The 240353-nt window shown below is 35.8% G+C and overlaps 3 protein-coding genes across 21 annotated transcripts; 1 reads left to right on the top strand and 2 right to left on the bottom strand.

The window, feature by feature from the left end:
- Positions 1-77022: 77022 nt before the first annotated feature.
- Positions 77023-84878, bottom strand: SPCS3 (signal peptidase complex subunit 3). The gene is made up of 5 exons (XM_053939902.1): positions 84652-84878; positions 82066-82141; positions 79429-79503; positions 77878-77993; positions 77023-77467 (listed from the first exon to the last, which is right to left on the bottom strand). Exons 1-5 carry the CDS (start codon positions 84792-84794, stop codon positions 77335-77337), a joined length of 543 nt encoding a protein of 180 aa, XP_053795877.1. The 5' UTR covers positions 84795-84878; the 3' UTR covers positions 77023-77334.
- On the top strand, positions 84639-125279 carry ASB5 (ankyrin repeat and SOCS box containing 5). 13 transcript variants are annotated; one of them, XM_053939896.1, is made up of 12 exons: positions 85203-85391; positions 85716-85861; positions 85988-86034; positions 87404-87655; positions 91389-91531; positions 114582-114649; positions 117978-118057; positions 119101-119208; positions 120535-120685; positions 120819-120953; positions 122936-123127; positions 124556-125279. In XM_053939896.1, the coding sequence occupies exons 6-12, from the start codon at positions 114592-114594 to the stop codon at positions 124681-124683; spliced, it is 852 nt and encodes a 283-aa protein (XP_053795871.1). In that variant the 5' UTR covers positions 85203-85391; positions 85716-85861; positions 85988-86034; positions 87404-87655; positions 91389-91531; positions 114582-114591; the 3' UTR covers positions 124684-125279. The 13 variants fall into 13 exon arrangements, with proteins under 13 accessions (XP_053795869.1, XP_053795875.1, XP_053795867.1 ...); XM_053939892.1 differs by lacking the exons at positions 85203-85391; positions 85988-86034 and adding an exon at positions 84641-84726; XM_053939893.1 differs by lacking the exons at positions 85203-85391; positions 85988-86034 and adding an exon at positions 85002-85194.
- On the bottom strand, positions 121507-187332 carry WDR17 (WD repeat domain 17). 7 transcript variants are annotated; one of them, XM_053939881.1, is made up of 33 exons: positions 178707-178774; positions 176308-176425; positions 175042-175142; positions 167064-167192; positions 165928-166111; positions 163939-164169; positions 160664-160915; positions 159818-159940; positions 159303-159490; positions 157895-158063; positions 155830-155921; positions 151462-151544; positions 150480-150566; positions 149603-149767; positions 148519-148721; positions 148233-148382; positions 148004-148134; positions 145989-146114; positions 143652-143807; positions 143309-143373; positions 142801-142933; positions 141469-141560; positions 140236-140335; positions 138990-139129; positions 136601-136621; positions 135535-135646; positions 134708-134849; positions 134518-134620; positions 133565-133666; positions 132445-132540; positions 132094-132277; positions 130256-130379; positions 121507-121534 (listed from the first exon to the last, which is right to left on the bottom strand). In XM_053939881.1, the coding sequence occupies exons 2-32, from the start codon at positions 176393-176395 to the stop codon at positions 130260-130262; spliced, it is 4068 nt and encodes a 1355-aa protein (XP_053795856.1). In that variant the 5' UTR covers positions 176396-176425; positions 178707-178774; the 3' UTR covers positions 121507-121534; positions 130256-130259. The 7 variants fall into 7 exon arrangements, with proteins under 7 accessions (XP_053795856.1, XP_053795855.1, XP_053795857.1 ...); XM_053939880.1 differs by lacking the exon at positions 121507-121534 and adding an exon at positions 127913-128655; XM_053939882.1 differs by lacking the exons at positions 121507-121534; positions 136601-136621 and adding an exon at positions 127913-128655.
- Between the last annotated feature and the right edge of the window lie 53021 nt (positions 187333-240353).

The raw sequence follows: 240353 nt of genomic DNA on the forward strand, positions 1-240353 counted from the left end.
AAAGAAAATACAAGACTCTAAGGAAAGGGCTGGATTCACAAATCTAGCAATTTTCTTAGTGGGCTTCAAGACTACTTAATCTGAATTTATGAGAGATAGAGATCTACACACTGACCATGAAACTGTGTTATATCTTATTTGCATTGTTTGTGATGAAGCTGTCTACTAAATGAGAAAACTTTTAATTTGACAGTTTCTTGCAGTAAAAAATTGTGATTGAGGCAACTAGATAGTGTCCTGCTTGCCTGTCTTCAAGACCCAAATTGTAAATTGATACTTAACACTCACGTGTCCAAATTTATCTTAGCAGAAATGAAAAAACAAAAGTAATTGGCTTCAAAGACAAAAACAACATTCAGGAATTGATGAAAGCTGATCTGTTCTACCTCTAAATCCTTGAAAGTTTGTTTTTCCCCCTTTGATAATGTTAATTTATCCTTATTATTTGTATTGCCTACATTTTTTGTCTTTACATCCAAATAAAACAATCATTAACCTAAAGTGTCATCTGCTGAGTAGAAAATTATAAGCAGAGAAGGTTTCTCAGCTGGATTATTCTATCTGCTAAGACACACTGTGCATGAGAAAAGCATCAAATATGCCCTTAATACACTGAAAAATAATGTTACAAAAGCTAATTTATTTCTTTAGTTAGAATTCTGATACATTCTGCTTTACTTCCAGATTACAACAAACAGTATGCATTTATAACAGATCTAATCTCCCTCTCATGCCAAAATACAGAAAAAAAAATGTTAAACATACTCTCTAGAGATACTTAACTACAAATAAGACAGAGAGCACTGCAAGATTTTCATATAACTCCATAAAACATCATTTCAGTACTATTAATCTGTTTTGCACATTTTCAACTGATGAAAAAATGTATTTAACTGAAAAATAAACACAATAGAAATAGTTTTATCTTGCATAAGCCATTTCAGACCAGAATTCAGCTGTTTTCTAAACAGTCCATAAACAGCAGACTAAGTCCCATGACATAATGCAAATGAGACATATCCTGTATTTCACTACAAACTTTGATGAGAATTAAAAATGCTTCAAATTCTGCAAAACCAGGTCCTAAAATCTGGTATCCAGCACTAGTGAGACAAGCTGTGTCACTCTATTATATCTAACTCATATATAATATGCAGTTTATATACAGTCTGATCCCCTATAATTTTTACAATACAGCCACTGGCCATCTTTTCTGATCCATTTCTACCCTTTTCCTGCAGCTACTGTTTCTGTGAGAAACACCAGTATCTTCACAAGAGCAGAGCAACAATCTCCCTTCTGGCTCAGCTGGCTTCATGCATCCTTCTGTATGGAATCTCATAACCCCACATCTATACGCATCCAAAGGATCCTAAAAAATCTCAAGAAGTATCCAAAAAAATCTGTATTGTGGTCCAGAAAAGGGGAGTTGCCTTTGAAAGTCAAGACGAGAGACAGTGAGGAAAAATAATGCATAACAGTCCTGGATCTGTAGTAAAACCATCTGTTCCCATTCCCCCAAGGGTGTGCCAGAATTGTGGCTCAGTAAGGCTATTTCTTTTCTTCCCATTGCTTTCTATTGAAATTAATTATTTTGGTCAATTTGTATGGAGAAATAGATCCTGAATTCTAACATGCTTTAATTGGGAAGTTCTTCCCAGGCAGAATTTAAATACTAACATCCAAGTCAAGTAAAAAGATGCTTAAACTATAGCATAGTTCTTGGTGGCCTCTCAAAATTATGTCCTTTTTTCAATGACTGATCAAGAGAGTAGGTATGTTCTTATTTTTTGTTAAAAGAAAAATAATATTCACATAGAAGTATAGAATATAGCTGTTTTTTTCTAAATATTAACAATAGTTGCTAAATTCCTACAGATATATTTTGATAACTGATAAAGTTTATATAATATATCTCCATAGAAATAAATAGATAAATAAATAAATATGAATAGATATACAGTTAACTAGATTAAAAGAAAAAAAATCAGAGAGATTTTGAAGGGGAGTCTGGGGTAAAACTGTTGTTTTGAATTCCTTCCTATTTTGCTAGATAAAATACCATTACAGATACATACAAAAATAAGGTTGCAAGGAATAAATAAATCTCTTTCCAAGTATCATAATGTCCTTACAAGTAACAATAAGAATTTTAACCTAAGCAAAGAAATGATCCCTCTGCTAGGTCTTAGAGCAGATAATCTCAGATAATGCAGCAGTTAGCAACTTTTACAGATGTGTCCCATGATACATGTTCTCCTCAGTACATATTATGAATGACTTAGAGAAAATGTTTTTTTTTTACCTATTATGATACAATGGGTAAGAGAACAAGCTTTTTCTAAGAAATTCTATTTTTCTGAAATGAATGGTACATCAAGTCTCTCTGAGTTCCTGTCACCTTTTAGCTTCACTTAATTTCTTGTGCAATCACTGTATATGGATTTCTCTCCCAGCATTGTTTCTGTGGTTGTTAGTTGATTCCCTATTCATATCCCCACTTCCAAAACTGAGACCAACTGCTGTTTGCCCCTGGATCACACCACAGCCAGTGTTGGAGCATCCAGCCTCTTGGATATTTTCTCTGCCTACAATGATAGCAAGCTGTCATGAGAAAGGCCTTAATGGGGCATCACATGGTTTCTCTCCTAATGAAGCAGCTCAGACCCAAAATTGAGCACAGTGATTTTAAACTTCAGATATGTACATTGTAGGACATTTAGCATCTCCTCTAATGAGACTCACCTTCTCTTTTATAAGATGTGGAAATGAAAATATCAGTCTTCCCACTATTCTGCATACAGCTTCTCTCACTTTGAATAGTTATTGAGCAATGGAGATGAAACTCTTAATACTGGTCTCTGTAGCAAATTTCTACATTTGTGCAGGTGGATAAGGAAAGGTGCTCTGCTGAATGCAGTTTTGCCTTTCCAATTTCATTTTATGTGCTAGCTGCTCACCAATTACAACTGAAGACTGAAAGTTATGCCACTGGGCATAAAATTCTGATTAAAATGGCATTATTCTCATGATTATGTAGGGCATAGATACACTGACAAATTAGTAAGTAGTTTGGTTCTGTTAAGCAAATGCACAAATCTTTCTGAGCTCATTTACTTCTCGAGTACAAACTTGTATAGTAGTTGCTTACACTGGGTATGTAATTCCAGCTGCTTTTCCACACAGCATGGTGAAACTGTGCAACTTGTGGATGAAAACAGGAAACATGATTACTTTGGATCAAAGCCCTCCACGTTTTTTTCTCTGGTAGGAACATAGGAAAATTATGTGATGTTTTACTCCATTCATTAGTATCACGTTTGCTCAGTAGTCAAGTAACCACTTGTTCCTAAGTGGATGACTGTGCCAGCAGCATTTTTTGGACATAAATTAAATGCATATTTGACACTTAGTTCTGCATCACTTAGAATGCTTTCCAGAAATATTTTAAATACTAAGTCTAGGAATGCTAATTATGCATCATTCGGCATTACAAAACATATTTTTCAGCAATTACTGTCTTTAAATATTTAATCCAACTTTACCCAATATTTGGAATAGGAAATAACTGAACAATCTCATTTTCAGCCTCAAAGTACTGGCAAAAGTAAATTTCAAAAAAAAAGCTGCCTTTAAGATCATATAGGGCAATAGCAGTCCAACCCAGATATGTGCCCAGTTGGCTCCAGAGAAACCTTCTAATTAGTTAAAGCACTTCAAAAGTCAATAGGAAATCCAAATCAGACATCCAAAAAGTCATAAAAGATGATGGGATCAATAGCCTAACTGAAGTACATCTGCACCAAAGCACGCCACATGGACAACAACCAAGAGGAGTTGGTAGTCATTGTGCATTAGTTGCCATCACAGAAACAGATCTGGGCTTCTCAGTACAAGTGAGACCTTGAGGGGCTGGAGCAAGTCCAGAGAAGGGCAACAAAGCTGGTGAAGGGCCTGGAGAACAAATTTTTTGAGAAGCAGCTGAAAGAGCTGGGGATGTTTAACCTGGAGAAAAGGAGGCTGAAGAGGGATGATCTAGCTCTCTACAAGGGGGTTTTAGTGAGGTGGGAATAGAGCTCCCAAGTAACAAGCAATAGGTTGAGAGGAAATGGCCTCAAATTGCACCAGAAGATGTTTCGATTGGATATTATGAAAAAATTCTTCACCAAAAGGGCTTTCAAGCACTGGAACAGGCTGACACAGGGAAGTGGTTAAGTCACCTTTGCTGGAGATATTTAAAGGCACATAGATGTGGCACTTGAGGACATAGTTTAGTGATGAACTTGGCAGTGCTAGCTTTAGTTTGGACTTGATGATTTTAGAGGTTTTTTCCAACCTAAATGGTTCTATGATTCCTTGGATACAGACATCTTTCCAAATATTTCACACAGAAGAGTTTGGCACAGAAGAGAAATTATACCCACCTATGGCCAAAAGTTCTTAAGAGAAAAGAGTGGAATTAAATCTCGGATGTTTAACAATTCTGTTTAACTATCCAGAAGTGATCTTATTCCTGCTGTTTCATTAACTACTGACCAGAATACACTAATACTATTGAATAGTTAGTAGAATACTAAAAGGTGATCTCTGAGACTAAACATAGCAAGAGTCTTGTTTCAGACACCAAGCATAGCTGACACTTCAAGGCTGTCAGGTATAAATGCAAGGCCTAGAGAAGATCAGGATTTTCTTGGATATTCAAGATGCCACTGGACATCTCTCTCGCTAAGCATATGGATTGAGCATTGAACTTTTACTTTATCCATTAATTCTTTTTATTACATTAATTTCTTTTATTGTTTTTGTCTGAGATACTTAATTATTCAATTTTATTACTTAACTAATTTAGATATTATTAAAATTTTACTACGTTCTTATCCTAAGGAGATTCAGTAGTTTTAATATTGTTTCATCTCCACAGTACTTGAAAAAGTTCCCAAATGCCAAGTAGTCTATTTAACCATGTCGGTATTTTTATGCATATACAAAGAGATCCCTTGTGAGAAACACTTATTCTAGGAATATTATCTCATGCAACTTTCATATTAACAACCTTCTCAGCTACCGACTCTAATCCCACCAATAACATTTTGAGTAGATTCCATCATTGTCTGTGTCTCTTGTTACACCTGAGAAGGCATTTGATCTCATACAATACGTAGCACTTGCTATTGTTCTAAAAATTGCCTCTATTGGCTTTTCTGTGTGAACAGTTTCTGAAAATTATGATGGTCAAATTTGTGGTCAAGTCAGTCATTCTGAGAAAGCTCATAAAATCCTGAGAGACTTGCAAAGAACAATCAATCCCTACATCAGGAAGCAAAAAGGAAGTGCCAACCCAGTGGAAATTTATTTATGACATGTTTGAAGTCTGTTGAAATAACAAAACGCTTGACTTAACTATCAAACAGGGCATATACAAAGGCAATGAAATTAAATCTTATTTTCAAAAAGGGAATGGTATTCAAGTAATTATTAAAAATTGGTTTTGTTTTAAAGTCACTCCTGAAAAAGTTAAAACAAAAAGGTAAATATGATCACATATGTTACATTAGGCATCAGTGAGAAACTTTCCTTGAACTATATCCTTGCAGGAAATTGGCTAAATGTAGCCCCTTGGCGCCAAGGAGGTCATGAGCTCTGCGTCAGTGCTAATTCATTTTTCTGACCGCATTGTGTTGGGAAATCCTGATTCCCAGTGCTGAAGTGTAAAACAAGACTTTGAACTCTATTGGATTATGCATATAATATGCCAAACGTTAATGAAATTTTATTTCCTTAAACATGCAAGAAGTGTATTTACGCAGAAAATGTTCCGCATATCAGTAATTATTTTCTTTTGCAAAAGTTTCAGACAGTTTTCTCTTCTGAAATTAAAATTGTATTTGGAATTAAAATACTTAATACAATGCAATTTTGTCTGTTATATTTTTTGTCTCTGGAGACATAACCCAAATTACCCAAATTAAAACATTCTTAAAGCAAAAATAGCCTGTAACCACCTTTCAAGAATATGTCAATGGCAAACAGATATTCACCAGGAAAAAAAAAAAAAAAAAAAAAAAAAAGCTAACTCTGATTTACAAGAAGACCACAAAAATAATTAATCCAAGTGTGAACACAGCAGAGATCAAAACCACCACACCAACAGGCTTTGCCTCCAAGTCAAACTTGCATTTAAGCTCTAGCTTCTGCTAAATAGAAGACAGTCTGGAACACAAGTCCTCAGAAGCTCAAAAATATCAACATACCGCAGCAATTAAACACCACAGTTAAAAACCTGCAAATTGTATTATCCAGATAAATCAGTACATGAATAAAAGTGACAAAGACTAAGGTAAAACATTCTCAAAGGTAAAGGTTCTTCATGCTTACAGCACACATCCCTCAACAGACCACCTGCTGCACTCTACTAGCACTGGCTCCGAGGATGCCAAGCTTTAGCTTATACAGTGAATGTTGTGGCTGTGTTTAATAAAATTTGGGATAATTCTGGAATGTTTCAGTTCGGAGAGGAAAGATAATGCTCTTTTCACCCAATATGCAACTACTATGGGTGTGTAGAAAATGGCTAGAATTCAGGACACTGTAAACCTGCTTTACAAATTTTCAAATCTTTGTTAGACCCTCGTTGAAGATTCCCAACAGCTCTTGCACTGCGTTACCTGCTCCATGCATCAGTGTTCATTGTTTGTCTAGACAGAGCTGTGCCGAACTACTTCTAATCTATGCTCAGGTTCCTCTATAAAAGGGAATAGGAAGGACATGCCACAAGTAGCCCTAAACAAGTCATGAGAGTATTTTTTTTCTCTGCACTGCAAGTAGCAAGCTTTGGACAGACACACCTGCAATGGCATACCAGGCACACTCCTCCTGCATCCACTGCCACCCACAAAGCAGCCCTCTGAAATGGCTGTTGCAGAATTTGGGGAAAAAAAGGGATGTCTTAAGCAACAGAGCACAGAGATTTAGATAAGGCAGAGTATCTGTTCCTAGTGCTAAAATGCTGTGGCAGTGTGTACAGTAGGACACATAGGAGTTCTAAGGGTTAGGACATATATCAATCAACAGCAAGGAGGAGGGTCAAGCCCACCAAAACGTTTATTAACTGTAAAGTTATTCTAGGAAGATGAAGTATATTTCTCCACCATGGCAAAAAATTATGAGTTTAGGTGATGTTAGGGAACAAGTTGGCTGCTAATCATATACAGAAGGTGATCTCTTTCTCTGTCTTGTGTGGCACTTCAACACTGACAGGCAGATAATAGTAGTCAAAAATAAAATAAGCAAAAGCAAAAATTTGCAGGCACCCCAGCCCTTAGTGAAAATGTGATGAAGGCTTTTGTTGTCGAGTTGTCTATCCTCTCTTTTCTCTGAATACAGTGGCTAATACCTCTTGGAAAAAAATTCTAATAAAATTTGTCTCCAGTTGCTCTTGAAAAGGCAACAGCAGTTCAGAGCTGTTGGCGGTTTTCCACAATTTCTTCAATTCTGCCTTTGGAAAGCAGATTTTCTCCAAGCTCTTTGGAGAACAATAGTTTCTCGCTAAAGTCAGTGCAGTAACTTCTATTAATAACCAGTGTATATAATGCATTCATAACACAGTCTTTAAATCCCTCCCAGGCATCATTGCTTAGTTCTTGCAAGCAAGAAGCTATTTACTATTATTTTGTATCCATGAGTTGACCAAGAAGTTGGTCCACAGTAGCAAAGGCAAGGCTAGCTGTTTATTTGTTTGTACATAGAATCATTTAGGCTGGAACACACTTCTGAGATCATCCAGTCCAACCATTAACACAGCGCTGCCATGCCCACTACTAAACCACATCCCCAGCACCAAGTGCACAGATTTGTGAACACTTCCAAGGACAGGGATTCTCCCACTTCCCTGAGCATCCCGTTCCAATGCTTGACCACCTTTTCAGTAAAGCAATTTTTCCTAATATCCAATACCTAAACCTCCCTTGGCACAATATGAGGCCATTTCCTCTTGTCCTATTGCTTGTTATCTGGGACAAAAGATGCACCCCCCAGACCTTGAACATACATAGAACATGTTTTTTGGTTGGAGGAAAATAGAGGAGTTTATGTAGCACCCTATACAAGCATCAGATTTCATTCCCAGAATCAAGCAGACCCAGCAAAAAGAAGTTTGTGAGTCCATGGAACAAAAGTTTTAACTCTCTCAGCACAAAACAAGCCATAAAACACTCCACTCTTCCACAGAATGTTTAGAGTGTTTAATACAAAACACAAAGCACAGCATCCACGGTTGACACAGAAGGCATATGCCTTATGCTTGAATTGAGTTAGGGATATTAAAAAAATAACTTTTGTTTCTGGTAATGTGATCAGGTATCTTAACTAAGCTTATATTAGATAAGCTTAGACAAAATACATAATTGAAAAAGAAGATACATAATTGAAAAACAAAAAAAAATATAAAAAAGAACATACATAATTCAAAAACACAAATTATACTTCATTCTACTTTTGTTCCCCCTTTACTTCTCATCCCATTTTCCTAAATAGCTGCTACCAGATTGAAATGGCAAAACTCTTGAGAGCACCTATCCAATTCCCACCCATAATCCATTTAGCATATGTTACATACTGAGCTTATTGTACCATCATTTGGGAGATGGTTTCCATTGCCACATGTCCATAATCATTAGCTGTCTGGCTTGTGCAGATTCTTAGCATCATTATTTAAGAGTGATTTGAAATACTACTCTTATTTGGGGCCAATACAGGTTACCTCGTGCAAACAGATCTTGTTCTCTTCCTTATCTAAAGAATCTTTTTGTTTATTTGTTTTAATTTCCTTGCAAAGGTCGCTTCAGCTTGACTTCTGGCAGTTCTAACCTCTTCCTACTTTCTCTGACCTACAAGATAAAGCTCTCTTTCATGCTGTCTTTAGGGCAGGAGTGAAGAGGTTCTTTCTCAGGTCAGGATTCATCTAGATAAGCCTGGAAACCTTTCTTTGAAGGGTGATGGGTTTGGGGTGTTTTACATTTTGACTTGCAATAATTTTCTTCTTTCGAGTCCTTGACCTATTTAGTTCAAGGTAATTAAATCAGTATAGCGGAAACAAATTTCTCTTAAAACATCAGGTTGCTTTGTTCACACTTATATTTTCTACTAATATTTTTGTCTGTTTTAGCATCTGGAAATATTTTTTAGAAACATATACTTAGTAATTCTTATAGTTTCACACTATGCATTGAATAGATATGTTTTAATATCTAAGCCAAATAAATATTTTATAAAGATGAGCATTATTAGACATATCCACATCCAAACACTGAAGAAATAACACATGCACACACATGTTAAAAGGGGCATTTAAGCACACATCAGTATTGCAATGCAGCTCTCCACAAATTCAGGGCTTGTTTTGGTCCCCCGCACTTAGAGTATAATGTTTATTCTCCTTTAAGTAGTATATACAATTTGAGACCTAAGCATAATGTCCCTCTTCAAGTTAATGACTGTCACAAGGGCTGCCACTCACACATCTTGTAGGTCAGACAAAACGCACATTAGGTGTTGTCCCACATCCCGAGGATGTTATTTGATGTGTCAACATTACAGTTTTTCTTTTTATTAGTCCCAGGAGTTGCACTAATTTTGACAGCTGCTAAACTCGTTTCCCTGCATTTTAAATTTTCTAAGACAATCATCATAAAGGGACAAATCCTGCTTGGCTTTGCAAAGCAGAAGGGCTTTGCGCAAGCCTTTTAAAATGTGATGAAAGCAAAATGATTGTTAAGACTTTATGGTTTGTTTGGGTTTTTCTTTCCATTCAAAGCAAGGCAAAGTACCCAAGCAGTGATCTTTGTTCCTCTTTATCCCTCCCCACAACTTTAAGAAGGAAACTACCTAAGCCCTGACATTTAAAAGTATATATTCTGACAGTTCCTAAACTAAGGATAAGCATTGGTTTAATTAAACAACTTCTGAAGACAATTTCAGAATCAAATCACTAATGGAGGTATTTAAGCAAATCTCTTTTCAGGAAATCTCTTACCCTTAAAATTTAATTTATAATTAAAGTGAATAAAAATATATTTTAATGGAAATAGGAGCCATGTTTTATGCTGCTACTTCTCCAGAATGTGTGTGATCTTAGCTTTTTCATGTAACTCATACATACTACGTGAGAGATATTGGAAAAGTCCCCAAAAGAACATAAAAAACACAGAAGAACAGGAAGAATTACCTCAAAGGATGCTGTCACTGCAAGAAAAGGAGCAGTACATTTAGCCAAGGAGATTTGTGATATGCATTTCAAAGGAGGAATTGAAGATGTTCATCCTTCCAGAGGATCCACTATCCTTTCAGATAAAGCAGCAAGTAGAGAATGTGGTTTAAAACGTGGCTAAGGAAATTAAGCATTTGAGCTACTATCATAAGCTAAGCTCTACACAGCATTCATTTCTTGCAGGTAAAGGATTCTTTTCAATGATTTTCCAAAATCAAGTCTAGAAGTGAGTTTTAAAGGCCAGAATCTAAAGACGTTGCACATGCTGTCAGAGATCTTACTTCCCCTCTCATTTTCACCCCATGGAGCCATTCAAAATCATGATATTCACATGTGAACCCAACAATGAGGCTGGCTTCACAGGAATTTTTAATCCTACTTACAACCAGTCCTACATGTTTTATTTCTCATTATCCTATGTTGATTTGATTGGTAAAAAATTCAACTAATTTCCCCAAGCCAAGTCTGTTTTGCTCATGAGGGTACCCACTGACCCATCTTTGCCTGCCCTTATCTCAACCCACAAACTTTTTGTTATATTTTCTCTCTCCTGTCCAGTTGAGAAAGGGAGTGATAAGGTGGCTTTGGTGGGCACCTGGCATCCAGCCAGCATTAACCAGCCACACATTTATTTGCAGTACATGAAACTTCATGTGCTTTCTAAACTGTAAGAAATACACCAAATTTCATTCTTTGGCTTGTAACAATCTGTTCTTTGAGAAGCAAAGAAATACTCAAAAATCTACTCAAAGGGGAAAAATTAAATACAATAAATCTCCCAAATCTTTGCTTGTACATATTCTACTGAGTAAAGGCAGTAAGTACAATTATTATTTAAAGCTTCACAGTAGGGAGGTGACAAAGCTTCACAGTTATAGGTGACAATACCGATTGCATACAGTCTGATGAAAAATGCCATTGAGTTCTGATAAAAACTGATGGGTTATTTTTAATTTAATTGAAGATACTTTTCAGAATTTACATAAATTGTCATTATGTCTGCCTATTTATATGCCTATAAATTATGTTTTTGGTTACATACTGATACATTGTGGTGATATCAAGATAGTGTCACTAGACAGCAGCATGCAGAAGTTACCTCCAGGTGACACAGACTCATGCCAACAGCTGTATGGGGTTGACAGGAGTAGATGCCTACTACATGCATTGCTCTCTGTAGGCAAATTTCTTACCCTATAGCTGACTTCCTTTGAAACCAAGTCTCAAGGCAAATATTTGATTTTATTTCACCTATTGGTACCCATAGGAAAATGGACTAGAATTTCCCTCATCATTTCTATGACTTCATGAAGAAATAGTTCATGCTCCTTTGCAATCTCGAGTTGCGCCATAGCCTTATTCAACGTCCACACACAAAGCTCCTCAACACCACCATTACAGTTGTGTCCTGAAATACTTATGGAAGAACTGAAGGCAGAGTCAAGACTTAAGGGCTATTTTAAAAAGCTTTTCTTTTACAGTTCCCTTGAAGGCATTTCCTTCCATTGTCTTTTGAAAACTATGTCAACGGTCCATTGTTCTTCATGGACTGGGCTGACAGCATGATTTTTATATGTGCCTAAATTTCAGTGTTATTTTCCATTTTCAATGACATTTAACTTCCAAACTACCCAAATACATAACTTTCAGGACTAGGATTTCAACACTTGCATGACTTTGAAACTGGTTATATGGAGTGATAGATGGATACAAATCATAGGCCAGTGCTAAAGAGCACCTGTTTTCTAAAGGTCAGCAACCTAGTGTAGCATTTTAGTGAGTTCAGATCATTTTTCCCAGCTCCATGCTCATGTATTTTTCACAACAAATACTTAATCTCTTCAATATTTGTATTGAGCTAGACTAGTATCTTTGCAAATTTGGATTAATTTGCCATAGTTTCTAATTAAGTAAATCTATTTCAGATTCAACATTTCTACCAACCTTTTCCTTCTATTACACATTTCTGAAATATTTTCATGTGTTTTTAGAAAACATCATAATCTCTCACCCTTTATACTTTATGACTTTCTTTCTAGGTAATTTGTTATCTGACAATATCCTACATATTCTTTTTTTTCTGCTATTCAAGACATTAATTAATATCAAGTAGTACTGGTTTAAAGTTAGATGATTGAGGAATACTATTTAATAAATCAACATTGAAGTAAACATCTATTTCATCTCATAATGGTGGGAAACATTGATTTTATTATTAACTTTTTTTCGCCTTCCCCACCACATATTTTTGACATGATACTCATGATTCCAAGTGATTACAAGTGATAAATCTGAGACAATCTACTGCAATTTTGGAAACAAATGGTAAACTTGTGTATGTCTGCCATTCTTTATTTTTTACCTTCTTTATATTTTAAGATTTAAGTTTCTGTTATGTATCCTGTAAGAAGAAGACACTATAGAAATTCGAAGAATCACCACAGGTACACAACCTGAAGCAGCAAACACACTAAAAGATTGACTATGATCCTTAGGGGTCATTTTTAACCAGCGACATTTTATGATAATTATATTGTATCTTGTAAAAGTAATTTGCCTTCATTGCTCAGATCCAAGGTATAAGGATAATAAAGACCAAACATTTTAAATGAGATTATGCATTTATCACATTTTGTGACATAGTTAAATGTATTTCAAAATAGCTATCCATGAATAGACATGCTCCAAATCTCTTCACACATTCAGAAATTTTAAAATTTTATTTCAGAACACTAAAGTACTGGAATCATCTAAAATACTTTTCTCACAACATATAAAATTACCTACCTTTATTTTACAGTTCTAACTTAATATTATCTTTTAAATAAGATTCCTATGGCCTCCAGCCTGTCTTCTCCACCTCAAAGAGCCTGGTTTCCTCAGTGGATTCCATCAGAGATGGAGTAACAAACAAGTAATGCATGTGTACTTCGATTTTCACTTTATCATTTCCTTAATTAATATAAAGGCTAACTTTCAGTTCTGTGAAACCAAGGGGAAAAAATTCATATTATTGAGGTTATAATAAGAGTTACGTATTTCCTACAATGCAATGCAGTCATAGAACAGATTTGTTTACAAAAGGAGGTTTTTTCCTCACAATCCAAGCCCTTTCTACTTGATTCTGCAGGAGAAAGTATAGACTTTTTTTTTTTTTTTTATGGTCAAATCTCTGAATGGAGAGAACTGTTCTATCCTAAATTTATCATTGGGGGAGACAATTTTGCTGCAGGAATGTAGGAGATGACATATCAGGAGAAGTCAGCTCTGGTACCATGCCACAGAGTTGTGAACTGATGAATAAACTTAAGAGGAAAAAAAAAATACAGTCAAGTGAAGAACTATTTTTAAGGAGTAAAATGTATCATTAGACATGTAAGATTACATTTCAGAACAATCTTAGAAAAAGACAAATTGTTACAATTTATTCTTATGGATTGTGGGGTGAAAGTGGTCAATAAATGTGTGCTACTGTCACCTTCATGTTTACTGAGGACCTTCTAATAGTACTAGATCCCACTAAATGCTATTAGTAAAATATAATAAGTAAACCTGGAACAGCTCCATTCAGTTATCTTTAAAATCCAAAATTGAGGTAGGTGACAACAAATCTAAAGCCTTCATAAATGCCCATAATTCCTCTAGAAAGGCACATGCTTTCTCCAAACTGAGCTCTAAGACCAAGTGAAACAGAGTCCTAAATAAAGTTAAACTGCTCCCCCTTTTCATGGAAGTCCAAAAAAAAAAGAGGAAAAAAAAAAGCAGTCGGAAATCGTGCACACAACTTTGTTGAAAGCAGACCACTGCTAAGTAAACCTTCAGAGCCGCTTTGTAAACAGCCAGAAACATCCAGTCAGTTTTCTATAAACAGCTAAGTCACGCACCAGCAGAACACAGCAGCCTTCTGTGGAAGGCTTTGCTTGATGTTTAACAGGGTTACATTTCAAGCCAGCTAATAGTCACAGCTATTATCACTGCAGTTTGATTGCACAAACCAGAAAAGTCTTCAAAAAGTGGGCCACAGCCTGTTCTGCTGTGGTGATACTGTTAGGAAATAAATCAAAGAGAAAATCCATAAATCTCCTAAAATATAGCAGGCCAATTTATGCAAGGTCCATTCTTAATCTTCACGAATAAGCAGAAAAGACTTAGTTCACCTCAAGTTTACAAGTTTCAACCCAGTGCAACAGACATATATACAAGTATTATTCCATCCTTATTTGCTTCTTTCTACTTTATGCTTACCCCCCATTAACATATTTTGAGAAGGAATTAAAAGTGATCATGTGAGTTATTTCCTGACCTTCAGAACTTGAAATATTTAAAATTTGTATTTATTCAAAGCAATATTACATGCTTTATTCAAATTAATTATCTTCTTAGTTTTAGTGATCCTTCTTAATTTTCTTTATAAAGTGAATGCAAAACCATCACTCGCACAGAAATAAAATTTAGCTTAGCAGCTTAAGTATTTTCATCCTGTCTCTTTTATGGCACCTTAAAATAAACTAAATTACTGTAAAACACTCAAAGTTCCACAGCAATGAAGATCTGGCAAATTGACCACAACTCAGATCTAAGTTGCTATTACAAATTGCCTTGTGAAAGTTTTAAAACTTCCAAGCTCTTCTAGGTTGAAAGGCAAATGAAAATTGTTAACAGAATGAGTATATTTGCATATTTCCTGTACATTGTATGTTTTCTGCAGAAATAAATTCTGTATGGCCCATTCTTCATCTCAGTGATATAAATGAAAAGTGACATTGTAGGATTTCTACACTAAGGGCTTTTGAATGCTCATTTTTAGTCTCAACAGATGTAAGAGTAAATATATTACATAGCCTGATTATCCATTGTTATTTTGCAGTAATGATGACTATTTTTGATGGTGTATATAATTGAGCCCAATGCTGAGTTTAAATACCCAAATTCTTCTCTTTTTTTTTTAAGAATTCAAAGTGGTTCTAGTTTTTCAAAACTCGAGAACTGGTAAAGAAATTGAAAAACTTTTAAATAGATATATAAAAATTACTGCAATCCTGCATTACTAATGCAAGTTTCAAAGTAACTTCAATAAAGTACATAACTAAAAGGAGAAAAGTAATACTTTCAAATAAATGTAAGCTGGAGGATAAGCCTGACTAATGTATTTAGGGCACCTTGATATCTGTGATTAGCATGCAAAATATGTTAGGAATTTTGTTAGGGTATGGATTCTGAACACAGTTTCCCAGCCCTAAATTTGACAGATTTCTATAAAGCTGCAGATTTGTTCTCAGAGTCGTCTGCTATTTTTAAAATCTTACTATCATTTTCTAATAAGTCTAAATTAAAAAGACATAAAATCACCAGGCAACTTGACAAAAATCCCTGAACAGATGAGGTAATTAAAAACTATTCTCAGATGGAAATAATATTGTTTGCATATCAGGATTGCTACTAGTCAAGCTAACAATTGATTTGTTATCATAGAATCACAGAATATGTTGAGTTGGAAGGGACCCACAAAGGTCACTGAAGGCCAGCTCCTGGCTCTGAATAGGACATCCCCAAGAGTCACAGTATGTGCCCAAGAGCATTGTCCAAACACTCCTGTAACTCTGTCAGGTTTGGTGCTGTGACCCTGGGGAGCCTGTTCCTGTGCCCAAGCACCCTCTGGGTGAAGAACCATTTTCTAATATCCCCCCTAAACAGCTTCAAGGCCATTCCCTTGGGTCCTGTCACTAGTCAACAGGAAGAAGAGATCAGTTCCTGCCCCTCCTCTGCTCCTCATAAGAAAGTTGCAGACTGCACTGAGGTCTCCTCTCAGTCTCTTCCAGGCTGAACAGACCAAGTGACCTCAGCTGCTCCTTTTATGGCTTCCCCCCTCAGGCTCTCCACTCTTCGTAGACTATCTTTGAATGCTCTCTAATAGCTTGATGTATTTTTTATATTGAGGTGCCAACAACTGCACACAATATTCAAGGTGAGGTTTCCCCAGTGCAGAGCAGAGCGGGACAATCCCCTCCCTTGCCCAGCTGTGATGCTGTGCCTGATGCTCCCCAGGACAGGGTTGGCCCTCCTGGCTGCCAGGGCACTGCTGACTCATGTTCAATTTGCCATCGACCAGGGCTCCCAGGTCCCTTTGCACATCACTGCTCTGTGCACCTCATTTCCCAGTCTGTAGGTACATCCAGGGTTGCCCCATCCCCAGTGCAGAATCTGGCACTTCTCTTTCTTAAGCTTCCTACAGCCAGTGATTTCCAGACCTCTGATTTGTTTAAATATTTGCTTAGTTTATGCTAAGTTATAAGTTAAAAATAATAATATCCTAATGCTTTTATTTGCTTTAAAAAGCAGCATTAGAAGAACATAACTAATATAAACTTCTCCTTACCTGAGCATTCTCAAAACCTTTTGTGTCTTAGAGTCACAAAAGTCATCTTTGTTTTTATCTCATATAATCCTGGGGAAAGGAGCAGAGGCAGAGAGAGGAGGTGAAAACCAGGCTGCACCTAATTTCTCTGGTTTTGCTTCCCTGCACCCTTAGGTCTTCCTTGATGTATGCTAAGGAAATAAACAAAAGCACACATTATAGTTTTTACTGAAGGTTGGCAATGACTAAATATCATCATCTTTTACACAAAGTATTCCATAAATTTGTTCAAACTCACCTATAACATTAGGTATTCCCAAATCTTAGTGTATTGGCATCGATTTTTTTTCTAGCAGAATATCAGTATCATGAGAGATAGCAAAGGGAGATGCACAGAAGAGAATGAAGTCCGATTGACCCTTTCACCTGAAGTGATATCTGCTTATGACAGTCTGTGTTCAGCCTTTGCTTTAAAGACAAAATGTTAGAGAAAAACCCTATAGTGGCGAAACTCTTGTCCTGTCTGGGTTTAAAAAGAGCATAACAGTGGATGTGTTTTACTTCTTAAGCCAAGAGAAAGAACTTTCACCTTTTGTCAACAGAGTGAAAACAACACAGAGGATATGAAACGAAAGTTAAAAAGGTTTTGGCAAAAATTTGCAGGAACAGTTATGGAACAAGGAAGGATGCAATATGAACTTTTCCAAAGTGCTTACAGAAGTTTTTGAATGTTGCTTCATTAAGCTGTTAGAAGAGTACCAGTAAAAAGCACTGTCTACAAGAGACTGTTTTATCTTTAATGATATTTATTGTGTAATCATAAAATTATGAGATATGATGAGCTTTTGTCTACATAAGCTGATAGCATCTTTCTCATCTCAAAATAGGTGTTCATTGTTTTAACTTCCTATGGGGAAATGGCATTTCCTTACCTTGGCATGCTATATTTCATGATGTAACAATCCATGTCATTCCACTTACTACAAGTTATCTAATTTTCCTCATCTACTGAAATTAGCCTGAAAATATGATAAAAAATAAACTTTCATAGTTACTGGATACTACTTCATGAGCCACAGACCTAAGATAGCCTAGAGGAGCAACCTGGCAGACAGACCCTGAAAGCTAGAGATACATGATCTCAACTCTCATGGAGCACCAAAATACTTTAAGGAATCAGATTTTAGGCTGATGAAAAAAGAATGATGTTAGGTTTTTGTAGTACATTGAAAGTAAACATTTTGCTTCAGAGATAATGATGTAAAGATTTCAGTTTCAAGCAGAAGCAGCTTTGCAGGTAGGAAAGAGTATGCTGGGAAAAACATTTGCTTTCTATTGATTCATTAATAGAGAATTTTATATATATATCTTCTCCTTTCCTCTGTAGAATGAAAAAATAATAGGCCTTTACACATTGCTGAAACTCTTTAAAAACTAGTGGAATTCAGCATACTTAGATTCCTATGGCTAGGAGTGTCATGGTTAGATATTCAGGTGTCTACTGGGTTGAGGTTTTTCCCACAGATGAATCTACTCATGGGTGTCACTATCCTTACACCACAGCATTTTACTCAGGAAGCATCACCAATACCCAATTTTCAGGTTAATTTACATGAATCTGTATGAACTTTATAGCCTTGAGGCTTCTATTAGTCTTTCAAAACCAGTTGAAGCAAGCCAACTGATTCAAATTTTTTCAGAAAAAGAGAGCATGATTGACTGGAAATTTTAATTTTTTTATATGAAGTTGGAAATAGCAGAAAAGATACTGCTACATGATTACTTTCTGATTAGAATGGAAACAATAATAAAATGGGATACATCGCTCCACTTTTAGTTCAATTTGGAAAGTAGACATTTATTTTAACTGCACATAATTTTGCATTTCAAACATAAAAATCAAAATTTTCTTCAGAAATTAAATATTTCACAAGCTGAAAGTACCATTAAAAGGTGAATTGAAACATCCCTTAATAAATAAGGTTAATAGATAAAACATTGGATAAAATAAGTTTTCAGACAGAAAACTGAAAGGCAAAAGTAGGAGCAAAGAGTTTCCTAACACAGTTGGCATTTTTTGAGTTTTAAACAATTTAGAAAACTCAAAAATAATCAGTGCTGGTAGCATGCTAAGTATTTTAAAAGGTATTCTCCTAAATCTTCACTATTTTTAGATTTAATTAAGCCGAGATAATTTCTGCAATATTTGCCTACCCAAAGCAAAGTCCTTCTGATGTGATAGGAAACATCTGATGAAATCTTTCCTTCTTAATGAATGTCAACATGGAACTATAGTTTAATACAGGACACTTGACAAGAGAAAGGCTCTATTTAAATGACCTGAACAAACTCTGATACAGTAAAGTAATATATGACTTGTGTAGAACTAAAAATTATATATGTCTTTTGATTTGTTCCTAGGGTATGGGTTCAAACTGTCTAAAATTGTTAATCTAAATGTTGAACTGGAATGCTCTCACATCTTCCCACATGATTCCTAATTCACATCAAGGCTGGAGAGTATTTCCAGCTGTTACTGATATCTTAATAGGACCACTGTGAATGCATATCATTTTTTAAAGCCATGCATATAAGAAGTATGGGTAATATTTCCAAAATAATTTCATCCAGCCCTGCAGTGACTTTTTTTTTTTTTTTTTTTTTTTTTTTTGCTTTGAAAGTTGTATTCAATTTCCATTCTCCTTACTAACAATGAAATTAGTCACATTTGGTATGCCAATGGTACCCTACTAATATTTGCTTAAATACACACACTTGGAGTACAGAAGAGTGAGAAAGTGCTGTGGAAGAGTTCCTAATCATCTGTAAACATACATAGTAGGTATGACATCTCAATCGCTCATACTTCCACTTGAAATTATTTTCTTTATCTTCTTTCCCTGGCTCATGCAATTATCTCCAAGAGGGGGAAGTAAAACACAGTGCTGCCAAAATGCTGGAGATGTTGCTTTCAGATCACAATCCAAGCTGCCCATCAGGTTGTTGATCTACACTTGAACAGTTTTCATGGGATAAAAAAAACACCTTATGGGTTAAAAACTCATTTTTGTAAATCTCAAATCATAACAGTCTAATCAAGCAATTATTATTAGCCCAGGATTCCTTATTACAAGGAGAAAAAAAAAGAGAATAATCAAAGAAAAAATGTTATTATAGAAAAGTCTTCCAAAGTAGTAGTTAAAATTGAATCCACCAAGTTACTAGTATCTACACCTTATTTTTGATATTATCACACCCTTCCTTTGGTTAAGAGTGTAAGCTGATGACTCCTTTCTTGTCTTCTCAAGGAGAAGTGTGATTTTGGTTTTCTTTCTCCCCTCTAAGGTCTCTATAGCACTATTTTGATGCACTTTCTAACATACTCTACACATTGCTCGTGACACTGGTTTATAATTCCCCAGTACAACCAAATTCCCTATACACAGCATATTTTAATGTATTGAATACTTCATCTCTGTTCTCGTTGCAATCCCTAACACTGGTTTTGACCATTCCCAAGGTTGCATTTCTGTGGTGACCAGCAACTGACCACACAGAGTGGTTTATAGCACCGGGGCCTCTAGTATAATTTAAAAGGCTTTACTGTCATTCCCTGTCCCCTCTACCCTACATTTTATTCCAGGGTCAATCATAGTTCATTCTATATAGAATAGCTTTATTATATTATTGCCTATTATTGGGCACTTTACATAACAAGAAGCACTATACCACAAAATTGCACAATGCTAAGCAAAAGACAGAACGAGCCATTCATGGTCATCTTCTCATTAGGCAATTGCTGTAGCAGCTAAACAAGCTAAAACAAACTTCCAGGAAGATCAAGACAAGGTCCAGACAGAGCCAGATAAACCTGAAGCTCTGCTGCCAGCTTAACACAAAGACCAGTGGCATTTTTCAAGTAATAGCAACGCCTGTATATGAGACCAAAAGGCTACATATCTGTAACATGGATAGTAGTGGGAATCTAAGTCCAACGTGTTCTCCTGCACTTCTGACAGACCTATTCCAGACTATGTGCAGTGTGATTCACTTCTAGGGATGTTGGTAAAGTTGTGGTACTGATGCAGGCACAGATTATAACAGTCTCCTGTAGGATTTTTTGAGCATGACATCCAGGATTTTCCCAAAAATATTCAATGGAAGGAAAGCCCATGTCTGAAACCTTAGTCCTAAGTAAAAAAAAGGATCAAGAGTCTTTGGACTTTATTTCACCATACCAAAAATCAAAATATGAAAAATAGATTTTTCAATGTTGTTCTTACCAAATAAAAGATCAGTCAGAGCATCTTAAAAGTACACTGCAAACATTTAAAATTTCGAAATTATTAGAACTCTATAAAAAGCTCAGTGCAACAAGTTATACATTTACAGGAAAGCAGGAGGAATGAAGCACATTCAGCAATTGCTGTTGGAATTACAGCACCACCTAGTGTGCTCTGGAAATGCTCCTAAGGGGTGCCTGTTTAATGTTGATTTATGTTTGCCTTTGGAATTGAAATCAACTCACTATCATTTTGTTTTTCATAATTCCTGCAATTTGTTTTATAAAGTTGCAGTCTGAGTTTCATTCAATTAATGGATTTTGGCTCTATCAAAACACCACCAGAGGAATTGTTACATAACATTAAATTAATTCCCACTCTAGATGCCAAGAAAGTACTTATTTCATTTCCTAATGAAAGGATTTGTGAGGCCTTCTTTTCCTCTAACCCTCTTTTTAAGGAAATGCCTCCTTCAGGCATGGAAAGAGGAGCCTGTCTGCAGAAACTGAGATGGTCCAGCAGTAGGACTGAGTACCTCATAAACACCCAAACTTGGACTCTCCAGGTTTTCAGACTTCTCGAAAAGTGCAAGGACACCCTCTTCTCTCTAGTGATCCTGAGCATTGTGAGACACTATGGACTAAGCCCTGCACCGAGCAATGACTTGACCCTGCAGAACAGAATATTCCTAGTTAACCCTGGACACAATTTGCTAATCATGCTTGATAATGAAAAATTACCTTTCATAGTCTTTTTCTCTGTTTGCTGTACATATACAAGAGAGAACAGCGGAAGGTCTGGATAGGGAAGATAGGTTATTTATTTACATACTAATCAAGATGAAAAAACAGTGTTAGAATTAAAAAAGAACAGACACAGTCATTGAGCAAGCCTCTGAATTTTCACATATTTGTAATGTCACAGCTCACTTTTACCACCTGATTAATTTCAAATTTCAAAGAAAATTGGTGGGGGGTTCTTGCCTGCTTTTCATGAGAATGATCAGTAGAACTGGAAAATCTCAGTCTTTTCACACACAGAATCACTAGGTTGGAAGAGACCTTCAATACCAGCGAGTCCAACCCATGCCCTAACACCTGAACCAACCATGGGACCGAGTGCCACATCCAGTCTTTTTTTAAACACATCCAGGGATGGTGACTCTATCACCTCCCCATGCAGACCATTCCAGGATTGCATAACATACTTGTTTATGTACTATTTAAATATATTTTAAAATTTGGAAGTTGAAGAGAGCCACTAAAATCTAATAAGCAAATACAAATTTGAGGTGGTCTAGACTGATCTATGTCATTGCTAAAATGGAGTAGGCATATGCCTGCACAAGACATTGCACTACTCTCAGAATTTTGGCTAAACATACCTGACTGCTGCTCAAAAAAAGACTAAGAAGAAACAGTCATTATGCAGAACTTTACTACTGCTGAACATTGTTCAAACCCAAAGTTGAAGACAAAGATAGTCAGGTTTCTAGATTAGAGGGGTTTGCCTTGAAGAAGGACAAAACCAGTTGCAAATGGTAGGAAAACTACCTATCTTTGTGCAATCATCTTCTGATAAGAGCACCTTTCCAGGAAACAACATATCTCCATAACTGATAAGCTGTGAGTGGGCTATAAAGGGACCAGTCTCCTTCTCCTCTCTGGTAAATGCATATCTGTGCTGAAAAGATTCAAGTATTTAATACACAAGTTACAGCCTGATTGTGTGACCTAACAAGAAATACATTTCCCATGGGAAGCTCTGAGATCTTGTTTTTGTTTACTGTGTCCTTCGTGCACTCATTTTTAATGCCTTTGAGTAAATTGCTCCCAAGAATGGCTTATGAATGCAGTCACCTCTGTTCAATGGAATTTACTTCATCACAAAGCTGAAGATCTTCAACTTTCTCAAGAATAAACATATGTCATTTATTAAATCTTAAATAAATAAAGACCAAAGACAGCCCAAATATATAAGGGGGAAATCGCAAACCTGACTATAATTGCATTCATCATAATCAGCTTTACCTAAATTACTTATTTTTCATCACTGATCATAAATTTCTGGAGCAACACTATTCCACCACACAGTTAGATGCTTTAAAACTTTTTATACATTTCCAAAATTTATATTGGCAAGTCAGAATGATCCTGAACTTCATAACCTAGCAGGAACACAGAATGAGAATTATAATAGTACTTGTAATTCAAATTTAAGAAAGGATTCTAAGAAGTTCATAAAATGTTGCTCTTGAGGTTTTTTATTGGGCAAGAAGTCGAGCAGGTCAAAGAGATATAATAAAATAAAAAAACAAAATCTAATTAAATTTTATTCTTAGCAACAAAATAGAAGCATGTGTTATATATGAATAGCAGTGTGTACTCACATCTGGCTTCAATTCCGCACTGTATGTAGGGGAGCTGGCTGGAGATGTCTCCCAGCTCTGTAGACAGTGACGTGACAGCTTGGCTTTACCTGAGCTACCTCTGTGTCCCTTCACAGACAGTGGAGAACACTGAAAGTATGTGGTTTGTCTTACTCATTTTAGAATGAGATTAGTTGTGCCATAGAATGCCTGTTTCTCTATTCTGCCTATAAATAAACCCAGATGACTAATTCTGATTATGATATTTGTATTATGGTTGTCAATATTTGGTCAGTTGTATCCTAAACCAACTGTCTTTACTAATAGTACTATTCTTACAGCAGAAATACTAATTTTTGTATCTTGAATATATATGCCTGACCACATCAGTGACTTGGGAGCAAAGCATCTTAATCATAACTTTTACCTGATACAATATTAGCATGGCTTAGGAAAGGAAAATAGGAAAAAACACACCCTAACAGCAGAAAGTCAACATGTTTTGGGAAATGGAATTAAATTCTTCTCTATGTTTAAAATCTGACAAATGCAAGGGTTCAGAACAGCAATATTTCAAAAATAGTGATGTCTAGGAAAAATGGCTTAGAAGATAGAAATTATCTTAAATACTTTAAAATATAATTTTTATTTTATCTGTATTGATATCCAAATTTTACTTCAATTTAGGATTTGGAGAAAAGGAATTGTCTGAAGTACTAAGTAGGTGAAGAAGGCCAGTTGTTCAGAAAGTGATAGGCAACGATTCATAAATAATAAGACAATATCTTTCATTGAATACATGAAGTAGGACTTGTTGAGGGTAAAAAAAATACAGTTATACCCATTTGGAAATAGTTACTTAAATTAACATGTCTGGAGACTGCGCAATTATATAAAAGGGTGGAACAAGACCATAGCCTAATCATATACTAGACCTTTTTTTTTTGAGTTACACTAATATTTGACTCATGGCAAAGCACCAGTAAAGAAAAGTGAACAAAGGAAATTGAAGTAGAGACTGAAAACAGTTGTACAATCAAAATTAAATCTAGCCACAATTTTTATCTTGCAGAAAGGAGATATATGCAGACAATATCCCCTGGAGAACATATTCATCAAAAAAGACAGAAGACAAAAATAAAGAAACAGACGTGATGTGCGAGATAACATTTAGAATTATTTGCAATGATAAAATATTCTCTCAAATTAAAAGAAAATTATCCTCCAAGGAAACAGGCCTTCCTATTTATGTATCATCATATGGCATGAAATCAATTTTTTTTCCATCAAGCCATGAGTACAAAGACCACATGACAGTTCAGAAATTTGGCAATATTCAACAGTAGTGTAGTATAGTGGCATATTTTAAGAACAGCTAAGGCCTCAATTTTTTTTTCAATTGTATTCATTAAAGATAAATTAACCATGAAATGTAATTTAAAAACCCCTTTCTGTGGGCCTTTTTCTACCAGAAGATGTGCCTAGTCTTTCAATTTCATCTAGACTTTTCTAGGGGAAAAAATAAAGTTTCAGGAGAGACCATCTTTCTTTGTATATTATTGAAGATATTTGAATTAAAAATTTGACCTCTTCTCTTAAACCGTTCTTCAGTTCCTCAAAGATATGAGAGTCAGGAATGAAACCTTCTCAAACAGAAAGTGGATTGACTGAATTGCACTGAAATATAATTACTACATTGCAGCAGTGTTCATTGCCAAAAACTGCTTTATTTGTCCAGTTATTATTCAATGATTTTCTTAATAATTGCTATAACTATTAACATAGCTTTATCAGTTCCCATAGGAAATTCAGGATGCGAAATTCTTAGAGTTGTTTAATAGAGAAGTTTAATACCACATTTTCCTGATGGCACAGATTTCTGCATGAAAGTTGCATCAAGATGACCTCACCCAGTCTGTAAATTTACAATCCTCCAATTTACCGGCACCCAACGACTCAGAAAATAGTTTTTCTTTGATGATAATATGAATAAAATAAAAAGTCCAAACAGTAGCATAGGTAAAAACTTGAAGAGCTTCCTCCTCATTTTCTTTTCTAGCAGAAATGCTAGAAGAAATGCTACATCCCTGATGTAAATGCCTACTATAAATGCCCTTGTTTTGCATATATGTGATAAAGCAAAGTCAGCAAAGTAAATCTACAACCAAGAAGTTAAATTCTAAATGAAATCATATCATACAATTATTTACTCATGATAAATTGACCATTGCTAAAAAAGGCCTTGAAATTACAATACACCACTTTTCACCTAACACCTTTTTCATCTTAGCACCTGGTTTTTGCTAATGCCTTTGAACTTTGAGATTTTTCTGATTTCACAACAAGACATTTTCCCTAGTTAGTACTTGCTTTGTCTTGACCCGATCTCATAGTGATCTCAGTCAAATTCTGAGAGCTTTCAGTTACCCAGTATAGAGTATTTAAAATGCCTGCTCCATTTCACCTTCCATCCCTTGCATACCTTTCTATTGAATCATTTGATAAAGTCTTCACTCTTATGACTAATAGGTTCATCCAGGTCAGATCTACAAGAATGGCCCCCACAAATAAATAAGGAGAATCAGGCAGTAGCATAGGAATGAAAAGTCTGTGGGCAGTATTTAAATTCCTTACAGATGTCTCTTTTTCTAGTGTATCCATATGTGTGTCTTATGATTTCCCCTCTTAGAAGACAAAAAGCCAGCCTGGTTGCCCTAGAGAGAGCTGAGGTATAGTGTCAACTAAAATGGAACAAGCTACAGGGAACTTACAGGAAAAACGCACTTAATAAAATAGTTCGTTGCCAATAGCCCACCCAGTATAAACATAAGCTGGCAACTGAAGATGCAATTGTCTTTACAATATAACCTATTTTTAACCTGAAGCCCTCTTTTTTTTAAACTGTGTAGCTGCATTGCTGAAAGATGGATCATCTGTGAAGATGTGCTAAGTACCTGCTGAAACATGTTTTTACTTGACATTGTGGTCACTATTGTGTAAAAGAAGCGAAGTATTGATTTGTAAATAAAGCCTGAAAATGTATCAGTGGGAGGCGTATTTGACTTTCTCGATCCGTGAACTGCTATGAAAAGTTTCTGTAAGCATATGACAGAAAACAAGAAAATTTAAAAAATTCTAAAGTCAAATCAAGCTTACTAAAAATGAAATCAAGAAGCAGCAAAAAAATCCAGACCAAAATATTAAAACAGCAATACAATAATGAATCAAAATTGAGTGTATTCTTATGAAACACTAAGTTCATAAATATAAGGGAACACAGCTTTATTCCCAAGACCTTGAGTAAATTCCCTAAGGGATGCTATTTACCAAATGATTTATTCTTTAGAATAAATATATCAATAAGTTCAGTCGTTTTCTAATTGTTGTTTGCCCACCAAACGTTTTCAGAGAACTGACCTAAGGCATCTCTCTTTCAGCCACTTATTAATTAGGAGTCAAAAATCCCCATAGGACTTAAAAGAAAAGAAAAGTTGTATCTCGAGTAAGAAGAAAATATGACAGTGAAAAATGTTAAACTCCTGTAAGATAATTTGACCAGCTTTCAGGAAGGCTTACAGCTGAGGGAGAAGCTACAGGTTTTGTCATTTGCTCAAAAGATTCTGCCTTGCCAAACTCATCTGGGCTGCAACTAAGTCAGATGGCCTTTGTCCATGGCTTGTAATCAGCCAAATGTAAAGGAAAGCAACAGTTCCAGCTGAAGAAGAAATAAAGCAAAACAAATTGTAGAAATACAAATGACAGCCTACAGTAGTATCAGCCCACATCCACCCATAGATCTGCTCTAGTAATTGAAAATATTTTTTAGAAGTGGATAAAAACAAACTAAAAACCCCAATAAAACAAATTATGTCTGTTATTCTGAGTATTTCAGAGGTTAAGGCTTTTGAAAGGCAAAACGTAACTGCCTATATATCAACTTCTGTGATGTCTCAAAGAAGAATGAATGGAACTATAGTCTTTCCTTCTGCACCAAAACTGCAGTGAGAGCCATTTCTGGCTAGCAAGATTGCAATAAGCAAGAAAACACCTTCCAGCTCTAAAAATGCTGACTGAGAGGAGAGGAATGAGGAGGAGAAATGTATTGTAATCTAAGCTTAATTCAAGATGTAACATTTCAATGCGGTTTTTGTTATAATTTTTTCCCCTTTTCTTCCTTTATTTTTAGTGTTAGTTGACACCTAAATTGGAAATGGACATTTCAAAATGAAGAAAACCTACTGTTTTAATCCAAGAATAAATGAAAGGAAACATATGAATTTTGTTTTTACTCCCCTTCTTTAAAACAGTCACATCATTTACTTAAAATTCTCCCAACAGAATGTTAAAGAGCAACCCTTTTTAGATAGTTCTACATGCTAGACAGTATAGCTCTTCTGTCAGGTGCCATAAGGATACAGGAAAATGACCACTACAAATTAAATCCCATTGCAAATTTAAATAGATTTAATTCTGTTATAAATATTTAACTATTTTTGCCATTAAATAAAGTCTAGCTATTAAGCAACATCTGATATTTACCAGCAACTGCCTGGACTTATTTAAGGACATTTACTGTTTAATTTTCCCCTCAAGAAAATATCTATACTTGGTGGAAAGAATGGGCCCAACTATTTTTCCTCATTTTTCCACATCCACATAAAGGATGAAAGCTGATTAATATTTGGTAACGCCCATCTTTATAAAGAGGATTTAGAACATTCAACAATCAAGGATTTTTTTTGCTGTTTCCTTCTACCCTGATACACTACCACAGGATTCATTTCAGATGATACCTGTATACTTATCTGTCAAGCAGACTCAGACATATTGTCATTTTAAAAAATTATCAGAATACTAAAAAAGGTGGAAATGCATCTTTGATTCCTACTCCTACTGCTGAAAATGTAGGAAGAATACTTCTGAAAGTCTTGCAGATCACTTTTCATTAATTCTAATCCCACAAAACCAATGGATTTTTTTCATTCATCAAAGTTCAATTTCTTGCTGTTTTGCAAGCTTGCTATTATGCAAGCTCAGATTTGCATTCCTAAGTGCATCCGATATTTCAGCTGTAACAAAAACTGCTTTTTTCTGCAACTCAGAAGGAAGTAACATGATGAAAAAAACCAAACCAGTCTTTGAAAAAGTTTTTGCTTTAAAAATTGATATATAGTTTTATGATCCATAAAACTTTTTTTTTATCACAATTTTTCTTGATTTTTATCTTAGACTATACCCCTACTTCTGATGTGTGCCTGGCCACATAGTGTCTCCCTGGCAGCCTTGCCTATTTATCTACTGAGCCGTCATTTGCTTTATCTCTTCTTCAAATGAGCTTCAGCACCAGACTCCCAAACAAGCCAAACAGAATCTCTCCATTCCACATGGAGATATCAACAACATTGACATTCCAGGCTAGAGTTGGGTAGAATGTCTTCAGTGCTGTAATAAGCATCAGTAATGGAAAGCATCACTTTGTACTTTCCCCAAGTGTAAATATCTGCTCCTGGGTGTGCTGTGAAAAGGTTAACAGAAGTTCACTTCTTTCTACTGTTAAATGCAGAATTCAATGAGAGACTGTCCCAAGTGTTATTACCACTGATACACATCTATTTAAGTAGAAGGCACATTACACCCTGCAAGATCAGGATCTTAGGGGAAAATCCCAAGTCAGGCATGATGTATTTAGCATTTCCCCATAATTGTACACATCTAGTCAATCCATTGCAAACATCCAAGTGGAAAAAAGTCCCAATTTACCAGCCTGGGCTTACAATTGACAGAGGAACAGTGTGCCCATTTCCTTTCTTATTTATTTATTTTTGAAGCACTAAACACCCCACCCTCTAATTCCCAGAAAAAGAATTTGACAATAGACTTTCAAACTCCATAGAAGTTTTACAGATATATAGAGCCAACAGTGTGCATTTATCATTACCTATAATTTCTCAATTTATTTATAGATAAAGTTGGTTAACACCCTAATGAGGATTCAGCAGCACAATTCAAATGTCACAATAGCCAGAGAAAGCTGCCAAGTTCCAATACCGTATTCCAGAGCCAAGATTATTCTAAAATTATTTTCTATTATAGTAATAGAATTAGCAAGCTAATTAGACAGATATATTAAGTATATCAAATTTCAATGTAAAATTTCTTATATTTCCTGAATCTGAAACTTTTAAATTGCTTGAGTATTTGAATCAAGTCAATATATACAATCTCATAATTTATTTCTATTATCATTCAGATGCCCCTCTGTGGATTTGATCCCCATAAGGGCTATTCACTTCAGAGCTGGATTCAATGATCCTTCTGGGTCCCTTGTAACTCAGAATATTCTATAACTTCTGTAATTAATAGCAGGTTTGGTCTATTAAATAATTTTTTAATAATCTCAGTTGAAAATTTTTCTGAGACAACACACAATATTTCAGCATTGTACGGCTTTGTAATTATTATAATGTTATTATCAAAGATAGAACATCAGTTGTATAGAATAGGTGGCACTTTATTTTTCTTGCTCAGCCATGAGGATATATATAAAAAGAGCAAGCAGTGCTTTTGTCAGTCAGAACTACTTTTTTTGTCTCTGATTAGAGGTTTCATAAAAATAATAAGAGGATATAATATTCCTTTTTGTTCAGACCCAAGAAAGAAGAAATGCTGACTGAAAATGTGCATTGGATGAAACTCGCATTTGGAAGTTTTGCTTTGACACTGTTGATATGGAGATATGTGTGTACATGTGTTTGAGACATGTGAGGAGGAAAACCAACCCTTTAGCTTTAGCCTAACAGCCCCTCAAACCCTGAGAGACATCCATGCAAAGAGTCTTTTATCAGTGCATCTGGAAGTGAGCAGGAAGTACCAGCCCACTGGACCTCCACCTATTACTTGTTTGACAGCCGTGGGTTAATGTATGAGCAAGCAGACAATGGGCAAACATGATGGGGTCATCCTTAATGCAGATAAATGAAATCTGATAAAACACAGGATTTTCCAAGGCTGCTAATGAAGGCTCTCAGGAAGCAATGGAAGGAAGACACTCACTGTACAGTGTTCTCTCTCTACTTCAAAATGTCTTGCAACAGGACTTGAAATTTTAGACCAAACAATTTGCAGGTGAACTCCCTTCAGCCATTGAGGATAAGAGAATACAACGTGGCATTTCCTCGTACTCCTACAAGTAAAATCCACCACTCAGTTCCTGAGGGCAAAGGTCTAGAGGGATACAAAGGAAATGAAAGCAGATCTCAGCCAATTTAGGAACTAAGTCTTAGTTTTCTGTAGAATTATGCTTAATACCATCAGTTAACCAGTGCAATGTTCTCTGAAATTGTCTCATTCAGAAACACAGCCTTAAAAAATCCAATCAGAACTCTCCCCTGCCCCAGCCCCCACAACAACACACAAAACGCCCAACCTAACAAAAACCAAAGAACCCATCCAAAATCAACCAACAACCCCAAATCCCACAAAACTCTTACTTTCTCACTGTTTTAGGAGCCATCATGTTACCAGATTAGCTTGTCTAACTTCAGTGACAAGTGACTTTAAGTAGCTGCTCCAATATTTCTCAGTGGGAAAAAGGCAACAAAAAATTGTCAGGAAAGAGAAAAACTGTCCAATAAATCACTTATAAAAACCCAGGATGAAGGGCATTTAGTTATCTGCCTACATATTAATCAAAGAATTCTTGGCATGTGAGTTAGACTTCTTTGTACTTCAAGAAAAGATCATAAGCCAGTCAAGTGTAGTCAATGATTTCCAATTATACCAATGTGTTCTACAGCAACAGTATTTTGGTGTAGGGTATTTTTTGATGAAAATAGTAGTGTATAGAAGATAAAAAAAAAAAAAAATTAAAACCTCCAAATAATGCAAAATGTGACTAAGAATTTGTCTATCTAAAAATCACAGGTACCAGCACAGAGCTTTAGGTATATTTGAGATAGGTTAAAAAATATTGTAGAATACATGTAAAGAAATATTTACACATATGTTAAAATACATACAGTAATACGTACTATACATACATTTATTGTATACACATACCTAAGTACATTCACTTCAATTAATTTTGATTATTTTAATAGCACATTTGTTTTGCTTTTACATTTGTAAAACCAAAGTAACTAGAGAAATCAAACACTATCAACTACAGTATTATTCAGTATATTGAAGGTGTTACAGTGAAAGAATAATGAAATACAGGGGACCAAGTTGAATCTGAGCTGAAATTAGAAATTAGTTACTGTACTTAACATCTCGTTCTTGGTGTCCCAGTTTAGGGCAAATTTGGGAGAAAACTACTATATTTTCTATGAAAACCTACAAGATAAGAAAATACTAACAGAAAAAATAGAAAATTGTCAGTTTTAACACCATATAAATATACATATGAGCCTAAGTACACAATACTATATGTGGCACATAAAAAAAAATTTTATAGAGTGTATGTATAGTAGAGCAATTTTGGAAAGGGCGCACAAACAAGGTAGAGAGAAAGCGTTGGTAAGGGTCTGCTAATTAATAAAAAAGTCCAAATTTTAGAGCGAAATTAAGTTAGGAAGGCTATAATGCCCCAGTTTGAACTCACAACTTCATTTCTGTTGAACAAACAAGTGAAGTCTAAATCAACATTTAGGCAACATTACGTATAGGTATTTTGGTTCTATGCAATTTCCAGATTTTTCTTCCCTAAAATTCATTGGGTTTTTTTGTGATCTGTCATTTCAAAATTGTTTTATTGATATGCTTTTATTTTCATTTATATACAATTGACTACTGTTTGTTGACCTAGAAAAACAACAAATTACATGCCACTTTGGAGCTGTAACTGATTAAATATTTATTTTCTCTAGAAAGATGTTGACGACTGAGTTTTATTGTAATCTGACATAGCCTTGCAAGCATGCATGCACTCTTCTAGAGTGCTTGATTTTTCTGTACATTCATATTTGATTATATTCAAGTTTTAGCTTTCATCTATTAGTCTCTGCCTGATCGGGCATTAGAAGACGCAGATGGTTTTCATTAAATGATTACTTAAAAAATAAACCTGATTTATACTGAAACTTTATAGAAACTTATTGCTTTCATATTTTACGTAATAAATTCAGCCTTGATAAATGCCAACTCACAGCTGGTTGTGAAGCAGAAAGATCAAGACAAAAATATATATGTCTTATACAAAGCACTAGGGGTGGGGGTTTGTGCGAGGGTATTTTTTTTTTTACAAATCTAACATTTCTATGAAAATTAATAGCTTTTCTCACAATGACTATTAAAAAAATCCTAGTTTTTAACTTAGAAATAAGTTTGAGCAAAAAAAAATCAAAGTTAAAAAATGTTCATATTATTAACATATGAAAACATCTGGAAGGACACATCAAACATAATTTATACTTCTGCCAACCCTATAATTTTGCTGCTTCTTTACCAAAAGAAGTGACTGAGCAAGAAAGTCTCTCCTCTACAGAAAGCTGCAAGACAAACCCACAGTAATGACACTGCCAACTGACAAGTACCAGTGGTGCCCTCAAAATTGGGTTTCTCTATTACAAATATGAGCCACAAAATTATTCAAATTGCTGCTGGAAACCTTCTGGAACAGACTGATGAACTTGACCTGTCTCTTAGCTGCTGCCATTCTTACTTTGCTGCTGGTGGCATGACAGTTACTAAAACTGAGTGCAATTCTATAAAGTAATTCTTTAGTAATTTCTAGTTTAATCATAACTTCAGCAACATTGCTAGAGATGAGGCTGGGTAAGGGACAACATGGAAAAAAGGCAATTAAAAATAAAAAAAAGGGGAAAATCCCCCAACATATTAGATGAAGAAAGAGTGCAGTGCAAAGGAGAATGAGAGGAAACACCAATGCTAATGGATTGAGACAAAACATCTCCAAAAAATAACTCTCAGTCCAACCCCTTTGACAAGCTCAGTTATGTTCAGTTTCATAATATTATTCTTAAGCACTGGTAAGGATCTTGGTATTGAGTCCAAATAAAATAAAAGCTAGATATCTAAACAGATACCTAAGCTACCACAGAAGCGGTGTTTGATTGCTGTTGTAGGTGACAAGTATTTGTCAGGCACATATAATAAAAACCTGCATAAAAATTTAGTGTTTAAAATTGTCTTCACAAGTTTGCCTTAAAAGATGAGTCTGATCAATATTCACTCACTGCTTCACTGCTTTTGGAAAGAAAAATTCTTTTTGTGTTCTGAGAATGCAGCCTATTAATGATTATCTTCATGCATCTTTTCAGGACTCAGACATTTCTTAAGTTTTGCTTTAATTGGCTAACTAGCTTAGGTAATTTATCTTCTTATTTTGAAAGGCCACTAGGATAAGAAAATAAATTGTTAAATTACTGTTAATTCAGCTGCTATTAACATAGAACTATATTTTTCCATTTTGGAAACTTCAACCCCACATTTATTGGTTTTGGGGCTCCTGCATTGAGGATCATTCATCTCCATCTCAGTTTATGAGCAATTCTCTGCTCTGCTCTGGTCCATTCACAATTTATAACGCCCTCTCCTAAATGCATGTACTGGCTGCAGGCAGAAGGCAATGCCAATACAAGACAGCACTATCACTCAGATATTGCTAATCACTGTAGAAAGGGCATCTAGAGTAACAAATAATTATTCATGCAGGAAGGCACTGCTCCCTATTGAAACAAGTCTGCTTTATGGCTGAGGCACTGCCAACGACACAGTGTCCAGGAAACTGGACACAGATTCTGAGTGTCTCTATGCTGATCTGGGGAGTGGTGAGATCCTAAACTCCACAGTGATTTCTGAGCACTTTTGCCATTCTCTGAACTGCACTTCACAATTGAGAGGAAGCTCCAGGTAATTTCAGCCAGCTTTCTTGTCCATGACCATAGAAACCAAGGAGGAATTCTTGACCCTCTATCCCATAAATAAGGGTTTAATGTCACAAGCACCCATCAAGTATGTTGGAAGTCTATTTGAGTTGAGATCACAAAAAGAGTAGCACAGCTATAATGCATGTTTTGGAGCGGATAGCCAAGACTTCCAGATTTCTGTATGCAGTTAGGATTAATTAGAACAAGATTTGGAAAAAAAAAAAAACAGAGAAAACCTTTTTCATTTCATTATGATTCAAATCACTACATTTAAGAAAAAATCCTATATACACGAATTCAGATACTCCTCTTCAATCTAGCTAGGCCTTTACAATACAGACAAACTATAGGATTTTAGACTACATAAAGAATACCAATATCTTAGGTGGTTGCTTGCCCAAAGGAAAAAAAAATGCACACAAAATGTTGATTAGGGTTCATAATTATAGAGGAAAAAATTATGATGATTGGGATATCCTGCCTCCACCCTATCACGTAACTCTGCTTGCCTACCTAAACAAATAAAGTGTTGTATGATTTACAGTTCTCAATGCTAATTAGCCTTCTCTTCATGTTTCCTTTGAAACTCTAAAAACTGTTTTAAAACATTTTAAAATTCATTATTTTTTGATTCTCTAGAGATATAGAGTGAAACAATACTGCGTAAACTTTGGAGGTAAGAAAATGTGTCAGTGATTTAAAATACTATATCAGCCAGAGACTTGGTGAATATTCAAATACTCTTGCAAGGGTATAGACAAATGTTTCATATAAACTGTGTTGAAATGTTTACAAGTGACATCTCATCTAGTCAAAATACAATGAAAAACATTTTTCTGGGTTTGTGTGAGAAAGATAGGGAGTTATAAAAATGCAGTTATTAAATAAATTATATTTTAATTGATGTGAATTTGGCAATACTTACTATGCTTGTGACATCTAAAACTTTTTAATTGGTCTGATTTAAGATCAGGTTCCCAGACTGTCTGGGTTGTGAGAGGAAAAAAACAATTACTTTATGATGAAGCTTTAGGGATAAGTGTTGATAAAAAAGCTTCCCTGCAGTTGAGTCATTTGGGTTTCTGGCTTTATTACCAACTGCCCCAAGAGCCAGAATATTCATGGTGATTTTTAGGAGCAGGCTGAAGAGACATGTTTTTTTTCTTCATGTTATGCTTCAAAAGTTTCTCAAAATTGTTTTCTTGGTAACTAGTGACAACACAGGCAAGAACAGGTGTCCACCAAAATATCACCTTGTCTATTTCTTAAGGATGCGTTGGTAGTAAATTCTTTGTAAAACAGCATTTAGCTGCTCCCCAGGATGAATAAAATTATCACCTATTCCTGCAGAATACTGAAAGAAATTCCTCAGAAAACTCATGAAATTTTCACTTTATTAAACAGATTCCTGTCCCTTACAAAAAGCTGTAATTTGAAAAGGTTAAGGTCAGAAGCAAATCAAATCAATGGAACAATTTAACCCTGGCTAGAGATTTTACTGCTCTCTTTACAGTTATTTTGGTCATTTGCCGCACAGGTTCAATGCTATACATTGAAGATTTAACAGATCCAACTCTCCCCAGCATCAAATTTAGACTAGTCAGTATCATGGTTTCCAAAGTACTGTTTGGATATTAATGAAAGTAAGGTAATTTTCATCATCTACTCAAGTGCAAGATGTTAACACATTTCAGTACTAGGTAGAAGAACATCAGTGACAGATGTTGGGAGTATCCTGATGTCCTGACAAAATAAAATACCTTTCAAACAGCACTTCTTAGGCTGAATAGCAGCTTATTTCACACAGAAGTGATGGTAGTTCTCAGATGCAGAAGATATAAATCTTTATCTTTACAAGCTCCAGTTCAATTTCAGGCCATCAAAAACCATCCAGCTGTAATTGCGACAATGATTTCACATTGCATAATTCTTGAATTCCTGAAGGAATCTCCTGTGAGCCCAAACACTTTTAATCCAGTAGCATCCTAGCTCAATTTTTATACTTTGAGGCAGTTTAACTTGCTATTCCAGGGCTGCTAAATTTAGATCCAGTTTCTGAAATTTCAAATCAGAGCCTTATATTTATGACTTAATAGAAACTGTGCTTTGAACATTCTAGGGCTTTTTTTCATTTGAAAAAAGAAAAAAAAACAAAAACTGTCCTAGAAAGCCATCCAGCTTCAACAGTGAAAAATGATAGAAAATTAATCTTTTTGTGTCTCAAAACATGTCTGCCTTTGTTATATTTTTGAAGAGGATAGCACTGTCTTTCTGGGTATGATATAAAAAGCAGTGCATTTTATATGCAGCGTCTCCAGCATCATTATATATGCTTGTGAAATTTTCAGAGCGCAATATAGCATCATGTAAATTGATTTTTTACTACTACACTAATAAGACTTTTGACCTGCTATCTAACTGCGAAAGAGCTAACTGGCTGAATATCAAAAGTACCTAGTACTTCATTACTTGCAAAGCCATCTGATTACAATCATCTTGTGCATAAACCAAAACTAATTACTGGACTGAAAATTTAAGGAAACAACTACTGAAGAGTGGTTAAGTAGAAATAAGACTCAACACTTCCTGTGTTTTTATCTTTATGTCTATCCAAGTCATCATTTAAGCAGGACACTGCCCAAAGCATTTAATAGTGCAGGTACATCCTAATCAGAAACATAGTGTGAATGAAACTTTAAAAGATATTAAAATTATTTAACCACTAAAATGAGAGTTTCTGTCCAATAGAGGAATGTAGATATTTCAGGTCTGGTGATTTGATTATCTTTACTGTCTTTCTGGCCATAATTCAAAAATCTGTTATCTCAGTATCAGATGAAATAAATCTGAAGGGGAATAGACATACTTTTCAACTTAGTTTTTTTTGGCATAGTATTTAATAAAAGACTTTCATTTAAGTATCATGTGATTTGATAAAACAAGTTGCAATTACTACACAAAACATGCCATCGTTCTCACTCATTAAATCCAGGCAATAATATTTGCTTTTCATATACCAACAGATTCTTTTCATCCCCTGTGAATTTGCTTCCTAATCATTTATTTATTAATGAAAATAAAATTGCTACAGAAATCAGTTTCTGAAAACCTCTAATTTAGCATATATTAGGCATTCTATTGTACAAAAAGCAGGAAGAGGATTTTAGTTCAGACTGTTTTTAGAGGTGAAAACAAAAGCTAATTACAGAAAAATTGTATTTTGAAGTGTTATAATATAGTTAGCTAATAATTTAAAAAAATACCTATTTCAAAAAACAGTACAAAACCATTTAATTTAGACATAATCTAGGACATCTAATAAAATAAATATTTTAAGATCAAGGGCTTAAGATGTCCGTAACAAGTAGATAGCAACCTGCAAAAACAAGTGTTAATGACACAGTTTTCTGAAACTTTACTAATAAAACAATTGCAAAATGAATTTATGGAAATTTTACTACAAAGGACACAAGAGATACCTGTCTACCTCCCTGTTGATGGAAAAGGAGAATCCAGAGCAAAAACTGCTTTTTTTCTACTATTTTATCCAAACTGAATTTTGACTACTTTTCCCTTTGGAAAACAGATTCTTACCTAAGAATGCTAAGACCTTTTAAGGATCTCATTCTCTAGAACAAGAACAGTAGTCTAATAGACAACATGTTTTCTAGGGTCGTGATTTCATAGTAATACTTATTGCTTAAATCCACAGACATTATTTAGTCTGAAGCCCTACTAGTCCTACCAAGGATTGCTGGCATGGCTAGGTAGAAAATAAAATAATGCCATGCAGAGCAAACCACTTTTCTTCTTCCAACACTATGGAGGTCAACAAGCTTTTATTTGAAAAAATCAATCTTCTTTCTAGACTCTCTGCATTAATGTTTTTAAAATATTTCCCTTGTGTTGAACAATGAACAGGAACAGCCAGTATTTTAGGTTTTATGGATAAGCATAATTTTAGCCTGTGCTCTTTTCACTAGCAGCAAGCAAGATTAGAGTGAAAACACTGTAAACCAAGACTGAAAGAACTAAAATTCATGGGAATGAGCTGGAACTAGAAGCATTGTTCAGCCAGCATAACATTCTTCAAATACATCAGAGCAGACGTCTTCAAGACTTTATAAAATTTGGATACTAGATTAATTTTATAAAATTTGTTGTAGCATGGAAAAATAAACTGCAATAGCATTTTTAAGAAGACTGTAAAGAAGAGATAAGCCAACAAGATTTCATTTTCAAATAAGGGGTTTCTAGAAGTAAGAACAGCAGAACACTAGAACTAACTGTCTAGGGATGCTGGAGTTCTGTACTGACAGGTCTTAAATATTCATCAGGAAAGACACATATAAATGATACTTTGGGGTAAGAGAACACACTAAACTGCTGACATGCTTTGAAGGCCTAATTTCTAGGTGTTTCTATGATTTCTGTTATAGAAGAAATTCCTTTAAAAATAAAGTCTGCTTCTGACTCAGTTTCAAGAAGCAGAAAAACAAGTTTTACTGGTCACCAATGCCGTAAGTCTAATTTACTGCTGTAAAATTTATTTGGTTTCAGCCCTGGAAGTTGATTTAACAGATTTTTTTCTAGTTATTTGTATCATAATAACAATAATATAATCCATTTGCACCATTTCTAACACAAACACCACCTAGCAATACAATTTTCTGAGTGGGCCTCTGAGTCTGGAAATATTTACATATATCTTCTGTTACCTTCTGGAGAATATAACAAAAAATAAATATCAAAGTATCTTCCATCTACATAGATTCGTGCTGCTAATAGATGAGCTCCCTTTCAGTGATCAGACAAGGTTCAAGATGTAACTTTCAATATATTTCCATTTATTTGAATATCTTCTCTGAAACAATATTTCACAGACAAAAAAAAAATCAAACCAAATGTTTTATTTTACTTCTATTAATTACTGGCTGCAAATTTAAATGGCATTTAAACAATAGAGCAACTCCCTTCTTGCTTTTACTTGGTTTTCTATTGTCTAAGGGTATTTTCTTCTTTTTTCTTTATTTTATTCTAGTGAAAGCTCCTAAGTGTCAATATATCTTACAGAAAATACTATAAACCAATTTGACAAAGTCAAAAAGAAACTGAAAACAACATTTGAATCCTATAGAAAACTATATCCAATAGAAGGGGGTAATATTTATCTCTATAAACCTGTATCTTGTTGGAAGAATAAAATCCTTCATATTGCAGAAACAGAACCAGACATATATACAGGCTAAATGCCACTGGTGGAACACGGTAAAGCTCAGAAAGATCTAAGAGTGGAATTAACATTAATCTAAGTAAAAATGTTATGTATTATAAAAGGCTATCCAAGTATTTCCATATGGGATCAGAAATTCAGATTAAAACAGTTATTACATCTGATCTACAAGAGCAAGCTTCTGTATTGACATCTATTTGCCATATCATTCCATGTGATTGTTCATAACGAATAATATGTAATACATATACTGTTGATATTAAGAAGTGTTATGTCTTCAAATTTTCCTTAAAACACCATAATTAATTAACTGTGGTTTTGGATGCATTGACTGGAGACTCATAATTTCATTCAAGACTTATTAAAAATCATGGCAAACTCTTCTTGGATGACCAAAATATACAACAGGACTAGTTCCAGAATCCTCTTCCAAAATTTAAAATTAAAGCTTTAATTTTCTATTACTACTCTCAACATTTACAACACCACAGATGGCTTTAAAGTATTTCTTACAAAATGAAACATAGAACATCTGTTGAAAACACTTTGAGGACATGAAATAAAACTATTTTTTCAAGTCTTTAATTTTTAATATAGAACAGATTAGCTAAAAAAAAAACTTGAGAGATTTTCATAGGACCAAACTATACATTTTTCCCATGTTCAATACATGTTTTTTCCATTAAATCAGGGTTTGGTATTGTAATTTGTCTTTAAACAGTGCTTACAGAGATAACATTAAAAGTTGCCATGTAACAAATGAGATTTCCTCTTATTGTGAAGAAGAAAACACTCCCTCTTAGTCACAGTTAATGGAGAAGAGGGGGGAGCAGAGTTGCAAGCCTGTTTCTTTATTCAGTTGTGGTTGCCAAATTGGACCACATTCACATTCATCAAGTATTTCAAGCAAGTTCCTCTCTCAAATTGTTTCAAGTGTTTCATTTTTTGAGTATAGTTTAATAAGAAGAGAGGCAAGTTAATGCTGAAAATTAATTACATCTTTGAACTGAAAGCTCCACTTTAATGTAACATCAACTTTAAAAAAATTAAAATAATCTGAAAACATTATATTAATTTAGAAATAAACTTTTAATGATATACATAGTTCTAAAAGTTCATCCAGAAGATACCATTTTAGTAATTTACACTATATTTAGATAATCTAAATAGAAACCCCCATCACGGTGAATGTTACAAACATTAGCACCGAAATGTTTCACTGGTTGAAGGCAATTTACAGCATAATAATGATTCAATTTACAAAACACAGCTTCAAATTCTCTGTTCTTTCCATTATATTAATAGTAATTTTCATAAGGATAAAAAAAAGAACCTAAAGCTCACAAGACAGTAGCAAGACTATACTTAACTATAACCATCCATTTAAGAATTTAATGGAATTAAACTAAAAAGAAATGTACTGGAGAAAATGAAACATTAGTGCTCTCTTTACAAAGAGTTCCCTTCTCATTCAAGTGATAAATATTGCTGTTTCTGTTCTGAGTATTCTCATTACCAAATAAGAACACTAGGGCTTGTTAACAAAAAATACCATGCTCACTACAAGCTTCCTCATCTATCACTTCCTATTATTTCCTCATTTATCTAAGCATTAACCTACCTGCAGCTGTTTTCAGTGGTAAGCAATCGGTACCTCCTCCTGTTAAGAAGGCTCACACATAGTCAAGACTATTTTATCTCAGCTTGCCTGAATTGCTCTGCTCTTAAATTGAAATTTGCAAACTCATGTTTGATTGTGAATAAAGAATTTCGTGCCAAAACACTGGGAGAAAGATGTGATCATTTTTATCAGTTGGAGTTATAAAGGCAGCAGCTTCTCCAAGCTCTTACTACTCACAGAGCTGTGATGTTTTACAACATCATTATATACATTTCTAAAACAGTCTACCAATATTTTCAGAAGGGAAACTAACTATCATTAAATGAATTGTCTTTATATTCCTGAAGCCTAACTAATTTTTGGCTTCCATTTGTAAATTGCTTATGCTATTTTGGCCAGTAAGACGCTATGAGGCAGTACCATACATAAATACATAATGTACTACCAAAAGTTGCAAAACTCACTTGTCTGATGACCCAGCAGAGGGGAAAAAAGAAACAAGAATAAAAAAGGATCATATACCACTTCTCTTTGACTCAGATATGCCAATGCTTTCAAAGATTTGTTGTCCTGAGCTCCTGCCAGGACTTCACTTTGAAGGGTCAGCTTTGAATTCCGGAGTACTCTTAAGGAAAAGCCAGGCCTTCGGTAAAGGCAAGGGGCTATGAACCTCTGGTCATTCACAATCAAAAGCCAACAAAGAAATCCTGATGAAAACAGTTTCTTTCACTACCACCTTTATACAGTTCTGAGAAATACCTTCTTCCTCAAGTACCTGCATATAATATTATCAGATTAAAAATATTATTGTTAATGTTGTGGAGAAAATTTTTAATGAAATCAACATATTATATATCCATCTATTTCATGTGATCCACACAAAATTTAAATTACACTACACACAACAGTGTGATATTTTTATGCCTGAGTTTCAGTCATTTATTATTTCTAACAACCAGAAAGAGCCCCTTCAAAACTTTCATCAACTGGACAGCCTGCTGTTTTCTTTGGAATCAGAGTAAAAAGACATCCTTTGGCACCTAACCCATGAGAAGCTCTGGCTAATCCATCAACAAGGCAACACAAGTGAAAATGAAGCCCTACTGTCCTCACTGCTGCACCATGACACCTGCACATTGGAACCTGGAATGGTCTGTTATACTCTGTGCATCCACTTAAACATAATGAGAGGCTGCATCTTGTTGCATCCCGGGTTTGGTTCAGATTAGGGGTTCTACTGTTTGTTAGCCGGTTCTATGTGCCCCCATATCCCCCGCGGTGGTTCGCTCCGGGTCACTTACCATTGCAGCCTTCCCATGCCAGTCTTGTGGCCACCCCCCCATCCATTCCTGAGAGTTCTGTGTCAGTTACCCTATCCCTGCATTCCCTGTTCGTCCCGGAACCCTGTACACACCCCTGTCGTGTCCCCATTGGTTGCCGCAGTCCACGTCGCTCCCCCGTTGCCTGTCCCCATTGGGCGAGGGGGGCTTCTGCCCGTGTCTGCCCGCCCCCTATAAAACTCCATGCGCCCCTTTGCTCTGTCACCATCTTGTCCACGCAGCGCCAGGAACGGACACTGCTCTCCACCGCAGCCACCACGCGGCAATAAAAGTTCTCCAGCCAACCACAGGACGAGGTGGTCATTCCTTCACCTCTTTACCTCCTCCCAGCGCCAGTTACAGAGCATGGCCAGCCCACATGGAGACTCAGCGCCAGAGCCTCCGAACCAGCGGCAGCCCCGGACTCCCGGACGATACGCAGAGCCTAGCCAGGCTCCCTGAGCCACCCGGGACCTGGGAAAAGAATGCAACACCACAGCATCTGACTTAAAAAATATGTGAGGCAGGCAAAAAGTATATTTCTAAACCTTGGGAAGTATCAATTTTCCTTCAAATATATTCCCAACATTGTATGGGTATATTGTGATAGGATTTTATAAAGTTAAGTTGTTTTTTTATTACTTAGATGAAACTCTATTCGACTGGGTTTATCTAGCAGGAAAAAAATGCAAAAAAGGATGCACAGTATTAAATTACATAGAAATGCCAGGGAGCCTTGTTCTCAAACTTGTGGGAGTGATTTGTGTTATGTTGCATATGCTTCATTGTATGGATTTTTGCACGCTTCTAATCTTTTGTGTGAGAAGATCTCAAGAGAAAACTCAACATTGCAAATCCAGCAATTTTTTCTTATTAGTTGAGCTGAGTTTGGGTTCTGAAACTGAAAGAAAATTTTTTTCAACATAACATACATTTGTCAAGTGAGCTTTGTATTCCAACTGCTAAACTTTGAAAATTCCTCTGTGTTCCAGAATGTGTCCCCTAAACTGGAAAAAAATAGACAGGATGAAGACCTTATTTTTTAACATACAAAAACCTACTTTATTTTACCATAATCTTGATCTTAGTATATTAATATTCACTGATATACCAAGAGAGAATAAATTCAGACATTTTTGCCCATGAACAAATAACTAAGGCCTATGCAGTAAGAACAAATACATTTTTTAACAAATAGCATTAGGTTAATTAGCATTAGGTGTGTCAGGATACCCAATACAGCACTTTAAATATTTCATACAGAAGAGAGCTCTTGTTTTACTAGTACCTCAGACCTGCAAATCTGGCACATTTAAAGACTGTTGTAAGATTTCCCTAATTCCTGGAGCTAAACCATAGCAACACACATACTTCCTGCTTTTAGTTATAAAAATCTTCTGTTTTCACATTTTCTGAGTATATCCCTATTCTATCTGCAAATTATTTGCATTTTCCCCTTCTTCAATTTTGTTAAATGTATTTTCTTTGCAATAGTTTTCCCAAAATTTCTCTCTTTCTAGTGCTAATAGTTAAACAAGTTCTTTCAGTGGCAAGGTACCTCTCTAAGTTATCAGATGTGACAAGTTCTCACCCATTCATTTGCCTTGCTGCTTCTTCAGCTTTACTACCATTACTAGTGCAACTGGTCTATGACACATAACCATTAAATTATCTGGTTAAAAGGACCTACCAAAAAGCAGGCAAGGGGCAGAACACAGCCAAGAACAAGCAGAGATGGGAATAAAAAAAATGAGATTGGATGTAACCTGCACAAACTAATCTTATGATGGAAAGTTGAATTAAATCTCAGAATTACAAAAGTGATTCCATATCAGAAAATATTTATTAAGAACCAAAACTGCAAACTTTACTTCTATAACCCCAACAACCAAAGCAATGCCACATTTTCTTCTAGTGGAGCATATAAGCATTTGCACTCAAATATTTTTCTTTCACTTTTTTGGTATTGAATAAGAAAATATATAATAATATAGAAATATAGAAAATAATAGAAGACAAACATTGATAACATTTTGCTTAAAGAAGGGACCAAGATAATGGCAGAAATAAAAAGTAACAAATCACAGTCTCAGACAACAGTTGACATGGCTTAGATTATTATAGAAATGACCAGCATCAGAAAGACAGAAAGGAGAGCAAGAGGAAAAAAAAAGTCAGCATATTGATATCATTACTAAACCAGTGAAATCCAAGTACTTTGTATCTTCATGCTTAATATAATCTAAGTTTTGCCATGCTACAAAACTCTTTTTCTGTTATATAAAGTTTTGAGCTACAGCTGTAGATCATGCAAGAAAAGAAAAGATTATATTCCTTTAATAAATACCTTGTAGTTCCTTTATCTTTAGAAGAACAGTAGATATTTTTAAAGAAAAAGAAGAAAACTACCTGGAAACTTCCTTCTCCCAGTCACTGGAAAGGAATTTTATTTTAGCTCATTTTTTAATGTGCTTCAAATGCCTGATCCCAGCTGAACAGTGTGCCTGCAGACAAGTGTGCACAATGAATAAACTGAAGTGTAATAGTTTATCAGACAATGCTTCACATGTGGTGCATGTAACTGAAGTGTAATATTTACATGCACCACATGTGAAGCATTGTCTGATACACATTTATCACAGGTGAAATTATTCCATTGATTAACTCAATTTTCTTTTGCCAACAGTAAAAGCTTGATAGAGAATAAGCACACCACCTCTGACTTTTTTTTTTTAATTTGACAGTTGTAACAATTTCTTTTGTCTTTAATTTTTAGAAATTTGTTTACTTTTTCTGAGAACCCCTCCTATAAGTTACTTACAGAAACATAGCCTAAGCCCCACTACTCAGTTTTATGTTTCTGGAATGTTAGCTTTTGTCTCTTTGGTTTTAATGCCTCTTATCCTCATAGATCTCTTTACCATATGATTTGTCCAGCAGTCTTTAATGAATGTATTTTGTAATCTTAAATACCAATTCAGAAGTTGATAAAACTATTCCAGTAGTAGCAGCAGCAGTAACATTTGCAACAACTACCAGCATTAATAGCTGACACTCTTAACTTGCCACACTTCAATGCATTTAAAGATATACATACTACAGTTCAGAAGGCTCTGCTCTAACCTGAATTCTCTGGAGGTCCTCCCCAAAGCTACTGCTTACCTCTACAATGGCCCATTTTTCTTACTAAATTACATTTTCCTCTGAACACAGCAGCAGAGATATCCAGAACCGAGAATAAATTTGGACTAGTATTTCAAACATCTCTCATTCCAGATTACTTTGTTCCAAAGTTTGAAAGAGTCTGAATTAACTTCACATAATGTGCATGCACAATCACTACGACTGTTTTGGTACCCATGTTTGTTTTACACTAAATCCAAACCAACTGACAGAATTAATCTTGGCTTATGTTCATTAAATAAGAAATAAAGTATACTCTATGTATATTTCAGTTGGCAAATAACAATTTTCACCTAAACACAGTGAAGTTTCTGGGAAGATCACCAGTTTGTTCAAAAGCTTTCAGTGTTTTTGCAGCTGACACTACTTCTCTCTATCCACGTAAGGAAATTACCCATATCAAGAGATTTCAGATTTGGCACAAGAAAAGAGGGCTTACGTTCATTTCTGCACTTGGGGTCTTTCTCCCTCTGTACAAAGATCATAAATCTATAAATTTTAAGCTATAATGTAACATCAAAATTCTAGCATCCTTACAAAAACAGAATGCAGAAGCTTTTAATTGCCATACACTGTGGTGGGTTGACCCCAGCCAGCAGTTGAACTCCCAATCCAGTTGTTTGATTAGTCGCTCCAGTGGGATGGGGAGAGAGTTAGAAGAACAAAAGTGAGAAAAACTCATGGGTGAAGATAAAGACAGTTTAAAAAGTAAAGAAAAACAAAACCTATAAAAAAACCCAAGTGATGCAAAGGCAATTACTCACCACCTCCCACAAGCAGACCTGCTGTCCAGCCAGTCCTACAGTAAAGGTTACCTTGGGAGAGCTATCTGCTGCCAACTTTATTGCTGATCACGATGTTATAAGGCACAGAATAGCTCTTTGGCCTATTCAAATCAGCTGTCCCAGTGCTACCCCCTCCCAGTTTCTTGCCCATCCTCAACCTCCCCGCTGTGGGAACAAGGTGAGAAGCAGAGAAGGCCTTTTCACTTTGTGCATGAATCAGCAATAGCAAAAAGATCAGTGATATCAGCACAGTTTTGGTCACAATCTGGAACACAGAACCATATGGGCTGCATGAAGAAAATTAATTCCATCCCATGAGACCTCATCCCATGAGACCTCACACAAATACTAAGAATGAACAAAAGGTGTGTTTAACTACAACAAGAAATAAAAAAGTATGAGTTTAGAAAATAGGCTTGACAGTATGTTTGTCTGAATATTCACAGAATCAATCATAGACTATTGGGCTAAAGGGGACCTCACACATTGTTTGAAAATGAGTTACAAGTTCTTGCAAAAACTATTTCACTACTGATTACCTATAAGAATACGGACATTTAAGAAAAATATCTCTTCTAAAGTTAACACATTTATTTAGGCTCATCTTAGGCCTTTTCTGAAGGCTGGCCTGGAAGCTGTCATTTGGGTCTTGTTAATAGGAAAATTAGTTAAAATGGCAGTTAAATGCTGATGATGCAAATTAATCAAGTCCTAACATAAAGCTACTTGAGTGGAAAGTTTAATCTAAATCAGCCATAGGATTAGCTTACTTTGTTTCCAATGACATTTGTATACTTCACCAGAGGAAGTGCTTATAATGTACAATCATTTTTATTTTGAAATTTAAAGCCCATAAAAAGTAAATAACTGGCAGCAGGAAAAGAGGACACAATACAAACCTCCTGTCCCACCGGTAACCTCTATTATGAGTTACAACTACTACCTTCTGCAGATGTCAGAGAGTTTATTCTTCATGGTCTTTCATCCCAAAGCAGTGACCAAATACATATGCAGAATGAAGGGGGAAATGAGTGGCTGTGTAACAGGCACTGAAATCTGAAAGCCCCTGAGCCAGCTGAAACCAGCCATAATGCCATTCTGGTAAGATCTAACTCATTCTTCAATGTATGACAGGTTTGTGGAAAGAACCTTGGCTTTGTTAAAGCAAGAAAAGCACATCTCTATCACAGTCAATAAAATTTAAAATTATGTTTTCTTGAAAAAATAAAGCAATTTTTCAATATAACTCAGATTTTTTAGAAAAACATATTTTGAAAGTAAACTAGTTTTGGCTACTTAACATTACAAGCAACCATTTCTGATCAAAAGTGTGTCAGGTTTCTCCCTGTTTCCTAAATATAACAGAGAACATGTGCAAGCACAGCTGGCTCCTGACAGAAAACTGAGCAGGTCCTACATCAAACTGAGAAGGCAGACAGCATCAGGAAGGATGCAACAACCTACCAAGCTAACAGAAAGGACTAATGTACACACAGCCACGGAACACATCAGTGCTTTCATCACAACCAGAAACCATAACTATGGTTATGCAAAATTTCATATCCATGACAGCTACAAGATAACTAAAATATGCTTTCTTTTTTCTTAGAGTTGAAAATATTTAAAGAGTAAATAACTTTTTATCAGCCTTGAAACTTTAGGCAATAAATACAGAACTGCGTAATTGCTAGATGCAGATACTTTTCTTTCATGAGGTTTTGAATTAGATAAATTTGATACAACTAAACATATCAAATAGAGCTGTAAATTTCCTTACCAGCAAGGATGACTACTGAAATATACACTAGAACAAACTTACAATATTTCCCATCAGGCTTCAAAGAACACAGAGATGTAACAATTAAAATACCAAGCCATAAGTGCAAATAGGCTTCCATTCTCAGGTCAGCACAAAGGCTTTAGCTGTCTTTAAGCTTCTGCAGCTAACTCCAGGTCCTCTCACATAATTCAGAGATACCAAAAACATTAAGTTATATAACCCTTTCTGCTGAACAGCTTCAGTTTGCCTCCTAGCACAGGGTGCAACCCATAGGAAATGGGAATGAGGCTCAGACTAGGTCAGTAGCAAGACCCCATTGAGCTACAACAAAACAGAATTCCATTATTTCATCATTTTCTGTTCTAGAAGTCAGGCATGAGAGTCACTTATTGCTTTTCTGTAGATCTTTCCCCACAATTATCAAGAAGCAAATAAAGACACGGATTTTACTTTATTCAATTACCTATAAATTTTGTAAGTACCTATTTAGAGGATTAGGCTATACCATTTCTGTTTAGCACTAGAAGCATCAGCTTGCTTAAAGCATACAAATAGACACTTTTTTCTTTTTTTAATTTGGGCAGGAACAGGTATGACAAAATTACATCCAAATATAAATAAGAATGTTAGGGACAGAGATGGGTATACTGTATTACCAAGGCATTTTGATTTCAAAGTAGACTTGAACAGAAACATCTGGCATGCTTTTATGGAGCACTCTAAGTAAAAAAAAAAAAAAAAAAAAAAAGTAATTAAATTATACCATGGCAGCAGAATGTGCATTTCATTCATCTTCAGCTGGAGGTGGCTAAACATACTCTCCTGCTCTGTTCCCTTCTTACTGGAAAGGAAACACCTTAGCCTCATGGCTTTCTTCTGTGATTCTCTCTCAGCTAGATTTACTTAATTATCCCTTAACCTCTTATCAGAAACAGCTCAATCATTCCTATGGAAGGAATTTGCCATTATTTGCCATTTCTCTGTATAGGTGATCATAGGCGAACTTATATGATCATCTTAGCCCTATCCAGTTTGCACTGTATTTTTTGCCTTTTTAAAGAAAATATCACCTATTTGTTGGAAAAATAGCAGGCAGAAAGCATACATCCATTATCTGAACAAATATCTTTGTGAGAGGATATTATAATACCATTATTTCAACACAACTGAGGCAGTAGGCTTTTCATGCTTGCCAAGATCTAGTGGTGTAGATCCGTGTCTTAATCATCTTCCACAACTGCTTGCAAGCAACCTTACCTTCCCAATTTGAAAACAGACACTTGCGCCTAATGCCATCCCATTCAAACTCTGAATTACACAAATGGTAACTTTCTTGCCATTGTTAGGGTCGGTATAGAGCTGGAGTCATACAAGTCTTAGTAGAGCTCTCTGAGCTAGATCAGGTACGTGAATGATTCCTTAATCGCCACACACTTGCAGAAAGAGGTTATTATCGGGCAGGAATAACATCTATGAAGCACACAATAGCTAATAATTTTCACATAATAATAGTTCAAACTGCCAGCACATCTTGGCTGGCATCTATGGGAAAGGGAAAATATTCTTTAACATCAGGATATTCCAGCGCAAGACTGTAATACAAAACACAGTTGCTCTGAACACACATCTGGTGCCAGAAAGTGAAAAGCCTTCAAGAGGCTTGGTATGAATAAAAAGTGTAGGATTATTCTTAAAATGGGGATATAAACAATTCTGGTTTTCTACAGAAATTATTCTACTTTGCTTAATTTTTCACTTTTTTCTCTAGGACTGCTACTGACAAATAACCCTACAACACTGTTGAAGTTAATAAATAAAGAAAAAATTGAAAAAGTTTTTGTGAGAGAAAGAGGAGGGGAAAAAACCAAATATCTTTACTCAGCAAAAGCCGAGAAGCAGTCCATGCTGACTTCCAGCTGCTCTAATTTTTAATTATGTGTCACTCAGAGCACTGATTTATTAGGACTAGATTTATTGCAAGAAACTATCTGAGACCATATTTTCCACTTCAAATACGGCCCCAAACATTTACAAGAGCACACAGTCTACACAAGTGTTTATTCATCCACTTTTTTCAACATGCCATAATAAAAGTGCTCTATTGTTACTTCCAGAGTCATAACATTTTCTGTTAAACTTGCAAAAGCAGACAGCTTCAGGCTGTAGCCAAAAAACCCAGAACTCCTTGTTGATTTACCTGACTTTCCTATCCAATTTCATGAGAAGAAAAGTCACAGGCCAAAGGAACATCTAGTCAAATACTAAATTACCTTTTCTAAGAATGAACAAAATTACTGGGAAAAGTAAATAAATAAAGCAAGTCTATAGTGATATTTTCCCTGAATACTCCCCCATTTTCCAGATAACTTGAAACTTGGTGACTTCCTGAGCCACAGGAAGCCACCTTTGCTTTTGATTTTCTTGAGTCAGCCCACCATTCAGACTACAAAAATTTTTAAAATAAAACCAGCATACAGTTAGCTCATAGGATGAAGCACAACGAATCACAATTGCCTACTGGTAAGTTTTTAGTTTGTTTTTTTTTTTTTTTTAACCTTGGTACTGATACAAGCATTACTATTTTACCTAGAACCAGTTGTATGACTTGTTACTAGAAAAGTGATATTTAATAAAAAAACAGTCAATGTACAGCAGTTGCAATATATAATGATCTTTTTTAAGCAAAAATAGTGGAAATAATTGGTTTATTAATATATAGCAATAGTGGAATTAATAGTTGTTTTAATTTTAGTACCTTCAACTCTTGTCCATTAAGAGGTCTTTGGCAAGAGCTCATGTCTTACTTTACCCTCCCTGCTATAAAACCTTTGGATGAAAACCCATCTATACTTTCAAAAAAAGTAAAAATCCATATAATTCAGCAGTAAAACATGTGTGCATACACACACACTAGAATTTTGATGTAGGACACAACACACCAAAAACATTTTTCTCTTTTTACCTGCCTTGCCTACTTTCTAAAATGACTGACTGTAGCTCATACATACTTACTATTCAGTGCACGAAAACCAAGTGCAGAGCATATTATTTTAAAGTATGCCATGTTGCACAAGTGAAAAAGACTGAGTATAGATATACACACACATATATCTATATATATATATATATATAGATATATATGGCTTTTGTCAGTCAGACAGCAAAGCACTTCTGTCAATGAAAAAACTGATCCCACTTGAATGCCTTCCCCTTTCCAGCTCCCCATGGCAGAGGGGAGCTATAAGAAGACACCATTCCACCAGTTCCAGCAACTGAAGAGCTTTTGAAGACAAAACTATTGACGTCATTGAACCAGGCCTCACAGCTAGCCTCTGGAAAAAAAGAAAACAACATTCTTACTCTGTAAACTGGACAACATTTATTTCTAAGAACAAAGCACACCCATTGTGAGCAAGAGAAAGAAAGGAGTTACTTTCACAGTCAAAACCCCTGAAAAGAAAATACAGCTGCACCTGCAAGTTTTCTTTACTGCAGCACAAGCATTGCCCTGCACTTTCTTAAAGGACTGCCAAGAAGCAGAAGATGCAAAATAAGCTGAATTCTTGTGCCCTTGTGCATGAGAAAGAACAATGCTGGGTTTTTTTACTCCTATTTTTTTTTGTTTTTTTTTAAAGGAAAAAATCTGATGTAAATAATCCTGGATGCTGTTGCTATCCCAACTTCTTTTGGTTCCAGTCAGGTAAAAAACCACAGGCAACAGAAAACCATCCTGATTAGAGTGGGTTGTTTAGGAATTATTACAACAAATACTGTCTCTCTGCAAGAGAGTAAGAGGTGAGTACAATACAGACATGTCCCTCTGCACTTATACTATGGCCATACTCCCTCCAGCATGCAGCCAGATCATGTACTTTGCCTAAAAGCTTCTTGGCAAACCATCTGAAGTTGATTTAGATTGCTGTAGCCTCTGCAGGAGACTCAGCCACAAAGGTATAATGATGTAAAGGGTTCAAAGTCTGCCTAGAGAAGAGAATGACTTTAAAAAGTCAAGCCAGAAAAAAGAAAAATAATCACACCAGATGTTGTAAACATTCATGTCAAAGTATCTGAGGCTCCATGTTCAAGAAACAGGTAAATTCAGAAAATACTGCTATATTCAGAAACTATTTCTGCACAATCTAAGCCATAATGAAATTCCATTGTTTCCTGTCAGAATCCTTAAGCAAAGAAATGACACAGCTACCACCTGCCCTCCTGAAATGCAGGAGGGCCTTGCAAGTCCAAGCTCTCTTACACCAGCAAAGTTTAAGCCAGTAAAGTTTAACCAAGTCAAATGCACGTCATGTGTTCTAGATCAACATATACAAACACAGCTGACAGGATGCATTTGAAGTCTGGATAGCGTGAAGTTTACACCTGCACTTGAGTCTAGTTAAAACTTTGCTGCAGCTGCTTTATAGAATGGTGCATTTCACAGGCAGCCAGAATTTTAAGAAAAAGGTTAGGCTCACTTGTCCTCCCCATGGGTGGTCCTCTTCAGGCTGACACAGCATGCTAACATTCAGTAGATTGTGTGATTTCATTCTTTCACCTCACCCCCTCCCTGAATGTCTTTTTTTCCACCTCCTCCTCCTTTTCCCTCCATTTTCTCCTGCCCCAAAATCAGCTGTATCTGGCTATAAACATGAATTCTTACAAACAGTGTACATTGCTCAGTGTATATTGTAAGCTCTCTGTGTTCCTACTGGCTGCTATTCCAAATACAAGCCAAATCACTTCATTTAAGAATTACAACATCTGCATTTGTATACTGAAGCACTTTCTAAAAAGGATAAAGCAGGAGGCCAAATTCTGAGCTCACTGATGCCACTGAATAATTTCACTGATGCTAAAAAGAGGTAGTACAAACTTTCTTCCAGTATCACAGAGATCAGAATTTCACCATTTGCTTTAGTTATGTGCTGATATATTCTTCAAACAGATGATGAGAAAAGGAAAATAAGTGGCGCTCACATTCCAAATATTTGATCCCTGTGAATGCTCAAGAGTGAGTTTCATCTTTAGTGTGCCTTAATTTCTGTGAAAAACTGCATTTTATTATTTCTCCATTCTCAAAGCTACATCTTTAATAGATAGGAAATTACAAGAATATCTCCCTACACTGGCCTTTTCAATTTACAAGAATAGTATTTACAATTCAAAAGAATAGCAGGAAATGTCTAATAGACTTAGCACTTGGTCTCTAGGAAACGAGAAATACCATGCTAATCACTGAAGGCTGCACCTTAACTATATTAAAGTGATTAAGCAAGCATGAGAAAGTGTACTTTTCTGTGGGCAGTAGTACTCTGAACAGAAAAACTACAAATATTAAAAGAAAAATATAACTGAAATATTTGTTCTTATCAGTTGTAAGCATATGAGCAAATCATTCTTCTGTTGCAGACATAAAAAGGATCAGAAAACTTTGCTTGTACAATAATTTTTGGAACTGTCCTAGACATCTTGAAGATGTTTATTATTTTTTTTTATGAAAGGTTTTCCATATCAAATATATTCTTGACAGGTAAAGTAAAATAAAATTTTAAAAAATAGATTAAAAAATGAATACTTCATTACTGCAAAAATTAGTGACATTAATGCTGTGAATTGTAAGCACTCAGACAAATGGTGCTCCACTATTGTTTGTTCATTTGTTTTTTAAAAAGCAGCAAGCTTGATTTGCAGGATGAAGATTCTGAAAATGATTTTACAAATCCTAAACCAAGCTAATATTTTTCTAAAAATTATCTTAATAACAAATATACAGATTGTAAAGTAATATAGCAAAGAATGGGTTCAGCCCCACAAATCCAAGTGAAAATTAAGCCCTGATCAGATGCTGTCATTTTCATGCACTTTTCCCAATACTAACATGCATTTGACCAAATTAGTCCTGGAAATTCTCCTTTGCAGTCTAATTTTCTTCTGCTTACTCTTAGTGGCACATACAGGACAGCATTAGCCTTCTCTAGACTCAAGTAATTAGTTAATGTAAACCAAAAATATAATCCTCAGTCTGAATGAGAAATTAAAACCTTTGTCATTTACTTGCTTTGGAAACAAGGTAATGAAATAGTTTTTTTTTGAAGACACAAAAATTCACTGAAGAACGGGTGCATAGAGAACACCCACCTAACAACACAGGCATACCATGTTTAGAGGGCCAGGCTACCTGATCATCAGTTTTCAATGTAAAATTATGGAAAAAATTAGAAAATAATGCAAATTTACATGGATAGATAGCGTGTTATAAAAGTAAATAATTTAGCATCAAAGATAACAACACCTATGATCATAGTCTTCTGTAAGTTTTCCAGAAAATAACTCAAATGCATGAACAATGCATTTGATAATCATGTTGTAGGCACTGATGACACAGGTATCATCAATATATTTGATGATTCTACAAATCAAAACTACATCTTTGCTCCTGCACACATTCATGGCTGCATGAAGTAAAGTATGTGGCAGAGAGGACTTGACAGTACTTCCACAGAAATCTCCAGATGTTGGTATGTTTGCATATCTTCAGGTCTCTAAAAGTGAGACACAGACCATGTCTTTTCCTTCATCGGGCACTGTGTGATGCTATTGGAAGATTCAATATTCTCCCCTGAGTTTAACATGCACTGGGTATGCTCAATTAGCAGTTTCAAACAAGAGCCCCTGCATAACAATGGCAGTTCTGCCCCTAATGACCATCTCTGATTGCAAGTCACTGCTAAGACAACTGTAAGGATTGCTAACAACTTATTTCTTTGCACAAAAGATTTTAAGAATTTTAACTGGCTAAATCTTTGTTTGGCTTTGGCACCACCATATCAACCTCCTTCCTTCATGATGAGCCTCCATGACTCCCCCGTATTTCTAATCATAGCAACATCTAGGAGCAGCAAAGACTATAGTCAACTATAGTTCAACAGATTATAGGACTATAGGACTGACGCAGACTACAAAGTAGCCAAATAAGTAAAAGAACAACTCTCTTACACACACAAGTTCAGATCTCTTCAGGGTGACAAAGTGGCAGGTCTTAAGGGAAGAGATTAAGACAGCTAGACAAGGGATAGACAAAGTCACTTATAGTAACTAATTTCTAAACCCAGCTTGAATTTAAAATTCACAATAACTACACCAACACAGGCAAAAAACGGAAATCTCTTGGAATAACGACACAATTTTCACTTCAGCCACAAGAACCTGATGTGCTTCAAAGGAATCTGTCTCCATTATAATAAAAAAAGATTTAGACTATTGCAGTCCAAATTAGACAGCTCAATCAACCAGAGACAGAAAGTATTGAGCATATAGATGCTTTTGCTGTAATTTTCGCTTAAGCTGCAAATTTCAGTTTTCATTTCAAGCAAATCAGGCCAAATACAAACAACCTACAAACAATTTTATAAAAGGAAAACTGAATTTGGGATCAGGTACTATCAACAGAACTATAATCGCTATTTAAAAGTTCACAACACCATGCTAAGTAGTGTCTTTAGTTTGGAAAGGTATTTATGCCTTGGCAATATCTAGCAGCCTAAAGTCAGGGGTTTCTCTGCTTTGGGCCTCCTGAGTTCTCCTTAGTATTATGTTTGAATTATTTAGGGATCCTACAACTTGATGATGATATATTTTATTATTGCACCAACACAGCAAGATACTAAGATACATGGATCACAGGATGGTTTAGGTTGATAGGGACCTCTGGAGATCAGCCCCCAGTAAAATGTAATTTTTTAGCAGTTTTAATGATGCAGGTATTATCTACACATGGTTCACCATTTGTAAAAGCTTTAAAAATCAAAACATATCAACAGCAATACATTTCGTTTCTACCATTCTCACAAGCATGTGAACTAATTTTAAACCCAAGTCAGGGCTTTTCAGGTCTTAATAGCTGTATTTAAAAAAAAAAAATCTCTTCACAGGTACAGTACATGAAGAAATAATCCTAATTCCTAACTACACTGTAAAGCACATACTCTTGGAGTGCTTATTCTACTAATACATGAGATTCAAGTTTGCACTCAGAAGGTAAGTCCTATTAATGCATGTTAGGGCAACTATGCAAACATATTTACGTATTAGAGTAATTATAAAAACCAATGGCTTCTTAAATTAAGAAGTAAGTCCTGAGCTGGTTATCTGCTTCATTCCTAGCTGACTCAAAAAAAGAATGGAACAGAATCAGGCACCAAACCTTGCCTTCAAAAAACATACATTACAGCATTACTAGACTTTGTAAAATTCTGCTAGTTATAAAGCACCTCAAGCCTTCTGGGAAGAAATGCAACTCACACTAGAGCATAAATGCAATAACCTTCTAAATCATGGCATTTATCATTTTGACTCTTGCTAGAAAATCATATTTAACCCATGGTTTTGTGCTTATCATTACAAAGAGAGAGGTCTGAGCAATAACTTGTAACAAAAAAACCTGATGTTTCTTTTATCTTGATTATCCTTTGCAATGAAAGTTTGAAGCTAATACAACTTGAACAAAATACATTAGATTTCTTTATAATGTAGAAGTACCAAGAAACACTGCTATTTGTTCTTATACATCATTTTTCACCAAGGGATCTCAAAATACTTTAAAGAAAAGGAAGGAAATGTCATTAAGCCATTTTACAGGTAGATAAATTTCAGAGATTTCAGTTTTTCTCTGCCTATTTCACATCCTCCTATGCAAGGAGAAACAATGGACACTATATTTAGTGTCAGACTGTGGTCTGTGAGAATTCAGTAATTCACACAACCATATTCAAGAGTGGTTTTAGGGTGCCCTTTAAATTTGTGCATTGATCCTGAAGTTCTAAAATTGGACAGCTGTTATCTGGCTTGCAAGGCAGTGGCAATGTTTATATGCACTGTGAAGTGCCAAGATGATGAGATCCAAATTCCAATACTCTAAAACTTAAGGCCTACCCATTAAGAATTGTTACCCAATTTAGACTGAAGCTAAGGTGAAATTTCCCTCTCTGTGGAAGTACTTTTTACCTCAAATTGTCTTCCTTTTACAAATTAACAGCAAAATTCAAAGTCATAAAAAATTAAGACAAATAAGTATTCCAATGTAGTCCAATAATTTTGTTTTACATTAACTGAAATTTTGATTAAAATTTGGTATGAACTGAAAATGGGAGCTTTTAGATTGAAATATTAAAGTAAGAATTCTATCTTTTTTGTTGTTGTTCTGTTTTTAATAATTTTTTTTATTTATTTGGGGAGGGAAATAAAACTGACAAATCTGGATTTTTGCATTTGGTGGGAAGAAGATAAATATATTTACTAAATATCTTTAGACCTCCCTAATAAAGTAATGTTGAGTATCTCCATTTTCTGATGGTGCACTCTCAGTACTCAGATCCCAAAGAATGTTTGGGTTTTTGTGTTCACAAGAGCCAGTCCCAGAGTCTAGAATGCCTGATGAGCTGTCACACTTCATATGAAGGTCTGTAGATTTAGCAATAATCTCAGTAACATATGTAAAGAACTATTTACACAAACTAAACTTCATTCAGGTTGCCAAACTATCTTAAATACAGTACTAGAATCTTAACTTTAGGGGGGGGAAAAGGGGAAAAAAGAAAAAAGTATCTTCAAGTCTTTCTGCTTTACCTCCATCCATTCATTTGTCAAGCTATATAGCAACAGCAAATTATATCAAGTTCATTTTCTAGTCACTTCTGTTTTCTTTAGTAATGAAAACAAGTGACTGATAGTTATATCACGCTTGTATAACAAGTTTCGTAATGGAAAGCTCAGTGCTTTCTCAAGGGAAATCTTTGTACACCCGACCATCTCCTAAGCACTTCCTGGCAGAAGTTTAGCAGGTTACCACCAAAAGTTTGAGGTCACCTCAGGAAACAAAGTGGAATTAAATGTTTCCACATTAAGATTTGCAAATGCTTAGGTGGTCAGACAGATGGATTTCATAGCTATTTCTAAAGTCTGCAATGCACATCTTCCCAATGAAAGACGAGCAATTTAATGCTAAAGGTTTCTGGTAGCAGTTTTATACTATTTCAAATCTGAAATAATGAAATTTGTTGTCCCTCATCATTAGGCCAGTTAAACTTGTAGTTATACAGCTTGATTGTTGATACAAATAATGGATCACAAACATGGAAACTAGCTTATGAAATTTTCTTCTCAATTACAAACTTTTCAGTATTCCAGGAATAAATGCAACAGACAAATTTGATTTATTATGAGATACAGCCCATTTATATAAAGCTGAACAGCTACAAGAGAGAGAAACACATTCAGCCACATAATTTGTAACAAAAAAATAGATGTGAGATACCTAGCTACAATAAAAAAAAAAAAAAAAAAAAAAAAAAAGAAATGCACAAGAAAAAAAAAAAAAAAAGAAATGCACAAGAAACATAAAGGAAACAAGTAATCATACAAGTACTAGTCAGCTTCCTGTTCATCAACATCAATTTTTAATGTTAATACTTTTATTCAAAGCCTATCTATAGAGACAGTTTCAGGGCCAGAAGAAAGACAATTTTGCCTTGTGCAAATTTTTGATAGAATCTTTTAATGATGAAGAGATCTTCAGAAGTCCTCTCAGCTCTGAAACACAACCTGCCTAAGAATTCAACAGAGAAAATGAAGAGCAGAAAAAAAAATTTCTTTTCTGCCACTCTGAGAAATGCTTTGGGCCATGAAGATGTTCTAGAACTCCTAACATTAATGTTGATTCCATAACTAAAGTTTGCATTTTAAAATGAAAAATTGACTGCTATAAAAAGATAATTCTTTCTATACTAATGACTACATGATTTTTATCCCAGTATATAATGCATAGGCATGAAAATTAAAACAGAGTTCAAGTATTTGTTTCAGTATGATCTGTATTATTCTGTATAGAAGCAATCCTCAACACATCTAACACTAGGAAAGGACATGGCTAATATGAATAGCAAAAAATAAGCCACCAGCACTTAATTCCTGTAAATCCTACCAAACACCAAACCCAAAGCCAACAAATATCTGAGCTGTGGAAGCCTTTAAACGTGCTTTCGAGTGATTAAAACAAGGAAGCATTTTACCCATACACTCACAGTCTCCAGCACTGAATGCTGCTACTTTGCATTGCTGAAGTGTTTTTCAGGGCTCAGCTTATTAATCATAACCAGATAAGGAGTTTGCAGGAAGTAAATCTGAAGTAAATCTAGGTCCTACTACCCTAACTTACCTGATTACAAAAATAAATAAACAAGAATATCTGGGGGTGTTTTTTAAGACGTAAATATTTGACATACCTAACACAACCTGAAATCCAGATGATTTTATATGTATTTTCTCACTCAACTGAATGAGGCTGATTTTTTTAAAAAAGGAGATCTTAAGTATTTAATGCTCAAGGATCTGAAACAAATCCCAACAGTTATGATGCCCAAACTGCATTTCACATGCAGCAACTTGACCTGCAACTGAAAAGTGCTCAGTCATGACTCCTATCTTAAACATATTTGACTGCATCTGTTTGTGAAAAAATAGCTTAATATGAAAATTGAGTTCTTTAAAAGTAATAAAACCCTTTTCCAAAGTCTAATGAAATGAGTGCATCACAATTCAAATTTCGTAAAGCAATTGAAACACTTGTAAAACATTTTCTAAGTATAAAAATATAAATGTTCAATATACATATAGAACTAATCCATTAATAGTATTGTATGTACAGAACATGACAATACAAGCACTTTAACACATGCTTTTTCATATACCTGCATGTCACATGCGTGCCAAATATGCTGCAATACCTGCTTTTAATAAAATGCATCTCATAATGAAAGCAACTGTGAAGGAGCATTGTTAAAAAGCCACACACTCCCACTAATACATTCTGAATTAGTTGGGGAAGGTTCAGGAGCCAAGGCACGAAGTGGAAGAGTAGTGTGAGGTCTCAAGGATAATTTCAGGGTTCCCAGCATCCACTCACTGAGAAGCCAGCAAGAAGGATGAGTAGTAAACACAACCCCAAGCTGAATTTTACATACTAAAATATGCAACTATGTGCAAAGTATGTATTTTGCCATAGTTTGCTATATTTTCTATTTTTATTGAACTGCTTAATTTTTAATTAATTACACAAAGGAAAATAAGCAAAAAGGTGAGTGAGAACATAAATGGCAAACCAGAAAAACAATATTAGATGAAAACAGGCACCCCCTTAGACAGGCACCTTGATAATCAGCAATGGAAAAAGTAAGAACTGGGAAAATATATACGTGGTTGTGCAAGGAAGAACCCCCTTAACTTTTTCCATCTCAAACTTTATGCCAAGGCTAATATATGCTTTTGTGTATTAACTACCCATAGATCTCTTTCAAGTACTTGGGCCACCCTGAACTGATGCAAATATTAATCTCATTTATGATCACAGCCCTCGTTCTGCAAAGTTCTGGAAGCAGCTTCCAGTTGAAACATCTCTTAAGCATCATTGACTTTGAACTTGCAGAGATTTCATCAGCATAAGAAAAAAAAGAGCCATGACAGAACTATTTCTGAAAGTCAGACTATCATAGGAAAATAACTTTTATTATGCTTATAAGAAGGCTAAAAGAAGAACACTTGCATTCATAAAGAAAGCTAGAATTTGCCTTACAGAGGAGATGACTAATTAAGAATGCCTTATGGTTAAAAAACTCTAACCATTTACTTTTTAACCAGAAGACATTCCATTATTTCAAATATATCACTACAGACTCCTCCTGTTTTCAGACACAGTAAGTGGCAGACAATATCCTAAGTCTATTCTGTACAGATTCATCAGCCAAAGACGTTGCTGAAAAATAAGGCAAACTTAGGTGCCATAGGAAAGCATTGCCAGTAGGAAGGTTAGGATAATGTTCTCCAAATTGTGGGGTTTTTTTGCAAAACGTGGTTTGTGTATTTTTTCCTATTTTTCATGCTACCATTATGAAGAAAACACAAATAGATTAAAAATACTTCAGAAGTGAAAAAATACATGCAAGATTCAAGTCTCGACAGACAGAGCCAACCATGAGGAACCATTCTTTTCTCCCATTTTGGAATACTAAGACCTTAAAACCACTGGGGAAAAAAAAAAGGGTGAAGGAGAATGGGACCTTATTTCTTATTGCCTAAGCAACTGGGTTAAAGACTACAGAAGAACAAGAGAACTTTTGCCTTTAGCTTTTACATGAAAAATTAATGCAGCCTTGGTTGCAAGAATTTGCAACACTAATTCACATATTTCTCATGTCTGGAATAACCTACGGGCTGCTTAAATTGAAGTGAACAGTTAAATTAAAACATTGTCCTTTGTATATAAGCATTCCAGCAGCTTTTAAATTGTTTGTAACCACAACTATTTAATTAAATAATCTTTAAGGGACAACTAGATATCTGGTCCATTACATCAGCAGTGAGTAGTAATTTCTCATCTTTATCTCAAATCAGCTTCACTTTGTTGACACAGTTTAATCAATATTGTGTTTCTCATTATTTATTTCTTACTGTGAGAGTTGATCTTTTTCAACAGGCCTATCTAACTCCATGAGACATAATTTGTCGATTTATGGGCAAAACTGAATATATTTAGTTAAAAAAAATGCCTTTCTGACACTGCCAACTTTCTTAATTTGCCCTTGTGGAAGGGCAAATATTCAGCCATAGTTATTTTCTTATTTATATTCATGTTTGTAAAAATACCAAAAACAACAATGCAATGTGTACCAGAAATGCACAAAGCCTTACTTTATTTCAGGTCTTGTAAAACTTTGTATATTTTGAGATATGATGCATGTCCATTATTTGGCAAAGAAATTCATCTTTAATTTAGTAGCCTCAAAGCTTTTCGGTAATCTCTGACAATCTTTGCCTGTTGTAAGACATGTATAGAACTTATATATTCCACCTGCAAAAACTGCATTTCCAAGCACCAGGCAAACACTACCCAGTTTCCTAATATAACGGAGCTTATATTTTCACATACGCTGACAGTGAAATAGACCTTATCTAACCCTTTTTGTGATTTTCTGATCCCTTTTGCTAGAAAGCAACTCGAGTATTATTATTCTCTTAACTGCACCTCCCGATTTTGCCTTTTTTCTAACAGGGCTTGTAATTGTCTTGTCTCTGTAAGCAGATTCGATTTCCATGTTTTTCCTACAAAATCTGAATCATAAGTTTCCTAAACTCTCCAGTTCTTCAAACAATTTAGAAAGTCATCTGGATCAGGACCACTGTTCTATAATGATCATAAGTCTATGTACCTGTTTTTTTTCAGTTCGGTTTTCAGGGACTCTCATAAAAGACACCACAGAAGAGGTTCCACAGAGAGAAAATGTGTATAAATATAAAAATCTAAGGCAGGCATAGGGAAGAGAGATAGGACAACTCAAAACCACCCTTGGCTTTCCTGCTGAAGAAGTGGAGACAGCTGTTTAGGCAGAGATCAACATAACTGAGCTGCTAGGTCCTGGTCACTGAAAATTTGTATGTGCCTGTATGCTGGTCTGCCTCAGCTGTCATGGAGCTCTTTGAAAACAAACTAATGAACCATTAAAACTTCCACTGAGGTAAATAATTATCACATCTTCTTTCACAGATGAGTAAATAAAGATGGTAAATAAATAGCTGGTCTGAAACCACAGAGAAAAATCAGTCGTTCCAGAAACAGAGTACCAGTTTCCATGTTTACATATTCCCTTTAAAGAGTTTCTATCCCACTTTACTTTTTGGTTTAGATTACAGATTAGACTTTTACTTTTTGCAGCTGCATATTTAGCTCAGTTTCACAAAAAGCTTTCAGAAAAATCTCACAAGGGAACAGAATGATATGTATATATTGTACAGTATTATACAGCATAGAGATCCCTGAGCTGCATCCAGAAGGAGCAGCAGGACAAGCACATTGCAAGAAGTAATTTACTGGTAGAGTAGAAGGAAGACTCAGAAGGAATTGTTGATGCTAAGGTCAGGTTTTGAAACATAAACATCTTCCCAGTACTGCCTGATCCAGGCAAAAAGTAGTTTCATTCACAGCTTAGCACCTTAGCTCTATAATGAAATTCCATCCCAAATTATTTACACTAAAGCAGTACATTGCCTTAGACCACCTTTCACGGTACTTAATTACATCCACATGTACCAGAGGCCCAACACAGACATCAGATCAACTACTGATCAATCTTTCTGAAAAGACAGGCATGCTGAGGAGCACAGAGGAGCTGCTAAGCAAGCTGCTGTAGCAGTGGGCTGGGTTGACACCCTGAACTACCATAGGGGAACTGAAAACATAGTACTGCTAAACCGGAAAGGTTTGGTTAAGGAAGAGCAGCACAAAAGAAAGCATGTAAGAGATGCGTTTGAAAAAGAACAACTTTATCTTTGAGAAAGACCAACTCTCAGCAGCAAGTTATGGTTAAGCTGAAAGTAAACATAATTCAATTACTTAAATAATTTATCAGTAAAATATGACCCGACAAAAATTCTTGACAAAAAAAGGTTGTTTGATAAGGATAGCTACACAATATCACATGTGGCACATAGGAATGGAAATACATAATCTTTAAAAACAAAAAAATAGGTCACACTTGGGGCAGTTCACTTAAGAAAGAAAAGCAAACTTTCTTCCTCCCTGTGAAAAAGAATACAATTCAACTTATCACCATTCTTTCTTCATTTGTGTAATGCAGAATTAAGAAAAATTACAGTCATACTTACTTTCCACATTCCATGTCTCTCTTATGAGGAAAATTTCAAATGAAAAGGAGAGAAAGATGGGAAGATATTAATGTCCCTCTTTGGAGGTTGTTGTACCACCTTCTCAAAGCACTGATGCACTGAATTGAGTTTAGTGTTTGATCAGAGTACGACACATAGGACTAGCTATCAGGGCAAGCAGGGAAAAGAAGTTGTAAAGAAAGAGGCATAGCAGAATGATTAAAGCAAAACCTAAAAAACTGAAAAGTATACAGATATGCACAATTGAAACATTCACAGAAGTCAGTCATACAGCTACTCTTTCAAAGATTATCTCATTTTAGGGACTTAACATATTATCATATGTCTATATATTTAGGCAATATTGCTCTATGAATTTGAATACATTGCATTTCATATTTCACTTCATCTGTCCATGGTTTTTGTTTGTCCTTTTATTATATTTCCCACCCTAATGCATTCCAAGGTGTTGAAGAGATTTTCAGTAGATAACCACTAAAATATCTGGTAACTTGGTAACATTAACTATTCATAAAAAAAGGCTTAATATATATTTTTACTGTAAAAATAAAAAGAACACATACACATTTAGAAACAACTCTTCCAGATGACAGTTTAAAGAGTTTGCCAGATGCAGTTAAGGAGCACTAATAAATTAACATGAAAATGACTGTATATGGCACAGTATGTTTTCTGTTTAGTGGATTAACAGACAACTTTAGCCTATTAGTGTTCTCTGTGCTATATACACATCAAATCAACACTAAAAATGCAACTTCTGTAACTTTAACTTCAGCTCCCAGATAAACAAGACTCCTTTAACATGACAGCTACAAGCATTCACCAGAAAATAACTCTTTTCAGCAGTCATGTAACAGAAGCCATATGCAGAGACACATACCAGCAGTAGATAAAAATCTTACTATACTGAACTCAATTTCCCCAAGATACAGTTTTGCTCAAGGTTCCACCACATCAGAACCACTTTTCATGCTTCTCACATGGTAAAATCATGCATGTATGGCATGTGACTTCATTTGAAGCCAAGTATAATTACAAAGAGCATTGAGGAAACTCTAGTGGGGTGTGCACACTTGCTGGGAAAAAATCTTTTACTGAAGAACTCAGAGGGAGCAAAGTTTGAAAATATCACTCCTTCATCGCAAACATGTAAAGTGCATTAAAATTAAACCATAAAATTCATCAAACCTCTGCAGTTTATCACATTGCTATCCACAGTCCTCTTTTTGTTACTGTTTTACTGCTAGTTTTCACGTATTGTTACATTGAATTTAACATTTGAAAGTCCTAAGACATTGTAGTATTAAACTTTAGTAGTATTTTGTAGTATTAAAGCCTTTTAAAGTATTAAACATATTTTGCTAAACACTTCAATGAGACAGCCCCAAAGAAGGGAGAATGCCAGATAAAGAAGTCAGCTCTTGGCAGAATTCAACTCCTGTAAGTCTTCAGAGAAAGGGCAGTCTCTGAAGACAATAGATTGGGCAAGCAGTTTTTAGCATGCCATTAAACCAAAAAAAGTCAAGATCAAAAGTGGAAGCAGATTGGGCTGTCTGTCTGAAAACAATACTTTGCATGCCATAGCGTTTCTCCAATATAACTTTGACTTGGCTAGAACATTACTTTGGGTTTTCTTTAGCAGACCTTCTTTGAAAGGTGGGAATTTCTAAAACACAGAAACAGTTTGTGAGTCATTACTATTGTTTCCTTTAAATTTTCTCACCAGCTCATCCTGCATCACTTCCCTTGTTCTCATGAATGAACAACAGTAATGGAAACGTACCCATTGGTAAGAAAGACTGAGAAAACTATTGTGATAGATTTTCAAATGTCCTGACAACAAAAAGTTAACATTTAATTCTAGTTGCTGATTTTTAGGGCTGTTGTAGAAATTAAGAACTTAATATGAACTCATTTAATATGAACTTAATTCAACTTTGGAGCCATGAAACTCCTTAAGAACAAAAAAAACAAAACAAAACAACAAAAAAATCCATCTTGTGCAACTTTGTTTTATGATCCATTACCATAAAAAGGAAGGGGGATGTGATTTTAATCTTAAAATAATATGCCATTTGTGTAAAGGCAATGCATCATCAAAGCTTCATTTCCCTACAGCATCTCTGTATATCAGCACAAGGGAAAAAAAATGAAGTCTTTACAAACCATGAAATCTTACCTCCTTTCAAGATTAATGAGCACTAGTCTGTACGTACATTAAGAGGTCACTCGACCCCATCTGTTGTGCAATAGCCAAGCACGCTGGGATAAGTGAAGGAGACTGAAAAGCTTCGTTTTCCCTCTATAAGTCATTGCATGCAAGCTTTGTGTTGTGGGCCATTCGTGTGTTATGCCCTTGGAACTCCCTTTGATACCAGTGGAATTTCTGAGAATGACACAAGTGTGGTACTGTCACATCAGGTTCTGCCAAGTGCTGCTTTCCTGCATCAGGTTCCCCCAGTTATTTGGTCTCTCCTAGTATTGGGACTGAAAGTTAAAAACCAAACAGTTCTCCACCAAACAAACAGAAAAAACGCCATGAAAATAAGGGGAATAGTCTAGTTTCACTAAAGACATGCAAGCTTTAACAAGTTGTAGCCTAGACTTCATTTTACTCAGCTACCAAGGTGGACAGCAGAGGCCAAGAACTCTCCAGTTACCCTTTCATGAAGGAGCACTATGACACAAACTCTGCCTAAACAGACACCTACTGCAATTTCTGTTTCACCATAACTACCAAGGCCTTCAAACCCAGCCACAAATATTAACATTTCTCTCCTGTTAAGATTATAAATATATGATTTTTAGGGAACAGCCTTGTGATATTATTATCTAGCTTCTCATTTGCTGCACTTGTATCCATGAAAATTGCCTCAAAAACCTGTTTTCTCTCGATGTTAGAAACTTGCCCGTACAGTTTAATGAAAATCCCCCTCTGCCATGTGTTACATTGCCATCTAGTGACTCAATGTAAGGGTGTTCTCTGCTGATAGACTATACTCAATCACTTTTCCCTAACAAAATTTCACTCAGTGTATTAGCTTAGGGTTAATAAAAGATTATTGAAATCATTAATATAGTTTAATAGGGAAAGAAATTTTATTATTTGATTGTTTTTAAAATATTTCTCACTGTCTGTTTGCACTTTCATAATTAGCTTTTCAGCAGTCTTGTTGGTACCTTTTAATGTTGTTAATGGAAAAGACCTTTATATTAGTAGAAAGTGGAAGTATTTTCTCTTTGAAAAATAGATCACACAGGACTATTTGCACGGATGCAGACCTTGCTGTTAGTGCTCTGAAAATTATATTAATAATTTTACTGGTTTTACATTTAAAATTGAACCTTCTCCTGGTGCACATCTTACACGCCATTACCTTATCAATACCAGGTACTTTCAAAACAATAAATATAAGAACCGACAGCTTAAATTAAGCTAGGCTTAAGCCAGAAATGAATGGACTTGTGCTGAAGATGAAAAACATACATATGCTGTTAGGTTACAGCCTTCTCTCAAGCAGAGGGTCAGATAAACCAGGGTGTCACAGACTCACTTCACTGTGACACTGCAAATCTCCTTGAACAGGCACAAGATGCTCCAGTACCATCTTGCTAAAGTTATAAATGTTCTAGAGGGACACAGTCAAACCCCAAACTGACAACAGCCTTGGCAGGGTCCTTCCCTTCAGCTTTACAAGCCCTGTGGTGTGCATCCCAGCCCTGGAGAGCTTGCACTGCACTAACTCTGGCTACTCTCACGACAGCTAAAAATCCAAATGAGGACATTTCCAGAGAGCCTATCATAGTTTGCACACAGAATTGCTTGACAGACTTAACTTTACCTGTCTGTTAGTGTAATATACCAAACAATCTTTGAAATTTTTCCAAACAGTCTTTGAAATATTGCTACTCTTCAGAAGTTATTTTGTGCATGACAGCAAGTTTGGTTGCCCTGAGTTATTTTTAGGCTTTGGACTTAGCCACTGAAGGCAACTATTTCATTGAACTTCCTGCAATTCAGAACACAATGAATGAGGTCCAAATAAGAAGAGCGGAAACCCAGCCTCTGGTAAGAAAGTGATGCTGACCAGCCCAGGCTGCTAAGTCCAGTGATGAGACTGATTGTCCATCTGACTAAGTCCAGACTCACTGATTCTCTCTGCCTGCATGAAGGAGCACTTGTCATTTATTCACAGAAAACTGTTGGATCAGTACCTCTTCAAAGTTACTTGGCCCCAACCCTTGAGTCAGGCCATTAAAGGTGGAAGAAGTGTGTGAGATTTTCTTCAAGTCTTTTTTCTTACTTTTACACTAAGTCATCCTCTTTCATATCTTACCTGACACTTTCAACGTGGTTTATGAACACTATTGATTCCTATTTATAGCCAATATCATCTTTGTCTTTCCCTTTTAAATTGGATAAAAAATACTTTCCCAGTGCTTCTGCACAAGGGAAAAGCCTACAACACTCTGGAACAGGTACAAAACCAGAAGGTCCCTGATAAATGTAGCACTCATTTCTTTCTCATATATACAGAATAGAATATTTTCTTAGAGCAGTTATCTTGGTATTTTTTACTTGTAGTGGATAAAGTTGGTAGGGAGAGGATAAAAATGGTTGGTTGTTTCTAGCACAGTGGGAGCTGCAGAGGCAGCAGTTCTCATTTAATGCTCATGCTTTCTGTTGTTTTAACCACAGCTGCTTTGAGATTCCCGTTGCTACAGCACTAGCAACTGACTTGTATCTTGTCTCCTTGGGAAGCAGCTGTTCCCACTTAGCAAGGGTAGATGCTCAGAACACAGACATTTACCTTGAAGAACGGGGTCACTGCGGTTATCTGTATAGAAATACCATGCCACTTCAAAGGACAGCTATTCCTGCTCCACTGCCCAAATATTTACAAAAAATATTTTTGTTTTCTATTCAAAACATGTAACAGGTAATAAATGTGCTGAAAATTGCCTTAAACATATTCGCTACAACAGTGTAGCTTCAGAAACAAGATGATGTTGCCCAGACTTTTCATTCCCTACAGAAATCTCTACTCATACTATTCAAAGTTGGAAAAGTTTATTTACGTTTGCAATGAATTAGGTTTCAAAATGCTTGTGAGTCAACCAACCATCACTCCCTAGATAGTTTAAAACTCCTCTGCATCTGTCATCTGCAGCTTCTTGTTTGGCCCATGAAAGATCTGTAGAGGACCCAAGAATAACATCCCAGAGTCCCAAGTCTGTCACAGATTTTAAAGATTTTTTCATTTGCAACAGATGATGGCAAATCCCATCCCAAGGATGGGATTCCCAGGGATAAACTAAACAGCACTCTCTTAAATGTCACCAGACACTGCCTAGAGAACACAAATGCAAGGATGTCCCTTGTGTACACATGTACATAATTGACTCATCTCTTTTTACTGTATTATACATGACATTCAAAAGTATGAATACTTAAATATTTTAAAAAAAGATTGTTACATTAAGACCACCACTGTCTAAATCTAAACACTCTGAAAATTCCTTTAAATTAAAATCTCTCAATTCTAGTAGGTAAAAACCTGCATAATAGCATTATATACTTAAACTTAAAATCCAAATATCTTATATATCCTACTCTGAAAATGAACATTTCTCATGCTCCATTGTTTTGTAAAGTGAATGCCTGACATCTGCTGGTAAATATATAAACTGCATATTATTGAATTAAACTATGGTTTTTAGACTAAGGAAGATATTTTAGAATATGTAATTTATTCAAAGAAAAGATAGATTAAAATTATTACAATCATTACATGAGGTTTCAAAACTGAACTGCATCAATATTGCTTTTACTTATTAGACTCGGGATAGGTTCTTAGATTTTCCTACAAAATTTCCCTGCAAGAATGATCAAATCCAGTCTTTAAAAAATCAACATGAAAAGCAATCATTTTTCCTCAACATGATTTTTGTTTACATTATTTTTACTATACTAAATTAGCAAGAGCAATTTGTGCTATTACACTGCCATTTTGTTTAGATTGAACATTCTTCAAAAAGCTATTTGTACACTATTCTGTAGTACTTCAGTCATGCTTCCAAAAAGATAATTGCTGGATAAAACAACTGGAATGCCTATTAAAATACTGATTTATAAGAGTCTGGTCTGCGACAAAGGATACAAAACATTTTTTTTTAAGACTTCCCAAGACCCAGGAAAGATACGGGAGAAAATAAAGGCTATTTCTCTTGAAAAAGCAGCAGAGAGCACTGCCCCAGAATTGATCAAAAGAAGGCTTTCAGTTTTTCATCCTCTCATGTATTGCACAGTTCTTTTTCTCAAATCTGAGGAATTTTTAGTATGGATGATTAGGACTCAATTTTTATGATGTACCTTTGTAACACAATGTCTTGCTGAAACACAATTCAGAAACTAATTTTGTACACAAATGGGCCAGCATATCAGAATTAAAATAATCTTGCTGGATCACAAGTAGAAATTGGGAAGGAAAGAATGAGGAAAATGAGAAACTAAAATGTTGTATGAATTCTTTAACATGGAGTAATATGGAAGTGGTAAAAAAACTAAAGTATTTTTGACAAAATTTAAAAGGGGAAAAAACTTCCAAAGCTAGCAACAGACCTTTGCTCAAACCCTATATGGATATCAAAGAGCAGAAGTCCTTCTTCAGGCAGAGAAACTCATCTTTCATTCCAAACAAAAATAAAACTTTGTTTGACAAGAATTTCTTTTGTAAAGTAAAAGCTATTGCCTTCATTCACTTTTGGCTTTTCATTTTCCCTCTCTACCAACAAAAACAATCAAGTATAATTAAAACCAGGTACAGTTTCTCTTGAATCCCTATATCATAATGTGCATTTCTGGTGTTGAGCAACATAAACACTATACTACCCAAAAGAGAGCATAAAAGAATAATCATAAATTTAATGGCAAATGTACATCAGTTTTCTGAAAGCAAACCGTCTGCAATTCTCTTCGACAGAAGGTAAACAATAAATACAAAAAAAAGAGTGAGCTAAAAAAAGACAAAAATTAATTAAAACCCAAGCCATCAAAAAACTTCACTTTGGATCCAGGAAAACAACTAATTTACACCTCATATAGCTCCCTGGGGGAAGGGTTAAATTGGTGTTGCACCCTGTAGAAGTGGCCAGATAAAACTCAGTGTTTGATGTTGCTTCCTCTGAAGTACAAGCAGCACTGAAATAAAAATTGCCGAAGTTTCCTGGTGCTGACCAGTTCTTGAAGGATTACACTGAACAACAGATACGCACATATAGCATACATAATTATTGGATCTCCCTGAAAGGATAACAGCTTATGTATGTACAGTTATAACAGTTATGTAAAGTACAAATGGAAGTTCCCCATTCTTTGTTTAACACTAGAAATTATCGATTTCAGAGTAGTGGGAAATTCTCATCCTGGGATCAGGAGAGCATTAAAAGAGACATCACTACCAAACCAATGACATTACTATTATGCCAAGTATCCAGAAAAAAAAGAAACAAGCAAACCCAGATATCTCTTATCTGAAGACACCCACTGGCTTTGATGAATATTGATGGATTCCTACACAGGTTATCTCACTTTGAGGAGTGGCCTACTGTCCATGTTGAGGATGTCAGCATCTGCTTTACAAATTTCTGATTAATAACTTATTAAAGTGAGGGTCAGGGGAAAAAGATAGCAATTTAGTCAAAGGCTCTACCTATACCCCGTTAAGTCAAAAGAAGTTTTATTAACTTTGAAAAAACAAATCCTAAGGAGATACTCCTTTTTAGGAGAGATACTTGACAATACAGAGAGGTGACAACTAGGCAAAGTTCACTGCTCATGTGGATCAAAGCTTGTGAAATGAGGCAGTCCTTACAGTGAGCTTAGATAATGCATCTGATGAGATACATAACATTTAAGATATTTCATTACAGCATTAAACCATACAAAACATTTCACTTTTTAATCTTAAAACCTGAAAATAGGAAAAACCCTAAAAAACAGTCCTTAAAAAGAAGAATGTTGATGTTGGTTGTTACCACATGTGCAGTTAGAATGCAGGCACCAGTGCCCTTCTCTCTTTCTTACTATACTAATTCCTAAAGCAAAATGTAAATGAACAAGTAATATTTAATGAGCAATATGGACTAGAAAGGCAGGGAAGAAAAAGAAACCCTTTCCTGCTCTCTCTTTCAGAACTAAAAGAGAGAAAGAAAGAAAACACAAAGAAATTTACCTTTTAGAAATAAAAGAAAAAAAAAAAAACAAAAAAAAAAAAACAAAAAAAAACCCACAAAAATCAACCAACCAAAGAAAAAAAAAAAACCACCACCAAACAACAAACTGCAAAGCCTAGAAAGACTTCAGCAGCAACAATCTCATCACTGTTACTTCCAAATAATAGTTCAGCTAATTTTATTGCAATCTTCAGTTGCTATGTCACACCTCTGTCTGCCTCTCATAACTACATTTAATACCAACCATTCTTAAGCATAAACATTTTTACCCTTCAACTCAGGAATTAGTGTTTGGTTTATTTTCTTTACCCACCTCATAGCTCCTACCACCACACTCTGAAACCTCATCTGTGTATCAAATCCAACAAATTCCCTCCAGCACGAGCACACCATAGCAGTCTCTTGGAAAACAAAAGCAAACCCTGGTAAAGCAAGAAGAAACACTGAGAAAGGAGGCAGACTCAATGAATAGCACTGTACCTACTGTGCACGTTGCAACAGAGAAGCAAAGTTCCACATGCAGCATCCAAATCCTAGCTCTGCCAAAGGACTACCCAATTAAGGGTCCTCAATTATCCCTTCTGGTTACCAACCATAATACCTGTGCAGCCAGCTGGGGGAATCTATGGTGGGTTTATCACATGACACACAAGCAATTCTAGTTATCCCAGGGTACTGTTTTGACGACTGTTGGCTTTCAACAGCTCTTCCAGTATGGCTGACTCTTTTTGGAACTAAAGGTGTATTTTTCTTGTAAAGCACTTGGAAATCACTGCATTACAACTGCAAAGCACATGATGACTGCTGTTAACAAAGTTAGTGGTATAATACAAACATGTCTTCCAATTACAGAAATGCTTGCTCACTGTCATGGTCATCTAGCACGGGAAATATGTGTGTTCTCTAAGTCATTTCTGCCAGTTTTATCATTTTATAAGAGTGCTAGCTATTTCTTCAGAATTTAGGTGAGCACTACTAAGGAGCAAAAGGGAATACAGTAGGGAAGCAGAGGAAAGTTCCAGATGAATTTGTCCATGATTAACCTCCAGTTGTTCCTTTTCCACTTTATTTTATAAATAGTTTATTCACAGAGGATTTAGAATTTCATTATTAGCTCATTAATGATGGAAAAACACAGTTGTGTTGAAGTTTGGAGTAAACAGGGGGAGGGGTAGTGAGGGAAGAGGGAAGGGTGAGAGGAGGCAAAGAGGAGAGGGTGGAGAGAGATGGAGAGAAAAATCCTGGCCATGCAGATAATTAGAGGGATGGCTGAAAGAATTGGACTGTTCAGCCTGGAGAAGAGAAGGCTCCAGGGACTTCTAATTGAAGCCTTCCAGCACTTGAAGGGGCCCTAAAGAAAGCTGGGCATTAACACTTTAGCAGGGCTTTTTGAGATAGGACAAGGGATAACGGTTTTAAACTGAAGAAGGGTGGATTTATCTTGGATATAAGGAAGAAGATTTTTACAATGAGGGTGGTGAAGCACTGAGCATGTTGCCCAGAGGTGTTAAATGTCCCATTCCAGGAAACATTCAAGGTCAGGCTGGATGGGGCTCTGGGCAGCGTGATGTGGTTGGAGATGTCCCTGTTCACTGTAGAGGAGTTGGACTAGACAGCCTTTAAGTGTCCTTTCCAACCAAGTTGTTCTATGACCATTTTTATTACTGAATAATAATAATAATAATGACTTGTTTCCATCTGTGCCTCATCTTTGGCCCATTATCTTCAATAACATGCCAATTTGAGAAGATGGTCTGAGGGAAGTGTTGGAGGGCAGCAGAAAATGATCCAGAAATGATCTGGCTTGTTCAAGCTAAGTTTCAGATTTTTTTGTTTAATAAAAAGATGCCTGATATAACTACTGCAATATAAGCATTTACCAGTATGTGCAGAATGGTAATTTTCAGGGTAAATATGTCTGTTGACTTGTTTGTTTGAATGAACAGTTTAAAATGTTTTTATAAGTTTTAACTGTTTTAATGAAAAAAAAAATTCCAAAATATAGCAGCTAAATAAACCAGAAAAACTTTTCTTCAAGTCTAACAAAGTTATTCTGTATTTTCTGACACAAATTTGGAGTAAGATTGCTTCCCCAGTACCTGAATTTTCAGCCTAAATAGCTTTCATTTTGCAGAATTGCTCTGCAAAACCTATCTTCTTGAAGCATTTTTCAGAACATTTTCAACAGTTGAAATCCAAAAATTATGCAGGAACTCTATTTAAACCTTGCTAGTGAGCAATATATTAGCTAGCTTTAACTTCATTGTTCAGAAGAAACATACTAAAAGAATTAACAACTGATAGAAGTAATTTATTTTCTCAATGTCTTTCTATTTTCAGTAACTGTAGAGCCACCCATAAATAAGACTGCCTGCTCAGGGGAGCAGAGTTCTAAAATAAAAAAAAGTTTTTATTTTCAAAGCTATTTTGGCCCTCCTGCATAAAGCTGTCAGTATAGTGCTTCGTGTTTTTGATGGCAAATGGAAACCCAGGCTACTTGAACTCCTGTCTCCAGAACCTCACTTAAAAATTACTATCTGAAATGTATCTTCAGCGTTTTCAGTTCAGCCTCTTCCCATGAAGTAAATCACTTGCCAGGGAATACCATGTTTGTACATATTACTCCATAAACCACCAATATTTAGTCAGCAACACAGCGAAGAGAACACTCAGCTGCCAGCAATACTAGTACCTCATGAGACAAGAGGAAGTAAATGCCATTAGTTTCCACAAAAGTACATTCTTTTTGAAAACTATTTGAGAATTGTCACAACAAAATACAGTAGCCATTTGACTTTTGGAAAGGCTTTTTACTTTTTCTTATAGACATCAGTTGAGGAATTTGCCTCCTTAAACTCTGAACCAACACCCCGACTCACTTAGTGGCTCAGGAGCAAAAAACAAGCTATTACAGCATCAAGTGCTCATCTATGCTGGCCTTTTCCTCAGGATAAAAACAAGGTCTTCAAGAATTTGAACTCTGTGGTGGTTTCTTCTTCATCCCTCTAACAAGCTTACCTCAAACATAATTTCTCTTCACAAGGAAAGGCTAGTAAAGCATCAAAAATCACACTTGAAAACTACTGTTTAAATGTCTTGAAATTTTGCTACTGTCTGCTGGGAGGATTATACCATTTTTTAAGACAGAAAGTAGCTTTCTCCCTGATGCTTTGACAGTGGATCCTTGTCTTTGCAGTTAAAGCTTCTCTTTAATAGGCAGACATTATAGTCATTGGAAGAGTACTGCCAACAGAATGCAGGGAAGTGGCTGAATGCCAGGCCACAAGAAATGCTTCAGTAAACAATTCAAGAGTATAATTTATGAAAAACCAACCACTTATTCGGCAATTACCAAAACAAATCCACAACTTTGCCCAATTATCTCTAAAAATATTTTGGTTTCCTTCTCTATGACAGTTTTAAGTTCTCTGTAACAGTTTTTAGAGCCATATATACAACTGATATGAAAGCACAGCAAAAATAGTACATGTTTCTATGTGCTGATTATACTACATCTGTGGAAAACAGCACAAGTTCAGAAAACTGAAATTCATGCAAATATGTTGGATACAAATGACAAATTCTCCTACAACATTCATGTGAAAAAAAAGTTTTAGTTTTTGCACTTAAAATTTTGTTTGTACAGACAAAGCACCTTTTGGGAATTATTTTCAAGACCTTTTTGATTAATATACCAACATGAAGAATGTATTAAATAGTCGCTTAGGGATAATTTACAAATATTAAGGAGCCCTTTTTAAAAGCAAGTTAGCTCCCTCAAAATCAATCAGGGAACTAGGTGAACTCACAACAAAGGGGGATACTCTGCTCCAATCTTCTGCACATCTTCTTTTGTAAGGGTTTTCACAATGCAGTTCGCATAATTTTTCCTATTACTTTTTTTCCGATTTACAGTATTAAAACCTGAGTTTTAGTTTCCTCTTTTTACAAGTCCCCAGTACATCCAGAACATTCCCTGTCTGGCAACGAATTCCCTTGTCATGCTTTGTTTGAAAATACGCACGTAAATTAGGGGCTGTGCTAGGAAGGCGATAGCAACATGTGTGCCCCTTCTCCTGGGTATCTCCTGGATGGCCTGAATGCACCAGTCAATCACTACAAACCATCCTATTGCCATGAGGTGATCCTGGTACCCTGCTCCTTCCCTCCTCCCAATCCCAACAGTATTCCCAGCTGTAGCTGAGGGAAGGAGCACACACAGGGGGATGTACAGCCACAGAGAGGGCTCTTTTTCCACAGAGGTGCTGCCTGAAGCTGCTGCACGCTGCTTGCTACCTTTCCTGGTTCATGCAACTCAGCAAGCCTTGCAGGTAGACTCACTGACACTCAAGTTGGTAAATCTGCCTCAATTACTCTCTCGTACCATGGGGAAATCCTCTGTTTTGGAAACATTTACCTAGACTATTTAGGGAACATCCACCCTATTCCTTGCTGTGGAAGGTGCCCTCTGATATCAGTTGTCTCAGCCCCTTCTGGAACGAGAACGTTCATTCTTCCTGATGAACAGATCCCAATAAAAATTTAGAGATTCCATTTCAGAAAGTCTTTCTTAACCTAAAGCTTTTACCTTTCTTACTGACTTAGCCTTATGCTTAAAGAAATAAGACTCATACTGAATAGATTTCTTTTTATTCTTCCAGTCTGCTGCATTGCAATCAGTTATTGAAATGATTTGTAATACAGAACTGAATGTGGGCTACATCACTGGCACTTGAGATTTGAGGCTGACTGACAGATAATGAACTATCAGTTTTCCAAGTAGCTGCTGGCAGTCCTAGAAAGGACCAAGCTTAACCTACTGTAATATACTGCACATGGATTTAAAAAAATGCCCTAAAATGGAACAGCTGTTTCCTTCAGACACTTCCAGAAACTGACTCCAGAAGGCATATTTGAGTTCTACACAAAATAAATAACTATCACAGTACTTAGAAAGTCCAAACACAGGAAGACTATCTTCTGGTTTAAAAATATTTATTTAAAAGAAAAGGAGATCTATACTTAAATGGCCAGGAAAAAAAAAAAATCCTCTGTTTCCCCCCTCAAAACCATTACTCTGCAATTTACCTTTCCCTTAAGTTTCAGCTTCAATGTTTTACTGAAAAAAAAAAAAGCCCTGAATTTTCATTTTCTTTTCCTATGCTACTATCCTGAGGAAATTAAGTTTCATTCAGTGAAAAGTTGCATGGGATGCAAGAAGAAACTGCCATAAAATGTATCCACAATATACAAGTATAAAAATATTTTGCTTATGATTCAGTACTATAATTTAATAACTTTTTGTTGTTTCATAGGTATCTGGGAAAGGTACAGACACATGTCCTGATCCTGTTACAAGAGGTAGAATGCCAGCATTTGGTACAACATTCCAGGAGAGAGTCAAGGTGATATTCCTGTTTCCCCTGCAAAAGCAACAAAGACTATCAGCACAAATACTCAAGCGATTCAATTAACAGTTAATAGTACTAAATACATTAGGATACAGATTGTTTATCTGGTCCGTTGCTTATCTGTTTAATTTTAGGTAGTTACTGCCTACTTTCTGTTTACTTGACTCCTTTGGAGTTGAGTGCATCACAGAACCAATTTTACACAGGCTGAAGGCAGAAACACAGAAACCTGCTGCTCATAATAGCAGTACAACTTCTAGTCTACAGAATACATATATTTTGTATCCCAAGGCCATCTTCTAACAGAGTATCAGATAGAATATAGATGCCTTACCACACCAATGAACACATGTATTAAATGCAAAGTATATAAGTAAATCAAGATACCATGAATACCAGTAATAAAACAAATATTTACTTACTTGAGACCATTTCCATCATCAAAGAAAAAGTATTTTGACTTCATGTCTTTTAAGGACAGCCTTGGGTTATCTCCTCTCAACATGATCTTGTCCCAAAGGACCACCTGATTTAGGGCCTAAAATCACAATTGTAATTAAGTCAGCAAGGTACCTTACCAGATCACATTCAGACACTGGACCTTCATTGCACTATTCATCTAAAAGCCCTGAAGTACATGCTTGCAATCCATAACTAATTTAACAAAATAATGCTTCACAGTGGGGTAATGTAATACTACTACACATTGAAGTGCGGCATGGAAAAAATGGAAACAACAAGGAACATCTTAAAACACAAGAAAGGAATTTAAAAAAAAGTCATATGCTTTAGAAGAATTACAAAGCATAACAGGGTTTCCTTCTGAATTGCAAAGGTAAGTCACTTTTAAAGCAGTATTTAGACTTTGTTTCAAATAAAGGACTTAAACTGAGTTATCATGACTCTGCTTACGTCCTTAACATTTTTCCAACTTTAATGAAAATCTCTACTTGACTTGCAAGCATAGCCCCAAAAAAATTTATTAACAGTTGAAAAGGTGAGATCTCAAGTTCTTATGTTACTGGAATTTACACTCTAAAGTGTAAAGTTTTTTTAAGTAGATGCTAAACAGTCTTAGTAATTTATAGAACAATTAAAAAAAATACTTCTCAGTATTTGTGAGAAGTGTTGATTTACGTAGAAGAAAAATCTAAAATATGGAACAATACAATAAAATAACTGAAACTCTAAAAACTATTCTAGTACAAATACAATATCCACCATCTTGTTTAATATAACTACAGTACTTTAAAAAAAGCCAGTTAAAAAAGAAAGGCCAGTTTTGTACAGCAAGTTAAGAAAACCCCCAAGCTTTCACCATATCCTTGCAATGTGACCACAGAAGCTTTAACTAGAATTCAGTGGTACCATGGCAGCATGGTGTTGCATTAAAGTAATTTTTTAAAGGCTGTTCCACACAGCTTTTATCAGATCAGTAAAAAGGTTTTTCAGCTATCCCAAAGGGAAGGCTCAGTAGCAACCAATTTAAAGGAGCAAGGCAAATTATTTGGTGAAGTATGACAAGGTAATGTAAATGCATTATGGGGCTACAGTAACTGGTAGGGTCAACTGTGATCTATGCACAAAACACACACCCCATCAGGCCAGCCCAGAAGCCACTCTCTCTTGTTTCTAACAGCAGGTCAACTGCAGAAATTTAGGAAAAAAAGGAAAATGGACAGAAAAGGTGAAAAAACTCATTTACAGTATACTATTGTAAGTATACTGCAACACAAAGCATGTGTTATTTTTCTCCCATTCTACTGGGCATATATCAAGTTAGGTTTTATGGAGGTAAACTTCCCAGCCTACAGTTTAACTGTCAAGAAAATAATCATGAAGGCCAGTAAAACTAGCACAGGCTAGTAGGAAATGCTGGTGGCCTTAACTCTTCTCAGCAGAACTACAGAATGTTTAAAAATAGCTGCAGTACTAAAATGGGTAATTGCTTCAAACCTTTTTTTAATACTTACATTGTTTTTCGTTGAATATTCTGCAGACAAATATAGAAACAATTGTTTAACATTCCAATCAAATATACTCTGCAGATGTATGCAAGTTAAGAAAAATACCATACTGTACTTACATAACCTTGTTATATTTTTATTAGATCTAAGTGGTCTATAATCATTACAGTGAGCTCTTACCTTTCAACATACCTCATCTTACTCATAAATCAGAACACTGCCAGCAGTGTGAACACATATTTTAATCATAATAAAGTGACAGGTTTTTAGGTAGGTATTTATTTTTACTATTTATGAAATCTAGCAGCTATTTCTCCTCCAATAATTTAAGAGTTCTATATTTGACACTGTAAGCTAGTAACCAGAATTCTCTGCTAGACAACCTATTATAAAACCTTAAACATAAAAGTCACGACAGAATTCTTCCCTAAATATCCTCAAGGCAATTTTTTATACTGTAAGAGAACCTTTGTATCCAAATACAATAATGTTAAGCAATATATAAATACAAAATTGGTGAAGTGTAGGGAATTCAAAGAGCCTTTAAAGCCCATGTTAGAGAAATTATAATATGGGAAGTATTTCATATTGGAAGGGACTCAAAAAATTAGCAAATTCGATTCCCTACTGACAACAACGAAAGCTAATTAGACTAGAACAAAACTTTGCTCAGATTTTTGATCAACACTAAAGAACTGATGACTGCCATTTGAAACAGTATAATAATGCTGGATTTCTAAACAGTTGTCTGTTTATTTAACAGTAACATGTGACTGCTAAGGAAAAGATGTTTTAATTCACAATAGAGATTAGCTGTAATCTTTTATTTCCTAGTCCTCTTTTGTATTCTATTTGCCATTATCTCAAAGAATAAATAGATTCCCTAACCAGCCTCAAAATCTGTTTTTTTTCTTCCACTCATCCCAAGACAAACATGTTTTTAAGCTACTAATTCAAATGGCAAGAAAGGAAAGAATTAAATATTTAACTGCTGTCACTGCAAGAATAGGCAGAAATATTTTACTTGAACATTTTTTGTTGTCTGGCTCAAAATATCAAACAAGATTCTGAAGCTCTCCTTGACAGGATTTATTTTCACTTGCAAAAGTTAAATAACTTGCAAAAGTTAGCAATGAATTGCTAACTTGCAAAAGTTAGCAATGAATTAAATAAGCTTAAAGGAGTTTGTGAAAACTATATGCTTCCCTTTCCTTTGTCTAGTTTCTTTTTCTAACTGTTATGTTAGTCTTCCAGGACTAACAACTTCTTTCTGGTAGTTAAGACAGTCCCTGTACCTGTATCTCTTCACAAATTTTGAACAAAAAACCCTATCAGACTTTTACAGCTCTAAATATTGCAAGCTTTATTTATGCCAGGCATGAGGGATTCAGTCAGAATTGTTAAAAAAAAAAAAAAAAAGGCTGTTACTAGCAGAAGTCATTCAGACATGGAATCTTTATGCCCACATATTGCAGACTAATTCTTGAATAAGAACATTTCTTTTAGAGGTCCTGTCCTGCCTTGCTCTGCTTCTCTCTATACACAATGTGTACAGGTCTATGCATCTACTTTAGAATTTCAGTCTCCGATTTTAATATGTATAAGCATTTCAGAAGTAAAACTAGGACTTAGGAATTTACTTCTCCTGCTGCCAGTTGATAAAAAAAAAAAATCCTCTTATTCCTGTGCAGACAGACTTGCAAAAATCTGATTAGCCTGTTTATCCAACATTTGTATCAAGAGTTATATTTTGTGTGGTCTGCTCACGCAACACAGATCTTCAAAAGAGTGAAACCAAAACACAGAGGTGATCAGTTCCTAACAGTGACAAAAAACAGCAGACAGGGAAAAATCCCAGGATTCTCAGACCAGCTGCAAAACATGGCTTAGTGTAATCACCTGAACACGCCACCGATTATTTGGTACTGACTTCTGCAGAAAAACTCTTTCAAGAGCCTAAATCCAGACTAGCAGGGAAGCAAAGAAATATAAAAGAAAAACTGCAAAACTGCAACAGCAATTGAGAAGGAGGCCAAAAAACAATGTGATACATCTTTCAGTAAATTGTATGCTTCCCAAAGAATTTCATACTATTCAATACTAAAGGTTAGCATGTTTAACATCTAAGCAAGTAAAGGATTACAATGTTTTTTTTATTTTTAGAAAATGACAGGTACTTCTATGCAACTATTATACAGTCAGGACTCTGAAAGTCTCACAACAAAGTGAGTTTGAAAGGTGCAGTTCCCTAGATTAGGTATGACATTCAAAACAATATGCTATATAAACCCTACCATTAATTCACTCCTCAAACCACTGATACAAACTTTGCATAGAAGTAGTAATGTCTAGATGTTAAACTGCACTCCCCATTATTAGATACAGTGCACTTCACAAAAGAGCCTGATTTTAAAAGCAGGCATTAAACAACTTGTAATCTACTAGAGACCAAACAGCTGGGTTAAGTTCTATTTCACTGCCATAGCTATGCAAAATACTATTTTTAGCTGCTTTAAATTTTTATTTCAAGACAAATTGCTAGTTTTCCCCAAGTCCTGAATATCTGAAGATTATAAGGTAACAAAAATAGCATCAAAGTGTCTTATACCAAAACGTTTGCAAACCATTTTTTCCATTAAGGATATCTGCAGTAATATCAAATGTGACGAATCCCAGATCACTTCTTTCTCTAGGTCCAGTGAAATCTTCTACATTTTTTCTAAGAGAAAACAAAACATAACACAAGATTATCCTTTCTCATTATTTGTAGCTTGCACACTACATAAATTATGGTTCTTATTACATATTTCCCTCATCCATTTTCTGTATTTTGCTTTATATACTTCTGGCTAAAATGCAATCAACATTACAAACTAACACCTACCTTCCAGAAATTATGGTGTCCCAGTTTTAAATGTCAGGCCTTGCCGCCACAGTGTCTAAGACATTTAAGTAGCCTATTGACTACTCCTGTTAACAAAAATCTGTATCTAAGCTGGACTACATTTCATTTTTGTAAAATATGTTTTAGCATCTCCATATATATAAAACTAATTGGGACACCATCAGCATAGCAGTCTGCTGGCAACCATGTTCAATATTATTTCTCAACTCTCCTTGAAAAAACAAAGCCTCTTGTGCTCTGACCATTCGAATACAACAGTTTACACGCATAGTTCACACAAGTTTCAAGATTTATTCCTGTGATGTATTTAAATAACAGCTTGAAGAAAATAGTTATTTTCCTTTACATTCTGGAAAATGTATCTGTATCATTTTGAAAGGCTTACTTATAAACCTACATTTGGAAGAGTACCTCACATTGCCACACTAAACCAAAATAGAAAGAGCAACTAGAAAATAACAGAGCAGATATTTCCATATGTGTTCATAAAGCTTATCAATTTACCAAAGTTACCATCTACAAAGAGGAATACCATAAGCAATTAGCTTGACAATCAACTATGAACCTTAACTCCTCATTGAACAAATTTTTTTTATGAATTATGAACTTCATAGTTATATTTATTCCAGTTCTGAAATTAGTCAATTAAACATTATTTCATTAAAACCAAGTTCAGTAATCTCAAATTAAAAAAAAAATTTACAAGTGAAGAAAACACTTTTGGAGATAGCGGTTAAGAAAAACACCACCAAATCTTCACAATTTAAGCCTTGGTATGAATTTCTATCTCTTTGCAAAAAGCAGTATATTTTTAAGTAGTAAACCTAATCAAGCACTTGACTTCATGTCTTAACCACTGTCAGTCAGATGAAGTAGCAGGCCTTAAGCTTGGGGTCTCCAGAACTTCTCAGACATTCAAGAGAAGCAGATTAGGTATAGCATCTCCCAATGACACCAGATTTGTGCATCACAGAAGGGACTGGCAATACACATTTCACCCAAATCAGGCATTAGTATGCTGCCCTATATATGCTGAGCTCACCATAACACTCAAAGACAGGCTTTTATGCCAAGTTTATGCTTTTGCAATCCTCAGTGTAGCATGAATACATGTTTGTTTTGTTTTTTTTTTTTTTCCTGTGGTATTAAACCAGTCTGAAAGGTGATGGCACTCCCTTTATTTGCTTTCATATCTCCTTTCAAGTTTTGCTATTAGGCATCCACTGGTGCCACTTATCTTGGGGTGGTTCCAAAGCTCCACAGAATCATCACCAAATCACAGAATGGCCTTGATTGGAAGGGACCTTAAAGATCATCAAGTTCCAACCTCCCTGACATGGTCAAGGACACCATTCACTAGATCAAGTTGTGCAGACCTCCATCGAACCTGGCACTATACACTTCCAAAAGTGTGTTACTTTAGCTCGCTAATCTGAGCCAAAACCAACCAAACAAAAAAACATGAGCTGAGGTAAAGCAGCTCAGTAAAGTGTCCTAGGAGCCAGATTCTCCCGTGGAGCTCTAGTAAAGAACCACGTGGCAAAAACGGGAGCAAAGACCTCTACTCATAGGTGGCTGTAACAGCTGCTCAAATGCTTGTGAAACTACTGCCCTCCAAACCACGCATGTAACTTCCATTAACTTAATGAAGTTCTCTGTGAGGAAGTCTCCTTTCAGAGAAAAAACCCCACCCCGTACCAACACCAAAATTGGGGAAAAAAGGTCACCCAGCACAAGTTTGCATCAGCCCATTTTATCTGTGTAGGCAATACGTTTTGATGTGGTATTGTGTCCTACACCTGGAGCATTTCGCAGGGAGAAAGCCATCCCAATCACTTTGGGGCCATAGGATAGAAAGCATACTAGGTTATCAATGGAGAAACCAAAGAGAACTACTAATTAAAAGGAAAAGGTACTACGATCGGATAGATGTTCATAGGATAAACTCCACGTTCCCGTAGGTCCCTGTCTCTTCACAGCTGCGGGCAGCAGCTGGCTCGACTCCGCCGTGAGCGGCAGCTCCGCTCCCGGTGAGGCGCCGCGCCGAGGCGGCCGGGCCGGTCCCCGAGCGCCGCCCCGGCCCCCGCCCGGCCGCGCCGTCGTGGGGCTCCCCCATTGGCCCGCCCGCAGCGCAGGAGGCCGAGCCCCGAGCGCCGCGCGAGGAGCCGGGGCCAGCCGCCCCTGCCGGCCGTCAGCGTCCCCTCGCCCGCCCCGGCCCCTGCTCTCGGCTCCCGAACCCTTCACTTCCCCAGCGGGCAGCGGCTGCAGCCCGGCCCGGCCCCGCCCTCCCCCGCCATTCCCTTCCCTCTCTCCGCCGCACTCACAGCGTGACCCGGGAGACGGCGATGCGGACGGGTACACTGCGCTCCTTGAAGGCGGTGGTGATGAAGCAGCCGAAGGTGAGCGCCGCCATCACGCTCAGCGAGAAGGCGAAGAGCGAGTTGGCCCGGGACAGCACCGTGTTCATCTCCCCGCTGGGCCCGGCCGGGGCTGCGGCCGCTGCTCGGGCGGGGCGGGCGCGCGGACGCGGCAGGAAGCGGGCGGTGGCGGGCAGGGGGGGCGCGCGCGCGACCGCCGCGAGGGGGCGTGGCCTCGCCCCGGCTGGGCGGACTCCCTGGGGCCACGCCCCTTAACCAGCCCCGCCCTCTTCCGCCGGGAGATGGGCGGGGCCGGCGCCGGGTGCGGGCGCGACATGGCGGCCGGGCTGGGGCTGGCACAGCGCTGCGGATTTCCTGCCTGCCGCTGCCCCTCGTGCTCCCAGGGCACCCCTTTACAGGGGAGTTGGGATTTGTCCTTCTGCTGGATTTTTGCATTCGTATAGAAAAGCGCAAATAAGTTTTAGGCGGAGGCTTGTATTTTCACTTGATGTCTGTATCTTGATTTCACTGGTGGTGTTATTTGCCATTCCCCTCCCTTGTTTCCTATAGGATGTTCCCATTCATTTCCACTTTGGTACACACATGGTCATTATGTCAGTCTCCTTGCCTAGAAATTTCCTTTAATAGCTGGGCTTGTTCCTGGAATCCTTTGTCGGATGCCATGGTGATCTCACACCGTTGGCAGGGTGAGGCAGCCTTTCCCCACCAATTTGGTTGAATTTTCAATTTTAATTGGTACCAGCAAAGATCAGTTTATGTAATGAGGTGATTCCTAACTCCTCCCGGGGCCCCTCTTTGGTGCCCATTCCTGGTTCCCGGACCTGCAGCATTATCCATGTGAGCACCCAGGGGACTGAGAGCTTTTACAGTGCTTTGCGGCCGATCTTTTTGGTGTTCCCAACTGCTGGATTCGCCTGTATTAACTATACCAGGCTCGATTAACAGGGATTTCTCGGGGCTGCCAACAGGTGTCAGCAGTGATCCAGTTATGTTTAATTTCTTTTTCCCAGCCCTAAGGTTCCAGTGCTGCAAGTACCGGGAGTAGGAGCAGGAGCTCAGCTGCAGGAGTCTGAAAGGGTGGAAGGCCTCATGGCGACTGAAGGGATAGGGAGAAGAAGATGGGGACTGTCAAGCCATTCTGTGCTCTATAATGATGGTACTGGTTCTTTTCCTACCTGTAGCCAAGAGTAGGTCTATGAATCAGGGAAGAAAAATCTTTGCAGATAAAGGTAGGAAATGGAAAAGGAGAAGGATCATAATGAGGCTTTTTGTTTTCCCCCAGACATGAGTACCTGCAGTGCGTGTCTGTTTAGCCTGTAGGATGTGAAGGTACCTGTGGAGACATTCCTTTGGGGACCCTGTGTTCCACTATGCAGTTGGTTTCTGTGTGCCTGTGCATTTGCCACATTGAAATCAGTCACAGGCCCAAAGAGGGTAGGGTCTTTTCTGGTTTGCATTGCCTAATTCTTGGCCTTTCTGATATTTCAGAAGAGTTTCAGCAGCACAGAGAGTTTCTTGTGTAAAGATGTTGGCTTGTTATTATATTATGCTATTTAAAATATTAATTATTGTCATGTTTATGGTCTGGAAATTGTTGTTACTGAAACCTTGGATTATTTTTACTGAAGAGTGGGTGCTTTTCCCCAAAATAGTTGAAGTCTTAGAAGCATTAATGAAACTTTTACTGTAAGCTGGGGAACCAAATCATTTCAGAAGTTAAAAAATGTCTGCTGCTTTCAAAAGGATAGTTCAAATGTGAACACCATTTTTTTTCATATCTACAAAAAAAAAAAAGGCTTAATCTCCTTTGTTCTTGCTTTTAGTTGTAGTTGCTATTTAGAGTTTTTCATACTAAACAACTGTTTAATAAAAAATATGGCTCTTGGGCAGAAGTTACAGTAATAAAGTAGTGAAATTTTCAAAGCAGTAGTTAGATACCAGCTAAAGACCAAAATCAAAGGGGTTTGCCAAATTAATGTGTTTTTAAGGCATTGAATAAATATGGCTATTGCTTGTGGAGGTTTGGATTTATTTTAGTAGAAATCTTAAGTGAATATCACTTAAAAGCACAGTAAACAGGGGAAGACAGATGCTTTAATTTGTTCAAGGACTGATCTGTTACTGTTTTGGAATAAAGAAACCTGTAGCTTTTTAATGACTGAAATCTTGCAAAATCAAAATACAAAAATACCTTGAAATAAGGCAGTTGTGTTAGAAGAAAGGGAGCTATTCACAATAGCTATTTGCTCGTAAGTTCTAGGTTGTTCTTTGAAAGATATAAAATCTGATATTTCGTGAAGAATGGTGACATAATATTAATATCAAAAGTCACTGACAGCTAAATAAGTTGTGTTACTGAGAATTGAGCAAATACTATAATTATGGAAACAAATTTAAAGGAGCTTGGAGAAGCAGAAAAGTTTGGGAGACCATTTCCAAGATGCAGTGGAATGGTATTCATTACACCCAAGCAGTGTCCTTAAGCCCAGACCAGCAGAGCACAAGGAGTGTCAGTATTCAGGCTGAATATTTTTCATTACAAACTCATTTTAAAAAATGCAGAGATAGGATTGGCAGCAGGTCTGAAATGTAGAATTTGCCATTCTTCTGCAGTCCTCACCCTAAAATTATCTGACTTTGAAAATGAGTTTTTGTGCACTCTTTGATCTATTAAACATGTGTTCTTTTTTTTTTATAGTGCCGGCACTTCAGCAGGATTGATCCTTGTCAGCAGCTGATGATTAGTAGTCTTTTGAGAGAGAGTAGCTTGCTTTCTTTGGTTGACGTGTTTCTACTCTGATGTTCAAGTTACGGAGCGATTCCTTTCATCATCTGTAAACAAAATAGCAAGTGTTGACACTGACCATCAACAGAGATTGCTATGAGTTCTTTGTTTTCCCATTGAAGTCATATTGGTTCTAACATGGAACACACAGATGGAAGCTTTGAGGTGTGTGTTGTGAATTTCAAGTGAAAGGGAAGTGTTAACTTCAGCCCAGCACCTTTAGCCTTCTTGGGGCTTAAGTTTCTCACTAATTTTACAGGTGAAAGTTTAGGTTCCTGTGGCATCTTTGGCACCGAGATAGATGAGGACCTTTTTTTTTGATCTAGGGACATGGATGTACTTCCTGATTTTTTTTTACCATGAATGTTTAAATACTTTCTTGTATTTGTCCTTTATTAATTGTTGAAATGTTAATTCTTTAAGAGACCATAGCAGCACACAGCCTCTTAGGCAGCTCTGGGTAGGAAGATAGGGATTAAAATAAATGTGCCCATGATCAGCTGTCTCTTGCAACAGCCCCCTTTCAGTTAACACCTCTTCGGGATGGCTCATTTTTACAGCTGGTGTGGAAAGGCTGTGACTAAGAGAAGAGGCTTTTTGGACTGCATTTGATTCTAATGTTCTTCTCCCCTCCATTTTTTAAACTTTGGATCTACATGGTATGCAGAATAAGAAAATAAGCAAGAAGAAATTTTCTCTTGTCTTTGTAGTATTATTGTGAATCCTTCAGCAAGAAAATCTCAGGGAATTTTTAATTTCTGATTTCAGAATGAAGTTGATATTTTACAGCATTTTCTAATTTAGTGGCATAATATGTAGCAAAATAAAAGCTGCATCACAGAGAGAACCAAATATTCTTGGCTCCAAAGTCAGTATGTTTTGGAGCCTAACATAGTTAATTTTTGGCTCCTGTGAGGTTTGCCCATTTTATGGCCTATAAAGCCAGGTTAGGTAAATTCATTCAAACATTACTGATTTAGCTTAACCTTTCTCACTTCATTGTGCTTTCCATTCTGGGCTAAAAGCCCGAGTGCTACTGCTCCACCTCAGCCGGGTTTTAACCTCATTCACTCAGCCAGTTACAAGTCTTCATCACAAGGTATTTTTATGTCTCTCATAAAAGCACCGAGCAGACCCTTGTCGTGCCTTAGCTTGAAGAAAAAGATAGTTTACTAGCTATGTCATGGTGATATCATTTAGCTGATACCAATTTTAGTGGATGGAAAAAGCCTTTCTGTTATGAGCACTAGCCATGGAAGTCAGCATATAATGATGTAAGCTTACAGAATAAACTTTTAACTCTCATCCCTACTATTGACTGTGTAATTTCTTTTTATTAACAACATTCTTAGGCACCAAAATATGCTTTTCACAGAAAGAAGAAAAATTAAACCACTTAACCACTTCTACTTAGTCAAGAAGAAAACCTGACAAAGTTTGAAGAAAGGGGGAATAAAAGTAAATGGATGATTTCACTGTTTTGAGAAACAAAAAATATTTTTGAATAAAAAAGTTAAACAGCTAAAGAAAAAATTAAAGCCTGTAATGTGGAATAAAATTAACAATTTTGAAATGAATTCAAATTGATGACAAAAGATTCACAGCTCAAGTATTGTTTTTATTTAGAGGCATCTATTTAATAGGAACCTGTGACATTTTTACTGTTAGTTGAAGAAAATATTAACTATTAAAAACTGCAAAAATACCAGGTTTAGTTACATGAATTCAGATTAATAAGGTGGTTGCACTGCCTACTAGAGAAAAAGCAAAGTTAGCTTGTCAAGCTAGTTGAAATACCAAAAGCATTGGTTCTGTGGTACCACGATCCTAAGGAAGAGGTTGAGTTAGTCGCCACAGAGTTCTGTAGACATGGTTAGCAATGAAAGAAATCACTTGGACCCAAGAAAGGAACTATACAAAGGGAAAGAGGTGTGAAATTAGGAGATTCTTCCCAAGATTCACTGATACACCTGTATCAGTACATAAGGCCATCAAAAATTCTGCCTAAGTATCCTTACGAAGAGGTAGCGAGTATGTGCATTTCGACATTGCTCTCCCCTCATAGTTTGCTACGACTTTTTCCAGGGGGTCATTTGCCTTGTTGCAGAATGGGTTATAGGGGATGGATGTAAGTGGTTTTTTCAGTGTAAAGTCCAACAGGTTGGTTTTAACTTCTCAACAGTTGAGATTGCCAGATTTTGAACTGAAGAATGTACCAATACACATTCCTTCCTGTTGATTTCCAGCAAGGGAGAGAGAGGGGCAGGACCTTTAGCTGAGGAATGGAATGGGCAGCTGGAGGTGGTAACTTTTTAAACTTCTGGGGGGCAAGATTTGCTAGAGTTCATCTGTCAGCAGGCTGTGTGTGCCTGCAGTCTGACACGTTTCTGGGTTTAGTAATGCCTCTAAGTACACACATGACTTATTTTGGAATCTTCTGTAATACTCTTAATAGTTGAGTTACGTTAGGTATCCAAAGAAGACTGCAACAAATACTGTAAATAAACTTACTACGTTTCTAGCAAAACTCAGATTGAATTTGCTTGTAGGCTTGTTGGTCATAGCTACTTCCCTTCTGGGTAGAACGTTGCTGTCAGTGATGGGCTGATTAAGCAGAACAAGCATGTTCATGTGATAATGTGACAGCAGAATTGGCTGATACCAGACTTGTAGCTGAAGGAGAATCTATCCCCATTACAAGAAGCGGCTATCCAGTGGTGCATAACAAAGGGGTACAGATTTAACATTACTATGTTACTTTTTCAAGAACTGAAAAAGTTAGAAAACTAAAATTTCATAATCGCTTAAGTATCTGAATTATTTTTTATGCTTTTAAATACGTGTCATATTGAGAATGTCTGTTATGTGCAGAGATACTGATTGATATTTAATCCCTGACCAGTAATTCCATTCTCTGGAAATCCAGACATACGAGTCTATATGCTAGAACTATTTTCTAAGATAGGAGTGGTATTTTCAACTACTAGAAAAGGCAAAACACCTCAATGAAACAATTTTGAACTCATTATGAATTAGTAGAATAAATAATCTTTTCATAATGTTAGAAATGAAAGGTTGCATCCTTCATGTACTCAAATTATTTGATTTGTATAGAGCCTAAACTGCGTCAGACCAACGATTTTAGTATACTGGATGAAAAAAAGTACCACCATACCACCCAAAGGCATAAATTTGAACTTTCTAGAGCGGTTCAAGAGCTGATGGAAATAATGTGCTACACCAAAATGTAGAGAGAAAGTATATATGTAACAAAATCTTTATAAATTTCTATATTATAGAAATTAAAGCTCTTTTAAAGGAACTGTTGTGCTTAATTATTAGAGAATGCAAATGGTGTCTAAATATGCAACTGTTAAGTAGAATGGGCATCAAAACCCAGAGCTCAATGATGAGGAGAAGCGTTTTAAGACACTCTCATTTTTCCCTGTTGTGCCACCTAGGATGTCATTGCATTGCATTTTGAAACAGACTTTTGGTTCAAGTCTTTGGTTGGGTTATTAGGCTATTAGCAGGGATTATGGGAACTGCAGAAATCGGAATGAAGCATAACTTTGGTTATGAGTTGTAACTTCATGTTATATGGTTTGTGTAAATCCTGGGTAGACATGGCATTCAGGAAGAAATCTGTAAAAAGGAGATATGAGCCTTTCATTTCTTTCGTTTACGGTGTTATATCTGTTGTAATTGGCAACACAACTCTCAGGTTTTTGTGCTGATAGTATGGCTTTGTTATGATGCTCAAGTAATTCTGTAGCATTCTTAAGGATAGCAATGGGATGCAGTGAAAAAGCAGTTCAGATCTAAACCAAGTTTCCTCTTTTCTGCATGAAAAAGTTTGTGTTGTCTTGTTTTTTGTCTTTTCATTCCCCCGAAACAGTAGCACACAGTTTGTACTTCAGCTGCCTCTTCTCGTCATATTTTATGAAGAGTAGTGTTTGGATTGTACTAATGGGCTTGAGTTCCTGTTTAGAAAAGGACACAGCAGCTGCTTGATGCTTCTGAATTTCTTGTAATTCTCAGGTAAATATGACTTGTTTGTGTTTATTTTCTGTGCCTAAGCATAAATGCACAATATCCTTAACTTAAGAATTATATTAATGAGAAGAACATTTAAGACTTTTTGAAGATTGTTTTATGGTAAGTATGTCTTTTGTTTCTTCAATCTGATGATAAGGTAACATTTTGAACAATGAGGAAATAAATTTTAAAATGGTTCCTTTGAGTCTAGATTTCTCCAGTTCAAATGCTTTGAATGTAAAATAGTAGAAAAAAATACTGAACATAGATTAAGGAGGAAATAACATAACATTCAGTAGCTTTAGATAAGTAGGTAAATTTTTGAGGATTAGCATCTCATACACTCATTAAAATACAAGTCAGCTGGTCACAAAGCAGGGAATTTTTCATGCTGAGTTAGACATTTCCTTTTCAGTAGCTCATGCTTCTCTTCTTTTGAGTCCTTCATGTAACATTTTATGCTCACATCAGAAACTCAGTACTAAAACTTGATTTCTTAATGGTATTTTATTTTAAATTCTTTGTTTCAAGGGCATTACTTTACAAATTTCTCCTGGGTGATTGCCTATAATGTATAAAATAATCAATTCTTCAAAGCACCTAAGAGTTCCTGTTCCTCTGCCTGTTATCTTAAAGTCTTCTGTTATACCTGTTATTGGACAGAAGTTTCAGAACCAGGATGACTATCAACCTCTTGTGTATATTTATGTCTCTTACATGTAGAGGAAGACATGCAGGTGAAGTGTCATACAAATAATTCCTTATACTGTATTTCATCTTTATCTCATTTTTAAAATAAACATTTTGACTTTCAGAGTTTTATATGCATCTCCAAAAGACAGAAGAAAACTGTTAAGACTAACTGTAATGGAATTTGTGCTGTGAATATAATTACTCTTTTACATCTTCTATCATTTAGTTTAAATATATTACTTTAAAAAATATTATTAGAAGGAAGTATGTTTTCCAAATATAACAACACAGGATGTGATACAAATAAATCCTATTTCTAAGGGTTTTGTAATCTTTGGTGTTAAAAAAATGCCTTCAAAGACTAAGTATTCTATCAGTTGTGTTAATTTTCTTGTGTATCTTACTTACTGAAAATTAAACACACCAGCCATCTAAAGTATTGATGAAGAAATGCCGGAATAAAGTAGTTTATGAATGTAGTTGTGCAATTAATCATACATGATAGAGCATAATTTTTGTGTTTTTTTTTTTTGGGGGGGGGGGTCTGTTGTTATTTTTTTGTTTTGTTTTGGTTTTTTTTTTTTTGTTTTTTTTTTGTTTTGTTTTGTTTTTGTTTTTGTTTTTGTTTTTGTTTTTGTTTTTTTCCTAAAAATTACTTTGGCTGAGGGTAAATTGTCATTAGATTTGGGACAGTTTGAATTAGCACAAACAGGTGCCACTGCTAAATACTTTCTTTCTGCACTTGGCTGCTACACAGCAAAGCATTAAAGGCCAGGCTTTGTCTGAGCTCTGGAGTTTGAAATTAACCACTTTATAGTCATTATAAACAGCAGTATTACTATTTTGATTATACAGATTATGTTCTTGAGAAATGATAGGTGACCAAGCTACATTAAAAGGGAACTCTTAACACCATAAATTCCAGCATTTGAAGTTTCTTAAGTGGTTTTAAAATTAAAATAGTTAATTGCCAGAAGTGGGGAAGCATATCAGAGGCATCATTACATTGTTCTTGTTTTATTTGCTGGAAATGTGCTACTTTGTCAAGGTGAGAGTATCCTTGTCTGCCACAGTATTACTATCTTCTTAAACAAAATAAAAATATAAATATTGTTAATCTGCAATGTAGGTTGTTGCCATTTTCTTGTGTGCTATTATAAAACTCTAAATGATGAAATAGTTTTACAGCTCATCTCTTTTGTTAACATTAAGTGAATGAACAGTCAAGATTTCATTTTATTTAGGTTTGCAATATGAAATTTGTATTAAAATAAAAATTATTAAATATCTAATTAGTTATTCTTTTCACCAGGATATCCGAGTGGTTTTTTAACAGCAGTGAAGTTAACTTCAGAATACTCCCCATTTTACTAGTGAGGAAATGAGGCCAAGAAATTTCTTTCCCAAAAGTTAAAATTACATGGGAAATGCAAATATCCAGATTAAGCCACTGCTCTTTTCAAGTGTTTTGATATCATTATAGTGTTGTACATTTGTTACATATGATGCATTTCCATTTGGAAGCTCTCATTATTCTGAAGTGCTGCAAGATCTGACTTCAGTTCTTCACATTGCCATGCAATAGAAAATGTGGGACACTTACGTCCCACTTTTTTACAATCCTTCATGTCACCGCGTTGACTGCCAGATGCTTCATTTGTTTACCTATGCTTCTGTTTTCTGATTTCCATTACAACAGCTGTGGCTTTCTGTTTCTGGATTTCCCAGTGTGCATGGGCTTCCTCTCAGCTATTCTGTGTTCAGATCTCAGCATTCACATTGTTGGTTCTCCCAAAATGCTGTGTGGGCGTTAACTTCTAAGCAGTTGCTCAGTTTTCATGACTGGGTGCCTCATAGAATGGATTTGCCAACAACCTGTAATAGTAATTTCTGTAGCAGTTTAGAACCCTTAGATTAGGATAGACTTGGTTCTGTGCAGTTGGGAGAGTTTCAAGCTAAACTGACACATAAGAGTTAGAGAGCTCTAAAAAAAGAGGAAATATTATAAGACTAATTTTGCCAGCTTCTAATGAGTATGTGTGAGCTGGAATTCTCAAAACTCATGATTTCATGTAGTATTTCATCCTTATGTAGTTTATTACTGATAAGGGAAATTTTTGAAAGGACACAAGGCATGTTTTGATACAGGAGTAACCCTCCTGTTCAATTCTCATCTTGTTCCTAAAAGCAACTTTACAAATCCGTGAGGTTATTTGAAACATTGCTTACAATATACTAAATGCATATTAGCCTTATTATTGTAGTATTTAATTTAATATTTTTGAACCTAAACAGAAAATATTAACTTGAAGAAAACTATCTGTCAATTGGGAAATTTATTTTGTGATTTATCTACTGCAGTTATAAGAAGCAGCAGAAACAGTATTGTAAGGAGAAGATGAATTCTGAGCACTTTTAACTCCTGCCATTATTTATGGTAATTGCTATTTGGAGTTTTGCCTCTACAAAGAATGATTATTTTGTTTGTTAACAAAATGTGGGACAAGTCCAGATGAGAAAGCAGGTACTAGATGACACAATATGAATAAAGGGAAAAAGGGTCAGGTAAAACACTGTAAGGAAGAAAAAGATTTCTGTAACATAATTATGGTTTTTCCTTGTTCTGCATGGTAAATTCATGAAACAGGTCCATAAGATGGCTGGGGAATTCTGTGGACTGATCAAGTTAAGCTTAGTAATACTAGTACAAATATGGAAAAGGTAAGAAATTCCAATACTGGGTGTGTTACTAAGGAAAATGTGTGTTACCATTTCTATTAATGATTGAAACAGAACCTGGCAGTGGTAGCTCAGAATATAATGCCTTTTATACTTGTGGAAAACATGACACCTCAATTCAGTGTCAGATAACAATGTGCCAAATATAAAAAGGGATTTTCATCTGGCATTTTAAGTACTCATTCCCACTTCTAAGAATGGTATGAGGAAAGCAGTTCCTATTCTGGCTGGATGAGAAAATGTCTATAAATGAAATTTAGTAAAAAATTGCATTTTTTTTACCAACTTATATAGTTTAGTGTAAACTAGTTTTTAATTGTCTTTTCTAGTTATGGTTGACTTTTAAATGGATTAAATTTTTTCAAAGAAAAATACCTGATGCCTGTTTCTCTTAAGATAATCACAATTCACTTCCTGTCTGTTAAAAATCTTGATTTTTATTTTGAAGAATATTTCCATTTATCATTGTCTTTTCTTCATTTATGTAGGCTTGTTTGAATTTAGTTTCCAGAAAACATTATAACTTCTTACTCCAATAAACTACTCTGAGAGTCAGATCATAAGAGGTGCCTTATTGTTACCACTTTCCTTTCAGAAATAGTTTTGTATTATAGTGCTTAATATCTGTTATTCTGTTCATTGAAGTTAGGGTGATCTGTGGATTCAGTGACATTTGGATCATACCCTTTTATCCTGATGGACAGTGCCAACATTCTAAAATGTTTTTGTTTTTTTTCCCTAATCACCAAACAAGAGACTCCAGGGTAGAAAAGAAAGGTTTAGGATTACTTTAGGTAGCGCATTTTAAGTTATAATTCAATACACTGTTTTTTAGTTGAGAAGGAAGTATAAAAGTTTAGAGCAGGATCCTTTCTTCTGCTGCCATGAGTCTTTACTTTAGGATTATAGTTCACTTAGAAACCTGGTTCTGTCACGCATCTTCTCAGTTTGTATCACGCTGCAACTCAGCAATTTACTGAGCAATTACTCACACTAATGGAACAACTTGTGAGTGACTGCTGATGACTGTGAGTAATAGCTTTATGGTCTAAAAGCAAATTAATTCTTAAAAGTTGGAGGAATTTAGATTCCCCTCTCTAAAACTGGCCAACAAATAAAGCCTGCCATGTCATATGTTTAAAGTAATATGATGCAGCACAATGAAATATATATCATAACTATTAAAATTTTTCTATGTTGAAATTTTACCATTGCATTTGAATTAATTTAATTTTAGGTCCTCCAGGTCTTATGCATAAAAAATATCCAAATGTTTGATTCGTATCACCTGCTCTGAATACCCTTTTTTTGTATAGTGTTTAAGTCTTTGTATACTAAGTACTTTCATTCAGCCTGAGCAAAATAATGAGAGACTGTCAAAGCTGGTATATATTAAATCTCTGTTTATTTATTAATGTGTACTTTAATTATTTATTGCTATGATTCTAGTTTTTTAAGGAAAGAATATTAATCTGACATAAAATGATATATCAGAAAAGAGCAATTGTACTTAAGCAGCAGGAGAACATATTTTAGCAAAAACATAATCTGAGTTACGTGGTTTAGTACGTGAATTTCAGGGTTTTATAGTAATACTTTTGAAAATAGATTTTAAGCATGTAAATAAATGAATTAGAAATGCAGAATTTGGAATGCAACAGACCTTTTAAATGGAACAAGTACAATCTAGGATCTTGGAACCTGCTGTCCCACATGAATATCACTGGGCTAGCAAGAGCGGTAGTGAACTCAGTACTATGTACAGTATAAATAATCGTCATATTTTGAGCAGCAGGCATCATGACCAGCTGATATTTTCTTTCCTCGGGACCAGTTGTTCCCAGGAGTGCATGGCTGGAGCCATATGATCTTATCAACACATTTGAGAGCCTGACCCAAACACTGACAGAGATTTTGCTGCAGCAATGACTGTCATAGAAGAAAGTCGCCCGTTCGCACAGCAGTTATCCAATGTCTACTTTACTATACTTTCACTTTTTTGTTTTAAACTTTTTGTGAAGATCAGCCTTGCTATACTTAGTCATTTCTACATTGTGAAAGGAAACCGTAAGGAAGCAGCAAGGATAGCTGCTGAATTTTATGGAGTTCCTCAAGGACAAGGTATATTTGTACATACTCTGTTATCACTACTGTTTGGGGATTTTGTTTTTCAGGTAATTACTTATCTGCTATATGTTCAGTTTTTCAAATGATATATGTGAGTGAGGGTTTTTTTCTGTACTTGCTGCTGTGTTTTTTATAACAAAAAATATCTGTAGGAGTGTTGTTAGATTATGTGAGCTTTTTTGGGGGCTTTTTTTTTTTTTTAATTAATATTAAGTTCAGAATAAAACTGAAATATCACAGCCAGTTTTCTGTTAGGAGAGAGGCCTATATTTAGAGAGGCTGTGTATAAATAAGGTTGCCGAATACTTCCCAATCTGGGACTATTTTCCGAATTGCTCCTAATGTTCCCCAGAATACCATGCATTGTTGAAATTTTCCATGTTTGGCATATGATTATTTTGCACCACTCTAGTGAAACTAGTCGAAATATTTCTGAAAATTATGTCTTGATTAAGGTAAAATTTTCATATAGTAATGTTTTTGAGAAGATATAGTCCTCATGTACCTTGAACAAGATGTCTCTTGGCATATAGCAGGAACCTTAGTAACACTTTGTCAGGGCCAACTTTTGGGCATGTGTGTGGAAACCCTTCAAATTTTACTGGGTTGAAAGCTCTTGTGAAAATTCCTTTTTCTGTTCACACAAGCAGAACTTGAGCAGAACTGTTGCCCCAAGCTCATCTGTAGTGAGGTACCATTTTCATTCAATTCTAGTTTTGCATTATAGAACCCTCTTCTAAATTGTGGCATGTTGGTACATGACTGAGCCCTGATTTTGCTCAGCTTGGGATCCTTGCTACCTCACTTGTTTTTATTGTTGTTCTTTGTATTCTGGGATGGCATCAAGCTGAATTAGGCAATGGAACAGGAAGACTTGTCTTGCCTCTTTCTGCCTTTACCACTCATCCCTAGGTACCACAAATGTGAAGACATAGCCCAAGTTATATGTAAACAGAGAAACTATAGAAATGAGACAGAAACAGTTTCAAACTCAAAAGATTTTTCAGTCTTCAATGTTGGGACTGAAGCTAGACATTTTGTGTAGGGGTGTTGAAATTTACAATCCAGAAAGAAAGGCTTAAATCCTAAAGTAGGAATTAGCTTACTTTGCAGAAGATTTACTTTCGATGGATTTGTATCATGTGTTTTCTGCACAAGCTCTGAAACCCAGGGTTTTTACATCTGAGCCTGTTAATGACACCACTTGAACTACTATGCATGTGTGTGTTTGTGTGTGAATTTATGTGCAGACATATATGTGTGGGAGGGTGTGGGTATGTGTGTATATATTCACTACAGTAGGATAAGAGGAGCATAGACAGGAGTACTTGCAGAGAATGGGGAAGGCCTTACTTGAAGTCAAGAATTTTTTGCCAGAAACTGCTTGCTAGCTCTAAGGCAGCTCTTTATGGGGAGAATGACACATGAGCTGGGCACAGAAGGAAAGAGACTTGGGAGGAACTGGAGGGAAAGGAGTAACATGCATCAGGCTGGAGAGTAAAATACTGTCTGTGGTGTTACCTGTTGCTGAACCCAGGAATCTGTAATTCAGTAATTTGTCAAAAGTCTTATCTCATACCTAAAGAAATGTATTATTAAGCCTTCTAGTAGCTGGCCAAAGCAAAAGATAAAAATCTATCACTCTTGCAGGTTACTGTTTTGGTCAGGTAGCAGAGGTTTTTATTGATTTAAAGGATCAAACATATGGTAGATTTTCTAGTTTTCTGTTTGTTTTATTAAAAGAAAATGGATAATGCAACTATTTTGTGCTTAAGTTGTACTTTTTACAGTTCAACATCAGTGTGCCTTCATTTTTCGCTGTCCAGCTCGTAGTCGTTGGTTTTGGATTTGTAACAGTTGTAAGCACATGTTCGGCTAGTGTTACAGAATCTACTATTCATCTACTTGTTGTGACTAAGAGCAGCAATCCTTGCTCTTTGGGATGCAAATAATTCTCCTCAGAATCATTATTTTATCTTATCTTTTCTATACTTTAGTTCTGTGTCTGTGGAAAGAGGCATGCTAGTGTCTGAACTCACAATGTGTTGTGGGATTTGATTTTTTTGGTGTTGGTGAAACACAGGGATGCCTCAATAGAGTTCATGCAATACACGTAACAAAATATCCTGTTAAAAGTGATATCTAAAAGATGTACAATAAGGAACATGAAGCATGAAACTGCTTGAAACATTACATTGTATAATTAAATACTGAGTATCTTCCTAATTAATGATCCATTCTGTGTTTTTTCTCAAGTAGCAGAGAAAACTTGGCAGAAAAAACACAGCACAAAGAACGACCAAGACAGATAATTAGCTTAGCATCTATCATTAGCTAATTGAAGTTAATAATGTTTCAATAAGTAATTCAAAATAGAGGAAATGTTTCTTTTTATTTTCTAGTTTTAACCTGATTACATACTCTCAAAATTCTGTTAGGAATGGTATTTTAGGTTTGCTTTTAATAACAAAAGATTACTTATTGCTGTTACAATGTCTTGGCTAGGACAGAGTGCTATAATTTTGAAGAAAAAAGAACCTTTGGAAATAGTGTGCTACTAGGCACAGGCATTATTTCATACTTTCTAAATTGACCCTTTGAGTTAAAATAAGTCTTCAGGTACAGAGAGGTAGTTTTTGGTGGAACTCTTTTTGTCAAACTGAAGGTATAGAGGCCAGTTCAGGAATTGAGGCCCAGGGATCATGCATTTCAAGGCTTTATTTTGTCACTTTTTCTTTATTAAATACAAGGAGACAGCTTTGCCTGTGTCATCTGCTTTGTGTGGTCTTGTTGCTAAATGTTAGTGGTGAAACGGGTCATACTTTGTTCCTTAATATTTCAGGAATATTTTCAGTTTCAATAGTCAGCAATTTACACTCCATTTATCCTTTGGATCTCAGGTGTATATGAATGGCTGGATAATGTCACAATCATTAATTAGAAATTATTATACTGTTTATGTGACATTGAAATACAGGAACTAGATCAGTGTTCAGCATCAGCTAAGACCAAAAAGGTGCATGTAAAAGCTCTACTAATTATAAAGCATATTCATTTGTTTATGGAAATAATGTCTGAGTAAAGCTTTTCTTGTGTATATCTCAAAGGTCCCTTCAGAGGTAAATTGAATGCTCTAGGATCAAATATACATGAGTTTTCTGGTGAATGTTTGGCTAACCTGTTTTTTAAATGCTTAGTGATAGTGATTTCTGCAGCATCCTTATGCAACCAATTGCAGGTTTTCTGTTCTCATCACTAAACTGCTTCCCACTTCCCCCAAGGCTGACCTAAATCTTTATTTCTGCAAAATAAATACATGAAAAATGATTGTTTCTCTCTGTGTATGAGAAGTAATCAATTTAAGGACTATTATCATGCATTTTCCTACTTCTGCTGTTTTTTTCTTTTCTGTAATAAAGTAAAAAGGATTTCACTTAGTCTGTCCTCGTAAGTCTTATTTTCTAGCACTTGGAGTTACTGCAGTTGCTGTCCCTTGGACTTGTGCCAGTTCATATATAGTTTGCAGACATCTTTACTGATGTCTAATTTTCCCATGTTAAACAGAGGGCTCCCGCTGAGACTTTATGAGTGTAACTGGGGGAACTTTTAGTTGTATGCAAGTAGAACACTTATGTCATGTGCCATGTATATGGCATCCTATGTTATACCTCCTGGAATGATGCTGCCCCCTCAGCAGTAAAGTATTTTGGATAGAGTCTGTAGCCTGTAAACTACATGTTAAAACAAAGTCAATGTATTGTGCATTTGCTTTTTCCTCTCTAAGTATAGTACTTTGCACTGGCCTTCAGCTAATTTCATGCTATCTTGGTATCAGACAATTTCTCTGTTTTACTTGTCTGTTTTGAATTGCTTCCCTCTGAGCAGCTGTAGCATCTACAGTTTAGTGTCATCTACTGCCTGCATAAAAATAAATACATTATTCTATCATTCACAATATTAAAAGCCTGAATAGCACCAAATGCAGGACAGAACTTTGCAGTCTTTTACATTTGCTTAAAGTGAAGACCTTTGTCCTAATTAACTGAGCTGAATTATTTTTTTTCAGTGAAGTCAGTGGTATTAGTACCATAAAAAAATTAAATGAAAAAGGGATCCATTCTATTATAAAGGTACCGTTTGCTGGGTTATTTTTAACTTTGGCACTAATTTTGTAAACACTCATATACACTTGCCCCATTGATTTGAAAAGGACTGATTAGTTGTTTGGAGCCAAGTCCTGTCCAGTCAGGGACTAGAGCTGTGTTGGAAATAGGTTGTGGTGCCTAGTGTTTCTTTATTTATTGTATTGAAGTGAACATTTACATATTCATTGCATTTGAAACTTTCCAAAAGTCAACATTTTATTAATTTCTTTCTTAATGGGTAAAGACGTAGCAAGTATATGTTTGCTCCATTTTAAAATTCTGTGCCCTACAAATTGATACACAAGAATAAACTAACTTGAAAATTAAGTTTGAGTGTATTTAGCTCCTTAGTAAACTATGTGTAATGACAGTGATCTGCACAGTAACATTTATTCTCTCATGGTATTTCCAGATCTGTGAAGAATTAATAACTCAGCCTTTTGTACAGCTGTTGCTGGATGAAGACTGGAGGATCAAAAGCAGCTTTTAGACTCTTCCTACTATACCAACTAACTAGTCATATCATGGAAGTGCTCTGTGTATAGGAGCACTGGCTTGGAGCTTCAGATGAGTTTTACAGTTTAGTTGCTTTACGATGAGGTAATAGTGCTGTGGTATGAGGTGATTTCAAAGTTTGTGGATCAAATCTAAAGAATTAATCTATTATCAGGTGTTTGAGGTCTGTAAGATATAAACTCTACAAATACTGGTAAGATGTTGGTTTGTATGAAAGAGCCTATACTTTGTTACTACAGATAACTTTATAGAAGGAGGCATAGTTCCCATTCACAAACTTCTTTATAAGGCATAAGGTGTCTATTTTGTCAAAAGTAAATCTGACACTCAGTAATTAGCTACAAGCAGAAAGTGATAGAGAGGAACCTTATGAAAAAAAAAAAAATGCAGAGGTTAATGTAGCATAAACAACAAACAGCTAGTCATGTACATATACAGATACCTGAGGTCTGATAGACAAGCTAGTTCTGAGAATATAAAATGATTTGTCTAAAATATTTTTTAATGATGTCACCTCTCTTCACAAAAATTTGTGAGAAATTTCACTTTATCCATAAGTGTGTAAGTTAAAGTTACTTGAAAGCAGAAATTGTGTTTATAGTATGCTTCTTAAAATACATACTGATTTTGCAGAATGGGAGAGGTGAATATGCCCTGGTTTCTTCTAAGCTTAAGAAAGACTACTCTTGAATGACTGTAGCAAATTCTAAGCTACATTTTTCTGTATCTGCCTTGGTCAGTCATGGTAGGAAAGCTTAGTACACTAATTGGGCTAAATTGAGCCATCGACAGGATTGTGGTAGTTCAGTCTACTGGAGTCTCCATCTTCTCCCAGAGACTGGTGAACACTGTGAAGTTTTCTGTTTCCTTTTTTTCTTGTACACTGAGAACTACTTGGGTAGTCCCAAATAACCAGTCCTTAAAATACAGCTTGTAAATAGGCAATAATGCCGTGTTTCACTGTCAGAGATCTACTGCTTGGAAGACTTGTAGTGAATGATTAGAGCAAAGTTTTCATATTTATTTTATCCTAACAAGTTGCAATTGATAATGCCACTCAGCAACAGTTGTTAGGTAGGGAAGATAGGCATGAGGCATTTTCTCAACTTGCATTCCACAGAGATCACAGTTCTATTAATAAAAGCCATACAAGACCTCTCTTAGCTTCCTGGATACAATGGAAATTCATTTAGCAATGATAGGAATATTGTATGGCATACCTATTCACCATACCACTTGGTGTAAGGCACCACATTTAGCACTTGTTTTTCACTTGCAGCACATAAGCTAATAGTGTAAAAATGCTTAAGATAGTGTGAATATTCTTTTTTGAAAGTTTAGAAGGGGGAACTTTTTTGATGGGGCTCATCACTTTCTCTTGTATGCCAAATAGGTTTCCCTAGTATGACAAATGCCAAAGAAAAGTCAGACTTCAAAATGAAGCCAAAAAGGCACTTTCTTTGAAGGAAGAAAATTACACCATATATTAGACAAAGACCACAACATTATCTTTGAAGAACATATTCTACTTTGAAGAGGTTTTGCTCAGCATTATATAATGCAACTAAATTGGCATGGCCAGAGCCCTGACTTATTTGAAGCAACAAAAAGCAAGAACATCTGTTGGCAGGCATGTAATTTTTAATTCAAATTTTTCATTTTTTACATCCCTCATCTCAAAGAAAATTTCTGAGTCCACAGAAACATCTAGTGAATATGTATGCTGGAGCCTCTTTGCATACTTGCCTCTCTAAAAGAAACTGATATAGCTTGTCATGTGGATTTGTTTGTGGGGTTTTTTACTCTTCTGTTTATGTCAGGACCTCCTTGAGGTCCACCAGGTGCATTTTTTTGGTTGGTTTCATTCAGGTGTGCCTCCTTAAAATGTATTTTTTTCTGAATATGGACCTTGTTACCAACCTAGGTCCCATTTGCTTGCTTGCAGTGTACACTCTAGACTCACATGGAAATGACCTTCATCAATTAAATTCTGTATTTTTGTGTGTGAAATCAGTAGTAAGCTTATGAAATAAGTACAAAATTAACAGTATGAACTCTGATGTATCTTAAAACCTGGGGTTTTAAAGGTGCATAGCAATAAGACTGAAAGGCAATCCTGAAGCAAGGCTTTAAGAAGAACTGGTGTTAGAGGAAAATATGCAGAAAATGGCAGTATTGGCTTGGGGCAAGCTCAGTTGTACCATTTGCACTGGTCTTTCTTGCATTGGTGGGTCATAAGGCAGCAGGGGAAGACCAAAATAGCATAGCTTCCTGAAGGTGATGTTCCTTCCTTCAGCCACTGGATTTTTATGGCCAGGGTTTTGCTATTCACATTCCTCTCTTGTAGGGGATGTTCTCAAACATTCGCAATGCAGGCAAACAGCGAGTGAACTTCTGCCAGTTAGAGGATGATGGCTTGGGGGGAATTGCATAGCATGCCTAAGTACTGAGCTCTGCTCATGACTGCAGCAATGCTGGCTGGCCATAAATCCTTTCTGGCATGCTGCATCTGTTGCACCAGTGGATGTTACTCTCTGCCATGTCTGGAGTCTTTCTGGCAATAGATATGCTCTCTCTCTTTATGGCGGTCCTTTCACTGTAATTTCAAGATTCTCTCTGGGGTGTCCTTTACCACTCCTATGCTGACTACTGGTTTCATGCCTGTGTCTGTCTTTCTGTCAATATCTGAACCTCAGGCCTGCTTGGTAACTGATTTGCTTAGGTTCTGCCCCATGACTTCTGTGATTTAGTTTAGTTTACATATTAGCAAGTATTCTGTGTTACTGCATGAAGAGTCTGACAGCTTGCAAACAAGCCAAGAAATGTAATAAATGTGTAATTTTTCTGTATTTGGCTTCTGGGAGGCCTGAGACAAAGCCTTTGTCATATCAGAAGTTTAAATCTTTTTTCAGCCTTCAGTTATGATTCCCAGCATCCAGGAACGTAAGGTGTAACGACTGTAGAAATCTCAGGAGAAGAGGTAGGGAAATTGCTAGCCAGCCAGCCTTGCTGTTGCTAACATCATCATCAATATCATCATCTTCTTCTTCTTCCTCTTCTTCTTCTTCTTCTACTACTACTACTACTGCTACTGCTACTACTCCTCCTATTACTACTACTACTGATTTGGATTTCCAGCTAAGAGACAGTGATGAGATTGTATTAAGAGTATGTAATAGACTTTTTTAGTGCTTATAATGGTGTAAAGAAATGTCATTTTATGCTTAAGTAACTAGTGACCATTAAAGCATATCTACCTATCTGCTGGTATTTGTCAAGAGGACTGGTTGGTGATCTGGATAATGCCTAAGTTTCTGGTTGCCTGCTAATGACTTATATCACCATCATACTTGCCATGAAGTATGGCTTGATGCAAGAATCTGTTTAACAAACAAATAAAAAGTTGTTCCAGGCCTTCCCCTGTTCTGCTCCTAGAGCTTTATCCCTGTACTTTAATGATGCATTTATGTTATTTGGCATTGAGCTGGCACTGTAGAATGTAACAGTGGCCACCACTGTGGCCTTGTAGGATGCTGTTTTTGTCAGAAACCACAGTTCCTCAGTCCTTCCTAAAATTTGCTTCATCTTGGCATCTCCTACAGGGAGGAATGCTCAATATTTCTTCTGGTTTGTTTTTGGCAATGTCAAATAACAGGCCACTGCTGGGGTACTGGCACTGAGCCACAGGGAGCCTGTCTGTCATTTCAGCTTCATGGTTGCAGGGTGTGGATCACATGAGCAGGAAGAATCAGTTTCTAGTCCTGTTCCAGAATTTAGTGTGGCACGTTCCATGCAGTCACTGTGACCCCGTAATAATCCTGGTCATGAAGACAGAGTAACCTGAACAGGAGTACAGAACAGTTTGGGAAGCAAGGTGGGTCATCAGTTTGCTGTTTTGAGACAGTTGCACACAAAATACTGATCTGTGACCATTTGAAAATGGTGCAATTTTGTGCAATTTTTCCTAAGATAAATTATTGTTATAGGAGTTTGGACTGTATTGCATTGGACTGCATCATGTGTTGAAAGATCAAGGGGGTTTTGGGTATTGTTGGTTTTTTTAACACGTTTTTTGTGTGTTACCACAATTGCATCTCTGTTGCCTTAAAAATAATCTTGAAAATAGAATGAGTTCCCTGCTGAAAGGGAGGAACAAAAATTTACTTCTATTTACATTCCCACCTGTTAAGAACTGTTGCCTCTTTAACCTCAGAGCTATGTGCTGACATGGAAATGTTGAAACTTTACTCATATTTCCTTTTACAAAAATCTGGAATCAAAAGATTTTGAGAGTTTCCTTCAACACTTCTTCCTCTGGGTTATAAATTTGGACAGAACTAATTATTAATGAAATTTAACATAGTGCTTTATTTAAAGCTTGTGTACTAATTTAGGCCAGAATTCCAAACCCATCAGTAAAGTCCTCTGGTTTCCTTACTCTCTCAGACTGTAGCATCTGCCCCTTCCCCTGGCTACTTTTTCGAAGGTAACTGCATTGCTTCCATGAGTAACTGTAATCTAAATGCTGTCCCTAATTGCTTGTTTGCCAAGTCAGGAAAAATAATGGTCAACTGTACTTTTTACGTACTTGGACATCTACTTAGACTTCTGTTAAAGGTTTTCTGGCAGATTTTGGGAGTGTTTGAATGTGTTCTATAGAGAAAAATCTGAAGAACATAATCTCAGGACTAAGCCTAAGTGGTTTTGTAGTTTTGAATGTTAATAGTTTTATTACCTAATGAAGTTGAAGGATACTAATTTTTATTTGGTAGCTAATGTAGTCCAGGGCATAGATGTTTGACATGAGAAAGATCACATAGCAATTCCATGCCCGAGGTGGAAGTGAAATAGCACGGTCTTCAGCCTTACTCCATGGTTTTAACCATGTTCATTCCCTCATCTCGAGTATATTTTTAATATCATTTCAGATGATTTTTGGTGCTGGTTTAGCTGCTTTTTTTTTTTTTTTTTAATCTCATATTTGCGAACGGTTTTAATAAGACTTTTTAATGTTCTTTGCCTGAAGGTTGAATGGTTGGGCCTAGCAGAATTTAGTGAAAAGTTCCTTCTAGGGTCCTGAACTGGATAAGCTTTGCCTTCTTTAAGGCACAAAAATGCATATTTTTTAATGTCCTCTAGAATATTCAGAGTAACTCAATGAGTGGCAAGCATCTATGGAATATCACTGTATAGTAGAGATACTTTTCCTATAAGCCATGCTGTGGAGGGTTTTAGGGGTGCATGGGTAGCTCCTTTTTTCCTGTGCAGTTGTCTGCACAAGAGAGCAGATGATGCTGGCTCCTGTGGGGCTCTGCCTCTTTGAATCCATGGCAGCTGTCTGTGTACCTGCTGGTTTCCTTGCTCCTGCCAGTGACACCTCATAGACAAGTAAGAGAGAACAGAGGCTGGAATCAATGTGGGAAGCTTTTGTATGAAGTCCTTCCAGGTTTGTACCACTCCTGTAGAAAGATGCAGATTCATTCTCAGCTGACAACCTCACCCACAAAACTCCTACAAAAAAAAAAAAAAAAAAAAAAAAAAAAAAAGGAGATTTTTTTTCTTGCCAGACCACTGTCAATTCCTGCTCTGCAGTCCCAGATGCTTTGCTTGACCCTGATCCTCACCACTTTCTCCTCACAGTCCTGGAATTCCATTCCAAATGGAAATTTAAAACTGAGATGAGCCTCAGACCCATGGCAAGTACAAAATTGTCAGGAGAATAATGCTGGTATCTTCCTGCACAGGCACATGTGTACACATCCCTACTATGCTCTCCTGTTAATTCATCTTCCAATATCTATTTACTTGGAAGAAAGCATAATTCTAGTATTAAAATGATATATTTATAATCACTTTAATGATTATAAATGTCCCATTTATAATGAGCCCTTTTGTGAAAGCTCTGTTTCAGATTTACATGCAGAGACTGAATATGTTCAAGTGTTTATTTCAGTCTGGGAGATATTCTGATTTGTTCAGCTAGATAAAACCCAAGGAAAGCAGTTGTCTGAAAGCAGCCTAATGTCTGTGAGAGTGCTGTTTTGTTCTGTCTTGTGAGAAGAGCAGTAGCCCACCTGCTTCTGTTCTGTAAAGGGTATAGCACTATTCCAAGTAAAACAGCTCTTATGTGCTATAATTTCAAGGTAAAATTTGCAGCTGCTTCTTCTTCTTCTCCTCACCCTATCTACCTTCTGTTTTTCTCCTAAAGACAATTGAGGGATATAGAAAATTTCATTAAACATCTGAGCATTATTTCAGGTTTTTAGGGACCCAGTTTTGTCAGGTACCTGAATAGAGTAGTATTAGTGAAACTCAGTAATGTTGATTTGCTTGTTAAAAATTTACAAGTGGCTAGTTTATATATCTGTAGAATCTGTATAAGAATGTATTTAGAAGAATATATGTAGAATATATGAAGAATATATGTAGAATCTGTAGAAGAGCATAATGAGGAAATACTACAAGAAAATGCCAGGGAGGTAAAGGCAACATTTTAACATGCTATTATTATAGAGAAATCACTGTCTTTTACTATTATGCAATTTTATCATGGATTGCTTGTCTCTGCAGATTTCTGTTATATAGTATCAGCCTGATACATAGTAATGAACACAAAATTCTAGCACTCTTTGATTGGTTACTATTTTAAAAAAATATTGATCTGTGCTTCTTCTGACAAGACTACAACTTTTACTTTCATAATGGGATCAGACTTTCAAAATAATAATTTTTTTTAGTCAAAACATGCTTTTATTCAGGACTTAGTTTCTGTTGACATTTGTAGGATAACTTGCCCCCTATTAAAAAAAATACAACAAACCATAGAAAACCAGGAGTGTTTCATAGTTTCATGGATTCTCCTGAATTCTGAAATCACTCTTCACTGCACATTAGATATGAGTAAAACCTGATGCAGTAATAAATATTGTTACTATTATTAAAAGAATTTCCATTCTGATAAAATAATTTTGGTTTTCTGTTTTAGGCTGCTTGGTATTCAAGCAGCAAAACATTTGAATACTTATGCTTTAAGAATCTGTTTCTTTTTTGTGTTAAATGATTAAAAAATTAACACCTTTCCATTTAAATCATGTAAATAGTTAAGACTCATGCTGTAGCTAAGCTGATTCTTTCTCTGTTTTAAAAATAGAAAATGCTGGAGCAGTCCTTCCCTTCCCCCACTCCGTAGTCACTAGTCCAAGCTAGTAAATGTTACTGAATGGATTTCAGTGTTGTAGCCATTCTGCAGTAAGTACAGCAAGATCCTTTGTGAAAAAGCGAAAGAAGGAAAATAGGTAGTAGAGATCATTTGTGGATGTTCGTCAGAGCAGAGTACCTGCACCAATGACAGACAGGCTTTCCTCGAGAAACAGATCATGGCAACAAACACTGCTGTTCAGAGGAGCCAGAATCTCCCCAAAAGACGCCTAGAAAGTGTAGGGGAGTGTCCTGCAAAACGGAAAGCTAGCTGGGGTATTCTGACCAGCCAAGGTTAGTATAGCAGCCATTTCAGAGACCGGGTACTGAAATATGCTAAGCTGACCCAATTTATGATGGTCTAGCTATAAAACTGATTTTTTGGTTTTTTATTTCTTTTTTTTTTCTCCTAGCTGTATTGTAAATGCATGCTCTTGTTAGTGAGACTTTATTGTCTTGCATGGGTTAACACAGGGGTACTGAGGCTATTTTCGTTCTTTCTGCTCTCTTATCAGCTGATCTAAAATACCATTTCTTGTTTATCTGCCCTTTTTGTTTTATGCAAGTGTTTAAGGCTTGACTTACCCTGACTTTTGCTGTCCTGTCACGAGGTAACTGGATACTAAAGGTTAATTGTTTACTATGGGGAACCAGGGAATGAAAGGGGGGGGAGGAGTAAACTTTACATATAACTTTATGTGTAAGGAGTCTGTAGACAGCTGGAATAAGAGGCAATAGAGGAACACAGGTGACAGAATTATTGTCCTGTACTAAGACACTAAGGACAAAATATAATTGTAAGGCTTTGCATTGAGAAATACTTAGGAGGCATTTAAGTTGCTGAACACTGACATTTTCAACAATGAGGAATAAACTCTGTTAGAAGTGTTTAGGACTTCTATTGCCTGTGCCATATTTTTATGTAATTTTGTTTTCCATAGTCCAAGTGTGTAAAAAGGATCTTTGAATAATTGCAAGAGTCTTACGAGGAATTTTTTGAAAGAGTGATCATAATACCATTTAATATTGATGATATCATAAGGTTTAGAGTGAAACAGAAAAAGAAATTAAGGAAGTCAAACTTGAAATTCATGATAATATGATATAAAATAAAAAATGGAAATGTTAAAATAGTCAATGAAAGTAGTAGACAGGAGTGAGTTCATATGTTGTACATAAAGGACCTGTGAATTTACCATGTAAAATATAGCTATATATTAGCTATATTCTTAAAATATATTCTTATTCTTAAAATGCCTTTGATGATTTCCAGTATTGACAGTTTTAGAACTCAGCATTATTCAAGAATTTAAGCACCAATTGCCTTATCTTCTAAGTAACCATTTGAATGCAGTGATACTGTATGATTGCATTTATTCATCAGTTTTAATACACAGAGCATCTTTTGCCTTCATGTTTTTCACTGTTTTGGCTAAGATTTCATGACCTAAAGAAACTTTTATTTATGGTCGTTTTAGCTCTTTAGGACAGTATTATCCGAAAAAACTTGGACAATATCCCTCAGCTGAAAAGAAATTTCTTAAGAGTTTATCAGTGTTAGTACTAGCCACTCCATGATATGATTGAAGGTTAGGCTCTCTTGCTACTCTTGCAAAGAAATGGTCACAATTATTCTAGTTTTGAAATTCTCAGAATCTGAGTAAAATATGGAAACTAAAATTTTCAGTAGAATCCATCTTAACAGGGTCTAGCTACTTAGAGCCTCTTTGTGATTGCCATGCTGGGAATAGACATTTATTGATAGACATCCTGAAGTACTGAGAATTCTGTTGCATTTAAGGCTTCTGATTATTGCAGTGCAGTTGAATAACAAGTATATCTTTTATCAAGTCTGAAGGATGCTTTTTTTCCTTCCTCTCTATTTCATCCATGCAGGTATCCAAACCTGACTTGGCTCTACAGGCACCCTTGCAGAGCAAAGGAAGAGAGCCATACTGCAATACAGTCTGTAATTAAATGGGCAGATTGGAAAATGGACTGAAAGCGATGCAGAGGGTGGAATATATCAGATAGAAGGGTGAAAGGATAGAGTCAAAATGGGAAAAGCCCTTCAGCCTACTGGTTTGGGGGGCTACAACCCCAAAATCTTGTGCATGTGACAAAAATCACACACTGGGCCCAGATTTGCTGTATAATTGCTTGCTGTTTATAAGGCTTAGGATTAGACCCTGGGCTGCATTCACTCTCAGACAGGCTGGGAAAATACAGAGAATTCTCAGCACAGTTTAGGAAAAATTGTTTGTACTCTGGATTAAGGCTGAGACTGTGTTTGAGGAGCAAAATTATTCCAGACTTTAATCTTCAGAGTCTGAACTCAGCTCAGAATGTCCATATGCTTTTTCTGTCACCTTCTTGTTGGATAGGGGACTGAAAAACCCTTACTTTGTTTTAGTGACATGTCCAAGGAAATAATAACAGCCAAAGAATATTTCCAGCTGCTCCTCCTACTCACGTCATATCTGAAGAGATCTAATAGATTACTGGATTTGGAGATTTATGTGATTTTACATCTTGGCATTCTAGCTTGGGCACATAGAATTTGCAAGCTACTTTAGCCTAGAAAAATATCCAGACAGTTGTTGATGCTTCAAGAAGATGGAAAAAAAAACCAGTGCCTGAGCAATGGACGTGGAGCTGTGGCTGTGCTTTCACGTGACACGAGAAGGGGCCTGGCACTCTCCTTCCCACATGGGCAAGGCTGAGCACAGAGCCAGCAGCGACTGCTGCTGCTCCCACCCCTGCCATTGCCATCATCTTCACAGAGCATAATGTTCCTTCTGTTGGGAACCATGCAAGCTGTGTTTGGAAATTGCTGTTGGGTTATTCTAGGCTTTTTTATAGAGTTCAGTGGCTCATGTTTCTGTGGGAATAGTATGCAAAAGTGCAATGCCAAACACTCAAAATGTTACCTGTTCCACACTGATTTGACCACTCAGTGCATTCATTATAGCCCAGTATTTGACAGCACAGTCAAATACTCTTCCACAAAGCCCCAGCCTCCTTAGCTGTGCAACATGAATGATGATCTGAGAATGCATTGGTTTTATACTCAGAAAAAACATACCCTATGTTCTGCTGTTTGATGCAAAGGTTAGAAGGCATGTGGTGAATGGTAGGGAGAAAGGGTTAATGTTTTAATGCCCCTAAAAGTAAATTCCATTCTTGTCTTTGCTTTGGAACCTTTGTGTTTTAAGACCAATCATCTGATGTAAAAGCCTTTTGGCTGATCATGGTTATTATTATCTAAAGCTGAAATTTCAGAAGCCTAGAGCTCTCATAACCACAATTAAACTGTGCTTTTAGTGTGCAGTCTAATGTTTAAGAACTCAGAAAAAAAAAAAAGCTGTTAGAATGATTTTATAATTCAAGCACCAAAACTCTGTTTTTTAGTTCCTTAGTTATAAAATAGTATGAATGGATGATGTTCTGATATTGGTTCAATAGGGAAGTTGAAGTATTCTTTTATTACTGGGACAATACCATGAAAAAGGCAGTAGAAAATTAACAATGTTACAGCGAGTTTGTAGTTCGGATGACATGTCTTAAAGAGATCCTGATAGATGTGGAGATAAAAAAAAAATTTGAATTCTAACTCATTCACTGAATGCAACACTGGAATGGCAAAACTAATGTGCAGTCATGCGGTGCAGGTGCATTAGAGACAGAACTGTGTGGGAATGTAGATTTGCTTTGTATGGTTTTTAGGAGTAGAAAATTGTTAGCATTTACACTTGGAATGAAGCCCCCAAATTGTGAAAGTCTACATTATGATAAACATTGGAAGGTTTTCATTGTTTGTATGCATAGATATAGATATATACACACATTTAGTTATATAGTTATATAGTTAGAGAATTTTCAGATTATTTGAAATATTGAAATGACATATGTAAATGCCACTTGAATGGCATCTTCTCTTTCAGACATATTTTAATAACCTCTAGCCCAAATTCTGATTCTTTTGGAGTTCTTCAGTGTTAACTGTTTAAACTTCATTTATTAAAAAATAGTGGCTTCAGTTTTTCTGGCCATATCTAATCATGGTAGTTAAGCATCATAGATATATTTCTTAAAGTTTAAATCCTTCGTTGAAGATTTTTTTAATAGTTTTCAACATCAAATATCAATTAAGTAGTTGACATGCTTCTTTATCCTACAAGGGATTTAGACAAATTAGTAATTTTATAGTGCCACAAAAAAATCTTTTAGAACCTAATTAGATATACAAAATATCAGACACTGTCAGCAATGGGAGTGAAGTGATTATGTTGATCTTGGGACTCTGATGTTGCAGAGTTTTTCTCTTTAGTTATTGATCCTGTCTGTTGCTTCAGTTGCCAGAGGCTGAAGCATTCAGATGCATCTTACGAAATAAAAGGTAACAGTGCTTGTGTTAATACATAGCTTTTGTTGGTTTTGCAGAAATAAATATTATACACAGCGCTTTCCAAATACTCTGTGTTTCTCATCTCCCAGCAATGAGCTATGTCAGGCTTCTGTATTCAGTTCTTCTTTGATGATAGTGCATCATCTTCTGATGACTGGGACTCAATTAGCGTAGAGCAGTAATTTTTTAAAGTGCTGAGCCATGGTATAAATACTCTCCCAATGAAGTTAGCAAGAAGAACTTCATTCATGACAGTCCTCCTTTTGAAATTCTAACCTTTAATGTACTTTTTATACTGAGTTGGGGGTTGTTGTTCTGTTGGTTTTTTTTGGGTTTCTTTTGGAGACTTCACAAATTTTTAGAAATAAATATAAAAGGAATGACATGACTGGAAGTAAAACCTGTTGTGAAAATATTTTTACTTAGTATTTTACTACTATGATTATAATTGCAGGAATGACTTATAGATAATTGCAGGTAGATGTAAAGGAGTGAAGTCTGTAGGGAAACGTGAGGAAAAGAACATTAATGACTTAGAAATGAATCAAAGTCAGAATTGCAAATCCCTATTTTTGGATGTTTTCACTACTAAGAATAGCTATCAACACCCCAATTCAACAATCAAAGAATATTTTAGAACATAATTGAAGGAATAGTGAACTACTAAGAGAAAAACACAGTTCCGGTACAGTTCAAACAGCATTTGAAACACGTTCAGAATATCTTTGCTTTTCTTTTCTAGATGTATTATGAATAAGTAGTAAAATAACATAGGGACATTTGGTAGTGCTTCCCTTAAAATCTGTGTACTGATACTGATTTTTAAGGACACAAAACTGTATGTCTTTGCACAAGGTTAAAAAGAAGGAGTTTTTCCTGCAGTTTATTCATGTCAAGGTTTTCTTGATTTCACTGTGAGTTTCTCTTGCGTTGAAATTCCAGTTAATCTGTCTTGGAAAGCCAATGCACAGATACTGGCACTTTGGGAGGTTGTTTTGTTAAAGAAAGAAATGTGAAAAACTGGCAAAAAAGGACAGCAGTCCTTTACCATAAGAAACTGACAACTTGTACACACTCATATTTAAAGTTGTGTTTACTGAAGACTGAAAGTTCGTATTACAGGGAGCTGCTGATCTTCCAAACATAGCCAGAGTGTTTTAGGAACAGGTCCAACTAGCAAGAGCAGGTTTTTTTATTATTATTATTTTAATTTTTTTTTATTTTCCAGATTGAAAGAAATGAGTAGGATTTATAATTGCAATTGGCTGGAAGTGCCATGGGGAGATGGAGATTTAGGTATTGTATAATAATTTGTAAATTTTTTTTAACTTCACCTGTTAATGCAGTGAATATATTTATTCTTTCTTGTTAATGCCTACAAAGCAATGAAGCTTTGTAATAGTTTGCCCTTCTGGTAAACTATACATCAAAGAACTTGGAACTAATGTGGTTTCTGTATATAGTAAGTGATACTTTGTATTCAGCATCATCAGAGACAGCAGGGAATTAATGCATTATCAATTTTGGAATAGACTTTTTTTGCTAATACTGCTATTACAAACACAATGAATGAAAGTATTTCTATTTTTGCTAATGACTTCTATATGAGAGACATTATAATTTGTAGATTAGCAGAAGGCAGTAATCTAGGCAAAGAATTTAAGAACACCTTTGATGTTTATTTATGGTAAATATTTATGTTGAACATATTCTTGTCCCTGTGGTATTTAATGACGAATTACTATGTATATCAAAAATTCTGTTGGAATGTGAATTTTCTTTTTCCAGACTTGGTCAGCTCAAAATAGTTCTGCAGCATTTTGCTTGTAGATTTTATTTGTAGTAGAGATGATACAAGCATTTTGCATTTTATAGATTTATCAGAAACAGCTGGCTGCTGAATGTCTCTGCCTGAAAATAGGGATATAGGGTGGGTCTGGGTACAAATCAGAGCTTATAACAGGATCTGGCATCATTTGATTATCAGATGTCACTGGAGTAATTAATAGACATTTGTCTGATCAATCCAAGATGGAAGGAGGTGAAGGAAATAAAGGTGGAAAATTGTTGCTTTCAGATCCTACCTGCATCTTTGTTGTGTTTATACATGGCTACAAAAATGTCTGAAATGTAAATGTATTGAATGAGCATAAAAGTTTCATAACTCTTTGTTTTTATAAGATGTTTTTCCATATAATCAGTTCTTTTTTTTTTTTTCCTTCCATTGAGTAGGATAAACTGTAGAGAAAGGGATGTTCTCATCTATAGACACAGAGGGAGAAAATTACCAAAAGCAACCTCTAAATAAAGATTTAAAGTTGAGGAATTTCTTGCAGTAGCCAGCAGGAGAACTTAATGGATCTAATTCATTTGAATTAGAACAACTTGAGTGCTCATTCAGGTACTACTGCAGAAGAAGAAAAACATTGATTGAAATACTCATAGTGATTACACACATCCAAACCACAGTACAATGTCTAACTGAGCTTATTGGTATGACAAAGAAAATACTGATGGTTTGTCAAAATTGGGTCACTTGAAGGTTTGTGAACTCAAGGTTTTTTATGTATAATAGCCCTTATAATCCCAATCACTTTGTGTGTGGGATTTTTAAAGTTGGTTTTTTTTTTGGTTTTTTTTTTTTTTTGTGGGGGGTTTTTTTTTTTGGTTGTTTTTTTGGTTTGGTTTGGTTTTTTTTTTTGTTTGTTTGGTTTGGTTTTATTTTTTTTTTTTTTTTTTTTTTTTTTTACTCAGACTATCAATAAGACTTTCAAAACATTACATTAAATAAACCTGAAGTAAAAAGTACACGGAATAATGTGTGTGTATGTATATGTACATGCACACACAGATGACCAGAACTTAGTGCAAATAATTCTGACAGAGGATTGGAAACTGGATCTTGCCAATAGCCCATCTACTACCATGGATGAAAGAGTTCAAGGAGCTTCACACATACAGGATACTCTGACATGACAGAAATCTCCCTGCATTTTTAAAATCAGGTTTATAAAACCTTACTGTCATATGTTTAAACTTCTGTGATTAGCTTTATGTAGTCTTAGCATAATTTAAATCATCATCTCTGCTTTTGTTTTGCCAAATAGTATTCAGTAGTGCTGAGTCACAAAGTGCACTATGTTCTCCAAGATGCAGTCATACGTCTGTGTTTTAGTCTCATTCACTAACACCAGTAGAAAAATTGAGGTTTTATTTACATTTTCCTATTGTGCACCATTTCATATGTTTTTAACTAGGCCCTGATTTCTTTTCAGGTTAAATAGCCTTAATCTTTTAATCATTCTTGATGTGATTTGAGGTGTTTGTTTATAGTAACCAAAAGTGTACTTTCTGAAACAGGCTAGTGGGCAGGAGGAGTCCAATAGGAAAGAGAAACAGGGTCTATTTCTGGGGTGTAGTAAACTTAGAGCTTAGGCTGATGACTGCCAGTGATTGAGTAACAGCCTTTGCATTTCAGACTCATTGCTTTGCCAGTGAATGCAGTGGCTGGCTCTGTAGGCAGTCCCTGCCCATGGCAGAGTCAAACCTGCATGCTGGAAGAGTCATCTGCCAATGTTACCTATTCATCATGCCAGGCTAATTCTCTCTATATTTGTTCAGGAATTTTGGGCAGCTTGATATAACTCACACAAGGGATTGCATCAGTAGTTTACATTTCTAGTGATTTTGTTCTTAGAGGAATAAATACTGATGATTCATAATACATTTTGAAGATGTTTCTTCCTTGTACAGCCCTCAAAACTGAATTTTCAAAATTCCTGCCATAAATTGGTATCAGTTCTGCCTGCAACCATGGCTGGCTAGAAGGGACCTGCCAGTGTGCAGTCTTGTAGAGGAAAGGGCAGGTCCTTCAGCAAGAGCTTCAGGATGTCTCTGGAAGCTGGGCTGGGAGTTAGGGAGGGTCATGTGTGTGAACACAGGGTTGTAGTTGGATTACTTTTTTTTCACCTTTCTCTTTTGGGGGTGATAAATAAATTAAAAAAAAAAAAAAAAAGCCAAACCTCTACAGTAAACATACAAAATTATTTTGAAGCCTAATATTTTATAGAATGAGAACTTAGACTTTATATCTTCTTTATACTATAGTAATTTTTTTACTGTGATTCTCACTGTATTTCTCTCCTTGCACTTGTGTAGTAGCTTCAAATTAATCTCACCATACATAAAGATTCCCACATTGCTTTTCATATACACCACCTTCTTTGTGACTTCTTCAGGCAGTTTTACATCTGGTTTAAGTTCAAATAATGCCTATATTCCAGCTACGAAGTTTTATTATGTGTATTAAAAATGAACAATGCAAAAATAGAAATGGAATATGGTAATCAATGAATTTATTCAATCAGATTATTGATATCAATATCTCAATATTTTGTTCTGTTGACCACATAATGATTTATTAGATACTTTTAGAATTAATAATAGAGCACTTTTTTACTTTTTTACTGTTTAGAAACTGATCATTTATGTCTCTAAAGAGGAAAAATTAATTTCATAGGATTCATTGACTTCATTCTGTTCATCATATTTTCTGCTTTGCTCTGTGCATTCCAAACCCTTTCTAATTCATATGGCTTATTCAATAAATGTTCTTCTTATATAGGTTCTTGGGCAGATCGCTCACCTCTGCATGAGGCAGCCAGTCAAGGACGTCTTCTTTCTCTGAAGACTTTATTGTCACAGGTGAAGCCTCTGTTTTTACAACTGCTTTCATTTTTAATGTTATTTAATTTCACAGCATAGATTATCAGTGCAGATTTAGTATGCTTGTTTTGCTTTTTTCACTTGAATTTTTCAGAACAATACATATTTAGGAATTTTTCATATTATTTTATTAAGATGTAAGCTAGTATTTCAAATATTTCCTCTGCATGTTTTAACTCCTGTTCCCCCCCTAAAAAACAAAACCAAAAAACAACCAAACCAAAATTGTGTCTAAATTTATGTCAGTCTTCCCCTCTTGCATGGTATTAATCAATATGAAGCAGTTTCACTGCCTCAAGCCTTTGGGTAAATAGAGCTAGTCAGGAAGATCCTAGTTAACAGGAAGAATTACCGAAAGATTCTGGTTTTTTTTTTCCTTAAAAAAAAAGAATTGCTAATATCAAAGGGAGAAACTGTAAATGCTAAATTCTAATATTACAATATTGTCCTATTAGCTATTTCAATACTGAAGAATTATACTACAGAATACATTCGATGAAAACAGGTAGATATAATTGTTAGTTCTTGAAAATCAAACAACATCTACTGCAAAAAATTTAGAGGGCTTGGTGATTTTATCAATCCAGTAAATATTTTCTGTGCTAAAATTCATAGCTTTGGGTATTTCAGACCTTAAGTCACAGGCTGGTAGAATCGTAGAACAGTTTAGACTCAGGTCTTTGTGGGGTTTTAAAGATTACCAAGACTGGAGATGCATCACCCTTTCTCTCATCTGTTTCAGGGTTTCACTGTCCCCCAGTTAATTTTTTTTCCACATACCTACTTGGAATTTGCTATGTTCTGACTTGGGTCTGTTGCCTTTTGCCCTGTGCATTTAAACAGTCTGCATATTTTATGCCTATTTCTGATTAAAAATAAATGCTCACTGAGGATTAATTTATTGCAAGTTGAGTTTTAAGCCTATTCAGAGTATTGCAAACTATTCATTTGAACAGTAGTGTGAGGAAATGAGTCTTAATAGGTTTTGTATGATCTTTAAAAACCATTCACATCTATTTTAGGGGTACAATGTAGACACGTTAACAATTGACCAAGTAACTCCACTCCATGAAGCCTGCCTGGGAGACCATGTAGGATGTGCAAGAATCCTCCTTGAAGCAGGAGCAAATGTAAGGCTTTGGTTTTGTTTACTTTTATATGAATTCCAATTCTAGCCTTGGTTTAACTGAGAAGGATATATTCCTTGATTTTAATGTAATTGGTCTCACCCTATTGGCTGTGCTCATCTCATGAAATTACAGCTGCCATCTGAATGCTAGCCAATGAGAGTGATGGGCAGCCACTGAGACAGTAATGAGCTGGAGTGAATCTGTTAGCAGTATTCATTCTGGTATTTCTCTTCAAAAATACGGAATGCATTCCTCTACTTTACTGTGTTCCTTTTGCTTTGAGTGGCTTTCAGGAGACTGTTCTTTTAATCTTTAGAATGTCTGCTGTCACACTGCACCTGTGTGCTCTTAAAATTCTTTGGTATGAGTAGAAAAAAGCACAGTCTCTTTTCTGTGCTCCTGACAGAGGCTCTATCTTTTATCCCAGAAAGAAAATGGGACTTTACGGATCACTTTCAGTGCAATGTCTGCTGACATCAGAGTTCTAGTGCATAGCTCCCCGGGTCTCTGATCTTTGTAATGGAAATATTTATTGTTCTTAAAATTCAGTTTTCAGAACCACGTGCAATACGTCTGTGTTATTATAGAAAAAGAAAAAAAGATACATAGATATTTCCAAAGCAATTGGAAATACCACAAGGATTCTAAAGATACAAAACTATAGAAAAAATTTGATTTTCCCTCCTGGTTTATTTTTAGTATTTTTAATTGTTTTGGTGGGTTTATGTAATGCATGGAAGAAGATGGGCCAGAATCCTGGAAGGAGCCTTCTCCTCATACCTGTGTTCCTTCCTTTAGTATTATTAGCCCTTTGTCTCCTTACTCTATCACACTGGAAATATTCAATTGAAGCGTGAGGTGGTGAGGTTGGTATTAAAACAGTAAGGCTATGCTATTAGCTTTGTCTCCATCCTGTGAAACATCACTTGAACCTGGAGACTAAAACTACAGAAGAAAATGGCAAATAATGCCAGAGCTGTGGAGAGAAGATCCCTTTATCTTGTTAGTACACGAAGTGTAAATTTTCTCTATCAGTGAAACAAGCTCAGTGCAATGACTTTTGAAAATTATTTACTGCCCAGATGTCAATATATGCTCTTTAGTATTCCAGGTGTATTTATCCAACATAGTTTAACAAGAATAATAGTGAACTAATTCCAACTGAGAAGCATGGTAAGAGGAAGACAGTTTCCTGGGACTGGTCAGTTAACTTGTTATTTTACCTAGTACTTTTTTTTTTTTTTTTAATGCAATTTCTAACTATTTCCTGTTTAAAAATCTACCTTTCTTTCAGTTCTTTTTGTAAATAGATTTTATATTTTCTAGGTAAATGCTACAACAATTGATGGAGTGACACCTTTATTTAATGCCTGTTCGAGAGGCAGTGCTGCATGTGCTGAGCTCCTGTTACAGTATGGTGCCAAAGCTCAGTGGGAGTCTTGTCTGCCATCACCAACACATGAAGCAGCCAGCAGAGGTAAGAAATTAGCTCCTCAATAAACATGAAGCAGTTGAGCAATGTCTCAGTAAGAGGGTTAAGAAATATGTGTGGTTTTGTCCATGAGACAGCATACTGAAGTGGAGCAAACTGTCATGCTTTGTACTGACAGGTCACAGTGAATGTCTGGAGGTACTGATATCCTGGGGTATAGATGTTGACCAAGATCTTCCTCATTTAGGAACACCTCTGTATGTAGCTTGTGTTTCACAGCAGATCCATTGCATTCGAAAGCTTCTTTATGCAGGTATGTCATGATTTAGATAAAAATATTTCTGGTTGGTAAAATAAGCATATTGTATTTGCCTTTGAAGTCAACTGTGCTCAGCCAATTGAACTGGAACCTTTGCTTGCAGGGTTCTACTTCAAAGTTTATGCTGATTCATATTTATTATAACTTACTATTTTTTTATTTTTGGTGCCATAGTAAGCAGAAGAGAAAAAAAGGAAGCAAGACCAGTAAGAATGAATGTTCAAAATTTCCAGTACCTAGAGCAGCTTTGTAGATATTAATTTTCTGTAGGAAAAAACAAGGGTAGAAAATGAGCTTTGAGAAATTTCATAAAATAATCATTGAGATTTCAGTCAAACTATTTTAGCACTTGCTTTCATTTTTCAGCAAGTTCTGATCTTTGTACAAGGCATAGAGGCTGAGTTGCAGAGGGAAGGGGTAAGGCATCTGATCCTAAATTTCAGATTATTTATTTAATCAATGGGTAAGAGATGTTGAAGGCTGGCTCTGTTTCAGCACAAGTCCAGAGACACAATTGGCATAGCTAAAAGACAATTCTCTATGTTTCAGGTATTCACATACAGGGCTTTTGCATCCTGCAGAACAAGGAATTAAAATGTATATATGAATAATTCAGCCTTGCTATCATTGCACCAGAATAGTTTTTTTAGTTGATTGCATGCTATATTTAGAACTTAAACAAGCAGTTAAAGTGCTTCTCATTGAGTCCATCTCCTTGGATGATTAATTATCCTATGTCACGATTTTTTATGGTTAAGAATAGGAAAAGTATAATTAGCGTATTTTGGGATTCAAATACTACCATACACAAAAAACATTAACAGAAGTGCATATTCTACATTTGTTGGTGCCCTGAAGTAAAAAAGGGTATGTAAATTGAGAATATAAGTAACTACTTATGTAATTTTTTTTTTCATGTTTTATCAGTTTGTAAGAATGTATTAGAAGTTGAAAAGCAGATAGACAATGAAATAAGCAAAAGAATGCAGAAGCATGCTCCAATTGTTAATATTAAGAACAGGAAATTATTCAGATTTCAGAACCAATTGCTATAGGCCTGTGACATTATCATTTTACCCAAATGGACATTTAAATTGCAAAAAGTTTTGATTCAGGGAGTAAAGTTGGTACAGAAGGCAATTTTTGGTCTCACAAGGTCAGTAAGAAGTCTGAAGAAGGCTGGGTTTAAGATGAACCAACAGCTTCCCTGTGTAAGGCAGATTCTTCCATACTAGCTCATTTAGTTTAACTCTTGTATGGATTTTTTTTCTTGAATATGAATGTATTATTACAATTATTTTAGTCCATTTTAATTTAAAACATGTTAAAAATTACCTATTAATATAAAAGTGTACTAATTAGAACCCATGGATTGGGAGAATTAATGGTTTGGGGTTTTTTTTTTTCCCCTATTAGCTTTCTAGACTGTGTATCTCACCTTAATTAAAATTAAAACTAATCTATAGATTAATAAATAATGGTTGTATGGGATGGGAGTCTATTTCAAACCCTTTGCCAGCTTCAACATGTGAAAAATTATAAGGTATTCAAGATTCTTTCTTGAGTTGGTGTACTCACAAAAATATACATACAAAACTTCGGTTTAGTGAGTTTTTTTAAGACTTAAATAAGAAAAGTATGTTTTTTATGTAATGCAAATTTTCTTAAATGTGTACAAAAAGTGCTTTTTATGATTAGGCAATAGTGATGCTTGTGTTACCTGATTGGTTACCTGATACCTTTTTGTCTAGTTGTACTTAGATAATAAAACCTAGGATAAAAAAACAAAGCCCAAACAAAACACTGATGAGATTAGTTATAGTTCTACGCAATAAAATAATAATAAAGTGGCTAAATGCACTGTGGCATTCCAGGGCAGTGCTGGTTTTTGTTTGTTTTGTAGCCTCGTCTTTCTTACTCAGTGGCAAATTTAATTAATCTCTTCTTACGTCTCTTTATGTGCATCTACCCACCAGGTGCCAACGTGCAGAAAGGAAAGCATTTGCAAACTCCACTCCATGCTGCTGCCCAGCATTCTAGTACAGAGATTGTAAACTTACTCCTTGAATTTGGGGCAGACATAAATGCCAAAAATTCAGATTTTGAGAGGCCTGTTGATTTAGCTGCCCCAAGCAGTTTAGTGGAAAGACTGCTGCTCTTCCACGAAGGTAAGTTTTAGATGTTTATATTTGAAACTGCAACTTGTATTATTAAAAAAACCAAACCCACCTAGAAAAACCCCTAACTTAACAGTCCAAACAACCCATGTTATAGAAGGTAACACTGCTGTATGAAATTAATATATGAGCATTCAAGTAATTTCCTTTCTAACTATAAACATGCTCAGCAATATTTAGCCTCAGGCCAGAACCCATTGACCAATCAGCATCAGAATTTATACAAGCTGAAAAATTATCATCATATGTTTATTGGGTGTTTACTAAAGTAGACATTAAAGCTACATTTTTATTGTTTTTTACAGATCTTGTTAAAAAGAAATAGAGTATTTAAATTTCAGGTTAAAAATATATTTCATTTTGGTCAGCTGTCATAATCTTTTTAAATGTGTATTTTATGTGCATATAAAGCAAATTATTATGATTGTGAGCAAAAAGCATAAGAAGTTTAATTTTCTAAATTTTCTTTACCAAGTTTTAAAAACCTGAGAAACAGGAGACTAAAGAGTCTATAGTTCCTCAAACCTCTTAAAGGTCTGTCTGCTTTGGAGAGAGAGAATATTCCAAAGGGAACTGGACTTGTTCAGACTGAACTATGTATAATGTAAAAATAAGCAACAAGAGGATGAAACTATTTCAATAACCATGAGCATCTCTTTAGAGGTGAACTGACAAGTAACACTGATTCATGTTTTCTTCCAAAAAATACCCTGTAATCTGAATGCTACTAATAAAATCCTACTAAAAATTGTATCTTTTCACAAATTTACTAAGACTAATAGTGTCTTTAAGTTAGAGCAAAGAAAAAAATTACATGGCATGAAAAAGATACAGGTTGATTGTCCAAAGAAAATAGCATTTTGAAGGAGTGGGAGGCAGAGTGATAAAGACATTATGATTAACTAGTAAGACCACTAAATATGGTCCAGGATCTTGGGGTATTTTTCCTGCTTATTTTTGTTGCAGTGATGCATTGGTAGTGCAGCTGGCAGTGCTGTAGCAGGTCTGTAACTTGTGCTGTGAATAAGCCCAAAACAACAAGTCTCCAATTTTTAAAGTTATTGACATCAGATATTTTTCTGGGAGCTGGTTCTTATTTAAAAAAACAAAAAAAACCCAAAAAACCCAAACAAACAAACAAAAAAAACCCCAAAAAAACCCAAAAAAACAAAAAAAAACCACTGACCTTGTCTTGCTTTCTTTAGTATTTCCCTAACTATTATTAAGGTTTAAGCAGCCCCAGTCTTTGAGGGCAGAAAGGCAATGAAGGAAATGGAATGGAGAAAAAGGTCAAATTTGCAAAATGTGAAGTTTTTTCCCTTGTTTTTTTAGAAATCCCATTATTGTGCAAGACTGTTGTAAAACAAAGTGTTGGCTTTAATAATTGTACAATTGAACTCCTTTCTTTATTGTTTGCAGCCACACCATCTTCTCTTTGTCAGCTCTGCCGACTATGTATCCGAAATTACATAGGAAGAGCTAGACTGCACCTTGTTCCACAACTCCAGCTGCCAACAATACTTAAGAATTTCTTACAGTACAGATAACATAGTAATTAATTGTTAGAAACTCAAATATAGCAAGTACATTTTTTTTTTTCTCTGTTTATTGTATGTTTTATCTAAGGAACTGCTGGGCGGAAAAAAAAAGCCTTTTGCATATTGCTTTAAAAAAATGGTATCTTTGACACCTGGTGTTGGTAATGTAATAGTAATTGGGAGCCATTCAGCAACTAGTGCCAAGGTGCTAATCCAGCTGAATTGAATAAGTGCTGATACTCTGGGACATGATTGTATAACTTTATCTTAACCCTTTATAGCTTTAGTGCTTTAGTGCTGTTAACTTTAACTGTGTTTATGTTTTTAAAATCTGTTTGACACATCTGAACCACAAAGAGTTTCTTCATTATTATTTGTTAAGTTTGTCCATTTGGAGTCAATATTTTATGTATTTTCAAATTTCTGTTGTTCATGTACCTAAAAATACTTGGTAATGGGTGCACTATATGCATTGATAAAAATAAAACAATTAGACATCAATTCTTTTTCTTTATACAGAAAATTCATTAATCACAGTGAGAAAGTTACTTTACTCTTCCTCACTGCCTGTGCTGTGAATTGTAATTAAACTGATGTGAACATAACCTCAGTTTTTTATAGAATTCTGTTTAGTGGTACAATTAGTAACTTATTTCTTAAAAAGCCTTACTGCAGAGATACTTTAGATATCCTCTTACAAAACAGAATTATATAGGCACTTCCTGCTTTATCTTTTCACAACAGTGCTGTATCACAAGCATTTAATGGGCATATTAAATAATTATTTGCCTCAGAGAAAGGCATATTTTAATGTGTAGTGTCTGTGAGGTTTCTGAAAGCATATAGTGGAGATGTGGATACTAAATCTTCAAGCTCAAGTTCAGGAGGTGAATACAAGGTTTCAAAAATGTCAGTTTTCTGTATCAAGATGGGTACAGCTCATGAAAGGACATTACTTCTCTTACTACCTCTTCTGTAAACATTTACTCAGCTCCAAAAATCCTATTGCAAATTCCCAGAATACTCCAGCAGGCATTTCTGTGAAAAGGTATTGTTTAACTCTAGTCAGAGATAGAATGGTGACACCTCTAAGAGATATTAGAAAATCCTAAGGCTTTGCTTATGCCCTTGAATTTTTGATGATTGTGATCTGAATAGATTAAAATGCAGCACTCCTCCTTTCCCTCTTCTCATTTGCTGTTCCTTTGAAAACAGATTACTTTCTCAGTGACTGATACTCAATTCCTCCAAACCAAAGCACAGGACACCTGAAAACTTGCCATTTGCCCTTGGTGATTCACCTTCTTCCATTCCTTTTCAGTGACTCCTTTCAGTATTTATGTTTCTACTGGAAAGATGATAAGTGAGGAACTAACTATAGAAGAAGCTTTCACAAAGAGGAATGCTTACTCAGTTGCTAAATATTATGCTGCTTATAAAAAATGTAGCTGTCTTGACACTGTTAAATAACCTTAATTTGCTTCTGTTCCCTGCAAAACTCTGGTTAGGGGCCTTTTCTGGAGTCCTTGTAAAGGAAAGTCAAATGCAAATATGAGGAGCTGCTTAGGAGTCCATGATATTCTGAATCTGTACTGGAGTGAGTGTAGTGGTTTTTATTTTCATCCAGAAGGCAGCAATTTGTGGTTTTAGGTAGAACACCATTAATTTGTATTACTCTGACAAACAAGCCAACTTTGAACTGCCAAGCCAACCACAGCACTGTTGAACTTCTCCACATAAAATGAGCTCATTTAGAACCTCACCTTCAGGTGTACGCATTGCTTTTCCAGTTTGATTCAGACAAAGTGGCAAAAAAAGCTCTCATGTTTTATACACCTTTATCAGTTGGGAGCAAACATGGCTATTCTGCAAAACACCTGTTCAGAACACAACTAGATAAAGTTAAAAGTTTTGCTGAGAGTCACACCAGAGTCCAGGCCATCTCATTGCAAATAGGTGTGTCATGCTCTTGTGGCATTTGCAATATTCATTCCTACCATTCTCCTTGATTCCTGCTACCATCCAAAGAGCAAACAAGACCATCTTTGTAGTTTATGGGTATTTGCTACAATTTTTTTTGTGTACTTATACAGAATAGGAGACTAGTCAAAAGAAACTGGCTTGTGGTAATACTATTACTTCGATCTCAGGCAAGAGGTACTTTTCAACATAAACTTCCATCTTTTGCTAACATATAATTGTGTGAAAATGGAGTTCATTTTGGCAAGCTGAGCCGAGTTAGATGGGGCATTGCTCCTATTAGTATGTGACAGGGACAAACAAAAGAGGGAATGGATGTGGTTGGCTTAGAAGGACTATACACTGGGACAGGTCTCTGGCAGATCAGAGCATACTACTGCCACATACCAAAACACAGGGCAATGAAATACCTGGTGTTAGTGCTTGGTAAAATCCCTTCCAGAAATGATCCCTTATTTAGCCAGAAATGACAGGTTTGTTACTGTTCTCATGCTGTCAGGGCCCTATTCCAATGTGGCTTTGATGGGTTGAATTCTTAGTATGAAATAAATGTTGTGTGTTGTGCGTTGGGTTGGTTTAGTCAGATGTATTAAAATGTTAGGAACCAGAATGTGAAGCAAACAGTGACCCAGGTCAGAGCACTGTTTAGGTGCCCTACTACAATAAAGCCCTTACTAAATGAACTGTTATACCAGTTAAAAAGTGTTCCAAGGTATTTTCAGGGAAAAAAATAGTAGTGTTAATATCCAACACTACTGGATATTAGTGTTGGATATTAACAGTTCTGGAAAGAAATCCAACAGTGAAATCCTGTAGGCTTGCTGAAAGTATTCCAGAGACCCACAGGAGGTACTGCACTGGCAGGTGAGAAAGCACGTGGAGTACAAGGTTCTGCTTGTGCTTCTCCTGGGCCTGTTGGGACGCTCGGCTCTGGCCACGGCCAGTGCAGCATTACTGGCCCAGCCTGGCTGGAGCCCTGCACAGGGTGGAACAAACAGGGCATCATTCCAGCCCACAACATAGGTTTAAAGTGCCAAATCTCCTATCTCAGACTGCAGCTGCCAGTGAAGCTGTCTCTTAAGCTTATAAACATGTCAGTACTGTTGGACAGATTATTTCCATAGAACAATGGATTTGGTTTTGCAGGGATGTTGAACATAACAGAGATTTTATAGTAATTGGAAAGCACTAGCTGTGTAGCTTCATGTGTTTTTTCATTTAAATGGAAATATTACTTTTACAGAGGAGTCAAACAGTCTTTTGAAGACAAAGTATTCTTTAATATTAAGGGGGAGATACCTGTATTTGACTTGCTGTACTAGACAATGAAGTTACATATTAGCAAACTGAAATTAAAAATGATGAACCAGTTGACAGTTGCAACCACAGCTGTAACAGCAGACACAATTACAACCTTTTCTGCATCACTCCCCACTGTACAAACAACTTCAAGGAAAATGCAACCTCATGTTATTCACAATGACTGTTACCTGATGGATCCCAAATATAGAAAATGCCCTTTGACTTATTTTTTGTATTTTCATAAAGAAAGAATTCTTAACCCTCACTCTGTAATTTAGAGGGAATAGATTTGCCCAAAATTCTATGTTAAGGCACAATTTATATGCAATGCATTGATGCAGTTATACTACATATTTAAGATATTTAAACTGTGAAATATTAGTAAAAATCGTTATGATACAACAAAAGATTTTAAATATAGTAGAATAGCAGTTGATGCTATTCGATCCCAATCCTCAGTGATGGGGCTGCATGTTCAGTTCTCGTGTTTGCTCTCCTCCTCTGTATCAACAACTTTTACATACCAGGTTGTATGATTTATGTGCTACAAGACAGATAGTCTTTCATTTGACAGAGACAAGATCAGATACTGACAGATGTAAAATTCATTCAAAAACTATGAATTTTAACTTCTGAAACTGAATTCTTCTTCTGCAAGCTCCATGAAGTAAATAAAGGAAAAACATTGTCAAAGAATACCTGCAGGAAGTAAAAGATTCGGTTCCAGCACCCAAATACGTACAAAAATTGAGTTTTTAAGGTACAAAACAGCTGTGTTCCCTCTACCCAATATATTCTTACACCAGAAACCCTGTAATAATACTCTAGAACATTGCCAGAGGGAAATTTTACTATTTTAAAGAGGAGGGAAAAAAAACAACCCAGGATTTTATTTTATTTCTAATCTTCATCCCACCTTTCCAGCATGGTGGCATTGTTATTTCTATAGTTAAATAAGGGCAAGGCTTACCTATACATTGAGGCTTTTTCTGATAGGAAAATAGAGAACTGATACGATTTCCAGTTTTACAACAGTTGCTATAGAAATAATTCTGCCAATTTTAAATTGCAACCTCTTTATATTTCATGTAACTATCAGGAATTTAAATAAATTTTAACATTTATTTTAAAGCAGCAGCAAAAAATGTAAGAACAGATAAAGTAGATTTCTGCTTATGTGCCATCAGTTGAGCTAATAAAGAGTATTGTAACCAAGGCATCTTTTCTACAGGTGAGCAATTCTGATTATAAGAATTATTAATAAGCATAGTAAATATAATATTTGCCTTATAATTAAATTCCATACTATACACAGCTTTAAATTTTAAATCTTTTTAGTTTTCTATTGCCATAACTGTTTTTCCATTTGAGCGCATATTTAGTAAATAAAAATATATATGCTCAAGTACTTTATTCTGGTCTGTCATATTATATGCATGTTTATAACTAATACAAAATGTAAAGAGAAAACAAGCTTTTTAAATGTACATAGCATAGTTAAATTACTTCAATAAATATGCAGTTTGTTCTATACAAAGCCTTTGTTAAAAAAAGCAAAAAAGTTTATAAAGAGTTTTAGCCTCTGGTAAAACTATAATGGGGAATGTTGCCAAATATAATCCTATTAGAAAATACAAATTTGTAATCTAGATAATCTAAATAAATAAATAAAAAACAGATAATCTGAACAAAACATAGATAGTCTAAATAAAACATAAGTGACCTTCTATTTGAACTGCTATTAAAGCACAATTACAAGTAGATGAAAAAAACACCTACTCTTTAAATTTTACTTTTGCTATAGAACCCTGTGTGTAAAAATTAGTTCAAATCAAAAAGGGGGGCAGTGTGACACAGCCAAAATATTCCAGTCATTCTAAAAAAAGGCTGGACTTGCTGTCAATAAAGTCATTCTATGATTATATATTTAGAAGAAGGTTTATGGGTTTCACAGTTTGCTATCAATATTTTGGTAATATGTAGACAGTTGCTTACTTTACAAAGCATCTATTCACACAAAAATAATTGTCTGATGACAATATTCTTACTAAAAAAAAATGACATGGCTATATATGAAATTAGGCCTTTTTCTTTGGATTATCAAATAACTTTTTTCTTTGGATTCTCAACAAACATTTGTATAGAAATCCTTTTGTTCTCATTTTAAAATTTTCAAAGTTCAAGTAATTGACCTTCAGGAGGAATCAACTACCACCTCTCTGTCCTTTGACAATCAAGGTTAAATCAGCATTAACTCCCAGAGTATTATTTTAAGCACTATAAAGTACAGAGCAAACACCTCATCAAAATGGGTTAAGTCGTATTCCTGTTCCTAATGGTGAAAAAGGATTCACTTTGGCCCACATCAAAGCATCATTCAGTGAAATAGCAGATTTTCCATCTTCAAGAAAGAACACAGGACCCTGTAAAGTAAAAATGTTTGGGAAGGGAGAGAAAAGGAAATTATACATTAATTGTGTAAAGGCCACAACAAAAAGCACATTTTATCTCAGAAGAACATAAAAACCTTGTTTAGACCTATCCACTGTATTTTTTTCCCCACTTAAAACTCTGATAACCTTGTTTAGACATATCCACTGTATTTTTTCCCACTTAAAACTCTGATAACAGCTACATATTATGAATTGAGGGCACTTATGTTCCCAAACATTTCATAATATTTTAATTTTTAGTTTGATGTGTGTTGTTGTTATTTTATATATGCTTGTCAATTATTCCAGAGTTAAACTTAGTTTGAATTAGAAACTGAGGTAACAAGGATTTTTCTTCAGAATACTGTCCATATTTCATCATGTCTGTCTATTTCTGCTGATCTGTGCTTTTTCCTACCCACAAAAAAAACCCTCAATATAATGTCTCCATGAATTGCTTGAAAACAGAGTCTACATACAGTCTACAGAATTATTAGAAATATTCACTATGAAAAGGAAAAAGTACTCATTCATGTGATGGAAGAACAGCTATTTGCTAATTTATTATTTTGACAAAATCTGCTCTCAAAGCTGCAGTTCAATTTCAGTGCTTTCTTAAAGAGTTATGCTCTCCAAACTTACTATGTAAAGCCTGTAAACCCATACAAGTAGACTTCCCTGCTTTAGTATTAACTGATTTTGATTGTTGAGCTGATCTGCATGCCTAAAGCCATGACTCCTAGCATATGCTAATCCAGAAATAAGGATCCTGTAGATGACAAGCTGGCGACACCATATTTGCTATTCTTGTTGAATGCACTATAGCACTGGCAGATTTACATGGCTGTTAGCAAATGTTGGGAGTACAGCCATAGACAGAGACCACTGATCTAATCTGGAACTGTTGAGAGCAAGTTTTCTTAGATTGATGGTGAGCAGTTGAGAATTTTGTTTACCTCAAAAATCCCACTAGCATTTTGTAAACTCCAATTTTTGTCAGAAAACTATCCATCCCTCTTAGTCCCTAAACCACCCTGATAATCTTTGGGCTGACGTCTTACACTGGACAGAGGAAACAGACTCAGCGTCACCTAGGAAAGTAAATTCATACTGAGGCATTGTGTGGAGTCAGGAGTAGTGTTTTCAGAATCTTTCCATTTTCTCTTTATTAAAATAACAAGACATGCTAAAGAGGTGTTATGAGGACTAATGAGTATTAATCATAAAACTCAATGTAAATGATGAATAAATATATTTGAATATGTAGTCTTCCATTATCTAGATTTAATCAGTCATGAATTCCAAGTTTTATAGTATGCATTTCCATAGCGATAAAAATCAAAATCAGAAGAACATTAGTATCTGGTTGAAGACAAATAATTTCCTGGCTTTTATTCAAGCTGTGGTGAGGGAGTAGCCAATAAGATGCATGCACTTTGGACACAACATTTGGCAAAGGAAATCTTTCACATGTAAATTAAAATGTTTTGGATTTGGGAAATGACAACTGTTTGATTGGACAATTCTTTACAAAGCCTTTCTTATATAGCAGATGACACTGCCTGTCACCTTTAACTCTGCTCCTGTGATAACAGGGTAAACCTTTTTCCAGCTAAATGGTGGGAGGGACCTTTGATTTATGGCAACCTCACAAGTAGTCAGTGCTATCAGCAAGAAAGAATACTTCAGCTCTCTGAAACCATACCTGGATCTTTAGCCCTGTCAAACAAGAGGTATGAACATCTGAATGACTAGGAAGATTTGATCCAGTGACACAGTCTGGCCCAACCATTCCTTTCAGAGGCTCCCCCTGCATTCGTGAGACAAGTACTGAATACAGTGCCCTCTGCGATTCAGACGGCGGGGTGCATGGCAACTCATCCATAGGCCTAGGAACATAAAAGAAATTTGGTTTTCAACTTGGCTTCCTAATTTGTGTTAGAACTTAAGATGCGCAAAGCAGTGACATTCAGACTTTACAAAGGGAATAAATTTACAATGAAATAGTTAAATACTACTAGTCTTACTCATGGTAATTTTATATTTTTCCACCTACTTGTTTGATTGTGTGCAAACTCTCCATGCATCTAATTCCTCAGAAAGCTGTTCAATTTTCAAAGGTACAGATACTTCCCGTCTTTTTAAAAGCTGACTGAAAAGGAATGCAAGTAATTAAAGTCCTAATTAGTCCTAATAATGACTATTTTCTTAGAAGCAAAACATGATAGACAGTAGTAAAATAAAACTATTTCTGATTGGATATGGAATAACTATGGAAATAAATTAATCGCTCACAATAGACACTATATTAAACTTCAGTAATACTCATACAAGTTACAGAAGTATAGCTTTAGATTTAAATTTTATTTTAATTATCCCCATTTACACCTTATTTAATTTGCTGTATTTTTTTTAACTTGAGGCCACTCTATTATGTGTTTTTATTTCTTAATATTGTCAACTTTACTAAAATTAAGGATCCATTTTGCCTGCATGTACCACATATGGTAAAATGCAAGTAGAGAAACATGGTTCAATACATACATTTGGACAGCTGTGTTTCACTTGCAGAAAGCAGTTTCAAAGCCCTTGCAGTGGATGCATTTTTTATTTATCAAAATATAATATAGGGGGCAGTTACTACCTGACCTAATTCCACCATCTTTCCTTTGTATTGGTATATCTTAAAAATGTCCTGCTTAAGCATGTAAATTGTCCACCTTAAGCAGGTAAGTGTCCAGTTTAAGATGGGCCAGAAACTAAAATTCTGTGAGTCTTGAAGATATTGGGCAATCCAAGAATGAAACTTTGAGCGGTATTGTTCTCTGGTTCTTTACATAATAAGTAATTGAAAACCTTACAGCCAAAAGTATCACAGAGTCTCAAAGACTGCTTGTTACTTGTCTAACAATATCCATATCAGAATAGCCCTTCTGTAAAAGCTTGTATTTAATCTTGTTATTTCTTTAGTTCAGAAAAGGAAAAAACAAACCAACAACAAACAAATGCTCCTTTTCCCTTTTCCCAATCCTCTTACCAAGTTTCAGACACGAGGATAGCTAAGAGGAAAGACATGTTTTAATTTTTTTGGGATGGGATGTGAAGAAGTGGGCTCAATGTATGGTATATGTCATAATAAGGACTGAGATTCCTCAGAATTAATGACACAGTATTACCTTGTATACTCATACAGTGCAGGTACAATGCTATTGTACTGTCTTCTCATAGCAAGTAAAGCACCAATGTAACCACACAAAATCAGCAACTCATTCCGAAATCTATAAATGAACAATTATCAATCGTCAAAAACAGCAAGCATTTGGAAAAACATTAAACAAGCTCATATTCATGTTATAATTTTAAAACCTAATTTATCCATCCAGCTTTTGTGGAGAATATATGTTTGCTAATTATGCTTACTTTCTGTGTCATGAACTTGTTAAAACAGACTCCATCTGCTTCATATTGATCTCTAGTATTAAAATTTAAATGGCATATACAACGCGATTTTTTAAGCACAATCAAATAGAGTTATACAAACAACATCACTCACTTTTAATGTGATGGAACTCTAAATGTAAATAAAACTGCCCCAAATATTAGTGTAGATTTCAGTTTCACCAAGTTTCCCCAACTTTTTTTCTCCTTTTCATTCTTCACACATATACTTGTGTAGGTACCTAGGCCTAGCTGCAACCATCCATCATAAAGGTGAACCAGAGCTATCCAACTATTTTAGAGTTAATTCTGAGAGTGACAGCCCAACATTCCTTAACACTTTGACATAAAAGCCCACATGATTTGTGATACCACTTCAGCAAACTGAAACCAGAGCTGATCAAAGTGAAGCTCTTCACATAAGACTAATATTGATTCACACATTGTAAATACTCCACAGAGAAAGAAGCAGTAAAATATCTTTTTTTTTTCCTTGCTAAACCTTCATAATCTGGGAGAGTTCACATTCTATTCTCCAGACTGGAAACAAACATGCTTGCTGGAATTTGTTTTGTGTCCCTCTTCTGTTAAACAAAAAAAATTATACTAACAGTGTGCACCTATATATATACAATTGGAAAGATTCCTTTAAGGAAAGTCCCACTTTTCTAAGTCAGGAAAATATACTCACTCACTACACTTAGGCAACATTAACTGTTCAGTCCGTATGTAACTTAAAAGATCAAGATATGGAAAGACTGAGTCTAAAGTCCAATCTGAGCCACACAGTTGTTCTGTTGAAAAATAAAAAGAAAAATATCTCATGAGGAAAGTTATACAGATGACTTTTGCTTTAAAATTGTCTTCATCCAGCTACCTACCTTTCACATACTGAATGCCAACAGGGAGAGCCTTTTCAGGTTCTGTGCTTAACAGATAGTACTTCATTGTTTCAAATACATCCCCCTCTGCCTGCATTGTCTCTGCCACTCGCATACATTCTTCCACATCAGGAAGATTACACTAGAAAACAAATATTTTGCCAGAAAATTACTGAAATGTTCAAACACTTCTCTAAGATGCTGAGAAATACTGATATTTGCACACAACAATAAGAAAAAATTCTCTCTGAAGGAGTCCTTGAAAGACATACCTGCATATAATGCACATTAAGAAAGTAATCTAGACCAGAGCAACACTGGAAAAGGCTCTGTAACTTTAATTTAAGCAGTACCAATTTTCATTACTAGTGTTTTTGTGACGTTTTTACTACTGTTTAATAAATGTGCAGTCTGAGTTGCACCCTAAGGGAGTACATCCAAAGCAGACCTTTCTGCTGCTGAAGAGTGGACATTACAGAAACAAAACAATTCAGACTACAGAAAGCTGATCTGCCAAAACATGATTAGGCTGCACTCTAGTAGGTTATAAATCACACTGACAGGTAATTCTGAAAATCATAAGCTACTTCAGAAAGTAACATGTGTCAGGAAAAGACTGCACCAAGGATAGAAATGAAGAACTAAATTTATTTTACAATACTGAAAATAAAGTCAACAAAGACTAATAGAGGAGAAAAGAATATGTTACATATAAGACGGTAGAGACAAATTCATCCCTGGTTTTATATATCCTTATGTTTTTTGAAGTTAGTAAATAAATCAGTACAAAACCTTATTAGATTCAGGTAAACTCTTCTACATTGTACCTTTTCATGCAGGTCATTTATTTCTGCTATGCATCCAGGATAAAAAGCACATAGTTTTACTAACTGCAGTTTATTATCAGGAATCATCATAAGAAGATCAACTGCTAAATCCCTGCACAAACAAAAGATGACATATTGTTACTCTTGTTGGTTTGTAATAGAAGGAAACAATTTTCTCTTTTACACTCCTTATAAAAGAAGAGTTTACTGAAAAAATACTATTTCCAGAGAAGTGCCAGAAGCAAGCTCAGTCTCTAAGACTATTTTTGCTCAATAAATGAGGCTTAATTATTCATCTTATTGGGAAAGTCATTCACTACTTTTCTGTTGCTTTAGTTGGTTGAATTAAACAGCTGTGCAATTCTTAAGCCTCAGAGCCATCTTAAAGTGAAATGGAAGAATATGTGAGCAGGGATTGGAAAGGAGAGTGGGAACCCTCTAACTTGAGAGAAGAAAAGATGATAATGTGGTTCTGTGTCATGAAACCATCCTCAAAATTCCAGGCTTTTAAAGCTTCATGACATCAACATAGGACATTTCTCGGTCATCCAGAATGGCTTGGTGCTCATGTAACATTGAAATAGAGAGATTATATGGGAAAAAAAATGTGATACTTATTTTCATCCTTCTCAAAGGAAAACTATTTTAGCAAACTGATATTTCTCACATTTTCATAAACTTTTTACCATTTGTTACCCTATCCTTCATACAACAAACAGCTGAAGGGAACGTATAATATTAGGAAATTATTTGGATATTGTTCTATTTAAGTTTTAATGACTGGTTATTCTGTGACTCTTCTATTCATCATTTCTCCTGTGAACCTCAAAACTGACTTGCCCCTCTGTAAGGCTAAAAATCCTACTGATTTCCTCTGGATTTTCAGAATATGGTCCTTAGCTTAAAAATGTTCAAGTAAGCTATTATCCATTATTTGCAACTGCTTTCTATCTCACTTTCAAGTATTAATCACAATGAAAAATTTGGACACTTAGAGAAATTTGAAAAGCTTGTGACTCTATTATGAGAAAAATAAGCTTAAACATTCTCCAAAAAAGCAAAATACCTGTATCCAAGTGATGGGAAGCTAAAAGGAAGATATTGAAATAGTATTGAATGAAATTTTGTATTATTTTACAAAAGAAATATCTGATAGAAAATAATTGAACTACAGCAGCAAATCTATGGGTCAGGTAACCGACTTCAACAGCAAAAACAAAAAAACAGCTTTCTATTTTATGCCTTCTGACAACACAAAGAAACTCATGCCAAAAGGTCTTTAGAAAATCTGTGATATTACTAATGTGTAATAGCCACTTTTCCAAGTTACAGAAACATTCTTTCAGGATCTAGGATATTTCACAAGTTCTTAAGCTATTTTCAAGATCAGTCACTCATATGTACTAATCTTCATAAGGAATTTAAACTTTTTTAAAGTGATTAGAAATTGTCGAAAAACTGAAATCCTATGTTCATTTGAAAAAAAATAATTCAAAGAAGATAATGGCCTACAAATTGTGCTAACTGAAATTATTTTTAAGAATCTGGAATTTTTAAGAAACTGGAATGATTTTTAAGAATCAAACTGAAAACACTGTTGAGTATAAAGATCAAAATGAGGTGGCTGAGTTTACATATGCAGAGCTCAGTATCTCAGGTAAAATATGACTAGCTTTTTCAACAGTAGAAAGTTGCTTTTGACAGTATTTAGGTGTTAAATACAAATAAAAATGTGTCCTTAAACACTCACACATTTTCTCAAGGCTCTAGATTTGGGAAAGTGCGTGAAAGTTTAGTTTTAAATCATTTTTTTGGCTTGATTTTATATTTTAGAGCATTTTTAAAAACAGCCAACCAAAACCCAAGCAACATTCCACCAGTAACTGATTTCTTTATGAATCCATCAGGATCCTTCCGGTATTCCTTTTGCTGTCTACAATAAAGTGCTTTGTTACAGTGAATTGTTTCTGATGGATATCCTTAAGCATAACAACCAGTAAAAATAAAAAGGGAGCCCTTCAAATATCAGAGACCCTTGAACTCCAGCTTCCCTATATGTCATCTTATGAGTGCAGTTAACCAAGGGGATTATGCTGTGAGAAAATCTCTTTATTACAAAACAAAGAGATTCATGAATCTCTGATATTTTCCTACAGAATATAAAAAATATACTGCAATGGCTGCAAATCAGAATCCAGGATTGCAAGGTGTTTAGTACAATGTGTGAAACCCATTGAAAAATCCAGATGTATACTTGGGCAATATGCAGTATACCATTTAAAATTTTTATCACTTATAGACTTTATCACCATGTAGACTTCAGTGTACACATACTGTAAGTTTACATGAATGCCATACCATTATAAGCTCTAATTACAGCCCTGAGATCAGAACAAGCTTTTGTTATGGATCTGGAAAAAAATATACACTGTTTTTTTAACTCCACATCCAGTGCTTCTTATTGGAGGCTACATAAAAATCACCCTTAACAATGAAGGAGCTTCAGACACCTTAAAAGCTGGAGATGGGGTTGCCAAAACAAACCTATTAAGACTGGTGCAATGCAGACATGCAAAACCACTGCAAAATGAAAGCAGCAAGTCACCAGTTTCTTATTTTATCTTTTTCTACAATGCTTCATTGTCTAATGAAAGCTAAATGTTCTGTAGAGAGGAGTTTCTCCCAGGCTACCTCTAGATACATTAGCAAATACTAACTGTAGAGAAAAAATGATCTTTAACTGTTTAAGTACACATTTTCTGTGAAATGTTAATTACAAACTAGTTATACAGCTGCCAAATACATCTTAGAAGGGTTTTCTGCTTTTTCATTGTTAGATAAAAAACAAGAAGTTGTATTCTTCCAAGTAAAACCATTACAATGAGGAAAAGAAAATTTACCACAAAAGGCTTCCCCTATATGCAAGAGAGAAGTTACTTCTGCAGAATTAAATAGAATCCTGTTTCATCCTTAGATCTTTGCAGGAGTCTTGTGTTCCTAACAGCATTAAAAGACAATTCCTCAGACTCACAGTTTTATATTTTTCAATCAAGTACTTAAAAATCATTTCACATATCCTTGAGCTCTTCCTTTTGACTTTTTAACTCAGTTCTAGCCTTACTTTTTTTGATCCAGTTCTTTTTACTCAGTACAAACTAGGACTTCATAAGCTACCTATTGCCCAAGTAGCTAGGGTTTTTTTCAGTGGGTTTCATACTCTGACAATGACTCCTCTCTCATTTACAATGCATACATAATATATTTTGAGATTAAAACAGAACATTTGCATGCCTTGTACTTCAAAGGTCTAATATAGCAATTCTTATTCAAGCAGCAATTTTTATTCTCCCTTTCTATGGTGGTTTGATCTCTACAAAAGTTTCACAATGAAACACCTTGATTGCTTTATCAGGGAGAAAATTTAAAAAATCTTATTTGGATTAAGAAATTCTTACCATGTTATTACTGCCATACATTTTCTTGCTAGTAATTCTAGGGCATAATGTGTTGCTTGTGCTGCACTTTCTCCCAAGACAGTACCCACACTGATTGCCAGCTCCAGTTCATTTCCACGAATCAGGTTTGCCATTGCAAGCTTGCTCAATGAAAAAATGATGTCATTAAGGGGCATGAGCAGTTTTGGGCACTCATCATGTTGAACATATTTTATTCACTTATGACACTTTTTACAGAAGGACAAAATATGCAATAGTTAAACTCAATTATATATATTTTGGGTCTCTTGAATGAGTAAATGCACCATGTGTTAATGTGTTTTTAAACAACCAAATAGATTTCCTTTAGCAGAATCTTCCTTTATTCAACTACAGAGATCACACAAATACAATAACTAAAATACATACTAGGAATCCTGTCTAATCTTAAGGACACTAGCATTCAGAGTGCGTAATTTCAATTAAAGGAGTCTCAAAAACCCCAGAAAACAGGAAAGATTGTCCTGTTCTTACTCTCTCTGAGCATAATCACTGATAGCCATAGCAGAATGTCAAACCATATGAGACTACTATACAACAACTTCAAATATGCCTATTTAGAAATATAGGAGTTAACTGATTCTCAGTTTCTCTCAGAATAGCTCATTGGGATGGAATTATATTTATTTGGGGGGATAGAGGAGGAAAAACATGTTAATTCAGCAATAACAAAATCCAGATAAAATGAGGAAAAGAAACAATTTGTAAAACTACAAGCAAATAAAAAACATAATAAAATGTTTCCTACATGTCAGTTCTATTTTTCTACTGAGGGGTGGGGTATTTTTTTTCCTATATACTTATTAATTTAGACTGCAGATTTGTCAAGGTGGATGAGTGCATCTTTTTTAGCACAATAACTTCCAGTTCTGAATGGGTATTTTGGGTCATCATAAACAGTAACACTTAGATGTATATATCTAAGATACTTAAGTATCTTATATTGTTTAATATAACAAGATATTGTAAATAAAATTCAGCAGCAACATGTTACCTTCTGTGCATGAGAGAAACCTTGAATTTAATAGAATCAAGGGAGTTCTGCTACTAACTTTAATAATAAAACTACCTAATTCTCCATAAATATAAAAAAAATCAAATGCCAAATACAATTTTAGAATGTGATACATACATTTTAAAAAATGTGTAGAGATGTAGAAAGGAAGTAAATGTTGGCTTTTTCATCATTAAAGAAAAAAAAAATTACCTCTATATTTTCAACAGCCAGATGACAACATGCTGCCAGCACTGCACGGCCATCCTGGAAATACCAATCTGCCAGTTCTTTACTGACCTTCTGCAGGAGTCTGCAAGAACAAAAAATGAATTCTGCAAGGTCACTTGAAGGTTGGAGTGCCTTGGGTCTTGATTTATGTAAAATTCACCACATTTGCTTCTGTACCCTAGAAGTTGCTATATTTGGCTCACAGATAATGACACTAGTAGCTTGAAAAATGCAATCTGTTTGAGCTTCATCCACTACTTGTGCTGGTGTATACTGAGGTGGGTCAGTTTCCCATAGTTTTCCATCAGTAGGAAATGTCTCTTCAGATTGACAGAAGGAAAATCAAATATTTGGATATCTAAAGTGTACCTGTAAACTTGACACTAGTACTTCTCTAATTGCTCAAAAACTGCTCATGTAAATGAAGTAACTACACAGCCTCCAAACTGTTTTTGTTACTACAACTATAACTTGATAATGTAATTCAGGGTTTTGAGTGCTGTTCTAGACAATGAGAGGTGCATATTTGTTTTTTTTTTATGAGCCTGGACAATGAGAATCATAGAATCATAAAATGGCTTGTGTTGGAAGGGTCCTTAGAGATCATTCTGTTCCAAGCATCCTGCCATGGACAGGGATGCCTTCCCCTAGACTCGGTTACTCAAAGTCACATCCAACCTGACCTTGAATACTTCCAGAGATGGGGCAGCCACAGCTTCTCTGGGCAACCTGTTCCAATGCCTCACAGTAAAGAATTTTTTCCTAATATCTAATCTAAACCTACTCTCTTAGTTTGATTTTATTTTATGTTATCAGAACCTTCACTGGTGACAAACAGCAAAGTTTCTGGAGGAGATTATGTGTTATACCACGGGATCATAGACACTTGTTAATCTAAATCTACTCGCCAGAAGTTCTCAGTTAATATGCTATATATTTTAGTGCACAGGAATGCATCTTACATATTGAGCAAGTGAAAAGGACGTTTATAATTATAATACACACATATGAAAAATCCATTTTGTGCCAGGAGGCACAATAGGGGAATTAGTGTAGCATCAGGTAGTTAGTAACTCTACTAAGTACTAGAAGATGCAATACTTTGTTGAACTCTACATTGCTGATGCCAAATTAAACCACTATGCTTTGTCACCCTTAATGACTTTACACTCTGCAGTAAAATGAGGTTTATAGTTATAAACTAGAACAACTTACTCATTATAATCATCCGTATTGTTTCCACCAGAATTTGAAGTTCCACTTGTTGTGGAGAGTGGTAACGTCTGTATATTTCCTTCACAAGCTGCCTGGAAGTGAATAAAATATAGATTAATTAATGCAGAATACAAACTGAAGATGAAATGAAATTTTTCTATAACAATAAAAATAATCTAAGATATATAAAGAACTTTCTAAATCCCAGTTATAACAAAGAAAATGTTTGAATGTTTAAACTAATGAACTTATTCATAGCTAAGATTTAGCTAGCTAGTTTTATCTAGCCATACAAGAATTCTACCATAGCAAAAGACTTCTTCCTTCCTATGCATTTGTGCCAGATTCTTCAGCATTTGGATATAATAGATGGTGAAGGCTACAAGCTTGATTTTTACACTCCAAGGAGCAAGCAGCTCTGAGGGAAGAATGAAGTCCACAGATACTTCTCAGCAGGTATACCAGCAAATCTGGAAAGATTTGGCATATAGTGTCTTACAGTAAACTTTTCTTTGTATCTGACAATAATTTATTTCTAACATTAAATACAAAGAGATCAGTGTGGGTTAAAATGAAATCAGCTGACAAAGTGGTGGTTGGTCAAGGGTTGAACTCAGTGATTTCAGAGATCTTTTCGAACCTAATTGATTCTGTGATTTTTTTTTTTTTTTTTTTTTTATTCTTTCACATGCTTTAAGATGTAGCTGGGATAACAGCCTTAAACTTCAGGCCTCAGTTACAAGGGAAGGTAAATCCTGGCATTTTGTTACTCATTATTATCTTATTAAACCTTTGAGACAAAGACTATTCTATGAATTGTAGTAGCTCTGCAATACCTCTCTTACATGAAAAATTAAGATCTTTATGGAGCTTTAACTTGCTTTAAAGTTCAAACACTATAGTTTGAACTATAGTTCAAAACAATCTAAGCATGTGTCAATGTTACATTCTGTACATTATTCAGCTATTTAGCTAAAATATAAAGATGATTTTTCAGTAGAAATTCAGGATAAATCAAATCCCACATGAATTTGACATTAAGGGTAATACCAGCTGTTGAAAATCAGGTTCCATTTCAATTGAAATTGAACACATCAGTTTCATTAGGGTCATTTGATTGCAGTTTAGAAGAATCAGGCTTTAAATCTGCAAACATGAGGTAACTCCTTCTTATGATTTCTGTATAAAAACTGGTCAATACCACGTGTAAGTAAAGACTAGGGCATCATTATTCAGCTATTTTGCCTTTTAAATATGCCTTTTAAATATTCTGACTTACAAGCTAAGAGCTAAATACATCTCCCACACTGGTATATATACTGGTAGTAATACCTGTGCAACAAGTAGAGCCTCTTTAAGCTGACCTCTTGAAGTAAAGAAAGAAACCAGTTTCTTCACATCTCCAGTAGCTATACAGTATGGGATGACATCATCATTTTCTTCCTGAATTAACTGATCAGCTCTCCTAATTAAACAAATGAATAAATAAACAAGAAAGAACCATATATGTGAACAATCACCAAACTTAACTACATGGGATAGCTGTTGAGTGAAGCCGAATAAAGTTCACTGAAACCATCTGCCTTTCCAGACTTACAAACTGTGAATACTGCCCCTAAAGAGTTTATAAAGTTGCAATTTATGTTCAACCCTTTGATTCTTGTACACAGAGTTATTGTTGAAATCCTCCACAGTTCTATCCCAAAGCTTACTGAACAAAAAGTAACATCACTAGAATGCTGTAACAAGAATATCTGGTAATAGTATCCATCCTTCCTACTTGTCTGTGTCCTTTTATGAACTGAAGCTACAATTTGCCATCACATTTTAATTAACTTACCTTTGCATTAACTTCCTCCAATATTTCATTGATACACCAGGTGCAACCGAGAGAGCTTTGTCCCACTAGAAGAAAGCAGTAATACAATTAACTTGATAATTTTCATTTGAGAAGCAACCATATTTTAAATGAGTGTAACTTTTCTTCCATTAAAAATATATTTCTCAAGAGTTAAATAAGGAATGATTTATGCTTTACACTGCATATGTTAAAAATAAGTGGGACAATATTAGTTTTTTGGGGACTTGTGACCCATTCATTGCCTCCCCATCTTTGCTAGGGTAGCTGGTTTTCAGAAACCTTTGTATTTTTTTTATTCTTCAATAGTGTTCTGATATTTTACCTCTCCAAGTTCTACCATTAGCTCACAATATCGCTGAATTTGTCCTAATCTTAAATGTATTTCTGCAGCTTCTTTGAGTCTTTCCTCTTTGCTTGGTGCACCAATACCACCTCCAAATTTAGACATCTTTACTGTTGTCAGTTCTTGTGCCTTGGACTGAGGAAAAAAAAAAAAAAGATTAAGAAGTTTTCTGTAATGAAAAAAGTTTCCTTAAGAATGAACTATTGCTAAATATTACAGCAGAATATAAAGGTTACAATTTAAGAAAAAAATTCTTTAGCAAAAAGGCTAATTGAAGGAGATTTCAATGAGATTACAGTGAACTGTATTTATGCTGTTAAAGTAAATGTGTTAGTATTTTATGGTTCATATACATTTTTATTTATTATCTTCCTATAATAAATTATTTTTTTTATTGTCATATATAATAATCATTCATCCAGATGTCCCTCATAAAAATCTTGATATTTTGAAACTTAAAAAAAAAATTGTGAACATAAACCATACAGGGCTGAAAATTGTACATATTACCATTATAATAATGTCCACACAAAGGAGTAACAAAGACATTAGGCTTAACTGTTAGACAATAAGCTCTGTGATCTGACCTGTCATGCCCCATTAGCCTTATGGCCAAAAAATTATTTATATTCCCAACTTCTGCAATTTTTATATTAGTTGGGAAAATAAGACTAAATTTCTTCATCTGGCAGAGTCTGAGAAACAGGCAGCAACAGAATTATATGTACAGGCTAAAAAAAAACCAACACAGGGAGATTCCCATTTCAAGAATTCTCAGTTGAATTCTATCATCAAAGCACAATGATAGCTTTTCGTTATTCATGACTTTGCAGTACCATATATGGAAGATGGAGAACAAATTTTGAACATTCTTCACCAAAGTAAACTGCCATGTAGACCAATGACAGCTCCCAAGAATCTGTTGGTTTTTTTTTTAATACATACTATAATAATTTTTTTCCTCAGCACCTCTATATTTTTTTTATTATTTACATGCTGAAGTCTCCAATGCATCCTCTCTGTGTACTAAAAACAGAAAAAACAGAGCTGCTCTACATCCTTACTTCATCCTGAAATGTATAGGTGCTGCAGTGCCATTATTTAGTTTCCTAAGGAAAAGAGAGTATTAGCAGTCCTTAACAAGCAGTCAGCATTACCCTACCCCTTACTTTCTCTTAAAGCTTTCAAACAAGATTGTGTCAGCAAGAAGGGGAAAAAATGCTTTTAATTAAAGTGAACACTTAATCCGGTGTTTGAATGACCAGCAATTACTGTAGTTACTCTAGGTCACTGGAGTTACAAATGCATGAAATCATTTTGCAGGGGTAAACAGACTGCTGGCAATGCAGAAGTCAATATTTAATGTCTTCTCAGGCTAACTGGCTGAAAAAACTGTTTTTTTGGACACATGGACACCCAAACAGAGCTTCATAGGATTAGCAGAGCAGCTGCTATTATTACAGTTAACAACACTAATAAACTTTAATCACTTGAGAGTCATAAGGAACATAGGACACTCTAAAAGAGCCTGTGATTTTACAAAAGAGACAGCATGTAACAGCAAGCAACAGGTGATACCTGGCAAGTATTAGCCCTGGGGCTGGAAAGTGCATTCCCTGATTCATACCAGTAGATCATCTTTCCTCTATTTACAATCCAATCATTAGAATATGGGATTCTTTAGTACTCCTACAAACTTCCTGACAGAATGATGAATCTTCATATTCTACACAAACTGTGTATCTGGTTGCATATTCATAAATGCAGCTACTAATAAATTTATGGCCTAGTACTTGATTTTCCTTTTCTCATCCAAGTCACTCAAGCTGCATATCTGTATTAAGGACAGTTTCTTGCCATTCCTTCTTCTAGAGAGCTACAGAACATATTTCTGCTGACCCTTCCTCATTTTCAGACATTAATTCCTCTAACTGTGCATCTGAACATAGCTACACACTTCATGTTTATACAAACAAATAATTTGACTTTACTGGACATAGAAATACAGTGTATATAAAAGGCAAGGCAAATCACTTCATAACTGAAACTGTAGTGATAATTCCTTGCAATTGCTTTTGTTTTGAAAAATGCTTTTCTAGTTAATAACTGTAACCTAGGATTTTAACACTAAGTATGGATGATACTATGTACAGCTAGATACTATTTTAAGACTAGTATTGCAGTGAAGAACTGGTATTACACAAATATCTTTGGATGAAGTTGTGAGCTTTTGTAAAGCATTGAATGTTATTTTTAAATAGTGAAATACTATATGGACTAACAACCATTTTCACATACTGTTTGTGCTTCACTTACCAGTCTAAATCTAATGAGGTGTTTCATATGCATAATTCCTTTGCAGTAGTTTTGTGGAAGCAAACTGTCATCCTGTCCCTTTATTACAGCAACCAAATCCCATAAATTTTTGCTGCCTCCTGGAGGCTAAAATTGTTAGGGAAGAGTTTTATTACAGTTATGTTCAAGAGAGAAACAACTTCTAAAGATATTGGAAAACATTAATCAGTCAACTCCAAGAAATACAATTTCAGACAATTTCAATATTAGAACCTTTATTATGCAAACATGAGTTAGTTCAAGAGACTACAAGTCCTTCAGTCTTCTTGAAGGCTGTAAAGATACAGTGAGATCCATGAACATACTAGGTTATGTGTGGACATAGCTGAGGGCTCATAGCTGAGCCATTAGTTTTCCCTTTTGCTCTCAAATAAATACAAGCTATCTTGTGTCTCCTGCTGGCACAAACCAACAGTCAGCTGCTGCCATGCAGGAGCTCACCCAGGACTTGTTTACTACTTTCTGTAAAACAAAGGTATGGGCCAAGTAGAAAAGGGCTTCAAGGCTTTAATGTCACAACCTGGTTTACTATCTTAATAGTAAATTTTAAAATAGACACATATAGTATAACAGTATATGCACAAAATAATTTTTTAAAATAAATTTTAAGCATTTCTATTGGTCTAGCCTTTGAATCAACCCTTCTGTAGAAACAGGACAACAGTTTAACACTGAATAACTCTAGAAGAGAGTGAGTATTCAAAAGCTTAAAAAAATCATTAAACCTTTGACCTAAAGAAGCTTTTCTAAGAATAACAGGATCATGAGTTTAGAAGTCCAATTATTTCTGAGCTGGTAAAAAGCATAAAATCCTACTAGGGAAACCTTACCCCCCACCCCCCTCCCAAAAAAAAAAAACCCCCAAAAAAAAAAACAAACAAAAAAAAAAAAAAAAAAAAAAAAAAAAAAAAACAAACTAAAACAAAAAAAAAAACCAAAAAAAGACTACTCTCTCTTTTTTCTGTCCACTAAAACTCTTATTAGACTCCTCATTGTTTAGCACAATACCTAATTTCTGGACTCAAAAAGCACTGACCATACCTGATCAAAAAAGCTTTTGTTCTTGGAAAATTAAAGTATTCTTAAAATAGTTTTACTGTCAAATCAACAATGGAAATCAAAATTTATAACTTCTGTAAAACAAGGAATTCCATAAATATATTTTTAACAAAAGAGAAAATGTCTAAGTTTGAAATTGAGAAATATTGTTTCATCATTTCTAAATTATACACTTCAATGTAGCTAGAACTCAAACCAAATATTTTGGATGAACTAGGTCTTTTTAGATCAGTGTTTTGATTTCAATTACAACACTGTTTGACACAAGTTCCAGCAGTAGTAGAACCTGTAGTTCCAAGCAATTTTGTCCTTGTCGTACCTCAAGTGCAGCTCCTATTCAGGTAAGAACTCGCAGGATTCAATATTTTTTAACTCATTTGCACTGACAGGCTGCAATGACTTATAGAAAACATTACTATGCAATGGAGAAAAGTCAATAGATGGATACTGAGGCACAGGTCATCTGGATCTACAGTTCCTAAAGCATAAAGAGCAGTTTGGGCACAGACACTGGGGCAGTTCAAAACTTATCAGTAATGAGGGTATTCTTTTAAAAACTCTAATGCAGTTTGATTAAACACATAATTTAATTTTCTTCAATAGCAAATTGCTGTCAAATTAACCTTTCCTATAGAAAATAATATTATTTCACTAATTTAACTTTGCAAAAAGCTGGTTTCTTTTTTGCAGTGCTAAATTAGTGAAATTTGTTTTTCACAACTGACAAACAATTCAATCATGGACATTTTTATATGCCGACCTGTTAAGAAATGAACTTATTTCTGCCTATTTTCTAAGCCCCCTTCAAGAAAGAGAGAAAAAAATGGTAGAGAAAAAAGAAATCTCAATTTTGGAGATTGACTTCAGAAAAGAAAGTCATGCACATTGACAACATCCTTAATTTGAAGAATACTTACTGAAAAAAATTCTGAAAACCACCTTAGTTTTTTTCCTTGAGGACTTCCTGACAATTTTTCCAACTCTTGTTTAATATCCCTGGAAACTTTACCACACAGCAAAGGAGGAGCTCCACACTCCACAGCGCGATCTAACACACACAAAGATTTATATATGAAATTAAACCAAAAAGGAATAGGAAGATTAACATAAAGAAAATTAAAACAATGGCTTATGTGATTTGCTTACCTGTATTGCCAATAATGTCATCCCAACATCTGTCTGTTAAGATATTTATTTGTAGAGGGTTTATAAGAGGTGTCAATGACCAGAGTCTCACAGTAGAATCACGAGAGCAAGATGCCATAGTAAATGGACGACTAGGATGACACGTTAATCCTAGTAGAGGGGATATTTAAAAGTGTAGTCAAATAAGTTTATCTAATAACCTGTTTGATTAAATTACTTTATAAATTTTAAAACATATTAGAATGCATTTCAATACAGAAATAAAACAAAATTTGAAAGATATTACCATATACATCTGCACCATGATCATAAACTGTGTCTAAACATGTTCCATCTCTTGTGTCCCAGACTCGAATTGTATAGTCCCAGCTGCCAGATATTAGAAGGTAAGGAATTTCAGGATTCCACATCAGTCCACGTACTGGAGCTGTATGTCCACTAAGAACATTTATACAAGCATCTTGTGTATAATCCCATATCCGAACGGTACTGAAACGGGATAAAAGAGAACAATCTGCATCAAATCACCTATTGAAATATAATTATGTCCCTACTTCAGCAATATTTTAAGCTTCAAATTTATCAGAATATTTATTTGCATCAAAACAGGACTCAATGAGTTGTAGTGAAAAGGGCTAAATCTGGCTGGCGACTGGTCAGCAGCAATGCTCCTCAAGGTTCAGTTCTAGGGCCAGTCCTGTTCAATGTATTTTATTGTCAAGAAGTTTGTTATCAAGTTGTCTCCTGTCATGAATTACTACACTATAAACTAATAGATTTTGCTTCAAGCATAAACCTCTAATGAATGATAATGGGAAAGCAATAAAAGGCAATACTCCAAACATTACAAAATATCTCTTACAAAAATATCTTGTATACTCTGCAGGGAAGTGGCTTAGAATCATAGAAAAATGCTTCCTCCAGCTTACCATGCACTGATGTGTTCTCCCTGAAAAGCAATGGCACCAAACCAAAAAACAGAAGTATCCAATACTCATTAAAATTCTCTACAGATTCTACTTAAGTATACTTTTGAAAAATATCAAATAAGAGCAGGTCTTGCACTTGTTTCTTCAGATGTAATGTGGTATCCTCCTTGTGATATTTCTTGCAGTAACAGTATCAGGCATTGATCCTACTTTTGTGAAAGCATATGGAAACTTGCACTACCACAGCAGTTGTGACAGTTTTAGGTAATGATCCTGCTGCCCAAATACTACATAAAGATAAGAGCAAAGCTAAAACCTGGATCTGAACAAGGCAGAGATTTAGATTATTAAGTATTGGCAATACCATTACAAGTAAAGATGTAAGTTTCTCCAATAGTCCTGCTTGAGGTTTAAGTTTTCTAATAATTCAGAAATACTCACCCATCATCAGAGCCACTGCAGAGGATTCCTTCTCTGAGAGGAGACCACCGTACATGAAACACCTTTGCAGTATGTCCAGTAAAAACTTTCAGTGGTTGATCAGAGCTGGTTGCCAAGTAGTAAACACGAACATTTTTATCCTCACAACCAGTAGCTATCATATCTCTGCAAAACAAAAGCAGCAAAATCCTTGGTCACAGAGATGATGAATGCTTTTTTAAAATTAAAAAAAATATTATGTGCAATTAGCAATTTTTTTTAATAGCAAATTTTTGCTCTTCCATCTCTTCAAGATGTAGCTATGAATAATCCAATCAAAAAAACTAAATCAGAAAAAACCTGTTAAAGATCCATTAGTTGTCATGGGGAATATATTTGCACTCGTCTGACTATGCACCCAATACACAACTATTATTAAATTGAATTACTGTATATTTTTTTTTTTTTACAAAAAGCTCTCAAGTCATTATTAGGAATTATCTACAAAATTTACAATAATCACAATGTATTTAGTTGTCTGCTACATTTTCACCTTAGTAGTCATTACAAGGACACCAATCTACACCCCCCTTTCCTGGTATTGAATATCTGCTTTTTGTCTGCTTTTTTCCCCCCCATTATATATTCAGCTAAGTAATTTTTTTTTCTCTGATCAACATAAAACGATCCTCCTTTGAAAGTTAAGAAAGTTCATGGTGGTCAATGAAATATACTACTGGGAAGAGAGAGCTGCTATAGGTATATCCTACTTTGGAAGAGATAATTTCAGTGTTCACTATCACAGTGAATATCACATTCTAGCTAACTTTGTGTTACTTTACTGGTAATCAATTAAAATACTAAATATTGTCAATTTTTTGCATTACTTTTTACTTACTTGTTGTTTTGACTCCAATCACAGCCAAACACTGCAGCTGGATGTTTGTACTTGTGAAGAACATTGCCATCAATGGTTCGAATAATACTGAAAACAGTTATAATGTGATATTACAAGGAAAAATACATTCTGGGTAGTCTGTCCAAAATTAAGTTTTATTCTGTGCAAATAAACCAGAGATCAAAAAGATATACACAAATAATAGGAGAAACAGCCACCAAAAATATCAGCCCCTCAATTACAACATTTAACTGGATGTTGATTGTACATCTAACTTGACTTCAGTATCTATGTTTCTTCAGAGGGGCTTTAAAAATGTTCACTGTGGTACATCTTTCTTATATCCTCATAGTCCAGAATCAAAGTTGTAGTCGTGGCTTTAAGGCACAAATAGATCTTTATGAATTAAAAGGAAGTTGATAGTTTTCTAGAATTTCTGCCCATTATGTTCAAGCTGGAATGACACAGGTAGCAGAGGAAACAAATGAAGACGGATTTTTGAAATGTACTGAAACAAAATATATGCAAAATTGCTTTCAATGGACATTCATGCATTTTTAGAAATGAGGTATTATACTCCTGTGATAGTGCACTTGTAGTTATTTCCTTCTAAAACAGTACATTTTAGTCGTTGAAACAAAAAAAAAAAACAAAAAAAAATTTAAAATTAAGACAAGTAAAGTTGGATGGCTTTTGAAAAATGTCCTCTAGAGATAAGAAATCTAGAAGGATATTCCTGTCCAAATAAAAATCAGTATTTAGTTTCACTATCAGCGTGTCTTAGACACTATTCCTTTTGAAAACATTTCCTTTATTTTTTTTCTTAAAATCATAAAAAACATACCCTAACAAGTACAGAAGAGTAATATAATTTTTCTTCAGTAAGAAAAGTTTTAAAATTAATTACTGAGAGTACTGTCAAAATTTATTTTGACACTTGAGAAGTGCATTTATCAATTTTTTTTCTTCCAATAACACTCACCAAAATCCATCACTGCTGCAGGTTGCTATTCTTTTGGAATCTTTATGACTCCAGGCAATGCAGAAGATTCCATTCTTTCCATGCTTCAAAAAATGCAAAATACCTATCAATAAGAAATAATTCACCCCTTTTTCTCTCATCTGTTGACTCATCTTTTTTACTTTATTCTCCTGTGGGCTTCAGCCCTTTTCTCCCAGTACAGTATACTGTACAAAACCACATTATAATGAGTACCTGATGTTTGAGAGTCCAAGTTCAAAACATTGGGACTGTGAAGATAAGTATTAAAACTGCTATAGCCTCCAGGATCTAAGAGACAAAACCTGAAGAATGAGGAATACATAACTATATAAACCTGAAGTTTAAATAAACAACACTGTGGACAATCAAGAGGGACCTTTGGGCCTTGGGATGACTGCTCAAGGGATGTGAAGCACAAGTCGTGTTCTCTTCTGTCCTGCCAGTTGCAGGAAATGATGTGGCAAGAAACAGGAAGATCATGCAGATGAACAACTGGACTTGATGCTGGTGTTACCAGCACAGTTTTGGGAGTTTTGATCACGGGTCAGTTTATACAACACCAAGCCTGCTGGCAAAAAATGGGGTCCAGTTGTCTCCAAAGAGAAAAAGGATTGTAGCTCAGGAGTTCATAGCGCTCCCTGAGAGAGTTTTAAACTAGTTTGGAAAGAGACCAGGGCCAGGCTTGCCAGAGAGAATGTGTAGGGATGGAGAGAACAATAGGAACCACTCTAGTAGCATTAGGAGGCTGAAGAGGCAGTACCTGGAGCAAGCACAAGCAGCCAAAGACATAATCACTAGACAGGACTATGGGACCCTTTGCACCTCCACTGGGATGTGGAGAGAATCAAATACTTCTATTAGGTGCCTGTACCCCAACACATGCAGTATGGGGAACAAACTGGATGAACTAGAGATCTGTGTGCAGACTTTGACTGCACTGTGGTTACAGAGACACAGTGGGATAACTGTCATTACTGGAATGTTGCCAAAAAAGGCTACACAATGCTTAGGAAAGACAGGCCAGGAAGTCACATGGGTGGAATTTCCCTCTGGGTGAGGCAACACTTAGGATGTATCAAGCTCTGTCTTGAGGTGGATGATGGGCAAGTCGAGAGCTTATGGTTTGCATAAAAGACTGTTGTAGGTGTTTTCTATAGGTTGCCTAATAGGTAAAAAGAAGTGGATGAAGCCTTCTACAGCCAGCTAGAAGCACCCCAAAGTCACAGGCACTAGTTCTTGCGGGGCACTTTATCTACCCTCACATCTGCTGGAGAATCAACACAGTGAAGCACAAACAGCCCAAGAGGTTCCTGGAAAATGACAACTTCCTGTCACAGGTAGTGTATGATTCCACAAGGAATCATGTGCTGCTTGAATCTTTTACTAACAAACAGGGAAAGCCTTGTGGGAGATGTGAAGGTTGGGGGCAATCTTGGCTGTAGTGACCATTGAGACTGTGGAGTTCAGTATCAGGCAAGGTGGAAGCAGGGCAGCAAGTCAGATACAATCATGGACTTCAGCAGAGCTACCTTTAGTCTCTTCAGGGATTTTCTTTGAACAGTTCCATGGGAACACACCTTGCAAGGAAAAAGGGTCAAAGAGAAACAGTTGATATTCAAGGATCACTTCCTTCAGGCTCAACAACAATGCACCCCGATGAGCAAGAAATTGGGGAAAGGGGGCAAGAGATCTTCATGGATGACCAAGGAACTTTTGTCATTACTTAAGCGCATGTAGGAAAAGCACAGGATATAGAAGCAGGGTCAGGCCACTTGGAATTAGTACAGAGAGGTTGGCAGAATAAGTAGAAATGAGATAAGGAAGACAAAGGCTCATCTGGAATTAAATCTGGCCAAGGGTGTCAAGGACAACAAGTAGTGCTTCTTCAACTCCATTAATAACAAAAGGAAAACCAAGGATAATGTAGGCCCATTAATAAATGGAGGGGGGACCCTGGTAGCAGAGGATGAAGAAAAGGCAGAGTTATTGAACACTTCTTTACAACAGTCTTCACTGACAGAACCAGCTCTCAGGAATCTCTGACTCAAGGGACCAGCACAGAAGAATGCTGGAAGGAAGACTTTCCCTTAATCAAGATGATCTTGGTTAGAGAACACACAGACAAATTTGACATCCAGAGGTCCATGGGCCCTGACAGGATGCACCCACAAATACTGGAAGAGTACCACCACAGTGAGGCTGCCCATGGTCATCTTTGAAAGACTGTGGTAATCAGGAGAGGTGTCTGAGGTGAGTACTGTAAGAAAGCAAATGTCACTCCAGTCTTCAAAAAGAAAGAAGACCCAGGGAACTAATAGCCAATTAGCCTCACCTCAATGGATGATGAGGGGAGAGCAGTGCATATTGCCCACCTTGACTTCAGCAAGAATTTCAACACTGTCACAAAGTCCTCATAGTCAAACTCAGGAAGTGTGGACTGGGTGAGTGGAGAGTGAGGTGGATTGAGGACCAGCTGAACAGCAGATCCCAGAGGGTTGTAATCAGTGGCACAGGGTCTAGTTGGAGGCCTGTCACCAGTGGTGGCCCTCAAGATTCAATATCAGTCCCCGAATTGTTTAGCTTGCTCATCAATGACTTGATGAAGGGGGAGATGCTTCCTCAGCAAGCTGAGTGATGACAGAAAGCTGGGAGGAGTGGCCAATACCCCAGAGTGCTGTGTAGCCCTTCAGAGGGAACCTTGGCAGGTTGGAGAGATGGGCAGAGAGGAACCAGCTGAAATTCAGCAAAGGCAAATGCAGGGTCCAGACCTTCTCCACAGAGCTGCTTTCCAGTGTATTAGCCCCAGCCTGTGCTGATACATGAGTTTATTCTTTCTCTGTGGAGAAGGTCCTAGGAGTTCTGGTGGACACCAAGCTGTCCATGAGCCAGCAGTGTGACCTTGTGGCCAAGAGGCCAATGGTGTCCTGGGATGCATTAGGAAGAGCATTCAGCAGGGCAACAGAGGTGATCCTACTCTTCTACTCTGCCCTGGTGAGGAATAACTGGAGTATTGTGCCCAGTTTTGTCCTCCTCAGTACAAGAGAGATATGGAACTTGTCGAGAGAGTCCAATAGGAGTCAACAAAAATTATTTTTCTTACAAGAAAAGACTGAGAGAGCTGGGCCTATTCAGTCTTGAGAAGTCACAGCTGAGAGGTGATCATCAATGTCTGTCAGTATCTGATGGGAGTGTGCCAAGAGGATGGAGCCAGGCTCTGCTCAGTGGTGCCAAGCAAGAGGCAATGGGCAGAAACTCATGCACAGGAAGTTCCAAATGAATATGAAAAAGAACTTCTGTATTGTATAAGTGACCACGCACTGGAACAGATTGTCCTGAGAGGCTGGGGAATCTCCCTCTCTGGAGATATTCCAGAACCATCTGGATGCAGTCCCATGCAAAGTAGTCTAGGATGACTATGCTTGAGCAGGGAGGTTGGACCTGATGACTCCCTGTTGTCCCTTCCAGTGTTAATCATTCAGTGATTCTGAATAAAGGTTAGTTATTTGTTGGAATAATGAAGTATATGGGCATGAAAAATTGTGATATGAGAAAACTTAATTGGGACGTGTATTAGGACCAGTATTACAGAAAAGTATTTAGTAGCACAAATGTTAATATCAGTATTAGAAGGCCAGAACTCCTGAAGGTAGGTATATTTGTTTTCTGCTTGTGCCTCTCCTCACTCCCCCACCTCTCTTCTTAAAGATCATTCCCTGTACATTGATGCAGATCTTATACTTAAATGATTATGTCTGTATAATCTGAAGTTCACAGCTATATACGGGGAATACACAAAATAGTGTAAAATACTACAGCATAGTATTACACAACTCCTTCTGCCAATAAAAATTATGTTACTATTTCAGGACATAAAAATGCCTGGATAAATTTCAGGTAATACAAGGCAAGCCACTAAATGAGTCATACTGTTTAATGTGCTGCAAAATGAAGCTTTATTGATCTAGACATCAGGTACTGAAAGCTTTTTCTCGCCCTTATGTTTGAAAATACAGAAGACAGTCTTCATTTTGATGCTGAGTCTGTATGTCCATATATGTTTACACAGTTAAGGAATCAGCAATGCTTTTTCCAGGTATCCCTACAAGACCAATTTTAAGATAACGGAGTCCATCTGATGCTTCACCAGTCTCATATCACAAATCCAGTCTGAGGAAGTAAAAATACTTCTGCCACACATGTAAACTGGCATCAACATAACTCCATAGATTTTTATACTATAGCACCTTTCAAAAATATATGTACTTTGGCCATCTCTATTTATGGACACTAGAGGGAATGACTAACTTACATTTCATATAGACAAAAAAAGTAGCAATCTCATTTTACCTCACTGAATCTGGTTATCATTTTGCCTTTTCGAACATCCCAGATAAAGCCACCATTTCTGGATGTTCCACCCGCTATGCAGTTCAAATTTCCTTTAAAGAGAGATGTTTGTAAAATATTACAATAATTATAAAATCACAATATTGTTTGACAGTGGTTCTACTTTAAATTGAAGAAATGTAATATGAACATAAGACATCCATGGTACATGAACATGAGTTTTCCATAGTTTAAGGCCAGCATTTGCTACTAAGTCACAAACATCAATTTCAGTGAAAGCCTGACCTGTTTTTCTACATTCCTGCTTTGAGGAATGGTCAAATAAAAATTGTATTCCCGTAAAAAGTGTCTTAATGCCTGCTAAAAGTCTTGCATGTAAGAAATTAATGATCATGATGCATATGACTCAAAATGAAAGAGAGGTAACCTTAGTGTTCCAAGCTTAAAGTTGTAGCAACTAGAGCATTTTCCTTTAGAGTTCCCTACATATAAAGGCAAATCATAAAAATTAGAGAGAACACCTCACAGTATTTTTTTTCCTTTATCTTTCACCACTGCTGTACCTAAGACCATCAAGAATGTACCTGAATCTGTAACCACACTCTACAGGGTGGAAAATCTGAGTAAAAAACTCTACAGTGAGAACCATAAAATTCAATTCAGGTCTAATCCAAAAGCCACCAAATTCTCCTCACCACAGTGACTCTCTATCCCAATATAGCTATGTTTTGCATTAAATAGCAGATTTATAGGAAAGTTTTGACTGTTCTTTTATTCCAAGCTTCAGAGGCAGAAAAGACAATCTGTGCAGGAGGAGTCTAGCAACGTAAATATATAAAATGGGAATAAACTCAGGTAGGAGGAGAATGATGGGGGAGAAGAAAGAAAAAGGAGCAATCACTTTTTTCAAAGGTCTGAGACCAAACAAATGGTGGCATGCATTAGACTATATATTAAGAACAAAGTACAAGGCAGATAGGAACTGTTTGGGAGTAAGGTGCAAGAAGCACCAAAAGTTCTGGCTGGGAGGAACAGGAGCTTTTGGACAGGGTGCTAAAGAACAAAGCTGAAGCATGTACTTCCAAATTACTTTGTTTTTCTTTACAAAACAAACAAACAAAAAAAACCCCAAAAACCAAAAGCAACAAACCCACACCCCACCTGCAACAAACATTCATTCAGTGTGAGATACAACTACAAATTGAATTTAAACTTCAAAATTAAATAACCAAGCATAAGCACTGTATTTCATATTGCTATGATTTCCATATAGCAAGACAAATTACTTGTGAAGAGGAATATAAGTTGCAAGAGACTCTCTGAAAATAAAAAGTGCAAATTTATTTCACATATGCAGACTACATTAAGCTTCCCACCACAATATCTTTCTTCTGTCAGCTATTATTTCTTAAGAGTTTAAAAGTGCAGGTGAGAACAGAGAGATGAATTATTTAGATTTTTTAAAAATACATCTGCTGTCCAATGAAATAAAACACAACAGGGAAGTAAACTTATTGTCAACTATTAACATCTGTCAGAAGTGTATTTTCAGGTATACCAAAGAGGGTTACAGAACAACTTTGTAAACAAAATTTCCCAGTGAGTCCAGTGATTTGTCTAAGAAAAAGTAGATGCTTTGCAGAAAAAACACTTCCTATTCTAATAAGGTTAAAGCAGAGTTCTTCAGTGATTAGACTCCTACACAAAGAAAGAAGAAAAAGAGCTAAATACATATATGTTCCACTATTTCAGCATAAAATATAATCTGAATTCCTTTAAATGCTGCTTCTCATGCAAAGCAAGACATTTTGTCACTTGTATAATACCATGTTAGAAATGTTCTGGAGTTGTTCCTCTCTCCATTCTGAGTATGAAATACTAGGAGCATTACTCAGAAGGGTAAGCTTCAACAAGGTCTGAAGCATTGAATTCTGCTGGTTTCACAGATAATTAAGTTTTGTTTAAAACTTAGAAGATGCTCTATAAAACTAATACTTTTATATGACAAATTCTGCAGTCAATGCTAATTCAAAGAACATTTAGATACACAGCAAAATATTCTTACCTGGAGCCCAAGAAATGGAATAAATAACCCCCTCATTACCAGGAGATGTATAAACCGCTGATAAAGTATTTATGTCCCAAACTTTTATTGTGCCATCAAATGAAGCTGTAGCAAGAAGATCAGGGTTATCAGGTTTGAATTTGCAATCAAAGATGGTCTCAATATGTCCCTTAAATGAAACAAATATTTAATCCATTTTTATTACATTTGATTTTCTTCATAAGTCCAACTCTAGATCAAAATACATAGTATTTAATTTAATTGTCAGTCAAAATTAAAAGGCATAAAATAATTTGGACTATAACATGCTTTTTCATAGATTATTATTAAAATAAAAAAAAAAAAATCTTTCCTAAAACCACAGGGTACACAATGCCAGGAACTTGTTAGCATTTTATGTTGGAACTGTGTTGCTAAAAAATTGAATTAAAAAACAAAGCAAAAAAAAAAAAAAAAACACTTAATTTTTTAACACAGGGACAGTTTTTCCCTTTTGGTAAAAAGTACCTGACTGAAAAAATAAAGCTCTATATGTTGAACATGTTCTATAAGTTGTCTAGTACCCCACTGAATATTCTGTGTTTTTAGATACAGTCTATGCTCTATTGCAGTTTAAACATCAATCTATTAGAGTTTAATGTATCAACTGGTTGTTTTCCAAGACATGCATTTGTAGAATTTAAGTTGATAGATATATGAAACACAAGTATTCTTGTGTAAGAAATCTTTTTAAGCCTCAGTTGCTTTATAGGACCATACCCAATAAAAATGGAAAGAGAAAACCAACCAGCAGCCTCTATTCAAATGCATATGGGAGTACAGCTGAAAATTATTTGGGTTTTGTTTGTTGGGGGTTTTTTGTCAGTGAAAAGGGAACTTGGAAAGAGAAAAAGAAAAATATCCTCAAGAACCTCAATAATCTAAAGCCTGGTGAAGAAAAGGGTCATCTGGTATATGTTAAACCTATTTCTGAATTTCAGCTTCAAAGTAAATTTAATAATTCAGTCTTTGTAATGTTAAACTGAGTGCATTCACCATATGGCTCTCTGATTAAACTGAAACTTTTATTCTGAATTTCAGAAAACCCATCAGAGAAAATTTCTGAGAAGGCCATCAAACTAAAAATTCAGTTAAAAATAATTTAAAAAAAACTAAAAACAAGTCTGTAAATCTTTATTTCAGGTTTAAAAAAAAATTTTCAGAATACTTCCAACAGAATTCAGTAATTTCCAATAAAAGATTACTTTAAACTTCAGAACTTCATTTTGTTTCCTAGAAATTTGGGCTCTTTTTAACAATAGAAACTGCTCTACAGTACTGTAAATATTTCATTCTCCAGTTTTTTGCTGTTAGAAGAAAGTGCATAAGCCAAATAAAATCTCTATTCAAAGACAGAGATGAACCATACCAAATCTCTAAGGAAATCCCACTTTTTGGCTCCCATGTCATAAAGCCCCACTCCACCATCCATGAAGCAACAGACGGTATGACCAGGAGGAAGAGAAAATGCTTGGTTTTGGGTTAAAGTTGGAGGAGGAACAGCCTCACTTGTTGAAGATGTATGTCGATTTTTAGTAGGATACTGTGATGAACATGCTTAATAATATAAAGCAAAAGACAAAGAGAGAAGATTATTTCTTATTAAAGTGTAATAAGAGAAATTATAAAGAGTAAAATGCTTGTATTCTAATGAGATTCAAAACAAAAGAAAAATGAGAATTCCTGTATGAAGCCTGGCCTAATAAAGAAGGACCTTATAAATTACTTGATCCTTTATGTATTTGTCTAATCCACTAGCAGCAGAAGGTACTTTAATTAAGAAGTAAATAGCTGACCAATGCTAGAGAGATTGACCTGGACTCATAAATAAGATTTTCTTAAGTTGCAGCCATCACAATGAAAAACAATCAAAATTTCACTTACACTTTTTTTTCGGAGGAGAACTTAGCACATGCAAGCCATGGAAACCAGTTTGCTTCAGTTTAAAATTATCTATAGGTGTTGTACGTGAAACATTCCAAACACGTAACACACCAACCTGAGAATCTGAGGTTTAAGAAAACAAAACACAGAGGCATGTGGTTTGAGGACTGATTTATACAAAAAACAGCAGTGAATTAAACTTCAAGTCCTAAGAATAATTTTTAAGCAGGCACCATTAACTCCACAGAATCATAGAATAGTTAAGGCTGGAGGGAACCTCTGGAGATCATCTAGTGTAACATCCATGGCATCCTATTTATCCTCCATCATGGCCATATCACTATTAACAACAATCATTATTAACATTAGCTATTTAAACACAGATAAATTCTACCTCTCTTTTTATAAAATATTCTGCCAGTCTTAATTTCTTTATTCATTAGTTCAACCTGAGCCATAATGTCAATGGTGTAGAAAAGAGGCAGGAATAAGATCCTTTTCTTCTTTTAATTTTTTAAATCTTTGAAGTGACATCAATTAGTACAATGCAGTTTTATTCCTATTCCCAAAGTAATTAATGTATTTTTTGCTAAAGCATGCATGAGGAAAATATTATTTAGCATAAAAAATTGTAGAAAGTCACCTATTTATGTAGCTAATATTTTTAAAACATGAAAATACTGCTAAGTGTAGTTTTATTATTTTCTGGCTTTGTGTTATGGTCTTTTTTATGTACAATTCATGTGTTCTTCTACTTGTAAAAATATTATGAAACAGAAAAATCAAACTTGGAAGACTCAGTCCTGTATTTGTTATCTTTGTATAAATCAGGATATAAAGCCTTACCTCCAGTTATAAACATTCCAGGTGCACTAGAAACCCAGGCTAAACACTGAACAGATGCTGCTGCACTGGGAAAACTAAAAGTTGTGATACAGGACAGAGATTCAGAATCAACTAGTCGAATACCATTATGTAAATTAGCAACAAGAAGGTAATCAGTTGACAAAGGGTCCCACTCCAGAGCTGTAACTGGATCCTCTTCCTCTGTTCCTTCAAGAGACTCTGGTCTTAAGACATGTTTCTGATTTTTAGAACCTTTAAAGTGCACAAGAAAACAGGTTATTTAAAAATTAAATCAAATACACACTTTCAATACAAGGTTGGCAAACATAATTTTTTCCTCTCTCCCCGAAATTTTCACTAGCCTGCTCTCTTGTCTGCAGCAGTGAAATTAATGAAGATATCTTGGCAATATTTGACTTACTGTATTACTTTTTCTATCAGATTTGACTTTATGTTTAATGCAGCAGAAAACAGAAACAGCTATCAGATTTATAAACATAATTTTATAGGAAAGGAAAGAATGTTAAATCATATATATTGTTCTAAGAATTTCTGTGAGTAAGGGTCTGCAGCACAGCATAAAATACAAGGAATTTGGTTGTAAGTAAATCTTCAAACCACAGCACATACAGGCAAAATAAAGGCAGTAAGAACCAGCAAAACACTGTGGCAGTAAAGGCTTATTCTGAAGAACTGCCTTTAGACTTTTTTTCTTCTTTAAAACTATGTGTGCAGGTATAAAGTGTTTATAGATTCTGTAGCCAAAACAGACCATTAAGTATCTAGTCTGACACCCACAAAAAAGATGATGTTTCACTTGATGATCCATATTATTGAAACCCACATTTTTTTAATATCATATTTTTAATATAATTTTTAATATCATATTTATCTCCCACTTTTTATTTTTACAGAGAGATGAATCTCAGTTATATAAGACAGAGTACAGTCCAAATGAAATAGATCTGTATTTTTTAAGTTGTGATCTTATAACAAAAAAAAAAAAACCAACTGCTTTTCTAGAAATAAGGAAATGACACCTTCCATTATTCATCTTCAATCTAATTTTCAGTTTTAGTACTGGTTCATAAACATTACATCCAAGGCAACTTTATAAAATCAGGTACCAGAAATGGGAGAAATAATTTAAGACTGCACAGCAATTAACAGCATAAACCAAATTTTCAATTCCATTTTTTTTCACTCTTCTGAAGCATTGGGAATAACAGCAGAACCATGATAATTGCTTTAATTTGACAAAAACTTGAGAACTCCCACTTTTTTTAAACAATGTCCCCTGCTTACATTACAGGTCACCTTTTTGTTTTACTGCAAATCAACACTGAAATGAAAAACAAGAACAGACAACAAAACAGAATTATCATTTTTCAGTTAGCTATACAAGAACTAAAAGCAAAAAGTCCTCGAGTGACTGAAGCCATCCAGATTCAAACACTTCAGCCCCCAAAAAGCACAACCACCTGGTGGGAGAGTATAGGAGAGTATCTATATAGGAGTCATTTAGTTTTACCTGTGTTTCAAAAAAAGAGTCTAAAAGCAAACCTCATGAAAAACCTAACTGTTAAATTTTGTTTTCCTTTCAAAGAAGACATAAACAGTATGAATCATGCAACTGATTCACAGGTCGCTTAAGTAAGCTGTGCTTATTTTGAGAACAAATGAAAGGGAAAACATTTGGCTCTATATGACTGCATTGAACCTCCCTAAGAATTGAGTATTAATCTTATATTCTTGCATATATTTTCTTTATGTATCTAATTATGTATCAGAACTAAATGTTCTGATACATTAGTGCATAGTCTAGAATTAATAAGAAAGAAAATACAGCCATGGAAGAGAAAACTAAGTAGGTAACAACAATTAAAAAAAACATTGTGTAGTCTGCTACTTATGCAGAAGATTTTCACCCAGCTGCATATAAACTTTTAAATTTTATTTCTTTGTTGGAAATGAAGAATCTTATGTATGCTGAGAACAAGAAACAACTTATATATTTTTTTAAATTTTAAAATTATTTTAATAAAGATGTGTAATATTACAATAGTAAAGAAAACTATCCTAAATACAGAGAAAGGCAGCATTCCTTTGATAATTGTATCTAAATTTTGAGTTGATGCAAATAGTTTTATCCCCAACAGTAATAATTTTCCTTAAACACGTTTTTTACAACAACTTTAATTGTGGTACATACAAAACTACCACTGCCTAGATTTTTTACCCTATATTCTATTTTCATTTGCAGAACATAATTCTGATATTCTAAATATTTTTCCTATTATTTCTGTTTTCATAATCAAATAATTTTAGACAGACTTCATGAAAAGTATCAGTCTGATAAATACTTAGATGTTATCATATTAAAATTTATTTCCTTTTCCCAACATCAATGCTAATTCAGTCAGCAAGAATCAAGGGAATCTATTCTCTTTGACATCCTGTGTGACAGCTTAGTAGAGTAAACTGAAGGAAAATAAATTTTGCATGGCTGTTGGAGAACAACTCTATGTAAAATTAACACATTATTTAAAGAACAGTTTTTCTCAGAAAGTTGAAAATCAATTTTTATTCAAGGAAGAAGCAGTCAGGAAAAAATTCATATAGTCAACCTAATACAGATATCTGTCTTTGAAGAAAACTATGAAAGCAAGTGAAATTTTACCTTCAAATGACCTTATCAACATGACACCTTCTTAGCAGAGAACTAGACTATTTACAAAGTATGCACAAATGTGTGTGGTGGATTTCAGGCAAAAAGAGATATTTTCCCATCTATCCTTTGACAGTACAGAACCATGAAGATACTATTAAGTATGACATGAGACTCTACCTATAAAATTACAGAGGATTCTAGAATATGAAACAGAGGACTCCAGAACAAATGCAAAAGTAGGAAAGTAAACAAGTCTTCAAGTCTTTCCATTCAGAAAAATACACTTGCAGGAAAATACAGTTCAGTAGAAGATCATGGCTGTTACAATTTGCAAAAAAAAAAAGTGTTTACTGCAGTTGTGAAAAAAATGCAGTCTTATTTTGGTCACAAAAGGCAGGAGACATAAAGAAACTGCTCTGAATTCTTTATGTAAGAAAACATATTTTTGTGATATGGAAGGAATAGGAATATTATGAATTAAGAACAAATATTTTGTATGTATATGTATCTACATTATGGAATCTAATTTTAAAAAGAAGAATTACATGCATATGGAGAAACTAGAGATCCATATATAAAACTATTTTGTCATATGAGTTTTTACCTGGTTGAAAAATAGATAGGCTTCCATCAGTATGTCCAAATACGACCTTTCCTTTTTTCTTTGGATGCCATCGAAACAGACTGATATCTGACAAGAAACTATGTGCTTCTCTATGCACAGTTACCCCGCTGTCAGGTCCTGAGATAGTCCAAATGTACAGCGGACCTCTGTGGGACACAAATGCAACTGCATCGCCTGCACTCCAGCACCAGCCAAGGGATGCAGGAATTCCTGAAACATACAGGTAAACCTTCTAAGAACCAGGACACAAAATTCAGTGTAGTATTCCTTGACCCAGTATCAGCAAATGTCTTGAAAAAACAGTAGAAATAATTTTTCTACATAGAAATTGCTAGACTGAAATTTAGAGAAGTGTGTGAACATCTTACAGTGTAAAAGTAAACTAGACTTCCAGAGGCAGGAAGTAAGATAATTTCCCAAATTACTTTTATGCTACTTTGATGGGTCGTATTTCATGATATCTATACTTCATCAGTGACAAAGAGAATCACACATTTGAAAGAGGATAAGCCTGATCCTGCAAACAATACTTTCATTCATTCAGAATTTCATTCACTACTATGTTTTGCTGTAAGTTATTTACTACTAAGATAGTAAAATACTGAGAATTTCAAAATGCGTATTTTAGCAAAATACAATGAAATTTAGAGATAAATCTAACAGAAGCAGATATTTGTGACAAAATTTGAAAGCTAGTTCCATAATAAAAGGGAACTCTTGATAGCTTTCTTCTGGATACATGACAGTTTTAATTCTGTTGTCTAATACCTAACTGTAGGCAGTTCCATTTAAGAATTTTGATCTTAATATCTCCAACCCTCATAATCCTCATAACTTAATAATGTGTGCCTAAAGGAATAAATGACAGTAAGACAAATTCCTCAAGCTGAAAACTTAAAACTGTATTTAGACACTTTTATATGGCAGTGTAAAAGGGACTAAAAGAGAAAGCAATAGAAGGTTTCAACATATTATCTTAATTTAGTTTCTTAAAATATGAAAATAGTAATAACATTTCTTCATGTGTAGTCGTTGGCTAAAGTAGATTTTTAAACAAGCTATGTATTGAAAAATAAGTACGAGCATTTCTATTTATGCATAAACTGATACAATATTTCTTTTTAAATAGATTAAATCACTGTGGAGTTTTCTTTTGCATGATATGCAAGATATAAAAGATTTCCAGAGGTATCCCTAAATGCTCTGAAGAGAATAGAGTAGGGAGTCCCAAAATAGCTTATTAGATCCTAAGATTCTAACTGTTCTTGGTTTGCACCCACTTTCCAATAATGAAAATGCAGGAGTCAAGGACACCTGATGAGATTGACTGTAAGAACAGAAATATAGGTACTGGTTTTGACTAAATGGCATAAAGCAGAACTGGGCATGGAAATGTAACTGTAACACAGATGCTTAACCCCCTAGACTTGCAATACAATCTCCTGCAGTTTCAAGGCCTGAGACAAGATTCAGGTAGACAAGGATTAGGGTATTTAAACAAAAGCTGTTTTTCAAATTCACTGATGTTTATACTTGAATCTGTTATGGCTACCTTTTATTTGCTTTCACTTAGCTAAAGTCATTGTGAAATTTATTATTTTAAAATTTAATTGTTTATTATGAAAATAATGTTGGCTTTAGGATTTTTTTCTCCCCTGCTCAACAAGAAATCACTAGCAAAGTTAATTCTTGAACTGGTTAAGTTCTTTAGAGAAAAAGAATAATGTCTTTCTTTATCAAATACAAGATGGTTGAAGGCAATTTACTCAAACACACTATCATTATTTTCTAGAATGAACTGCAACAAATGTGACAAGAATATTGTCAAATTGTGTTAGGCAATTATTATTGTGTTAGGCAATTGTTAAAACTCCAACCTACCAACTATAGAGTTTACACTACATCAAGTATTTGTCATACCCATGGATAAAGTTGTATGGATAAAACAGATCTCCATGTCTAAAATACCTTTTGTATTGTCCAGCTTGGCCACAACTTTCTGTTCATTCACATTCCAAATGATCACTAAACTATCTGCACTGGCACTTGCAAACATGTCAGGGTTATGGGGACACCAAGATATGGCTGTGATAGTCTTCTTGTGCTCAGACATAATCGCATGGAGCTTGAATTCATTGTATCGGTGATCCAGCTAAACAAATAGTAAAATTCATTTTAGAAATACATTTTTTGTAAACTTACTTTATATACCTCTGGGTTGGAGAATAATTCATATAACAGTATTAGACTTATGGATTAATTTATAGTGTGTTTAACTATTGCCAGTACCTCACATCTCAATAAAATAAATTCTCATACATTTGACTTGGAAAGAAAGGTTGCCCAATATCCACCTATCAAAAAACAGTTTTATGTCTATCTTCCTGCCACTTATAAATCATTATATTTCATTTAGAAGTGTACTTAAAAAATGCTAAAATGCTTTATTTATAGACTTGGTAACAATCATTTAGTAATCTCCAAAGAGGTAAACAGGAAAGAATATAAAAATAAGATTGAAATCCTTCTCATTTTTTAAATTACTTAGACCAGTTAAAAACATATATTAAAAAAATGCTCAAACATGACACATTTTAATCCTACTACCTGTATAACTCTTAAAATTAAAGTAAGGACATCCTTTATTTCCTCACATATGTCTCAATCGGAAAATTTGGAAAATCCTGTATCACAGCATTTCTGGCTTTTAGTTAGGTGTTGATGTATAAAAACTGCAAACTTCAGAAGACCACAGTGCTGAGGTGTTTGGGCTCCAAATTAAATAAAGGCGAGGCACGGAATCCACAACTTTGAAATATTTTAAACCACTGTGCAAAAGACTCTTTTATACTACAGTTTCAAATGGAATTGTGGAATTACTTAATTTCTCCCTCAGAAGCCAGTCTTCTATCACTGAACTTCACTCATCTCAAATGTTTGCTGCACTGTCTTCTAAAAATAATTCTTGACACACACAACTTCAAGGCTATCTCAGCAGCAACCATACTTGCAAAAGCATTGCAGAAACATTTTTGAAAGGATTCAAAGTGACATCAAAAACAATGTAAAAGTGTAACTAATCTGATAAACAAGAATAATCTTACCTGATAAATATAAACAGCAAGGGTAGCACAGTAGGCAAATCTATCCCCACTAGCAGCACATATATCCTTGTTCCATGGCTGACATCCAGCAGCTAAAAGTCCTACTTGTTTCACATGTGACATTTTTGCCTTTAAAACAGAAATTCTAGACTAAATTAGACTGCATGACAGAATTTTAAAGAATAGAATAATACATTTTTGTTCCCATAAATAATTTATAAATGTCTACTTTAAAAATATAACTCGCCTGAGATATAAATGAATGTATCCAAAATAAATACAAGTAGATGTTCAGAGCCTTCAGTGCCACACAAGAAAGGGTGCCTAATACTAGCAGAAACTGTTCATCATGTCCATTTTCTTCGGTGGTCTGGTTCAGTACTTTCTCTATTACAGTTTAATGCCTCTTCTGCTCTCCCATTTATCTCCCACTGACAGCCAGACAGAATAAACCATATACTAATAGTTTTAAGTAAAACTGACATGTAGAAAGGTCTTCAAACCACTTGCATAGAACAACTCTTTATCATATAATCCTCCTTATTATCATCCTTTCTGGAGAAGCTTTCTAAATTTTCTTAATAATTACTGTTTAACAAAAACATTGAAGTGAGCTGTGAAAAATCAAAAGCAAAGCTTAGGGTAACATTACTGAACAGCAAACAATGCTTTCTCTGTCCAGAACAAATCTCACAGTACTAGCTGTGCTCAAAGTGAGAAAACAGACTTCAACATAAAAATGCAAGAAATGCTTTGCTGGGCCAGACCAATAACTTACCTAGCCCCCATTTCATTCCAGATAATGTCAACACATTTGACATTATTATGTTACCTAGTAACAGAATGTCTCAGGGTCACATTTATCTGTGGATAGATTAATGGACTGAAGGACATTAGGTGGAAAAATATTACATGGAATATGGAGGATGACATCTTTAGGTCAAAGAGCCAAGACTATAATCCTGAAACAGAAGGAGAGCTATGTTAAGTTTACCAAGTGTTAGGTACCATTTCAAGCTCCACAAAGGAAAGGGAATTAATGAGAAATGAGACTTCAAAAGCAATCAAGCATTTTGAGGGAGCAACTGTTGATGACGTACAAGGGTTGATTACTCAATGCATTGCTGTGTAACGGTTTAGCACAGATATGTTGCTGTAGATCAGTCTTGGCCTACTTGATGTGAAATGTATAGACCGGGAAATATTCTTCTGGATGACAGTAGTATTAAGGCACATACAAAACAAACTTTACACAGGTATTGCAGTAGTGATCTACAGTAACCAAAGGAACCTATTGGTCACTATCAACTAAAAACTGGTTGCCAGTTTTGGTTATCAAAATTTTATTTTAATGCATTTATACTAGGGATAAAATAAGTTGAATGATTAATTTTATTTTAAATTTTTCTCCTCTGTTTAGTGTATCTGCTTGGCAGGTAAACAGTAACGAATAATTATAGATAGCAAATTTCATAACATCATGTTTCTCTTACTTTGGAAAGTGTGAAAGAAAAAGAAAATAATTGAGAGTGATTTATTTTGGGGACTTCTTTAGCAGAAGATCAGGATCAGTTGAATGTTTGAGACTGATCATCTCAAAGATATCACTGACCCTAGGTAAAGTGCTTAAACATTCTGAGTGAGTACCAAACTTCTGAAGGAAATGAAATGCTCACATGTAACCTTTGAAAATTTTGGTAAAAGAGACTGCAACAGCAGAACAGAAATATATAGAAAATCAAATTACAAGATATAGCTTTGTTGCAGACTAGGGCTTTGGCTATTAGACTTCCTTTCTGTCTGTCAATAATATTTAGTCTTCTGCAGCAAATTAGAGATTCCAGAGAGAACATTTCTATAAATTGCATGATCTTAGAGCTTCTTTGCAATCCATCTCATGTTCTAAATGATATGAGTTCCCCAGAGAGAAATTTATCTAATTATTTAAAGAATCAATATCATCAAGTGGCAAAAATAGCCTCCAAATTTCTAGTGTTCTTTTACTGTTCAGTAAAATTACAAATTCCAGAGGTCCCTTCTGTGCAATTAAAGTGTAAATCACATATGCAGAGAAATAATTTGATTTGGGGCATTCAGAACAGACATCTTCTAGTTGCCAATGAAAAATAACTGGCACCATTAACAACCTCTTTTACTGAAATTAAAGTCCTCCAGCTGATTAGATAACTATTTTAGAAAAGCACAGAACACCTGGAACTAGAAATTTTGGGTTCTGCTATTGACTCCAGAGAAAGCAATGGTTAAAACTCTAGGTGTGTCAGCAAACTGATAAGGAACTGAAAAAAAAGCCATGGTGAAGGAGGATTAGCTGTAAAATATTAGATTATCATAGGTTTAGTTTGCAGGTTTACCACCTGAAAACCATCGTGTGAGATTGATAAAAAGTCATCGACTATATAGAACCTAAGACTACACAAGCCTTTACTTCATAATAATAAAATATTTTTTCTCACTTTGTACAGATATTCTTTTTTACCTTTTCATATGGGAGCTAAGAATTCTTGATTTATGAAGTTTTAATCAGTAAGAAAATATGATTTAAGTCTTGTTTAATTTTCAGTTTGAGTACATGTAAAATTAATCATAAAGCTAAGATCTCTTACAGATGCTAAAACAGAATTCTACAGATTTTTCTTTCAGAGTAAAAACAGATTTGTCTTGTCAGATTCTGCGGTAATCTCTATAAAAATACTGCTAATAGATGAAATTTTTCAATTTTAGATGAAAAATGTTTCTTTGTAATATAGCATTATTTCACTGTGTTAAGAATTCATGCTTAATAAGTATTCCTAAACTTTTGATTAGATGCAGTGGCTACCTGCCACGACCTCAAGCAAATGAAATAAGCCGGCTAGCACTGCCTGTGTGAGGCCGGGTGGTGCCACCTGAGTGGACACTCCAGGGGTATGGCGTCTGCCAGCCTGGTAGTGCTGAGTGCTGCGGCGTGGGTTACGCAGCTTTGGTAGCTTCACACGCTGAGAGGAGATGAAGAGACAAGAGAAGGACACTTGTTTGCAGGCCCAAAGAGCCTTTATTCCCCCAGGCGTGGTTGGAACAAAATGCTCCCTGGATGGATGCAGTGACAAAATGCCGGAGAAGAAAGGCTGGCAACAGGTTAAGTAGGGGGTGGGCGGACAGAGGTGGAAACCTGGCTCGCTCAATGGGGACAAACGATAGAGAAACTACATAGATTATAACAACCAGTGGTAACATAACAGAGGTGGGTACAGAGTCCTGGGATGAATGGAAAGGCTAAGGTGGGGTGATTGATACAGAACTTTCATGAAGAAGCTGGGGGTGGTTACAAGATTGACAACCAACAGGGAGTGACAAACCTTGACTGATGGAACCAAATAAGGAGAAAACAGGGAGAGGTAAGAAGACTGACAGGTAACTGTGGATCTGAGTGGCGGGAATTCTCGGGGTAAACAACTTGGAATAAACCACTGTGAGGGGAAAAATGGGGAAGTAGAAGGAACAAACCTAACTAACATTAATAAAACATCTGACTAAATAAAACCAACCCACAACAACTAGATTTTCCCAATTTAAGTATATATAAAAAAGTTACATATATAATATATTCTGAGCTTTATTACAGAAAATAACTTGCATTTTATTTACTAATATTTATTGTTTAAGACTTGTTATCATTTCCTGCTTCTTGTAATGATATACCATTTTACAAGAGGAAGCATTTGCCTTAAAATTCAGTATGATAGTATCTAGAAGAAGAAATGACAGTTCTGTGGAATACTGACGTGCTCTCTCGTAGGTATCATGTCTTAAAGCAATTTCCTGCACATCTTTTCAAACATCATAGATTTCTGTTATGCATAATTAACAGAGTAAGCAGAGTATAAAAGAGAAAGATGTATTCATCAGAACAACCTGAGTAAAATGACAAAAACATAGAAATGCAGCATAACTGAAAATATGCATGATTTCACACATGGTGCATTTTTATACAACGGAGATTTTTAATACTTTGTAAAAAAGTATTTTATTTTGAAATAAAGGATGTACAATAATATTTGACTCTTAAGTATACAATGAAAAAAAACCCTGTGCATGTAAAAAACGTATACCATATTGGGAAAGCTAGCAGTGTGTGCTCACAGTTTCCAGGGAGATCAAAGAAAGAGGGAGGACAACAAAACACTTTCATTTCAATTGGCAGAAGTAGCAACATTCTAGGTCCTTCCGTGTTGCTTAATATAGAAAAAAAAACCCAACAACCAACCACAATAAACTGAAATTTGGTATATCATAAATATTGTTTAAAAATAACAACTGAATTGACTAGATACATACCATGGCTTTATATCAATAACTTAAAGATAAATGCCTAATAATCCCTACCTTAGTATAGGTATCATTTTTTGCAAAACACTTTAGAATTTCCATGTTCATTCCAATACCTTGCTGGACCAAAAATGGAAAATATTGTTCTCATTGTAGAATGAAATCACTTTACCTGACATATGGAGGAACTAAACCTTGATGGTCACAGAATAATGCAGTTACTACAGGATGCAGGAGAAAAGACTGAGTGTTGTGTTGTTGTGTCACACCACACACAAAACTGCAGTGCCAGTAGCCTGGCAACTGCAGCTCTTTAACAGGCACCATTTTAATTTTAATGTAACTCCTTTTTCTCTGCTTCAGCTACTGAGTGTATTTCATTGCTCACTGTATTTCCCAATTGCACTATGATAACACTTGTAGAATAATAATAGCTCTTTAAACCCATCACTTAACACTTTCATTATCAATACAGTGCTTTTATGTTATCAGTATCCATAAATGTTGAACCATCAAGCACAAGTAACAACAGATGCTCACATGTGCTTTGATTGTGGTCCATGTGGTATATGACCTATCCAAATATGCAATATGGCATGCATACGAAAGTGTATATAGAGTAGCCTTATGTCAATCAATATGCTTCTGTGTATACAAAGTGTAGTTTCTTAACAGCTACAACAGTAAAGTGCTAGTGTCCTCTGCTTCTGTTCACTCTATTGTTGTTGTTTTCCATCAGGTTTGTCTCTTTTCTTACATGGAAAGCTTGCTGTCACTCCTGTATGTTTGACATATAAAACTGTTATATCTCATCCAGACTACTGTCCCAAGGTACCAATATTTTTGTCAGCAAATGAATGATAACATAATAATTAGTAAGATCTTCAGTGATATAAAGACATTATATCACATTATTTCTCCTTAAAAACATCGGGTGTATTTACCCATCTTTGGGAGAAAATCCATTGCAGATGAAAATGTCACCTGTGAACCACAGAGTTTCAAATTCTTTACCCTATCCAGTGGGACCAGTTAGAAGCACCAGATAATGGACAATCATTTTATCTTGCTAAAAGCATGAAAGTCTTCAAACTTATGAAGAAATGTTGGCATGTCTGCAAGACAGAGCAGAAAATAACTTCTGACTGACAATGTATGCCTCAACAACACTGAGACACATGTAAAACCACAAACATAATTAGCACTGGTGGTCTTCCAGTGGAGTTGGGAAACACCAAGCACATTATAGCCATGTTACGAAATGAAATGCTCATTAATTTTTCCTGACCCATGAAATAAGGGTAATTGGAAATACTCTGGTATATATGGAAATACTCTGGTATACGTATATAGCTTAAAAGCCAACAGATAACTTACAATATGAAAATTTTGACAAACAAACAAAAGTTCTTCCTACTTTGGAATACTTCAAAATGCTAACCAATTTGCAGTCTTGATGTGGCTTACTAAACTGCAGTTATTAATGCAGGTCTCTGAATAGTCTGAGACAACACACACTACTCAAGCAACTGCTTCTGGGCAAAAGATGAATGCAGTCTGCCTATACTGACAGTAGTGACAGCCACAATGTAGAACAATGTAGAATAATTATGTAGGTTTACACATGTACCTCTCTACACAAGTGAAGCCCTTCATACTTTCCAGGAGAATTCTACCAAGGTAGTCTACTACTTATTAAAGTTCCAGGCTAGTTGCTGGCTTACCACTAAGCAGTATAAACAGTTGGCAAAAAACTGGAAAAGTTTTTTCTAATTTTGTATACAATTCATGGCACACAGGCCATGTATAGATCCCAGATAATCAAAAGGCTAACCATAATCAGGAAGAGGGTGCCTTGGATAAGGGTTTGAATTTCAACAAGATTCCTCAAAAATATCTGAAGCTTTGGCTTGACTCTTGCAACCAGAATTTGCAGATGACGTTTCCTAACCTATGACAACCTAGCAAGTGCTCAAAATGTGCATTCACTTATCCAAACACTGACCAGGAAAATAATACTCTGATTTAAAAGATTATTTGAAATTAACAAATGTTCTACTATGTTCACAGCCATTTTAAACCTCCTCAATAAACTTGGACCCAAATCACTACCAGAACTGATTTAACCACAGGATCTCTGGCTTCACAAGGGAAGAAGTTTTGGACCTTTCCTTAAAGTTTGAAACTTGAAATCACAGCCTGAGACTGTTTTTCAGAAACAAACACTCAAAATAAAACCCAAATATATTAATCCAAGACAGATACCCTGTTTAGAAAACATAAGACAATAACATTAAAAAAATGTAACATAGTGAGTCTTACAAAGTAGTGATTTTGACTGTCTTGACTATACTATTTGTACATTTAACTAGAATACCCTTTATTGTGCCACCTTAACAAGATAATTTAAAGAGCCATACTAGCTATACGTTTCCCCAAGCATGGAGAAATGCTGATATTTCTAACAATAAATCACCAGCAATGTTAGACTACACACCTAATCAATATGAAACCATCTAGCAGTGATAACAAAGCCATTATCTGTGGAGTATTGCTTAATCATAGTTTGCAAATATTGTGTGCAATACAGAGATATGTATATAACCATGTCTGATCACAGTACGAAGCATCTAAGTTTGCATAAGATTCTGTTTGCATCTTCCAATCCAGAGCTACAACAATCACCAGAAGATTGCTTTTCTGCTGGCAAATTGCCAAGACTGTTCTGATTTCAGATAAAGTTACCTCTTGACACATCTCACATCTGAATCCCTGATGACAGCTATTAAAAGTTGATTCTACATCTGAAGTATCCATATAATGAATGACATGTAAGATGAGAACAGTGGAATAGTATTAATACCTGGCAGTTTTTTTATACTTATGAGCATATAGCTGGCATTATCAATTAATACACAATAATACAATGAAAGCAGCTGCTTTCACCAGCATCTCCTGCACTCTAATTCATTAGCTGACCATATACTCTGAAAACAAGAAAAAGAAATCACAGAAATATAAGGTACCATAAATGAGCTTAATACTCTGAAAGAAATGTGACTTATATTCATTTCCCACCATAAATCTATGAAAGCAGCTGTAGACATGCAGATAATAAACGCTAAAAATAAATCCAAGTTATCCTGAAAATGTTGCTATAGTAACAACTCTTCCTCAGAAAAATGTTAATAAAAACATAAAGCTATACAAGATACAACTTGGAAATGACCCTAGGTGAATATAATCTCTCCCAAATATTTTTGTCTTACTCTATTACTAATTATAACTTTTTTTTTTAGTTCATGCATAGTATATTAATTCCTTCTAATACAACAAAATGAAATGTTTGCTTTCCATCTCATTGCATATTAAAAAAGTTCTACTTTTTAAATTATGCAACCTAAGAAATGCAAGTAGGTGGTTGTCACACTTCCAGTACCTTTTAACCAGCTAGTAACATTAATTTTCAAAAAACTAATTTTGGATATGCTTTATTTATGATTCAAGACCTCACTAAAACTACTAAAAATCTCTTCCTATACCACTATAGAAATACTACTTTTGACACTATCAATAACATAATAAAGAGCAGCTTAAAGAAGAAAAATATAAAAATAGTAAAAGAGAAAATATTACTTTAAGCAATTCTTACTCTTTGTTGTCCTTCATACCAATCATCTTCATCAAACCAGTGGGAAATATAAGTCATCCAAGCCATGAAAGAAGGCACAGTTGAAATAAAAAATATGGAACCTGAACACATATAAGTACAATAAAATCGGTGTTAAAATTTACTCAACACTACAAGAAGCTACTCAAAGATCAGATCTGAAGTCTGTGGTATGATTTGAGATTAATAAGTTTTAAATTCATAAATATGTAATCTGAAATATTTTTAACAGCAATTTAAATGTTCCACCTATTGAATTTTCTAATGGAAAACAAAATTCAATATTAAAGCAATTATTAGATTATATATTCCAGTATTTAAAATTGAAGCAGGTTAGTGCTTCAAGATTGATTTTGCTGTGCTTCTGAGCTCCGAAAATGAGGTGCTGTTTGAGTCATTCTTATCTGTCTCCTAAAAAATTACTTTCATTTTTTAAAAATGTACTATCTACAAAATTTAGCTCAGTGCACAAAAGCTTGTACTGAAATGTAAAATATCCTCAGAATCATGGGGAATGATTTGTTTTGGTTATGTAGGGAGTGGCTTCAATTGGCACAGTAGGAGGGGCCAAAATTATCACAAATACCAAGCATCGGTTTAATTTTTTTTTTTTTTTAAGAGGAAAAAAAAATCTGCAACTCCATTGTTCACAGCCAGCAGAGTCTAAAGGGCTCAGCTGCAGCCATCACTGTTGGCTGAAAAATGTAAAAAGATTAATTTAATTAATTCATCGGAATAGATCTGCTTCTTTTCCTCAGAAGAGTTTCACACATCTGACAGCATTTATCCCTTCCGCAGGTAGCATCCTTTTTGGTATGCTTCCAAGTTTCACATTTGATTTCACAGTGCATTATGCCAGTAAAAATGAAAGGTAAAAGAGAATAAAAGCTGTACTACCACATTTCAGTACTGCAGAAATATACTTCTTCAGCTGTGCTGTTTAGGAGACATTATCATACAAATTTTCCCAACTGCATGGTTACAGCAACTATCAAATCCTCAACAGAGATTGTGCAGACCTAAAAAAACCCCAGTCTCTTAAGAAACCTAGGATCTAGACAACCTCTGCCTTTCTATACTGACTTAACAAGCTGTTCCCCACAGTTTGCAATATAATAAATGCAAATATTAAACAAGGAAGTCTATTGTTTAATCAAGAAATAAACAAAGCAAAGTAGGAAAAGTAGCTGGAATGACTAACTGGTCGACATTACTTAGCATTTTCACAGAGTAATTCTGTGTCATTACCTGTCCTATCCCAGAATGTGTAGCTCCCATTAAGGGTACTATAGAGGCAGGTGGCATTCTCCAGGGGAATAAAGAAAAACAGCAACATTTTTGGTTCACAACCTCTTACTCAGAATTTCTGACAGCCAAGGAGAAAAAAAGAAAACAAACTAAAAATACAAACCACATGCACAAAACCATAAATATTTAAATCAAGACACCCAGTAACAGGAAGTAGCATTCCAAGACTATCAGGTTTTTTTGTAGTTATACAGTCATCCATGTAAAGGGATACAGACGCAAGAATATACAGAACTTCCTGCAATACTGCTGAAATTTTTCAAATTACTTGTCCTTTGAGATTTCAGCTCAAACATTAACTATACAAAGTGCACAGAATTGCATGGTCTCATAAACTGTATGAGAAATATAGCACCAAATCAGTCACCTCGAATGAGAGTGCTGAAGAAATCCCTGACCATAACCATGGTCTATGAGCACAAGAAAAACATTACTGAGGTACTACTTCTGTGAACAAAAATTTTACAAATTGTTAAAACATATCCACATTATTACTGCTTGTTACATATGAAAATCATGGTTTTAAGTAAATTAGTATTTGCCCATTAAGGAAACTCTGCTTTCAGGGTTTATCTGTCTTTTTTACAAGGGCACATAGTATCACTGAGAATCTTGATCAATGAATTACAAGTAGTTCAATAGTATCAAACTTGTTTCTCTTTTATGCCTGTAGCTGTACTTTCCACCATCTACAAAAAAAATTGTTTCTTTTTTATGCCTGTGTATTGGTTTTGCACCCTCTGGTTTTTGGTAGTTAGTGGGCCACAGAGGCAGCTTCTGTGAGAAGCTGCTAGAAGCTTCCACCGTGCCTGGCAGAGCCAATCCCTGATGGCTCTGACGATGGACATGCTGCTGGCCAAGGCTTGGCCAATGAAAGGGGTTGGTAACGCCTCTCTGATAACATATTTAAGAAAGAAATCAAAACAAAGTGCCCAGTTTTTTTCTAGTCAGACAAGAGAAGGAGGTGAGAACATGTGAGGGAAACAACAGAGACACCAAGGTCAGTGGAGAAGGAGGGGAGGAGCTGCTCCAGGCGCCGCAGCCGAGATTCCTCTGCAGGCTGTGGTGAGACCATGGTGAAGCAGCTGTGCCCCTGCAGCCCGTGGTGATCCATGGGGGATGCAGAGATCCACCTGCAGCCCGTGGAGGAGGTGCTCACACTGGAGTGGGTGGATGCCCGGAGGAGGCTGTGACCCCGTGGGAGACCCATGGAGAGAGAGGGTTCCTGCCTCCAGGCTGGAGCAGCCTGTTCTTGGAGCACTGCACCCTGTGGAAGAGTGACCCACATCACAGCAGCTTTAGGAGGCCTGTGTGCCCGTGGGAGGGACTCATGTTGCAGCAATTCTGGGAGGACTCCTGCTCATGAGAGTGGACCCACTCTGGAGAGGTTCATGGAGAACTCTCTCCTGTGGGAGACACCCCATGGTGTAGCAGGGGGAGGACTCCTCTCCCTGTGCAGGGGAAGAAAACCTGGGGTGACAAACTGACCAAAGCCCCGTGTCCTGTCTCCCTGCACTGTCGGTGTGAAGGAGGAAGGGGCTGGGGGAAGAAAGGATGTTTTTAAGGGCTTATTTTACTTCTCATTATCCTTCTCTGATTTAGTTAGCAGTAAATTCACTTTGTACCTTTAAGTTGAACCTGTTTTGCCCTTGGGCTTTTTTTTTTTCTCTCAATCCTTATCTCAACTCATGAACAGTTCATTCATTTTTCTCTCCTCTGCTCAGCTGTGGCAGGGGAGGGTGAGCAAGTGGCTTTTGCGGGTGCCTGAAGTTTGGCCAGTGTCAAACTACAACAGCCTGTAGCTGCTCCACCATCTACGTGATCTGAGTTTTCTAGCCTCATACCAAACTGTCAGAACAATGAGTTTCACAAGACAGACAAACACTGTGACTCACATTTAGTTTCAGCATCATCAGGGAAGCATGGGCTAAAATGGATATGGATACCATATTATCCTTTCAATAAACTGGTAAATATCTTCAACTCAAAAGTATAGATGTAATTAAAATCTTCTCAGGATAGCAGATGGGAACTTAAATGGCTTAAAAATATCTGTTACTGTTACCCATGAATAAATTAAGAAATTTGGTGTTAAATTATACATGAAAAAATAAAAACAAGAAATACTGGAAATGTATTATGAGGCAATTATATGTTTTTGCCTATTTCATGATTCATCTCCAAGTGCTGGGAAAACTATTATACTATAGTGTACCAGTTTTTGTTGCATCCCGAGCTGGGTTTTAGTTACGGGTTCTGATAAATGTTAGTTAGCCAGTTCTGTATACCACTGTGTACCCCCATTTCCCCTGCACTATGGTCCGCTCCGTGTCACTTACCTTTGGAGCATCCCCATGTCACTCCTGTAACCGCCCCCCTGTCCACTCCTGAGAGTTCTGTGTCTGTTACCCCATCCCTGCATTCCCATTCATCCTGGAACCCTGTACACACCCCTGTCGTGTTCCCATTGGTTGCCGCAGTCGACGTCACTCCCCCGTTGCCTGTCCCCATTGGGCAAGGGGGGCTTCCGCCCGTGTCTGCCTACCCTCTATAAAACCCGCATGCATTCCTTTGTTCGGGGCCATCTTGTCCATGCCGCGCTAGGGGCAGACGCTGCTCTCCATAGCAACACCACGCGGCAATAAACCCTCTCCAGCCACGCAGGACAAGGTGTGCCTCCTTCGCCTCTTTGCCTCATCCCAGCGCCGGTTACAGAGTGCGGCCAGCCCCACACTGGTGTGCTGAACACCAGAGCGCCTGGGCCATGCGGCACCCCGGTCTGGCCGAGAAGCAGTGCCTTTAGCGGGGCTCCCAAGCTGCCCGGGACTGGGGAAAAGAATGCAAAGCCACAGGTTTTGGCTAGGGGAGAGCTAATTTTCTTCCCAGTGGCTGGTTTGGGGAACAAATGTTTTGGGTTTGTGCTGAACAGAATTGACAACACAGAGATTATAATTAATATAGATTACACAGAGCCAAGGCATTTTCTGGGAGTGCATGTGAGGTTGTAAGGAAATTCAGGCTGGGACAGCTCACCCCAATTGACCAAAGGGATATTCCAGACCATACTACATCATGCCAAGTACATAAAGCAAGGGGAAGGAGGAGCAGGGGGAGACATTCAGAGTCATGGTGTTTGTCTTCCCAAGTAATCATTGATGGGGCCCTGCTCTCCTGGAGATGGCAGAGCACCTACCTGCCCATGCGAAGCAGTGAAAGAATTCCTTGTTTAGCTTTGCTCGTGTGATTGGTTTTTGATTTCCCTATTAAACTGTCTTTATCTCAGCCCACAAGTTCTCTGGCTTTTACCCTGCAGATACTCTCCCCAGTCCTGCTGGTGGGGGAGTGAGAGAGTAGCTGAGTGGGTGAGTGGAGCTTGGCTGTTGGTTGGGGTCAAACCATGACAAACAGGTATAACAAAATGTGGGTTTATAGGATTAATAAAATTATGTGTACTAAATATTATAATAAAATATTAAAAACCTCAAAGTGTTTGATCCCTTAAATTGTTGTAATTAATAATATTATTAAATGCTTTATAAGTAACTTAGTATGCTCTTAACCTAAAGTCCAGTTGGTACCTCCAGTTAAGTGTTCTTTGATCTCAAATAGATCAGACCAAAAGAGACATCTTCAAGGCATATAAAGTCTTATACATAATATACTGCCCAATAAATTTGTTTACAATATTCTAGAATGAATAAAATAAATCAAAACATCCTTTTAATTTGATGCGGAAAATAATTCTTGAGCTGACACAAGAAAATGGCATGAAAATGTGTCAGGACATGTTCAGGTTAGACATTATGAAAAGGTTCTTCACTGAGAGTGTGGTCAGACACTAGGACAGATTCCTCCTGAAGCTTTCATGATGCAAAATCATTCAGATTTCACTGAGCATCTGGACAATGCTCTTAGTCATGTGGTTTAGCAAGGAGCAGAATGTTGGACTCAATGATCCTTACAGAGCCCTTCAAACTTGAGAAATACTATGATTCTATGATCAAACTTCTGCTGCAGACATTTCACAATCCTCCCTTTGGAACTAAGTACTATTATTTTAGCTTATTTCATATTAAATAGGCCTAAATACAAAAAAACTAAAAGAGTCAGAAGGAAAAAGTGTAAGGGATGTTGAAAATAATAATAATGCTGTAGCATAACATCACAATGTGTTGTTAAAGTTCAGCACTACAATGGTCAAGAATTACAAGAAACTAAATACAACCAACCACCCCACTCCTCAAAAAAAAAATCATTAAAAAAAAAACAATAAAAAACCCCCCACAAGAAAAACAGTGGTTATCTTCTCTTTATATTTAATATGAAAGTTGATCTTCTGGTCATTCCAGTGCAGATATCTGTTTATTATGAAAGCAAGCTACTTACTACCTTGCCCTTTACAAAACACATGACCTTAGGAATCAGGAAGAATATGCTGGAGAGTATAGTGGCTTCAATCTCTACACACTAAAAAAACCCTGTACCTAAATGCAACATACATGTAAAATTTACATAGAAAACATGGGATAAAAGATTACATCTGAAAAGAATGTCCTATATTGCATCAAAATGAGCAAACTGATGCTACTCTCCCATGTTATCTGGCAATATCAGAAGTCAGCAATGCAGTTGAGTTATGAATAAAGATTTTCAGAAACTGATGAGAGGTAAGAAACCTCTATTTTGATCTTCCACTTTTATTGCCAAATTTGCTGTTAATTAATAATTTGAAGTTGATATACTGTACCCACCATGTACAACCAACCATGAACTTTTTTCAAATACATCTTTGCCCACTGCTCTGTTTCTGCTTAATTATTATATACAGAAATATTTAGACATTTCTCTTTTTAACTTCTATAAAAAGTCATATGTGATATATTCTTGCCATAAATCAGTAGCATTATATATGTTTCAAAATTAAAAATTATTTTCAATTAATTCAATTTTTACCTCAGAATTTTTTATTTTTGCTGTAGTCAATTCTGTGAGAAAATTTCCTGCCAATCCATGTAGACATAATTTCATAATATCTCCCATCAAAACTCTAAAAATTATGTCTTAACTACTGAATTACTTTGCATTTTAGACACAAAACTCATTATAAGAATGTCCTTATAACAAAAATGCACAACAAATAACCCAATAATAAAATACTTTAAAATTTCCTTTAATTACAAAAGTATAGAAATTAGTTACTTTCATAATTTATATGCCATTATGCAAATTCATTACACTAACATCTACAGTAAAGAAGTCACTTAAATCCTCAGGCTTTATTTCTTAACTAGCACTTTAAGAATCTTTACACTGAGAACACAAAGCATGTAATGATGCCAAGTATCCTAAAATAAGTCCTAAAATACAATGTTTACAGTAAAGCTGTGCTAGAGCCAATCATATGATAATGACACAGCAAACCTATACCTCAGTGATCTTATGTCATACAAGGTCAGGCAACAATTAGATTTCCCTGGACTTCTCCAACTCCTATCAAGCTACTAATGGCACAAACACAGCATGGCTCTAAATAGCTGTCCTTTTTTTTTTTTTTTTTCCTCACTTGCTCTTTCCCAACAAGCTGTATGGATTTATCAGGACAAGATGACATACAAAACAACCAGGCCACCTCACAGTGATTTCAGTAAGTTGTTAGTAACAGATGTACAACACTATCATCACCACCAGATCTACACTGGGCTGAGACTTTCACACAACCTTGTCACAAGCTACTTTTAAGATTAAGCTTTATCAGTTTACAAGAGGAGATTAAGCTTTAGCTACCAACAATAGCAGTGGATTGGACTTGATCATGTATCTTCTTAAGGATGTTCTACGACTGGATTGTAAAAATAAATTCCATGAAGCTGTATAGTTTTTTTTCCAGGAAAATAAATTAACATCGTTTAAGAAAAAAATTATAAGTTTATATACATTTATGGTACCACTTTTATTATGGCTTATCAGATGCCATTCTAATTCTGTGAAGAATACATATAAAAATGACAAAGTTAAATATCTCCAATTGTGTTCTTGACCAAAAAAGACAAAAAGGACACACAGTATATTTACAGAGAAAAATTACAATCTTATTCATAAAACTATGTCTATATTGAAATACTTGTCTTAGTTTCATAATTACTACTTGTATAAAATTTGAATGTAGACAACATTAAAGTGCCCCAGTTAAGATTTAACCTGGCAGATAGCTAACTCCACACAGCCACTTAATGATTTTTTGGTCTGTCAGCAAATAGTTCATATGCCAAGAAACATATTGCATGTATTTTTTAGTATCACGATCACAAGATTTTATCTATGTCTAGCTAAATCATTTCATTGTAACATATTCTTCAGAGACAGATTCTAATTGATTTAGATTATAATAGTGCAAATCCCTGTCTGGAATTATAATGCACACATTATAAAGTAAATATTTTAATTATATCGACTTTTTATACTATAGTTGGCTGATTCAGATGTTAGGATAAATATAAATTAAATAATAATTACTATAAAGTAAATTTCTAAGGCAGATATAAGAAATAACAAACACTCTCTCATGTACCAAAAACTTCTCTATGAAGAAAAAAATGTCAGCATCTGTAGCCCAAAAAAGACCACAAAGAAAATAAACTGAAAGTAGGAAAATAATTTAATGAAATCAACTAAATTCTTTCTAGCTGTGAAACTAGAAGTAATATTTAAAATCAACTGTATTTGTTAATGGATTTGCTGAGATAAGAACGGTTGAACAGTCAAAATGGGGATGATATCCAGCTGTATATCAACTTAAAAATTTTCCAAATTTGAACCAGTTAAAGCTGAATGTAGGCAAGAAAAACTTTATTTTATTAAAAAAAGAGGTCAATTCTTAAAAAGTTTATCTCCAGTACAATGTTCTAAAACATAAGATCTTCTGCCCTAGGAATTTTTTCAGAGCAGTCAGTTTAACTGGTTTATTCAGACACTTCAGAACCACTTGTGCCCAAATATCCATAAAAGCAGAAGAAACCTCAAAAAGCAAACATCACAACAAACCCCAAAATAAGAAACTCCTTAACTGCAAAAAGACTGTCCTTTATTCTCTGGGAAACCAGAATGGGATACAACTACATACCCTGATGACAGCCAGAAGTTAGGTATAAAAGATGTGCTTAGGTTAGCAACAAATGATTAGTGTTGAGAAGAGCTCTTCTCAACACTAACCTCACACTTCACAGCAGATGTCTCAATCTTTCTTTCCTGAAATCAAAACCAATCAAAACTGATCTCCTGGATCTGACATATCCTCTTTCACTCAGTCATTATCAGTCCTCCATCACAGGTATTTTCAGACAATAGGTAACAACTTGAAAAGAAAGTTACGAGAAGGAAAATAGTAGCATTAATTAGTTCTCTTAGACCTTGATTAACCTATGTGGGGTTAAAAAATTAAATATAATCAACTCTAACATAAAACCTCCAAATGATTCTTTAGCCAAATTGAAAAAGAAAATACATAAGTTTAAAACCAAAGAATTAAGTTTCAGACTGTCCACAAACTAGGCCATTTATGTCTCATTAAGACAGGTGTTACAGAGCACGTTATCTAATGGTAGAAATAAATGTCAACAATTACACCTAAGACAGAAACAAACTGGATCTTAAAACATATAAATCAAAGGGACAAGATAAACACTGTGTGTGGTGTGTCCCCTTCCCCCTCCCAAAAAAAAAAAAGCAAATAGAGATGGTGGGTTTTAAGAGACCATGAAATTGAGTACATAATATGCAACTACAGTACATCAAGCAGAATGGAATCAGTGAAAATGAGAGAAAGAGGAAAAAAAAAAAAAACCCTTACAAAATCAGGCAAACATTGAATGCAATAAACCATAGGAAAAGTATGAGCCACCAACAGGATGTAGCCAGAAGAGATGTACAATATGTTAGGAAAGATATTGTCAACACAGAAGGAGGCCTAACACCATTTTACGGGTCATTCATACATTATGTTTGGTTAGCCCATTCAAGAGAGGTGGATTTAGACTTCAGATACAGGGGTTTAAAAAATAATGAAACAAGGAGGCAATTATCAGAGATATAGAAATGTTATTTGAATCAAGATATCATACATACTAAGCAGTTGGGTTCAAATTGGTCATGGTGGCTAGAAGGTAGGTAAAGGTTCCTGAACCTGAAGCAAATTTACAGTCAGGAGAAGCATTAAGAAAAAAAACTTCATGAAGTAGGGGAAGGGCAGAACTAGCCTCATCAATAGACGTATAATATACAGCACAAGGGAAAAAAAACAAGATTACATCAATCCTTTTCCACTGCAACAACTGCTTCTGAGAGCCTCTACCATCAATAAATAGAAAATTAGATTCTGGACAACAACAACAACAAAAAAGATTCACCACTGATGAAGATCTAAAAAATTGCTATTTATCAACTTGTTTGCTTACAAACAGTTTTCCACATGCAATTAAAGTAGTCCAAGAGAAAAAATATAAGAAGACTTAGCAGACACAACAGTGCAAAGTCATCAGCATAAATTAAAATACCAGCAAAGAAAGAACTAGAAGAGGCAAATTCCCACACTTGACACTGCCTCAAGAACTAATACATGATATTTTCAACAAATAAAAAAAGTCAGCAAAGTTCTACAGGCCTTTACTGATAATCAAATAAATCCCACACATACCAGAAATAACAAATTCTCCAACCAGTACTAGAACAGGATAAGGAATAAACGGCCCCAGTGGATAAAGCCAAGGTGTGCTTATAAGATGCAAGTGGGGAAAAGATTACCATAAAAGCTTCTGTCTTTCTCCAGTGCCCCCATTACAGCTCAGCTGCTACCATAAATAATGGCTAGCCTGAGTGATAGGATGTCACTGAATTGCCTGTACCCTACAGGGGAATTTACAGTTCTTGTAGCCACTTTCTGTAATTCCAATGTTATATTGATATTTACTTCTCTTCTTGTGCTGCCTATATTTTGCTTTGTAACAAATAATGTCAGTTACACAACATCACCACCAGGTCTTGGTGAAGTTACTCTTACTGGCCACATCAACTTTAATACACAGACTTCAAGAAGAGGAAATACTGCTTTCCCTAAGTTATAATCTCCTATTACCACTGCTAGAAATAAAATACTGAATTAAATGGACCATTAGGACTCACCAAGGACCTTCTTACATTGTTCTTGCTATTTGGGAATTTTCCTCATAGCAGATGACCAAATGACAAATTTATTGTGTGTTACGAGTCCTTTAAACAGCCAGGCTACTCAAAGAGTCCAAGATTTGGTATAATAGAACATAGAGAATGTTGAAACTGAGGATAAAGACTGTAGAATAACTAATAAGTAAAAATTTAAAAAAAAAAAACAGTAAGTGAAACAATAGCCCCATGATATTTTAAAATTTTTGCATTATCTGTATTCTTCCATGCATACTCCAAATTACCTTTGCAAGTTCTTTATACCACCATGTCTCCATATGGGTTACAATTTTTTGAAGATGACTACAGTCTTAACTGAAGCTTTTGAACAGTTTTAAAATGCAAAATATAATATCACAAAGTCATCTAGACTGATTTGTCCAAGGCACTTATTCTCTAACAGAAACCTCAAAATGTATCAGTAACTTATACAGTTGTGCCTGTAATTAGGAAAGAAACATCACAACCGATGTGTATTTTCCCTACTTTAGGACTACAAAAAATTAGGAAGTGCAAGGACTAGAACCTTGAACTTATTTTAAAACAGTGGGAAATATGCCTTACCAGAAATAACTGTACTAAAGTTTGAAGAACATTTTACTGTTATGTGTTTCTTACCAGAATTCTTCCCCATTATACTCTTACGAATAAGCAGGTAGCTGCATAATCTCATGGCAAAATTTTTAAACAAGGTACAAAACCACAAGGCTCAACACTCCTATAAAAACCCTCTAAAATTAGTTAGAAAGAGATACAATGAACTTCCCAGCCCATTAAATTTTTGAAAGACTAAGTGCATGGCAAACAGAAAAAGACTCTTGAACCAACAGGGTTTAGCACTCAAAAAGGACATTGCCAAGTATTTATTTTCTATATCATTCCATGGTTAAGCCCATTATTAAGAACAATATGGTCTTTATTGAGTCTAAAATCCAGGATTATGTTCTTCACTGCAGCATTACAAGTAATTAAAGATCTCACACAGACTTTGATTTCATACCTGCCATCTTCAAGCCTTCCAAAACAGTTTTTCAAATTGTTGCATGACAATGTCTATGTGAAGCAACATCTCTTAAGATATCAGAAGAATTTACTGTACAGAAAGAGAAACCCTTAAACTTATTTCTTCGTTTGCAGTCTGCTGTCTTAAGTTCACTTTCATAAGCTTTGCTTACTTTGCTTGTAATTTGCTTTTGTACTTGAATGACTTTTTTTTTTTTTAACTCTCGAAGCTTGATTTTGCTTCCCCCTCCCACCCTCGTGCCAGCTGGGAAAAGCATTTATAGTATAAACAAGACCAAAGCTCCCCCCCCCAGCGTAGGGCAAGCGTTTGCTTTCTTTTAGAGATTGCTGCCTCCGCCTTTACTCGATCTTAAGTTCGCGTTTCTGCACCAGCACATTTGTAAAGAAACACACACAGAGTAGGACAGTCCCCAAAACAGTGTAAAATCCCGACAATACCGTCAGACGGCTTCTGGATGCTTCAGACACCGCCCGCAGCCCCGAGAGCTCCCCGGGGCCGCTCCGTCCCCGGAGCGCAGGTGGGCGCAGGGCGGCGCGGCGCGGCCAAGCCCCGCGCAACCTCCCGGGCCGTGCCGCACCCCGCGGGGCAAGAAACGCCGCGCTGCGCCGTACCTCCTCTGCCCTGCCCGACCCGGCTCGACGGGCGAGCTCTCGCCCGCTCCGCGGGGGCAGCCGCCAGCCCTGCCTCCCTGCCTCCCTCACCTGTCCGCCCGCAGCGCCCACAGCGCGGCCGCGGTAGCGCCGGGCACGGCAGCGCCGTCTCCGGGCAACCCGCGCGCCCGCCCCCGCCGCGTTACCGGGCAACGCGCCTGCCGCGCGCGCACCCCAAGCGCGGCCCCGGCGCGGCTGCTCGGAGCGGAGCGCGCGGGCCGTGTGGGGTCAGCGGCCCTGCCCCTGCTCCACAGACACCCGAGTCCGGCTGGGCCTGCGGGTCGTGGCTTGGGGGTTACTGCGATGGGACTGGGTGGCCTTGAAGGCAAATCCATCTCTTCCAACATAAGTGATGCTGTCATTGCGTGACTGTTCGTGCGGGTTCCGGCTGGGGCGGCGGCTGGGAAGAGGAGGTTTCAGAGCTCGCAAGCCACATTCCCCGTTACTGTGAGAGCACCAGAAACCACCGGCAGGCGGGAAGGGCCGATCCTCCCCGAGGAACTCCGGGGGTTGCTGGTCTGCCCCCAGACGTCAAGCCAAGCACTTGAAAAGTGACATGAAATTGACTCAGTTTGATGAAGTGACATGAATATTGACTCATTTAGCTGCAACTGCACCTCGTTCGCAGAGACCGTGGCTCCATGCTGAGGGGCTGAAAGGAACTGCGGACTCACGCACTAATCCCATCAAACAGGAGTCACAAAATGCATTCCACCAGATCCCAATCCACCTGCAGTTATCACGTACATTTGTGGGTTTAAGATTCACAGACACTTATTGGGCAACATCCACTTGTTTTTCTCTTCTACTTTTTCCCTCCTCCAACTGTTTGTGCAGCTGGATGGTGGCTTGCAGTGTGGAACTTGTTTAGTGAAAAGTATTTTTCCTAGAATTATATTTCAGACAGAAGAATTTCCCGGTCCAACTCAGTTTATCACCATTGCTGTGTTTATGTCAAAGTGATGCAAACAGTAGGAAGGTACCCAATAGAGTGTGAAACTACAGTCCCAAAGACAGTTCTGGATTTGTTGTAGCGTGTAATTCCTGACAGATTCTTCTTTAGCAGAAGGAACTGAGAAGAGGTGGATAAGGAATCACTTTGTCTATGATTTACTGGGCAGAAAATTTACAATATACATCATCTGCCAGTGAAACTTTAATTTTCTTTCTTCCTTAGAAGACAATGCTATGTTGTAGTAGATCCTAAAGGATCTTGAAGATCATAGCAACCATACTTGGTCATAGTCCCAAGCACTATTTTCCATATCCAACAACAGTCAGTACAATAAGTGGGTACAGACAGAGATTGGAACAAAAGGGCCTTAAGTATTATACTTCAAGAAAAGGTTCTGGCAGAGGTAAATGCAAAAAATATAAGGAAAATACATGTATTTTTTCAATCTTAATATTGTATCTTTTGGCAATAATAAACTATGAGATTCTTATACTAAATGTTGCATTCGAGGTCATGGGTATGTACCCCATACATTTATCCATCATCCTAGACTTTTGATCTCCAAAACATCCCACAACACTGAACACTATTTTTAAAGTCAGCATTTGCATTTGTTATTTTTAAAACATCCATCTGGAAATCCATGTGCTCTCTTTTTAATAATAGATAGCAAATAATTTCCTGTTCAGTTTTTTTCTGTTCATGCTTTCATAGCTCTTTTCAGCCAAACCTTCCACCAGCTGAAGAGATCTAACCAACTTTTACTCTTAGATAAGATCTAACTGATAAATGCAAATTACCACACATGTTGCCTTTATCTTTTCTAGTTAAACGTCATTCTTTTGGCCTAGGGTGACTGGAACTGCCTAGAGCTTATTCCTAGAAAAGTGTCAGTCTGCGGATCAAAGGACTGATTCACTGATTCACAGGATCATAATATAGTAAAAGAGAATGACTCAGATTAGAAGGACCTTGTGAGACAATCTAGTCAAACCTCCTATTCAAAGCAGGGTGAGCTATGAGGACAGGACAGATCGCTCATGGTTATATTTTGGCAGTCCTCCACTGAATTTACTCCCTTTTGTTGCTGCCTTTCTTGTGTTGGAGGCCCAAAACTGGAAGCAGTAGGACAGATGTGGTCTAAGAAGTGCTTAGAGAGAAAGAAGTTAAAGATGTAAAACAGAAAACAATTTTAATACTTTCTCTTTTACATGCTAAGGATAGAAACCTTTTCCTTAAATAGACCTAATCACACTTGAGTGCATAAAATAATTTTCTCTGGATTCTGAGATTATATTTAGCACTGCAATCTCTGTTATGTTGTGTTTTATTTTGCCTACTCAGATAAGAAATATAATTTTTACCATTAGGAGTCTTGATTAACATAGGCATACCTAATAACTCCTTTATACAAGGTGTCTACCTCTACCACATGACTAACTCCTACTTTTTCTAGCTTTTCTGTGACTTTCAGCTCAAGAAGTAAAGGTATCAAGCTGAAATGCAGTAGCTTATTGTCATCCATGTTATCATACACAGTCTTATCTACAGCATTACAGTTACTACAGCCTTAAGTTTTTGCAGATTTTTTTTTGGTTTTACTCAGTCACTGAAAGCTAAGCAGAAGTTTATTCAGCTAGTTGTTTCTTATTCTTACTAGAGCTCTGTATTTTCTCCTGCACTCCTGTTACTAAAGGAGGATACATTTATCTCAGTTATGAATATTCAATAAAACCAGTAGAAATAGAAATTAAAATGAAAATGCAATTTCAATTTCCATCATATGTAGAATCAACAAGTACTTAAAATATTGGTAACTTTCATTTTATTCCTGTGATATGAGTGACCTCTGGTGGGAATATGTAAATATTCTTTTAATTTCTTACTAAGAATATTTTTTTTCCCCACTAGTGATCCTATTCACTTGCTGCCTGGCAGGGAGCGTATGCCTTTCTACCTCATGTTAATTGAGGTAGAAAGTATATCCAGAAACTTATTTCATGGGGGACTCAGGCTGGTAGCTATCTTCTCCCATTTTTTTCTAGAAGTCCTGAATGAAAGGTGTCAAAATGAGAAAATCCTTGAAAGAAGCTTAATTCATTGTCTTCATGCAGTTTTTTTTATTAGGTGCATACAGTCTCTGCTGTGATTAAAATCAGTAACATTTCATAAACTATTTTAAGCAGAGGAATTACCACCTTGGCAGTGATGTTGATGTTTGTTGGTAGTTACAGCATTGGGACTGCCTAGAATTCATTTCAGGAAATGAAATGCAATGAGTCCAACCTTTGGCAAATGAGATCAGGCCAAATCAGAAAGTCCCTCTTGTCCTTAGTGACTTGCACAATGTAGACTTTGAACAGCCACTGCAGGATGCGAGGAAGAAGAAGGTGACAGAACCTTCCTGGCTGATGATTAGTGGTAGTTTTCAAAAAGCAGTAACCAGGGATAATCAGTACTCTGAACAGGCTGGCAGACAGGCTCTGGTTACCAAATCTGGTTACTTGGATGAGATTTGCTTTGAAGTGCTGCACCAGTACATCATTACTGTTTTTTCTCACAGGAGTCCTACAAGATCTTCCACAGTTTTGCACTGTGGAAGTGCTCAGTAGCTCAGTTTCCTAGAGACTAGGAGTTTAGGATAAAAGTAGTTGTTTGCTTTAATCAATGGAATGTATTGATCAAATCATTACTGACTATAATGGGAATTTTAAACACCTAAATTTAAACCATCTCCAGAGTATTAGTAGAAGCAGATGTTTAGGCTCGGGAGCATCTCTGTCCTGGAGTGATACTCACCATAAGACCCTTGCATATTGCAGAACTACTGGCCCAGATAACATGGAACCTGAGGAGGCTCAGGTCTGTGCTGTGCTGTGCTGTGCCACACATCCCACCAGGCTCTCAAGCCTGTGGCTGTAGAGCATTATCAGCTAGTCCATTTTGACAGAGGAGACTGCAAGCCTTCTCCCACTTGGCACTTGGTAGCTTTGCCATTATGTACAAGTGCAATAGGAAGTTTTCCTGTGGATATCTTCCCTGTGCAGGAGTAGAAATGATGAATATAGTTGTATATATGTAAAAAAATCCCATAGTAGCTCAAGTGACCAACATGGCATAGCCTTTTCTACAGACGGGGTCTGCATGTTGTGCTGCACACTGACCAGGGGCCTGTTCAATGCTGCACAGCTTTGAGCTCTAAGCATCTAAAGGAAGGTAAGATTACCTGCACTATTCTCTATTTCTTTATCCTTTTAGCTATTATAAAGAGCATTTTGACTTTGCAGTGTTCAAGTGCCTTTCTAAATGGGAACATAATGGACAAGTATCTCGTAATGCAAAACACTTCCTTTTCTGATTTTTTTCTTTTTTTTTTTTTTTCAAAAATACTGGCGAGATTTCTAGTCTACAGAGAAGAGGAAAAAAAGTAACCTAGAGGCAAATATTTTAGAATCATAAAAGTGTTGAGGCTTCTCTGGTTCCCTTCTTTAGGTTTCTTCAGGTTTTGTATCATTCCAATTGGCTTGGCAGAATTCCTTTGACATAGAAAATGCAAGGAACTGGCAAATGTAATTATATGTAACTCCTTTTATTATAGATCAGAATAGATAAATTTGATGCACTGGAATTCAGGTTCCCTGAGAACTTTATGCTCTTACACATCTGTATTAGAACAAGGTCTTGGCAACAGTACATACAAGCCTTTTTGTTAACGGCAGTAGCTACTAATGTAATGATATGTGCTCAGGCACTACATCAGTAACTTATGTCTATATATGGGACTCTACAATCAAGATCTATGATTAAACCATTGGGATTCTACTTGAAATCATGATTTCCTTTTTACAATGTCTTCTGTAGTGGCCCACTATAACCTTTTCAAAGAATAACAGAATCATCAGGGTTGGAAGAGAACTTCAAGGTCATCGGGTCCAACCATCAATTTTGCATCATTAAATATCAAATGCATAAACCTAAAATTATAAACCCAAGAATTAACTTTTTTAGCTGTGCTAGATATTATAGGATGTACTCAATGGACCCTTTGATGTAGAAGTACAGTGTGTTCTCCCTCTTGATTGCTTCCTTCTTCTCCTGCATATTCTTCTTCAGAGATAAGGAAGAAAGGGAGAGAGAAGGATGGGTATGAACTGTTTAATCATTCAACCCCACTAACAGCACCTCTTATTTCACAGGTAGCAATCATATTTTGTCTCAAATACTTTACTTCATGCATTCTAATTAAACTTTCCCATCTAACATTTATCCTGTGAACACATCTCACATTAAATCCTGTGAACTAGGTTGCTTTCTTTTTTTTCTGAATATTTTGACACTATTTTGAACTTATAAATTGCATATGAGAAGCTACTGTTTTATAGCAACTAGGAATTTTTTTTTTTTGATAACTGCAAAAGCTGAGCTAGTATCAGGTCTTTAATGATGGACAACTTTTCTACTCATTATTAGTAAGTCTTCTGGTAGAAAGGAAGAAGCAGTACAACTGCTTCAATAGGAACAATAGGTCAAAAGCAACAATAGATGCCAGCTGTATCATAATTTTGTGTTGTTTTAAATCTATTGTTACTCATGCTGCAAGCTCTTAACACTTCCAATGAACTTTGATATTGTGACACCCAGATCTGCCAGGAGAGGAACCAGATCTATCATCAGACACAGAGACTGAAATCACCCCTTTGGCTAGGAAAGTCTGTCATGCTCAAACAGCAGTGGCTGGATCCAGGTGAGGTGGGATTAGGTGATTTCAAATACATTGCTGTGTCCAGTGCCAGCAGGTGTGTGGGCCATGGAGCTCCCTGGGGCGTTCCCCACAGAACAGGGATGTGTGGTAGAACTGTGTGCTGTGGGCAGGGGCGGTGCAATGATGCTGTAGGGTGATACTACAAAGCACATGGCTTGCATGGGCCAGACATCACTTCAGGAGGTGGAGACTAGAAATTGGTTGAAGTCAGGGTTTTCTCGTTTTGCTGTAACTTCAATTTTGTGGTAGTCCTGTTCATTGTCAGTACATTAAATTGTATACCTACAATCTGATCTCTTCCCTCATGAGTTTATGAAATAACTTCTTTAGAGTTCTTACCATATCCTCCCCCCTTCTATTCTGCCTCCTTCTTACTTCCTTCAGTCCCTCATCTTCACCTTTTATCCTTGAGAAGCCTTTCAGTGATGAGGTCCATAGTTAATTTTGTTCTTAGCTCTCTTCTTACTGTACTTTTCAGAGTGTTTAAATCTACTTCAATGTAGCTTCTCCTTAGCAGGAGTTCTCTCTGCTTTTATCTTCTTCTACCATTATCTCTTGATTATAAGTAAAATATGACAGCTTAAATAAAGGATGGTAATACAGTCAATACATAGTAAAATTATGTCAGATTATGACAGTTCTGCTGAAGAATTAAAAAGTTAGAGTTCACACACACTTTTTTTTCCTATAGAAAGATGTTATGAACATTAATCCTTCATATGCAAAAAAATGGAAGATTAAAGAACAATTCTACTTATTTAGGTTTTCTTTCGATCTTTTTTCCTTGTCCTTCCCTCCTGCTTGCTCCCTGATGCCATTCAAATTCTTCAGTTTTCATTGAATAAAGTAGGATATAATGTTTCTTGTTGAGTGCTTTCATGCAGGTACAATTTCTTAATGCTTTCTTATTCATCTCTGGAGGCTAAATCAGTCATTTGCAAGAAAGCAATACAGCAGATGTAACAGGAACAGGACCAAGTTGCAGAACTGAGATCTTGTTGCTTTCAAATTTGGAGCATCATGGCATCTACATAAAATAAGGATAATACTATAACTACTTTTATAGAAGCAATGCATTTTTTTTAGAGAACTTTATAGTAGTAAGATGCAAGAGTAACGAATCTCACCTTTCATGATATCAAACAAAAGTTTTGTCCCTGATTTCAATGGGGGGAAGGTTGTGCTTGGACATACTTGAAATGGAAAGATAAGGTCTGTTTTCAGCATACTTTCAACATGGTAGAATGTACTGAAACATCAAACATAGCGCTAGGAAACTACAGCAGTGCAACTATAGTAGATAAATGTATTGTATGATTCATAAAATATAATGTAACAGTGAAAAATGGTCAAACCCTTTTTTTTTAGTCTGCCACACTTGTTAAATAATGGCAAATATATGCTTGACTTGCCAAAATGAACTAAACATAAGAGTAATGTACCCTTCAACAAAATAGCTAATTTTTTCCTTTCATAATGCTGAACATTTCATAATCCAGTGTCAGTGGATACATCAGTACATTCAATAGAAGCAAAATCTAGTACTTATTCTGTACCAGATCATTTACAAACTTATGATTGTAATAAGTTATAATGTCCCCTTTGCTGCATAACTGAAGCTTAAAAGCAGGTAGAGCATTCTAATTTTCCCTTTTATCTTGAAGTAGTTAAGGATATTTTTCAATTCCCTGCTGTTTTTACTCTTCCCCCCACCCACACCCTTCTTTTCACTTTTTTTCTTTATGTTCTTATTCTGTGCTATTCTTACCTGTAGATCTGGAAAAAAAAATAAGAGTTTTTCTCTCTGACTGCAAACCCTGCAACTTTCAGAGCACTTGTCTCTTGTAACCATCTCAAAGCATTTGCCTTGTTGCTGAGACACCCCATCTCATGACCCTGCAAGCTCTGCTTGTGGAACTTGACAGTTTCATTCAACACTGCTGAGAAATACAGCAAATAGCATTTGTGGATGGAGATGTGCTTTTTCAGGAGTATTTGACTGGGGGATCTGGAAGAGTAATGTTATCCTCTTTGTAGAAGAATCAACTCACCACAGAGAGTGGTGGGCTGGTTTTCAGGGTTTTGTTTGTTTGTTTTCTGTGCTTTTTTTGTTATTGTTTGTCTATGTTTGGTTTTGGCCTCGTTTTTTTTTTTTCTAATGGGGGAGGGATGGTCTATAAATTGTTCATGTTACCTGCATGGCAGGATGCTGTGCTTTTTTCTGAGAAATGGTGCTTGGCGCTGTAAAACACGGGGGAGTGGTAGTATTGCTGACTGCCTCACCAGCTCCGCACCTCATTCAGGCTTGTTTATTTATTGCACAACAGAAAGGTAATTCACATTTGGTTTACAGCGTATGCCAGTGACATCACCGATTTGGCTCTGCTGAATAACCTGAGCTGATGGCTGTCCAATGCAAGGTGTTTCTTTAAGGCTTTCTTTACAATCTGGTCACGTTCTGATGCCAAAAAAATTCAGACCAGCTATTTAAAAGATGTATCAAAAAAAGAAAAGAGAGAGGAAAAAAAAAATCAAAAAAACCCAACAACAACAAAAAAAACCACAAAAACCCAAAAAAAACCCCACCAAAAAACAAAACCAAGCAAGAGCAGGGTGAAAACCTGCCGGAACATTTCCCCGCTGTGCCGGTGGGTGGCTGGCCGAGCGCAGCCGCTGCAGCGGTGACATCATGCAGAAGGCGCTGCCGCGGAGCGCGCCCAGCAGGGGACGCAGCGGCGGCTGCGCCAGGGGTGCGGGGAGCGGGGGCACGGCTGGCAGCCGGGGGGCTGCTCTTAAGCCGTGTGGTAATTATCTCTGTTCTCGGGAAAAACAAAACAAAACAGCGCCCCACCCACACCACCCACTCAAAAAAAAAAAAAAAAAAAAAAAAAAAGCAGGGATTACGTCATTTGTTTTTAAAGTGAGTGGAAATCCTTTTCCCTTGAGGAGTGAAGGGTGACTGTTTTTCCCCCAGCCTCCTGCAGGTGGAGAGCTGGAGGATAACGCAGAAGATAACGCAGTTCCTAATCTCAGGAATTTCTTGAAGTAAGACTTGTCGATCTTGATTCAAGTCGCCGCCCCATCATAAAAACAGCCTATTTTCCTTTTTTTTTTTTTTTTTTTTTTTTCCTAATTGATTAGAGCTGTTTCGGTTCACAGAGGAATGAAGTTCGAATGAAAAACAGTGCTTCCATTGGACAAAGCCTAAGCCTCTATCAGCTTCTCAAAGAAGTCCCCCGCTAGCCCCCCTTCCCTGTTACAAAACCTTTCCGCATAAACCCAATACAATTGCCAAAACAAATAGTCCTGGGAGGTGATTGTTTCTGTCTTTATAAGCACATGAAACAGTCCAGTAGTTGCTTCAGAGCTGGATAGACAGTGGCTCAACAAAGTTGCAGTAATCAATTTTCTGGTAAAGAAAATAAATATACTGCCAGTAAGGGGGGTATAGGGAGCATGTTGAAGAAGGCTTGTTCCAAAATGTTGCTTGTGAAATATGCAATATTTTGCTGCTCTTTGAAAAGAAGAATGCTCTCGAGTGTCAAAAAAACCTCAAAGCCTTTTTGTAATATCATCCTGAGAAATTTTGTGTTTTGTGAGAATCCTGTTGCTAGTAGTGAAACCGATTAGGGTATTGTCAGATGTGCTTTGATACTGTATGAGAAAGCTAGTGCAATCACTGAAATTATTAGCATGAGGAAAAAGAGGATGATAATAACATAAATGAATGAAGGGACTGATACTGGAATAGGAAAAATACTGATAATACTGAAAATACTTTGCTGATGACTTGTGTGTTGAGAACTCCTGGCTTTTATTAACAAAACAGAAAAAAAAATTCACAGGTATCCTAGGTAGACATGATTTCTTTATCCTGAATACTAATTCATTTTACTGAAGCCTTTTTGGTTTGCTTTTCTCCACCAAATCACTTTGATTCATTGACAGAATCCCTGTATTCTGAGAGGAAAAAATTTTCAGCTGACTTTTAAAATTGTAATCATTTCAATAACATAGTGAAGATAGTAATTTGAGATTCTTCCACATCTTTCAGTGTAAAAGTTATATAGGTCATGGGACATGGCTAGTCAGGATATTTTTGTAGGTATGTACTTCTGCATTCTCTTCTCTTCCAGTTGTGGAAATACAGTTGCAAAACTAAATCCAGTTAATGTTAGTAACCTTCTTTTCCTAAAGTTACAAAGAAATTATTACCTATCTCTACTGATGAAGGTGCGACTTCAAATGCAGCAAAAATTGGTGAATATAATCACCATGCAGGACACATGCACTGAATTTAAAGATGATTATAATGAGAGTTTTCCTCACCCAAGTGATGCTAGTATGATGAGTATTGATGAGATCCTGTTGCTGGTTCTACTAGATTTTCTTCCTTTAGAAGCTGTTAGACCCTGTGCAATACAGGAGATACAATAGTAGGAAGCATATTTTGAAGCAAAAACTCCAGACAGAAGTAGCAGGAGGAAAAAAGTCTCTGTCCTTCAGTATTGCTCTTCATATTTTGTTTTATGAATATTTGCACTGGTGTTAGAGGTAACAGGAGGAGTAGCCCAGGAAAATCTAACTGAGAATGATGAAATTGAACTTATTAGACCAAGCGTTTTCTTGAAAAGAGAGTTAGAAGTATAAGATTTATCTGCTTTTGTATTACTTGGGCAATGAGGGGAAAAGGTTTTAGTTTTATCTATAGGATTTTTTCATTTCAAAGCATGATACTGATTAACAATTAAATACTTTCTGACCAGGTCAGTGTCAGATCTTTCATACCAGGAAACTGCTTAAGTCTGTGTGGAAGTACTGATATTAAGCGTGATATCTGAAATGTTTATTCATGCTTTGCCGTAGCCCAGGGAATGGCTTGAACCAGATCCCCTTCCATAGTCATCTTCTGAGAAAAGTGTAATTTTTGAACAGTTCTCTTATATTAATGGCCCAATAATGTACCAAATATTGGCACTGAGTGTCATAAATTGTCCCTGTCTGAACGCAGGTATACAATTTGTTTGTATATAATGTAGCTAATTCACCTACTGTTTTTCCATTTTAAGATTTTAAAATCTTCAGGTACTATCTTTGGGCCTCTGGTCACTAGCCTCCCAGACCTTTGTGCCTCCTGGGAAAGTCTGGTGGAGAGGAATGCTAACTGTGTGAGAGGAAGACTGAGTTAAGGGTTCATATAAGCAAACTGAGACTGCTGAATGTGCATCCAATATTGCTATTTCTTATCTTTCTTTAAAGATTATGGTGATTATGAGAGGTCTTCATTAACTGGAGAAAGCTATGTCCACTTTCAAAAGGGAAAGGAAAATATCCAAAGAGCTGTACACAGCACAGTCTCATCTCAGTTCCTGGGAAGATGATAAAATAAATCTTTCTGGAAGCCATTATTAGGCACAGCAAGGTAAATAATGTGATTCATAACAGCCATCATGGTTTTACTGAGGACAAACCATGTCTGACTAACCTGATTACATTCTCTAATGAGGCACCTGTCTCTGTAGACGAGGGTACAAGAGGTAAACAATTTTGTTTACCTTGACTAAACCAAGTATTTTGACATGGTTTCTTAAAGCATTTAGGGACTAGTGGCCAGAACACAGGTGGGAAAGCAGCTCCACTGTATGTCTCAAAGGACAGAGGTGTACAGCATGATGTCTAAGGAGTGGCTGCACTTTAGAGGCTGATACTGATGCAAATATTGCTTAACATTTTCATCATTGACCTGGATGATGGCAGGGAAAGTGCCCTTTTGTTTGTGAATGACAGCAATATGGGTGGCAAAGCAATTCAGCCTATATACACCAGGCTATGCACAGGGATAACATTCAAAAGGACCTCAGCTAACCTGACTGTAAGGTACCTGGTGAGTTTTGGTAAGAACAGACATACCTGGGCTGTCATAACCCCATGCAGCAGCATGGGCTGGTGAGTGACTTACCACAAATCAGCTCTTTCATAAAAGACCCAAGGCTGAGTGAGAATTTAAACCTGAGTCAGCACTGTGTCACAAAGGCTGTCTGCCTGCTTGGTGGTCACAGTAGGTGTAGCCTGCATAGCAAGGGAAGTGATTCTTCCCCCTCATTCAGTACTCGAGATTGCATCAGGTGAGTATGGCTCAGAGATATGTCCATCCTTCCCCCACACCCATCAGGAGATCGCTAAACTGGAACATGTTCAGCAGATGGCTATCGGAATAGTTAAGGGGATAGGGCACCATAGAGATTTTCAGTGGTTGAAAACATGGCGTTCTCATTTCATAAAGGGAAAAATATATACAATTATTTAATACAGAATGGATCTTTAAAACTGGTGTGCTTTTAACACCTAAGATTGTGTGGGTAGAGAAGTTCTGGAGTGAAAAAATCTAATACCTAGGAAGTAGTTTGGAAAGAATACTGTTCTTTCCAAACATACAAAGGTTAAAAAAAAGCAAGAAAGTAGTATTGACCCTTAGTATTCCAATTTGCATTACAAGAAAGATTAAAAATAAACAGATTAAAGGAATTTTATGATTGGCTTCTTTACTATTCTCCTTTTACACTTATTCTAGTCTGCTTTCGTTTCCATAGCTACTAGTTTAATCATGATGCACAGAGCTATTTCTAATTACAGTATATGCCAGCATAAAATTAATTCTTTGAGTATCTCAAGCAAAAAAAAAAAAAAAAAAAAACAGCTTGCAGCTTGTTCTTTGACATTTTATTATCGCAAATACTGAAGTAGCATACTAGCACATCATATTCAGTCTGTTAATTTTATTAAAAAAAAAAAAGAAGTTTTTAAATACATACCTGCTTAGATCTGTGTCAAGGGAGACAGGTTACAAAAGGACTGTATTATACCCTAGTCTGCTGCATTAATTTCAAATTATATAGCACTCATAAATGATCAGTGGCTATTAGAGAAAAAACTTGTCATACTAACATCCAATGTCATCTAGTTCTGTTCTGTCTTTTGTCAATGTGAAGTTTCTGTGACATCTTTAAATTCCTCTTAGGCAAATACATGGTTTTTCCTTCCAAAATAAAGAGAATTAAATAGATGTATCTTCTGTCTTGAAGAACTTGCTTGGAGTCAGGTTTTACAACTGAGTACAGGTGAACCAGACATACAGTTCAGTGAGAAGTTATTCAAGTGCCGTGATTGCAGGCTAGGTCAAAAATTAATCTTCCTTTAAATTGAGTTAAAATATTTCTGTGAGTAAAGAATGTGAATTCAGATCTGAATACATTTCTAAATAAGTTCTAGAATTTTAAACTTCTAAAATGATACACTGACTTTGCTTGATTTATGAGTTTTAGCAATGTTTAATTAGTTGGAAAAGCTTATGTGCATATTTCTCTTCAAGAGAATTTCTATCATGGAATACAATAACCAGTGCTCTCTGGTTTTGTTCTCTTTACTTCTCTCATTTGCTTCTTCCATAAACATCCTTGCTATATTGTATAGTGAACTCTGTGTTTTTATACAATGTACATTATATATTTGTATTTCTTAGAAAACTTTGCCAAACTTTATTGATTCAATCACTTCTAGATGAGTTTTCACATGTACATCAAAAGATGCTGCACTCATTGTAAGATAATCATTAGTTTCTCATCACTTGAAAAACTATCTATAGATTGAGGGTTTTAATTAGGTTTTTTTTAGCTAAATCCATCTTGCTTCATCTTTAGCCTTCATCTCCAAACTTTCTAAGTTTTTTTTTTGTGTAGAATTTTACCTGCATGAGATGGCTGGTCTAGACTTTAAAGGTATCTTTTAACATTTTATATATATGCTTTTTCCAGGTACCTTAATTCTGGACTTGTATTGCTCCAAATTAGAACATGATTTTACTGAAAAATGTATGACAATTTCACTTTCCCATCTGTAATTTTTTTTTTTGAGGGTAAATACTAGTGTAGTTAAAATACCATTCTGTAAGCACTTTGTAAAAACTTGTCTGTTCCACCAGTACTGGTAGGGCTACCAATTTAAATTGACCTGGCAAAAAAAAGAAACAAAGTTTGAAAAACCAAACCAACCAACCAAACAAACAAACAAACCCAATAAATAATCAAAGTAGACTTGATAAGTTTGATGCAGAATGCTTGGAATGTTTCTTTTTATGCTCTCTTAGCTGTTGGGCATTCTCATCCTGTTGTGATTAAAAAGTGCTGTCTGAGTAAATTAGAAAGAGTAATCAATAGAAGCTGGCCTATAGCACAGCACACTCAAACAAAACCCAATCTAAAAACTCTCACTATTCATTAAATTCTTATAAATTCCCATGAACACTGTTTTAAAGTTGATATACATATATTTGTTTCAGAAACTATGGGGCTGTACTGATAATAAAAAATAGTTTGCTTATATCATTGGAATTAACTTTTTCCTTGTAGATTTTCCAAAAGGATTGTGGATGCTTGCTTCAAAGTGTATTGACATATTCAAGTAGATTGGTGTGTTATTTGAGCAAAATGATTTGCCATCATTTATTATTGGCAGATGGAATTGATAGCTCTGTGTTATAGATTATAATCAACTCAAACCTTGTTCTGTCCTGATTCTTCAAGCCTAATAGATACAGCATAGACTACTGCTTACATCCATTTGTTTTAAATGTCTTGAAAATACACTTTTTTTATTTCTGTTTTTGAATGATCTGGTAGCTATCCTTGTGTGTTTAAATAACCAAATAATTGCTAAATATTTTTCTGGTAAATTGATGAGGGAGAAAAATAATATAGAAGATACACAAGAACCAATGGATTATATGATCATGTGGTTTCATTTTTCATCATATTTAGTGATAGAGGAAGTGTGAATTGATCACACAAAATTAAAGAAGTTAGTGTTAGCCAGTTCAGAGTTGAGATAACATGACTTGCTTTGATGGTAGGTGAATCCAATGAACCTTGCTACATTCAAGGTGGCAGCTTTTCTCTGTTTGCAGGCAGTCTCTAGCCAGGTTACTTCCCAGTGGGCACACACATATACAGACACAGCCACATGTATTGCAGGGACAGCCAGCCGTGGCAGACACCTGCACAAACACACAGAGCATTCATAAACATGAACAAGATGAGCCAGAAAAACCTAATGACCAGTAGCTTGTCTACATGTATCAGGTCTCTTTTATTCCCTGACTTTTCTCCATTTTGCTGGTCTTGTTTCTTGTTGATTCATCTTGTTCCCCCCTCAGCTCTGTCCTTGTCTTCCCCAAATCAACAATTTTTATGTAATTACTTCTACCCAATGGGTCGTCATTGTACCTAGGCACCACTGGCTTTGCACTCTCTATTTTGTAAAATCAGACAATTTTTTTCATCTATCTGGGCAAACAATTAATATTGTTTTGTCTAAAATGGTGTATGCTATTCTTATTGTTGCTAATTGGAGGAAATAGGCAGTTGCCTTAACAATGGAAACAAACTTTGGTAACAACAGGATTGTTCATGTTCTAGTTCGTGTTTTATTAGCCCTTTAAGTGAAACATTGGTTAAAAATTTTATTCTAAAGGCTTTAAAAATATTCTATGTGACTCATTTAGGGTTTGGGGCTTTGTTCTCAATGTAAACTGCAGTAGTGTTATTTTTGTTTTTTATTATATAATGGCTTTGAAATACAGTGTATTCTTTATAAGCAAAAAAATTTACTGTTTAAAAAGCATGAAATGCAGATGCTTAAAATTATGCAAAGTGCTTATTTTGACTCAATGAGTGTTCCGATGGATGATGATGCAGACATTTAAATTTCATAAATGGTTGCTTTTCCGAATCACTGTTAATGGAACTGAAAAATATCAGTATCTCTCTATTTTAGCCTTAAGCGGTACACAAGATCTAGTCTGAGAAGCAGTTAGGAAAAGAGTTCTATGAGGAGTTATATATATGTTAAAGTAACATATTTCCATTCAAAATCTTCATAGAAATAATCCACCCATTCAATTTAGTAGTGCTTATATAGGGATTAAAATTTTTGAAGTGGGAATTAGAAGGGCCAATAAATAGCTAACATGCTTGTAGATAGCAGAGAACATTTAGAATGTGAAGAGAAATAAGTTGAGCATTCCTAAGCAAGTTCCTGTTGAAAGTAAAAGGATAGTATTTTTGAAAGTGAAAAGTCTAAACACATGAAAGAGGAAAAGCTCAGACAGAATATTGCAGTTCTATGTTTAATTCAAATGAAAAGAGTCTGAGGTTTACTATGTGCACAATGTCCCCCCTCTCTCCCAAGTTATTTAAGTCATAGGGATGACACCAGGAGGGAACTCATAGATCACTAGAGTATAAAATTTGAACTTAGCAAAAATGGAGTTGGCAATGGCACACTTGAGAGTCTCTAGGTAAGAATTAAGGGACAAACAAGTGATGCAGATGTCATTGTGGGAGTCAATTATAGACCACTTAGCCAGGATGATGACACCAAGGAGTTATTCTTCAAGGAACTAAGAGACACCTCCAAATCAACTGCCCTTGTCCTTATGGAAGACTTCAACTTGCCAGAAATTAACTGGGAGCATCACACAGCTGGCACAAACAGGTCTGGAAGATTCCTAAGGCATTTGGATGATAACTTATGGTCCAGGTACCAAGGGAGCAAACTAGGAAAAATGCCCTCATTGATTTGTTGATGTTAACAGAATGGGTCTGATGAGTGAAATAGATATTGATGGCTGTCTTGTCCACAGTAACCACAAAGCAATCGAGTTTAAAAGCTCTGTTGACAGAAGGAAAAGTGCCAGTTCCAACAAAATTTCAGTACTGGATATGAGAGCAGACTTGAGGCTTCTTAGGGAACTAGGAAATGAGGTTGTCTGGGAAAGTGCTTCTGAAGATGCTGAGATCCATCAGTGCTGGTCAGTTTATAAGCACTGCCTTCTAAAGGCATGAGACCTGGCAATTCCAAACTGTCAGCAATCAAGCAGGTGAGATGCAGAAGGCCAGCTTGGCTGACTAGAATCTTATTTTGGAGATAAGGCAAAAAAGGAAGGAATATGGCCAATGGAAGCAAATACAGGTGACATGTAAGGCACACAAACTTACTGCTTGACAGTCTAGGGAGAAAATTTGTGTGACCACAGCTCAACTGGAGTTGAAGCTGGCAAGAATTATGGGGACAATAAAAAAGTTTTAAAAATATATTAATGTCAAAAGGCAGTGCAGAAATTCCATCAACCCATCAGGGACATTGACAAGGCAGAGGTGTTTAATGCTTTCTTTGACTCTTCAACATCATTCCTAGGCTATGGGCATCCCAGCATCCTGAGCAGGAGGATCATGGCTGTGAGACTGATAAACTCTCAGTTGACCCTGAAATTTTGTGGGATTTGCTGCTCCAGCTGGATCCCTGTAAATCTATGGGGCCTGATAGGATTAATCTGAGAATATTCAAAGAGATGGCTGATATCATTACAAGGCCTCTCTGCATGAGTTTTGAATGGTCTTGGAATCTGGAGAGGTCCCAGTTCACTGGAAACTGGAGACAGTTGTCCCAGTTTTCAAGAAGGGCAAAAAAAATGACCCTGGATATTTCAGGCCTGTCAGACTCATTTCAATGACTGGTAAAATTACAGAGAAGATTATTCTGGGAGGTATTGGAAATCATCTAAAAGACAACACAATCATTGGTTACAGCCAACATGGTTCTTTAAAGTCCTGTTTTTCAGACCTGATTTCCTTTTAATGAAAATGTAACCCATGCAGCTGACCAAAGGAAACCTGCTGCTGTGATCTTTTAGTATTCCACTAAAGCTTTCTGTACTGTCTCTCATAGTATCCCTCTGAACAAAATTATTCAGCTGGGTAAACATATCTTCTGATGGGTGAGCAACTATCTCATGGGTTGGGCACAAAGGGGGTTACTTTGATGTGAAAACATCAAGTCAGCAACCAGTTGCTGCAGGGCTCCACTGTAGGGCCAGTACTCTTCAACATCTTCATAAAAAATTTGGATGCAGGACTGCAGCAGCTTCCTGCCACAACTTCAAGCAGTCGAGAAGCGCCAGCTAGCACTGCCTGTGTGAGGCTGGGTGGCCGCTACGTATATGCGGGCACTCCAGGGTAATGGTGTCTGCCTCCTTGGTAATGCTGAGTGCTGTGGCATGGGTAACGCAGCTTTGGTAGCTTCACGCTGAGAGGAGACGAAGGGACGAGAGAAGGACACTTTGCTTGCGAGCCCTAAGAACTTTTATTCCCCCATGCATGGTTGGAACAAAACGCTCTCAGTGCAATGCAGTGCAAAATGCCAGAGAACAAAGTATGACAACAGGTTAAGTAGGGGGTGGGCGGACAGGGGTGGAAACCTGGCTTGCCCATGGGGACAAATGATAGGGGAGTGACATAGATCATAACAACCAATGGTAACATAACAGAGGTGGGTGCAGTGTTCTGGGACGAATAGGAAGGCTAAGGTGGGGTGATTGATACAGAACTTTAATGAAGAAGCTGGGGGTGGTTACAAGATTGACACCCTGACAGGGAGTGACAACCCCTGACTGACAGAACCAAATAAGGAGAAAACACGGAGAGGTGAGAAGATTGACAGGTCTGAGCGGCAGGAACTTTCCAGGTAAACAACTTGGAGCAAACCACTGTGAGGGAAAAATAGGGGAGTATAAGGAACCAACCTAGCTAACATCAATAAAATCACTAACTAAATCAACCCAACCAACAACACAGAACTTGAAGGAATACCAAGTAAATTTGCAGATCATAGTAAATTTGGAGGGGTTGTTGACTCCCTCAAAGGTAGGGAGGCCCTGAAGAGAACCTGGATAAAATAGAGGGCTGGAAAATCACCAGTTGTGTGAGGTTTAACAAGGGCAAGTGCTGGATTCTGCACCTGAGAAGGGGCAACCCTGGATATACAGATAGACTTGAGAATGAGAGTCTGGAGAGCAGCACTGCAGAAAGAAATCTGGGAGTCCTGATCAATGACAAGTTGAGTCTCTGCCCTGGCTGCCAGGTGGGCCGCCTGTGTCCTGGGGGACAGCAGGCATGGCATCGCCAGCCAGGCAAGGGAGGGGATTGTCCCGCTGTGCTCTGCACTGGGGTGGCCTCGTCTTGAATCCTGCGTGCAGTTTTGGGCACCACAACATAAGATATTAAGCTATTAGAGTGTCCAAAGGAGGGCAACAAAAATGATGAAAGGTCTTGAGGGGAAACAAAAAGAGGAGCAGCTGAGATCACTTGGTCTGTTCAGCCTGGGGTGGAGGAGACTGAGGGGAGACCTCATTGTCATCTATAGCTTCCTCACAATAGGAAGCGGCAAGACAGGTTCTCATCTATTCTCCCTGGTGATAAGTGACCCTAAGGAATGGTATGAAGATGTGTCAGGGAAGGTTTAGATTGGGTATTAAGAAAAGTTTTTTTCCCTAGAGGATGGTCAGGCCCTGGAACTTCCCTGGGGAAGTGGTCACAGCACCAAACTTGAACGGAGTTTGAGAAGTGTTTAGACATTATCAGGCACGTAGCGGTGTTCTTAGGGCTGTACTCTGCAGGGTCAGGACCTGGACTTTGATAATCCTTGTGGGTCCCTTCTAGTTCAGGATATTTTATGATATAATAAAACACAGCCATAGCGCACAGAGCTAAGACGTTGTGGTCATTGCTAGCTCCATTGTTTCTTAATCTACAGGAGCAAGATTCCACTCAGTGAGGAACAAACCTAAAGCATTACATCAAGTAACATTTAATAGGTCTTTAATAATGAAGATAGTAATTGATTGTGACAATCATAGAATTAGTCTGAGACTGCTGAAACCTGAAATTGTTTAACTGGTAACTCTGGTGTTCAATCTACAACTGAAGCCAGCCTTGGTGGTATTAGGTAAGTGGCAGATAGCAAAGGAGTGTTTGGGTTGTTTTTCTTTAAAAGGAGGTAAGAAGGCTCCCAGAAATTTTTCAGAGTGCTACAAATTAATTTTTTTTGAAAATTCAGGCTATAGTAAGGTACAGTCCTCATTTTACTTCTAGAGGAGTCTATTAATAAACTCTTTTTTGAAAGGTGAGTATTGGGCTATTAAGATGTTTTGGTTTGATCCACTAAGACTATTTTGAGCGGGTTTGTGTTTTATTATCTTGATTGAATTTTAACTAAACCTTTCTGTTCAAGGGTAGGAAGGCATTTTAAAGATTGAAAGAGCCTATAAAATTTAGACTAGCAAAGGATATGTCTAATTTTCTATAAAATGTGTCCACTAACTATCTAGTGAATTCAGATTTTGCATAGTTCTCAACATGTGTATCTTTATAGTCTTTCAGGAAGTTCCTTATAAGCTGTATATTGAGCTTAGTAGCAGTTGTGAAAGAATTTAAAAATTTGTAAGGAAGAAAATAAATTGCTAATTTTGGTTCTTAAATACTTGTAGTAGCAAAAGGAGATTGCGGTTCGAAACGGTCATTTTACTAGCCACTGGATTGGTGTAAAAAAAACCCCTTTGGATTAACTTGGCTGTGGAAAGTGTAGAGAGGATCATTGTGTACAGGGTGTTTAAAAGCATAGCAGCTGAGACACTGATCTTCTTGGGGAAAAGTCAGAAGACAGAGATCAAAATACAGTCTGAGTAGTTGATAGGGCTTGGGATGTGGGTGGGGTATCTGTTTTTTTCTGAACATCAGCTGGATGTTCAGAAATGAATCCTCAGGAATGAGGAATGTCCTACCCAGAGAATGCTACAATTTGGTGATGGGAATGCATCATTAAAACAGTATTTAAATTGCCTCAGGCAGAAAAGTAATATTAATTTGCATCTTCCATTTCACAGGTGAGTGTTCTTGGATTGTCCTGTGGTATAAAATATATTTTCTTTTTTCTCCGTCTGCATTTTACAATAGAATATTTATCTTCTAATTATTGAAAGAGAAGCAGTTGGCATTTATCCTCCTTCTGATACCTACTTTACTGAAGGTATGCCAGAAAAGGGAGAGGTTTTTATATATTCTTTATTTCTTAGTCTTCCTCTTGGTTAATCCTAGACATCTTTCTGATTGATGAACATGATATTATTTATAGCCTTTAAAATATTGAGCTTTGTTCCTAGAGTCCTCTCATAGGAGCCTAACTTTCAGACTTGTGAGCAAACAGATAAAATTAAGGTAACATATAGTTGCCTGAATATTTTCTTATATCTAATTCTTATCAAAGTATTGAAAAGATCTGAAAGCATACATAAAAATTTAACTGCACACTGATCTCAAATCAGCAAGAAGCAGGAGACATGGGAGTATTTACTTGTGTAAATAGTTTTTTCTTATTCTAGTGCTGTTTCCTGGGAAAGTATTCAAGCTTCAAAGAAAGAACTATTTAATAAGAATCCTTGCTATTGCCAGGATAGGAGGCAATAAGAAGGACACACTTCCATGAATTAACTAACTAGGCCAATTTCTCCTTTTCTTGTTATTTTTTAATACACTGTTTTCATCAGATCTTTTTTAGATATTATGATATGTTACTATAATATGATATTGATCAATCATCACCTATTACTCTATTACACACATCACCTATTACTCTATTACACACATCAGATCTAGATGGATGTGTTGAGCCTCACCCAACTGTTAGTGACTGTTAGTGTCCCTTGCTTGGATTGACAAATGTGTAACTTTCTTCTGAGTCATTTCTGCACAGAGCATATAGGGACCATCATGCTGAACACATCCCCAGTCATGTGACTGAAAAGTCTGATGCATGACTTATCTTGAATCATACCCTGTATTTTTCTGGAACAAACAAGATATATTTGCAACAGCCAGGAGCATAGCAAACCTCACTGCTTTTCTAAACAGACATTGCAGTAAGCTCTTTAAAAGAGTAGAAAAGTTAAAGCTTATCCAAGCTTGTGCCAAGAGATTTAGACTGCATTCCCGGTCCTCTTTTCTGTCTTTTTACTTTATATGCAGGGACAACTTAGCTTCTTTGCTTGTTTCATACACATTTTCTTTGCTGGGTATGATTGTGGTTTTGACTGCATAATCCAGATATTGCTTATGTATTAGGTAATCTGTGAATTTGAGCCACAGAATATGCAAAATACAGTCATATGTTACAAAGCCTGCCTTGAGGTACTGAGGAATTGTTTATTTCCCAGACCTCTGGAGAAAAGCAGGTCCTTATATTCACTGTTTTTGTAGGCAAGTTCTGGATTGTTACCTGGCTTAACCTGGGATGCTCTCTAGAGGGTCTAATTCTGACATGCCTTAGGAAAGGAGTTTAGGTATTTAAATAGAAGAATATTCTGTGGCTACTACTATAAATATGTAACATTTAAACAAAGTCTGTGGCAGCAGTTCTCAGGTGACTTTAGAAATCTTTTTGTATAGATGCTTTCTGTTCTTTTCATTTTATTTAAAGGCTAACAAAATTTGTAGAGTCTTAAATGCTTTGTTCTTTAAATAGAGGTTTTTGAAAATTAATATTCCTGTCACTAGAACAGTACTGCAAACAGAAAGCAGTCATACTGCCAAGTGACACTGAATGCAACAGTTGCTTTGGAACTGAATACAGTTCTTTTGATGTGGTTTATACTGTGAAGCATCTAAAAATGTCATGTACTTTTCTACACTACAGAAGTAGTAGTAAGAGTATGTCAAAATATGCATCTTTAACATAAGTGGTGTGTTTACTTGCAAATTTTACTTTGTATGCCCCAGAGTGTAAAGATTACTTTTTTTCCCTAGTGAAATTCACTTAAGTGTTGAGCTGGATTTGTATTTATAATAGAAAATTTGTTTCAGAAACACCATGGCTCGAAAGAATAAGCATGTTAATTTTAACTAGTCACAGTCAGCTAAGTTTGTTCCAAAAGTAAAATAGAAATTTTTGTTTATTACTGTACTATTTGCTGCCTTCCAGGCAAACTAGAATAATTTTGTTCCTTCCTATTTTGAAATTACTACTACCATTGCATTCTGAATCCTAAGAAAATCTACAAAGATTTCCTCTAAGATTCATTGATCCACTATTTGAAAATACAGGCATATATATTTGCTATTTTAAGGAAGGATGATGAAATGGCTTTAGCATATGGTAATTGATATTATGGTATCTGTATATGTGTATGCTATGGCTTTGTCAGTATTGAATTGTATTTGTTTGGAAATATGCAACAGCTTATTTTCTTTTTAAATATATAGCTGGAAAAATTCTTTGGAGCAGGTAGGCTGACATAGATACTAGCAAATGTTTGGGGTTTTTTTCTTTGTGTATGTGCGAACTGCAAGATCATTATGGTTGGTATTTATATCTGATCCACACTGGCAAAATATTTTAGTTAACTGTTAAATTTGTTACAGTATTTCTTTCCATCTCTGCATTGCCTGATAGAAATGTTAGCAGGAGAATGCTGCATGTTCAGGTATTTCTATTTCACTCTCCAATGGATATCTGAAATTAAAAGGTATTCCCACAGCAGTCATATATTCAATATCAGTCCTGTTTAATACTTTTATCAGTGATCTGGACAAGAGGATTAAGTGCATCCTCAGTAAGTTTGCAGGTTGGATCGATGGGTTAAGGCCAGTTGTACAAGGTTTAACAAGGCCAGGTTCTGCGTCCTGCACTTCGGTTACAGCAACTCCCTGCAGCAGTACAGGCTTGGGAATGAGTGTCTAGAAAGCTGTCTGGCAGAAAAGGATCTGGAAGTGTTGGTAAATGAGAGCAGAATTGATTTGTCAGGTATGTGGAATCTGGAATTTTCTTTGGTCTCCCACAGAGTAATAACAGATGAGAGTCTTTCTTGTATCTTTAGCTTAATCTAAGTTTCAGTTATTTGTATGTTCTGGTAAATTGTTTGTGCTCATGATGATTTTTTTCAGGTATAGCACCTGAAATAAATAAATTCAATTCTTACTAATCTTACTACTGTATTTATACTTTGAATTTGCTCATAGATCATCTGAGAATTGGACAACTTTGTCAGGAGTCCAACTGGACACAAGTGTCAAATGCCCACATTTCAAAATTTGGTGGCATATACTGGCCTGATAGTCTGCTGCTAGAAGATGCCACTTTCAGGCTATGCCCTGTTCTTTTGTCATTACTGGCTCTTTGTGATAGAGACAGCTTAAAATAGGCACTATTTTAATTTAATCCTATGTTTCCTTGATGCAAGAGTCTTATGGAGAAGGTACTGCATGCTGCCAGGCAGGCAGTAGTGGTGAGCAGGTAAAGGGGAGCAGGCAAAGTATCACAATCTGCTGGGAATTCTCAGTACAGGCATTCTCATGATTTTGACAATACTTGCATATCAATCTCATTAATTTTCTCATAATTCCAAGTGCAAAGAGCTACCAGAGCAAAAGAGTGAAATTGTATTCTTCTTTAGATATCTTCTATAGATAAATATTAATCAAAAATCATAAGCAAAACCCAGACTATCTCCTAAGAGATGCTTCTTTTTACCATATAGCAGGCTAATGTTTTATCTTCATAGCTTCACTAGAGTTCTAGCATCTGTATCTCTGGCCTGAAGGCCTTATCCTTTCCAGGAATGGTCTTTGGCCTATACCTGCTTTTATGTAGCTGGATTAAGATGAAACAGATGGCTGGTTGCAAAAGAGAATATAAAACTGCATAGAAATATTCTAAATGCTCTACTGCTTCTCGTCTTGTTTAACACAAGGTCATTTTGTGATTTTTTCCTGTCCAAATCCTTCCTGAAGACAAAAATGTGATGTGGGTTGTAAAACTCTTAATTCCCCACCCTTAATGGCCTGATGAAAGATTGAATAATCCTCATGCAAGTTAGAACATTAACATGAAGTCCACAGAGGCAGAAGGAAACCAGGAAAGCCTAAAAAAGAAAGATCAACAGCTTCTGATTAAACAACATGCTATTTTAATTCTGTCTTGATTTAGCGGATGAGTTAAAATCGGTGGATTTTGAATAAAATCTCTTCTACGCAGTAGATGTAGCATGTGTCTGATGCAAGTTGATATTCAGACTAGAGGTTTATCATCCTTGAAAGCTGTTTACTAGTTTGGGGTGACCCAGCTTTTTTTGATCCTTAAGGGATAGAGTTCTTACTTTTAATGAGCTTGACGATCTTTGTGCTTAATTGATTAGTTAGGTTTTTCAAGCAGTAGTGCATGAATTTCTTAGCTTGAAAAATTATTTCTTCCTGTGGTCCACGGTGTTTTTTAGTTTAACCATGGAGGATGCAGAACTTTGTAGTCTGATAGTGTTTTCCTTTTTCACTTTTCCTCTGATTATCATCCTTTGTTTTAACCCTGGGTATCCTGATCTGTTTTTGTTTTAAAATATTATTCAGATGGATTATTTGCATGCTAGATTATCAGTTGAAAAGAGGAGTCAGTGGAAGACTGATGAGCCCACTGCTGCACTGAATAGAATAAAAGATGTCTACTACATAATAATACTTATTCCTGTTTATCAGGTAGTATGCTTGGCGTCTCATCTTCTAAGACCTGTGCATCTCCTGATATACTCACCTGAGAATAATTTGAAGTCTGCGGTGTTCCAGATTCTTGGTATTTTGTTTTGAAGACTGTACTACTTTCATCAGTAGTTTTTGTTAGACAGGCTTCTACTCTTCCTTGGGTAATGGAGAATATGGCAAAATAAGGAACTTTCATTGTGGCTGATTTCACTTGTTTTTTTGGGTTTAGCTGAGTCTCAAATTTGAGTTCTATATTTGAAATTGAAGGCAGTAAATACTGATGTTTTGCTCTGTAGTTCAGGGAATAAAGTAAAATGGTTAGGGCTTATCTGACTTGCTCCAAATCAATCGACTAACCCTACTGTAATCAATGTGGATAGAGTAGCATAAAATCAGTGTTGAGTACGTGCCAAATTAAAGTTAACAATTTTTAGAACTGAGCACAATCAATATCATTTCCTAAAGCCTAGTATTTTATTTTGTCTTTTACTATCACATGGATCATCACTGCAGTCTCCACAAAGACTTACATAGGACCTCTTTGCCTGGCTAAATTCTAACTCAATCATTTTGAGAAGGAGTTGACAGAAGACCCTGTTCATAAGCCCTATTCCACCTACTTAAACCAAACCTATAAATAACCCACCTTCTCTCTGTCTGCCTGTGGCATATTTGCTGACTTTGCCTTTCTTTTTCTTAACTGGCATTATTTCTTGTATGATATATGAACAATGAAGACAAGGCTTTTTTAAAAACAATTTTTGATAGCTTACATTTTAACTGTTTCAGACTTCCGTGACAGTGCAAATTTAATAAAATTTCTCTCAAACAGCACGTAAGTGGTGGTGCTGCTTCAGAATAAATAGTTTTGCTTAGAAATAAGACAAGAACTCTCATCTAACTGCTATGTTTCCAGAAAGACCATCTCAAAGTGGACTAAAACTCTCTTGAGAAAAGTTCAAGATCAAGTTTTAATACTTTATTTATTTACTTTTTGTGGTCTTAGAAATTACAAAGCTAAGTTTGCAGAAAGCTCATTGAGGGCCTGGATTGGTAGATTAAATGCCAACCTTTCAAGCAGTCTCAAGGAACAGATGAAAGAATGTCTGCTGCACTTGTGAGACCTTTATAGCTTAATTGATCTAAAACTTCTTTAGAAAATAATTCTCCTGTTTAGCAGAGAAAAAGTAGTTACTTTTTTCAGAGCCTATTGCCAATTTCCTAGCTGCAAAATATTTATTCTACTTGAAGATCTGCTAGATGTTCTGGAGAAGGTAGTTTGAAGATTTTGAATGTTAAAAGAACTAATTTTTAATTGGGATTTAATTTTTGGAAATCTGTCAGGAGTTCTATGGCTTTCAGAGAGAACAATAAAGGTCAACCCATACTGACTCAATTTATGTATAATCACTGATATTGTGGTACATGTGTACTATTCAGAAAGAATTAAAAATTAACTCAGGGAACATGTGATTATTCCAGCATCTCTTGTAACCTCTAGGCTTAGTATGTGTGCCCTTGATTTTCACTTCCATAAATCCTTAATTTCTCCATGTATTATATCTAAATGCTTCTTAATATCAATATCTTAAAGCATTGAGGAAGTATAATGAAGCAAGGGAGATTAATTACTTCAGTCTGATGAGAAGGTTATTCTTAAAGACAAGAAAATAATTTCATTTCTGAATTTTCAATCACTTTTTCTGTCACAATATTTTCATGATGTAAATATATATTAGATGTTCCATGAAAAAGTAATGGTTCTAAGGACCTTGGAAAATGTAATCAGGTCTTTCATTTTTAATATTGTGACCAAGTAGTTGTTTTTATTTCCAAATGAATTTGATGACTGTGTTTTAAATAATGAAGTAGTCTCTGGTGAGGCAGAGCTAGAGATGCTTGTGAATATCAGTAAAACTCCTGGGATGTTAGAAGTCAGGGACTATAATCCCCCCAAATGGAAGGACAAGAGGATTTTATTGCAGTTACTAAATGGAAGCTTCTGCCCAAAGATGTGTTAATTTGCAATATACACTTTGGAGATGGGAGTGCTTGCTGGTATATAATTCTTTCAGGCATATCTGTATATTCAGTTGCTATAGGAACAAGACTTTAGATAGAGTTAAGTAGAGAATAAACTGAGAACTTAATGTACAGCTCTTTCTGATGAAAGAGATGTCCTTTAATCCTCACATCTTGATGCCATCTGGACTATAGTTCAATATTATTTTACTATGTCATCTAAGTTTCTTCTAAAATATACTTTTGATCATGCCTTAGCAATAAATGCTGAGTACAATAAACTATTTGAGTGAAGGAACTGTTACTCTGCAGGGAGTGAGTAATTCACAACTATAAGTAGAAGGCTTAATAACAGATCTCAATTTCCTTTTACATATGTTGCATACATGCCTGTAAAATTCCTGTGCATACATGAAATTTGCATAAAACTTCAAATAAAAATTCTGGAAATAACTGTACCAAATTCTATTTAGTCTACTGGTGGAAACAGTTGCTTGACCACTGTCTGTTTTCAATGTTAATGGACCTTTCCTTTGGCATCAATGACTCTAGTTCTTTGTGTTCAAATATAAGGGCTGATACTGAGAAATATGGGACTAGTCATGAAGATAAAGAATTCAGATGACATATTTAGATGTTTAAAATAGAGGAAAAATAGTCAAATTAGAACTCTGCATCAGTGGAAGCTGTATGGTGAGGATAAGGGTAGATTTAATGAACTGAGAATTAGACAGGCTTTAGAAAAGCATAGTGAAAACTGAGAATTGAAATACACCAAAATATTTCTTGTGTTACAGAGAAAACTTCTCTGGGTAATATAGACTGCTAAAAAAGCTTTAGATGCTTCTAAACACCATTTTCTCTGTTCTCATTCATGGATGTCCAACGGTGACCTGAAACTCAGTAACTTCAAGAAAGATTCTGTGCTCTCTGCTGGATCCCCATTGCCTCCTTGCAGTCTCTTTTTTCGTTTTTATGTTTTCTTTTTCCTTTATTTTTTTATCATAGACAAACCTGTCTATAGTTCTTTGAATAATTTTCTTTTATCTTTTGTGGGAAGAAAACTTGCATAACAAGTGCATGCATAACAACTGAGAATTTTATTACCTGACTTATTTTCAATATGAACTATTAACAGTCAGATTTATTTCTGTGTGGCAGTGTCTCAGGTGTGATTGAATATCTGCTACTGGTGGAGCACTCATAAATTTTCAAAAAGTCAGTTTCTTGTTTAAGAATTTATTTCAGATCTTACCTATAATACTTGCTTAATATTATGTTGATGTGGTGCTATGATAACTTACATTGAATATACTAATGCAATAGGAAAGATTATTATGTAATGGGTCCTAGAGGACTAAAGTTGTGGAGTTTTGGTGTTTTGTTTGTTTATTTGTTTTTTTTTAATGATTCACAAAATCCAGGATTTATAAAATTGGAATTATTACCTTATTAAATATAGGAATTATTATTGGAATTATTACCTTATTAAATATAGGAAACTCAAAATTATTATGTCAGGGAGAGCAGAAATAAAAGAGAACAATTGTAAAATTCTGCCCACAGTGCTCTAGCATGTGGGGTCTTACTAAAGTTAGTTCAGTGGCTTTCTGTTCTACATGAAAGTCTGTGGACTCCTATGTGGAGTGTTCTCTGAGACTTGGTTGCCTGCTTCATACGCTGCTCTGCACTAATCTTATTCTCTTTGCTTGAAATTCAGCTTGAAGCTCTTGGATGCCACTCTTACTTGCTTCTTTGTGTAGTATCTCCACCATAAGCATGCTCAGCTTCTCCTTGGGAAAGAGCAGCCTTCCCCTGCCATCTTCATTTTTTAAGTTTTTTTTTTTTTTTCCCAAGCAGTCTTACCTTAGATAATCTACTGAAGTCATATAGCATAAAAGAAGAATAAACCAATAAAGCACTATCTGCTACCTATGCATATTATTTTAATTTCAGTATTTTTTAAGACCATTGTATCATTCATATCAGTAAACAGAATTACAACCTTTTGCTTCAGTTCCTTAGGGACTTTACTGTAGCATAATAAAACAACTAACATGAAAAACCTTTTAGCTATAATGAAACTCAAGAAATTGTTTAAACTTTTATGAAGTAAGCTGATCTCAAACTGAAATAATCTGAATGGGTATTCTAGCTATATCTGGTTATATAATAAAAGCATCAGACCAGTGATATTTCCCCCTAGTATTGGAATGGTTATATGAGTGGGAATTTTAGTTCATAAGAGCTATCTTTCCTATATTTCATTTCAAGTCTGTTGTTCTGCTATTTCTCATCTCATTTGCTTCTCTGATTCATTATTCTTTTCACCCTTTTCTTTGAACCCTTCTTTTACAGAAGAGGGCTTTATAGAAGGGATTGACTGAAGCTGTTATGGAGGAGATTTGACTTATTTTGAGATGTTTCTCGCTCCTCATTTTATTCACCTTTTCCACAAGTCTGGATTGTGCAGGCACTGTTTCTTTCTTTCCTGCTGACTTCTTATCACATAGCTGCCCACTTAGTCTGCAGTCAATTCTGTCCACTTTGTTTACAGAGGCAGTTCAAGCAGCTGTTGCTTAGCCAAACTGTGAAGTAAGCATTAGACCTTAATTGTTGCGTGTTGGTCAGTGCTGAAGTCAGTCCAGTCTTTTTCTGACTGGGGATGAGATTTGCATTCTAAAGATTTAATTAAAGTATGAGTTTCAAAGGCAGTCTGCACTGACGTGGTTAATATTTAATGCTTTTTTTTTTTTGCATTCTTCTTTTATGGATTTCATTAGGTTTTCTTAGTGTAAGTGTGGGCAATAACTTTTTAGTCATAGGGTATGATCCCAAAAAGACAGTTCTTTTTGTATCCTTTTACTCATGGTAATAGTAATACAGAACACTAAGCAATCCTCTTCTGTGTTCCAGTGCTTTTCCATGGATCTTTCCTAAATCTAACTTCTTCAAATGTGAAATTCCCCTGTAAAAGGTGCTTTTTTTTGTTACACATTCAGTTTGGACAGAAGGCTAGTGGGGGAGGAGAATAGTGCCAGTCTGGATTGACATAGGGAAGTACTGTAACTGGAACAAAACTGAGCATCTGCTCGCTGGTAGATCTGTGTTACTGAGGACATAAGGTGCCGTGATGAACCCAGGTCTGTGCACCCCATAGTGCACAAGGGCAAACTAAGTGATCGCGAAAGTCCTGAAAATAGCTTTACCGTTTTTACAAGTTTGAATCCGGCAAGCTGACAATGTGTACCTGCACTCTGACCTAAAACTCAGACATAGTCACTGGGGATGTCACAGGAGTTAAATCCAGATTCCAAAGATTTCACAGAATATTCTGGGTTGGAAGGATCCACAAGGATTGTCAAGTCCAACTCTTAAGTGAATAGCCCGTACAAAAGAAATTAATTGCACAGTATATGAGATAGGCAAATATTGTACATCTAAAGAAATAAAATACCCCATCTTACTAACACTGTGTCTAGCCATAATGATCCTCAATGCCCAAAACCTGTCACTGGGTGTGTGGTCTGGTAATTTTATGTTACCACAGAATAATTCAACACTAACACAAAAAAAATCACAGATTTCTCATGCAAATAAAATTCCTTTGTGCTATTCTGTGGAGCGTCCTGAAATGCACTATAATGAATTTTGTTTTCAGAAAATGTATAGATAATAGATGCATTTTCAATACTTAAGGCCTACCCTATTGTGTAAGATAGGCTACTTAGCCATAGAGCCATGCATCTGAATAATTATTCCATGAGTTTTGGCTTATACCATTTCTTTTTACAATTAGTCTGGTGACAGAGTGAATGAAAATTAGTTGAAAGACATTAACTAGATGAATAGCATTCATCTAGTTATTAATAGACCTTGAAAATATTTCTGTCTTCTGGAATCATTCAGCTATTTTCTTTGGCAGCTAATGTCTTAATGAAAATTAAGATGATAAAGGGTATGCTTCTGTTCTTACTCAGTTCATTTAGTGCTTTTTGAAAGCTGTGTTTGTGATTCCAAAAAGTGCTCTATATTATATCACTGGGCTTAATAAATGCAATAATAAATATTTAAAAATCATAATAAATATTTCTGTTCAAAGAATGAACATTACTTGTGTGTGCATCTGTTTGGATGATACCGGTACATGTGTGTTTGTATGCATATATAGATAACAGTTACATGCATTTTAATTAAATATTAATAAATAATAAAATAATAATCTGTTTTTCAAGATTTAATCTTAAATAATGTAATTTTATTTGCACCTCATCTTCTGGATTGGAAAATGGCATAATGATGTTAGTCTTAAAACACAGTGAGACCATTACTGTGGATTAAAGTCAGTTCCTTACTTTGGCTTCCAAAATGTGGGGATGTAAGGGGATATAATGGATATAACTGAAACTGGAATGTGAGCTGATTGTTTTTCCCAGTACTGATATACAGTGATGGAAGTAGATCAGCAGATAGACACTTAAATTAAGCATCTAATTTACACTGGAATTTAATGGTAAAATGCTATTTTCATATATCCACCAAAGCAAGGTTTGCTGCATAATATTCTAATAAACTGTTCAATAATAGATGAATTTAAATAATAATTAACATAAACACAACTAATGTTGCAAATCAGTTGAAAACAGTTCATAATATCTTTTGCTACACCAACTAACATAGACTCATTCAGTGATTATGTAATCATCTCTGGTAGAAATAATACAATAGAGCACACTGAATTAGAAGGGATAATTGCTATGACAATAACTAAATAAAGATGTGACTCTTTAGGGTTCAGATTGGTTGTTGGAACCATAATGACTTTTTTTCTGTATTCCAACTTTATTTCACTTTTGCAAAAGGTTTTTCTATTTTTCTTAAGCTTACCAAAGGCATGAAGTCAACAAGGAAATGCAAGCTGCAAAAAGCTACAATTCATAATACAGTCATAATTTGTCTTAATTCATTGCTTTATAGTCTCTTTAGGTTAGCATTTGCAGCACCCTGTAGAAAGAGTGTCAGAAATCCTTATTAAAAAGATGATGTGGATTTATCTGCCTCCTGTATTGTGGCTCACGGACATCTACCTTGAACATGAGTATTTATTTTCAGTCTGAAGTTTGATGTCTCTAATTAAATTTCTGGATCCATATTTGTCTCGCAATTTGTTGTTTTTTTTTTTTTTTTTTTTTTTTTAATGTTGTGAGTAAGTAAATCGTCTTTTGAGGTTTGAGAAATATGGGAAAATGTACATTTGCTGAATGAGAGTGTTCAAAACATCTTATTTCATAATGGTTGTGATTTTTAGAAATGGTGATGTTGAAACCTACTCATACACATTTAATAGAAAATTTCATATTTTTCTAACCTTTGCTTATGGTAATCTTAGAGAAGTCCTAGGGGTAGAACAGTGATAGAAATGTCTAAATGTTTGATTTTCTAGACTTTCTGTAATAGACTCAGGGCTTGTGTGTCACAACATTCACACCAAGAAATTTTAACTGATATTTTTCACTACTGCAGATGTGGTCCAACCATCTCCATCACAAGGATGCGATTTGGATTCCAGTTGAATTTTTTGACTCCTACTTGTTAGTGCAAATTATTGTACTTCAATGTGACAAGTATTATGGACATATCCTTATGAGAGGCATTAGAATGACAAATATCTATTAAGATAACATATAATTCATGCCATAATTTATGAGAGAAAATTCCTCATGTAGTTTTACTTAGAATAGAGATATAAGGAGATATGGATTTGGAGCCTGTAATTTCAGTGTTATTTCTGTTAGGCAAACTCACCAAATTACAAATGAGTGTAGGTTGATATAAAACAACTCTAATTAACACCATAACAAGTGTTTAAGTCCAGATAATTTATTTCTTGCTTACAGAAGGTGTAGAAGGTGAGAAGTGAGGGTTTGGGCAGGTAGTAATTATTAAGTGATTAAGTACAGTAATTTATTTTGAAAATAGAGATGCAAATAAAGTAACACAAATTACTGAGGTTTGGTCTTGCACTGGGTTTTGTGTTATAGTAGCAACTTGTTCTGGGTCTGAGGTCACCAAGTGTCTATCATACTAAAGTTATGAATATCAAACCTCTGTTACTAATCTTCAGACATTTATAATTCTTCTTTCTTTCTTATCATTCTGTTGCACTGATGCCACACACCCCTCCTTAGATTTTTATTTTTGTGCCTGTTTCAGGGGATATGTTAATGCATTGCTGTTTTGCTCCTTTTTGTGATAGCGGATTCTTTTTAATGGTTGAAATAAAAGTACTTTAGGGCATGGCCCATGTCTCTGATTTTTTCTTTTAACAGTGCATGACTCTGCAGGTCTGTGCTACTTCACTGAATTTCTAGGCAGTGCCACATCTTAACTGGAAAAATGTTGTGGTTTGCTTCCACTTTCCATGTAATTAATATTCCTGGCTGAATAGAAACTCAATATTGTATACTTCTTCAAATTCTGTATAAGAACTCCAAGGGAAAAAAAGATCAAATAAATAGTATGGTATTTTTATCAATATTTATTATAGAAAGTTCTACATATGTTGAAGTGCATATGTTACATATGTTAGATATACTGAAAGTGGGATCATCAGGTTCTGCTAATTAGGAGACAAGATGCTGCTCACATTACAGTTTAATGAAAATGAAAATTTTGTGTCTCCTTTTTTTCATAGGTTATGCCATCTGGCTCCACTTTTATTCAGTGCATGAACAGCATTAACTTTTTAATTTTTATCATGTACAAAGTGCTAAATTAATTCCTTTATTTCCTGTGTCTTCTAAATTGTTAGTCTAATTAAGAGCTCACTTAGCAGAATATTGCATATTAATCACATGGCCTCTTTCACTAACATGCCAATTTATTAGAATAAAATAACACTGTAACACTTCAACATGTGGAACTTCCGTAGTGTTTCTATTCATGATATCTAAATTCACCGAATTACCAGCAGATCTCATGATCTCATCACCCAGTATTACTATGGAGTTAAATATGTGGCATCAGTATTCAGTGATGGAATTTTAACTTTCTTCATGTTTATATTACTTCCAATCTCTCTTCTTTGACAAAGTATCAGCTGCATAATACAAAGATGGACCTTCTTCAGAAAGATGATTTTCTGTTACTCTAGTATGTAATTTTATTTGGGGAAATATGAGATAGTGTATATGTGCTTTTGAAATTTAAATCCAAAGCTTCCCAGGTTTATGAGATCAATTCTCAAAATTAATTTCTTTCTAATGACTGTATTATTTAATTAGTTTTTGCTTTTGCAGATAATACTAGATGTGCATGTGATGATTTCTTTTTATCAAAACAGCTTTTATTGCATTATTAATTCAATGGAATGGTCACAGAAAAAGCTATTTTTCTCCCCATTGTGTCTCCAACTCAGTAAGATAATGTGAATTGTATGAATTGAATGGCTCCTCCAGAAACAATTGGCTTGACCATAGACTTGAAAATACAGATGTGCTTTATATACCTTGATACTTCAAGACTGATTTCTACATGCTGAACTTAAGTTGTCAGGATAAGTAATTGCAGCCCTGGTGAAGCTGAATCTGGAGTGCTGTGTCCAGTTCTGGGCTTCTCAGTACAAAAGACATGGAACTCCTGAAGCAAGTCCAGTGAAGGGACAACTGAAGGGGACCTCATCAATGTCTGTCAGTATTTGAAGGGAGGGTTTCAGAGGATGGAGCCAGGCTCTGCTCAGTGGTTCCAAGCAATAGGACAAGAGGCAATGGGCAGAAACTGATGCACAGGAAGTTCCAACTGAACATGAGGAAGAACTTCTTTACTGTGTGGGTGACTGAGCACTGGAGCAGATTGCTCAGAGAGGTTGTGAAGTCTCCCTCGTTGAAGATATTCCAGAACTGTCTGGACAACATCCTGTGCCATTGTGCTCTAGGATGATCCTGCTGGATAAGGGAGGTTGGGCAAGATGACCCACTGTGGTCCCTTCCAGCGTTACCCATTACATGATTCTGTGAATTTCACTAAGTGAACTGACCATGAAATAAATGTAGCTTCCAAATGCTGAACTAGATCCTAAAAGTTTATAAATATTGGTTGGCAGCAGGGTTAGTGTCACAGATTATGGTATGTTTTGTGTAGTCAGATATCTCTGAAAGTCCAACACTTTGGTTTTAGTCTATTTCAAAACTGTATCTTTTAGTTGATGAGTGGGCTCGGCAAATGATGTGCTTTATTCAAACCACATTAATAATTTTCAGCTTTTCTGAATTCGTTCTATGATTCTAGCCTCATTCTCCATGTTTGGAAGAAGCAATACTTAGATACCCTCCTAATTGTCAAAACATCATTCTATTTATGTGCCTTTTGTAACTTCTGTCGTATCCTGAAGAGATATAAGAACAGTCTGCAAAAGCCTTTTAGTTTAAAGAACCAACTTCATTAGGTTTTTTAAAAAAAACCTTGTAAAACAGAAGTAGTAGCTCCTGAAAATTGGCATAAGAATTCTAATATTGGAAAAGAATGGGGTAAAAGAAATAATGATTTCTATTCTTATCAGTATGATTCTGAACTCAGTCAGGAGATTAAATATTTCTTATGAGACTTTGTTAATCAGGAACTGAAAATATTTAATGCAGTCAAGTGGGGTTAAAGGAAAATAGATCTTGCCTGACAAAATTATATGCAATGATGTATTTAAAAGCAGACAAGGGGTGCTGGAAATCAGTGTCCTTAAAAATGTGATACAATTTTAAAGTGATACAGCCTAGAATAGAAGTTGGTTGATGGTTCCCAAATTTATTTTAAGGGATATATAGGCACCTATAGGGTGTATTCTAAGTGATACTCTGAGGGCATTGATTATAAAATGTTTAAGGCTTTTTTTCAGAGATCTGGAACAAAATATGAAATCACTGGTAATCATGAAACACCCGGAGAATGCAGTGCATCTTTTAGCCTAAAAGAAAAGTTCTGAGATGGTTACATTCTGAAGTATGATAGGATAAACCAAAACCTGATGCTAGAAAACTGTTTAGTCTCATCAATATAACATACAGCTGAAAGCTAAAAATGTTTTTCAGGCCAATGTTTACCAGGCAGAGCTTTAATGGTGCAGGTAATCTTGTGCTGGGACAACTTCCTAGTGGCTGTTGTGGTGGTTCTCTGACCTTGCAATGATGCATCCTCCATGGATGGGTATGCATAAGTGGGATTGATTACACATCAGGAAAACCCAATGCTTTTCAAATCTTAGAATGTTGAGGTTTGTCAACATTTTATTAGCCTACTGTGCATACATGTTCTAGAACTGGTATGAGTTGAAAATGGGTGACATGACTGGTATATTGGAATCCTGTCTCAGGACTATGTCAGAGCCAAGACTTCGCCTTTGGTTACCATGCCGATTCAAACTGCTCTGCATGTATGGTTAAAAATTTGAAATCAGAAGAGTTAAAACCTGTGGGACTTTAAAATGCATAAGCTGTAATGTGTGTGAGCCTCTGCAATGCTGGGGTGTCTGTGCCATCCAAGCCCAGCCATTGGTGTTTTGGCTTTTAATAGCTTGGTCTGCAGTAGCAGCAGACTGTTTGCAGGAGCAGGATTGTGTTATGGTGCATTGTTCTGCAAATATTCAGTGGCCATTGAAAAGAAACTTCATGGGAATTCTAAATGTTTCAACCATATTCTTTGAATGTAAATTGTCCCTTGTTTCAACTATTACTCATTATTTCTCTCCCCTTTGCACAAGATTTATACCAACGTAGGACACCACCAAAACAGAGTTTAGAACCCCTAGAAATGTTAATCTTGCAATGATGCCTTTCTTCTTTCTCCAGGAGGACCATTTTTGCCATTTCTTTCTCCAGCTCTAGTGGGAAAGGGCCTGGAGACCTATCTCCATCTGAGACCCAAGAAAACACAGTGCTTTTCTATTTTAAGGGTTCTGCAGCATTACCTAGATGCTGTTTTAGAAATCTTACCTCTTATTGGATTAGTGGCAGTGTTCTTCTCCAAGAGCTAATAGAAAAAAAATATACCAGATAATAAATGATGTCTAAATTTCTGTTGCAAAAAACTAACTTTGAGGTCTGACATGTATGCTTAACTGGGGAAGGATATGGATAAAAGAATTAATATCTGGGCAATTTTACAACTGAAAAGGCATGAAAAAAATCAGCTTTAGAAATAGATAAATACACATCTAATTATATTGTGAAAGTGTGATTATATCAATTACAGTTAAATTATATATCCAAGCCAATGAAACATGTATAGGAAACAGTTTCTCCATTTGGTGAAAGGTTGCCTTACTTTTCTTTGTGATCCATATATTACAGTGTCTCAACAATAAAAACGTATGCATTAATATTAATATTAATATTAATAATTTCCCTAAGGTCATTAATGTAATAGATGTGGTAATTCTCTTAGAACTTTATAAATAATTCAATTTACTTTGTGAAATTTTTGCTGCATTTTTTTGGCATGTTGTCTTGAACCACTACTTGCCCAAGTAGATTGTTGATTCTTGTGTACTTTGGTTCAGGAGGCTGGAATGAGGCCTACTAGTTTTGTCTTTAAAACATTCAAACAGAGGGTTATTCTGACTTTGAAGCAGGAGTTATGTGTCCATTATACATAACACTAGTAACAAATAGGATAGCTGTCAGTCCAGATTAGAATCCAAAGATGTTTCTACAGAGCTCTTCACTTTTGTGTGTGACCTCTGTCAACTTCCCTTTCTCATTTCTGCTTGATGTCAAGGTGAAAGGATGTTTATCCATTTCTCACAGCAATGCTCCCCAACATACGTCTTCAGAGTTGTGTTTTTTAATGTAACAATTGCCAAAGGTTCAGCAGTTCTCTCTCGGTGTATTTGCAAGATGTTACACCACTTTTACTGACATCTTTTCCTCCATGGTGGAAGTGTAACAGAAAATATGACAATTATAGTGGAATATATCACTGGAAAGAAGTAGTTAGCAGGGCAATGACAGGACTGTGGGAGGTAATCATCCACACTGGCACTCCCTTCAGAAAGTGACCAAATGGAGGAATAATGTGCTGATGGAACCAAAACTTCATTTCTAATTTTTTTTTTTTTTTTGGTCTCAGGTTAAACCTATGTGTTTTCTAGTATAGTCTTCTATTTCTTTTGATGTAAGCTTTATGAAAAATTTGTGGGACGACATCAAGTTACTGTCCTGTCTTAGTTAAACAAATATCTTGGTCTTGACACTTTTGGAATTCATAAAGCTACAGGATTTGCTATTGCTTTTATTTTTGCAACCGTTAGAAAAAAATACTATTAGTAGAAAACTGATATCATTATCATTTAAGAATTAAAATAAGTTCTATAGAAAATGTTTGAATTTTTTTTTTGTTTATTTGAAGCTTAATAAGAAAATCAAACAGAAATATTTGTCTTGAAAATATTTATTCTATGGTTTTTGTGGGCTTTTTTGTTTGGTTGGTTTTGTTTGGTTTTTGTTCGTTTTTTGTTTGTTTTGTTTGGGGCTTTTGTTTGTTTTTGTTTTGGTATTTTCTCCCAATAGCCCCATTCCCTCCTCCACTTCTTGCAGAGAAAAGTGTGTGTGAATTCAGGCTTTACTTGAGTGTGGGAGATTGGCACATCTTTGCATCGTGTATTCCCGTTTTGTTCTTTTGACAGGCTTCTACCAGAGTACCACTGTACCACTTCTTAAAGTTTGGATGCTTTATGAAATTAAATATATAATTTTCTGGGACAAAACTGAAATATCGTTTCTTTTAAAATAGAAATTCAGATTTTCTGTCTGTAAAATGTTAAGGTGATTAATTCTTTCTTCCTCTTCACTTTTTAGTCCAACATCTTTCATCAGCATTCTTGATAGTAGTAATCAATACAGTCCTTGATAGGTTCTTTGGGAAAAGTTTGTGTGGTTTATGGTGTGTGGTATTTTTTTTTTCTTCCTTGCTGCCTTCTGTAAGCTTTTTCCAAATGAAGGTGAGGAGTTGCTCTTCAAAACAATTTTTTTGCTCCCCAAAAACTTGCATCTGTCCTCATTAGCAGTAGCCCAAGCAAGGCAAATTGCCTTTCCTTAGCAGCTCAGGCATACTCACAAAAATACAGCTTACAGGTACTAAGTGATAAACACAAAAATGAAGGGCATGTATCCATCACAGTTCATGATGGTGTCCTAAACAGGACAGAAGCTTCCAGAATGGGATGTTATTGGGCCCAACAGGACATTATTGAAAATGAACAGTTGCTTAGAAACAACACAACTCTGGACATTGAGCATGTAGGGAGAGACCTGTTTTGCCCAAGAACCAGGGCAAGCTGGAAAGTTAGCAAGGAAGATTGCTACTAAAATTGTATTGCTATGAGCATTTCACAAAATACTGCATTACAAAGAGGTTTTTCAGAGTCACCAGATAGCTTGTTCTGACAATTTTTCAGTAAAGATAGCTGCAGGCGCTGTGCTAGTCAGTCAACAAAATTGGGACTATGTTTTAGAGAGAAAAAAAAAGAAGCAGATATTGGACTGTCCATACAAATGTGAAGCAGAAAAAATGCCCTGAAGAAACTCCCATAACTCACTTACACAAACACTTTAAATAAAATATAATAAAGAAGGAGGTCTGTAGTTTCTTTTATCTTGGTTTAAAACTAGGTTGGTTACATATGTGTAAAAAAATAAAACACATACGTATAAAATAAAAGAATGGTTTTGAAAAGTAAAAATAGTGAAATAATCAAATTGTTAAACGTCTAAATAGGGATTTGCAACATTTATCCAGACATTGAACCAGTTATAACAGAGTTATGTATATCTCAGTTGGATCAGCTATGGAAATTACTTTCATACAGTAATAGCTGATATGCTATTAGATGCCTAAGTTTTCAGGTTGAGGATCCAGTTCTTCAGCAGCCCTGTATCTTCTGGTTGTCTTTATGGAATGGCATGCTTATTTGAACATGTTGTCTTTTTATTATGTTCCAAAATAATTTTGGCTTAATAATCAGTTTCAAAAACATCATTTTCTTTAACTGTCTCTGAATCTCTTAATTATAATTTAGCTAGGAAGCTATTTCAGTCTTTATTCTGCAGTAGCATTGCCTATCGTCCCTGTTCAGAGGCTATTTGGAAAGATGAGGTATGACTTTTTTTCTAATTAGATAGAAAAAATAGTCAGCTGAAAAATATTCATCTAATGACTCTGATGCTTTGTTAAGGCTTGAGTAGAGATTTTTTTTAATATAACATAGCAATATATTATAATTATGTCACAATAAGTTGCCTTGTTTCTGAAAATTATCATGCATCAAATCATTGCTGATCATCTATTCAAATAGAGCATGATAACAACTCTGACCTAGAGTACATAATTTTTCAAGTTTAGCAGTGTCAGCATTTTTTTAAAGTTTCTGCATTTTATGATCATTTTTTAGTATTTTATAGTGGCTGAAGAAGTGAATTTTATTTTTGAAATTGGGACAAAAATCAAGAAAGGGGGAAATGATTTAAAGTGGTCACCTCTCAAGGCAGAGATAGACATGAATTCTGGAAATACTAGTCAATATGATAGAAAATGAAAGAGCAAGAAATTAGAAAGTTGTGAAATGGGATAAGGTTTTTTTTGTGGAGGACATTGATAAGTTTTAAAGAGGTGCTGTCAATGCTGAAGTTGGATTGGGTCCTGAACTTGTGATATTAGAAAGATATAGCAGAAAGCTTAAGTCCAGGTAATGTTGTCCAGCCTAATGAACCTGAGATATAGCTGAAAGGCTGGAATTTTTTTAAGCTGGGAAAAACTGGGGAGAATAACAAGATGGAGATAACATTAGGAAGAAGTTGATTTTATTTATTTACTGTATTTTTCTAAACAGTGTTACGTAAGGGATCATGTATTTAATAGATAAAGCTAAAATGATAATTTTGCTCAGAACAGGGATCTCTGTAAAGGGACAGTTTAGATACAGTTATAGTGACATAAGAAGACTGGTATATTTTGCTTGTTAGGAGAGACTGATTCTGGTTCTGTCTTTATGGCATAAGTGTGTACTTGAATAAATGTGTAGAATATTGGAGGGCTGCCAGTTTGTGGCTGCTTACATATAATCAACAAAGAGGGAGGAATTTTATATATATATACATACATACACATATATAAATATAAATAGCATATATGCACATACATACACAAATAACAATGTAGATCAGTCTCTGAAGAGCAAAATTATATGGATTTGTTTTGTAAATGAACTTCATAAAGCCAAATAAAATGTGTGTGTGAGAATTTCGTAGCTTTGTGATAGTTTTATAACTAATTTTTGGACTTCTGAGAGAAAATATATTCAGCATTGCACACAATAACTCTGTTTCTTTCCTACAGGTACCACTTAGTGAGGTTTTCCTTCTTACATATCAAGTGTAACCATTTGTCTTGTGTTCCCTTACCAGTTTGTTTATGTGAAGACTCCAGAGGAAGAACTTCTCTGCTTAAAAAAATAAAATACTGTTAATGTGCTGTTCTTCTGAAGTTTAGTGGCCCTCAATGATGTGTTTCTGTTGTCATGGAAATGAGATTTTTTTTTTTTTTGGTAGGTTTATTTTTTCTGCTTTTGCTTTTTATAACCTTCCTTTTATAAGTTTAGCGTTGTACTGGCAGTGTTGTGCTTCATAAAAGAAAAGTTATACTTCCTTCCTATGCATCCTTTTACTTCCCTTTTAAGTCCACTAGAGTTTGATGGCTAAAAGGCTGAGGAAGAAGCAAGTATTGGGAGATAAGAAGATACTGAGTGTGTACTTCATCTTATAGAACAGAGTCTCAATCTGGCAGGAAAAAGAAGGCATCATTGCAATAAAGCATGCAATGGTAAAGTTAAAAATTGGATTGGACTAAATACTAGATATTGTTAACACTTTCCATCTCATACAGATGTGAGTTGCAAAGTTACTGATGGAGGCCATGAAAGCAATTCAATTTTTACTGTGTCTGTTTTCTATCATTGACTGAACAGGATTTTTTTTTTTTTTTCCTTTGGGCTTAAATACAATGTCATGTTTTTTACAGTTCTTTCATACTTATTTTTTCTGGGTCTTGATGATAAGAAAAATGATTCAAACATAAATGTGGTTAATGCTATTTACAGCATAATTAGAAAGTGACTTTAATGAGTTAATCCTATGTCAATTCTGATGCCAGGAACCCCTGAGACCTGTCAGCATCAGACAGACTTCTTCAAGATGTCCATGACACATTGCACAGAATTTCCCTCAGTGGTGAGGTTCAACATATCTCACCACCTGCCATGCTTTTATATTTTTCTTCCTCACCATTAAATTTATCAGTTAAAGATGGTCTGTTTCATCACAATAAAACCAATAATTTATGATCTAATGAGTGTGAAATGTCCACGAAGGACATGTAATACATGTCAGAACATCAGACAGGACCATCTGTACGTTCTCCTGTAACATCTGTACCTCCTCCCGTAACACCTGCAAGCTACCATGACAGGACAGAGCGAGGGGTCATTCAGCGGCCACTTGGGATGACATATGGGTGCTAGCTGGGGAGACTTAGCTGGCTCAGCATATACCTCAGGATCACTAATTCCTCATTATGTCTTCAGAATGGTTCCCCCATGGCAGTTTTTCTGTAAGTATGTATTCAAATGAGCTGAAGCGCTGTAAGCAAGTGATATCTGTAAAAATAAGTGCATAAACATTTTTGTGCTGGTTCAGAGACAGAGAGAAAGCATGATTCAGGTTGTGAATAATTCGAGCCTCTGCTCGGAAGACACAAGTTCCTTGCTTCCAAGAAAATGTGGGAAAGGTTAAAAGAGATGATACTTGAGAAGCAAGTATGATCTCTTTTGCATAGTGTCTTTTACCAAGGGAGAATCTTCATTTTACATCTCCCATTGTTTTTGCTCTGATATGATATTTTATCCTTCTATCCAAAGTTCATATTATAATGAAATAGGTATGCAGTGAATAACAGCTGCAGCTAGGTTCCTAAGAGGTAGATCATGCAAACTATTATAAGTTACTATAGTCTGCTTAGGGCATGAAAAATGTGGGGAAAAAATCTGCAAAACCCATGCTAACTTCCATGCTTTCTCAAATCTTTAGTTGCACGCTGTGCCTCCGGTATTGTCACTTTCAGGGTTTTTATGCCTTCTCTGAGTACTTTATTTTGTAGCTGTTGTGGTCATTTCTTTTTAAACAAGGTTCCTTATTTTTAGGGTTCCCCATATGAACTTTAGTAAAGTTCTTTTTCTCTGTTTTGTCATAGTTTTTCTGTATGTTCCTTTATATTTTGAAATCTAATGTCTCAGTGTCTCACTGATTGTTTTCCTTCTGTATTGATGTACTCAGTTCATCAGTGTCTTCACTTGGGGCAAAACTATATGTACATTTTTATATGTGTAAATTTCTCTTTCTCTTTAAAAACAAACTAAACAAAATGATATTTTGATGGTTATTATTATTAAAGGTATTAACAAAATGTTTAAAAAAAGGAAAAAAATCTTGTTAGTGCAGGATAATTAAAAAAGGCACATAGCAAGTTAGTACTTTTTTAAACATATTCTTCAAAAAATTAGGCATGTGGTTAATTCACACCTGAACATCTAAAATTACTTCTTTTAGGTTTAGTGTAAAAAAAATTAATATTTTTTAAGTGATAAGAATATAGTTTTTGAAGTAGATATGCATTCTTATAATCTACATTGTTAGCAGATTGATTTAGAAATATAAAGAATCTTCATGGTTATAAGGCATTAAATAGTTCAAAGAAGAGAGTTCATTTTACTGTGATGCACACTTGAACTCTTAATGGTAAAATAATAGTAGAATAACTGTCATGAGCATCATAACATTAAAAAAGTGCTGATTTAATTCAGCCCAGATTTTTCCATTATTTGGACCATAGTCTGAGAGACAGACTAGTAAACTTCCTGAAAATCCATTACCAGAGTAAGTGCTGGCTTTACGATTATATTTATACAAGGATACAATTATATTTTAGTGGAAAAAATATTTTGCGATACTTTTATTTGCTAAAATATCTACAGTGTAAGGTGTATGTTTTAATAAGTGCAAAGAAGGTTTAGAGAAATCTGATGTTTAAAACATATCTAAACCAGTTATCAGTTTACTCCTGTTAGAGTAAAAATGATAATTCAGGAAATATGGTGTGGTTTGCCATGTTTTAACCATCTGACAGCTTTTACTCCTTGTGGGAACCTTTTTTTTTTTCCTTTTGGTCATCTGAAAACTGATCTGTAATCCATTTATGTGATTTAGTTTCCCAGATTAGGAAGATCCTCTAATTATGTTGTATTAAGAGATTGCAATTAGAATTTGTAATGGAATCTTAGCTTGAATACTACCCAAAATGTGTTGCTTCAAAAAAAGAAAAAATGTTTTGCTAATCTTTATTTTCCCCAACTTGTCCTGTTGTAATGTTGCTCTGTAATAAGAATATTGAATGTTACTTTGAGTCTTTCAAAGGCAGTAAGTAAGTAACAGAGATTAAAAAAGGGATTACAGGATCCAGGGAGTTCACTGAACCAGCATCATTAAACCAGTGCTCATGGAAGATATTTATAAACTGTTCTTTTGTAGCCTGTAATTGAACACTCAGTTTCAGTTATGGTTTTTAAATCTCTTTGTCTGATTTCCTAGGAATGATAAAGGGGTGGGATGAGGGATGCAGTGGATCACTCAGTGTATGTTCTGTCAGGACATGATTTACATGCCTTTTGTTGAGGGGCATGCATATTGCATAAAGGTCTCATTTGTTGGACACTTTGTGCCTGAATAGAACTACATAGGAGTATATATGTGTATGGGTGTGTTTATATGCATAAATCTACATATATATATATATACATACATACACATATACACATACATGCATATATATGTACACATAGGGGCACTTCATCTCTAGAGCTCCAAACAATGTTAGAAGTCTGCAATTTTTCTCTTAAAAAAAATTTTGGGGTTTTTCTTTGGCATGACAATTTCTCTAGAAACTAGAACATAGATTGCTTACATTTGTTACATTGAAGCTATAAGAGACAGGCATGCCTTGCTCATTATGGGGTACAGTAAGGGGTAAAAAGCTTGCTGGTAAACTGTTGTAAGCAGAGTCTAACTTCTATTATATTACAAATTGTATATTTGTGATCTCTCAAGTTTTAAAAAAGAAGACAACTAAAATTTCCATTATAATAATCATTAAACATCTATGATTTTTCAGCTTGACAATTCTCCATAAATCATAAGTTTTCTATGACAATGGGAGGACCCACCCAGCAGTCTTTTGCTTATTTATCTTTTTTTTTTTTTTTCACTCAACTGTTAATCTCCCTTTTTTGGGTTGTTTTTTCCCTTTCTTATTCCTTTCAGAGCTTGGATGACATGGATGCAGTTGGAGAAAAGTCAAGTGTTAGCAAAAACGTTGGCATCTACACAAAGAATCTACTGTAATGGATCCCTCTGTCTCACTTCAGTGCCTGGTAAAATCATGGAGGAGATCATTCTGAGCCTTACTGAAAAACATTGCAGTCATCATCACAGCCAGTAGAGGTTCACGAGGGGAAAGTCCTGCTTATCAAACCTGATGACATGCTATTATGACAAGGTAGCCCACCAACTGAAGAAGGGAAGTCAGTGGATATAATATGTTTGGATTTCAGCAAGGCTTTTGACAATGTCTCTCACAGGATCCTTCTGGACAAAATGTCCAGCACACAGCTGGATAAGGACATCGATGCAACCGATAAGCAACTGGCTCATGGATCCAGCGCAAAGGGTTACAGGGAACAGGGTGACATCAGACTGGGGACATCTTCATTAATGCCTTGGATTTATGACTCAAAAGAGTACTAAATGTGCAGATGCTAGTAAATTGGGATTTTAAGGAAGGCAAAGTCAGATCCTGCACCTTGGAAGTGTCAACTGTAGATGTACAAACTGGGAAATGAGAGGCTGGAGAGCAGCACCGTGGAGAGACATCTGAGGGTCATCATCAATGACAAGCTGAAGCTGAGTCAGCTGTGCCCTACCAACCAGGAGGGCAACCCTGTCCTGAGGAGCATCAGGCACAGCAGTGGCCAGCTGGGCAAGGGAGGCGATTGTCCTGCTCTGCTCTGCACTGGGGTGACCTCACCAAGTGCTGGGAGAAGTTTTGGGCACCACAATGTAAGAAGTGTATAAAGCTATTAGAAAGCATTCAAAGGAGAGCTACAAAGATGGTGAAGGGACTTGAGGGGAAGCCTTATGAGAAGCAGCTGAGGTCACTTGCTCTGTTCAGCTTAGATAACAGAAGACTGAGGGGAGACCTCATTGCAGTTTGTAACCTCCTTGTGACCAGTGATGGAACCTGAGGAAATGGTCTGAAGTTGTGTCACAGGCATTTTAGGTAGGAATTAGGAAAAGATTCTTCACCCAGAGGGTGGTTGGGTACTGGAACTGTCTTGCTAGGGAAGTGGTCACAGCGCAAACCTGACAGACTTCAAGAAGCATTTGAACAATACTCTCAGACACATGGTGTGTGTAAGGGGGCTGTTGTGTACAGGGACAGGAAAAGGACTTGATGATCTTTTTTGGATCCTTTCCAACAAAATATATTCTGATCCTATGTCTTGTGTTGTCTAAAAGTCTTAACTACAAAGATTGTTTTGTGTCAAATAATGAACAAAGCCAATACCTAAACTAGAATAGTGGAGGGATAACTTTATATTAACCAGCTTGGGAATTGCAGGTAGACAGTTGGATAGGTTATTATTTTGTGGTTTGTGTGCTGTACCTGTGCAGGAATTTGGATATTTGTTCTGTGTTGTGTTTTGTGTGGAGAAACTGTGGAATCTGAAGTGAAAAGCAGAAGAAATGGAGGAATTATAGACGTGCCTCTCATGAACCGTAAATCAACTCCTTCATCTGCACCTTGTAGGCAGGGCATGGGTAACAAAATAGTGAATCTTAGGTAAGATTTAAGCATAATTTTGTTTTAATGATGCCTTGAATTTAATCCCTTACACTTGCACATGGTTAACTGTGATAGAAGTGAGGTGTCATGAATTCAGTCATCCTATGTGATGCTTGTGTTTCCCAACAGGAATGGTCAAGCTCTTTCTTTCTATGAAGTAGGAGTAAGATATGACTGATAGCGAGAACTGCTTTGAAGCATTCTTGTCGGTGCCTTTTTATCTTTAGTCCCTCTCTTACTTTATTTCCATACTGTTATATTATTTTTTTCTTGTTACAGTTATTGTATGTTATATGTGTGTTGTGTATTTTTCTGTGCCCAGCTGCCTTCTTAGCTACTAACTTAGGAGTCCTTGTCAAAACGAAGGACTATACCATGTATCACCTTTTGAAATCATCAGAAGGTGCTTTCAGACATTCCTCAAACTTTGAAGACAAGACAGAAATTCAATGGAGCCAAAGAGAAACTTGAAAGCTTTAATAGACCAATAACCTCCAATGGATCAGAGGCACACAGAAAAATACACATAACCGTTGCATGTTGGATGGATAATATTTTAAATCACAGTTTTTTGGCTCCATAAGACTGCTGGGAAGGGAAGAGAAAACAGGTTTTGGCTGTAAATAATTCTTCCATTCACCAGACCCCAAAATTGTGATGATATTTGAATAAGCACTTTGGTGTACAAAGACCACAAAAGTCAAGAGAATCTCAGAACACATTAAGGTGTGAAATCTCTTAGCAAACATGATTACAGCTTTAAATAATTAAGTGATTAAAACCTAGAAAAGTCTAATGTGGTCATTTAGTCCAAACTCCTGCATAATGCAGGTATTAATCAGAGAATTCCTATGACCTAATTAAATTAAAGTTTGTATTTTAAAAATACATATAAAATAAAGTTTATATAAATAAATTTTAAGAATTAATAAACTAAGAAAATACAGATTAAGATTTAGTTTTGTGTGTGTGTGTGTGTGTCCAAGAATCCAGTCTTGGATAATTTCCCTAGTGTTTGGAAGAAATAATTTGAGTATTGTTTCTGTTCTCCAGTGTCTAGTTTCAAATGCCACAAACATCGACTTTAACAACTTCCCATTAGATCTGTTTTCTTGTAGATACTCTGGTGTAATGCAGGTGCCCCTTACCTTTATTCTTAAACTTACCATACTAACACTGTACATTTTTAAATTGAAGGGGTGCCTGTGGCCAGTTTTGAAGCACTTCCAGTTTTCAGCAGCAACTTTACATTTAGGGCATCAAAAACTAAATGGAATATTTCAATGATAGTTATATCAGTAGGAAATATTAGAATACAATCAGAGTGATTTAATTTGGAGAACACCTCTGACAATAGTGCAGTTCAAGTCCCCTGATAAAAGCAGAGTCTGCTAGAATTGTATGTGTTGAGTATGCTACCCGACAAAATGTTCTTTTTATAATTACTTAATCTAATATATATCTGTATGAGTATTTATTAGTATATCCACTTCCTATAAGACTCTCTGGGGTGAAAAAGGTTCTGTTGGATGATCACAATGCTGTACTTATGTCTTGGTGTCCAGTTTTGAAAGGGGATGTGAACAGCTATCACATTTGAAAGAGGATGTGAAAGCTGAAGTTGGGCTTTAAATATACTTACAAGCTTATTGCTGAGGTCTAGAGTATCCATGTGGAGAATCTTACCATAGTATTTAGAAATCTGTATGTAGAAATGTATTATTGAGCATCTCCCTCAATTATACTGGCATTCATGTTCAGTTCATTGTTCTTCATCAATCTGTCAACCAGGAGCATCTTTTCAGAGTTAAACTTTAGCAAATGAGCAGCATATTCCTTTGGGAATATGGACAATTTTGGTCCCAAGATATAAAAGGCATAATTTTCTTAGTCTTAGGTATCAAAATGATTGAAGTTCTTTAGAATTTTAGAGTAATTATATTGACAATTAACTAATTTTACTTTGGAAAATTTTACTTGTTTTCAAAACCAGTAAGAATCATGAAACATATCCAGTCAGGCAGAAGGTTTTAAATTACAGATGATACTTACAATAGCTCCAGATAATAGTCTGGAAATATATTAAGATTGGTATTCTGAATCAGAGATACTGTTAATCATTTTTTATTATCTTTCTCCTCTTGATCGATATAGCGTATATGAAATATATATTTGAATACTGATATGAGCAGGTTACTACTTATCTCTTGTGTTTTAAGTCTGGATATCATATGCAGTGGTGAAAGATCTTCTCAGTGAAGGAAATTCTTTAACCAGATGAGACTTTCACAAAGAGGTTAATTTTCTGAATATGATAATGGTGTTAGTGTTTATTAGTATGAAACATAATGAGAATATATGCAAGGAGGTTGTCTTCTCACTCTCCTCTTCAATAAAATTTCTGTTTCTAGACGTGTTAGAATATAGAAGAATGAAGAAAGAAATGAGAATAAATTAAGGTCATCAAGGAAAGGATGTCCATTATTCTTCTATCAAATGTAACATCCAGACTTGAGCACAAAAAATAGTAAGAGATTATTTCTATCAGGTGAAGCCCTGTACTGAAATTTCTTTAGGTTATATGACCATCCTGCCATCTCTTGATAGCTGCCAGTTTTAAATTGGTAGGGTTTTTTTTTTTTTTGTTTTTGTTTTTGTTTTTTTTTGTTTGTTTTTTGTTTGTTTGGTTTTTTTGTTTGTTTTTTTTTTGTTTGTTTTTTTTTTTTTTTTTTTACTGGTAGTTTGTTCCTCTAGAAGAATGTAATTTCCTCAGAAAAAATAATTATTGGGAATTAGTGGAACTATGCAAATCCCATCAATGGCGTAAGCAACAGTATTCTGCTAATGTTGCATTTTGCCTTCTACTTTCTTCCTTCCTCTCTTAACATTCCATTTCCCCACTAATTCTGATATTTTTTCATGTCATTAGGCATTTCTCCTTTCCCTGGACACTTGTGTAAGTGTCTGCTATGAGTTAAACTCAGGGCCATGTGCTCTTGTTTTATTATTCTGTAAGTATCTCATAAAGTTGTAGATATGAAATACATATCCCAGAGCAGACATTTAGAGACATTTTGGAAGTCTTAAAGCTTCCCAATGTTTCCTTCAACACCCCTCTGTTGGGATATTCCAAAGACGAAATATGATGTGCCGTTATTTTATAGTCACATTTCTATTTTAAATATGAAATATAAATTGTGGGGCACTCTAAATAGAAAATTGGAGCACCAGTTTTAATTTTTCTCCATGTGTTTTCCAGATTTCTATACTCTGCTGCCTAATTTACATAACATAATTACTACCTGTGCATCCACATTAGTGTTTGGGAGTGAACTTTTAAAATGTATGTCCCACTTTTCCTCACCTACTGCATTTTTTGCATCATAGAATATTCTCTAAGAACATAAATTGTTTTTATAATTTATGTTTTCATAAATGTTTTTATATATGCATTGTATTTTTTCATATAATGAAACCAGAACATGCTTTCCAGGAGTGAGCTGTACACCGCTCCAACTCATGAAGGGCAGTGTGTCTGTGGGACCTTACTGGCATTAGTCCAAAGTGAATTCCCTCGAAGCACAAAGAACACGTATTGCTTCACTCCCCATATCCATCACAACTTCCTCCTGTAGTCAGAGGCAAAATAGCTGAAGTAATCTGAACTGGCTTTTGATTTTTCTTGCTTGGTTATTGAGGTAGTAGTATTAGCAACATAAATAATTTTGTGCTTTAAAATTATGTATTAATTAATCAAGTTTATTATGTTGTCATAATCAAGACATCACTGCACCACAACATTATTATTATTATTATGTAGTTGAAAATCAATAGGACTGAAGGATGGAATGGTAAACTGATTTGAAGGCCATACAAAACTGGGAGTAAAAGTCAGGTGTGTGTTTGTCATGCTGTTTAAAGCTGTAAGTGCTCAGCTACATTTCATAATATCATAATGGACACCAGGGGATCCCTTAATGTCATCAGCTTCCAATTATTCTCTTGATTAACTGTTTATTTAGTCTCATTATACAGTTGGATGTTCTGTCTTGCCTTGCCATTTACAATTGGCATGGTTGTCCAATGATCACTTGCACCAATAATCTCATTTCACATTAAAAGAGAATTTTAGGCAGTCGAATGTAGTTCCCACTAACATAGCTCTTTTCTGTGCTAGAAGTGTTTCCAGAAACAGAAGCTTGTGTAGTTTCTCTGTACAGTTTTAAAGTAGCTTATGTATCACTGGTGGTAAATATGTTTCCCAGTATGCTGAAGAAAGACAGCGTCTGTGGTTGCTGCTTAGACAGTCACATACAATTGGCATTTTCTGCTTTGGTTTGTTATTCTGTGGAAGACTTGCAGAGCTTTTCTGTTCTTTGGCTTTAGGATTAACATCTATTCATAATTTAATCTTGAAAGGTCCTTGGAGCAGTTCTAAAGAAACATTCAGGAGGCAGATTTATGTTTCAACCTTGTTAATAAAGCACAGTTAAATATGAAAGAAGCTTACATGAAATCTCTTTCACATTCTCTCTGTTGCTCACTCTCACACAAGCTGTGTGGATGACCAGTTAATAGCACCTGAAACTAAGCAGAGGTCTCTGAAGAAGGAAATATGGCACTTCATAACAATAATATTTACAATGAAAAATAGATTATTGTAGGGGTGGGGGTAAAACTTAAAGCCATTTTTTGTCAATGCTATGCTTTGTTTTATCAATTACAGTGATTTCATCTTAACCTTTGGCATGTGAGTGTAGTAAGCTGTTTAGGAAGTTAAAAATCCTGTCATTAAAATTAAGGTGTATGTGAACCTGATGTGAAAATGGCCATAGTGGGAAGTAGATCAAGGATTCATTCAGGTCAGCATCTCATATATTTGTGCCAAAAGCAGTCTGCCTTGGAAGTAGTATAACAAATGGCTAAAACTTTTTCACAAAATATTCCTCTACTCCCCAGTAATTTGCAGCTCAGTGATTTTATATCCATGAATCCTTGTGATTCAGATTCTCCTTGTTATTTTGTTGGGTTCTTTTCCCCCTCTACAACAGCCTGCTACAACAAGTTTCCACAGCTTAAATACGTGTTGTGTAATATAACTTTGTTTACTTCTGGGCCTACTTTCTTTGCAGTCCCATCCCTTTATTGAGCAAGTTGTTTCTTCCTGACCTTTTTATGTCACTCAAGATTGTGCCATCTTTATTTTATCTTCTCACAGTTATCTCTTTCCAACACTTTTTCTTTTTGTTTTCTGTTATATTTGAAAAATGTTTGTATGTTTGTTTCAAGGAACAAGGTAATTTGGTTTCATCAGTGGCCTATATATCCTATTGTTGCCAACATCCCTGTTGAGGATGTCAGTCACCTCAAATATTTGGTGCTATTGAGAAATGCGACTTAGAAACAATTTGCCAGCCTAGTTAAAATATTTGCCAGACCATCTTTGAAATATGAAGATTTGTTAATGCTTATCTAAGAAAAGATTTTTAAGAGAAAGAATAGCAGAGAAGACTTATGCAGGAGATCTGTTTTAAAGGAAATATGCCTCTCCAAAAAAACTGTCTAAAAGAATAATTTCTAAAAAGATGGAAGCTGCTTAGATCCTATGGTGTTTGCAGCACTTCTATATGTATAGACCTTCTCAATGTGTTGATTTGTAAATGATAATTAGATCTGAGAAGTAAAACAACTGATAATTTTTTTTTCAGTTATTCCAGAAAATGGAGCCCTAGAAACATGAAATAAAAGGGGAAAAAAAGGTAGGAAATGTGTTGACTTATAAATAATGATTCAGTTATTTAATTATACATATGCATTTAACTTCTTACATGATAATTATTCTGATGTGAACCTGATTTGAACAGATTTATATGCAAACAGGGTAAAAAAAGAGCAAAAAACCCAACAATAACCCCCCCTCAAAAAGCCCCTCCCTAAACAAAACCCCCCAAAAAACCAA

The sequence above is a fragment of the Vidua chalybeata genome, chromosome 4 (genome assembly GCF_026979565.1).
Source record: "Vidua chalybeata isolate OUT-0048 chromosome 4, bVidCha1 merged haplotype, whole genome shotgun sequence".
Lineage (NCBI taxonomy): Eukaryota > Metazoa > Chordata > Aves > Passeriformes > Viduidae > Vidua > Vidua chalybeata.

Bases quoted from the DNA above. Each gene is read 5' to 3' on its own strand.
- SPCS3 (XM_053939902.1), bottom strand. From the start codon at position 84,794: ATGAACACGGTGCTGTCCCGGGCCAACTCGCTCTTCGCCTTCTCGCTG. The intron at 82,142-84,651 runs GTGAGTGCGGCG...GTTTTCTCTTAG, and splicing joins GCCGTCTCCCGGGTCACGCT to AAAAAATGTAGAAGATTTCA. The intron at 79,504-82,065 runs ATCCTTAATGGA...ACTTGCATACAT, and splicing joins CATTTGATATTACTGCAGAT to CTGCAGAGTATATTTGATTG.
- ASB5 (XM_053939887.1), top strand. From the start codon at position 96,886: ATGACTGTCATAGAAGAAAGTCGCCCGTTCGCACAGCAGTTATCCAAT. The intron at 118,058-119,100 runs GTGAAGCCTCTG...CATCTATTTTAG, and splicing joins TGAAGACTTTATTGTCACAG to GGGTACAATGTAGACACGTT. The intron at 120,686-120,818 runs GTAAGAAATTAG...TTGTACTGACAG, and splicing joins ACATGAAGCAGCCAGCAGAG to GTCACAGTGAATGTCTGGAG.
- WDR17 (XM_053939881.1), bottom strand. From the start codon at position 176,395: ATGTTGCTGTTTTTCTTTATTCCCCTGGAGAATGCCACCTGCCTCTAT. The intron at 167,193-175,041 runs GTAAGAATTGCT...TCTGTTTTAAAG, and splicing joins GGTATGAAGGACAACAAAGA to GCAAAAATGTCACATGTGAA. The intron at 136,622-138,989 runs GTAAGAATTTCT...TCTTCCTTTTAG, and splicing joins TGTATGGCAGTAATAACATG to CTTCCCATCACTTGGATACA.